Source organism: Sitophilus oryzae, unplaced genomic scaffold, assembly GCF_002938485.1.
Source record: "Sitophilus oryzae breed Bouriz unplaced genomic scaffold, Soryzae_2.0 scaffold_1353_pilon_pilon, whole genome shotgun sequence".
NCBI lineage: Eukaryota > Metazoa > Arthropoda > Insecta > Coleoptera > Curculionidae > Sitophilus > Sitophilus oryzae.
In genome coordinates, this window is record NW_022146008.1 from 11,504 (window position 1) to 256,632 (window position 245,129).

Sequence of the window (245,129 nt, forward strand, 5' to 3'; positions counted from 1 at the left end):
CCGAATATAGAAATAAATTTAGTATTCTTACCCCCCTATTATGGTCCAAAGTCCAAATCCATGTTAATAGATAATTATTATTTTTAAATATATTTTTTTGGAACTGCTGGTTTTAGTAATTATTAAATTAAACGAACTAAAAAGTCTTAAAAATAAACAATTCTTAACCATAACCCCAAAAAATGCAGATCTACTGTCAACTTTCTTTATTTTTTATTTATTCCTCATTTTTCTAGTGACGTCACAGGTGGTATGCGCGAACTGAACGAAATTGGAGCCGCTATCGATCATACCTTGTTTTCTTTGTACCATGAAAATACCATACACTTGGAAAAAAAACGGCGTTAAAGACGGCTGTGGTATGACAATAGATTATAATTTTGGCGAGGTCAAGCCCTAGACGTCATTAGTTGGCCTTTACTCTTCTTTATTTTTGAGTGGCACTTACTGTCATTTGGTCTTAAGAGAGTCTTAATTTATTTTAATATTAAGTAAAAATTAGTTCATATAAAAATCATATAATATACATGGTGGTTCGAACTGTATTCCGGAAACTTCGGCAGCATATTCTGCAGATAAAAATCAGTAAAAAAGTTCGTATAAATGTATGTCCTAAAATGCTTAGTTTCGGAGATACAGAGTGTAAAACTTTCATTTTTATTTCGATTTTTTCCAAGTAATTTTTGAAGTAACGTCAATATTTGGATGAAAGTTGGTATCTGGCAGTTTTGTGATACGAGAAATTTGATTTTGATGTCAATATGACTCCTATTTGTAGGGGACGCCACCTACATCTGTTTTAGCTATTTTGAAGAGTAATAACTTTTCGTCCGTAGCTGTATAAAACTACAGAGTGAAAAAATATACATTTACGACTATTTTTACGTAAAAAATGTTCGCTACGAACAACCGTTCTCAAGATATTTAGAATGGAAATAGTCAATACATGTCATTATTGACAAGAAATAAACACACGTTTTTTGAGTATAGTTATTTGAAATAATAAATTTTTATTTTTTTAAATTAATCATAATTTTTTCTGCGAAATAGTGATGACTAAACAGTTTCTGTTAAACTTTCTGCACAAAAACATTTGAAATTTATGATTTCAGTTTAATAACTATTTAGTCAACAGTCAACAAGTCAACAAGTCAACAGTCGTAGTGTGAGAGTCGAACGGTGCGGACGTGTTTTTCGCTCCCACAAATAAAGAATTTATCAGTGGTTTACAACATGTCCAATAGAAGATGCAAAGTCTGCAATGACCAGGTGAACCGAAAAAAACCGGGCCTCCAGTGTAGTAGTTTTTGCGAAGGTTTTTATCATGGCCAGTGTTTGGGTTTATCAAATACCCAGCTCGATGCTCTCCGAAGTGACGGTGCATCATGGCAATGTATCAGCTGCAGGCAGAGTTCTCCAGCACCAACGGCGTCCGCCTCACGCGTCTCGTTGGGTTTCGCAGGGCAGGCAGGAGCGCAGCAGCAAGTGCAATCTTCTGGTTTTTCAGATAAGGACAACATCCTAGAAGAACTTAGAAGTTTACGGGACGAAATGCGTATGATAAGAGAATCAATATCATTCTGTAGTAACAAAATAACTGATTTTCAGAATGAGTTAACTAAGTTAAATGAAAGAATAAAAATTACGGATAAACTGGTAATTGAAAATAATCAATTAAAATTAAAACTGGAAACCGTAGAGGCAAAAATGAATGAAGTCGACCAAGCCTCCCGTTTAAGAAATCTGGAGATACACGGAATTCCTGAAAAAGAAAGTGAAAACCTCTTGGAAGTATTTAAAAAGATTGGAGAATCTGTAAATATGAACATCGATGATAATACAGTAGAGTTTATTCATCGGGTTCCTACAAATATTAAGTTTGTTCCAAATAACGAAAGAGCGAAAAATATAATAGTTGGTCTGACTTCACGTAAGATACGAGATAATATAATATCTGCTGTGAAGACATCCAAACTTCAATCTAACACAGCTGCTGTAGCTGGCATTCGAATTGATGGAATTTCAAATAGAATATACATTAATGAACACCTTACAGTTACCAATAAGATATTGCATAAGGAAACAAGAGATGCAGCTCGAAAGGGAAATTATAAATATGTTTGGGTTAGAAATGGCAATATACTTGTCAGAAAGACGGATACATCTCCAGTTATCCATATAAAAAATATGGAGATGTTAGGAAAGCTACAATAGAGAAATTAAACTATGCAAAAGGTATATTTTTCTTATTTGAAATGGATTTTGATTTGGATATATATTATCAAAACTGTAGAGGCGTTCGTTCTAAGATAAATGAAATTTTTCATAACTTATCGGTTAGTGAACATAGTGTTGTGTGTCTGACCGAGACATGGCTAAATCAAAGTGTTTACTCAAGTGAAGTGTTTCACGACGGCTATGTGGTTTTCAGAAGGGATCGTAGTGATAGTGCATCCGACAAGCTGGATGGCGGGGGTGTCGTTATAGCAGTCAGCAAATACCTCCATACTGAAGAACATCTTGACCTGCAGTCAGACGCCGAAGATCTTTGGGTGTCTTTACAACTGGAAAATGGTGAAAAGATTTTTGTGTGCTGTGTATATCTACCACCAGGTAATGACATAGCTTATCAATCGTTTCTATCTAAACTGCAGGCAAATCAGCATATCATTAATGGTCACCATGTGATTATATTGGGAGACTTTAATTTCTCTACGGTCACATGGATTCGGCGAGAGCATGAGCATTTTTTTGAGCCAATAAATGTTAATTATAAATTTGTTGAAATAATAGATATGTTTTCTTTCTTGGAGTTAATGCAATTTAATGATATTCCAAATACAAATAATAAAATGCTCGATTTGGTTTTTTGTAATAATAACTATATTAAGACTATTGACCATTGTGCAGGCCATTGTTCCGGAAGATCCGCATCATCCAGCATTAGAAATTAAATTTAAATATGATAAAGTAAAAATTTTAAAGAACAATGAAGCTAATATATTTGATTTTCGCAAAAGCTAATTATGATAATATAAATTTTGAGCTATCACTATTGTCTTGGGTAGAATTATTTCGTATTGATAATGTAAATAATGCAGTAGATTTATTTTATACAAATTTAAACAACATAATAAATAAAATATTCCAATCTGTAAAATAAAATCCAAATATCCTAATTATTTTAAATTCGATACAAAAAATTATACAGCAAAAAATCAGAGCTCACAAAAAATACAAAAGATATAGAGATCAGCTACATTATGATTTTTTTTCTAACCTGCGTAAGCAATCAAAACAACTCATTCTGCGAGACTACAAAGACTATTTAAGCAGAGTAGAAATGGATATGTCTAATAATCCTAAATGTTTTTGGAAGTATTTAAAAAATAAACGCAAAAATAATCACAATCTCCCACAACAAATGACTTACGACGAACGTACAGCCAACAGTGGGCCTGAAATTTGTCAGCTTTTTTCAGAATATTTTAAAAGTGTGTATGTCCTGGAACAGTCGCAGGATTATAACCCTCATTCTAACAGTATAATAGAAGATTATTATTTAATTGAAGAAAATGAAATTATGTCTGTCATTAATAACTTGGAGTGTCAGAAGGGCCCTGGCCCAGATGGCATACCTCCCACCTTTATAAAAAACTGTAGACATAATCTGGTAAAACCACTTCATTTTATTTATAACTTATCGCTTAGTAAGTGTTGTTTTCCTATACTATGGAAAACTTCTCATATTATTGCTCTCCATAAGGGTGGCGACAGGCGCAGTATAAAAAACTATAGGCCTATCAGTAAACTTAACATCTTTGCAAAGATTTTCGAAAAAATTGTTCACTCAAAGATATTTAACAGTTTAAAAGAAAAGATTATTGATCAACAGCATGGCTTTACTCCTGGTAAATCAATAGAAACTAATTTAGTCACTTTCAGTGACAACGTCATTGAAGCGATGGATGCTAGAACACAAGTCGATGTTATATACACTGATTTCAGCAAAGCGTTCGATAAGATCTGTCATAATTTGTTAATAAAACGGCTTGCGGATGCGGGTATTCCGGAGTCTCTGTGTCGCTGGATTAAGTCATACCTGACAGGTAGGAAGCAATCTGTTTTTGCGAATGGGTTTCTTCTCAACCTTTCGAAGCGACATCAGGTGTACCTCAAGGAAGCCACTTGGGTCCACTTTTTTTTATTATTTACCTAAATAATATAAACCAATGTTTTAAAACTGCACGCTTTTTACTTTATGCGGATGATTTAAAGATTTATGGTGAAATAAAAAGCCAGGAGGATTGCCATGGCTTACAAGAAGATCTGAATGGACTTGTCAATTACTGCCAAAGGTCTAGTTTATTCCTGAATTTAGAAAAATGTAATATAATAACTTTTACTAGAAATAAGACAGTTTTTCCCTGCGATTACAAAATTAAAAATTGTGTTCTGAAAAGAGTTGAACAATTGAAGGATTTAGGTGTAGTGATGGATTCTAAAATGTCATTTAATTTTCATATAGAATATGTTATCAATAGCTTTAATAGACTTTTAGGTTTTGTTCTAAGAAATTGTAAGAATTTTAATAACCCTAAAACATTGCTCACGTTATATTATGCATTCATTCATAGTCGACTCAGTTTTGCGTCAGTAGTGTGGAACCCATATTATGTAACCTATGAAAGGAGATTGGAGAGGATACAGAATAAATTTTAAAACATCTAGCTTACAAATCTAATATAATTATTAGCCACGGAAATTTTACTTCCATTTACAAGCAATTTTGTATCCTACCTCTCTTTCATAGGAGAAGGGTAACTGATCTCATAACTTTTTTTAAATGTATAACTGGTCGACTGAATTGTGAACAAATAATAGAAAAAATAACGTTATCCCAAAGAAACATTTACATCAATTTTCGCCACGACAATAATTATACCACACCTTTCCGTAAAACTAACTCAGGTCAGAACTCTCCTGTCTGTAGAATGATAAGAACTTTTAATGTATATTGTGAAAATGAGAACATTTTAGATATGTCGATATTTACGGTTAAGAAATACTTTAAAGATTTGTTTTTACGATTGTCATAAATTATAGTTTATTTTTTTAATTTTTCTTTTGCTATTTTAGTTGGATTAAGTTAAGATAGAGATAAGTTTGTTATTTAAGTAAGTATAACCACTGTATATATTAGAATTAAGTCGAGGATGCTTTTTGGGGATTTTTTTCTGTTGCATCCCAGTCTTTTGTAAATAAATAAATAAATAAATAAATAAAAAACATATTTAATTTATGTCAATGATGACAGGTATTGATAATTTCGATTTCAAATATCTCGAGAAACATTACTCGTACCGATTTTTACCAAGAGACCTTTTTTACGTAGAAAAACTTCCAGACACCAATTTCATCCAAATATTGACGTTGCTTCATAAATTATTTGGAAAAAATCGAAATAAAAATGAAACTTTTACACCCTGTAATTGCGAAACTAAGTATTTTAGGACATACATTTATACGAACTTTTTTACTTATTTTAATCTGCAGAATAGGCTGCCGAAGTTTCCGGAATACACTTCGGACCACCCTGTATATTATATCACATAAAGGTATAAACTCAAAATCAGCACAACTTTTCGCTGTTACCACGAGATCTATGGCGAGGATAAGGCAAACATCACCCAATATTGACATCAGTTTGCAAGAAATTCAACGACTCGATATGACGCAAAAAATAATTCAAACAGATGATAATTACGATTACGAAGTTTATATTAAGCCAGATTGTCTACGGATAATTATGGAAAAAAAGAAGTTCAGCGCTGAAAGAATGATATGTTTCACTAATGACAATTTTTCCTTAGGGAAAGTGTTGTCTCAGCTTTAAAAACTGGCTAGTGAAAATAAGCTGGAAAACTTAAATTAAACATAAATGATGAAATATTCAAATCCTACACGATAAGCGATTTTAAATTAGTAGGCCAAGTTTTTTTAGAAAATGCTAAAATATATCTATACAAGGAACCCAAAGTAACCCAGTTAAAAATTCGAGAAAAAGTATTGTTTTGAAAAATTTATGTCAATTTGTCAAAATGTAAATGACATCTTGAGATTGACTTCGCCAAAAGTATCATCGATTGCTATTTCTCGTGTGTATATTCATCATCACTAAATTATATTTCAAATAAAATTGAAGCAAAAATTAGTATAACATTACTTCGTTCCTTTACAACAGTGTTAAAATAACAACATTAACATTTGTGTTTGTATTTTGTTTTTACAAACAAAATACAAACACAAATGTTAACTTTAATATCAGCCACTCAAGTTTTGTAGTATAAATTTAACTTATTATAATCATAAAAAAACTAAACAGTTGGTTTAAATCAGGCAACAAGCAGCAGCATTTTTAATTATAAAGTATTTAATTTTTTACTTTTGTTTTATATGAAAACGAACTTATAATGTTTACTTATTATTGAAAATAATATTTTTTCTTATACTCGTGTATTTTTATTCGTTAACTCTTTTACTTTTTAATTTAGAATTTTAACACACATGCCAAAATTCAGTTCCGATAGTTTCTTGATAAATTGGTGAAGGCGCGTGTGTAAAAACCCAATAAATTGATAAAAAACTATTTTGTGTTTTGTTTTTAAGTACATATTGGTTTTAAACTAGTTTGACATATTTAAATAAATACCACTTAAATATAACTAGTGCATTTTAACAAAACTGTCAATTTTCAGATAATCAAGTGTAAATATACGACTTTGTATAAATAGTGCAGTCTTACAACCATAAGTTACAATTTGTAAAAGATAAAATGCCTTTATTTTCAAAAAATAACGTTCTATTAGAACTTTTTTATTTTTTACGTTTACTGAAAAGTATCTGTTAAATTTGCTTCAATATTACTGTTGTAAGTTCATTTCAAAATACTTACAACTGCAAATAAAAATCGTAAATGTTATAATTCTGGCAAAGTTTTACAAAGGACAATCAACCAAAAAATATTATACTTGATGCCATATTATCTACTATAAGTTACCGCTAAGTGTTATGAAAGTGTTCTTAATGTGTAAGGAATTTGTATTTGTAAGTTAGATTTAAAATAAAAGCACCAGTTGCTGCAAAATCAAAAAGAATTAGGTTTATTTGAAAAAATTGAGCTAAATATACATATTTTTAACAAAAAAACTTTATTAACTCTATTAAAGCCCCTACAGATGCTCAGTTCTTTAACATAGTCAGATTGTGCAGACCATTTTGTGCGGTTTAACTTTGCAGTTTTACGCTAATTTATTGCTTTAAGACTTTTAGAAGTCATTTTTTTTCTAAGGAACTTCTTAAATTATTAATCTGTTTAACATCTGCTTTCCTATTTGCTTCCAAATCAATTTCCTTGAGTTTTTCTACTGTATGAAGTGTTCATAAGCTGCGGATGTTTTATTCTTGTCACAATAATCCTTATTTTTTATTTTCCGTAAATATGGAATGAGTTCTCAAAGCAGGCCTTCTTGACATAAGATTTGCTTGCATTGTGCAGTTCATTATAAATTTGAAAAGTTATTGAACGGCGGTTTTTTGGCGATAAACTTACGATAAGACCAGCGTTTCTATTCGAAGTTCTTGTACGAAGGTTCCTGGACGTCTATCATATGAACTTGTCTCGAGGAAGCGACTGCACTTTACTTCGTTACACACCTAAATCTGTTTTTCAAATTTTGATCTTTATTTTCTTCAATTAAAGCAACTATAGCGGATACAACTTCTGGACTTAAAATTATCTCTGTTCGAATAACTGCCCAAGAGCCAACAGACAGTAATAGTATGATTTTTCAATTACAGTGATATTACATAAATCATAAACACTACTTCATAGGTCTGTCGACTGGGGCCAAAAGCAAAGGCATGGTTTTAACGTTAAAATTACGAAAAACATGTTTCAAGTCAAGTCATTAACTGTGTCTTCTGCAGAAGCGAATATAAAAAATAAACTATCCAGAAAAGATATGCACCTAGATAAATAAATAATTTTCAAATTCCTTGATTTTGTAACATATTCCACAGGGTGTTCCCAGCTCTTTCACCGAAGTAACAACATTTTTTGATCCCTGGTATAATTGACAGATAGGGACTTTCATTTTTTAATTTAGTAAGAGGTACTAAAATGTCTAGATTTAGTTACAAATTACTTAAAAGACAAATTACTTAAAAGATTATCAAAATCGGTCCACTAGAACACAATATACAGGGTGTCCCAGGCTGAGCGTGCATTAGAAGGGTCTAGAGAACCACAATATCTAGATAGGAGATTTTTTGCACATCATAGTTTTACAACGGGATCTATCGATTAAACATATTTTCAATATGACGGCACTTCCGGAAATACCGGAAGTTAACAGCAACTTTCTTATTTTAAATGGGTGCCCCCATTTTTTATTACATACTTAAATTCTGTCTAAAATTTTATGAATTTTGATATTGAACACTCTATACCTAACATTAGACGTTTTTGAGAAAAAATATATTTAAAATTTTTGGACGAAAAAAATTGTATAGCCTAAAAGTCAAATCTAGTGATTATCGCGCCACTGTGACATAAAGGGAAGACATGTGGCTATCTATTTCAAAAATTAAATTGTTCAAATGTCATATAATAATGGCGGTAGCTGTCGTGAAATTGAGCGATTAATAAATTATCATAAATCACTTTTTTCCAATGGAAACCCACTTTTTTTATTTGACTAGTAAAAAGGTATTCCTATACCTAAAATAAATCGTCTTTAAGTTATTTACTTAAGATTTAGTTTGAAAAAGTTTTTTTTTATTTTATCTAGCTTCCTTTGACATTAAGTGTCAAACAGTCAGACAACTTATTTCCATCTGTCAGAAAACGATTTATTTGAATTTTCTATATGATAAATACTGCCTGGCCCCCTTAAGAGTTTAAAAAGTGTATTTATAAAAATATATCTGGTATTTTCGCTCTTTAGTGATATCTAATATTTGATTATTAATAATATACCATATGATCAAATAAACAGCGCAAAGTTGGCTTGGAAATGTTAATCGATAACATACTGCTTTTTGAACAAAGTGTCACAATATGACATGGCCAGATCTATTGTTTTACATCACTTGACGTTATCGGCTACTGGTTAAAATCAAGAAAAATATATGCTTTAAAACTAAATCTTGAATAATAATCTTAATCTTAAAAACGATTTATTTTAGATATAGGAACATGTATAGTCAAAAATTAACGAATTGAGAAGCCTTTTCACTAGTGAAATAAAACAAGTGGGTTTCCATTTGAAAAAAATGATTTATGATAATTTTTTAATTGCGCAATTCTATGACAGCTGCGGCCATTATTGTATGTCACTCAAACAATTTATTTTTTGAAATAGATAGCCACATGTCTTCTCTTTATGGCACAGTAGCACTAAATTTGACATTTAGGCTGTACACATATTTTTGACAGGCAGTTTTTTTTGTCCAAAAATTTTAAATTTTTCTTTTCTCAAAAACGGTTAATGTTTGGCTCGATGTTTGGTATAGAGTGTTTAATTTCAAAATTCATAAAATTTTACAGAGAATTTAAGTATGTAATAAAAAATGGTAGCACCCATTTAATATAAGAAAGTTGCTGTCAAATTTTGGTATTTCCGGAATATAGCAAATCCATATTGAAAATATTTTTAATCGATAGAAACTCGTTGTGAAACTATGATGTGCAAAAAATCTCCGATCTAAATATTGTAGTTCTCTAGAAAATTCTAATGCACGCTCAGCCTGGGACACTCTGTATAAAACTTTAAAATACATAAAAATTTTAAGGTGCCCGTTTTTCGTACAGGCGAGTGTAGTTCAACATATTGGTATAAAAACTGTTTACTACAAATCGGCATTGTGTTTGGTTTGGTAATAGACTGAAAATATCTAATCTACGGAGTGAAAATATAAACGAACTGAAAAATAAAAACTGAAAGAAATGAACGAGTATACATCGGTTTAGGCTGAATCCAAGCATGGTCTCATTTCGCACAGGTCAGGTCAACGGAAGTATCCACATACATACCGATACATCTGCACAAACCAAGTTTGGACTGGTAGTCTGAGCGATAAAACTGAACGTCTGTGGGGGTCTTTAAAATCGATATTATAAGGCATTTTATCTTAAAACGTTCATGTATTTCTATTATATATTTGTTTTGTATAAAAATAAATATAAAACGGTGTAAATTAATACGAGGATAAATTTACGAATCCGAATTTTTAAATAATTCGCTTGTAAATAAACGTTTTATAGCTGTGAATATAATACGTTCAAGTAATAATAAATAAATATTTTTATTACAAAAGATTCATTACCCGAACTTGAATATTATTAAGTATTGCGGCTAAAAATATTTGTGAATTTTCGAAAGAAAAGCATATTTTATTTTACTTATAAAAAGTACCTATTGCTTTTTATAGGATCTATGATACTTAACTAAATTCTTAAACGCTTCATAATTAATGACAAAATAAGCGATTTTTGAACTAAAGATTTTTATTCGTATTTTGTATAAATTTTGTGATATTAATAATTATTATAAAAGGCATAGTTATAAAACTAGTTAAATATTGTAATAACGATTTTTTTAATAAAAAAATATATTTTAACAACGCAACCAAAATATTTTTTTATTTTTATTTTAAGTAGCAAATTAAATTAAGTTTTATTTTAGAAATATTCGCTATTGTTTATAAAAGATCAGAAGTGTTTAAAGACATTATTTATAGCATATGTATTTTAAATATACATTTTATTCTAAAAATGTATTTGAAATTTTGTCTTGTTTGCTTCGGCATGAATTTTTACCAATAGGTGAGAATCGTATACAAATATATTATGAAAATAAGTTTAAGAAGAGTCTTTAGTAAATTTATAGTACGTTGGAATTGTTTATAGAAATTTTAATACAAATTGAATTTATACAAAAAAATATGTCCAGTGATAGACTACGTAATGATTTAGCAAGTTGAGATAAAGAAGTTTATGCTTAAAATGTTCTAAAGGATTTAAACTAAAAAATCGACATAATTTTATATATAACGATTACGTCTTAATAAATTGTAATTGTTTATTAATGTTTGGTTAGGTTGTTTTACATGTAAGGTCTGTCCAACAAGAGAATATTTAACAGTGACAGTGGTGTATGTCATTTAAAATTACTGATTAATTGTATTTTATGTCATGTTTTGTATGTCACATTATCAAATTTCTTTGTCAAAGATCTTTTATAAAAGATCATAAAATAGAAGATGGAAAATTTGACATAGTTAATATACAATATTTCATAAAATCACACATATTACACCTGTCAAATTCTTTTATAAAATAAAATCTTTGACAAAGAAATTTTATATGTACTACTGGCCTAACACTGTCAAACATTTTATAAAATATCTTTTATAAAAGATCCTTGACAAATAAATTTGATAATATAATAGTAGTCTTATCTTATAAAATCACACATTACGCTATCAAATTTTTCATAAAAAATCTTTGACAAAGAAAATTTAGTCTAATGTCCGCCTAAAAACAACACTCTTCATTTGCTGCCGCCTGACAGTTTAAAAAGTAATGTTGTTGTTAAAAATTTATCATAAAAAGATATAAAATTCTGACTAAAGTATTTTATTAAAAGACAAATCTCTTTATACGCCAGGGCAGTTAGCAAAAATAGGGGAAGTTTTTGCAATCAAGCTGATTTTTTCACAGATGATAGTACTCATTAACAGTACTCTGTAAAAAAAAGTTGTACCTCCTAGAGCGCTTGCTTCCTCCGCCATGTCGAATTAAAGATGGCGTCTGATCCTATTCTTTAAAAAAATCGTAACTTTCTTATTTATTAACCGATTTTCGTCAAGTAAAAATCATTACCTTTGTTTTGGACTAAACAATGAAATAAAAATATAAAACTATTTTGACAGGTTGTTTTTCGGTCAAAAATAAAAAAAAGGAACATAATAAAAGAAATCGACTTGCTTTTCTTCAATTTTTTTTGAACCGTACGCCGTAGCAAAAAAGGTTAAAGAATATGCCCTCTTTTGTTCTGATTTTGAAACAGTCGTTGAGTTTGTGATAGGTTGAGTAGTGCGGGAGATATAGTGTATAGTGTATCCACAAGATACAAACAAAAATAAAACTTATGCAGGATGTAAAAATACTAGTGATGGGAATAATCGAATTATTTTCACCATCGAATAATTAGTAATAATTCATATTTCACAATCGAATTAATAATTCGAATTATTTAGTAGTATTATAAATTTAACCTAAAAATAAATTCGTCCCAGCTAGTGCTCGTCTAGGGGCTATTTTAAACAAATTCTGAACCATTGCCATACCTATATTCTATCACTGAATAAAAAATAAAATAAAAAATTCTTTATTCAATGTATTCTATTAACTGTGCCGAAGCCGTTTAATAAATTAAACCCTAATTTAAAGTTTAAAATTTAAAAGTGCCGAGTTTATGATTGTTTCAATTCCTATTGAAAAGCTCATATCTAAAATAAAAGCTTCTTCTAAAACGATATAAGTATGTCCTTGTTTACGTGCCGTTCATATTTCGGTATACCCATATTTCTTTTTATTTTATCAGTTGCAATCAATAATTATTTAGATAAAAGAAAAAAACTAATTTTAGTGTTCGGCAGGTGTTCGGTGAAATTTGGGTGAGATGGAAATGAACCAAATAATAGTAGTATTCTTTCGTTCTGAACGAAATGAAAATTTTCACTTAAACTGATTTATTCCTACGTGGTATAGGAAATAACAATGATTTCTAGATTTTTCTATATCGGATCGTTACTTTCTTTGTCGATTCCGTTTATAAATCAGTTTAAGTGAAATTTTCAGTTCGTTCAGAACAAAAATACTACTAACTAATACTATACTAATTACTAATATTCGTATTCGTCCATAAGAGGTTATGTTTTATGTTCATTTGTAATTCGGTTACCACAGATATAATATAAAATACTACTAATTTTTATCTCGATTATATCGAAAAAGATAATTCGAATTAGTTAGTTTTAATTTACTATCGAATTAGTCGTATTATTTAATTCGAATTTTCCCAACACTAAAAAATACTTTATTTTTTGCTCGATTGACATAAAATAAAAACAGTTGCCTTTGGTTTTAGGTTAAACATATGAACTAAAAAAAAACATTTAAAATAAATTAAAAAAAAAACAGAAAAAATTGTTATTCTTAATAATAGATAATAATAAACACTGAAATTATTTTTATTCCAACAGAAAAGTATAAATTCAACTTTTTTAATAGCTTTTAACTACAAATATATAACAATAACTTTATCACATTTGTATTTACACGTCACTATCATCTATTTCCACTTCTTCATAATCGACTCTGGGTGCATTTAGATAGGCTTGATTGCATTTTTTACACAAAATGCTGCATTTCCGATTATAAGAAGCACAAACACAGTTTGCTGTGCAAAGATCTTTGCATTTGCAAAAAAAATTGCCATTAGGTGTTCGGGCCATGGAGGTTTGGCGTAAGTCACTGGGAAAATATCATTGCCACTGGAAAACCACCCCCACTCAAGTGGATCTAACTCGTTTCCTCTCCAGCTTTGTACCTGTAAATATACTCTAAAAACGTGTTGATTACTGGAGTCTTCTGTGGGAGGAAGATTTGCCAAATCAAAATTAGATTCAAAACCTTGTGTGGAGGTGACTTTTGATAGCAATAAAGTCTAGCATCGTTCAGTTTTTCACAGTTTTGGACAGGAAAAAATTTTAATATAAGTTATTGTCCAACTTCACTTAAAGCAGCTTTATTCATATTCGGCGCATTGAAACTTTTTATCAAATCAAACATTTCAGGACTGTTTTTTAACACGTCAAATATTCTTTTTACCCATTTTATATGTGTTCGAAGTAGTGTCGCATCCTGTAAATGCATGAATGCATAGAATATTTCCGCGAATTTGCTCCGAGATACAGCTTTGTACACATATCTGGTTGTTAGGGTACATTCAGGCTGAGAGCGTCCAGCGTCGCGTCGCATTTGCGTCGCGTCCGCGTGTAGAAATGAAATCGCGCGCTATGTTGCGCTAGCGTCCGCTTAGCGTCGGTGTTCGAGTTCAATGGGGCGGACGCGACGCAAAAGCGACGCGACGCTCGACGCTCTCAGCCTGAATGTACCTTTAGACTTTTTTGCTAAGGAAAGTAACATTACAATTACATCAGTATCATTAACGAAGACGACTACATCTTGGGATTGACATTCTGATATTGCGGTTGAGGCAATACTATCACAATCAGATTTTGTATGTGTGACTTTTATACCCTTTTCTTTCAATTTGTCGGCTAGGTAAGATATAAACCTTTCTTTGTTGGAAGTATTTGACAGGAAGTCGGCTTGGGAAAAGATCATCATTGTGTTGTCCTGGAATTCAACCCTAGGTGTAATTTTTGATGGACGTCTACGATGTTCCTCGTCCTTGGTGGGCTTTTCGCTATAACCTTGAAAAATTACCCAAGACTTGAAACCGAATTTTTCAATAACATGGTTGCAATATATTTTAAATATATCGTCAAATGTTACTAGTTTGGGCCATACGATTTTATGTAGCAACCACCATCACTGAAAGTGGATTATTCGGTGTTTCGGTTTTTTTTTCATATTCGAAATTGTCTACAATAATGGGCAATCAAAACAGACTTATTCCCTTTGCGGAGTTTTCCTTGGCTAAAATACGGAGGATACGTACTCAGCTCATGTTCGAAAAACGTTTTTAAATCATTTTCGTTTCTCATAGTAAGCAATACTCTATTGAAGAACTGTTGGGGATTTACATCAACTGGATTCACTTTATTTCCCACAACTGTCAATAAGAAAACTATCCAAAAATAAAAATAGCTTCTCTTTCTCCATAATATGGAGTTTGTTTGAGGTAAATGGGTTAAAAAAATAAGAAAGTTACAGTATTTAAAAAAATATTGGGTCGGTCATCTTTAATTCAACATGGCGGAAAAAGCAAGCCTCCTAGACGGTGTAACTTTTTTTTACAGAGTACTATTGATAGGTACTATCATCTGTAAAAAAATTAGCTTGATTGCAAATACTTCTCCTAAAGGCCATTATTTCACCTAACTGCCCTGGGGCCTATTAATGACAACTCTTTTTTAAGAAGACTTAAACCTTTTAAAAGGTTTTTTAATGCCTTTTTAGTGAATTAATTCTTTTTCTATTTTGAAATAAAGATTTAAATTCTAAATCATTTTGTAATTTAGGTACTTAAATTAAGTACCTAATTAAGTCAGCTTTCTATAAATGACTTAATATCATAAGACTTAAGTCATTAAAATGATGTAAATCAAAAAAAGACGAAGTTTTCTCTGGTCTTGCAGCTCTGCTTAATGAATATCACTACATTCACTTCAATGATGTGTTTCAAAGATTCTAACTCCTTTATCTCTTCTTGTTGACTAATAAAATATATACATAGTTATTACATATAATAAAAGAAATATTTTCAGACAAAATACATTATAGTAGACCTTTACGTACTAGCTAATCAAATATTTGTGTGTTAAACTTTATTAGCATTTGTATGCAGTCATATTTTTAATAAGGCTCAAACCTTTAATTTCTTTATATACGTTTAACTGAGAAATGTGTTAACCGTCCATTAAATATGTTTAAAATTTGTAAAAAGAAATTGCGCTTTGGCAATGATTCTCGTAACCAAGCTTATAAGAAAAGTTACATTGTAAAAATTATTATGTGAAGATCAAACACCTTACTTTTATATGTACGTAGAGATGCAGATACTTAGGATAATACTAATCATTTTTAATTGTATTTCTTTTTATAATTTTACTAACCAATACGATTTCATTGTAAATATTGTAAATAAATTACCAGCTCAAACTTTTTAATTTCTTATTATATAAATCAGTATCTGTTCATACCTCTATCCCAAAATGTCTCTTGTGTAATACTTATTCGTAAATGTTTCAGCGTAATTCTGGTATATGTATGGACAATAATTAACGGTTCTTAATAACGATCATTTGACTTAGAACACTTTATAAGTATAATTCTAGATATGTTGTTATATAAATTAAAAGTGGCCTTGCTGCATATTTCTTTCCGTTAAAGTATGTAAGTATATTGTTTAGGCATAGATAGAACGAGTAGTTCATTTTGTACATAACCATAATGTATTTATATCATTCTGTATATGTTAAAATAATCAAATTTTATCCGAAATAAATTATTTCAAAAACTTAATGCCTTTTTTGTACCAATATATTAGTAATGGAGTCTTCCATATGAGAGTACATATATAGAGTAAAATCGTATGAGAGGCGCCACCCTGTACAGATTTTACCCCTCAGAATGTTCTTCTGATTGGTAAAATCTTTACTGATTGGTCGACAGAACACATTTTATGTCATTGTGGGTTTTTTTGTATATGGCCCCTCTACACGTTGGCCAATGCATGTGCCAATACGCTGACCAGTGCGTTGGGCCAACGTGTAGAGGGTGTGTTACTGGTCGTGTTGACGGCACTGGCCGAATTGGTCCAAGTATTGGCCACCAATCCGTTTACTGTGGTTTTTTCAAGGCACATCAGAAATAATCGCAAAACTGGGATTTTTCCACCCGATGAAAACGTTTTTACCGAAGTTGATTTTTTACCAGCTGCTACCACGGATATTACAAACAATACCCCTCCATCAGCCAATGATCCTTCTACTGCACCAAGAGCTCATACGCCAACGGAACCTTCAATTTCAATAACACCTCCCGCTACAAAAATATCTAATCTAAGAAAATCAACTAAATCTCCTCTAACTGTATCAGCAAGTGACATTTTAAATCCCCTACCAGGTTGCTCTTTATGGAAAGCGCCAAACGAATTTGCTGCCTCCGGTGTCAACAAAAAATCTTCTTTTCCCTGCTTGTCGCCAGAAGTTGCTTTACCTATTCCAAAAATCCAGCAAACAGTTAAGAGAGCTAATCGCAAGAGAGGTAAAACTGCAATATTGACCTCAACTCCGTATAAGGAAGAACTAGAGGCAGCAGCAGCTGCAAAAAAGGTTTCGCAAAAGATGAAAGAAGGCGTTAAAAGAAAAATTATTGGCAAAGAGAATAAGAGTAAAGCAAGTAACATTAAGAAAGTGAAGCGAAACCCTTCAAAGAAAGTGTCGATTAAAAAGGTAGATTCTGACTCATCTTCAGATGAAACTAGTGACGTAGAATGTCTTTACTGTTGTGAATACTGGTCCAAGTCTGTTGAAGGATGGATTGCCTGTTCAGCGTGTCAGAAATGGGCACACAATGCCTGTGCCGGCGTTGATAGCGAAGACGACGAATTTGTGCTTGTTTGTGAACAGTGCCAATCCTAAGTGGATTTTTGTCTGATTTTGTCTAATGACTTTACCTATTTTAATAAAAAAATTATAATAAAATTGTGTGTACTTAATATTACTATCATTTTTCACCATTAACGCTATATTTCAGAGGAAATCTAACCACATATTAATGAGTTCTGGTAAAATATATAAAAACCTCATCCTGCCCCGCCCGTGCGGCGGAATGGGGCAAAATGCACCTTTTTGGTTTCTCATAATAATTTTCTTTAAAATATTTGTTTAACTGTTAAAAAAGGCGAGAGGCTTAATTTACAATATTTAGAAATACAACGATGCAAAAATATATTTTTTTTTTTGGTTAATATTGGGGTGACAGTTAACCATCAAACGTTAAGTACCCCGTTCTGCCCCGCCTTCCCCTATATGGGTCTTTATCATTATACGAGAATATTTGGAGTTTTCATTCATTGGAGTCAAAATTTGGTAAATTGGGTATCGAGTAAGGGAAGAGTCGCTGCTATAATATTAATAATACTCTTAGGAAGGTATAACAAGGTAATTAAAAACTTGTGCTTACCTTAAAATCTCTTTTTAACTAACAGAACATTTATATAGAGCTTCCGAATGATAAAACAATAATGGCTGCTAACACATACCACTCCTAGAAAGGAGAAAGGAGAGAGGACACATAAGATACACTGAGGCTATCCGCGCGTGCGCACATCTTCATTTCATGCTAGAATGTAGACACAACAGTAAACTATTACAAAGTGTCTATATAGATATTTATATTATGTGTATACGTCACATTTTTACAAGGTGTGTACTATAGGCACAACTATGATACGAAGTATCACACATACATATGACTTATACATTGTATATCTTATATACCGACGTCAGATTTCATCATTTTAATAATTATTTGTTACGTTAAAAAAAAATCTTTAGAATCTTGAGTGCATACGGTATACAACTAGTAAACACTGTATCACACAATTCTATCAATATAAACCTGCGTGTATCTCATATGTATATGTTAGAACTAGATGAACACTTAGGTTCACTTTAACATATTTTGTTCCTCATGTGTCTCCGGTGTAAAAACGTAATTTTATTTGGACGTGCTGTATGGGATGGTATTATACCAGATTATACTACCCTTTCTGGAGTCTAGCAGCAATAGTTTACATCAAAGTTAGCACACAGGGGATAAGGTATAATTTCTAACACCACACCTTCCAGAAACTCAGAATTTAAACACAAAAATAGGATTTCTGTTCGAATAGATCAAACACGAAAATGGGTTCAGGGATAAAGAACAAGCGCTTTTCAACAAATTTTCACCTATAATTTTGTCACAAATTTTTCATTGTGAGACCCTGAGTCGTTCGTTGTTTTTCGACATTGGTTGAGGTTAGGATAGAACTTCTGCTAGAAAAAGGCTAGAACTATGAGTATAAGAAAAAACTAAGTCAAACTCAACCAGTTTTGTTAGTTTCAGTCAGGCGGATGAAACGGCGGAGTTTCTGCCAGTAGAGGGATAGATGGCGCTGCGTAGCAATTTCATCTAAAGTTTAATTTCATCATGATTTTATCAAGTCATCCACAGAGTATAGTTTAATTAACAATTCGTTTGATTCTCTGTGGAGTAATTGGAGTAGTTGGAGTAGTTGCAAAATATAAATATTTATATAAAATGTTGATAATTTAACAGTGATGTGCTTTGTTACCCTATGAATAAACATTGATATGAAGTTGCTTTCGCCAGAAACAATTATAATTAAATAATTTAATAAAAATTTAATTTCTAAGTGACCCGGATCAGTTAGATCAGTAAAATAAATTGAAAAATAAACGTCATTCCATATCTGGCAATGTCTGTCAGTTTCTGTGAAGTGGAAGTGAATTGTGATTTGTTTTTATGGGAATATTTACGGATTTTTGCGAATTTAGAGTATTTTGGACGATAGGATTGTGAAATTTAAAAGCCAAGTAGTTTCATATATAAGATTAATTAATCCCTGTGATAATTTTTATGAAATTTCTCATAATCAAAACAAATTCTTTCAACAAAATGGCTGTCTCAGAAATTTGGAAGATCATTAATTTAAAGTTTTATTTAAGTGTATTTATATCGAATCAAGAATTTGTATAACATATTAAAAGCTTAATTTTAAAGGTTGTGCAGTAATTTATGTAAGTGTACGCTTTTAGATAAATATTAAATATACAAATTTGCAAAGACAAACAAGTAATTTTAAAAAGATCATTTATTTATTTAAACGAGTATAATCATTAATCATTAGGTTGAAAATATATTTGTATTTACTTATTTATATATTTTCTATACCCTTGTATTATTTATAAGCCCTATATGTCCTGTTTTATTTGAAAAAAAAATGCTTCGAGTCATCGAGAATAGATTTAATAACAATTTTGTCCCTTGGCTTTGTGTATTATATAATGTGAATTGTAAGATGTTTCTATTTGAATAGGTCATTAAAGTTGAGATTAAAGTTATACCAAATTATATTCACGGTAACTATATGTCTTTTATATAATGAATTATTTATTTATAATTTATAACCTTTTTTATAATTACTTATAACTGATTGTATAAATTCTGATAACTTTTATATATACTTGTATAGTGTTGAATGTGTTATATGTAATTTTATTAACAATGTTATAATAAAATAATCAAGTTACAAATTTTTCGTGTTTTATTCTAATTTCAGGGATAATTTCAACCTAATTATTAATTTATTTGTATCAAAATACATTATTTTATTTTGTAAAATGTTTTTGTTACAAAATAAGTTCATAATCTAGATTGAAATTACCAAATATAAGTAAAAAACTTATGAACTGGCAGTAAAGGTCCATTTAAAAATATGGCGCGAACTTTTAGTTCTGCCAGTAGCCCGCTTGGATCGCGTCGAGCGCGTGTTTCCAGGCTTTAACATAGGAGTTTTCATTTCTTTCAGTTAGTTATTCTATGGTTTCAGTCATTTTTAAGCCCATTCAACATCGACAGACGACTGAATTCACCTCGAATTTCACTAAATCAAAGAACTGAATAATACACGTACACGTCCATACGTACACGATACAAAAACAAACAACTGTCGAGATGGAATATTGTAATGCTTGGCTTTAAACATAGAGACAGACTGATATAAAAAATGTACCTACATTGATTAGTTTTGACCCAACATATACAACAAACAATATATTATACACCTTTTTTGTACAGGGTGAGTCTTAAATAAGTGCAAATATTTTTAGGGGTAGTATATTTCGACCCCAAAAACACGTTTATGAGGGTTTTTAGCGAAATTTTTTTTTTGAAAATTTGCAATTTTTTGAATCTAAAGAACACGATATCTTCATAATTTTATCTCTTCATAATCTTCATAATTATATGAAAATTTGCAATTTTTTGATAACATTTTTGGAAAAGTTTTTAAATTTTTAAAACACGATATCTTCATAATAAAGCTACTATTACACTATCAAATTTCTTTGTCAAATATTTTATTTAAAAGATATTTTCTAAAGAACTTGACAGTGTAATATATGAAATTTTATAGTGTAATAGCTGCCTAAGGCCCCCATTATAATATCAAATTTCTTTGTCAAAGATTTTATTTTACCAATACGTTGGCCAATACGCTGGCCAGTGCGTTGGGCCAACGTGTAGAGGGGACCATTGGTCGTGTTGGCGACACTGGCCGAGTTGGCCCAAGCATTGGCTACCGATCCGTCTGTTGTCGGTTTTTTCAAGACACATCAAAGAGAGTTGGTATTGATTGGTGATTGGTCGGTGATATTCTGCTGTGTGCATACGGGGTGTCTCAATATTCCCAGGATATAGATACTAGTTATTTTTTTGGAGTCAAGATAAGTTCATTGGACAACATTCTATCTTCACATCTAATAGTATGTAATTAGTTACTATTATGCAAATATATGTAAACACCTTAGTCCAGTATTACACTATTAAATCGAAAAACGACGAACGACTCAGGGTCTCACAATGAAAAATTTGTGACAAAATTATAGGTGAAAATTTGTTGAAAAGCGCTTGTTCTTTATCCCTGAACCCATTTTCGTGTTTGATCTATTCGAACAGAAATCTGTGTGCTAACTTTGATGTAAACTGTTGCTGCTAGACTCCATAAAGGGTAGTATAATCTGGTATAATACCATACGATCGAAAAAAACGGCGTCAGAGATTAATATTATTTTTCGAAATGAAGATTGTTGATATTTTGTATGTAAAATTATATGGGAAATGTCATCGATCGTCAGCCAACTGAACGCCGTCTTTTTTTTTAATGGTACAGTATAAATTGAAAGCTCTTAACTCATACAAATAAACTTCTAAATTTTGACGCAAAATTCATTGATATAATATGTAGGTATATTTTAGAGCTGTTAATAAAAATATCCAATGAATAACGTCAAAATGTGGCTAAATAAAACTAAATTGCAAACGTTTTTATTATAAACTAAGGATGAAGTAAGTATTGTCAAATAACAGTCCTCATATAATGTCCTAAAAATATTCTATAATGCTCCCAACATCATCCTTGTACCGTATGATCGAGAAAAAACGGCGTCAGCGATGGCTATGGAATGAAGATCATTTTATATGTAAATTTATATGGGAAATGTTTTTTTTCGATCATACAATATTATCCTATAAATATTTTAAATAATCGTAAAAGGTTTGCCTAGGGATGTCTTGAAGATGACTTTTTTGTCCCATCTGGATATCCCATAAATATCCTCCTCTGGTTTTTGGATATCCCTAAGATATTTACTATATCCTTGGTGGATATCCTCAAGATATCTATAGGATTGTGTTGTGTTATATGGGAAATAATATAAAATAGGTAATATTGAAAAACGTTTTTGTTAAAATTCTTTATTAGCTTTAAAATCTCTTAAATTCAAACAAACAATTTTCTATAAATTCTACTTAAAAAATACTAATATTAATTATATTAGACACACAAAAATATACGCAATCTTTCTAAAAGAAAAATGATTATTAAATGGAAGCACTCGACATGTACTTATACATTAACTTGAACAATATAGGTATAACAACATGGCACTTCTCAAACTAAACTATAGATATATTTTAAGTAAAATTGCTGGCAGCATTTGTAAAATATAAAAGCGTATCATTATAAACTTATATAATCTAGCTAAATAGCTGTAATATCACCCTTATTTAGCTGTCAAAACTTTTTTCAATTATAGTACGTTCGGGCACAGTAAAGATTATTGTGATTTTTAAGTCATAATAATTATTAAAAGTTAACACAACAAAAGAAAAACCATAAAAACAGATTAATATTATTTTTCAAACTAAAAACATTATAAAAAATGTCTATACGTTTGTGGCGGATTCACCTCTCCAAAAAAATTCTTTATGGATATTTCGCCACTGCACTGCAAAATCCGAACGGAATTTGAGAACGTCAACGGTTTCTTGTAGACGTATCTGTTTTAAAAAAGTAAAGTGTTCGGAAAGAGATACCTTCCGAAACGTTAAGCATTTTTTTCTTTGTTAGGCAAATGTGTATTACTGTAAACTCAAAACGCTGACAAGCAGCGTCCGTTTAGGTTTAACGCCCAGAAGTGTTTACAAAAAATAACTATTTTATTTTGTAAATTTTCTTGCAGTGCAGTGGCGAAATACCCATAAAGGATTTTTTGGAGAGATAAAAACATTATACTAATACAATATGATCGAAAAAAAAACGGCGTCAGCGATGGCTATGAAATGAAGGTCGCTGCCCTTTTATAGGTAAAATTATATGGGAAATATCATCGATCGTCATTTTCAAGCCAACTTGACGCCAGTTTTTTTTCGATCGTACGGTATTTCTTCATGTTTTAGTAGCTTTTATGAAAAGTAACATATATTATCACAGATAGTAGTAAATAGAAGTGTTCACTTATGAATGAGTTGGTCATAATTTCGATTATTCACAAAATTACCATCGTGGTCTTCAAATGGCAGGCTTTCGTAAACATTTTCTTTCCTATTTTGTTCACGACGCTTCTTTATGGATTTCTTGTGGATATATCTGAAAAGCATTGACATAATAAGTAAAGGTAAAATATTTAATATAATAGGAGGTGTAATACAAACAAACATATACCAGATGTTGCATCGTCGGGGGACATAGGAAATCCCATGTAAATTTTAATGGGGTCAATTATTGGGATCCCTAATTATTTTAGAGAATAATTCTATTTAGGTTTATTGAAGAGCACTAAAACCCACATTCAAAAGAATAACTTTAGATATTTTTTATTAGCTCGTTTACGAGTTATCGCCGGTCTTTTTAAATATTTCTCCTTTCTTATGGCCCTGTATTTACTTATGAGCACCAGTCAAGGTAAAAGATAACTGTCAAATGAAGTTGTCATTTCAGAAATTTACCTATTTAGTGCTTTATTTTTATTTTAAGTAAAAGCTCAAAAAAACAGGGCATGCTCAAAAACAATCGAAATGACAAGCTGATACTTAATTAGCGGTGACATTGACGCAGTTTTTTCGTATGCTATTATTAAATGAAAAAAAGTTTATATATTGGTACGCTCTTGTTCTCTAACATTTCGAATTATTGAAGTTCGTACGATCATTGCTTATATGTGTTTAATCTTACCTATACAACAGAAAACCTATTGGAACCAACAACAACATGAGGAACAACATATATAAGTGATTGAAACTTGAAGCTGGAGTAACTTGTGGCGGTTGAACTGGTAAGCTTGGCATGGTGAGTTTCTCGTAGTACACCACGTCGTGTTCTTTGCCATGATAATTGTTTGTAATTAAAAATGTTATGCAGTACTGGGTATCAGGCTTCAAACTATGGATATCATCTATCCCTTTGACTGTCAAATTACTCGATTTGTTACCTTTGACCTGGAAATTAAAACTACTGTAAATCTTCCATTTCTTGGAATGCACGTCTTGGGCACAAAGTAGATTTTATCCCCGCAAGGATTATTATGAAAGAACCGATAGCCTCTAAGAGCAAAACAAAAGAGACTTTTTTAATCCCATCTAATATGAATTAATGTATTGCTCAGGCATCTGTAGATTTTTTTAATGTATAAGCTATAGCTTCTTTGATTTAAATAAGCATAACAAAATATAAGTAAAAACTAAAAACATCAGTAAGTAATATTTGTTATCAGATTATAGCAATTGAAGGGTCCAGGGAAAGAATATAATAAGCAGCCATTTTACTAATATTACAGGAGAGTACTGGACGGCTGGTGGTTAACAGGTTCTTTCTGAGCATTGTATATTTTTACTAGGGACCAGTGGCGTAACTATCGATGTGCCGTGTGTGCGAAGCACACGGGCCCGGGCCCTCGGGGGGACCGAGCCGCCGCACACTGATTCGCTCTTATGGACGTACGTGGCCAAAACCTGTATATTATTATATCGGGGAAAATTAATGTATCAATTAATATTTTTTAGCAAATCTATAAATAATTTAGGCGTTTGGAGTTGCCAAACCTATAAAAAAAGTTCTTTATCGTTAGACGTTTTCACCATAGGTAAAGTAACGATGGTTCATCAGAATTTAAAAGCGCAATTTATTTACTCAATATTAATAAGTATTACTTTATAAAGATATTTAGGAAAATTAAAAACAACAAACAGAATGAACAACGGTTAGAAGATATGCGGTAAATCGTTGATAAGCTAATAAAGATACAGGGTGGCCCATAAGTGTGAGAAAGTTTATCGTCGTTGCGTAGACGAAAATATGAAAAAGCTATATAACATAGTATGATCGAAAAAACGGCGTCCAGTTGGCTGGGAAATGACGATCGATGATATTTCCCATACAAATTTACATATAAAATGACAGCGATCTTCATTTCATAGCCACGCCATGTTTTTTCTCGATCATAATGGTATTTGCATGTTTTATTATTAAGGTGCATATACTAAAAAATATTTTGTTGTATAAAGGGTGTCCCAAAGTAATGATAAAGTCCTGGGCTTTTTTAAATCATAACTCCCTCTTTTTCTTGTACATAATTTGATTCAGCATAAATGTGCATATAGGGACACTATTTTTATTTGAAAACTATGCGGTGTTGCTATGCTATTTCTTATTTATTAAAAATTTTCGTTAATAATAGTAGGTATATCCGAAAAATTGGTTAAATCTGAGGTTAATTTATATTGTTAATATCTAATGCTATACTCATGTTAATACCCTGTAATTAAACCAATATTTTCTAACAATTGAAAATAGAATAAATTTGTGAAGAAAACTATATCTTATACCGGCTATTTTTATGGCGTGGCTAACAATGAAATATTTAAAATGCTCTATTTCACTTTTAAATGCACATTTATAAACCATGCAACATTTATATAAGACGTTTGTTTACAAGACAATTTATGCTGAATAGCAGATATTAGCAGCTAATTTGACATGGTTCTCAAAAAGACATTATGAAGTTTCATTTAATAAAAACAATCACTTAGTCTCAGCTGCGATATCCTTGATTTAGTTATGTATATAAAATATATTTCACAGGTACAATATAATTTTTGATATTTTCAAAATGGTTAGTACTTATTTTTTTCATTTTTATCTGTCAAAACTGATATTATATGAGGAAAGTATACGTGCAGTATGGCTCCACTTATAAAATGCACTATTTAATATTATTTTTGAAAACACTAAGTGAGTAATTTATTCATTGTCGATACAAAACAGTTATATATGCTTTTAGACTATTGCATATAAAATGTTATCACATAAGTGCTCTAAAGTGCATGATTTTCCAAAATATATTTTTATAACAAACCTTTCATGTTTTTAAATATATATTATAAAATATTTGATCATATATGATCAAAATAATTTTTTTCGATATATTGAGTTTTGGCCAAATTTTTATAAGGGAGTGAACTACTGTGCGCCGCGCCATTCCCATATCTATCACATGCTATCGCGAATCAAGCAGAATCGGGCGATTCCGAACTAAGTTCTTATCTATCACATGTATTTTTAACTACTTAACTAGCACACGGTATCGCGAAAATAACTTATTACTTTACACTTGTTCTTGTGCAATTTTGTAGCTGTGTTTTCCTTTTTATTTTGGAAAATAAAAATAAATGGAAATATGTGATTTTTCATTAGAGCATTACATTTGACAAAAAAAGGAAATTTGCTGTATTGTCACTGAATTTCTGTACCATCGAATAGAAATAGAACTAAGCTAGTTGTAGCATCAAAAAGAGCATGAAAAATTATACTGGCCAAACTAGTTAACTCAAAACTACAAAAACTCTAGTTACCTAATGGTTGTATTAAGTGAACGATAAGGCAGCTGAGTTACGAGAGGTGCCCGAAACTGCCACTTTTTTTGGCAATTATTTCAATAGAAAATGAAGTTACTCGTACAATAGACATTGGTAATATTGTGTCAACTTTCGCCCATGCTAAAGCAAGGAAAAAAGAATTTTAACTTGTTCATGTTCCTATTTACATGTTTATTTTAATTTAGTTAGTTTTGTTGTTGTTTTTTGTTTTGTTTTTATTTATTTTTTTATTTATTTGATATTTTATATGTTTTGGGTTACATATTCTGTGTTGCAGTAATAAAATATGAGTGCATATTATTCAGATTAGTATATAAGTATTGAAATATGTAGGTGTAATAGGGGGCCAGGTAAATTTTTTGCACACAGGCCCGTGAATCTGTTGTTACGCCACTGCTAGGGACTAGTAGATTTTTGTAGGGACCAGTTAGACCTACTATAATACTGTTAAATCCTAAAATTAGGATGTTGACGCTTATCAAGTTTTTCCCCTGGACCCTTTAATTGTTACCACAAAATTTGCCTTCATAAAATATCATTTTAATTTTAACAGAGTGACAACGGTTTATAAATCCTTTTTTTGTCGTCGTGATTTGGATATTTTTTTTATTTTTCAAATTTTGAATGGAATATGTTCTCCAGTTTAATATAGGTAGTGTTTTCCTAAATAGGTAAAAACGGTTTACATATTTATTTACTGGTTTAACTATTGCGTATGCTATATTTTTCAAAAAAGCAACAAAATTCGAAAATGTGGAAGAATATAACCATAATTATAGGTATTATTTCTACTCTTAGGTGTACTTTTATAGTTTCGTGTATATCTGTATGCTCTAATATTGCATCCTTTCCTGGATTATTATTGAGAGCAGGTAATTTTGTATAAATTTTAATTTAGTTAAATTTTTTTTTTAAAGTTATTATTGAGGATTTTTTATTTTAATTTATTATTTTTAGGAGGCAAAATAAAACACTAATTTACCACAATACACCAAAACACTTCACTTTTGCACCGAACGCGTGTTTCGCTAACCATGTTAGCATCATCAGCAGATGATTAAAAACTGATGTTTTTAAAAGTAAAGTGTTTTGGTGAATTAGTGTTTAAGTGTTTATTTTTATTTTGCTGTTGTAACACCAAAGGTTACAACCCCCAACTGTAATTTTTAAGGAGATTTTTTATAAAAATCGGAGAATGATTCTTCTTCTTCTTCAAATGCCTTCTTCGTTGCGAAGGTTGGCAATCATCAGTGCTATACGTATTCGTGACACAGCCGACCGAAATAGTTGGTTTGTGGTGCACCCGAACCAGTCACGTAAGTTTCTCATCCATGAGTGGCGCCTTCTTGCTACACTTCTCTTTCCTTGAATTTTTCCTTGTAATATCAGTTGGAGTAGGTGGTACATTTCTCCTCTCATGACGTGTCCAAGGTACTGAAGTTTACGCTTGTTTACCGTTATGATAATTTCTTTTTCCTTTTTTATTCTTTTCAGGATTTCCATGTTGGTCACTTTATCGATCCATTTTACCCTAAGTATTCTACGGTACAACCATATTTCGAATGCCTCTAGTTTCCTTATGTCAAGTTTCTTCAGAGTCCAAGACTCTACACCATAATACAGCACCGACAAAACATAGCATCGCACCATTCTGATTTTTAAATCCAAGCTGAGATCGCTGCCACAGAGCACTCTTTTCATTTTCACAAATGTTGTTCTCGCCTGTCCTATTCTAGTTTTAATTTCTTCAGAACAGTCGTTATTTTTATTTACAATTGTACCTAAGTATTTATAACTGTCAACTTTTTTCTATAGTGTGGTTATTTATATGAATTGTGAATTGTTTGGTGTTGTTTTGGTTATTATCATAAATTTTGTCTTTTTTACATTTAGTGACAGTCCGAGCTCTTCACTCGATGTATTAACTTTATCTACTAATATCTATAAATCGTTTAGGTTGGCAGCCATCAGGATCGTATCATCCGCATATCTTATATTGTTGATAGGCACTCCGTTAATTTTTAGTCCTTTCGTTTCATCGTCCAATGCTCGTTTCATTATTTCCTCTGAATAGAGGTTAAATAACATCGGTGATGTTATTAGCACGCACTCCTGCCTAACGCCTCGACGGATTTCTATTTCTTCGGTGTTATTCCCTTCTATTTTTACCACTGCTTTTTGATTAAAATAAAGATTCGTAATAATTTTTATATCTCTGGTGTATAAGTTCTTTTCTTTCAGAACCTGGATAAGTTGTTCGTGTCTGACCCTATCGAAGGCTTTGTTGTAATCAATGAAACATATATAGAGATCCTGATTCATATCCATACATCGTTGGGCGAGAACGTTCAAAGCAAATAGTGCTTCTCTTGTGCCTAAGCCATCTTGGAAACCGAATTGAGTCTCGCTGATATCCTGTTCTAATGTTTTGTAAATCCTGTGATGTATCACCTTCAGAAGTATTTTTAGCGTATGACTCATTGACGGATTGTTCGAAAGTCTGTGCATTGCCTTGCATTACGTTTTTTCGGGATAGTGACGAACGCTGATAGCAACCATTCCCTGGGTATAATACCTGTTCTGTATATGGTGTTGAACAGATCTGTGTATGTTTTCCTCTTCTATCAACTTGAGAATTTCAGAGGGTAACTCATCATGCCCTGCGGCTTTTCCATCTTTTGTGATTTTTATAGCATGGATGACCTCTTCTTTAGTTATTTCCGGTCCGCTGTTTTCTTGTTCTGTTACTAGTCTGTTTATATCTCTCTCATCATCGAACAATTCTATTATGTAATTCTTCCACGTTCTTAGTTTTTCTTCCATTTCCATAATGATTTTGCCATTCTGGTCAGTGAGTATTGACGGTTGTCTTTTTTTCTGTAATCCTGCCAGTTCTTTTACTTTCTTGTGGACATTGAAGCTGTCATGCTTTTTCTTGAAGGGCTTCTATTTAGTCGCATTTTCTTTTGTAGAACACCTCTTTTTGCTTCTCTTATTTTTTGATCGGATTTCTTTCTGAATATTCTTATATGCGTCGTTGTTGTCTTTTACACCACGTCGTTCGTTCATCAATTTCAAAATTTCTGGAGTCATCCATTCCTGTTTTTTCCCTATTTTCTGTTTTGTCAGAATGGTCTTGCTCGGCTCAATTAATGCATTTTTTAAATCTTCCCATTGTTTGTCCGTGTCTTCTTCCGTTGTTATTTGATTGTTTTTGAGGGTTCTGAGGTTATCGTTGATCTTATTTTGTAGCCTTTGCCTTGTTTCTTGGATTTTTAGACCCGATACGTCTATACGATTTGCTGTTGGTATTACTCGTTATTTTTTAAATGTCATTAAAAACCGGGCTACTAAGGGATTATGGTCCGATGAGACATCTGCCCCTGGGTAGGTTTTTACTGATTTGATTACATTTTTATATCTGTGGTTTATTAGGATGTAATCAATTTGGTTCCTGACTATATTTTGTTTGTTGTCTTGCGGAGATTTCCAGGTGTACAAACGATGGTTTGGAAGTTTGAAGAACGTGTTCGATATAATAAAATCGTTCTCTTGGCAAAATTGCAGCAGTCTGTCGCCTCTTTCGTTTCTCCTAAGAGAACGATTGGAATATGAAATTCAGCACAGGATTAGCAGCGCCTCAAGAGCATTCTGGATATTAAAAGCCAGGGTTTTCTACAATCATGACGAGCAATTATAATCCCCACCATGTTATATGGGAGCGAAACCTGGGTGCCGTACCGCTGACACATGAACGCAGTAAGACACATGAAACAAGTTGCAGTAAGACACCATAGACAACTCTTAAGAATCCGGTGGTTCCATCATGTCTCAAACGTATCGGTCCTTGAAGAAGCTAACTGCTAGTATTGAAGTCATGGTTACAAAATCCCGCTTAAGATGGGCTGGTCACGTATGCAGAATGCAAGAAAACCGCATAACAAAATCTCTGCTTTACGGTGAGCTTGTAGACGGTAAGAGAAGGCCGGGTAGACAACTGAAAAGATACAAGGACTTTTTTCCCGAAAACTTAAACAGGATTAACATGCAGAATGAGTGGAAAGAAGCAGCTCACAATAGAACTCAATGGAGAAGAATTGTAAACTCAGTTAACAGCGACAACCAAAAAGTAAAGAGGCAACAAAGCAATGAGATTTTTGAATGTCCGGAGTGCGGTAGGTAGATAACATCACGTATCGGGTTTTTCAGTCACAGAAAAGCCCATGAAAGAAAACGCCCTGCGTGACCGTCTTCTGATGTGTGTCGAATACTCGTCAGTGAGTAATGGCAGTATGTTTTAAGGAGTTTCTTTGTTATGCCTGATCTCAGTTTCATAAGAATTTAGGTTAAAAATCAACCAACTTATGATAAAGACCTAAGAATTTTTTACCTCACGCAAGACAATGACCAATCTCTGTAGGTCCGATGTACTTGTCAAATACTGATGACACACATTACAAGAACAAACGTGAATTCGCTTACGCTATGTATAAAGTATAATATTGTGAAAAGTAAGATCATAATAAAATAAATATACCCTTACCTCTACTACATCTAGTACCCATGTAGTGCCAAAGGGATGGCATAATTTATTATAAAGTTCTTTATTTTTAATGTCCTCCGTATAGACTGGAACCGAGTTATTGAAATCTTGAACCACTGTTGTCACTTTGTAACCGTCCAGTCTTCTGTCAACTGGCGGTAGTTTGAACAGTAGCGATTCGTATCCAGTAACATAGAGTTTAGGCTTCTGGTCAATGTGCTTTCCTAGATCCGCAGTCTTCACCTCTATGCTGGTATAGTTACTTTTATATTTGCTGTTAGCTGACTGGACTGACAGATTGTAGGTTTTTCCGTATGGTACGTATTTTACCTAAAATTAAAAATTATTTTTAGTATATTTAATTTATTTATATAAACTATTGGTCAAAAATAGAAGTGTGTTGAAATGTGGTTATTTCGTCGATTGCCTGAAGGTAACTTGAAGAAAACCCATATCAAATGTATCCGTATTACTTCGCATGACCCAAATACAGATCTTTTAAGGACGTAATTCTAAAACCACAACTCCAATGCTCAGAAAAAGTAATGTGCTGATTACCACAAATCCCTCGACGAGACATATGGCTGTTAAATTCCACAGCAACAAGCAATAATTAGTCTTTAGCAATATTTAAAAGTTTGCATATTATTGTTTAATTTATGGTGACCAAGCCAAGACATATACAGGGTGCTACAAACTCGGGGTACGAGCATTGGTATCTCGGTAACCGTAATAGATACGATCACTGTTAAATTGGGGCAAAGTTGCGCTTTGGGATGTTCACCAAGATGCCATCAAAAACGTTTTAAAAATTTCAAGGATTGCTGATACCAAACCAAAACTAAAAGAAGTATAAAGTGTGGCATATCATTGTACTCAGGAGACCGAGTACTTTCAAAATCTGAAATAAAAAATGCAGGTCCGTATTTAAAAAAATAAGTTGGCCTCTGTATCTCACAAATTATCAGCTAATTTGAAAATATAAAAATACTGTCAGAGAGTCCTAATAAAGCGGCTATAAGAATGCGCAATTAGTTTTTTGATCTTCTAAAAAGTAACGACAGGAAAAAATAAAGTTGGTTTCCATTTCTATTACCGTTTCTAATCTATTACCGTTTCCGAGATACCAATGTTCGTACACCGAATTTGAACCACCCTGTATACAAGGTTGTTCACCCTATTCGACGCGAAGTATTGTAGCCAAATGATTAGATGTTTAGAAGTTGTGAGTAACAGTAACAGAGTGTCTCAAATAAATAAAATATATCAAAGTTGTATTTTTTAAATCAAACACCCTGTATATTATTATATTCTTGGTTTCTACGATTAAAATAAAAGTAAATTTAATTAAGGTTTCCATACTTTAAACTTACCGTTTTTGAAATATTTACGATTTTGTGAAAATGCAGTTACAATTTTAATGCTTCTCTATGAGTATTTAACTTTTTAAAACTAAATAATGCTCTGAAGTTTTTTATTTGCTAAATATTGTGTTGCAATAATAAAACCAATACTACCTTATTCAGAGTGCCTAAAAAATATTCTAAATAATTACTAGCTTTAAACTTTTAAACTTCAATAACTTGTTTAATCTAAGCAGAACACTCAATATATTTTATGTACATCAGATGCACAATTTAATTGTCTATCAAATTTTATTATAACATTTTTAGCTATTTCTTAGTGTTTTCGTAGAAAATGCATATATTTCAAACTTTATCAATCAATATTTATCATATACCCATGAAATTGTGACATTTTAGATTATTTTTAAACATTTAACAAATTTTCAAGGAGTACAGATACTAATATTGTCGATACTGTTCGCTTAATTCTTTAAAAGAAAACTATTTAAATATTTGTAAACGACGTACAATTAATATGATCCCATTGTTCCAGCCCAAACATTAATAAAATTAATAGTAACAAAGAAGCAAAAAAAGTTGAAAACGTAAAGTTCGTGAAAACTGCAAGGCTCAATCTTCAATGGTCATCGAAATAACCATAATCTCACACCCAAAATATAAATACAAGTACTAAATTATTTTATGTATTTTATTTTATTTGCTTTTATACCAAGGATTCCATTCTAAAATCATTTATGCTTACCTGGTGAGTATATTTGGGAAGATAGGTATTATTAAAAATCTTGTAGACTTCTTGAATAGGCTGTTCGTTTACTGTAGTGTCGGTATCGTTCAAAATTATATGAAAATTTTCAATAGTACCGTTTGGAAAATACGGATGTGACCAGCTGACATTTAAATGACAGTAGTCAATAAGTTCTTCACACTCGACGATTTCATAAGTAACGGTTTCTGGAGGAGCAGGAACTATAGAGAAATTAAAAAAATATATATATTCTATTTATATTATTCAGTTATACTAATTTTCTTTATTCTGATATACTATGATTCTATTATTTTTTGGAATTCAGTTGTGATTGGAACTTTCGATGTTACAATAACAAATTAAAACACTAATTCATAACATTGTATAAAAATACTTTACTTTTACACCGCATGCGTTTCGCTAACCATGATTCATTTTATCACTAGATGATTAAAACTAAACTATTATTTTCAATTATAGGGTTAATAAAAAAATGCCTTTATTGTCAAAAAATTGGTCATTACAATTTGGAGACAAAGGTAAAGTAAACAAACAAAAGAGAATAATGATGTTATGAATTTGATTTCAAATGGCAGGTGATTGTGCATTTTTTTCGAGTTGTATAAAATTAAACTTTTAACTAACTCTGAGCGTGGGGTAGGTAGATAAAGATCTTGCTCCGCGTTCCTGAGTGGATAAGTGTGAGATGTCCTTTCTTGAGAAGCTGATACATGCTTACGTATTACGCAAACGGATTCAAATATAAATAAGGAAGGAAGAGTTCAAATTTTTAATTGTTTAAAAAAGTCCTGGCAATGAGTTCTGCTGTTTAGTCCCAATGAATATCGAACAGCTCTCTTCTGGTGCTTGAAAATGCGGTCAAATTGAGTCACACAACACGTACCCCAGAATGGAAGGGGATATCTGAGGTGCGACTCAAAAAGTGCATAATAAACAGTTCTAGCCACTGACAAGTTAAGCTCCTTAAAAACAGATCTTAATGCAAAACAGGCAGAGCTTAATTTTTTCGACAAAGCGTCTATATGCATATCCCATTTTAGAGAATTGTCTACAACAAGCCCTAAGAATTTTACAGATTTTACTACGTCAATGGTGCTGTTGTTAAGTACAAAAGCCTGCTTAATATACAGAATGAGTCTTAAATAAATAAAAATGTTCTCAAGGCTGGTAGGTCTCGATAAAAGAAACATATTTTCTCTTTACCGTTTTTCAAATAAATCCAAAATAACTGAGTTATTTTACTTTGAAAATTTCCAAAAATATTATGTTTTGCTAAAATTTTGAGAACCACTGGATCTTTTTTGATTTTCTTAACAAAACGCGTATCTAGTGATAACAGTAATGTGCATTGTAGTGAATTAGTGTTTCATTTTACTATTATTTTGGTATTTGATTATTTCTATTATTTTTTCCAAAATAATTAACCTAAGCTCCAAGGAGAACGCGGTAGTTTATATCAAAGTTAAATTTTGGCAGCATAATATGTAGGTTAACTGAAATCATTTTATAGAAGTATATAGAATTATACAGGGTGTCCCCAAAAAAAGTTACACATCAAAGTTGTGTTTTTTCTAATGGAACACCCTATATATTAATTGATTTTCGGATTCTAGGAAAAAAATAAAGGTGAGTTTTATTAAACAAGCATATACCTAAAATTTAAGGATTTTGACATATTTCACATTTTGTGAAAATGAAGAGTTAATTTTAAAGTTCGATAACAGCTACCTAAATTTTAGTTGACCTTGTAGAACTTGATATTTAAGTACAGTAACCATTGTATGTTAAACCAAATTGAAATTTGACCAACTGCAGACAGACTTTGCGCACTGCATTCACCAACTAATAGAACCATATCAATTCTTTCTGATGTAGAATAAGTTTGCATTTTCGGCAAATTTCTGAGAATTTTTTTTGTTTTCTAACTTTAGTTCTGTAATAATTAAAATATGTTTTAAACGTGTATATTTTTATTACCGTTGAGTATTTTACTCTACATTAGTTTTTTTTTATTTATTTTTTAATATAAGTGGTGATAATATAACAATATTCAAAATATTAAAGACAAAATATTGAGTTTATATTTGAGGGAAGAAAAGTGCCACACCTAGCTTTAAACCACCGTAAATATACAGGGTGGCCCATTAGTGTGAGGAAGTCCAATATCGTCGTCGTTGTCGAAGATGCGAAAAAAGTTTTATGCATATGTTTCAAGGTTTATAAAGGGGCGTATCCTAAAATATTTTGTTATATACAGGGTGTTACAAAAAAAGTTATGGTAAAGTTAGTTATATTTTTTTTAATTATTTTACATCATTCTATATAGGGTATTTTTATGGCGTCAACAAAATCGGAATATTTAAAATGGTATATCTCAATTTTTTTAAATGCAACATTATGTATATTATTTTTCTGTCAGATGCAGAATTAAAAAGTGAACATTTTTTTTATTTAAAGTGTTTCTAAATTTTAACGGTTTCGCAGATATTCGCAGTATTATATTACATATGGCTCTTTCAAAAGTAAATTTTTATCAAAGCCACCTAATATGATCTTTGTCTGATATTTTATCGTTGAAAATCCTATATGTACAAAAAATGTTCACCTTTTAATTCTACATCTGAAAGAAAAATAATATACAAGGTGTTGCATCTAAAAAAAATGAGATACAACATTTTAAATATTACGATTTTGGTGACGCCATAAAAAATATCCTGTATACGATAAAGTAAATTTTTCTACACGAATTTATTCTGGTATCCTTCATGTTTAAGAAAACATAGCTAAGTATTAATAAAGTTATATCCATTCTAGTTTTTTTACCACTTTTCGTATATAATATTTTTAAATAAAGTTTTAGTAAATAAGAAATAGAATGGCAACTGGCAACATTGCAGTGTGCTTTAAATAAAGACAGTGTACTATATGCAGAATTTTATGCCGAATCGAGTTATCTACAGAATATTAAACTTGTTTTAAATAAAAAAAAAGTTGTAGAAAATCTCTGAAATAGATAATAATATAAAAATATGTCATATATTTTTTTCGCATTTCTTCCCTTCAGAAGATTATCAGAGACAGAAGAATTATTACCTACACAAAATGTGAAAATATTCAATTGTCAAGCAAGTTTTTACTCGATGGTCAATTTTTTTTTATTTTATTTTATTGTGAACTTATATTTTCCTAAATATATATCTATGAAACTATGGCGAGTGCCACGACTATACAGCTACGTCAGTGGTCACGGGAGGCGATAACAAGGTCATATAAAGTGGCAGAAAAAGAACAAAGAATTTGACAAAGAGTAAAACTACTAGTTTCCTTATACTATGCCTTTATTGTAATTTAAAAATTGTTCTTTATTTTTAGAAAATTATAAATATGTCAAAATCCTTACATTTTAGTCATAAACTCACCTTTATTTTTCTCTCAGAATCTGAAAATCTATTAATATATAGGATGTTCCATTACAAAAAAACACAACTGTAAAACTCTCTATATTTTTAAAAAGTGCTCTGAATTACATATGCTCACAAAATTTCATTTCAATACAAACTGTCATTCTCCTTGGAGCCTCCGCGGCGTATGAGAGGCCCCACACTGTACAGGGTGGGTCAAATTCGACGCTTTTAAATGGAAACACCCTTTTCTATAGGAGATAGACGAAAACTAATATCGGTGTCTGGAGCTCAATTTTCATCAAAAACATGATGGTGAAAACCGCACATCAATATCTGTTACCGTGTCGGAGTTACGGGGTGTTTTTAAAAAATGAGCATTTTTAACAAATCGCTGTAACATTTTTGCTATCGAAAATTTTGTATTTCTATAAAAACATTTCCAAAGCACCTTTTTACCTAGAATTTAATGGTTTAAGTATAATTTTTTTAAAATTAATAATTTAAGAGTTATCAACAGAAAAATTGATTTTTTATTTGGGACACCCTCTGTATTTTTAATTAACTGAAAAGAATTTAAAATTACCTTTCCAAAAATATAGGACACTTGATATTTTGTTATAATCCCCTTCGAAATACACAATTTTTAAGAAGTTCGCCACTTTTAACTAGTAGGCTTTGGACCCTTTATTGATGATATGCCCTTAATGGAACTCGAAAACATATTTTTCCAGCAAGACGACGCACCGTCTCTGATCGCAAATTTTTGCATCCAATTTCAAGAGTAATTGAATAGCCAACCAAGATTCCAGCCGTTGGCCGTCGAGGCCGCCTGACTTAGTGCCCATGGATCTAATCCTATCGATTTATTTGCGGAAAAATAAAGGTTCCTTGTTCTTCCGTATAATCTAGACAAGAATTAGAATTACTTAGCAGTTATGAGAGGGTATCTTTCACCCCTACTGAGTTAATGAATTCCACGAGAAATGTTCAAAAACTGCCCCGTCTGTCCATAACAGAAGACGGTCGATATGTCGAACACCTATAGCAAAATCTCATGTCTTGGTTTGCTATTTATTTTTATTGTTATTAGATATAGTTTAAATGTGTTCATGTTGGTTAAATATATTTTAAATTATTATAAAATTATGCATCTCTCACAGCAAATATTATTTTCGTTTTAATTGATGTTCACAGCTAGATTTTTTTTGGGTTACAGCCGGTGCCGTTCAAAGCCTACTTATTTAAAGCGGGCGAATTTTTATATACTCTATATCTCGAAGAAGAATCGAGCAAAATATCAAGTGTGTTATATTTTTGGAAAGGTAATTTTAAATTATTTTCAATAAATTAAAAACATACAGGGTGTCCCATATAAAAAATCAAATTTTCTGTTGATAATTCTTAAATTATTAATTTTAAAAAAATTATACTTAAACCATTACATTCTACGTAAAAAGGTGCTTTGGAAATGTTTTCATAAAAATACAAAATTTTCCATAACAAAAAAGTTACAGCGATTTGTTAAAAGTGCATATTTTTGAAAAACACCCTGTAACTCCGAAACGGTAACATATATCGATATGCGGTTTTCACCATCATGTTTTTGACAAAAATTGAGCTCCAGACACCGATATTAGTTTTCGTCTATCTCCTATAGAAAAGGCTGTTTCCATTTAAAAGCGTCGAATTTGACCCACCCTGTACATACTATTATTTTTTATACTATGTTTTACCTTTTTCTACACTATATTCCGTTAGAGCTGCCTCTGCTCCAAAAACATTCGTATCCTGATTCTTGACGCTGACTTTAAAAATATAAGCTTGTTTAGGCAGCAAATAATCCAGTCTTAGACAGTACTTGTTCTTCCACAGCGTACATCTTTCTATATTGCTTATGAAGGATCTACACTTCGCGAATGACAACTTGTTACACCGAGTTGCTTGAACGGCTAATGGTATTCCTCTCGAGTCCAATGGCAGGTCGTATCTCAAAAAGGCGACGCTCGATCCTATGGCATACACTTCTAAATTGTCAACGGATGGGGCCACTAAAACATAACATAACTACTCAGAAGAATACTGAGAGAAGCAAATTAGGTTGAAGGAGATAGTAAAAGTTTAATTTGTGCAAAGAAACCTTCTACAAACATTAGTAAAAGTAATAGCCCAGTCAAATTAGAGCAATCGGTGGAAAAAATCCCACAGTTTTGAAAATGGTCTTAAATGATTTCTCTAAATTTGGGCTGATATGTGTCAAATAAAAAATGGCAAAAGCCCAGGAGAAGATCGTATTACACCTGAAATGCTGAAGATGAGCGAAAAACCATTAGTGGATGCCGTGGAAGTATTGTTAAATAAATGTCTGATGGAGGGTAGAATCCCGGACGCATGGAAAAACGCAGAAGTTTTGCTATTATACAAAAAAGGAGATTTTACAAATATAGAGAAGTATAGACCAATAAGCCTTCTCTCGCATCTATACAAGCTCTTCACTAGGATTATCAACAACCGACTGTCTACGAAACTAGATTCCTATCAGCCAATAGAACAGGCAGGCTTTCGAAAAGGTTTTAGTACCATCGATCATCTACAAACAATTAAAACAGTCATTGAAAAAACAACAGAATACAATATACCTCTACATTTGGCCTTTGTAGACTACCAAAAAGCCTTTGACAGCATCGAAACCTGGTCATTTCTAGCTGCAATGGAGGACGCGAGAATTGATTCCAGATATTATTCCATTATTAAAAATATCTATGATAGTGCAACCTTCCAAGTTAAATTAGATGATGACCTCAAAACAGAAAAAATACTACTCGGCAAGGGCGTGAGACAAGGAGATACCATCTCTCCCAAGTTATTTACACTGGCACTGGAAAATGTCTTCAAGAAATTAGAATGGGAAAATAGAGGTCTAAACATCGATGGGGTACACCTTAGCCATCTGAGGTTCGCAGACGATATTGTCTTGCTGAGCACCGACATTCAAGAACTAAACACCATGCAAATGAGCTAAATGACCAATCCCAGAAAATTGGCTTTAAAATGAATTTGAAAAAGACCAAGATAATGAGCAACAATATCCATAACATTACCGTTGACAACGTTATTATTGAAAACGTAGACCATTATATATATATTTAGGTCATAAAATCAAGCTGGGCAAGGAAAACCAAAATACGGAGATCAAACGCAGGATCCATTTGGCATGGGTAGCATTTGGAAATATGAGCAATATTTTCAAGGATAAAAAGGTGCCCATGAACCTAAAGAAAAAAGCTTACGACAGCTGCATTCTACCTGTGCTTACGTATGGCTTAGAGACTATGTCAATTACTCGAAAAACAGCAGAACAAATACGAGTAGCACAAAGAGCCATGGAAAGAATCATGTTGGGAGTCAATATTAGAGAAAAAAATACGGAATACCCACATACGTCAAAAAACAAAATTAATAGATGTCGTTAAAAGAGTGGCAAGTCTGAAGTGGCAATGGATAGGACATGTGGCAAGACAGGATCCAGACCGATGGCCCCAAAAAGTAATCCTATGGAGACCTAGGGGAACAACAAGAGGTGTGGGCCGACCAAAAAAGAGATGGGTCGATGACGTCAGGGCAGTGGCGGGAAGACAATGGATAAGATTGGCTAGAGATCGCGAAGCGAAATTCGCGAAATTAACACAATTTCTCATATTTTATTTTCGCATTTAAAATCCAATTAAAGTCTAATATTGTTATCTTCCAAGTCTTCAATACACCGTAACTTTTTGTCTTCGATTGGAGAGCACTAGTGCACACAGAACTCAATAATAACTGCAAGTTAAAGATTATTGCATGCCTGCTTTACGTTTTTGCGGTAAAAAAAGTATATCACAGCATTTAACGCAGCTGCAAATATTGTAGAAAGTATACGAAATCAAGAATCATGGTTTATGGTCCATGATTGCTCAGAGTTGAAGATTTCTATCCCCGCTTGCAGTAGATTTTTCTAATGTTAATGTAGCACGAAACATTTCAGACATTAGCATTTGAGGCCTGGTTCCCTGAGGTTGTATATTGCGATGGTATATATATATATATATATGATTTCTTCCTGTAGGCACAGTTAACGTAAGTGTAATATTTACGTATCTGCACTACCCAATTAATTTCGCTAATATAGTATCAGTCTTCCCTAGCAGAATTTTAAAGAGCCTTAAAAGCGCATATGAAAGTGTGATTTCTGAATCTTCCCAACCTACAATAATTGAATACAATAATGATATCCACATACATATAACATGAGTCCACATACTTTAAAATTATCTACACATCGGGACAGGTCAACTCTGTGTATAGGATTTTAACGTGTAAGACAGTGATGTAGGCAGCTTAATGGCAAATCAAATGTATTAAAAAGAGAAAAAAGTTGGGTGGGTATGGGTGAGTACATTTCTTCTGAGCGGTATTGCCAGATTTTGCATCAAAATTTCAAACCGCATAAGTAGACGTTTCAAAAAAATGTCGCATCTAGGGTTGGATCTGGATTTTCGACAATTAGTTACTCATTTTACTACAACTGTAATAGATTACATTTAGCTTAGATATATTATCTTCATTTCAGTAGTATACATGAAGATTTTTAACATAGTTTATTTTATTCTAATTTCTTTAAGACTACGATAATATACTGGTCGGCAAGAGAAAATCTTGGGTCGTTTATTTTAGTCATCATTTACCTACATGTCTAGAAGTGAATCGCTATGGCAATCTTGTAAGTCGGGGAGAGAAAATTATTATCTATCCACTTAATCCGGAGCTCAACTTCATACGCTTGGGAAAATTCTTGCTCTTTTCTCTTTGTTCATTTATACAATCACAGAGTCTATAGACTCTGTGCACTACAATCGGCACCCAAAGCCGTGTGTACATTATCTAAAAAATATGCTGTATTACGTAGTAAATAGTGCAAATTCTATTGTCGACCATTCTAAACAGTATTAAATAATAATGGAGTGAGCCAGTGTGAAGTGAGACATTAAATGATTGATCTTTTTGTTAAATTACGTGGTATAACTTAACACAATGATGAATCGTTTAATGTTTCATATGCACCTCCATAATTATTTAATCTGTAATCATACTGATTACAGCGTTCGACAACAGAATTTGCGCTTTTAGTACGTTTTGTAATTAATAGATTATCTGTCTTATTATGCAACTAGGGATGTACGTGTCTACGTAATAGAGCATCAGCATCTCTCTCAGTATATCGTATTATACTGAACACGTTGACACACGAGAATCAGCAACCAAAGCCGTGTTTACGCTTCATTAAATAAACTAACCAAAAAATATGCTCTATTACGTAGTTACGTACATCCTCAGTTACATAATAGGACCGATAATCAATTAATTACAAAATGTTGTAAATATCACAAATTCTATTGTCGACCGATCCGGATTAAGTGGATAGGTAATAAACTTCTCATTTTTCTCCCGTATTTTATAGTCTTTTCTGTTTCAGTATATCGTATTGTACTGAACACACGTTGACTGTATTCTTCATACACACGACAATCGGCATCCAAAGCCGTACGTTGTACGTTTTATTAAATAAATTAACATTTTTGTTTATCTATTGGTTCGTTTATGCTTTATTTAATTATTGATATTATTTTGTTAAGTTATACCACCAAGTGCTATAAACTAGTACAAAATTAAAAAAGTTAATTTTAAGTAAAGTTCTTTGAAATATATCTATATTACTATTATGAATGAGAAATCTTATCGATTTTTAATTTGAAATTATATTAATTGCCATGTGTCATGTTTTTATTATTATTGTCAATTTTCTGCGGATAGCTGATAAATTAGTCTATTGTCAATTCAATTTGATTATAATATGATGTTCAAATACCATTTTGTTATTCATAAAAACGGCCTTTTTATTACTTTTCTGCCATACTGATCCATCAATAAATATTTCTTACGTGTTTGAACAGAGCAGACGAGCAAAATTTATTAATTTTAGGGTCCTTTATATTTACTCATCCCTGATTCCATCCAATTATGGCCGCTGATTAGAAGCGGGCGGTAGACGTTCGCTTTCGGTCATAGGCGTACTTAAAACTAAAATTTCTATTATTCCACATTATCCGTTTTAAACAAATATTTTGTATCAATAAAAAAGTGATTTTAATTTACTACTTATAATAATGCATCGTTTTCTTTTTTAATTTAGTAGGTCTTTTAAATTATTTTTTAATTTTGTACAATATATTCTACTATATATATATACTATGAAATATAAATTACAAAAAATCTATAGTCGCTTGCGCAGTCAAGGAGTGATTTATGTGAACGCATCACGTCTAAAATTTATAAAATCACTGTATATACTAAAAGTTATACTTAATACTTAAAAAAATCATGATATCGTACTTCTTCAATGCTATTTGAACGAAAAACGTGCAATGAAATGAAATATGCTTGTACGGATTTGGAATATGCCATTTGATTTAGTATTCAAATTTATGAAGGGTATAGATCGGAAATCATAAATCCTTTTCCAGGACTAGAATATATCCAACTTTAAGAAATTCAAGTAAACAAGTGTCCGTTTTGAATTACATTTCAATAGAAGATTTGACATGATGGGAATTTGACATGAGAAACTTAATACTCCGCCATATTGATTTTGGAATAAACCCGCTCCACACAGTCATTTTGAAATATCGTGGTAGCTTATCTTCTCTCTCATCGATAAAAAATGGTAAAGTCTATACAGGGTTGTTCACCACATACGACGCGGAGTATTGTAGCTAAACTATTTAATTTTTGCAAATTGTAAGTTTGGGGTTCGTTGAAGAACTATTAGAGCTACAATTTAAAAATATTTCTATAAGATACAGAGTGTACCAAATAAATAAAAAATATCAAAGTTGTATTTTTTTAAATGGAACACTCTGTATATTATTGCATTTTTAGTTTCTACAATTAAAATAAAGGTAAATTTGATTAAGGTTTACCGCATTTTAATCTTACCGTTTTTGAAATATTTAGGTTTTTGTCAAAATACAGTAATAATTATAATGCTTTATTTCTCTAGGCGTATTTAAGTTTTTAAAACCAAATATTGTATTGAAGTATTTCTATTCGCTAAATTTTGTGTTGCAATAATAAAAATTATACTATCTTATACAGAGTGTCCAAAAATTTATTTTAAATAATAACTAGTTTAAAACGGCAATAACTTCTTTAATTTAAATGGAACACCCTGTATATTTTATGAGAATCAGATGCACAATTTAATTGTCTATCAAATTATATTATATCATTTTTTACCTATGTCTTCAGGTTTTCGTAGAAAATGCATTTTCTTATAATTTAGACCTCAATTATCAATATACCTATGGAATATTGACATTTTAGATTATTTTTAAAGATGTAACAAATTTTTAAAGGGTACAGATACCAATATTGTCGATATAGTTCGTTCATGTCATTAAAAAATTAAAAAAAAATGTTTAAATATTGGTAGAAAGGACCAATTAATATAATTCCAGTATTCAAACTACATTAATGGACTGCTTGCATTGATTAATAATAATTGCTCCAAATACTAAAACCTGAATTTTGTATGTATATTAGACAGTGTGGTAAAAAGTAACACCTTAAAAATTTTATTTCATTTTTTGACGAATGCTTATTTATAACAACAGAGATGTTTCATTTTCATAACTTATTATTATATTGATTTCTGATTCCAAATCCTTATTTATTTAGAATAATTTATTAACTAACACAATTAAATATGTAATTAATTAATATTTCGGCGGAAATACTGGTGGTATACTTAATTAATGGTATAGTCTTTTATAAAGATTTAAATAGTTTTATTTTTATATACAAATAGGCTGGTAATATTATCATTACATTTGTTGTTTTAAAACCAATCTAAAAAGTCAATATTTCATGGGTGTATTGATAAATGAGGTCTAAATTATTAGAAAACGCATTTTCTACGAAAACTTGAAGAGATAGGTAAAAAATGGTATAATACAATTTGATGGACAATTAAATTGTGCATCTGATTGTCCTAAAATATACAGGGTGTTCTATTTAAATTAAACAAGTTATTGCGGTTTAAAGCTAGAAATTATTTAAAATAAATTTTTAGACACTCTGTATGAAGTAGTATTACTTTTATTATTGCAACACGATAACTAATCAATACTTAAACTTCAGTAAATATTTAGTATTAAAAACTTTGATACCCTTGGAGAAATGAAGCCTTGAAATTTTTACTGCAATTTCACAAAATTGAAAATATTTCAAAAACGGTAAGATTTAAGGGTGACAAACCTTAATCAAATTTACTTTTATTTTAATCGTAGAAACTAAAAATGTAATAATATACAGGATGTTCGATTTAAAAAAATACAACTTTGATATTTTTTATTGATTTGGGACACTCTGTATGTTGCAAAAATATTTTTAAATTGTAGCTCTAATAGTCCTTCAACCAACCCAAAACTTACAATTTGTAAAAATCTAATCGTTTAGCTACAATACTCCGTGTCGTATGTGGTGAACAACCGTGTATAATATGATTCAATAATATCAATTTAATGGTATAAAATTATGTTTAAATGATGTGGAAAAAAAAGGAAAATTGTACCTCCAGGTAATGTTGTAAAATTGTACTCCATGGTAAGGGTACGCTCTCCATTATTCAACATCCTTGCATTCCTGGCAGTAGTCACTGTTAGTTTATGCAAAGAGTAAGGTCTGAGACCGTCTATTGTAAAGCTGTTCCCTGTTTGAGACTGTTCCTTGCTGATATTATAGTCATAGCTGGTAACGTTCAGGCTGTAGATAAGTCGGCCTTTTTGAGAGTTGCAGTCAGGTTTGTCCCAAGAAATATTCACTGCTGTGGTTGACGGACGAATATGTATCTTGATTGGTTGTTCATCTAATGCTGGTTCCTCTGAAGAAAAAAAAATGGTCAAGTGCGAGTCGGACTAGTGTACTAGTAAATAATATTTAACTATTATTATAATTATGAAATCAATATAACTAATATCTTACCTGTTTCTAACGTATCTACGCGAACAACTTTATCATGTTCGTGCAGTACTGAAGAGATAGTAATATAATACTTCGTAAAAGGTACTAGATCTTTGATATCGACTTCATTATGTTTAGTTGATATAAATCCGGATGACTTGAACCTTATTGACTTCGCAATATCTGTTGAACAATCATCCAGACCCTAAAAACAATATTGGTTAGAATATTGTCACTTTTTCAAAAACTCAATAATTAAAGAATATTATAATACAGGGTGGTCCCAACTGTATTCCAGAAACTTCGGCAGCATATTCTGCAAATAAGAATAAGTAAAAAAGTTTGTATAAACGTGTGCCCTAAAATGCTTAGTTTCGAAGATACAGGGTGTAGAAGTTTCATTTTTATTTCGATTTTTTCCAAATAATTTCTGAAGTACCGTCAATATTTGGATGAAAATTGGCGCCTGGGAGTTTTTTGACATGAGAAATTTGATTTTGATGTCAATATGCCTCCTATTTGTAGAGGGCGCCACCTACATGTGTTTTAACCTTTGAATAAGAAGACTAAGGAAGGAGCATAATGCTATCCATGTATTCATGCATGGTGGGCGGAAAAGCCACCATAAAAGCTCTCTAGGGTGGGGATTCTTGACAGTTCTGTTTGACGATTCATTTTGATTCATTTGGTACATTTGAATTTGATTTGAAATTTTGTGGATTTGTCAGTCTTTACGGAGCTTATTTTATGTTATTTATTATTTATTCTACTACTGATAGTTGTATAAAGGTAGTAAATCTAGATGGAAATTGTGGTAGAACTTAAATTAACAGTGACACTATCGCTATTTATCGAAAAAGACTCTAAAATAGTTGGTTGTGCGGTAGATCTCGGCAAAAATTGAGTGAAATAATGGAACAACTTTTCGCTAGTAAGTGACTATATAATATACATACGTTTAGTAAACCGATCATTTATGAAATTCACTTAAATTAACTAAATTATATATTTTTCTTGCATTTTAGCTTTTATTTATTACTTGTCAAAGATTAGATGTCAAAGAATTTACATACGTTAATTTGACTTACCTGCTTCAGTAGCGTATCGGATGTTTGTGTTAATAAATACTTATTATAACTTATCTATTTTTATTAGAATTATATATGTTTTATAACAATTTTAATAACTACCAACATTTATTCACAACGTAAAATAAAACAACAAATTATTGAGTCTACCCCACGTCTACCCTACATCATAGTTTTACATTTTTTAAATAAAATTAGAACGACACTGATAAACCGGAATTTAAGTCGGCCATATTTGAGGCCCATTGCGGTGTACCTAAGATTTTTGATATGCTCCTTCCTTAGTCTTCTTATTCAAAGGTTTTAACTGTTTTGGAGAGTAATAACTTTTTGTCCGTACCTGTATAAAACTACTGAGTGAATATACATTACCGAAATATACATTACCGTGATTTTTTACGTACAAAATGTCTCTTGGTAAAATTCGCTATGAACAACCGTTCTCGAGATATTTAGAATGGAAATAGTCAATACATGTTATTATTGACAAAAAATAAGCATGTTGAGTAGACAGATATTTGACTGAAATGATAAATTTGGGAACTTTTTATTTTGTTTTTAAATTAATCTTAAATTTTTCTGAGAAAAAATGATAATAAAGAACTTTTAGCACAAAAACATTTCAAATTTATGATTTCAGCCTAATAACTATTTAGTCAACATGCTTAATTTATGACAAAGACTAGTGTGTACCCGCGACTTCGTTCGCGTCGGATTAATCATTTGTAATGGTGATGATCAAGCAAAGCAAGAATTTCCATTAACATACAAACTAAGATAAAATTTTCTTACATTTATGTCAGCATGAGAAAAAACAATATGGCGATATTATTATATAACTTGGTATAATATTTGGGGGGTAGTTTCATCTCGTTGGAATTTGACTTTCGAAAAATCCGTTTGCCAAAAATAAGCTTTTTACGTCAAGCAGTTTAAGCAGAATCGTGGTTAATCAATTACCCAACTTTTTGGAACACCCTGTATGATTTTTTAAAAAATTTCAAAATATGTAAAAAAAAATAAATTATGCGTGTCCAAGCGTTTTCCCGAAAGACTAACCGTTTTTTAAATAACAAATATTATAATATTCGAGGGGCGTTTTCATCTTCTTGGAATTTGAGATTCGAGAAAGCCCTCCTTATCGAACCTCTACACCCCACAGTCAATCCGTTTGCCAAAAATCAGCTTTAAAGGTCAAACAGTTTAAGCAGAATCGTGATTACTCAATGGTCATATTTTATGAAACACTCTGTATAAATTTATAAAAAATCTTAAAATATGTAAATCAACAAAATAAAATATACGTGTTTAAGAGTTTTTCCGAAAAACTCACCGTTTTTAAATAAAAAATATCTAATATTTGAGGGGTGGTTACATCCCCTTAGAATTCGAGTTTCGAAAAAATCCTTCTTATCGAACCTCTACACCCTAAAGTCAATCCGTTTTCCAAAAATCAGCTTTTTACGTCAAGCGCTTTTAAAAGCAGAATCGTGATTAATCAATGACCAATTAATCAATTTTCAGAAACACCCTGTATACATTTTTAAAAATCTTAAAATATGTAAAAAAGAAAATAAAATATACGTGTTCAAGCGTTTTTCGGAAACTTGACCGTTTTTTAAATAAAAATATTCTAATATTTGAGGGCGGTTTCACCCCCTTAGAATTCGAGTTTCGAAAAATCCCTTCTTATCGAACCTCTCTACACCCTAAAGTCAATCCGTTTTCCAAAAATCAGCTTTTACGTCAAGCGCTTTAAGCAGGATCGTGATTAATCAATGACCAGATTTTCGAAACACCCTGTATACATTTTAAAAAAATCTTAAAATATGTAAAAAAGAAAATATACGTGTTTAAGCGTTTTTTCGGAAACTTGACCGTTTTTAAATAAAAAATATTCTAATATTTGAGGGCGGTTTCACCCCCTTAGAATTCGAGGAGTTTCGAAAAATCCCTTCTTATCGAACACTCTACACCCTAAAGTCAATCCGTTTTCCAAAAATCAGCTTTTTACGTCAAGCGCTTTAAGCAGGATCGTGATTAATCAATGACCAGATTTTTCGAAACACCCTGTATACATTTTTAAAAAATCTTAAAATATGTAAAAAAGAAAATAAAATATACGTGTTTAAGCGTTTTTTCGGAAACTTGACCGTTTTTAAATAAAAAATATTCTAATATTTGAGGGCGGTTTCACCCCCTTAAATTCGAGTTTCGAAAAATCCCTTCTTATCGAACCCTCTACACCCCCTAAGTCAATCCGTTTTCCAAAAATCAGCTTTTTACGTCAAGCGCTTTAAGCAGGAACGTGATTAATCAATGACCAGATTTTTCGAAACACCCTGTATACATTTTTTAAAAAATCTGAAAATATGTAAAAAAAGAAAATAAAATATACGTGTTTCAGCGTTTTTTCGGAAACTTGACCGTTTTTTAAATAAAAAATATTGTAATATTCCACCCCCCTTTTTACCCCCTTAGGGGATGAATTTTTAAAAATCCTTTCTTATCTTACGTAAACATCATAAAAGGATCCCCTGTGCAAAATTTCAGCTTTCTAGGGTCAAGGGTTTGGTCTGGGCGTTGATGAGTCAGTATCAGTCAGGACAGTCAGATTTATATATATAGATGTCAGGTTTTGATAATTTCGATTCCAAATATCTCGAGAACCATTAATCGTAGCGATTTTTACTAAGAGATATTTTTTACGTAAAAAATGTTGTAAAGGCATATTTTTTTTACTCATTTGTCTTATACAGGTACGGACGAAAAATTATTACTCTTCAAAACAGTTAAAAATATGTAGGTGGCGCCCTCTACAAGTAGAAGTCATATTGACATTAAAATCAAATTTGTCATGTCGAAAAACTCCCAGACACCAATTTTCATCCAAATATTTACGTTACTTCAGAAATTGTTTGGAAAAAATCGAAATAAAATTGTAAACTTCTACAACCCTGTATCTCCAAAACTAAGTATTTTAGGACATACATTTATACGAACTTTCTTACTTATTTTGATTTGCAAAATGTGCTGCCGAAGTTTCCGGAATACAGTTCGGACCACCCTGTATAAATATATAAAGGTTTTCGGTTTAGTAGTATTTCATCACAATTTTTTGCAAATATTTTCGGGGCTAGTAGATCTCGATAAAAGAAAGATATTTTCTCTTTACCGTTTTTCAAATAAGTCCAAAATAGCCGATTATTCAAGTTTGAAACTTTAAAAAGAAATTATTTACTTTTAATAAAAATTGAGTGTCGCCGGATTTTTTCTGTATTTGCATTCCTTTTAGTGTCGTAGCCATGGTAATATCAGAGATTAAGAAATTATACTGTAGGAAAATTTGTGATGAACAGGAAGTTCTAAGAAGTTTTCTAAAATATGCAAGAAACTTACTTTTAAAAAAACGCACGATTTTCACCATCTTTTTTCCAAAGAAAACTTAGAAAAAAAAATAGACGTGTTCCTGGTGTCGAAATATACCACCCCTAAAATTATTTGCACTTATTTAAAACTCATCCTGTATAATTTTGAGGTTAGTAAATATTATATAATTTAAAATTTTATACAGGGTGGTCCAAACTGTATTATGCACATAAAAATAAGTAAAAGAGTCCGTATAAACTTATGTCTTAAAATGCTTCATTTTGAAGCTACAGGGTGTAGAAGTTTCATTTTTATTTCGATTTTATCCAAATAGTTTCTGTTCGATATTTGGATGAAAATTGGTATCTGGGTGTTTTTTGACATGAGAAATTTGATTTCGATGTCAATATGAGTTGTAAAAAATGTTCTAAAGGCATATTTTTTTACTCATTTGTCTTATACAGGTACGGACGAAAAATTATTACTCTTCAAAACAGTTAAAAATATGTAGGTGGCGCCCTCTACAAGTAGAAGTCATATTGACATTAAAATCAAATTTGTCATGTCAAAAAACTCCCAGACACCAATTTTCATCCAAATATTTACGTTACTTCAGAAATTGTTTGGAAAAAATCGAAATAAAATTGTAACTTCTACACCCTGTATCTCCAAAACTAAGTATTTTAGGACATACATTTATACGAACTTTCTTTCTTATTTTGATTTGCAAAATGTGCTGCCGAAGTTTCCGGAATACAGTTCGGACCACCCTGTATAAATATATAAAGGTTTTCGGTTTAGTAGTATTTCATCACAATTTTTTGCAAATATTTTCGGGGCTAGTAGATCTCGATAAAAGAAACATATTTTCTCTTTACCGTTTTTCAAATAAGTCCAAAATAACCGATTATTCAAGTTTGCAACTTTAAAAAGAAATTATTTACTTTTAATAAAAATTGAGTGTCACCGGATTTTTTCTGTATTTGCATTCCTTTTAGTGTCGTACCCATGGTAATATCAGAGATTAAGAAATTATACTGTAGGAAAATTTGTGATGAACAGGAAGTTCTAAGAAGTTTTCTAAAATATGCAAGAAACTTACTTTTAAAAAAACGCACGATTTTCACCATCTTTTTTGCAAAGAAAACTTAGAAGAAAAAAAAATAGACGTGTTCCTGGTGTCGAAATATACCACCCCTAAAATTATTTGCACTTATTTAAAACTCATCCTGTATAATTTTGGGGTTAGTAAATATTATATAATTTAAAATTTTATACAGGGTGGTCCGAACTGTATTCTGCACATAAAAATAAGTAAAAGAGTCCGTATAAACTTATGTCCTAAAATGCTTCATTTTGAAGCTACAGGGTGTAGAAGTTTCATTTTTATTTCGATTTTATCCAAATAGTTTCTGTTCGATATTTGGATGAAAATTCGTATCTGGGTGTTCTTTGACATGAGAAATTTGATTTCGTGAGTTGTAGGGGGCGCCACCTATCGGTTTCTTAATTGGTTTGAAGAGTAATATCTCTTCGTGCGTACCTGTATATAGTTCAGTCATTGGGGATCAAAAAAAGGGCTTGCTTGGTAAAAAGTCCGGAAGTTTTGAAACTTTACAGATTTATAGGTTTTGGGATCCCTAACTGAAATCCATAAAATGCACATTTCCAGACTTGCCGCTGGCGCCCAAAATCGGCATTTTATAAATATCTCGAAAACTATGCGTTTTTCGCAAAAATTTGAAGAGAGCAAAATTAAACAGAATAAAATTTCCTATAAAAAATGTTATATGAAAATTTCCGCTAAAGGCAACCGTTTAGGCACAAAATCCCTGGAAATTTTACAATTTTGCGTAAAGTATGATATACATATAGTCGATTTTCCGAAATCAAATGTCGATTAGTGTTCACTAAAACTAGTTTTAGTTTAGTTTCTTCAATTTTGTCATGAAACAGCGGCGTATCATTAATTCGCTCATTAATTTATGAATAATTAATTGTCGTGCTGGGCAGTATTCATTGCGAACTTACAACCAGGTTCAGCATTGGTCTGGTTGTACCAAAGATGCCGAAGAATGGGGTTGGAAGAAAACAAAAACAGGCATTACTCCAGTCACAACGTTGAAAGATCCAGCTCCAAAATCCCTATTGGCATTTTTATCCTGTAAATTCAAAACCAACAACTATGGTGAAGCCTGCGGATGCAGAAAAGCAGGTTTAAAATGTTCAATGATTTGTGCATACTGCAATGGGAAATCCTGTGACAACGTCACTGAAGAGTCACTCGACGAATCCGATGAAGAGGAGTTGGACTTGCCTGTAGATATCCCTCTGGCGGCTGAAGATGAAGAGGTGGACGTACTGAGAGATCACCCTGATGAGCCCAGCACAGCAGACACGATCGACTTTGACATCAATGAGCCAGATCCGTCGGGCTTGTGCAGATAAGTTAAAGTTTTTAAATTATCTAGTGGAGTAGGCCTCCGTTAAATGAAAGAATTAACGTATAAAAACGTAAAAATTTGGGCGGTGTGGAAACAAGTACACATTTTCAATAATTAACATTAATTATTTATAAATTAATGAGCGAATTAATGATACGCCACTGTTTTATGACAAAATTGAAGAAACTAAACTAAAACTAGTTTTAGTGAACGCTAATCGACATTTGATTTCGGAAAATCGACTATACATAATATATCATATTTTACGCAAAATTGTAAAATTTCCAGGGATTTTGTGCCTAAACGGTTGACTTTAGCGAAAATATTTATAAAATATGTTTTTTTATAGGAAATTTTATTCTCTTTAATTTTGCTCTCTTCAAATTTTCGCGAAAAACGCTTAGTTTTCGAGATATTCACAAAATACCGATATTCACAAAATGTGCATTTTATGGATTTTAGTTAAGGACCCCAAAACCTATAAACCTGCAAAGTTGCAAAACTTCGGGACTTTTTTCCAAGCAAAAATCTCCATTCACTGAACTATATAAAACTACTGAGCATAAAAATATACATTTCCATAATTTTTTTGGGTAAAAGATGTCTCTTGGTAAAAATCGCTACGAGCAACTATTTCCAAGATATTTGGAATGAAAATAGTTAGAAGACAAAAATTATGCATGTTGACTGGATAGTTATTAGTCTGAAATAATAAATTTGAAATGTTTTATGCCAAAGATTCAACAGCAACAGTTTTATCGTATTTTTTCTAGAAAAATTGATGATTATCTTAAAAAATTAAAAAGTTCCCAAATTTATTATTTCGTTCAAATAACTATTTAGTCAACACATTGTTTATTTTATTTTCGATAATGAGATGCATTGATTATTTCCATTCCTGATATCTTGAACAATCGTTTTCAAGAACGTAGCGACTTTTACCGAGAGAATTTTTTTTACTTAGAAAATTACGGAAATTAATATTTTTTTATCAGTAGTGTAAAACCGAGATCGTTTAAGAAACCGAGAAACCGAGACGATACTAATACTCTAGATACTGATTTTCATCCAAATACCGAATTCAATTAGAAATTATTAGGAAAAAATCGAAATAAATATGAAAATGTTACACCCTGTATCTCTGAAACGAAGCATTTTCGGACATAACTTTATACGAACTTTTTTACTTATTTTTATGTGCAGAATATGCTGCCAAAGTTTCTCGAATAGAGTTCGGACCAGTCTATATATTGTATTTTGTTTAATATTTACCTGATAGAAAATAAAATAACTGAGGTATTTATCTGGATCTTCTAGTTCCCAAGATAAATTTATCCAAGTCTCGTTACTTTGAGTTTTCACTGATGGAAAATCTATTAAAAAATAAAAATTTAGAATAATTAGTATATTTTTTTCACAAACGCAGCTCTTACCAGAAATTTCATCATACTCTAGTTTTATCGGTCGCCAGTTTGGTTTCCTTACCAGTTGACAAGATATACTGTCGACTGTCAAATCATCTGGAGCAAATGTCTCGTAAAGCGTAAGATAGGACACTTTCACCTCTACAACAACCAAACTTTTACAATTTTTTAAATTTATTATAAACTATTATATGTACCATTCTCATTGCAAACTCTCACGTTATCATATGCCCACCAACCATCTCCTTTCTCTTTTTCCTCGTGAACAAATTTTGTTTCAACAAAAATGTTAAACTTCGATATTCCTATATTTTCTTGTTTCAGTTTTACTTCCATCCATTTTTCGTCCTGTAATTTTACAGTGTCTAAAATTAGTTAAATAACTGACAATAAAGCATTTTGTCCACGACCACTTAATAATAAATCAATATTCTACTTCCTAGCTGAAGGAATATGGTGCCCATATTTGTAATAGAGTGAAACATAACAGCTGGTAACAGTGAATTATGATAAAGCACACTTTGCATTTCCTTTACATTTTTTCCTATGCAAACGTGACACTCACAACATCCCGATGCGCGGCGTGGATGATTTGAGGTTTTTCTTATCTTTTCTTTTTATTAATTTTGACGTTTAAAATTTAAACACTGACGTTTAAAATGTTAAGTAGTGGTAGGTAGTGATTATTAAGTGGCATATCAAGAACTCGTTTAAAATCAAAAAATGAATTATGAGAATAATAATGAGCCCTGTATACAACCAGAGATAGCAGAGGCGGCCAAATTAACAAGTCTTGGATTGTTACCACAAAAGTCTATAAGGATCATTACATGTCTGCCTATAAAAACTTTCTAGACTGGAGGAAAAAAAAAGGCATAAATTCGTTTTCCGAATCCGTGTTTATTAGTACTTTTTTCTACCACCTTTAGTAAAATAAATTTGTTGAAAAATGATAGATCCTACCACAAGCAGCTGACTTTTTGTTGTTTTGTGTAACTAAAGTTGGTTATTTGTGTTTTATTTATCGATATACACGGGGTGAGTTTCCTACGATGTTCTCTATGGGTATCTCGGAAACTACTGGAGATAGAGAGTCGGTTAAATGGGGAAAGAATTGCAGTTTTGTGGGGTCACAAATATGCGCCTTTCAGATTTTTGAAAAAGTTCATGGCTTACTAGATATTTCGAAAAAAACAAATTTCGGCTATTTTAAAAATTGTCCCTAACTCCATTATAAGCTGTTTTAGACAAAAGGTTTTCAGATAAAAGTTGTAGATAATCACATCCTTAATGAGACTGTGCTCTCCGTTTTCTTCTAAAGCCTGTCATTTTTGACATATGACACAAACATATGTTTTTTTTAAATGGAAACCATAGTTGGCAATGACTTCATAAAAAGCGCCATTTTTTAAGCTTTTCAGCGATATAAGCTAAAATATGTTTTCTTCGAAAAATTGCTGAGTTATAGCCCATTCTTATAATTTTTAAACAACTTCACTTAGTTAGCCATGAAAACAAGTTTAATCGTCTTTGCTCTCGGAAATGTGAAGCTGTCATATCCAAATTTTGTAAATTAAAATAAGCAAAAATTGTAAAAATTAATTTTTCAAATGCAGAAAAGCGTGTAGGATTATTGGTTCAACTTTTCTTGACCATACATTTTCGTTCATACATACGTTAACCGGTGAATGTTACGTTTTTTAGAGAACGGGTTTCAAGACATGTTAGAAAAGTTACATTTAGTTATAGCCAATTCTGATCTTTCTTGATTAATTTCAATTGGATTGCATGGTATTCCTATTCTATTATGATTGATAAAACTTATAAAAAGTTAGAATATATTACTAAACGGTTCCTTGCAATTTACAATACACAAATTAAAACTTAAAAAATAATATCACTGCATACACTTTAAGTTATTTTAGAAAATCCGCCATTGTTTTAAGTTGCATCTTTTTAAAACTGAATAACTACCTATTCTCATAGAAGAACGGGTGGACTTAATTAAACTTCTCTCGTACCGCCACTTCAAGTGCCTCTCTTAATTCACAAATTCTTTTGTAAACCTTATTGTTTACCATACCGCATAAAAAAAGTCTAAAATGGATTGGTCAGGTGATCGAGGAGGCCCATGCAATTGGTCCACCTCTTTCTATTCCTGAGTTTGCATAATTATGATGTAAATAATTTTTAACATTTCTTTCATTATGAGGGGGGGGGTCGTAATAAAAGTCATGTTGGGACCACTCTATTGATGCGGGAGTATCTACACGCTTTTCTTCATTTGAAAAATTCATATTTACAATTTTTGTTTATTTTAATTTACAAAATTTGGATGTGACAGCTTCACATTTCTGAGAGCAAAGACGATTAAACCTGTTTCCATGGCTAACTAAGTAAAATTGTTTAAAAATGATAAGAATTAGCCATAACTCGACGATAAGATATTAGCTATAAGTCATGGCCAACTATGATTTCCATTTAAAAAAACATATGTTTGTGTCATATGTCAAAAATGACAGGCTTTAGAAGAAAACGAAGGGCACAGTCTCGTTATGGATGTGATTATCTACAACTTTTATCTGGAAACTTTTTGTCTAAAAGATCGCGCACACTATACCTACACGGACCAGTACGGACCAGCACAGCACAAACCTGCATCCTGCATGACATCGCACACTTTACCGCCACAGACCAGCAACATAAGCGAGAGTTTCGAAAAAAGTACAGTTGTCAAGGCTCAACTACTAGAGCGTGCAACATAGAAGTATTGAAAATGAGTAGTTCAGAGGAAGAAATTATTATTTTAGCCATGTTGTGTGAAGAAGAGGAGGAAGAGAAGGAAGCTAAGAAAAAAAGAAGATTTTGGGTTCACCCTATAAATCAAAAGAGAAAGCAATATGGCGAATTTCATTATTTGTTTCCTGAATTAAAAAGATTCGAAGAAAAGTTTTTCCAATATTTTCGAATGTCACAAATCAAATTTAATTATTTTTTTTTGCTATCGACTCCCATATTGCATCTTTTCTTTCTTGGTCTCTATATATAAAATGCTTGGCTCGTATCGCACAGCTCTGAATACTTTTGTACCAGTAAAATAAGCTTTTTTTCATTCATATTTAAAACGATTTAAAGGTTCGAACAAAAATAAACGAAATCTAACCTACATCATGCAACTTGAGCCAGCTAGCGTACTCGAAATACTGACAAACCCTTCAATATTTGCATGTTTGTGGAGGTGTGCTGGTTCGCCGGTGCGCACATTAGGTCGGACCAGCACGACCAGGCATAAATATTGCCGGTCATATTTGTCCCTGACCGACACGACTGTTTTGACGGTCGTGGCGTGGCGTGCTCACGATGCTGGTACTGGTCTAGTGTGCTCTACTCTATTAAATAACACGGTCACCTTCACCGGTAGATTTTACTGGTCTGGTCCGTGCCGGTCCGTGCAGGTATAGTGTGCGCGATCTTTAAAACAGCTTATAATGGAGCTAGGGACAACTTTTAAAATAGCCGAAATTTGTTTTTTTCGAAATATCTAGTAAGTCATGAACTTTTTCAAAAATCTGAAAGGTGCATATTTATGACCCCACAAAACTGCAATTCTTTCCCCATTTAACCGACTCTCTATCTCCAATAGTTTCCGAGATACCCATAGAGAACATCGTAGGAAACTCACCCCGTATATAACGATAAATAAAACACAAATAACCAACTTTAGTTACACAAAACAACAAAAAGTCAGCTGCTGGTGGTAGGATCTATCATTTTTCCACAAATTTATTTTACTAAAGGTGGTAGAAAAAAGTACTAATATACAGGTATGTCGTAAAACACATCTAATGATAAACTTCCCAAATATTTGAAAATAGAATAGTTCGAGATGACTGCGACTCTCGATGTATAGCAACTGATGATATTGACGTTTTTATTATTTTTTAGTTAATTTTGAGGTTTGAAATTGTCAAATTTTAAGTAGGCAGTGACATTTTCTCCTAAAACATGAATACAATAATTAATAGTAAGATTAACATTAAAAATACAAATTCAAACACTCCTCATAATTATTATAATGGCCGTGGACAAAGTACAGTATTCAACTCAAGACAAGCATAAATTGCTCGTTCAATATATATATATATATATATATATATATATATATATATATATATATATATATATATATATATATATATATATATATATATATATATATATATATATATATATATATATATATATATATATATATATATATATATATATATATATATATATATATATATATATATATATATATATATACTATTTTTAATATTCTATAAAAGTAATTAGAATTGTTTCAATTTTTAAGAGGCTATCTCTGTGATATTAAGTGCTGTTTCACATTTCACGGACCGTCCGCATCCGCGCAGACCATAGTGTATACTTTTAACGTCCGACGGAGTACTTTCACCTGTGTTGTCAACTAACTAACAACTTTAATACCCAATTATTAATAGAAGCATTATTACATTGAAACTAAAAGAAATTCGGACTTCTTGACCATTCTCTTTATTTATTTTTACACAATACTTTGATTAGATGTTTTACTGACATAAATCACTTGTCATCAAGTGTAAACGAATCAGAATCCTAAAACTACTCAGCTTATATACTAGAAGACACCATTCACCCGCAAAACGGCTCTTAGATAAAAGAAATAAATTCGGATTGGACTGCTCGACTTATGCCCGCTAAAACGTATAATTGTTTTGGGTCGCATACATTGTACGAGATCTGGCGCTGCTATAGCATTTGCTAAGAACAACCGCAAACAAGAACAGAAAGAATTTTCACTTGTCAAAGTCAGAATCTTCAAAAATTCTTTTGATGATTCATCAAATCATCAAGATTCTCTTGATGATTCCATATTTGAAAAGAATTTCAGAAAAGATCAGGATAAAATTAACACTGTTTTTAGTAGAGAACCACTCTAAGAAGTACCTTAACAAAAAAAAATCATCAAAACATGAGAAGGAGTGCATCTACGAGATACCTTGCTCTAAATGTACGACTTAACAAACAAATAAATCATAAGCAAAGACGCGAAACAATGAAAGTTAGGTATTGCAGATCATTGTATAGTCCAAGCACCACAGCCTAAAATCGTCGGAAGCCCGGGTTGTCCACAAGGAATCTCATTGGAAAAAGCGTAAATTTAAAGAAGTATGGAAATATAGAAATGTTCATAAAAAAGACATTTACCTACATTTTCTGTCTATGGCGAACAGTAGATGGAAAACTTTGAGCACCTGCAGGACAGCCAGGAAAATACGGAACACTGGCCAATTGACAAATATTCGGGGATCCCTTTTAATGAAGTTTGCCGACGCTGCAAGGACCCGAAAGAAAGGTCCTGCATTTCCTGTGCGGCTGTCGGGCTTCGTATAGGTCCCGGAATCGTTTCTTCTGAGGTTACAGCTTTGTAAAGAAGATGTTGGCGGGAAGAGCATAACGGAAGTCACCCGTTACCTCAATGCCGTGAATTCTCTGCTCTAGTACTAACTCAGTAGATTTAGTATTTAAATTAGTTCACACTTGATACCTTGTGCAAATAAAAATAAATATAGAAAATGGAAGTCCAAAATTCTTTTAGTTTCAATAATAAATCATCGCCTACCACAGTCAAAGAAATAATGATATATACCAATAATACAATACTTCCAATGTTAAGTAAAATAAGTTAAAAGAGGTAGTTAGTTTTAATATAAAACAACATAATGAATACATACCGTAGGACCAACATATTTTAGAATATGCCTGATTGTACCATTCAAATAGAAGAAACTCATCTCGCAATTACTACAAGTGGCTACATACATAGAAATGCACAAGTCCTTGTATGTGGTATGCTGCTGAGGTCCTAGTCGTGATATCTGGGAGGTCCTTGTATACATAAAATGACCTAAAAATATTTCTTAATTATTTTTTCAAATTCATAAGACTAATTATTATTAAGTAGGTACACTGTTTAGATTTACTTAGTGTGTGAGAGAGAGAGAGGTATTGATTTATAGAGCGCGTCAACAGCGAGGGTTTTTTAGCGCTCAATAATAAGCTTTATTTAATATGGAGTTATTTTAAATTATTTTAAGTTAGAAATTAAAGTTTTTTCGTTATGTTGATGTTGTCTAAGAATTTCATAACTTTATTAATCATCGAAATGTTAAAAGGCGCGAAAATATTCTCATAGGTTGTAACGTTTTTAGTTCGTTACATGTCTTTTTTATATATAATATATGATGTCTGGCCTATCATCACCGGATTCCCTCTCGTTCAGGCCGGATAGATTATTTGACGCGTAACTTTTACGTTCCCTGGTCGCCAACCCTGTGATCGTTCTACACAACCCTGTTACTATTCTGTGAAGGCGCGCGCTGTCAACATCGCTTCTGTCAACTCTCCGTGCTTAACCTCACTTTGTTTTGACGCTCTGTTTTATCCCAGCTTTTAGAAATGGTGATTATTTAAATCTTGCTGTATAATCTGAATCAGCTGCTATTTCAAAGCAACAGGTAAAGATGAGATATTATCCTTTTAGATTCGATATTATTATTGAATATTTTTAGGGTAGAGTTACGGATGTCCCAACTTGTATTTGTATTTTGCTGGCACGTTGGCGTCCCTTTTCTTTTGTCCTCCAGAATGTCACATGGAAGAAAGGACATGTTGTTTATTATTTATTGAGCCCTCGGAAGTATTTCTCTCTGAGGTAGGTTTCATTATTGTTTATTAGACCTTGTTTGGTTTTAAACAAGAGTTTCATATTTTTAGGGTCCAAGGTACGGACTGTGTCCAAGGTATGGACTGTGTCCAAGGTACGGGTAGTGCCTTATGTACAGACATTCTCTTAAGTACAGATGTCCTGTGGACGAGTGTCCCCAGTAAGAACGATTTTTTCTTACATCTAAGTGCCACAGCGTGGATGTAGCTTGAGTCCCATGCTGCTTCGTTCCCAGCTGTAAGCTAGTTAGTTACGGCTGTACCAATTTATGGTGTCTCATTCAGGCCCCTTGGTTGTGTTGGATGGCTGAGTACAGAGATGCGAGACCACCTCACGCTGCTACTGTTTGAAGCAAGATTACATAAAGAACAGCTAAGTGTAGATTTACGTTCTAGTTTTTATGTTTTAGATTTTCTATATTTTCAGTCTTAAACAATAACGTACATCTTAAGTAATATCAAAATACAGACTATGTTCAGTGGTTAGATTGTTAAGAACATTCATGTCGATATAATCTTTTAAAATATAATTTAGATCTTAGGTTTCATTGCATTACGTCTTGTATTGGTACAGTATAATCTTTAAAATATAATTTAGATCTTAGGTTTCATTGCATTACGTCTTGTAATGGTATTACTTTTATAGATACTATTGCACTATTTTAATAGATGGATAATCAAACATAGATTCTAGAATCTACAGGTTGTAACATCTTCGATTTAGCATCATATGGAATATATTAAATTAATTAAAGTAATGCTACATTTCATATTTTCTCTTAAACTTTACATGTCCTGTATTTTATCGTAGTTGTTTTCATTGATATTTAGTACGACTCTTACCACCACTTTCTTTGACATATAACCACTATATATTTACTAGCACTCTATAATGTCATGTATCAGTAAAGAACGTCATGAATAAATATAGTCATTAGTTTTAAGTATTATACAACTGTGTTTTCTTTCTCTGTACATGCCTGGCGCCCAATATCTATTTTTTTTGTTTATTGTTCTTAATTAGTTTTCTTTCCAGTGAAATACCTTATCCACGACTGCTCTCCGATGAATAGCTGCCGTTCGCAGTGGTGGTTGTTTAAAAAACGCTACAAGGTAACATCATTAAAGAATCTAGACCTATGGGAGGCAACAGGTAAGCATTCAAAAAGAATGTGTCTCATTGACATTAAGTTGTTGCATAAGGTGCATTTCGGAGGGGGTTCATTTCTGATAATATATGATTTGGTAAGATATGAGTGTCCTGTGACGGTTCTAACAACTTTACAGAAAGATCCGCGTTCAAGAGAATATATATTTTGATACAGATGAAGAAGTGGCATATGTGATCTAAGTTTATTAGTTCCCTCGAGGATGTCCCATTCATTTTGAAATATACTGAAGAACACGTTTTTGTGGAAATTTCTGAAATCGACAACGGATGGAGTTCCTTCAATATTCTGTAAGAGCGTTGCCTCGTTAGCCAGTTTGTCTGCTCGGTCGTTACCGGAAACAGGAAGTGATCCACACAAGCTGTGATTAACTGAATAATGAATACGTCAATCGGATAAACTAAATACGTCAATCCATCCTAATTTATGTCACATACTACTATACCAAATCTCTTTTATTTATATACAAAATGTATTAACAAAAAAAAAATTGGCGCCGGGAATACTAAAATATGTTAATACAGTGAATATCGCTTATAACGATATCGGATTTTACGACATATCGGTTATAGCGACGACATATTAAGGTCCCGACTGAGTTCTATGCTAAATGCATTGAAGAGGTGTTGCCTATAACGACTGTGCATGTAACGACGCACTTATATAGCGACCAATAATTTAACTTAAATTGGTCCAAGTAATCGGTTATAACAACGAGCGATAACGTATGCAACGACGAACTGAAGCCACTGTGTGCCGAAGTTCGGGGAATCCTTTTTATTGTATACGGTAAATCCGCGCTTCATGAAAGTCCTAGAAAAATATGAGACTTCTAATAATCTTTACAAATTAAACATTTTGGAGGCCATTAGTTTTATATGACAAGCTTGGGATCACGTTTCCCAACAGACAATTTCAAGATGTTTTGGTCATGCCGGATTTACCGCCCTGCCGGACGATCACGCAAGTTCTGACGAAGAGGAAAATCTTTCACTTTCAGAGTGAATTAAACTTCAAAGCAAAAGTGACCCCCTGAAGATGAAAACTTACCTCTAGCAAAATGGGTCAGTGAATTACCGATCGCTGACTTTGGTACCCAAGAAAACTGGGAAAATTCTGTAGAAGTCGATGAGGTTGTGACAACCACGGATGAATTGACCGACTCAGAAATTTTGGAAGATCCGCAAGAGAATGAAAAAAGTGATAAAGAGGAGGAGGAACTGGTGATTGACGAATATCATCCACCAGCCATAACAGAGGTTTGTTCAGCAATTAAAACTGTCAGACATTTCTTTGTTTTTAATAATGATAGGGACGATATTGTAAATCCGACTTTAGTGCACCTAGAAAATATGGTTGAAAAGGCGTTCATAAGTTCTAAGAAAATACGAAAACAATCTGTATTGACTGACCTTTTTAAAAAAGTTTAGTTGTTCTGTTTTATGATTAACATTTATTTAAATGTTTAATACATATGTTTGTATACAAATGTACATTAAGTATGTACATACATACATAATATATACATATATGTATGTACATACTCGCATAACATTATATGTATACATACACACATATGTACATATGTATATGTAACAACAGAACGTTATTTTCGTAATAAAAATATATAACCCATTTTGTTACATATTTTTCTATAACGACGCCCGGTTATAACGACCGAAATTAAGCGGTCCGTTCAATGTCGTTATAACCGATATTCACTGTATCTCGAAAACTGCGACTTTGACTGATTTTGATGTTATTACAAATTTTGTTGCAAATATTATTCCTAATCTTAATTTGAAAACCGCGTTTCGCTAGCTACTGTAATTTTGGAGTTACGACTTTTTAAAATTTTTAACCCCTTCTCATACCCCTTTACCAAAGCCCCACCCCCGCCAAAAACTAATGGCCAGATTCTCGGGTGCCACAGTATTTTTGTGCCAAATTTGGTTAAAATCTGTTCAGCGGTTTTTGAATTATCGTGTTACAGACGGCAGACGGACAGACGGACAGACTAACAGACGGACAGACGGACAGACAGACAGACAGACACCATGAAAATATTTTGTATTTAGGTCATTTATGACCCAAATAACTCATTTTGAGTGAAATTAAAAAAACTGTTTTTTTGCTGATCTTAAAAGCCTACCATACCTATTGGTATAGTCGGTTAAATAAGTCCAAAATAACGAAGTTATTTTACTTTGAAAATTTCCAAAAAAAAAGATTTTTGTTGAAATTTTGTCCAAACCACTGATCTTATCTGGATTTTCTTTCTTGTAAATTTAATCTAATACCTATGTTACCATATTATCAAGAAATAATGTTTTATAAAAAAAAATCCAAAAAGTTTTTCAAAAAATTTCGAATTTTCAAAATGTTTTTTGGCGAAAAAACCCTCATGGGCGTGTTTCTGAGCTTGAACTATACTACCAGTTAAAATACTTACACTTATTTGGGACACCTTGTATAAAGTACAAACCGTAGCTGTTGATTAGCTTTTATTTTATAAAAAATATGTGCAACGATATTTCTTAGCAAAATATTTTATCTCAGTATTTAAATTGGGTTTACGTCCTTGCACTGCAGGTGTTCAATCACATCTTACCATAACAAATTTAATTTTCTTTCTTTTTCTCCTCTTTGTGAAAAATTGTCCGGCACATGACTAACACAGATAAGAATGTGATCTTTATACCATTTTTTTTACTATGGAACAGTTAAAGTTATACAGACCGGACCACCGTAGTAGTAACATAGGCAGAACCGGACGAATTAGCGTATGCCCGTCCGCCGGATAAAAAGCAGGCGAAAAAAGGCGATAAAATAAAAATAGGTAGATATGTGATAAGAATGTTACAGAATTTGTATTTATTCGTGTTTTAATAGCCAAAACGAATACATAGATTCTCGCTACAGCTCTCGTGTAAAATTTATTTTTTAAGTAAAATAATGGATGTTTACGAAGTTCGCGAGAAAATTCAAATTGTAAAATGGTATTTCCAAAATAGGTCTTATCGGGATATACAAACAATTTTTCCTCAAACTTTCGTAAACAGGCCAATTCCATCTTTACCTACTATATCAAGAGTTATTAATAATTTTGAAACACATGGGTGCGTGTCCCCACAAAAACACAAAAAGCCTGATGTGTTAATTAATGAAGAACAGGAGTTAAAGCAAGTGTTTGGGGTGGTTTTGTAGGGGAGCATATGATTGGTCCATTTTTTATAGAGGGTAATTTAACTGTCGCAAAGTATTTGGACTTGTTACAGCAGCAGATTGTCCCTAGAATTCGTGAGTTATTGGGAGAAAGATTCCACAATGTCTGGTTTCAACAAGATGGTTGCTCTGTCCACAATGCCCGTATTGTTCAAGAATATTTGAACAATACTTTTCCCAACCGTTTAATTAGTGGATATAGAACTATTTTGTGGCCCGCTAGATCACAAGATCTTTCTCCCAATGATTTCTTTTTGTGGGGTTATGTAATAGGGCTAATAATCTGGACGAGCTTCAAGTAAAAATACGAGAGGCTTTCCAAACTATTAGCCCTAATATGTTAGCCAATGTCAGACGGGGATTTTACGACAGCCTAGGCTTCTGTCTAGCACAAGAAGGTGGTCTTTTTGAACACTTGTTATAACTTTTTTTTATTTAGAGTAATATTTTAGTTTTTTTCGGGTTTAGAGAATTTATTTATTTTTAATTTTGGCTTGTAAACACACTCAAATAATAAATATTTAAGTATTTTTATTTTAAATGTTACCTTAAATGAAGGTAAACACTTAAAATGAAAATAAATACTCGGCACTCCTCGCGTCGTATTCCTTGTGTCACGACCGACCCGTCCTAGCACAACTGCAACTGCGTAGTGCCTGACCAGCCGACTAGCCGGCATCGGCAGTGAATCTCTAGTACGAACGCAAATAGGGTAAACGTAAATTCGTCCGGCAACTTGCTATGTTACTAGTAGCCTGGTCTTCTCTGTATAGATAGTAAACATATCAAATAGTGCAAATAATTTGAAAATAATGGTATGTTGTTTTATTAGGAGTAAAAATAGCATCTTTCGTGGCGAGGCTATACTTTTGACGACGTACTGCCGAGGCACAAAAAGTTATTTTTCAAACGCCACAAGTAAGTTTTTAAACAAATTCAAACGTTCCAATTAATATAAGAAGATTTAAAAGTCAAACCTTGTATTTAATTATAATCGAGAAGCTATGGTTATGCTCGTTGAATATGACACTTTATGTCAGTGTAATAATATATTTTCGTACTTTTGTGCTTAGGCGTAAAAGTGCTTTACTTTTATACCTGGGCGTTAAAATGACTTTCAGAGTTAATTTACTTAATTTAAATTGAAATTAAGTAAAATAACTTTGTTATTTTGGACTTAATTCAAAAACGTTAAAGAGAAAATATGTATCATTTATCGAGATCTACCAGCATCAGCCCTGTAAATATTTGCACTTATTTAAGGCTCACCCCTGTATAAAGAATACTCGCTATTTTTTGTAGTTTGGTACAAAGTGTCCCATTAAAAAAGTGAAGATTCTCTTTATTTTCTGATAGTCTTTTGTTTATTTTTATTTCACTTTCTGGCGGACTAAATATCTCTTAAAACCCTGTACAGGGTGGGTCAAATTCGACGCTTTTAAATGGAAACAACCTTTTCTATAGGAGATAGACAAAAACTAATATCGATGTCTGGAGCTCAATTTTTGTCAAAAACATGATGGTGCAAACCGCATATCGATATCTGTTATCGTTTCGGAGTTACGGGGTGTTTTTCAAAAATATGCATTTTTAACAAATCGCTGTAACTTTTTTGCTATGGAAAATTCTGTATTTCTATGAAAACATTTCCAAAGCACCTTTTTACGTAGAATTTAATGGTTTAAGTATAATTTTTTTAAAATTAATAATTTAAGAGTTATCAACAGAAAATTTGATTTTTTGTAAAATTTTATTTTTAATTAACTGAAAAGAATTTAAAATTGCCTTTCCAAAAATGTAGCACACTTGATATTTTGTTATAATCCCCTTCGAAATACAGAATTTTTAAAAGTTCGCCACTTTTAACTAGTAGGCTTTGGACCCCTTATTGATGATATACCTCTAAGGGAACTCGAAACCATATTTTTCCAGCAAGACGACGCACCGCCCCTGAACGCTGAAGTTATCAGCAAATTTTTGCAGCCAATTTCAAGAATAATTACATAGCTAACCAAGATCCCAGCCGTTGGTCGTCGAGGCCGCCTGACTTAGTGCCCATGGATCTAATCCTATGGATATATTTGCGGAAGAATAAAGTTTTCTTATTGGCTTATTCTTTTGTATAATCTAGACAAAAATTAGAAATACTTAGCAGATATGAGAGGGTATCTTTCACCCCCACTGAGTTAATGAATTCCGCGGGAAATGTTCAAAAACTGTCCCGTCTGTCCATAACAGAAGACGGTTGATATGTCGAACACTAAGGTCGAACACCTGTAGCAAAATCTCATGTCTTGGTTTGCTATTTATTTTTATTGTTATTAGGTATAGTTTAAATGTGTTGATGTTGGTTAAATATATTTTAAATTGTTATAAAATTCTGCATCTCTCATAGCAAATATTATTTTCGTTTTAATTGATGCTCACACTTTTTTGCATTACAGCCGGTGCTGTTCAAAGCCTACTGATTTAAAGCGGGCGAATTTTTATATACTCTATATCTCGAAGAGGAATCGAGCAAAATATCAAGTGTGTTATATTTTTGGAAAGGTAATTTTAAATTCTTTTCAATAAATTAAAAATATACAGGGTGTCCCATATAAAAAATCAAATTTTCTGTTGATAATTCTTAAATTATTATTTTTAAAAAATTATACTTAAACAATTAAATTCTACGTAAAAAGATGCTTTGGAAACGTTTTCACAGAAATACAAAATTTTCCATAGCAAAAAAGTTACAGCGATTTGTTAAAAATGCACATTTTTGAAAAACACCCCGTAACTCCGAAACGGTAACAGATATTGATGTGCGGATTTCACCATCATGTTTTTGATGAAAATTGAGCTCCAGACACCGATATTAGTTTTCGTCTATTTCCTATAGAAAAGGGTGTTTCCATTTAAAAGCGTCGAATTTGACCCACCCTGTACAATTATGTATTTTGTACTTGAGTATACGTAGGGTCTACGACCTCTCTCTGTGTCACAAAGGTATATGAGATAAGACTACTTTAAAACTAGCACATTTATGAAATTTTTAAAATCTGATGGATAAAACCGAAGATAAAACTAAATTGTCTGAAATATTATTTATGTGTTTGGCTTTGGCAACAAATCTTTGTATAAGAAATGACACACAACAATACATTTTATTAACCCTGTTGAATAGATCGTAATTACATTTAAAGAACTCAATGTTATAAATAAAAGTGTAAAATATTTTAAAATATTGTGAGATCGTAAGTACGCATCATCATACGATATCATCGAAAAAAAAATAAAGTCCGGTTGGTTGTAGCTAACATTTCTAAATGACAGCGACCTTTATTTCCAAGCCATCTCTGACGACGTTTTTTGCGATCATATCGTATTTATGAATTGACTAATTCTTAAAAGCAAATTGAAATGTGTTCTTAAATATTTATATAAAAAATTATTTTACCTACTTTCACTAATCCTCCAAAGACTAGAGTTTTGACTACGCATAAGAAGATACATCGGCTTCAATGGCTCGCTGTCAATATATTCGATTACTACCCTGTCTAAATTTTTGTCTGTCAAAATGATCTTTCCGGTTTGGTCCACGCTTACCTCAAAGCTTCGCCATTCGTCATCGGATATGATATTTGAGAAAGCCTAGAACAAATGATTAGAGAAGAAAGATTAGAAAAAGATTAGAAAAAATAAGGGAAGGAAGAAAATTAACAAATGATATATCATTCATTCGAAGCAGAAAATGTTTACAAATTATTTGAAAACCACTGGGAAATAATTAAAAGCCGATCACACTGATGTAATTTTAAACTAAGTACAACAATAATAAGACATTGAACATAAGTTTCTGCCTTGTTTTAATATATAAAATGTGAACGTGTACGGTGTGTCTTTAATTATATTTTTGTCTGATAATGCTCGTAAGTATGAGCGAAATACGTTGAAAAACTAATTGGGGCATCTCCGTTAATATTTACTTAATAATTTAAGTAATATTAGTTAAGAAAGTTTAAGTAATTATAGTTAATATTAAGTAAAATGTTTGAAATTTAATTCTCTATCTATCGCAAAAATCCAAGATGGCGGTCGTTTTTTCAAACTTCCCCCACTGTGACCGAATGGGACATTTGAAGGGTTAAGATCATTATCTACATCTACACATTCCCCTGAGATTGGTTAATTACTAATTTTTTTCATCTCAACTTCCAAATCAAGGCTAATATCCTTTAATATCTATAATACAGGGTGAGTTTTAAATAAGTGCAAATATTTTTAAGGGTAGTATATTTCGACCCCAGAAACTCGATTATGAGGTTTTTATCGAGAATTTTTTTAGATTTTAGTTAAAAACATAATTTCTTCACAATATGGCAATATAGGTGGTAGATTACATTTACAAGAAAGAAAACCCAGAAAACATATAACGGTTCTCAAAATTTAAGCAAAAATTATTTTTTTTAAATTTTAAGTATTTATTATCGAGATCTACCAGCCCTTAAAATATTTGCACTTATATAAGACTCGCCCTGTATAATAAATATTTGGTTATATGTGAAAGCATAGTGAAATAAAGGAGTTATTCATAATACATACATATTTTCTATATTTGACTGATTATCTGTGATTATTTAACTTGATGCAAATATTCATTCTTAAGGGTTAAACGGGCTATTACAAAGAAAGATGTATCCATAAAACGGCTTCTTATTGTAAATTTTGAGAGACATTAAGGTTAAATTCATCTTTTTTAAACAAAAACCGATAAGCCCTTTATTCAGTGACATATTATTTATGTTACCAACTGAATAAAATATAACTAAAAAGTTCTTTTAACTTATTCTATTTTAGTTTGATGTAATTCTATTGATAACTATAACTCCAAAAGAATAGTATGATATATGTTAATATGGAAGATGTAAGACATATAAACGGTGCTATTAAGTGGAAAACGAGAAAATTAGAAAAAAAATAATTTGCCATTTTTTAAATTTGAGAGAAGAATATTTCTATTTGGATTATTACGTACAAAATTTATAAAACTAAAAATACTGACATCATAAATCTTAGTCATTCTCCTAAATATAAACACAAAAAGCAGATGGACTAGCTTTTATTTCCTTGATCGTAAAATTATGCTAGATTTCCTCTGTCCCTGTTTTAATGGATTGTCAGAATACATAAAACTGGGAGTATGAAATTTTTGAGCTATTTTAGACCTAAGAACAACATCAAAATATGTCAGAAACTTCTTGAAGTCGATATATTTTAAGATATTCTTAATAATCACCTCTACCAAATTAAGATATAATATATGATCTTATAAAAATTTCAATTTTGAAGATACCTATAAATATGTTTCATTCAGATAATGATCTATATATGGAAATTTTTACGTACTCGTTTGTATCACACATAACATGTGTAATTCAAACATACAATTGGAACTAGTTATTTAATTAGAGTTAGTAAAGCTTCGTTCGGAACCTCGCAATAGTGGTTTCAATTAGCATAGAAGTTTGTTCCTCTAATTTGAATGTAAGCATTCAGAAATTCTGTCAATAACGACAACCAAAAAGTAAAGAGGCAACAAAGTAATGAGATTTTTGAATGTCCGGAGTGCGGAAGAGAGATAACATCACGTATCGCGCTTTTCCTTGGGGCACCGGGAATTGTATTTTACCCCTTACTTCTACATGCGGGGCTCTGTAGAAGTGGACCGACTGTCCCTAGCGACTCATAGGAACACTATGAGATCTGATAATAATAGTAATAAAAACATCACCGGTGAAGCTGTGGGGAAACCCCCTAGCGACACTGGGAACAGTAACAATGAAAGTTCCAAGGGGCCAAACCCAAAGAGAACTACAGGAGAGGTGGCTGACACTTGCGTGAGACCATCCTCCGCAAGTGGCATACAAGCTACCACCTCCTCCAAGGGTCGGGAGCCTACCTCCTACCTCTAAACACGACAGGCGACACAAGCTACCGTTTCGTCTACCCGGCCTGGGTCGTAGCTCCTCGACTGTGAGGGACACGGGTCTCCGTAGGAAGTCCTAGGACTGTATGATGAGTTATAACTCAAGAAAGGGAGACACAATAGATCTCTAAGGTCGCAGAGATTAACCCCCCTCCCACTTATTCTAATTCTAATCGCGCTTTTCAGTCACAGAAAAGCTCATGAAAGAAAACGCCTTGCCTAATCTTTTGATGCGTGTCAAATATTCGTCAGTGAGTAATGGCAGTAAGTAAGTAAGCATTCAGAACGCTAAAATTAGTGGTAGGAAATTTTAATTAGTAAAAAACCATTACCAAAAATTACCAAACTTTTAACTTTTCCACTAATTATACTTCAAAATTTGCGAGGAATGTCATTTTGGTCTTTTGATTATCATCCGTCAAGAGAAAATGTGGTTAGAAATCAAAAGTATTTTGTTTTCTAAGCTAAATATTAGGCTTTCTCTATTGATTCCTTTCTCTATAGATATTCTATTAATTTTAATTGTATATTTTTGACATATGTGTGAATAATCGTAAACTAAAAAGTATAAAGTGTAGGTAATTGAAACCCCTAATTTATTCCACTAATTGCGAGGTTCTGAATGAAGCTTAAGTATAAGCTTCACGTTCTTAAGCTAAAATATTAATTATACTTAATCTCGCCGGATGTAAAACAGTGGGTGGCTAACAAATCTCTAGAATAGTGGAGAAATTCACTAGTACAAATAACGACAAAGCATTCATAGTAGGACATAGATAAATGAAACAAGTTTAGATTGGAAAGTGCTCAATGTAAATACTATTTGGCGCTATTCTTGCAACGGTCGCGACCCAAAGCTTTTGATAATTTCGAAGCGGTTCGGCTGTTTCCGGAATTATATCGCCAAATATATTGTTTATTAAAATTTATTATTATTATCTGTTAATTTTATAAATAAAACACAGTGTGTTGCATATAAGAAACTTTATTTTGTATAAGGACATGTATGAAATACCTATGGAACCAGGGCCGTCCTTAGACTGCTGGCCGCGTGGAGCAAACCCGAAAAAATAAGCCCCTCCCCCCCTACAGACAATCGTTTTTTTTTATTAGTGCGAAGTTTGATCCGAAGAATCAAGTGTGAAAAGAAAATTATGAAAGTTGCGCCACAGATGGTAAGAAATAATATCAAACGCTTTCCGAAAAAAAAAAGAAATAAATATTGCAAGATTTTCAGAATTAGCATTTAAATTTTGTATTTAAAAGGAGCGTCACATGGTACCTAACAAGAATAAAAAAACCTTATAAGGTACATTAGCCAAACTAACACCTAAAACTAGGTAATATAAATTATTATAAATTATTAACAAAACAAAATTCGTAATAAATACATAGACATAATGAGAGAGAAACAAAATTCCTAACATGGATAAAACTAAAACTTTTTTCTTGCTTTTTTTCGGCAAACTCTGAAATAAAATCGTCGATGTTTAGAGTGTTCGCTATTTCGTGCTCAATAGATATTAAGGATAATCTTAATCGTTCTTGTGTCATACTACTTGATCTCAGGTAATTCTCAATTATTTTGAGTTTAGAAAAACTTCTCTCTCCGGTTGCCATTGAAACCGGCAGCGTTAATAACATTCTTATAGAGATGTAAATATTTGGAAAGTTTCCAATCAGATCGTGAATTTTTAAATATTTTAGTATTTGTTTTGGACAACTAAAGTTTTCGGCATTATCTAGTGTTATTAGAGCAATTAGAGCTAAAATCTCGCCCGAAGCTCTAGGCCATTAATATCATGTTTGTCTCCGTCCGTTAAATAGAGATGAAGATCCATACAATGATTTGTTATTTCCTCTCGGTTGATATTCCTGAGAACTGTGAAGTCGTATAAAAACGAAAAATAGTCCGAGTGAGCTTTTAACAGGTCAAACCTTTCCTGGAGAGTCTCATGGATTGTATCCAGAACAACAAAGAAAAATTCGATTTTAAACTTTTCCTGTGGATCTAAAATTGGCTCATCCACTGATTCATACAAAAACTGCCTAGTTTTTTTTTTTCTGGGACGAGCTCTAATGTTAGTAAAAACTGCTTCAATTTTCAGCTCTTCTGCCAGCTCTGCAGCATCCACTAATATTTCTCTAAAATGGCTGTCAGTCCTTATTTTGACAAAATAGTCGTCGATAGCTTTTAGAGCTTTTGTGGACTCAATGATATCGAGTTTCTCCTTCTGAAGCAGTTTACTAGTTGCATTTATACTGTTGGAAATTTCGTAACGAAAATGACCATTTTTCCAAAATGTAGTATTGACGTACCGAATTTGGTCAAAATGTACCGAATTCAGTACAATTGTACCGAAACGGCCGCCCTCAAATTTGGCCGCCTGGAGCAACTGCTCCTCTGCTTCATACCTCAGGACGGCCCTGATAGAACATTGGAAACCGACGTTAGGCCACGATGGTTTTTGCAGTTTACACAGCTTTTAAGTTTTAATTTATTAAATTTAATGTCACTTTTTCACAATTATCAGGGGTTTGAGTAAATAAAATTAAATTAAACTTACAAGATAGCAACATGTAATTACTTTGAAAATGGACACATGGAAAATTTAAACACTTTTCAGTATTTTTTGAATGCGGGCAGTTTAAATTTTGAAAAATGTTATAATTTTTGAAGATTCTGACTTTGACAAGAGAATGTTTTTTTCTGTTGTTGTTTGCTTAGGTTAGGTTAGGTTAATCTTAGCAACCGCTATAGCAGCGCAAGATCCCGTACATCTTTGAATAAGAAGACTAAGGAAGGAGCATAATGCAATCCATGTATTCATGCATGGTGGGCGGATAAAGCACTCTAGGGTGGGGATCCTTGACAGTTCTGTTTGACGATTCATTTGACACCTTTGAATTTGATTTGAAATTTTGTGGATTTGTCAGTCTTTACGGAGCTTATTTTTTGTTATTTATTATTTATTCTACTACTGATAGTTGTATAAAGTTAGTAAATCTAGATGGAAATTGTGACAGAACTTAAATTAACAGCGATTTATCGAAAAAGACTCTAAAATAGTTGGTTGTGTAGCGTGCCGTAGATCTCAGCAAAAATCGAGTGAAATAATGGAACAACTTTTCGCTAGTAAGTGACTATATAATATACATACGTGTAGTAAACCGATCATTTATGAAATTCACTTAAATTAAGTAATTATATATTTTTTCTTGCATTTTTGCTTTTATTTACTACTTGTCAAAGATTAGATGTCAAAGAATTTAGATACGTCAATTTGACTTACCTGCTTCAGTAGCGTATCGGATGTTTATGGTTATAAATAATTATTATAACTTATCTATTTTTATTTGAATTTTATATTTTTATAACAATTTTAATAACTACCAACAAACCAAACCAAACCATTTTTTCACAACGTAAAATAAAAAAAAATATTGGGTCTACCCCACGTCTACCCTACATCATAGTATTACATTTTTTAAATAAAATTAGAAGGCACTGATAAACCGGAATTTAAGTCGGCCATATTTGAGGCCCATCGCGGTGGACCTAAGATTTTTGATATGCTCCTTCCTTAGTCTTCTTATTCAAAGCCGTACATGCATCTTCGTATGCGACCCAAAACAATTATACGTTTTAGCGGGAAGCCGAGCATTCCAATCTAAATTTATTTCCTTTTTCTATGGATATACCAAAAATTTGATAAAGACATAATTAATGAAGTTGTCAAAAAATTGTCAATTGAATAGTTGTTTACTGTTAATATCCGAGGATTCAAAAGGAGAAAAAACTATGATTCTGATTGCACACTGATTTGAGTATTTACTTCTTATGCTCAGTCAGGCGGCACTTAAGGCACTTAATTAAGAGCCCAAACGAATCATCGAGACGAAAGCAACAGGAATAAATTATTCTGGGTGTCGGGCTACAGCTATGGCCACAGCGGCATCCAAGGCAACGAAAAATCGTATGACCTAGCAAGGCAAGTATCATTGGAATCTTATCTTGGTCCAGAGCCAATACTCGAAATACCCAAATGTATCACCCGTAGTGCAGTAAAACTCTGAATCAGGAAAATGCACAATGTCCACTGGAAAAATAGAGAGAAGCATAGGGATCATAATAAAGCCTTCATCCAAAGATATAATTCTAAAACAGTAAAGGAACTGCTAATACTTATAAAATGCAAAATGCTTGCAAAAATAAAGTACAGATTATATACAGGACGGTCTCTTTTTATTGGAAAAAATACCTACTTCGTATGACTTCAGTTTTGTTGTCGAATAGTCTGTCTCGTTGTCCAGCATGTGAAACTTTGAAAGGTAAACGGTTCTCCTGCTCATGTGGAAGTAATAGCAGGGATAACTTCGAGGATTCCAACCTGAGCACAGGAATATTTCCACCGGTCCCCACGACCTGACGGAGAATCCATTGCTTTGTGCAGCCTCTATATCGTACCTATGTTCGAATTCTTTGGTGTTGTTGGATATCAAGATGGTAGTTAAATCTGAAATAAAACAAACTAATTTAGGTCAAATAACAGACAGGACATAAAGATTTAATAAAATCTGTCAATAATGGGTAGATTTCGTAATAATAAAATTAGGATGTCACATCTGTAATTTAAGATATTTAAGGAAGAATTAACCCTTATCTCGGGAATGGGGTGTTGAGGTATCGAATTGACATTAAAATCATATGATCAGGCTTGCCATAAGTTTCTCAAAAATATATGTCACTCTATAGTTTTCATTAAAAAAAGTTTTCATTAAAAAATCATTATTAGTAGGCAATGATTGATGATAATAAAAGAAACTAAAGAATTATTAAAAGTATATACTGCTAGCTGTGTCCTGTTTTATTTTGGAAGCCACTAATAAATTATTCATATATCATGGAAACTTAACTCTCTACCGCTATTTGTAAATCTTGGAAGCTATCATACCGGAACTTTTAGATATTTTTTATAGATAATGTAACGTGAAATATGCAAGAACCGCAAATATGCAAGAACAGCAAGATGGGATTCCCCCTCACAACTTCGAAAATATTAGAATTTTGTTAAATGACTATTTCCCAAATCAATGAATTGGGATCAATGGACACATACGATAGCCTCTCTGATCCCCGGATTTGTCCGTTCTCAATTTTTGTAGTTGGGGATTTTTGAAATATGAAATACATCGTGGCAACTACAACAATGTCGAAAACCTCAAAAATGCTATTAGGCAAGCTTTTAGATATTTGCAAACCCATGCCTTTATAATAAATCCCGTTATAAAAAAAAGAAGAAAAACATATTCAGAGATTCAGTGGTAACAGTTTAAAAGTAAATTATTTCAGTCTCATATAAAATTTTAATATGTGTATGACTATTTTGGTAAAAATCATTTTGATTTTTTTTTGTTATATATCACGGCCTACTAGTAAAAAACGATATCTTTTAAAAATAAATATAGAGTGTTATATATTTTTGAGAAGCTCATAGAAAGACAGATCATATGATTTATAAATATACAGGGTATTCCATTTGAAATAACATATCTTTGGTTCATATTTTCAAAAACATTTTTTTCATAGAAAAACAGAGTACAGTACTGTATTCTACGTAAAAAGTTCTACAAGAATCAGTTTTCACCTTCTCGATACTTTTCACAATAACGAAGATACGGGGGCTGTCCCAAATTGCAAAATTCTCAAAAAGACCTGTCGCTCAGAAATGAAGAGGGCTATGAATTTTTTTTTGACATCATCTTCCGTTTGACAAAAAAGTGGGACCGATTTGTGCAAACCGCATCCTCCTATCTTTACTAATAACGGAGATACCGTACGATTTCAACCAAAGCGTAAAAAAAATACGGTCCTTTAACTTTATGCCTAAAAAACATATACATATTTCGATAATCTCAAGAGAATCAAAATTTGGATCTTTTCCGTTGTCCTAGAACAATAAAATTTGGCAAGTAATGCCGACTTATGCCACAAGTATAGGAAACAATCTGAAAACTACACATTTGTAATTAAATCATAAATTCCTTAACTATTTATAACCATGTATTATAATAATTATTCACATTTTTATGAGGTATTCAAAAATATCTATTTTTAAATAATAACAATTCACTATTATTTAAAACTATGTATTGCTCATTCATACAAAAATGGCGAAATACCCATAGGACTATTTTGGATAGATGCATCCGCCTCATAGGTATTAGACATTATTTTAAAAAAATATTACCTATAGGCCAGTGCAAATAATTTTGAAGTTGTAAAAATTTTTAGAAAGCTGCGACCATTGAAAATAGTTAGCCTTAGTAACCCTTATTAACATACTAAAAGCCCCCATTTGTCCGATGTGTGCGTCATCAAAAAAAATCGGCCGCTATCTTGAATTTTGGTACTTTTTGGGAAAAAATGTAAATAACTCGTAAACGGTGCGTTATAGCGAAAAACTTTGAGAGGTAAAAATTAAAGGGAATAAAAAACTCTATCAGAATCAATAAAGAATAGTTTATTATCCTAACGCAGTGACGTACAAAACTTTTTTGAAAATCGAGCAATTTTTAAAAGGAATCACCGAAATGCAAATTAATATTTTTTTAAGCTTATTAACAAATAACATGGATATTTAGCATCAATTCAACTAAATACAGTCCTTGTGACATTTTCAAGAAATATTTATTGGTGGTTTAATAATATTTCAAAATTAACAAAAATTGTCAAAGCTATCCTTTACTAAATACATATGTACTAATAATGTGCGAAAGCAGCCTCCACCTTGTTCCGGTCGGGCCTATTTGCACTTATACCAAGGTCTTTTTGTTACCATTTTGTTAACAACTTGTTTTTAAAAATACATTGACAGTTTGAAAAATTAGGCTACAGGTTGGAAGAAAAAAATAAAATGTAATAAATTACTTGCGAATATCTTTTTGACATAAATATCATCTACGATCTTAACCTAAGATCTTAACACTTATTTATTATGAGAAATACATTATAAACCCCTACAAATCGAATAACAATAATTCAAATTATGACCATTTTAATAAAAATGTGTTACCAACTTGTAACCTAACTTTTCAAACAGTCATCTCTAGAAAAAAAAATGAAATTTACAATTTTATTCGATTTGTTCTTCATCGACCGATATTTGTTTGTTCTCACAAGAAATGCCATTACAGTTACCACACAAGCATGAACATGGCATATTGGATTTTAAACATGTATCATTGCGATTAAAAAAAATAGTACAACAAAATATGATTTAACTGCTGGTCTATATTCTTGTGTCAGTGTCACTTAATTTTTAAAAAATGCCTTTAACTTCAGAGCAAAAATCGATTATATTTACGCGATTAAGGGATGGGGTTCCCATAAGGGACATTGCAGATGCATTAGGGATAAACAAAAAAACAGTGTTGTTGGCTAAATCCAAAAAAAAATCAATATAATTCAAATATCATTATAGACCAGGAGTTCCATCTGGGACTACTAATTCTTGTAGTACTTTTTTTTGATCGCAATGGTACATAATTTAGTACATAGTAAATCATTTTCAAAACAAATGCTGGTGCCACTGCGTTTGACATTGTTGTTGGAACTAAGGTATCCGTTTTTTTACTCCATCCACATTCTGTTGCCTCTTCTCTGTTATTTAGCTAATACTGCATTTATAAATAGGTCCTATAATAATGATTTTCAGCTGCGTTAGTTGTTGGGGGTAAGGTAGCTAAATCAAAATGTTTACTATAAGTACCTGACGAGATGTAAGGGCTTTATATTTAAAATACCTCAACTGATCTAAATCTTTTGCTAGCCTATGTCGACCATATAATGAAAATATGAATGTATTTCCAGCTTCGACTAACTCAGATTTTTGTGCTGCAGGATCTAAAAAAATGGATGTAATTTGTCGCAGATGAGAATCTTTTTGCAACGTTTTGACAGTCGCCAGTTTACATTACATTTTATTTTTTTCTTCCAACCTGTAGCCTAATTTTTCAAACTGTCACTGTATTTTTAAAAACAAGTTTTTTACAAAATGGTAACAATAAGACCTTGGCTTAAGTGCAAATAGCCCCGACCGGGACAAGGTGGAGACTGCTTTCGCACATTATTAGTACACATGTATTTAGTAAAGGATAGCTTTTACAATTTTTGTTAATTTTGAAATATTATTAACCCACCAATAAAAAATATTTCTTGAAAATGTCACAAGGATTGTATTTCAATTGAATTGATGCTAAATATCCATGTTATTTGTTAATAAGCTTAAAAAATTAGTAATTTGCATTTCTGTGATTCCTTTTAAAAATTGCTCGATTTTCAAAATTTTTTTGTACGTCACTGCGTCAGAATAATAAACTATTCTTTATTGATTCTGATAGAGTTTTTCATTCTCTTTAATTTTTACCTCTTGAAGTTTTTCGCTATAACAAACCGTTTTCCAGTTATTTACATTTTTTCCCAAAAAGTACCAAAATTCAAGATGGCGGTCGATTTTTTTTGATGACGCACACATCGGACAAATGGGGACTTTTAGTATGTTAATAAGGGTTACTAAGGCTAATTTTTTCAATGGTCGCAGCTTTCTAAAAATTTTTGCAATTTCAACATGGTGAAAGTCATATCTGCACTGGGGTACTATCTATATTCCTAAATATTCCGCCACAAAAATCAAAATAAAATAAAGTAGTTTGACAGGAAATCAATTTTGAAATTCGATTACTGTAACTATGTCTGTTTTTTAATAAGTAAAAGCTTCAAAGAGAAATAATCTTTTTAAATGTTCTTTTTAAATGATTAGCAGTTGTACCTAATGGAAAATTTCGAAACATCGAAACATATTTCCCGTTGAAAATTTAGATAAACCAAATTAAATTGCTGTGCATCTGCACCAGTCAGATGTACACAATAAAAAGCATATCGAGGCTATTGGATATAAATAGACGGTGACTTAATAATCAGTTAAAATTTTACTGTATGTACATATTATGTATCAGTTTCGAAATGATATTTACAGATTATATTATAAGCCATATTGTCAATTAACAACAGCTTTTTATTGAGTGAGGACAATTACAGATAGAGAAATGAACAGTGAACCAAAGACGCTTCGATAACAAATAAGATAATCAATAAAATGCATGAACCAAATGAAATATTAATCGATATTAACAGTTTAATAGAAAGGTTGTACAGGGTATCACATTTTCATATTTTATAGGGTTTCTCGTGTAAAAACTATTCATTTATTAATGCTAAAACGAAGCTGACTCACAGTTTTCTCTACTATTAATATATATTCTATATTAAAGAAAAGGATTTCTATTAAAAGGATAATCCAATTCCGGTGTAATTTTTATTAACGTATGTAGTACACATCTTCAGGACTGCTCGCAAACAAATCTATATGACAATTTTTAAGCTATAAAAGTTCATCAGTACCAAAAAACAATAACAGCTGCAGGTATATTAGCCTAAATTAGCTCACCTTTGAATAAATACTAACATACACCGTACATACACAAATGCATTACAATTGGCATTGTTATGTGACTTGCCATACACATAAATATACGTAATGTATAAATATACACTTTTTTTTCGTTACTACCACAATTTTTGTTATACATAGTTTATTGCTTCTTTCCTGTGTTTAATTAATTTACACAGGGCAACTCATAGGCGATTGTAGACTTAACTTTTTGCGCGGTTTAACAAATTGTAGAAATCATGCGAATGAGAACCAAGATTAATGGTTCATCATCATGATGATGGTTGGTAAGAGTGGAAGAATTCTATCTTTTCTTGCAATGGATTTTTCGATGGCCAAGTAGCACTATTTGTGGAGATCTGGTTCTCTAGAGTTGTATGTTATTGTTATATTTTATATGTTTTCTCCCGTATAAAAGCAGGTGCAGTTGACGTGTAATGTAAATGTAATGTTGATGTACCCGCAATATCACTCTAGTATCAGCCATGCCTCACCGACTTGTCAGCTTCCCGTGAGCCTACATAGTGCGCATTAAAATGAGCTTTCTGTCATGAGCCCTCTATTATAAGGATATCTAACGTAGATATCCTTACATCTATCGTCTAATTAGTTTTCTAACAGATGGAAATAAATTGTCTGATTATTTGATACAATGTCAAAGGAAGCTGGATAAAATAAAAAAAAATAAACGTTTTAAAACTAAACCTTTTTTAGTTTTAAAATTAAATCTTAAAAACGATTTGTTTTAGGTATAGAAACATGTACCGGGTGTCCCACTAAGAATAGCTCTCAGCTGTATCTCGGACAGTATTAGCCGTAGGGCTCACGGAAAAAAATATTTATAACTAAAGGGGCTATGAGAAATTGCTGGAAATTATTTTCAAGTTTGTAAAACGGCCGCTAGGTGGCGCAACTGCTATGGAAAATAAGAAAAAAGTTTTTTTTACAGAATTTTGTCTAGATAATGGGTGCTATATATTTTCCCCTATCTGCTAAAATAAAGTGGTGGGGGAAGGTTAGATCTATCTTTATTTAAATGTTAATAACTCCGGACTGGATGATCAGAATCCAACAAACGAAGGCTCGTTTAAAAGAGCGTTTCTTACTCTATATATATATATATATATATATATACTCTATATACTATAAAAATAATAATAATAAGGTTTTGAACGTAGACGCCAGGGGGCGCTTTCTTACTTATTTAACAAACATAGCGCGTTTTTTTCAAAAAAATTAAATACGATAGTATGTGTTATTTTAGCTTGGAGGCGTTTTTTTACAACTCAACAAACATTGCGCGTTTTTTTAAAAAAATTAAATGCAATAGTATATGTAATTTTAGCTGATAGTAAAGAGTAGTAAAAACTTAAAGAGTCAGTGAAAACCGTATCTTGATATCTTCTTTCAAAACGAAGATATTAGCAAAATTATAATAAATACCAAAAAATAAGCCCTTAATTACCTTATTTTTACAATACAGTATCAGTAGCCCTTTTGATTAGGCCCATTCTAACAAAAAAATAAGACAGAAACAGTTAGTTTATTTTAAAATCGACGAAATGCCAGAATACCATAATACCAGATGTATTAATATCTAATAATTAAGATATTAATAATAGTGAACAAGAAACGATGATTCAGTGAAGTCAAGGTAGGCTTTGGAAAAAAGTTGCTTTTCGCGTAATAGTATAAACGTCAAATTGTTATTAGGTCAACATTTTGATAGTCTTAGCAGCGTTTTTTTTATCTTTTAAATGCTTTTTCAAAATGCCAACAACTTCAAATAATAAAAGTATATTGAAAAAGCATTTAAAAGATAAAAAAAGAACGCTGCTAAGACTATCAAAATGTTGATCTAATAACAATTTGACGTTTATACTATTACGTCAAAAGCAACTTTTTTCCAAAGCCTACCGTGACTTCACTGAATCATCGTTTCTTGTTCACTATTATTAATATCTTAATTATTAGATATTAATACATCTGGTATTATGGTATTCTGGCATTTCGTCGATTTTAAAATAAACTAACTGTGTCTATCTTATTTTTAGGTTAGAATGGGCATAATCAAGAGGGCTACTGATACCGTGTTGAAAAAATAAGGTAATTAAGGGCTTATTTTTTGGTATTTATTATAATTTTGCTAATATCTTCGGTTTGAAAGAAGATATCAAGATGCGGTTTTCGCTGCCCAAGCAGCATTTGGACGTCGGGACAACGTTGTGTCACGCGACCAAACGTCGGGGCGCAACGTCGGCACAACCTCGTGCCAACCCTAGTCTGCACTAGTTTGGAGAATAATTTTTGGGTCGAAACGACGTTGGATACCGACGTTGGCTAGAAGCCTAATTTAGTACAAACTGCAACGTTGTTTAAAATCCTAATTCACAGAAATACAAAACTAATATGGCGTCTAAGTCGCGTTTTATCCTAAATTGGGATAATTATAGTAAAAATATTATTTTTATGATTTAGTTAGAGACATATGTCAGATGGCAGTGAAGGAAAACAAAACAAAAGTATTTAAGTGTGGAGGATGTTTGAAGATCATAATTATTGAAACACTTTAACCGACTCTGTAACTCATTACCCAAAGGAAAAAAAGTTAAACGCAAACAACTTTATTGATAAATGTATTGTTTCTACTTTGAAAAATACTAATGGGCCTTAAAATTAAAAAAGTTTTAAAAATTTTCTTGAATTTTTTTTTAGTAAAATGAGAATAATTTATTCGCAGTCGAAAAAATTGTTTCCGCGTGTTTTTTAGGGTCAAATATTTCAAGTTAATGTATTCAAAAAGCAGGAATTGCTATGTTAGGAACGAAACATTTTCTTATTTAACAACATGGCGGCTTTCACTTTCTTGTTTTGGAGATTAAGAAGGAGTAGTTCGAGTAGTCGCATACTGGACTAATAAAGTCGCAGTTCGGCCTTAACAGGTAGTATATTAGTCGCAAGATTGCCTAATTTAGTCATCCTAGAGTCTAGCTTGTGCCGCCCTCTATAATATAAATAAACGAGGGAGTGGATAAACTATCGGTAATATATGTCGATGTATATTTAAATTTAGTTTTATATGTAGGTACCTTTCTTATGTCCCATTTTAATTAAGTTTTTTTATAAAAACAAAAACAGCACTGAACTGTCTGACTGAACAGAACAATGAAGTGAAAATTTAAAATTTAAGGTTATGGTTCAATACAGTTGCAAAAAGGTAGTGACTCGACGTTCTACCAACGTAAGAATAAGGAAATCTAAACAACGTTGGAATTAGTAAAACAGACGACGTTTGCATAACGTTGGAATAGGTCCTGAAACTGAAGTCGGAAAACTCTATATTGTCCAACGTTGTAACTACGTTGTCCGAATCACCTAAAAGATCACTTAAGCAAAAAAAGGTTACAAGACAACGTTTATTCGACGTCGCAGAAGCTTCTACTTTGCTGTAGTACTAGTCCAACGTCGGCACAACGTTATAAAAACGTTTAAATTTATTTTAATACCCAAGGTAGGGAGCTAACTATTTTTTGTAACTAATCCAACGTTGTGTTTAGTAAACATATGGTCGCAAGTCGTGAAAATGCTACTTGGGTGACTTTTTAAGCTTTTACTACTCTTTACTAGCTAAAATTACATATACTATTGCATTTAATTTTTTTAAAAAAACGCGCAATGTTTGTTAAGTTGTAAAAAAACGCCTCCCAGCGTCTACGTTCAAAAGCTTATTGTTATTGTTTATATGGTGCAATATAGAGTAAGAAACGCTCTTTTAAACGAGCCCTCGTTTGTTGGATTCCTATCATCCAGTCCAGATTTATTAATATTCAAATAAAAACAGATCTAACCTTCACCCATCACTTTATTTTGGTAGATAGGGGTAAATGGCTCTAACAAAATATATTCAAAATTTACTGAAGATTATGAAGCTGTTACTTATCGTACACCTTATCTAGGCAAAATCGTGTAAAAACTCCATTTTCTTATTTTTTGTTGCAGTTTTGACCTAGCGGTCGTTCTACAAACTTGAAAATAATTTCCAGCAATTTCCCATAGCCTCTTTAGTTATAAATATTTTTTCCGCAGCCGCTACGGCTAATACTTTCCGAGATACAGCCAAGAGCTATTCTTAGTGGGACACCCTGTATAGTGAAAAAGTACCGCATTGAAAAACCTTTTCACTAGTGAAATAAAAAAGGGGATTTCCATTTGAAAAAGAAATAATTATTATTATTTTTTAACCCCCCAATTCCATGATAGCTATCGCCATTATTATATGATATTCAAACAATTTAATTTTTGAAATAGATAGCCACATGTATTCTCTTTATGTCACCGCGGCTGTGGTAATCACTCAATTTGACTTTTAGGCTATACAATTTTTTTGACAGGCAGTTTTTCGATCAAAATTTTTAAATATTTTTTTCTCAAAAACGGTTACTATTAGGTATAGAGTGTTTAACATCAATATTCGTAGAATTTTGCCGAGAATTTAAGTATGTAATAAAAAGCGGAGGTGCCCATTTAAAATAAGAAAGTTGCTGTCGACTTCCGGTATTTCCGGAAATGCCGCCATAATGAAAATATTTTTAATCGATAGATTACGTTTTAACACAATGATGTGCAAAAAATCTCCGATCTAGATATTGTAGTCCTCCAGAAACTTCTAATGCACGCTCAGCCTGAGACGCCGTGTATACTTTTACATTTACTAGGTGTTGCAATTTATGTCACACCGTATATACCAGGTGTTTGTGTTAAAAGTGGCTCCCGTATAACTTTTTTTATTTTTTTCAGATAAATATACTAAATTTGGTTCGTCAGTAGGTATATGACATTAATCAGGATTGATTGACGTATTTAATTGTTTTCAGTCACTACCTGTTTCACAAGAAATGACTACAAGTTTTGATTTTTAAATAGCACCCTCGGTATTTTTTTAGTTTATTTGATAGAAAGTGAAATTTTCTAAATAGAATGGCATATCATATGTCACTGTTTGACACTCCCGCTTAATAAAATCGTATTTTAAAATTCAATCTGGAGTGCCATGGATGTGTTAAAAATGCTAATTTTTAATCAATGAGCCTTGGAAAAATAGATTTGATGATAGTCTAATGTTTTTGTGTTTTTCGTGGTTCCTGGCCTGTTAAAACATGACAAATAGAATTTTTAATCATAACCCAATTTTTTTAAATGGAACGAAGGTGGCTTATTAGCATATTTAGAGAAAAAATTACTTGGTATTTCGAGTCAAATTGTCGTTACATTTATGGCCATGACACTCTGAATTGAAACTTAAAATGGTATTTTTTTAATTGAAAATGTCGAAAGTTGGCGTCTGATATGTCATTCTATTTAGAATATCATTTTCTATCAAATAAAGTAAAAATATACCCAAAGGGCTGTTAAAAATCAAAAGTTGTAACTATTTTCGGTGAAACAGGAAGTGACCAAATCAACTGATTACATCAATCAGTCCTAGTTTCTGAAACACATTGAAATCCATGACCACGTAACGCAATTAAATCACTGATATTAAAAAATCAAGGGATCAGTTAACGGTGTGATTTTAAAATCGCGGTATTGTTCATCCCAATAAACCGAATTTGCATTTAGATCTATGTACTATTTTCTTAGTAATAACTCATAGATTCAAGTTTGAATCAGCCTGTACAAGAGCAAATAGGGTGCGTCTCAAAAGTGGCTCAGCTCTATAACTTTTTTATTTTTTCAGATAAAGAAACGAGATTTGGTATGTTAGTATATGACATAAATTAGGATTGATTGACGTTTTCAATTGTTTTCGGTCACTTCCTGTTTCACCGGAAATGACTACAACTTTTGATTTTTAAATGGCACTCTCGATATTTGTTTACTTTGTTCGATAGAAAATGACATTTTGAATAGAAGACATATCATATGTCAACTTTTGAGATTCTCGCTTAATAAATATCGTATTTTAAAATTGAATCTAGGGTGTTATGATACGTTAAAAACACTAATTCTCAATCAAGAAGCCTTGGAGAAATAGATTTGATCGTCTAAGGTTTTTGGTGTCTTGTCCTGGCCAGTTAGAAAATGCTCAAATCGTATTTATAATCATATCTCAATTTTTTCAAATGGAACGAGGGTAGTTCATTAGCATATTTGGAATTAGCATTTTTTAGGAATAATTTGATACCACACACTTGGTATTTCTAGTCAAATTTTTGTTACGAACTGCAAGTTATAATTTTGAATAAACCATATGTCAAAAGTTGACATATGCTATGTGATTCTATTCAGAGTGTTATTTTCTATCGAATAAAATAAAAAAATACCGAGGGTACCATTTAAAAATCAAAAGTTATAGTAATTTCCGGTGAAACAGGAAGTGAGCGAAAACAATTGAATACGTCCTTACAATTGAATCAATTCTAATTTATGTCATATACTAACATACCAAATCTCGTTTTTTTATCTGAAAAAATAAAAAAGTTATAGGGGGTAAGACACTTTTGAGACGCACCCGGTATTGTATTATCTAAATAAATTTAAATTACACCTAAGCATCAATCCCACACGCGTATTCTCGTAATTATAATTAACAAATAAAATTGAGAAATCGACACTGAAACGCTAATAAATGAATGTTTGTTTTGCTTGCCGCGTATCGCCGTGTATAAACATTAGAATTGTAGAAACGTTCCCACATAATATTTAGCGCGAATGAAATTTATTTTGACCGCTGATTATATCTCGTTTATTTTTAGGACATCATCGACGGCGTGAAAACGAAATGTACTGTTGTCGTAAATTATTTAATTTTTATTTAGTTTTGTCTAAAATTACTCACTGACCTTCCCATCTGCCATCTGCTATGAATTCTCTGGTTTTTGTCGAGTTGTCGTCGATCTGCCAATCGCGCAGCGCCCATCTTTGGTTGCATTTGTCGTTTTTCGAAAAGTTGCAGTTGTAGTCGCTGTTTATCTTGGGAATATATTTGGTAGCTGAAAATAAAATAAAAATTCATGTTAAATTTTAAGATTCATACTAAGTTTTAATAGAGTAAATTGAAATTCAAATTTTATAGAATTTTGAGTGGATGAATTTCTTTGCGTATTACTAAAAATACCCAACGTTGTCAGATGTGACAGTTACTGATATACTTTCTTGTAAAATGGCCCACTCTATACAGTATGTCCCCGGATCATATTTACAAGAGGAAAAACTTTTTTATTTTCCTTTCGTTGGTCCAGTCTAGTTGACGGAAGATTTCTTCTAGTGTTTCTGTAAACAGCTTTGGAGATATTCCGTCTTCATTTCATACTCTTTTGCCAGTTGGAAACTCTGGGGTTCTTTTATATATCATTACTCTTGCTTTGTCTTCTTTGTATATAATGACAGGAGTTTCTATGTAAGGCCTGTCAATGCCCTGATTTACTAGGGCTTCTATTATTGCCTTAGATGGACTCCACTGAAAATGGTGTGCTCCACTAAAATACAGAGTGCCCCACTTAAGATGGATACAAGCCAATATCTTGGTTGTTTGTTCAGCGATCTTTTTCATTTTTGGTAGGAGGTAGTATAGCTATAAGACGTACATTTCGCCCAGGGTAAGAAATGCGATACCTCATAGACGTACGTTTTAATGGGGTTTGATGTCGAGTCAAGAGTAAACTACCCTTAGGACAGTATTTATTTCAAATCTGATAAATTATATTGAATCCTTCTTACATAAATACTTAAGTTCTAATTTTTATAAATATTGATACAGGGTGTGTCATTAAAATAAGACATTTTTATTTTTATTATTATTTTTTAAGTACTTACGACGCCACTGGATAAACCACTGGTTTATTATCAATAACCAATTATATCCAATTATCAATTAATAATCCATTTAAGTTTAGTCGAAGATGATGACTTTTAGTTCGTTATAGTTTTATAAATCTTTGTTTAGAGCATATTTTCCAAAGTTAATAGTGATTGTTTTAAATAACTATTTGGATTTTTTTAAATATTCCTCAATAAAACGAATAAAAATCATATTTCAGATTCCATTAAAAACTGGGGTTTTAAATAATTTTGTAACTCATTTTATTCATTTGTATTAGCAAACTAAAAAAACAATTTATTAAAGTAAACAAAATAAATTGAAAATATTTAGTTTTTATGTATACATATATAAATTCGGGTCAGAACGTCCTACGACGTTGTCCGATGCCTAACTTCCACCCTGTGCGATTTTCCCATCGATCTTCGGTCAGATTTTTCTCGCTCATCGACCTTCTTATTCCTTCCATCCATGTTTTCTTGGGACGTCCTCTCTTTCGTTTACCAGGTGGTATCCAATGAGTGACTTGTTTTGCAATTCTTTCATTGTGCATTCTCTGAACGTGGCCGTACCATATTAATTGTTTTTGTTCTATATCATTTACTATTGTTCCCTCTATTCCCATCTGTTGTCTAATGTCTTCATTTCTGATCTTACCCCTCCTAATGTCTAATGTCTTCATTTCTGATCTTATCCTCGTTTTTTTGTATCGTATCTTAATTATTATGGAATCTATCTGAAAACTTAAATCGATTATATTAATTGATAATTGGTTATTGATAATAAATCAGTTGTTTATCCAGTGGCGTCGTAAGTACTTAAAAAATAATAATAAAAATAAAAATGTCTTATTTTAATAACACACCTTGTATCAATATTTATCAAAATTAGAACTTAAGTATCTTGGGTACAAAGGATTCAATATAATTTTATCAGATTTGAAATAAATACTGTCCTAGCGGTAGTTTACTCTTGACTCGAAAAATATCAAACCTCATTAAAACGTACGTCTATGAGGTATCGCATTTCTTACCCTGGGCAAAATGTACGTCTTATAGCCATACAGCCTCCTGCCAAAAATGAAAAAGATCTCTCAACAAACAATCAAGATATTGGCTTGTATCCATCTTAAGGGGACACCCTGTTTATACACACACCGGAAAAATCTAGGGATATCATTTTATTAAAGTTAAAAATAAATGTTTTGAATAAACAACCACATATTTGTAGGCCGATTCTTTCTATTTCGATTGAAACGAAGTAGTCACACTAGTTATTTCTAAATTTCGGATATTTGCAGAAGTGTTTGTGCATTTTTTGTCAAATGTATAAAAAGCACCTAGCATCAATTGTTCGAATTTAACCTGTACTGGCTATGTTTTTATGATAACTGGCCAGAATTCATTCAAATAACTCTGTTTAGTATTAAACGACATTATGGAGCGTAGACCTCTTAACAGAGACGAAATGCTAGGGGCCATGGGTATGCTCGAAGCTGGAATGCGCCAAATCGACGTAGCTAGAGCATTAAATACAACGCAAAGTGTAATATCGCGATTAAGTACACGCTACCGTGAAAGTGGTGATGTTGCTGAAAGGCACACAGGGCGACATCGCATTACTACCCCCCAGCAAGATCATTTTTTACAATTAAATGCTCGACGCCGACCGACTCTTACAGCACCAGAGCTTAGTTTAATTCTCCACGAAACACATAATGTAACCGTTAGTCCTGACACTGTTCGCAATAGATTAAGAAAGGTCAACATAAGAAGCAGACGCCCCTGAAGAGCTCAACCCTTAACGAGAGGAAATCGAGAGGTACGATATTTGTGGGCTCAAGATCATGTTCAGTGGTCGAATGAACAATGGGCCATGGTTCTCTTCACGGATGAGTCACGCTTTGGATTTCGCATCCGGATTCGAGAAGGCTTAGGGTATGGAGAGAACCGGGAAATCTTATTCGGTTGGATCATGTTCAGGAAGTGCACCCTTATCAAGGTGGAACAGTTATGGTTTGGGGAGGAGTCCAGTTAGGCCGAAAAACCGATCTCGTTTTTCTTGAAAGGTTTCTAACAGGAATCACATATCGTGATTTAATTCTTGAGCCTGTCATGTTACCATATGTCAATGATTTTGGGAGAAACTTCATTCTCAAGCATGACAATGCACGGCCTCATACAGCCAGAGTGGTAAGTGAGTTTATCAATGCTCGTCAATTAAACATCTTACCCTGGTCGGCACAATATCCTGACCTCAACCCCATCGAGCACGTATGGGACGCGGTCCAAAGAAGAATTTTGAGAATGGATATGCCTCGTGAAACTCGTAGGGATCTGGTTCGGGCCGTGAATGCAGCGTGGCAGGCTGTACCTCAAGAAGAGATCGACAACCTGATCAGGAGCATGGAGAGATGATGTAGGGCTGTAATGAACAGTAGAGGAGGCCATACCCTTTATTAAGTAAAAATGGTTTTATCTTTTTTTTAATTCACATTTTAGAATAAAAAAAATGTGTGTATTTTTTTGAGTTCAATAAAAATCAAGGTAAATTTGAAAAATTCGGTAAATTTCGCATTTTTATTTCCAATACGCCCTGTAAACTATTTATTTCTGTTAATTTTATTATATCAGAAATGCAAATAATAAAATTACTGACGATGGCTGGATAAAATTGTAATATCCCTAGACTTTTCCGGTGTGTTTATTTGCATTTATTTAAGACTCATCCTGTAATGATATTTAAAAAAATGTTTGTCTCAATATACGCGGTTTTCCGCAACCCAAGCAACCAGCGCGTAAAACGAGAGACTCCTGCATTACAAAACAGAAACGGCTTTCGAATTTTGTTTCATTACGAAGAAGTCTAAATAAATTGATTGTTATGCACATATTGTCCTGAATTATGTAGATGAAAATTGATCAGGAAATCCGTTGGTTAATAATAATTAAAACATTTGATATGCGATGGACGTTCATCTTGTTCGCTCGCAGGCATTAGAAACTATACAGAAAAGGCATTTCGAGGACGATTTTTTTAATAATTTCCTGGACCATTATTATAATGAATCATTCAAATCATTTAAAACAAACAATAATAAATATATTTATTCACAATCATATAACAGTTTTTTTATTTATTTTATTAACATTAATACTAACATTTATATTAATAGGCAATTCGCTGTTTTATTATTTGTCATATTTTATTTCATTTTTGTTGATAAAAAGCTTATAGTTGCCATCCTATTGGAAACAAATGTCTATGGGTGTTTTGGCAGAATTATGAGTAACATTCACTTTTTTGAAATGCTCTCTAGACATCACATGTAGTAAATGGGTAGTTGCTTCTTGAGCTTCCGCAAATATTGCTGCAGCAATACCACCTTGCATTTTCGTTGTTTTAAGAAACCTTTTCACAAGTTTTATGAGACAAACTCTAAATTTTATTTTTGCCAAGCTTTTCTTTTTATCAGTACTAAACAACATAGACACCATAACAACAAACACGCTCTTTAATTCGATGTTTCAAAATAATGCTTTCTGCTAAATGTTCCCATCAAATTTTTATCATTTTGACTAAATATTTCGATTATTACAGATTATTACAGTACATGGGGGTTGGAACCTTTGGTGTTACACAGCAAAATAAAACAGTAAATCACCACAATACACCAAAACACTTTTTACTTTTACACTGGGCGCGCGTTTCAGCAGATGATTATAAAGTGTAAATGTAAAATAAAAAAGTTTATAATCATCTGCTGATGATGCTAACATGGTTAGCGAAACGCGCGTCCAGTGTTTTGGTGTATTGTGGTGATTTAGTGTTTCATTTTGCTAAATATTTCGAGTCAAAATGTCGTTATGAACAGCATGTTACAATTACAACTAAACCATATGCGAAAATGTGAAAAGTTGACATGTGATACGTCATTCTATTCAGAGTGCGGCTGTCAAGGAGAAACACTGTATATACATTTTTTTGTAAATACCATTTTTAATATACTAAGGGTCGGCATTTCTGGTCTTGGGTGCCGGTTTTCATGTGTACGAAGAGTGCGGCCAACACATTTAGTAAAATAAGATGTACTGAATAAAGACAGAAGGCGAGTATTTTCCCAAGCGCCTGGCATCTAGCGTCAGATTAAGTAGTTATGTAATAAATACTTCGTATTTTTGTTTACTCCGACCTATGACTCCGACTTACTAGATTGCCATAACGACTCACTCCTATATATGTAAACGCCGACCCAAAGGTTCACTTGCCAGCGAGTTATAGGTATATATTTGATCATTGCATCTATTGCAATCGTAAAAATTTAAATTTACAGCAAAATAACGAAAATACAGACTAAAAAAAACAGTATCTTAAATGTGATCGGTATAACAAAACAACTTTTACTCTTAATTAATAAATATAGATAAAATCGAGTGTTCTACATAACCACCGAATATTTCCATAAAAAAAAACATCAATATATCCATAAAAGATACCAAAAAAAGTAGAGATAAAATAAATAACTTCGTAATTAACTAAAGAAACAATAAAATAAAGTAATAACAAAAAATGTACAAACATATTATTTATAACAAATTCTTTTATAGACTTTTTAAAAATCATTTATATTAGAAAAAGACAAAAGGAAGTACAAAATTATTTTTAATTCGCCAAAAGCTTTGCCAAAAGTTATTTATATCTTTAATTTTTAAATGGGTGGTATATGTTTTAAAGTAATTTCAAACAATATTGTTTTTAATTCACTATAAGAAAGTGAATTGAATTTTTATTAATCTATTAAGTATTCATATTTATCTTACAACCATTTAATATAACCAAAATACAACAAAAAATTACTTATTAATAAGTAATTAAATTACTTATATAATTACATTATTAAAACATATAATATCTATATGAAATAATTGACCAAAAATCAAAATTATCTAGTAAAATAATTAGAGAAATCATCAAATCTTACTAAATAGATGAAATAACATCTTTATCTCTTGATTTGTAATGAAATTAATTTTAGATTTATTGTTGCTTTCAATATTCTATAAATAAATAGGTATTCAAAATGTTTCAAGGGTACCTCTCACTAATTTGTAGCAAATAAAAATTTAATTGTGCTTTGTAAGGTTTAACGCTCTACATAAAATTGTTTAACCATTCAAGTATGAATCAGAAGACTATATTTGTTCATCATAATATCCACACATGATTTTATTGTTTTTAAACTATTTTAATATAAATACAGGCTATGAGAATAACTATGTATAATATGTGGGTAATTTAGTTTATCTCGTTATCTTCATATAAACAAAAGATTAGATATATTCATAAGTACATATTGTACACGTATCGTTATTTTATTTTTAGATATTATAATACAGATATAGCACCGAATATTAACTGGGTATAGTAACAAAAGTTCTAAAATGGCATGATATTTAGCAGGGTGAAAAGATTTTAATCAACTTGACGCGCGTTCATAATTGTATGGGTGGCCAAAAGTTTTTGTAGATTTTTTTCATTAATTAACTCCTAATAAAATCAGCAGTATCAGCATGCTTCCATTTTTACTTTGTTTCTTTTAATATACAGGGGTATCCGAACTGTATTCCTGAAACTTCGGCAGCATATTCTGCAGATAAAAATAAGTAAAAAAATCGTATAAATGTATGTCCTAAAATGCCTAGTTTCGGAGATAATTTATTTTCCAAATAATTTATGAAGTAACGTCTATATTTGGGTGAAAATATGTGTATCGGACTTTTTTGTCATGAGAAATTTGATTTTTTGATATTAATTATATATAATAATAATTAAGTTGAAAAAAAAAACAATTCAATAAATATCATTATTCAGCTTTATTACATTATACTTCGTCATAAAAAATTATAAACCAAATATGCATCCACTGCATTTTCTTAGAATGGAGCGTCAGCACCTACTGAGACTGAAGGCACATTGTTTAAGGCCAAGCTTATCTAAAATATTTATAAAAAAAATCGGTAAAAAAACTTTTAAGTTAAACGGTTTTATCTTATGTGCACTGAAAACTAGAAAATAATAATAACAATTAGGTATTTTGAACTTCTAGTTCAGAAATATTTTAGTACTAGGCAGAATAGCTTTTAGGCATATTAGACTAAAATTAAAACGTGGGGCCCCTCTGAAATCCTACCTATGGCAAAGCATATCTTTATACTTTGGTAGATCATGAGCTCGGCGTTCGCTGGTGAAGCCGCCACGGCTGGTTATTGATTGTCAAAATCTCCAGTTACGATTATAGTAAGTCGATACAATCCACACTTAGTAGAAAGTATTACAGCAATAGTTAATGGGCCCCACGTTTTTATTTTAGTCTAATATGAATAAAAGCTATTCTGCCTACTACTAAAATATTTCTGAACTAGAAGTTCAAAATACCTAATTGTTATTATTATTTTCTAGTTTTCAGTGCACATAAGATAAAACCGTTTAACTTAAAAGTTTTTTTTACCGATTTTTTATTTTCTAGTTTTTAGTATTTAACGGAAATGCCTACCGAATGTGATAATTTATTACAATCTGACGCTCAGGTGTTTCTGACGCTAACAACTCTCTCTGTCTATCGCGTTCTGATGCTAGCCTAGACTCATGACGCTCAGGTGTTTCTGACGCTAACAACTCTCTTTGTCTCTCTCGTTGTGATGCCAGCCTAGACTCATGACGCTCAGGTGTTTCTGCCGCTAACAACTCTCTCTGTCTATCGTGTTCTGATGCTAGCCTAGACTCATGACGCTCAGGTGTTTCTGACGCTAACAACTCTCTTTGTCTCTCTCGTTGTGATGCCAGCCTAGACTCATGACGCTCAGGTGTTTCTGCCGCTAACAACTCGCTCTGTCTGTCACGTTGTGATGCTAGCCTGGACTCATGACGCTCAGGTGTTTCTGACTCTACCAGCTGCCTTTGTCTCTCACGTTGTGCTATTAACCTGGCATCATGTTGCTCAGGTGTTTCTGTTGCTAACAGTTCTCTTCGTTTCTGTAGTCGACTATAGATTTCATTTTCACTTTCTTTTGCACGTTTCGTTCTATACTTTTCTTTCGCCTTTTCGAGCCTTCTTTTTCGTTGTGTAGCAGTTTCGTTTTTATTTTTGTTTGTTTTTTTATTTATTGTTTCCATGTTGTTCCCACGAGTAATGGACATTTCAACGGTCGACCCCCCCAGAGGTCCAGTAGAGGGGCAAAGCTATAATATACAAGAGGCACCCAATCTTGGGGGGAAAACGCTTGCAACTTTACATTTTTAGCCACCCTAATGCCATACAGTCCTCAGCACGTTTTAACCTATTACCTTAACTTGGGTGGTAAAGCTACCGCTAACTACGTAGGTACATCTAATCACCTATTTTTTTTATCTGTCCTTCTAACGTCACACAATTTTGGACACAACTGTTCTGGGCACGACTACTCATGCCCTCACCTAATACGCCATTTTGTAACGACGTCCATCTTGGATTTTAAATTTTGTCATAATCGCAGGATTCTACTAGTGTAGCCCTTTCATTTGATACCCATATTGAGGGGGTTGTGGAAAAATATGAAATCCGCCATTTTGTACCGGCGGCCATCTTAGATTTACAATGTTATTGATATTACTATATTGTATTGTCATCGGAACTAAATGTGTGTACCAAATTTCAGATCAATCTGACAACAGGAAGGTACTTAAATTTCAATTTCTAATTTTGACCCAAATAAACAAACAAATAAATAAATACCGTACGGGTCGAGCTAAATAAAACCGTTTAAAAACGCACTTACTTTTACTTTAATTTTTCGTATCCGGACCATATAGATACATAATCTATACTAATATATAAAATCCTTAAGTGACTAACATACTGATTAATCACGATCCTGCTCAAACCACTCCACGTAAGAAGCTCAATTTTGGCATACAGGTTGATTCTAGGGTGTAGAGGTTCGATAAGAAGGGATTTTTCGAAATTCCAGTTCCAAGAGGGTGCAACCACCCCTCAAATTTTACAATATTTTTTTTATTTAAAAAACGGTCTAGTTTCCGAAAAAACGCTTAAACACGTATATTTTATTTTGTTTTTTACATATTTTAAGATTTTTTAAAAATATATACAGGGTGTTTCGAAAAATCCTGCTTAAAGCGCTTGACGTAAAAAGCTGATTTTTGGAAAACAGATTGACTTTAGTGTGTAGAGGTTCGATAAGAAGGGATTTTTCAAAAATCGAATTCTAAGGGGGTGGAACCACCTCTCAAATATTAGAATATTTTTTATTCAAAAATTTGGGTAATTGATTAACCACGATTCTGCTTAAACTGCTTGAAGTATAAAGTATTTTTGGCAAACGGATTTTTCGAAAGTCAAATTCCAACGAGATGAAACTACCCCTCAAATATTACCAAGTTACATAATATTATCGCAATATTGTTTTTTCTCATGCTGACATAAATGTAAGAAAATTTTATCCAGTTTGTATGTTAATGGAAATTCTTGCTTTGCTTTATCATCACCATTCTTCTTCTTCAAATGCCTTCTTCGTTGCGAAGGTTGGCAATCATCAGTGCTATACGTATTCGTGACACAGCTGACCGAAATAGTTGGTTTGTGGTGCACCCGAACCAGTCACGTAAGTTTCTCATCCATGAGTGGCGCCTTCTTCCTACACTTCTCTTTCCTTGAATTTTTCCTTGTAATATCAGTTGGAATAGGTGGCACTTTTCTCCTCTCATGACGTGTCCAAGGTACTGAAGTTTACGCTTTTTTACCGTTATGATAATTTCTTTTTCCTTTTCAGGATTTCCATGTTGGTCACTTTATCGGTCCATTTTCTCTAGTTTCCCTATGTCAAGTTTCTTCAGAGTCCAAGCCTCTACACCATAATACAGCACCGACAAAACATAGCATCCCACCATTCTGATTTTTAAATCCAAGGTGAGATCGCTGCCACAGAGCACTCTTTTCATTTTCACAAATGTTGTTCTCGCCTGTCCTATTCTAGTTTTAATTTCTTCAGAACAGTCGTTATTTTTATTTACAATTGTACCTAAGTATTTATAACTGTCAACTTTTTTTATGGTGTGGTTATTTATATGAATTTGTGAATTGTTTTGTGTTGTTTTGGATATTATCATAAATTTTGTCTTTTTTACATTTAGTGACAGTCCGAGCTCTTCACTCGATGTATTAACTTTATCTACGAATATCTGTAAATCGTTTAGGTTGGCAGCCATCAGGATCGTATCATCCGCATATCTTATATTGTTGATAGGCACTCCGTTAATTTTTAGTCCTTTCGTTTCATCGTCCAATGCTCGTTTCATTATTTCCTCTGAATAGAGGTTAAATCACATCGGTGATAGCACGCACCCCTGCCTAACGCCTCGACGGATTTCTATTTCTTCGTTGTTATTCCTTTCTATTTTTACCACTGCTTTTTGATTAAAATAAAGATTCGTAATAATTTTTATATCTCTGGTGTCTAAGTTCTTTTCTTTCAGAAGCTGGATAAGTTGTTCGTGTCTGACCCTATCGAAGGCTTTGTTGTAATCGATGAAACATATATAGAGATCCTGATTCATATCCATACATCGTTGGGCGAGAACGTTCAAAGCAAATAGTGCTTCTCTTGTGCCTAAGCCATCTCGGAAACCGAATTGAGTCTCGCTGATATCCTGTTCTAATGTTTTGTAAATCCTGTGATGTATCACCTTCAGAAGTATTTTTAGCGTATGACTCATTAGACTGATTGTTCGAAAGTCTGTGCATTGGCTTGCATTATGTTTTTTCGGGATAGTGAAGAACGCTGATAGCAACCATTCCCTGGGTATAATACCTGTTCTGTATATGGTGTTGAACAGATCTGTTAGACTGTGTATGTTTTCCTCTTCTATCAACTTGAGAATTTCAGAGGGTAACTCATCAGGCCCTGCGGCTTTTCCATCTTTTGTGATTTTTATAGCATGGATGAGACCTCTTCTTTTGTTATTTCCGGTCCGCTGTTTTCTTGTTCTGTTACTATTCTGTTTATATCTCTCTAATCATCGAACAATTCCATTATGTAATTCTTCCACGTTCTTAGTTTTTCTTCCATTTCCATAATGATTTTGCCATTCTGGTCAGTAAGTATTGACGGTTGTCTTTTTTTCTGTAATCCTGCCAGTTCTTTTACTTTCTTGTGGACATTGAAGCTGTCATGCTTTTCTTGAAGGGCTTGTATTTCGTCGCATTTTCTTTTGTAGAACACCTCTTTTGCTTCTCTTATTTTTGATCGGATTTCTTTCTGAATATTCTTATATGCGTCGTTGTTGTCTTTTACACCACGTCGTTCGTTCATCAATTTCAAAATTTCTGGAATCATCCATTCCTGTTTTTTCCCGATTTTCTGTTTTCATCACCATTACAAATGATTAATTCGACGCGAACGAAGTCGCCGGTACACGCTAGTTGACTATATTTATGTGTCTGTTTTATAATTGGTTTTGTGCAAAGTACATAAATCTGGGATGGCATTGTAAAAAAAATGGTTATTTATGTAGCTTGCGATGGTTAAGAACATCAAGAATAACAACTAAAATATATTTTACTGTAATTTTCACATGTTAAATTTTAAAATCTACTGTTATTATGACAAATTAACCTGAAAAAAATATAAATATAATTTTCTTACGAACAAAACAATGAGCGTTTGTTCGTATGTGCTCACATATGCTAAAATTTTACGCTGCTATTGGTTAGTAAGTCGTAAATCTAAACAACGAGTTTTAACAGGGTCATATTTAAATTGAATTGCATGCGGCTTTCTACTGCACTTCTGCAATACTCACAGTGAAGAATTTTAATGTCTGCTTAAATATATTTAGCGGTATACTGTTTGACTAGCGGATCTGAAGCTACGGAAGGAATGCGAGAAAAAAAATCGACATTACCACGTTTATCTATAAAATTGCAAAATTGCCAGACATGAACTATAAATTTAATATATTTTTATTATAAATAATGTGTTTAGCATATATTCTGACGTATATTACTAAGGAATTTTAACGTAGTTCATATTGTTCGATATGTTTTATTTAATAACTTATTTCTTTCATTCTGTATAATCTGCTTATTATGAAAGTTGAAGATTTTTCAACGATATCATTGGCAAACCGGCATCGCCGCGCATGGCCGCCTATTCATCGAACATGATTGGCGAGAGTACGTCACAGGATTTGTTACCACGCGGTTGCCATGGCTTTTACGCCTTTCCTATTCGCTTGTTTTCTCCTCAACTTCACGGTCTCTTCTAAAAAGAGTATGAATATTGAATACTATTGAAATATCCAGTGGCGGTGTCATTTTTTTTGATCATTATTACTTTATTTCATTATTTTATACCGATTATCCTAAACTTTATTCCTATATTTTTCGTATATTTGATAGTTAAGTTGTATTTTATTATTTTGTTATCTCATTATAATGTTTTTCGTTCGTAGTTTTTAATTATTAATATCAAGTTTGATCGTATATTTGTGTTTTAGTCAGACAAGAGAAATAATAGCTAATTTATATAGGTAAGTTAATAATAACGTGGATGAAATCTCATTTGGTTTATTTCCTCGTGTTCATAATAGGGTTTGCGATGAAGAAGCTACAGAGTTCGCTTAAGTTGCCGCTTAAACGTAAACTTGAGCGGATATTTCTTTATACCGGAGTTAGCGTATCGGCTATAAAAAATGAAGTAGTCAGGAATTTGATAAATAGATTTTATCTCGAATTCAAACTCGTTCCCTCAATTAGAAAGCTTTTGCAAAAATTGCAAAAAGAATCGAATTTTCCTTTTGCAGGGAAACGCTTAGGGGGTTATTAAAATCAAATGAATTTTTTTGGCGTAAATGTCAAAATAACAGATAAATATTAATGGAGCGGCCCATTATATTGCAGAGAGAGATATAAATATATACGCGAAATTCGAAAATATAGCCAAGTATTATCTATTTGGATGAAACATATGGGTAGACAATGACTAACCTTTAAAAACTGCTGGCGGAGCGATACCATATCTGGTGTAATAGGCAATATTGGATCTACTGGTGAGTAAAATTATGTTTTGTTTGCGCTTCCAAAGTTAACTATTTTCAAGATTTTTTTTTGCTGGAAATAGTTATATCTAAAATTATGTATTATAGAAAAAAATATAGTTTGATCATCTGCTGATGGCAGACATGGTTAGCGAAACGTGCGTCCAGTGTAAAATTAAAAGTGTTTTGGTGTATTGTACTGATTTAGTGTTTTATTTTGCTGTGTAACACCAAAGGTTCCAACCTCCAGCTGTAATTATTTCTTCTATTATATTAACAACACAATAATAAAATGATTCAAAATATTTAAGGGAGCTTTAATAAAAGCTTTTAGTGTTTATCTGCTAACTCAACAGTAACGATTCAAACAGCATAAAGTTTTTTGAAAAAAATTATTAATCTGAGCATTATATTTATGGTACACATTATTTTCATATAACACCGTACGCCCATGCCTATTTTATGAATGAAATTGGGCGTGTTTTGTTTACAACTGCGTTCCCCTGCCGATACCCCGTAGCTACAGATCCGTTGGTCACACTATAGAGTAGTTCTTTAGTACAGAGGGAGAAAATTTGTGATAAATATGAGAAGACCTGGGAGGAAAAAGTTCCTGTAAAGATCAAATATGTCCTAAAGTGTTCTGTGTTAACCAAGGTGTTAACAATGATAATAGGTGATTAATTGTACGAAAAAAAAATATATTTTTGTGAAAATCGTTCAGAAATATTGACATTTTTGATGAAAGAAAAGGTCAAAATTTTCTTATATCTAGTTGTTGCCAGGTAAATAACGATAAATAACTACGGCTTTTAGGAATGATTATTTAACATTATAACAAAGTTGAATATAATAATTTATTGTATATCTGAACAATTTTTAGTTGTCGGAAAAATAGCACCTATGTTTTCTTTTTTTTTATTCTGTGGGAAAGAGAATCTTGCATAAGACACCCAGCACTAATAACAGTAAACTACTGTCCTTAGTGCCGGGTAGTGCCGGATTCTTACCGGCTAAAAAAAAACCCACACTTCCCTAACGCTGATCATGGTGGAAACCGCTTCCGCATTACTTCGCCATGATAGCTGTCTGTTTACTGTCTTCTTATATCATTTTCCTTTTCCTCTAATATTTGTCTTAGTATCCCTGCAGTTAGTTTCCACATTTCCTCTGTCCCAGTGAGGTATTTCATCATATTTTCCGCATTGAAAACTGAGCCGGTATGAGTTTTATAATCATTACGAATGTAGTCCCATCTCGTACATCTAAACAGTGTATGTTCTGTGTCATCACTATTTCCACAGTAGTTGCAACTATCTGAGTCCCGTTTCTTTCTTTCCGTTAGATAATTCATAAAGCAACTATGTCCCGATAGAGCTTGCGTGACAAAGTAATCAGTCTCTCCGCATGGCCTGGATATCCATTGCCTAATATCAGGAATCAAATTATATGTCCATCTTCCTTTTGTTCCTCTCACCCATCTTTTCTGCCACTTGTCGAGTAGGTCCCCTCTTGCGATTTGCTTCTGTACTCCAATGTAAAATTCCTCCCTTTCCTCTATTAATAGGTCTATGGGTGGGACGCCTGCTATTACGCCTACTGCCTCTGTAGAGATTGTTCTGTAGGCACTTGCAATTCTGATGGAAGTAAGTCTTTGGATCCCCGCGAGTTTTTTTGTTCTGCTTTTGTTACTCGTTACGGTGTGCCAGAATGGAGCCGCATAGAGTATTTGAGAGTGTATTACGCTACCTAATATTTTTCTTTTGGAGGATCTTGGTCCCCCAATGTTTGGCATGAGGCAAGACAAGGCTGTTAGTGTTTTTCCAGATTTCTGTATAGTTCGAATTATGTGTTCCGTAAATTTTAATTTAGGGTCCAGCCATACTCCTAGGTATTTGATAGCTTTTGATGGAATAATATCCACGCTCTCTATAGAAAAGCATATTGGCTTCACCTTTCGTTTTGTTGTTAATATTATTGCCTCTGTTTTCTGTGGTGCAAGTTTAAGCAATTTACTTTCCATCCAGTTTGAAATTCTTTGAAGGCCGGTATTTGCTTTGTTCATGAGAATTTTTTCATCCTTCTCCACTATTGTCATGGCTATATCATCGGCAAAACCGATTAAAGATATTCCGACCGGCATTTCCCTTCTGAGTAGGCTATCATATAAGATATTCCACAATGTGGGTCCAAGTATGGAACCTTGGGGTACACCACTGCTCAAGGGTATTTCTTGGGTCTCACCTTCCGCTTCTATAATAAGTTTCCTATCCTTAAGGTATGATGCTAGAAAAGCTATTAGGCCCTCGTCTATTTTTCTCTGTCTAAGACTCTCTAATATTACTTGCCATGACGCGCTGTTGAATGCGTTTTTCACATCCAAAGTTATTACCGCGCATAGTCTTCGGTGAGCAGCAGAAAAATCCTGTGCCTCCTCCGCTATTTTGAGTACTTCTACTAAGGCATCCGTTGGTTGTTTCCGTTCCCTAAAGCCAAATTGTCTTTCTGAAAGATCCCAAGTGCAAGTTACTTTGTTTTAAGATAATAGGAAAAATACGCTAGGAAGTACTTCATTCAAGAAACATGGCCATTTTTCCAATAGCTAAATACTCTTTTGTTGAAAAATAATAACGACACGCAAAGACGGTGACGAAGGACGGTATATACAATCAGTCGGCAGTCCGATTAGTCGAACATCATAGTACGCACGGGTTTTGTTGCTTGGAATTTTCCACTTGGAATTTTGCATAATTTGCTTTCTAAACGCATATCGTATAACAAATTAGTGATCGTTATTAACATGCATTTGTCATTTTTTATGGACAAATTTTGGGATATATGGATTCTTTAAAGGAGTTTCTGAAAAAATGGAAATTAGAGCATTTATTTGCTATATTTGAAGGTAAGAGACATTTACCTAATGCACCTGTTTAGATAATGCATGTGTGACTATAGATAGAATAAGAATATAGGTATCGATTTTTTTATGCAAATAATTACAAAAATTTTAGAATTTCAAGTCGTCGCCGTATTAAAAAATTCAAAATGTGACCAAAGCTTATAATTTTAATAATTTATTTGCTTTATTTTGATTAATCGTGATGTAACATTTCTTTGTAATTTGTAGAGTGATGAACCACCCCAAAAAATATCAAGGAGTGAAGAAGCAGAAATAACTACTATCGAGGAAAATAATATCACTTTACTTACTACAGACCAGGAAAACCTAAATTTATCAGAATATACCTCGTAATATGCCTGTATATGATGTATAAACTTCTCTTAGATCAAAATAAATTTTAGTCGAGTCAATAGTATTCGCTATTGGTTTAAGAAAAGTGTCTCTTTTATCAAGAAATGTCCCTTTTCAATCAAGAATTTTTGCATGAATCAAAGAGACTATTGTTCTTGTAGCAAGAACTTCTTTGCATATTCATTTTGGGTCAAGAGTGAAATACTTTGGACTGATAGATTCTTCTATTCTCTAAAGTAATTTTTTAAAGCTTATGAAAAGATAGTTAATGCTTTGGGTAAAGAAACGTCATTCTTGGCCCTATTGAAAAACGCTAATCTTTTGGGTCAAAGTCATATTCATTTCGACTGAGAGATACTTTTTTTCAGTGCACTTCCAATATTTATGTAGATGTCATTATAATCTGAAGGCAAAATAGTTCGTAAAACACTACTTTGAATAAACACTGCTTCAAGCACGTGGCAGCAATGGTAAACAGTTAAAAATTAAAATATTTCATTCGGATTTGTTAGACTTGGAAACAAAACGTGGACATGTTACGCTTTGAAAAATACTAGGCGGACTTAAAAAAGCGGCATTTTGTAAAATATATGCAAAAAGATATATCTGTCTTAAAGGGACTTCTTTTGTTTTGTTTTGAAAACTAAAATGTTTACTGTGAAGTAGAGTAAAGAGTCTCACGAATGCAGCGCCACCTTTACCTGAAATTCGTTAAAAATGGACTTCATGGAAACATTCTGAAAAATAGCTCCTCATATACGCGGCAGAGAGTCCACGTGGGTTTGTTGAATGTGTCACGACAAAACCACTTCACCCACTCATTGTATTAGCTACTAGCAAATTTGTCGCATTTTTATTGACGGATCGCCTATTCTTTTACGAGAAAGACCGATTAAAACAGTAGTAGACCGAGCTTGAAGAACAGTGCAGTCGTTATCGGTAAAATATTTTTTTTTAATTTTTATAAAGATTATGTCTCATTTAGGTGGAAAAAGGTTGAACAAAATAAAACTGATTTAGTATTTATGAAATTTTTGCATAAGTAATAATATTTAAAATATTTAGAGAACGCCCATGAATTTCCCTTTAATAGATAATTTTGTTTTCCCCCTTACGGATGCCCCGTAGCTACAGATCGGATAGACGTACTGTTGTGGTCTTAGAAAAGGAAAGAGAGGGGACGGCAAACACGCATATTCTCCCGTGATCGGTTTGTGAGGCCAAAATTCGATCGGCGGCCATACTTTGGTGACAAGATTTCGAGGTGACACCGAGCAAATTTTTATGTTTTTTGTGACAACTGTTTTGTTTTAAATTTATAAACTGTATTGTTTAGTATGGTGAGATGTTCAGCGTATGGCTGCAAAGGCCGAAGCGAGAAAAAGTGGCTGGAATTACATTTCACAGGTAAAAATCGATACACAACTTTTGTTATGTGGTCATAAAATGTACATTTTTTCATTATAGCTGTAAAAATATGTAAAATGCTTTTAATATGTTTTGTACCACATCCAAACCAAACTATTTTTAATAATTCCAAGTAGTATTTTCAATATCCTTTATTATAATTAATGTTTGAAACTATAAATAATGCTACTCAGCATGGATTTCTCCAGTGGCGTAGGAAATTATAATCAGAGAAATACAATTTCTGCAATAAACATTTTTTTAATATATTTTACATGTAAAAAAATGTATAAAGTATTGTTATCAAATATGTAAAATAATTGTAAACTATAAAAAAAAATAAAAATTCTAGAGATAAAAAATCTATATGTATAGTTGTTATATAAAACTTAAATTTACCTGCCAAGATTTCCTAAGTGTGAAGGGGAATGGCTAGATTCATTATTATACCGTATGGTCGAAAAAAAACGACGTCCAGTTGGCTTGTAAACGACGATCGACGATATTCCCCATATAATTTTACATATAAAATGACAGCGATCTTCATTTCATAGCTATCGCTGACGCCGTCTTTTTTCGATGTCGTTTTGTATAGTTTTTATGTCATTTTATATGTAGAATTATATGGGGAATATCATCGATCGTAATTTACAAGCCAACTGGACGTCGTTTTTTTTCCATCATACAGTATAATAAAGAATCTAGCCAATCCCCTTCATACTTGCTTACGGATTCAATGAATAATGTAATTTTTAATATTCATTTGTGAAATTGTCATTTCCAAACAAACAAGATGCCGTTTTTTTCCATCATACAGTATATATGTATATACACGTTTAAAACATATGTTATTACATTATTTTTTATTTAATTATACATTACACACACGTTAATAAATAAATAATTGTCTTGATAATCAGTCCACTGTGACTGTTAAATAAATTTTGCATTATCGACTTAGATATTCTAATATTTTAAAGGTGAGACTATAAAATACAAAATTGTATATGCATTACTCAAAAATGAACGATATATTAGTTTACGTTTTAATAAATATTTTGTACCGTCTAGGTACAAGCTAATTTCTGATGCTACGCCATTGGAGAATTTCGTGTGGCGACAACTTGCCTCACTTTCAGCTGCCGTGTTACCTGTCCCCTCTCTTTCCTTGTCTAAGGTTGTGGTACTGTGCTTTGCCAGAATTGCTCTGGCAGCCTAGGCAATGAAACTCTCTCCTGAACAAGGAGAGTTTGAGAAGGAAAAAGAAGAAAAAGGTGTGAATAAGATTTATTTTAATTTGGTTCTGACACACCGCGCAGTTTTTTCCATGTGTGGGATAGGAAGATGTGTCATTTTTTGGAGCGTCGCCGTTTCTTTAGCGTTGTTTTTTTGTCTTCGCTTACTATCCCCAAATTTAGGTATGACAATCTGGCAACCCTATGTCTCTTTCAGTGAAAATCTACCTTGTAGTTTACAGCTATAAAAAATCCTTTTACTTACTGATTTTCGGCAACTTATCCTCCGAAGCCGGTATGGGATAAACCCATCCCACCGCGGTATACCTTTCCAACTCCTCCGCAATACAACTCGGCTGAATTTTATCCGGTTCCCTCTTCAAAATATAGGTCAAATTAATGCTGGCCCGCACCACAAACAACAACACTTGAAAAAACACCAGCAATATCGCGAACCGCTTCATCTTAACGCATCGCTCGCGTGCCTGTATCAATCGGCATTAAATTCCAACGAGCGCTAGTCTATCGAGGATGAACGACGAAAGATTTATAAATGCGAGATCTAGACGCACACTGAACCGAGAGAACGCGGGTATTACTTCATAGTTTACTTAATGATTGCAGGCTAACCGAACGAACGCAATGAATTGACTGGGACTGAAGGATATAGCGTCGCGTCAACGCTAGCAACAATTAAAAATGAAAATAAACCTTGTTGTTTATCGCGGTTTGGGTCGTCGCATCGGCGATTTTTTATGCTCGATGGTTAGCGCGGTCTGATGTCTGAATCGGAACTTAGTCAACTGAAAAACAGTGAATAATCCCGCGACTGCGAGGCTACGGCTTGCTGCGGTATGTGGGAAGGAAGGATCAGGTGTGAAGGCGACATAATAAACAGAATACCGGTGGTGGTCTGTTGTTTTTATTCGATACGCGTGACTTAATTATTATACGGAGCGATACAGAATGATTGATATACAGTGTCACAGATAAAGTCCGCATCATATCGGATTTTTATTAATTGATTTAAGTGACATTTGACTTTAGCTGTTCCTTTGAAGTAGATTAGAAACTGCACAATAACACACAATTTAACCAGTTGTTCTTAAGTATTTATCAAATTTGACATTAAAGTAATAAATGGGCTACAAACAAGAAAACAGATTGTACAGGGTGGCGCCTCTCATACGCCGCAAAGACTCCAAAGAGAACGACTGTTTTTACTGAAATGAAATTTTGTGAGCATATGTAGGTTAATTGAGAGCATTTTTTTAAATATATAGAGAGATCTATGAATCCCCAAAACAAAAAAAATTGACTGCAAAGTTGTATTTTTTTATAATGGAACACCCTATATATTAATTGATTTTCGGATTCTACGAGAAAAATACAGGCGAGTTTCATTAGAGAAGTATAGGTATGACTAAAATGTAAGGTTTTTGACATATTTATTATTTTCTAAAAATGAGCAACAAATTTTAAATTTCAATAAAGCTGCCTAAATTGGAATTTCCAGGATATTGCCTAATATGTAGTTAATATAACTATTGTACAGGGTGGACCATTTTGGTTGTGTTTATAGGGTATCTAGGAAACCGTAAGAAATATTCAAATTTTAATACTGCAGCCTCGGGTTCTTTTTTTGAAAAAATTGCAATGCCGCAAACGGATCGTGGCTATCTTGATCGGTTTTGAAGCTACAGGGGGATTCTCAAATTTTGTACTTTTTGAAGATGTTCGATAGTTTGTTTATTTCAGCAACTACGCAAAAATGAATTATACATTCTAAAGGCACTTTTCTGCGTAGAATGCAGTGGCGTAGTCAGACTTTTTTCGAAGAAAATATTTTAACTATACTTCTTTTTTTTTTAATAGAACCCCCTGTATATTTTTAAGTTTCCTGATTCAGCTTGGCATGGGCTTCTCGAAAATATATAACACTCTATCTATACTTATTTTCACTATTAACCTCAACATTTCAAATTTTTCTTAAAATATCCAGTTAGTATAGTAGGCCGTGCCGAGTAACAAAGTAAACGGTTGTCATGTTGATCGGCACATACCTTTGATAGATGCGTGCCATTTCATTTCAACAGATTGGAGTGTGTGTATTTTAAATAATAAAAAAATAAGTAAATTTGAAAATTTTGAGAAATATAATATGTTAGAATGTTATATTGAGTCTAACAAACATAAGCAAATGGCAGCTGATTTATATTTTGAGCGGTATTTTGAACGCAAGCAACCAAACCCAGCCATTTTTAAAAGGTCAGAAAATAGTTTAATCCTAGCAACCTAGGTCACCTGATATCACTCCCTTCGACTTCTTTCTCTGGGGCTTTCTAAAAAACCAAATTTATCGAAATGCAAATTTATTAGAAGAGTTACAAGATAGTTTTGTTGTGGCTTTGCAAAATGTAACCAACATACACATTCGAAATGCTGTTAGAGGCGGCGCACACTCTAATATTTTAATTTACTAGCGGAACTTAATTCAAAAGAACAATGTTTACAAAAGTACAAAAATATGACATTTTTTACAGCTAAATATTTGAGGAGTTGAACATTATCGGAAAAAATAACATTGGCACCGTTATATTGTTTATTTTATTTTTACTCTGACTTTGATTTGCAATTGACATGTCTTAAAACAAAATATTGTTAGTCATGCAGATTCGTTATTTATCGAGTAAGTTACAAGTGTTTAATGCTTCTAAAAGAAAAGCTGCGCATATTATTATCGTCTCCAGTTTTCAGCTATTCGATAAGGTAAAGCAAAGCTTAATCCAAGTTAATTAATTTATGAATTATTCTCCATTTACTTGGATATGTCAGTATGTGATAATATTTCAATAAAATCAAAATTTCACGTTGAGTTTAAAAAATGTATCCGCGTGTATCCAAGTAAACATTGCTTTTGTGAAGTTCTTTGATAAATACTTAGAATAAAAATATTTAATTTTTTTTGCCCTAATTTGCCCTTTTAATCTATATATGCGTTTTCGTTGCAATATGCACTGTAAGCACCCATCTTAAGCTATTATTATGTGGATTATAAACGCGAGTTTATTTGACATATCTAGGAGCGGAATAAAATAATCATTTGAAATTTTTATTCCGCTATAGGTAAAAACTGTTTTTTGATAATATTAGGGTTGCAGTGTTGCCAGATCTAACCCAATACAAAATGTTATGTTATGATAAACCTGGTATATTATTTCATTTTTACGTTCTACCGGCAGCAATTCTAGATCTTTTTCATATGGTAGATGTTTTCTCTATACCTAAATCTAAACATTCTGGAGATATTTGCATTAAATCGGTTCCAGACAATGCTTGTATTTGCCGAACATTTAGTGTTTTGACTCATTTGCGTATTGTGTGAACAATGGAATCTTCGTCGAAGGTAAACTCAGTTTATTTTTTTATAATTAACAGTGCTTCTTTCGAATACAAAGAGAATAGGAATAATTCCGAGTTCGAAATCGAGTTCGAAAATGATCATCATAAATCTCACAAATTCGTTAAAACGTCATTTTACTACTAACTGTAGATCGTCATTTTAAACTTATTTAATACCAGTTCTTTTAATTTATATATTTTTTAAATATTTTTTTTTTTGGTCACATAGCTCTCAATATTTACTCGTAGTTATCCCTATGTTTTTTTGTATGAGAGAAATGCTAATTTAAATTATAATTATTTTTGGTCCTAATTTGTGCCAAAATTACAAATTAAACAGAACGCTGTTGTAATTAAACATAAATATGTCAAAATGATACTAAAAGTCAACATTTTTCAACATAAAATTTACAAATTAAGTGAACTTTTGGGAATTGAAATTAAGTTCCGCTAGATGTTCAAAATATCACAGTGTGCGGCGTGCAGAAACGGTGCCAACTCCGTCTAGATAATAATGGGCAGCAGTCTGAACATTTAATGTAGTCTTTGTGTTTTTTTAATTTTTATATTAACTGAGAAGCCCGATTGAAGTAACCTGTTGAGTTTGTATTAAAATATGTTTTTTTGTTTCTGTCACACTTATTTTTTATTTGCTTCGTATTTTTCGAATTTATTTAATTGCTAATACATGGATTAATTTGAAAGTAGATATTCGCTTGTTTCCTTTAATACTCGGCATGACCTACCAAGAGGAAAGTCGATATCTTTAAATAAACTGGAATTTTAAAGTTAATAGTGGAAATGAATATATAGTGTTATATGTTTTCGAGAAGTTCATACCAAACTGAATCAGTAAATTTAAAAATATACAGGGGGTTGTATTTAAAAAAAAACATAAGTATAGTTAATATCTAAAAAAATATTTTTTTTCGAAAAAAGTCTGACTACGCCACTGCATTCTACAAAGAAATGTGCCTTTTGAATGTTTAATTCATTTTTGCCTAGTTGTTGAAATAAACAAACTATCGAACATCTTCAAAAAGTACAAAATTTGAGAATCCCCCTCTAGCTTCGAAACCGATCAAGATAACCACGATCCATTTGTGGCATTGTGATTTTTTCAAAAAAAGAACCCGGGACTGCAGTATTAAAATTTGAATATTTCTCACGGTTTCCTAGATACCCTATAGAAACAACCAAAATGGTCCACCCTGTACTTTAAATCAAATTAAAATTTGACTCAAAATGTTATACAGGGTGAGACAAAATTAATATTGAACATTGGTCACCTTTAAAAGCAAGTTACTTTTTTATTTTAAATGAAACACTCAGTATATTATTCCGATATTCAATGGAAAATTCATGTCTTCAAAATGCTATTAAGGTTGCCTACCTCCGAAACAAAGATTTTCTTAGATATTTTCATTTTTATGTTTTAATGTCATTAGATCTTATTTGATAAAATCTAGGTGGCTGTGCAATATGTTTGACGGTACTTCAACATAGCTGTCAAATTAGTTCAACTTTAACAACGAGTTATCATTTTGTGTCAGTTAAAACAAAAAAAATAGTGTATCAGTTTTCAGCTGTCTAGATGATTTTTTTTTTGTTGACAACCAAACGATACATCAAACTATGCGTACATTGCGTGTCCATCTTCTGATGCGTGTCAAATACTCGTCAGCGAGTAATGACAGTATGTATGTATGTACATCAAACTATAAATAACTCTTCCATTTATCGAGGTAAACTTAAGTTTAGATTTCATTTAAAAATAAATCCCGATATAGCAGTAAATTAGTTAAATATTTTTTTAGTTAAATCTTCAGGATGTGCAAACATGAATTTCATGAAGTGATCCCGAAGAATTGAGAGTTATTCAGTTTTTCTTGCTTCATAAGTTAATTTTTAATGGGAATAAAAATACACTTAATAGAAAGGTACAGACTTGACTTAGAAACTATCTTTGTACAGTGAGAGTCTCAAAATCAAAACCAAACCAAATAAGTGCAAATATTTTTAGGAATGGTATAGGAGTATATTGACCCCAGAAACTCGACTATGATATCCCCCCCCCTAAAAAAAAACTGAAAATTTTAAATTTTTCGAAAAAAAAAATGTGGAAATTTGATTTTTAGATAAAAAACATATTATCTTGATAAATTGGCAAAATAAGTTGTAGATTAAATTAAGAAGAACGAAATCCCAGAGAAAATCAGTAGTGCTCAAAATTTAAGCAAAAAATAATTTCGTTTTTAAATTTTCAAGATAAAATAACTTATTAATCAAATAACTTATAAAGTTATTTTGGATTTATTTGAAAGAACAGATAATCAAATTTAAAGAGAAAATATGTTAATCGAGTTCTACAAACCCTGAAAATTGTTCGCCCTTATTTAAGACTCACCCTCTATTATATTTTCTTTTAGTATCATTTAGTTTTACATCGTTCAAACGATATAAAAAACATTTTGAATTTTTCGAAAATCAATTAAAATTGATAATTTTTAAATTAATTGACAGTATTTTCCAAAATTGTAGAATTCAAAATAGTAGAATTGTGAACAACATGACATGTTATGTCTCAATGATAGTCACATGACATACAGGGTGGCCCATCGAAAACGTTCCGCAAAGCATAACGGCCAGAGTATTTTTTTTCAAAAATTCCAAAAACACGCCAATTTTGTTTGTGAGGGGGACAACTTTTGCCCCAAAAATGATTGCAAAATCTTCAACCCTCTTAGCGGGGGTGTCATCCCCCAACTTTTTTCAAATGGGAAGGGGGGTCACGTGGCACCGCAATGAAAAGAGCTTTCTATTCGCTATATTTGCCCGCTTCGTTTTTGAAAATCGGAGTCATTGAGAAAATATGAAGGATTGAAATTTGAAAAGTTTATTTAAACATTTATCAGAGTAAATGATAAGGATAAGTTCCTTCGATCATTTTGCTGTTTTTTCTTATTATTTCTAGATGTTTACTCATTTTTTCACTTGCCACAAGGTTGAACAATCAGGTAGTTGCTAGATAGCTGTTCTGTTACTTGTGCGTTGAAGTTCTTCTCAATAACGTTAACCTGACCTACAATAGGATTTCCAAAAATACCAGCCCACTCGTTCAATTTCTGAGGGTTTTGTATGTGCATCTCGTGAAAAACCCTAGGGTTGTCCTCGGCCCAGTACCGACAGTTGTGCCGATTAACTACACCGTTCAAAAAGAAAGTACACTCATCAGAAAAACACACATTAAATAGGAAATTATTATCATTCGCCACTCGTTCACTCACAGTTTCACAAAATTGCAAGCGAAGATCAAAATCGTCTTCGTTGAGTTCTTGTACCAACTGAATTTTGTACTGGTGGAACTTGTGTTTTTTTAATATCCTTTGGATACTGGTACGATTCACGCCGGCTAATTTTGCATTGGCTAATTTTCTTGTACTCAGCGTACTATCCATGGCAACTTGGCCCAATAGGAATAACTCCATAGCTTCATTTACTACAGGATTTTCCCTTTTTGCCTCTTTTTATACATAACGGAACCAGTTTCGCGAAATTTTGCTACTAACTCGCGAACAATTTTGCCATAAAGGTGTTTGTCAGGATAGCGTTCATTGAATATGTGCGCAACCCGATACATTCATTATTTTTAAAATAAAGTTCGATGATTTCCATTTTTTTCTGCAAGTGAGTACACCATAATTGTTAAAAAGTTTAACGATATTGAGAAGAACTTCAACGCACAAGTCACAGAACAGCTATCTAGCAATTACCGCACCTGATCGTACAATCTTGTGGCAAGTGAAAAAATGCGTAAACATCTAGAAATAATAAGAAAAAACAGCAAATTGGTCGAAGGAACTTATCCTTATCATTTACTCTGATAAATGTTTAAATAAACTTTTCAAATTTCAATCCTTCATATTTTCTCAATGACTCGACCGATTTTCAAAAACGAAACGGGGAAATATAGAGATTAGAAAGCTCTTTTCATTGCGGCGCCACTTGACCCCCTTCCCATTTGAAAAAAGTTGGGAGATGACACCCCCGCTTAGAGGGTTAAAGATTTTGTAATCATTTTTAGGGCAAAAGTTGTCCCCCTCACAAACAAAATTGACGTGTTTTTGAATTTTCTGACAAAAAAATTACTCTGGCCGTTATGCCTTGCGGTGCGTTTTCGATGGGCCACCGTGTATATATATTTTTTTTAGTGATTGGGTATGCTAATTCCATAGTAACTTTCAATTTGTTGGTAATTTTTTGGCTCTCAATCTATAGCCAAATAGAATAAAAGGCAGAATATTTTTTAATAAATTTTTATTTAAATGCTGGTTAGAATATAATAACAAATTATCATCACATATATTTTTTACACTTTCTTTTTAACTAGATGTTGATATAGAAAGTCGAGTAGTAAGAATACTGATTCAGTTACACTAATAAAGCTCATTCCTAAGAAAAGGGATAAAATTCCACCAAAAGACACTGCAAAATATAATTATTAATAGATAAATAAACTTATATTTTTAACAAGGTTTTTGATACAAACACCAAATTGCGTAGACCAAATATTAATAGCATAATATTTTATCTCTTAATACTAACAAAAATGTTGGATGGTAATTCATGATTAAAGTACCTCTATTAAAGACATGGAAGATGACCCTCCTTTAGAGACCCGCATCGAAAATATTTATGGGAGAAGTATCAAATTTATCAAATTGAGTATTTTGCTTGATATTAAAGACCAATAAAACATTCAGTGGCATGCAAGTAGGTGGAGAATAAAATAGAATTTATCATCCTATATTTACAACATAAATGTACAGGGTGGGTCAAATTCGACGCTTTTAAATGGAAACACCTTTTTTTATAGGAGATAGACAAAAATTAATATCGGTGTCTGGAGCTGAATTTTTGTCAAAAACATGATGCCGAAAACCGCATCTCGATATCTGTTACCGTTTCGGAGTTACGGGGGGTTTTTCAAAAATATGCATTTTTTACAAATCGCTGTAACTTTTTTGCTATGGAAAGTTTTGTATTTTTATGAAAACATTTCCAAATCACCTTTTTATGTAGAATTTAATGGTTTAAGTATAACTTTTTTAAAATTAATAATTTAAGAATTATCAACAGAAAATTTGATTTTTTATATGGGACACCTTGTATATTTTTAATTTATTGAAAATAATTTAAAATTACCTTTCCAAAAATATAACATACTTAATATTTTGCTCGATTCCTCTTTGAAATATAGAGTATATAAAAATTCGCCCGCTTTAAATAAGTAGGCTTTGAACGGCACCGGCTGCAATGCAAAAAAATCTAGCTGTGAGCATCAATTAAAACGAAAATAATACTTGCTATGAGAGATGCAGAATTTTATAACAATTTAAAATATATTTAACCAGCATCAACACATTTAAACTATATCTAATAACAATAAAAATAAATAGCAAACCAAGACATGAGATTTTGCTACAGGTGTTCGACATATCGACCGTCTTCTGTTATGGACAGACGGGGCAGTTTTTGAACATTTCTTGCGGAATTCATTAACTCAGTAGGGGTAAAAGATACCCTCTCATAACTGCTAAGTATTTCTAATTCTTGTCTAGATTATACGGAAGAATAAGGAACCTTTATTCTTCCGCAAATATGTCCATAGGATAAGATCCATAGGCAGTAAGTCAGGCGGCCTCGACGGCCAACGGCTGGGATCTTGATTAGCTATTCAATTATTCTTGAAATTGGCTGCAAAAATTTGCTGATAACTTTAGCGTTCAGAGGCGGTGCGTCGTCTTGCTGGAAAAATATGTTTTCGAGTTCCATTAAGGGCATATCATCAATAAGGGGTCCAAAGCCTTCTAGTTAAAAGTGGCGAACTTTTAAAAATTCTGTATTTCGAAGGGGATTATAACAAAATATCAAGTGTGCTATATTTTTGGAAAGGTAATTTTAAATTATTTTTAGTTAATTATAAATATAGGGGGTGTCCCAAATAAAAAATCAATTTTTCTGTTGATAACTCTTAAATTATTAATTTTAAAAAAATTATACTTAAACCATTAAATTCTACGTAAAAAGGTGCTTTGGAAATGTTTTCATAGAAATACAAAATTTTCCATGGCAAAAGAGTTACAGCGATTTGTTAAAAATGCATATTTTTGAAAAACACCCCGTAACTCCGAAACGGTAACAGATATTGATGTGCGGTTTTCACCATTATGTTTTTGATGAAAATTGAGCTTCAGACACCGATATTAGTTTTCGTCTATCTCCTATAGAAAAGGGTGTTTCTATTTAAAAGCGTTTCCCTTTAAAAGCGTCGAATTTGACCCACCCTGTACTTTAATTGATTTGGAATACTACGCAAATGAGTGTTTTACCCTGAGTCACCTAATTTCTGGTTCTATTTGCAGTCTAGTCAATTTGAATCTTTGGTGGGAAAGTAAGTTCTGATTTATCTATTTATTCGTGCTTTATGTTATCTGGAGCACTGAAGCCGAATCTGAAGTTTTCTAACTAAATTTCGTGAGGGAACATTAGAAAAAAATGAAAAATTAGTTAAAATAACTGTCGTTTTTGCGGTTTTTTGCTTGTAACTACAATAATATACTAGGTTTTAGAAATAATGCCTCTTATATTTTAAAATTCAATTTTTTTAAAGATATTATTATCATAAAATAAAATCTGGGGCCCATTAACTATTGCTGTAATACTTTCTTCTATACTAAGTGTGGATTGCATCGACTTACTATAATCGTAACTGGAGATTTTGACAATCAATAACCAGCCGTGGCGGCTTCACCAGCGAACGCCGAGCTCATGATCTACCAAAGTATAAAGATATGCTATGCCATAGGTAGGATTTCAGAGGGGCCACGTTTTTATTTTAGTCTAATATGCCTAAAAGCTATTCTGCCTAGTACTAAAATATTTCTGAACTAGAAGTTCAAAATACCTAATGGTTATTATTATTTTCTAGTTTTCAGTGCACATAAGATAAAACCGTTTAACTTAAAAGTTTTTTTACCGATTTTTTATTTTCTAGTTTTTAGTATTTAACGGAAATGCCTACCGAATATTCCTGATTCTATTTAATTCATTTAGTGCATCATTATTACATGGTTTTTTACCTGATAATTTATTACACAATCTAATTCCTCAATACATAGCCCTTCCAGAGACTTGACTCGACTTAGAGCCACGTATGCTTGCCCTTCCTCAAACAATTTTGAGCCCAAATACACTACTGCATGGTCGACTGTGGTGCCCTGCATTTTATGGACGGTGGATGCCCATGACAAAATTAAGGGTAACATCCTTCTTTCAGCCGTACCATAATTGAATTTTGCTGGAAACTGTATGGCTTTCGGGTGTATAACGTGTATGCCGTCTCTGCCAAAGTCAATCCAAACTGATGGTACATCTGTTTCGTACATTTGGGTTCGACGGAACTGAGGCCAAACAATTTCTGTAATGTGGCCTATAGCACCATTTACCAATCCTTTTGTAAAGTCAATGTTGGACCGCAACATTTTCACAAATTCATCACCTATTTTTTTTATCTGTCCTTCTAACGTCACACAATCTTGGACACAACTGTTCTGGACACGACTACTCATGCCCTCACCTAATACGCCATTTTGTAACGACGTCCATCTTGGATTTTAAATTTTGTCATAATCACATTATTCTACTAGTGTAGCTCTTTCATTTGATACCCATATTGAGGGGGTTGTGGAAAAATATGAAATCCGCCATTTTGTACCGGCGTCCATCTTAGATTTACAATGTTATTGATATTACTATATTGTATTGTCATCGGAACTAAAGGTGTGTACCAAATTTCAGATCAATCTGACAACAGGAAGGTACTTAAATTTCAATTTCTAATTTTGACCCAAACAAATAAATAATAAATATCCTACGGGTCGAGCTAAATAAAGTTTAAAAATGAAAAATAAGTTAAAATAACTGTCGTTTTTGCGGTTTTTTGTTTGTAACTACAAAAATATACTTTTTTAGAAATAATGCCTCTTATATAAAATTCAATTTTCAAAGAAACCCAATCATATTCAAATCTAGAATGCCACTTTATCTAAAGAAGAAAACATTCGACCAATGTGTACTACCAGGCATGACCTATGCACGCGAAACTTGGACACTTAAAACGGACATTAAAAGGAAACTACAGGTCGCACAACGCACAATGGAACGAAATATGCTGGGAATAAGTAAGAAAGACCGTTAAAGAATAAAGTGGAGACCAGTGAAGACCCAGGCAAAAGATGTCATCATCCCTCAAGTGGCAATGGGCAAGACACCTGGCAAGAATTACAGCATGGTACCCACGAGGAATTAAGAGACCTAGAAGAAGGCTGAACCTGAGATGGGACCATGATATTAGTAGGTAAATTAGCAGGGATAACTTGGACCCTCATAGCCAACAATAGACAACACTATCTAAATATGTGAGGATGGCTGCACCATAAATTGAAATGATATAAAATTAAAATTAGACGAAATTTCCTACAAATTCAGTTCTTTGTATCGTCAGCGAAACGTGTTAATCTGTTAACTCCATTGTTGACTTTGATTAGATAATACGTTTAATAAATCCTTTTCACGTCAAAATTTTAACGAAATATTGAGTTTTGTTATTCCCCAACAAATATTGTTATCTCTTTATCATATTAACGCATGAATATATTTGATACATGTCGTCGGCTTTATGACGAAAAGGCGTATCTCGATTTTTGCTATTTTTCAGGAGAGCAATTTAAAGAAAATCACTTACTTTATTTGGCCAATAAATGTAAAGTCTTTAATTTTTAATAGTGTTTTTGTATTAACACTTACACGGAGACATTGAGAAAACGTTCTGAAGATAAATTGAGCGTAAATTCTAATAAATAATTTATTTTTAGTTGTTTAATAGAGATAGGCCTTTTTGTTATAATAATAATACATTTATTTCCGAACGAATAGTATACATACGCCCATGTAAAATAAATTTAAAAATGATAGTAAAGTGTTCTTAATAAGGAAAAAAATAATACAATATTCACATTATGGAATACATACAAGAAAATATAATACACACATACAAGAAAAAAATTGAAAATCACCAAAAAATCAAAAACAAATATTTTTAAATACTTTTATTCGCGTTGGATTAGATCAAGTGAAAACAAAGATAATTTTCATTCCAGAAGCAAAGACAATAATAAATTAAAATACTCTTATGTAGCTTATTTTAATAATATTGTTTTTTATACAAAAATACATTTTTTAAATAATATATTTTTAGTAATTATTTAGTTAATTGAGGGCATTAATACAGGGCATTTAAGCACACTGTCCGTTTAATAAAAACCAAACTAAACAAAAAAAAACATGTTTCTTCATTCGTGCCTTTTTGATACAAATAACTGTGGAGTAACTGAGAGTTTCTGTTTTCCCTGTTCAATGATAACAAATTCGACTTCCATTCTACGTATTTATGCTGGATGATGATAGGCACGATAAATAAAATTTTCCAAAAATTGACAGGGATGAAAATGCCAATGGCCTGACAATGATAATGAGTTGAAAACTATTGGACGCAAGTTTTTGGTTCGCTAAAATGTTCTAAGGGAAATTATTATTTCGGGAAATTCTCCATCAGGGCAATTTTCGTTTCGTTGTTTTGCTTTCGATCAATTTTCCTTCGGCCATTTATTCTCGGACAATCTTTTGCATACCCGATACAGCTATGTGCAGCGACACAGCTAAGTCTAGCTCATCCTAACAATGGTTTTTGGCAAAAAAAACATACTTAAAATCACACTGTAAAAGAGAGCTGCTGCCATGATAGAAGTTTTATTTTATCCCAAGCAACCATCAGAAAATAATTGGGTAGAATGGTGTGATTTTCTCTCGCATCCATTTTCATAATTTAAAACAAAAGGACCTATCTCAAATTCCATTTTTCTTGTAGTATAACAATTGGTATAACAATTGATATAACAAAAAGCCCTATCTCAACATACGTCTGTTCGTCATAACGAAGAATTGTAGTATTTGAGATGGGGCAAATTTTTAAACGAATATTAAATGAAAAAAGTACAATATTGAGATGCGCAAATTCGCTATGTTAAAATATGTCATGACGTTGATATCTCAAAATCGCCAAAAATCGAGATACGCGTTTTCGTCATAAAGCCGACGATATGTACATACTTTTTGTACCGTTTCTTTTCTCTCTTGTAAAAATAAGGTATAATGGAGTTAATAGTTTAACACATTTCACCGACAATATTTTTTTTTCCTCAGACAATCCGATTGAGCTCTAGCGCTTTTCCAAAATTAGGGTATTTTGATCTATCACTTCAAAAACGATTTTTTTACCGAAAATACCGGATGTAAATGTTACGGTTAAGGTGCAATACCAATTAATAGTTAATCTCGAGAATAACACAAAACAAAACAACCAAAAACAAAACTAAACCCAAAATTAACCTGCTAATGTCGACATTAACCGGATATCGGACTTTAACCCTAACATATACATGACAGAAATCTTATGTTGCAACAAAAAATCTTAAAATATAGTACTGTTTGTAGTTAATTTGTGGTACTGTTATAATATTACATTCATAATTCTTTCCTTCACAATTGCGTTCACAGTTCACAGCATTTCATGCATTTGTAAGAAATGTACCGTTATGGAATCCGGTTAGAATTCACATTGTTTGGTACTGGAACGAGAACCTTTTATGTGCTTTTCCACTCGCACCCTCCATTCGTATTTTTCTTGCTCATTATATGTTCCGTCGCGAAATTTTGTTAGCAAACCTCAGATTCTAGTTCAGCATCCCCAAAAGCATAACAGTTAGAAGAAATCAGAACTACCCCTAAACTTTTCCCTCAGAGGCTTTTTAACACAATTTGACTAGACTATTAAGCTCTTAAAAATGTTAAAAAGGCAATAATTATGATAAATTTTCTGATATTCAAAGACAAAAATTTCGAACAATTTTGAATTAAGAAGATATCTTGTGATGCATCACGGACCTGCAAGTTAATTCAAAAATTATAGAAATGACAAGTTAGATATAAAAATAAAATTTACGTTTTTTTAAACATGTTTTATATCACTTTTTGGTCCACACAATCCGTTATTTTTCCTGTATAGAACTCACCAATTAGATCTTGAAATCCGAACAGTACCTTTCTATGATACTTCGTTGTGGGTGAGAGCAATCCCCATCTAAATGTTATTCTTTCTCCAAAAAATCCTGTTTCCCTAAAATAAACGTACAGTTTTCAAGAATAGTAAAAAAGCAATAGATTTAATGAGAAAATACTGGTTATTTCTTCCTAAAAATTTATCGTTACGACTCTACCTCCCCTTATTTTTAAATAATTTACTTCACTTTATAATACCTAGTAATCCTAATATTTAGTTAAGAATACAATAAATATTTATTCAAACCTATCATACAATTAAATAATAAAAAGACATTATTTAAACAACGATAATGTATGCATAAATGGATTCATATGATTAAAGGTATGAGTAATTTAACCCTTCGGAGATCGGAGTTACCTATTTTCAAGATATTTCGAAAATCTGGAAACATCAGATGCTGCGCCGCCGCCGCTTAGTATCTTCCTGACTCGGCATATTTTATGAGAAGTGTACGTTTGCACATCGTTTAGTGTAGTTAGTGTCTTTTTATACTCATATGCGGAGTCTCAGTCTTTTTACGTCAATAATTTATAATATCGAACAAGGTAAGTTATTTTACTGATTTGTTTTAATTGAAAATTAGTAAATTTTGATAAAAGACGGGAACAATCGATATTTTTTTATTAAATAAGTATTATTGTTTCGATGTACTCATATAAGGCAAAGCAACAATGATTGCAACGGCTCATGCAAGACTGTTTGAATGAAGATGGCGAATTAACTACCGAACATGACGATGGATTTATAAATTATAGAAAGGCAAGGGCCCGAAATAAATTTTGATCCAGAAAAATAAATTTCACATTCTGAAGCACTGAATACAGTATTACCAGACGATCGGCACAGAATTGTGATTGGTGGAAAAACAGAGACATTACTCCTGTGTACAGTGTCAAAGTTTCGTATGTTTTGAGCACAAACAAATGTTCTGTAATCACTGTTCTACGGATTGATTTTTTCATTATTTTTGTTTTTGAATAATCCCAACAAGCAAAATTTATTGCTGGAACATTGCCAAAACTTCGCAAAGCAAGGTGTAACATTGCTTTTTTCATTGTAGGAAGGTTTATGCAAGGTGGCTGGGTAGCTTAATCCTCCGCCAAATAACATTGCAGTGCAAGGTTAAAAAAAATAATATTGATACAAGTTTGTCGAAACCTTGTCACAACCTCGTGAGAACATTTCACATTATTATTGTAACGTTGTTATTGTAACGTTCAAGGAAGTACTAATTTGAGATGTATTAGCAATATTATTAATTTTACGTCAATACAATATTGGTAAAATTATATTGTACCTATATTTCAAAACTTATTATCCATTAAACTTTCTATTTTGTTATAACTTATTAACTGACTTATTGCTAAAATAATATAGCGAAAAATAGATAATGTTCGCAATAAAAAACCATTTCATTTGTCGGAAAGTAAATATAAAAATTATTTTTTTAATATTTACTTATCAAATTAATGAAACAGTTTATTCTTGCGAACATTAGCAATTTTTTGCAATTTTATGTTAACAATATCATATCAGTAATACACATATCAGTAATAGGTTATAAGCAACAGAAACATTAATGGGTATTAAATTGTAGACTTTCAGATAGGTATAATATACTTTTACTAATATTGTATTGACGAAAAACATAAACAATATTGATAAAAATATGCATATCTCTATATCCATTGACTTAGAAAAATTAATAATGCTCGGTAAATATATCTCTACCAAGAAAGTCGAATTTGTCAAACAAATTGAAAAAAACTTGTTTCAAAAATATCAAAAATAGTGTCAAGTACTGAGAACTTACTGATCTTTTCGGCTGCTTATTAAATAAGGAATTACTCAACTCTGACCTCTGAGTCGAATTTCTAAAAAAAAAATCTTAAAGTTGAATGTCTGAAATAATACAAAATAGGTATATAGGTACAATATAAACATTATTATATATTTCTTATTCAAAAATACAAAAGAAAAGTATAACATTAAATATATGTACAAGGAAAAGCAAACTTATATTTTAATTGGTTTTTTGGATCTTTCATATTTTGTCTTCGCATATTGAATTAATTACCTTATTTATGGTTTCAAATTCCTCTTCGGTAAAGTTTTGAAATCTATCCAATCATTTCATTAATCTTTGAGGCCCCTTGATATCCTTATTTTAAAAATTTCAAATGATTATAACATCATTAAAAAAATATTATCGAGAATAATTAATACTGAATATTATTTGTGATTTTATCATTAGATTGATATACTCGTATCCTGGTTTTATCTATCTACTTCAATTTTCAGTTGGCTAAAAGCTAACCTAAAACATAAAATTTAGCTTAAAAACAAACTAAAGCAAATTTGTTATATTAGGTACTTATTCATGGCTAAGCATTATTAAAACACACATAATAATAAAATTATACTTACATTTACAGGTAATTACATTCATTAAAATCTCATTGGAAAAGCAAAACGTGATACCAAACTAACTTATACCGTATGATCGAAAAAAAGGCGTCAGCGATGGCTATGAAGAGAAAATCGCTGTTCAAAAAAAATGTCATCGATATTCATTTCCAAGCCGACAAGACGCCGTTTTTTTCGATCTTATGGTATATTTGTTATATTATTAATTATTATTAACTTGCGCGGATCTTTCATTTGAATCTTTGTTGCAATGTTGCAGAAAAAACGTATTAATCACCATTCAAAAACCATGTTTCTGTAGCAAGGTTTCATCAATCACGACACAACGTTTAGAAATCAACAATACAAAGCAAACTGTTTGGGGATTGACTGCAATGTTGCAAATGTAATGTGAGGTATTTTGCTCCCACCAAGCAAAATTTATTTGTTTGTGTTTTATGTTACCTATATATTTTATGTTTGTTATTTGTAATGAAGCAGGTCAATAAAGAGTTGCTAATTTGATTATCATATTATTTTTTGTCTTTATACTACTAGTAACGCTTAAGACCACTTGAATTTAGCATGCGGACTCAGAGTCCGCGCACGACCTTTCAAGTAAAAAATACAGCGCGACCGCCGAAAGGTTAATTTTATTATATGTATTATTAAGTAATTAAATTTTATACATTATTATATCTTACCATTTTGTTAATTGCGGAGTGTCCTTTAAATACACAATTAAGTCACAAGGCTGTGGGCAAGCACAATCAAGAGTCTGAAGCGATTGATTAAACAAATGGTGTATTTGAGACAAGCAAACTAATCCTTTGATATTACACACTTTGCCACCTAAAATAAAAATTTATAAGCTATAATATAACGAACCAGAACGGTTAATAAGAATAATTAATAAGAAATGCTTAAAGGAAAATTAGTATCCTAAAAAACTAAAATAAAGTGACTAAAAACTATTTAATTTACTCCTAAAATACACAAGTTTTTTCAAATGATTTAAATCTGCAAGCAAGCACAAGTGGATTTGAAAAAAGATGCTAAAATTGCTGCTAACTCGCACCTTCCGGTATTTTGGGTGACATATTACCAGCACTTTTAATAAAGATTTTATTATAAAACTTAAATATGTGCAAAAAAACTACCCTTTATATACTGTAGTTCTCCAGAAGGTCTTAATGCAAGCTCTGCGAACGATATTTTGTATATCTACATAAAGTAAAACATAAGTCTTACCCAAAAAGTTATAGAAGAAAGGTTTACATCCGCATGTTTTCACTGCTATTCTATATCTGCATTCGACGTAGCAAATGCTTTTACTATAAACTGGAATATTGTTTGTCAGTGGCTCGTTATCAAATCTGCAATTTCTTTGTTGCGGTGTTAGATATCTTATATTAGGTGAACTGTACGTTTCTGTTAGCTTGAAGTTGATTTCAAATTCTTCGCTCTTACCAACTAGGAAGGGTGGCTCTGATGTGGCATGGGCAATATCAAGATAAGAATGAATATAGTACTATAAATAAATAAGTAACAAATAAGTTATGAAAGAACACATTAGACAGACATTATGTTATTAAATAGTTGCAAAATAGAAGACAGATGCTAAATAGAAAAAAAAGATGCAAACACCATTCTCTATAGTATTATGTCAACCTAAAAAAGGAAGACGGTCTTTTTTCCTTCCAAAAACATGGCTGTATAATTTTTATCAGGAAATAAGACTAAGAAGTTTTTTTTTTCTGAAATAAGACTAAGCTTAGAGTAACAATGTGGATGTATAATACTATTGTGAAATCCATGATAGCTTATGAATCTATTGTTTCGTAGGCCAAAATGGCAATGCAAAATCAAAGCTCAATTTGGTTTAAATTTTCTTGTCTCAATATAACCAGAGCAACACGGATTAGACCAACATGAACGATGGAGTTAATGCTAACCCTCTCGCAAATAGTGAAGAATCTAGACGCCGCGCGCCGGCCGGCTGTAGTATGTAATTTTGACTTTAACACACTCTTTGAAATTTTCGGTAATGGAAAATACAAAACTTTAACTGAAGATTTAATCAATATATTCACAATACAGAGTTAAAGCTCCAATGGGTCTAAGCACAATTGTATTTCAAAGAAAGATACCGGTATAAAAGTATTCGAATCTGGTCATATACAGGGTGGTCCGAATTGTATTCCGGAAACTTCGGCAGCATATTCTGCAGATAAAAATAAGTAAAAAAGTTCGTATAAATATAAGTTCTAAAATGCTTAGTTTCGGAGATACAGGGTGTAGAAGTTTCATTTTTATTTCGATTTTTTCCAAATAATTTTTGAAGTAATGTAAATATTTGGATGGAAATTGGTAACTAGGAGTTTTTTAACATGAGAAATTTGATTTTGATATCAGTATGACTCCTATTTGTAGCGGGCGCCACTTACATGTGTTCTAACTATTTTGAAGAGTAATAACTTTTCGTCCGTACCTGTATAAAATTACTGAGTGAAAAAATATACATTTCCGTGATTTTCTACGTAAAAAATGTCTCTCGGTAAAAATCGCTGCGAGTAACGGTTCTCAAGATATTTAGAATGGAAATAGGGCAATACATGTCATTATTGACAAAAAATAAAAGTGTTGGGTAGATAAATGATTTGACTGAAATGATAAATTTGGGAACTTTTTGTTTTTTTTTAATTAATCATCAATTTTTCTTCGAAAAAATGTTGATAAAACAGTTTCTGTTAAACTTTTAGCACAAAAACATTTCAAATTTATGATTTCAGTCTAATAACTGAAGTCAACATGTTTAATTTATATCAGTGAGGAAAAGTATTGATAATGTCAATTCAAAATATCTCAAGAACCATTAGTCGTAGCAATTTTTACCAAGAGACTTTTTTTACGTACAAAACGTCGTAAATGTATATTTTTTTACTCAGTACTTTTATACAGGTACGGACGAAAAGTTATTAGTCTTCAAACCAGTTAAAAAATATGTAGGTGGCGCCCTCTATAAGTAGGAGTCATATTGACATCAAAATCAAATTTCTCATGTCAAAAAACTCCTAGACACCAATTTTCATCCAAATATTGACGTTACTTCAAAAAATATTTGGAAAAAATGTAAATGAAAATGAAACTTCTACACCCTGTATCTCCAAAACTAAGCATTTTCGGACATACATTTATATGAACTTTTTTACTTATTTTTATGTGCAGAATATGCTGCTGAAGTTCGGAAGGCTGCAGCTTCCGGAATACAGTTCGGACCACCCTGTATAGCAGGAAACCATTTTCAACCATACAAAAATACCGTAACATCGAAAAAAACAGCATCCAGTTGGCTTGGAAATGACGATCGATGACAATCTCCATACAATTTTACATATAAAATGACAGCGATCTTCATTTCATAACCATCGCTTCGACAATACGGTACAAAATAGCCATTAGATCTACATTAGAGTGCTATTAAGCACTCATCGAGGCGTATCGTGGTCTATCCCAAAAAACATAAGTCCACGTTTAGTTAGTTAAATGCTTTTGACTTAGTCAAAAAATATGTACGATATAAAAGTACCAACAAGTATGTCTGCTAAAATGGTAATTGGTTTAAATATTTTTGGATTAAAATTTTCCAGCTTATGAATTTTTCTTACGATGAGAAATAAAATCAAAAACATCGCATTTTAAAATTTTTGAAAATGCTGGGATGAAAGAAGCAACTGTAAACGAAGATCAAAACAAAGCTCGACCTTTCAAGATATGCCATGAGTCACATTGTCCCCAGAGGCGATGCTGGATAAAGTAGTGTAGCGGGCGAATTGCAACGCAACGGTCCACAACATGCGGGTCAGCTGCGTTTTGTAGGGATACACTTTCGGGTGGGCATTTTTCTAATCGTTCGTATTCGGTGGATTGGTTGGTAGAAATGGCACTTAAGCTTAGAATTTAGAATGAGTGGGAAGGGGGTTAATCACTGCGACCTTACAGATCTATTGTGTCCCTCTTTCTTGAGTTAAAACTCATCATACAGTCCCAGGGCTTTGACAAAAGCCAGTATCTCGGACGGTTTTACAGAGGGTAGTTCTCCATCTTCAATATCAGTCGTACCAAAGTTCATGGCACGAATGGTTGTCGTCTCGGCACACTCAGTGATAAGGTGTTCTGGTGTTTCCCCATTTTCCCCACAGAATCTGCATTCGCCGTTTCTTCTTAGTTTCAATCTACTGAGGTGTTCATTGAGGAGACAGTGTCCTGTTAAAAACCCCGTGACAATCCCAAGATCTTTGATTTTTCTTGGTCGTAAGCCCTCAGAAGCTTCTTCGAGTGTCTTAGACCGTTGTGAGATTCCCATTCCGGGTTGCTGATGGAGTTTTCCAAGTTCTTGAGTTCCGCCTTTAGTTGGTTACCACTTGGGAAGCAGAACGGTTCTGGTCCAGTTAGTGGAGTCTTCGCTCCTATTCTAGCTAGATCATTTGCTTTTTCATTGCCTTCTATCCCTTGGTGCGCAGGCACCCAGAGTAGAAGGACTTTGGAAGTTTTCTTTGCCTAATTTATTCAGCTTCTTTATGCATTCTTTGACCAATTTCGAATTGATTGATACTGAGTTGATCGCTTTTAACCCTGCTTGACTATCAGATAAGATGGCTATTTCTTGTTTTCGATAGTTCCTATCTATAAGTTGTACTTAAGCTTAAGAATTGGTAAGGATCGGGACTGGGTGCACTTAAGAGAGAAAAAAATAGGGCGCCACCACGGTCGTTTTGCCGGGAAGCAAGGGGAAATATACCATCTATCTGCTAAGCCTTGAGCTTGCCAGGCTCAGAATTCCAATGCAAGGACAGCGAGTTGGCAAGTCATCAACTCCAGGGTGGAGGATCATGATCATATCCATAGATAAAAGAAAATAATCTACTATTAAGATAGATATGAAACTTAATAGTAAAATTTTGGGTCAAAGCGCCCCGCCGTGTTTTTAGTGGAGACTACGTTTAACCCAGCGCCTTCGCCTTTTCTGCTGTAAATGTTTTTAATGTTTATATTTGAATTCATAGGATTTATTTTTAAAGTTACACTGATATATTAGTATATCAGAGTAACTTTAATAAAACATAAGAATATATATATATATATATATATATATATATATATATATATATATATATATATATATATATATATATATATATATATATATATATATATATATATATATATATATATATATATATATATATATATATATTTTACAATTTATTTTTTTATTAATTTTACAGAGTTTCATGTAAATGATCGGTCGACTGGCTGTCTAATGAATAGACCGAGATTTATAGATTTTAAAGCGAACGAAAAAAAATCAAACAACGAATACATACCATATAGTTTTCTTTTATTCTAAGATACATACCTTATCGTCTTTTGGAAACACGTACATTTTTGCAGTTTTGCACAACACAACAAGAAAACACCATTTTTACAGTTAATAAATAATAAAACTATTTCTGACTATGATATTTAAAATTTAGATAGACAGAAAATTAAAAAACAAACGAATATTTGCAAACGCAGGCCCAAATTCAATAAAAATCAAAATTTTAACATTGAAAATGTTTCTGTTATCCTATATAAGGGAGCCCAAATCAAATTAAAATGCTACATTTGCCACACCATGACGTCATATATACAAGGGTATAGGAAATCTCGACGCAGCGGCGGCAGTCGGCCAGCGCGCGCAAAAACCATTACATCGCTAATTGTTTATTGATATATCTTTATTAGTTTAAAAGCAAAAAATATGGGGTTTGCTTTGATACCTTAATCAAGACATAAGCGAAACTTTTAAATTGTTTTTTTCTCATTTAGGCCTTCGTTTTTCGTTAAATGAAAGTTATATTAAAAAAATCCATTTTAAAGCAAATTTTCGCATGATTGAAATGATTATTCATGTTTAAAGTTTTTTGGTCATATAAGCGCTAATGGAAATGTGTTTTTTTTGTAAATAATTATAAAAAATTACTCCCTACGAAGACTTTATTGTGTACTGGATCAAAAAATAAGTATTTGTTTTTACTCTATACGGTGGTATTATATCGATTTTTGATGATAGTGCCTTTTTACCCGGTCTCATTTTTGTACTACTTTCGGAATAAGGGTTCCCATATCATGTACTGTGATGTACTGTACTTCCATCCCCTGAAAAAATTCAGCTTTGTGACACCGAAGTGAGAGGTAACGTCAAAATAAGCTTTAATCTACCTACATTATAGGTAGGTGTAGGTACTCTAGGTATATTCTACCTAGACAGTAGCTGAACTAGCTGACAGTAGTAATTAATTTGTTATCCGATAAGTAGTTGTCATTATATAAGTTTAATCATCTTATACCTCCTATAACGGTAGGTTTTGGATTTTTCCTGATTGGTTTGTTAAACAAAAATATACTGGGCATATAAATGTCTGTTACAGGTTAATTCGGTAAATAAATATGTTACACACATATTATTTTAATAATAATAGTATAATAGTATGTATATGGCTATATTATGTTATAACACATACATATGTATTGAATGTACTTATTTTAACCAATGCATTGTTTTGTTTTTTTAATCTCACAAATAAGGAATGTTTTATAGTTTTTATTATAAAAAACAGTGATTATACAATTTATTTACACCCCTTACACTGTTTTCTGTAAGGGGTGTAACCAGGAGTATATTTCGTAACCTCTTACGATATAAGAGGGCCCCCCCACAAAGTGTTTTATTACTTAATGCTTAAAATTTAATAATATATTTGTATATAAAATAAAATAGACTAGAAAGTCAATTAATTAATATTGACGTAATTACTAAATAAGTACAAGATTTTTTTTCTAATAATTTTAGTGTATTTTTAGTCACCTAATTATAAAGGAGAGATATCCAACCATTGCATTATTTTTACTCACAAATAAATGTTTTATGGTTTTATTATAAAACAACGATTAATTTATTATACACCCTTTAACCCAAACACTCCAAGGAGGATATTTCAGTGACCCCTTATTTAAAGTGGACAAGCTTTATTAGTCAATGTTTTAATTACTCAGCGTCTTTAATAAAAAAATCTAATGTAATTTTTCATAGAAATGATCTGACATAAAAAGCAAATTTTATCAAAAAAACTTTTGATTATCTACAAGGAGTAAACCGCTGACAAATGTCTGTATACTAATGCCAAAAATACAAATTAAATACCAAAATTTCTCATTAGCGTTTTTAACTTGTGTAACATATTTCTTTAACGAATTAACCTGTAACAATAGTGGTAGGTACGCGCACAGATTTTTTCGCTAGGTAACTTATTAAGTCGTTAAACAGGCCTATAAAAGCTATAACAACATAGGTAACTAATATTTATAATTTAATTTGAGTTTTAATCTCAAATAATAAATGTTTTTACTGGTGTATTTCGGAAGTGTTCATTATTAAAAGTAGATATTCTTCAAGTTATGCGAAGTAATAACGAAGTAAATGTTTCCGGTGAGACCGCGTATATGTCACCGGAGTTCTGGTTAGTATAAAGAGACTTTTGTATAGAAAGAGTTTTCTCTATATTTTCCTTTCAAAATAAGACTAATTTCTTCTATTCCTTTTAAATATTACAGTGTTTCTTTTTCCTAAAATGTTATACTTAATTTTCGCTTAAAATTAAAAAATCACCAAATGGAGGAAAATATACGTTATTGAATAAAGTTTATATTAAATCACTTTTACCATAACAAAAAAGTAAAAACATGTCATGGCGGAAGATATTCAGGTGGCATTTCACACATTTATCTATTTAAAATCGAGATTAAAATAATAAACTTGCGTAACATGTTATACACGAGATAGAAAGTTTCAGAATCGATTAATACGCACATACGCTACGCAGTCAACTTATTCCTATGCGCAGATGAGCGTCTTCAAGACTCTTCCTTCCAGCCAGGGTCACGACGCCGCCGAAGAGGAATCGGCCTACGTTTGGCTAAACAGGCTGGACACGGTGGAGTACGATATTGGTGAGTCTGAATATTTATAAAAAATTTGCAAAGTAAAATATGTTGGAAAATAATTAATCCATACATAAAATCCATACATATAATAAATCCATACATAAAAGCTCAAAGGTTTTTTTTTTTGTTGCATCCATCCCGCCGAAACCGCTTTACCAATCTTGATGATTCTTTTTTTTTAAATGAAAGATATATATATGTGTAGATTTTGTTATGAAGTATTTTTATAGTGCTTAATGGCTATTTCTTTTGTGTAAAACGACTAAATACTCTAAAACATACCTGAAAAAACACCTACACACAATACCTCCAGAAATAAATTATTTGTCATTGTCAGTGGTGTGTCAGTTAGATTATATATTACGTTTTTAGATATTTTAGAGTGAGTTCATGCCGCCAGCTTTAGATACATAAATATTAGCACAAAGGTTCGTTTAAACGACATTAGTGAATTAGCTACACAAAGTGATTTTTTTTTTAATTCATCCTCTTAGAGAGTAAAATTATCTCGGAACAGTTTGTTGTATGAAAATTCCTTACTATTTGGTCTAGAAGAATGAAATCCTACAAAAAGAATTAGAAGAAATTTTTGAAATTCATCAACCAAATGGGTAAAGTTAGTAAAAATTTATATAAAACTTGGTGACCTCTGGATTATACACATAAAAATTGGCACAAAGGTAAAGCGAATTAATATGAAATTTATACCCTGGGAGTAGAATAGGGAATGAAAGTTTGCTGTACGAAAATGCAATACTATAACATTATAAACCAGACAGTATAAAATTTTATACAAGGGTTTATTTAGTGACATCATAACGAAATATATTTTCCTCAATTATCCTTCAAAGAATAAAAAATAACCTATAAAGAGAGTATTAGTGCTCTTAAATGGAGGAAAATAAAAAAAGATGAAAAATAAAAACATCTATATGCTCACTAGCTCTCTATAAAGAAGTAAAAAATCATTTAAATCAATGCATAAACGATTCGAGGTGTAACGCGAACGTAGTCGCGAGAAAAAAGCTAGTAATTTATTAAATTATTTTATTTAACTCATTAATTTTCATTGAAAAGGAATTTTTGTAATTCCGCCACTATATTAGTTAAAAAACTAAGAAACTCATATCAAATTTAAGTTTTGCGATTTTGACTTATACTTTTACAAAATCTGAACACATTTTAAAAGAAAAAAAGTTTTTGATAATATTTGTGTAGATTGACTACAAGTTGTATAACATAAATTTCTACGACCGGTCTACCTAGTGGTCTGCAGCATCGCCTTGTGGTGCAAACGTGGGCCTGTTAATCTGTGACGTGACGCACAACAGCCAAGAAAACAGAAGCGTGGCTAAGAATTTAGTAATTTAAAAAAAAAGTCTTTTTAGATACAGTAGTAGGTATTAAAAAGTTTTGTGTTTAAACGGGGTTTGTCTTTAACAGGTAAAAAGTTATATCGTAAAGTGTAACTTTCCGTAAGAATTCTTTATCTGTCATTGATCATGATCTGTCATCATGTTAACCTGACGTTTTGTATGTTATTTTGTTTTTTTCGAGGTTTTTTTGCTTGCTTGTTTTACGGATAGGTGCGATCGCATAATTATTATTGATAATGTTATATTTAATGTTAACATTACTACTTTTTCAGTGAATCTTTAAATCTGTTGTTTTTTGTTAAGTTCGTTATTTAAACATATGTATGTAATACACTCATATACTAATTTATACTAATCATATTTTTACGTTTTTATTCATCATTTTCAATGCCCCCCCGGTTGCATCTTTGTAAAGGACTGTGAATTTTTCCTGCGAAAATCAGGCTTTTTTCACTGAAAAGGTATTTTTTGATTTATCAGCAGTCATTGTCAAGTTGACAATATACAGGGTGTTTTCGAATTAGTCTAAAAAAATTATGGTGTGATTCCTCATGTGTTCTTAAAACAATTTTTATATAACCATTGGGTCTAAAGTACTTCCTTTCTGATCTACAGGGTGTTAAAATTTAAAAATAGATTTTTTTTGCTTAACATAAATGGTATACCACTGTTTTTTTAAAGAAAATATATTTTTTTTCTTGACTGACCATCCTTTTTCAACAAAATTAATCTTTTGAGTTTTTCTTGTTCATCAAACGGTTGTCGAGAAAAAAATAAATATACTTATTAAGAGACCGCCTTAATTCGTTTTCTAACAATTTTTTATTTTTTAGATTAATTAGGAAACACCCTGTATATGCATATCCCAGGCAACTAAATAAACGAGTAACCTCTAAAAATTATTTTTCCTACCACTAGCGACATACCGTGTTTTTAGTGTGTACTAAATTATTTTATCAAAATTTCACCATATAAGTTTCCAGGCAATGATCATATCCTCGCAATAGGAATTGATCTCAGATCCAAGGAGGCAATAGAGAAAGAGATATCCTCTATTATAGATTCGGGAAAACACCGGTATCAAGTCTAAGGAGAGACCAAGTTAAACAGGGGGAGAAAATAGAGACAGATCTTCCAACCTCCACGTCACGGGTACCTCAGCCGGAGATAAGCTCCTCGATTGTGAAGGGCACGGAGGGCCAAACCCCAACCGTGGAAGGGTATATATACCTCAAAGGAAGAACATCTGTTGTCAGAGGAGAATGGGAAATACTCTGGTTCCCCCCTAGTAAAACAACTACTAACAGTTATATTTATATTATAACTCAAGGAAGGGGGACACAATAGATATTTAAGATCGCAATGATAAATCCCCCCCCCCCATTCATTCTACATTCTACATTGCCATCTTCCTTTCTGAATTAATTCGTCTAACGACTTAGACGATATACGTTTTCCAAGAGAGGATTAAAAATGGTTCAATCAAAGTGATGCAATTCTATTGGTGTGTACTCTATCCACCGATCAGGTGAACACAAATTTTCAGACATCAACTCCATTATGTTGTACATCTATTAGAATTCAATATATCTCAAACTAAACTAAATTTTGAGTTTAAACTGCTACCAAGAAACAACGAAGAGACTATTTGCAAAACTTTTTTCTATTTGAATTGAATCTACACAAAAACGTTTATTGTACTTACCATAATAGGCATCTCTGGATCAGAATCATATCTAGCGTAACAGAGACCGTTAAGATAATGACATTTTAGATTGCCTTTAGTCGTCCTCAGTTTTGAGCTTTTCCTTTTATAACTTTAAACAAAAAAAGCAGTCAAAAACTTAAGAAATTACTTTAGATAACTGAGTAAAATATCTAAAATTACCTCTCTTTGTATTGAAGTTAATAATATAGATTTTAAAAATAATTACATGTAAATAAGCTTTTTAAAAGTTATTTTTTACACAAGACGATAAAATGGTATTTTATCGTCGACCGAAAAGATTAATTCTATCGTTATTTTATTTTATCGTTTCTAATTTTATCGTCGTGTATAAAACATTTTTTTTTCATAGCGAGTTACGTTTTAAAAAATATTCAGAAATTATTATTTCAAGGAATTTATTACGAGTAGAAAAAATATTGTGCTGGATTGGCATTGGTTTCTATGCAATTTGACAAATAAATAAAGCTGTCTCTTTAGTTTTCAGTTTTGAGTCATGGTACAAAGAATACAAGGTATGATATTGCGCAGGTTGGTCGCTACGTCACAGGTGATAACAGGCGCTATTGGTCAGCACGCTCCGCGCGCCAGTTCAAATCGTCAAGGTATTGTTATAAACCTGTTTTTTTGTTTATATACCGTCATTGAATTATCGCTAAGCAAGTTACTGTGGAGCAGTGCGTAAGGAGTTGGGCTAGGAAGCGAGAGACCGGAGTTCTCGAATCTCGGCGGGACATAACTTTTTTTAAATACTGTTGTATTCTATAGTTAATTTTGTAGTATAAAAAAGAAAGAACTATTTATTCTGTTATTTTTTAATCTGCGGTATTAATATAAATTGATTGTTGGTACAATACCTCATTTAATATAAAATAATATTCTACTTTTTGAAGTGTATGTGGCCCTAATTGTACCTAAAAGTAATATAGTTTTACAGTGATATACCAGATTGTAAACTATTTAATATTTCAGTCACTTAAAAAGTTAATTTGCATTGAATAATTGCCTACGATCAAAGGAAATTTGAGCTATATAATCCTTGATGGGCATATTCTGGGGTTGCAAGGGGTATTGAAGCGATACATATAGCCTAGCTTACCCAAAAGTCAACCTCACCTTCACGTGGTGCACCCTGTTTACACAAACGAGGCTCTGACGTCCGAGTATAGGCGGTATAACCTTATACAACCCTCAGACCTACCATCTTCTGGGGAAAAGGAGTAATAAAATACACCTAGCCGGCCGAGAACGTAGCACAAGGGAACTATCGTCTCAGTCCTCACTGTGCCATAGCCATCCCGTGCTACAGTTGCAGCCAAAATCTTCGTGCGGCAGCGTAACCGCCACAGTTAAACCTTTTCACGCAGCTTACACACAGCAGCAATGATGGAACATTCGAGTCTGGGACAAAATTATCGTCCGGAGGGTAAAATACCCCTCAATCGGATCTCCGGGAGGGGGTGCCTACTCGAGCGTATCATCGGAGAAACAAAAAACATCAATGTTTCACGTTCGCGGCGTGGAACGTCCGCACTCTACTGGACAAGATAAATTCAAATCGACCAGATAGAAGAACAGCACTGGTCTCACAGGAACTCCACCGATTAAATATAGATGTTGCCGCTCTGGGCGAAACACGCTTTGGCAGATGAAGGTAGTCTCACTGAGGAGCATTACACCTTCTTTGGAAAGGTCATCCCGCAACACACAGGAGAATTCATGGTGTAGGCATTGCGATCAAAAACGAAATCGCCACCAAGTTAACAGAAGTACCTATTGGTGTCTCCGAACGTCTTATGACCCTAAGGTACCCCATATCAGACAAAACTTACGTCAACATCATTAGTGCCTACGCTCCCACCCTTGACGCTAAAATTGAAGATAAGGATAAATTTTACCAAGCTTTACATAATGCCCTTCAACGAATTCCAAAGCACGAACGAATTATCTTGCTAGGTGACTTTAATGCCCGTGTAGGCAAACAACAGGAAATATGGCCTGACGTATTGGGAAAACATGGAATGGGAAACGCAAATAGCAATGGTGAACGCTTGATAACAACATGCGCAGAGTATAATCTTTGCATCACCAATACGTGGTTCATGTTGAAGGACAAGTTTAAAGGTTCCTGGAAACATCCTAGATCAGGCCACTGGCATCAATTGGACCACATAATCGTTCGAAGGACGCATCTAAAAAGATGTTAGGCTCATTAAAGCTAGAGTAGATGAATGCGGCACTGACCACCGACTTTTAATTTCAAAAAATGAAAATCCAGTTAAAACCCAAACATCCACGCTGTAAAAAGCAAACAACATGACCAGATTGAACGTACTGGGGTCTAGAAAACAACAATACCGCTGACGACGCCTCCGGAAGCCATATTATCAAAGAATCACTTCCACCGATAACTTCAATCTCAGTATTGAAGCTGAACAAGGCTGGACACAATTAAGGGATGCGATTCATAAAAACCAGCGAAGCAGTACTGGGAAAGTCGAACAAAAAAGAAACAACCAGACTGGTTTGACGAAAATCAACCGCATATACAGGCTTTGTTGGAACAAAAGCATAGAGCATATCGAGGCGGTCACTGCAAATCCACATAATCCAAGACTGGTAGACAACTTTAAAGCAGCCAACAACACGCTTCTTCGAAGAGAACTGCGCCAAGTAAAGGATAACTGGTGGTCACAAAAGCGAATCAGATTCAAGAGTACGCCACGCATCACGATTATCGTAAATTCTTCGAGGCTGTAAAAGAAGTATACGGCCCAACTAAGAAGGTAAGCTGCCCAATCATGGCTCAAAATGGCGAACTTCTAAAAGAGGAAGAACAAATTAGAAATCGCTGGAAAGAACATTACAGCCATATCCTTAACCAAGAAAACAACCCCAATATGGAAGCATTAAACACAATACCTCAGTATAACAGCCTCGATGTATTAGACATCCCAATAACAGAACAAGAAATAAAGACCTCCATAAAACAGCGCTTAAAACAACAAATCAGTTGGCTGTGACGATATTCCGGCGGAAATCTATAAGTGTGCAAGTAAAGAACTTATTGGTCATCTTAAGGCTCTCTTTGATGTCGTAGCGGGAAAGCGGAGAGGTACCTCAGGATTTTCGCAATGCGAATATAGTGAATATATTTAAGAACAAAGGAAGTGCATCAGACTGTGGAAATTACCGGGGAATTTCTGCTATTGGCTATCGGCGGAAAAATTCTGCAAAAATAATGTCAAACCGCCTGCACCCACATATAGAAAAATTCTTCCAGAATCGCAAACGGGTTTTCGTACCAACCGCGGCACTGTCGATTCCATATTTCTCCATCCGTCAACTACAGGAAAAGTAAAAGAGCAGCAGTCTAAACTTTATGTTGCATTCATCGATCTAACAAAAGCCTTCGATTCTGTGAACAGAGATGCGCTTTGGGCAATTATGGAAAAGTTCGGAGTACCCAACAAATTTCTTACAGTGTGTAAAAGCCTCCATAACAACAACAAGTCACGAGTGTCACATCATGGATCACTGAGCGACCCATTCCTAACAAATACAGGAGTTAGGCAGGGATGTGTCTTAGCGCCTCTCCTATTCAACATATTCATGGCAGCGCTCTCCATTATAGTGGACAGCAAACTGCAGGAGAGAGGATTGGGCATTAGATACAGATATGACGGCGGTCTGTTCAACATAAAAAGACTCAGAGCAAAAACACGTACAAAATTTATCACAGAACTTCAATACGCTGACGACTGCGCTCTAGTTGCAAACACGGTACAACAATTACAAGAAATGTTGAACACATACCTGGGCATACGAGGCTTTGGGCCTTAAGCTGAACATCGGCAAAACTAAAATCATATTGCACTCCCCGGAAGATCACAACAATGCTATAAAATCGGAGAAGAACTATTCGGAATATGTGGCGGAATTCAATTACCTTGGCAGTTTGATTTCGGAAAAGGCCAATATTGACTCTGAAATTCAAAGCACAGGATTAGTAGCGCCTCAAGAGCATTCTGGAAATTAAAAGACAGGGTTTTCTACAATCATGACTTGAGTACAAAAAACAAAACTTGCAGTATACCGAGCAATTATAATCCCCACCATGATATATGGGAGCGGAAACCTGGGTGCCTTACCGTCGACTGACATGAACGCATTGAACAAGTTGCAACAGAGACACCTTAGACAACTCTTAAGAGTCCGGTGGTTCCATCATGTCTCAAACGTATCGGTCCTTGAAAGATCTAACTGCGAAAGTATTGAAGTCATGGTCACAAAATCCCGCTTAAGATGGGCTGGTCACATATGCAGAATGCAAGAAAACCGCATACCAAAATCTCTGCTTTATTGGTGAGCTTGTGGACGGTAAGAGGAGGCCGGTGGACAACTGAAAAAGATACAAGGACATTTTCCACGAAAATTTAAAGGGAATTAACATGCAGAATGAGTGGGAAAGCAGCTCACAATAGAACTCAATGGAGAAGGGTTGTAAACTCAGTTAACAGCGGCAACCAAAAAGTAGAGAGGCAACAAAGCAATGAGATTTTTGAATGTCCGGAGTGCGGTAGGCAGATAACATCACGTATCGGGCTTTTCAGTCACAGAAAAGCTCATGAAAGAAAACGCCTTGCGTGACCATTTTCTTTATGTGTGTCGAATACTCGTCAGCGAGTAACGGTATGTATGTATATTCTGGGTATGCAAATACTTCCTCTAAATTTTGGGTTTCATTCAACCGATTTGTTCTCAAAACCTGAAACATCTACATATAAAAAGAAAAGCACAGGTCACTAGTTATAATAAACTTCACCCTTGGAATTCCTTCTATCACAATTACAATACATTCATCTGCATTGGCATTTTCTACTTTTCGATGGGAAACAATATAATTCCCAACATTTTTTAAATGATGTAACAATTCCTCTTGTGGTTACTTTTCCATAGATATCCTCATCTCTGTCCTCATGTGAATTCAGAGGCAATGAACATAAAAATTATTTACCATAAACATCGCAAACTAAAAACCTAATAAACAATTTTATACCGAATATAGAAATAAATTTAGTATTCTTACCTATTATGGTCCAAATCCATGTTAATAGATAATTATTATTTTTAAATATATTTTTGAAACTGCTGGTTTTAGTAATTATTAAATTAAACGAACTAAGAAGTCTTAAAAATAAACAATACTTAACCATAATCCCAAAAAATGCAGATCTCCTGTCAACTTTCTTTATTTTTTATTTATTCATTATTTTCCTAGTGACGTCACAGGTGGTATGCGCGAACTGAACGAAATTGGAGCCGCTATCGATCATACCTTGTATTCTTTGTACCATGGTTTTGAGTCAATATTTTTTAATTCTTTTTCGTGTCGATTGCTGATTGAATTGGAGCCAGAAATGGCCCCAAACGAAATAAGTAAATTACCAACAGATATTCAGGCTGAGGCAACAAACGCCATATCCAAACTACTTCCATTTAAATCCCGAATAACTTATGAAAAGGAATACAAAAATTTTTGAAAAATTGAAGCAATTAAAAAACATGCGAGAAGAAATAAAGTTTTTAACCTATCCTCGCTATTAAAGTATCATTTAATCTACCTTTGCGTTTAAAGTACTATTTTATATATTATTTTTGATAGATATAAGGCAATTGTAACAGTTGCTATGGAAAAAAAGAATGTATATGTTTTATCTACCTTGGAGAAAGTAAGTCAGAAAATTCTGAGTTTACGGAAAAGCAAAGTCCATTTTCAGTTAACACCATTTCCCAATCGGCCTTTACATGTGTGTGGGAAGTGACCAAAATACCGCTAAGATCAGGATGGACTTGCGTCACTAGTTCGATCATATTTATATTAGATAAAGTTCCATCGTTTTGATAAGGTTCCAGGTGTGAAAATGTTGCATAGGTTGCGTTTGATAAAATATTTATAAAGTTCATATAATAGTCGAATTTTTTGTTGTCGCTGGTAACGCCAAACTTTCTAAAAAAATGTTAACAAATAAAACATGCTAGTTTTGTACAGTATGTCCCAAATTCGAGCTTTTCATCATTGGAATCGCAGAAACTACACTCAGACGCAAAAAAATGCAACGGAGATTTTTTTCGTCAAATTTAAGTGTTATATATTATTCTTTTATTTTTAGTTCTATTTTCATGAATTTTTTAGCAAACTTTTTAATTTATAAGATCAATTTTTTTTATAAACTTTAGTATATGGCTTATTATACAGGGTTAATTGAAGAGTGTTTTTTTACCCTAACTAACTTTAAAACACCCTGTGCTATAATTTCGTGAGCAAAGCATTCTTCTGAGCATTTTGTTTTTTAGCTCATGTCAACAAATCTCCTGGGTAATTTTTAAGAGCGAAATGAACTTGCCAATAACAGTGTGCAATTTTTTAATTATCGTTACTTTTTGATGTTATTTTTCAATATTACAAAGTGACTTAAGTGACTATTGTCGCAATAAGTGTCGAAGACTGCAAAAACCATTGCTCTTGTCGAAGATTATATGAATATATCGCTCGAGTAATACACACTCGCCGCTCTACAATCGTTTTTTTTAGTGAGGGGGTGGTTTAAAAATATTTTATAGACGAATAGTGATCATTTCCATCACCATCTCGAAAGAGACGGTCATAGAAATAACCCCTAGAGAGTGTGGGACTCGGAATTGTTACCCACTAAAAACAGTTCACCTCACAGGGACCAGGTGCGAAGTATAGTCAGCTATTATACCTACTATATTGGGGAGAAAGTGAAGTGTTATTTGTGGGATATTGGGAGAACTATATTGAGAGAAGGGGGGGAGACAAAGTTAATTGTCCAGAAGAATAGTTTTTAGATGGGAGTATTTGAAGTTTCTATACTCCTCGGGATTGGAGTCGACGATTTTTAGGGTACTATTGGGGATAGTACCGATTTTCTCGTAGAACTTCAAGGCACTATCTCGAAGATATTTAGAAATAGGGTCGATGCGGAGGTCGGCGCGGATGTCGGAGTTGCATACATACCAGTGGTATGGTGATGTAGCGGAGGCTCTATAATCAAAAGGGTAGTGGAACGTATCTATGAATAAAAATACATGTAATAACCATTAAACAATTAATCGTTTTGTTCATTTCATTATTATTCTACTTAATCTTACATACCTCAGCCAATACTACAATCTTACTTGCTTTCAGCCCATTTTATTATTATTATATTATACACACACAGGGTCCAGCAATATTGGGTCGGGCATCTGTAGCTTCTAGAATAAAAAAAATTGGGAATTTTATTCAAGTGTAAACCTAAAGTTTGTATGAGGATGTATTTCATAAAAATATTTTAACTTCTATCGGGTAGCTCAAAAAAGTGTAAGTGGATCGGAATGCGTTTTTTTAATGGAACACGCTGTATATTATTGCATTTTTGGCTTCTTTTCAGATCACTTTACATAATTCTATGATATGAGTAAGTACATTTCGATAGTTTCAGAGATATTAATAAATAAATAAAAATATATATTTTACAACCTTTCTTAAAAAAATATTAAAAATACACGAACTATCGTGAAATCAAAATTATATTAGATATTTACTTTAGATGGTCTGCACTTACTTTGCTATAAATATCTTCTTCTTTCTCAGCCTGGTTCCATCCAGTGTTGGATATAGGCCTCTTCTAGGTTTTTCCATGCTTCGCGATCTCTAGCCAATCTTATCCATTGTCTTCCCGCCACTGCCCTGACGTCATCGACCCATCTCTTTTTTGGTCGGCCCACACTTCTTGTTGTTCCTCTAGGTCTCCATAGGATTACTTTTTGGGGCCATCGGTCTGGATCCTGTCTTGCCACATGTCCTATCCATTGCCACTTCAGACTTGCCACTCTTTTAACGACATTTATTAATTTTGTTTTTTGACGTATGTGGGTATTCCGTATTTTTTCCCTAATGGTGACTCCCAACATGATTCTTTCCATGGCTCTTTGTGCTACTCGTAGTTGTTCTGCTGTTTTTCGGGTAATTGCCATAGTCTCTAAGCCATACGTAAGCACAGGTAGAATGCAGCTGTCGTAAGCCTTTTTCTTTAGGTTCATGGGCACCTTTTTATCCTTGAAAATATTGCTCATATTTCCAAATGCTACCCATGCCAAATGGATCCTGCGTTTGATCTCCGTATTTTGGTTTTCCTTGCCCAGCTTGATTTTATGACCTAAATATATATAATGGTCTACGTTTTCAATAATAACGTTGTCAACGGTAATGTTATGGATATTGTTGCTCATTATCTTGGTCTTCTTCAAGTTCATTTTAAGGCCAATTTTCTGGGATTGGTCATTTAGCTCATTTAGCATGGTGTTTAGTTCTTGAATGTCGGTGCTCAGCAAGACAATATCGTCTGCGAACCTCAGATGGCTAAGGTGTACCCCATCGATGTTTAGACCTCTATTTTCCCATTCTAATTTCTTGAAGACATTTTCCAGTGCCAGTGTAAATAACTTGGGAGAGATGGTATCTCCTTGTCTCACGCCCTTGCCGAGTAGTATTTTTTCTGTTTTGAGGTCATCATCTAATTTAACTTGGAAGGTTGCACTATCATAGATATTTTTAATAATGGAATAATATCTGGAATCAATTCTCGCGTCCTCCATTGCAGCTAGAAATGACCAGGTTTCGATGCTGTCAAAGGCTTTTTGGTAGTCTACAAAGGCCAAATGTAGAGGTATATTGTATTCTGTTGTTTTTTCAATGACTGTTTTAATTGTTTGTAGATGATCGATGGTACTAAAACCTTTTCGAAAGCCTGCCTGTTCTATTGGCTGATAGGAATCTAGTTTCGTAGACAGTCGGTTGTTGATAATCCTAGTGAAGAGCTTGTATAGATGCGAGAGAAGGCGTATTGGTCTATAATTCTCTATATTTGTAAAATCTCCTTATTTTGTATAATAGCACAACTTCTGCGTTTTTCCATGCATCCGGGATTCTACCCTCCATCAGACATTTATTTAACAATACTTCCACGGCATCCACTAATGGTTTTCCGCTCATCTTCAGCATTTCAGGTGTAATACGATCTTCTCCTGGGCTTTTGCCATTTTTTATTTGTTGAAGTGCGTATTTAATTTCTGTGGTTGATATTTCTAGCATCTCTTCTGATCCTACGTTTGTGATGTGTTTTTGTACTCTATCTTTGTTTGGTATAACAGACTGTTAAAGTTGTTCGTAGAATTTGTGTATTTCATTTCTAATTTCATGTTTGTCTGTTGTTATAATGCCATATGTGTTTCTTATCTTTATTATTTTTTGTTTTCCGCGCATTTGCTTACGTCTTAACACTTTCATGCTTCTATTGTTTTCAATTGTTTCCAAAATTTGGTTTCTCTTATACTCCCTTAGATCTTTTCTTATTTCTCTTTTAGTTGTTTTATTTAAGGTGTCATATTCTGGGGCATCTCTGTCAGTCTTTCTTCTTTCCCTTATTAGTTTTGTCGTTTCTGGTTTTAATTTAGTTTCCGAAGGGTGTTTCATTTTACTACATATTTTCTTTGTTGCTGTAGTTATGCCCTGCTTTAGATTATTGAGAATGTCGTTGGGGTCTTGATCTCTGAGTGTCTGTGGCTTTAGTCTCTTTTCAAGCTCTTTTTGATAAGTTTCCTGATTTAGTTGCAGAGCGTCCCTTGTAGGAAACATTGATCTGGTAATTAATTTTCTCCTTTCTATATTAGTATAGATTTGTATTTTGGCGCGTACTAGTCTGTGGTCACTTCCTGTATGAAAACTGTTTAACACATCGACATCTTTACAGATTGTATTCTTGTTGGTGAGGATAAAGTCTATTTGATTTTTTACTCGTCCGTCTGGACTCCGCCATGTCCATTTTTTCTGAGTGTGTTTTTGATAAAAAGTATTCATACAGTATAATTTTTCGTTGTTGAGAAAGTTTACAAGCATGTCTCCTCTATCGTTCCTTTCCCCGAGACCAAAGTTTCCTATGTAGTTTGTATCACCCGGTTGCTTCTTCCCTATCTTGGCGTTAAAGTCTCCAGTTATGATTACGTAATGTGTATTTTCAAGGTTCCTAGCCCTATATAAATATGGTAGTCGTAAATCATACAGGATGCTCAAAATTCTTCGCCAAACTTTCTAAAATATAAAATAATTTTTCTTCGTTTTTTCAAATGGAACACCCTATATATTATTTTTTCAATAGATGGAGAGTTAAAAAATGAACATTTCTAGTATTTCTAGTATTTCAGAATTTTTAAAGGTTTCGCAGATATTCGCGGTTATATGGCATTTTCCACAGTAAATTTTTATCAAAGCCACCCAATGATTTTTCTCTCGTATTTTACCGTTGAGAGAGCCATATGAAATAATACTGCGTGTAAAAATTTTGAATTACTTTCAATACAAAAAATGTTTATTTTTAAATTCTCCATCTAACAAAAAAAGAAAAATTATTTCATATTTCAGAAAGTTTGACGTAGAATTTTGAACATCTTGTATGATTTAAGACTACAATATTTATAGCAAAGTAAGTATAGACCATATAAAGTAAATACCTAATATGGTTTTGATTTTAGGACAGTTCTTGTATTTATAATAATTTTTTTAGTGGAGGTTGAAATATATATATATTTTTTATTTATTTATTAATATCTCTGAAACTATCAAAATATATTTACTCATATCTTAAGATTATGTAAAATGATCTGAAAGGAAGCCAAAAATGCAATAATATACAGGGTGTTCCATTTAAAAAAAAATCATTCCTATCCACTCACACTTTTTTGAGCCACCCTATAGAAATTGAAATATTTTCGTGAAATACATCCTCATACGTATTTTAGGTTTACACTTAAATAAAATTCCCAATTTATTTATTCTAGAAGCTACAGATGCCCGAAGATACAGAGTCCGATATAATACAGTGCAATCGCGATAGTATGAACACGCAGTTATATGAACCACTCCGTAATATGAATACAATAATTTTTTCATTGACTACTCTATAGTATGAACAGCCTGAAATCTCGGTAATATGAACAACTTGTTAGATCTTGTTTTTTTCCTATTTTGTGTCTGTTAGAGAGGTTCAAATTCATTGTTATTTATGTAACAGAGGTGAACGCAGCTAGTTTCATAAACAGAGTCTATAAAGTGTTTAATAACTCTTTAACTGTAATAATTTAAAATGGTTAAAGTGAAAGGCAAATCAAAATGTCTCTCTCTTCATGAGAAAGCGAAACTTTTAGAAGATGTTGATAAAGGGTTAGACATGACGCTTTTGGCAAAAAAGTACGGTATTGCCAAATCAACAGTGTGTTTAATTAAAAACAAAAAAAAAGAATTGTCGAAAGAGTTGCAAGTTGTGCGTCTAAATTAACAAAAAAATGCACATTAAAAAAATGAGAACTTCGAGAAATGGAAAAACGGCTTTATAAATGGTTCCTTGCACAACGCGAGAGAAATATGCCAGTTTCTGGAGAGATGATAAGGCAAAAACCTTTGAGTTTAAGTTCCAGTTTAAAAGTTAGCAGCTTTAAAGCAAGTGATGGGTGGTTACAACGGTTTAAAGAACGGTATGGGGTAAGATTTTTAAAAATAACCGGAGAAAAACTGTCAAGTCAGCCAGAACTTATTAATCCATTTAAAGAAAAACTATAAATGGTGATTGAAAAATATGAATTAAATGAGCACCAGTTGTACAATGCTGATGAAACTGGGTTGTATTGGCAATTGTTACCTGATAAAACATATGTATCACTAACCGAAAAAACTGCACCTGGACTCAAAATGGCCAAACGAAGAGTTACATTTTTGGGATGCGCCAATGCCTCAGGGTCGCATAAAATAAAACCATTACTTATCGGAACTGCAAAAAATCCGAGATGTTTCAAAAACTTTCATAATCCCTTGGTGTACCGACACATTAAAAACGCCTGGATGACTGGTGAACTTTTTAAAAACTGTTTTTTCTCAGCAATTTGTTTCAGAGGTAAGAATAAAAATTATTCTCCTCTAATTTCTAACTTTATTGTACTAACGGTTTTTTCGGTTAAAAGTTTTCTGAGATCTCAAAATCTACCAGAAAAGGCGGTACTTCTTTTGGATAACGCTCCGTCTCATCCACCTGCAGCAGATTTAAAATCTAGTGATGGTATGATCTTTGTAATGTTCATGCCTCTGAACGTTACACCACTTATTCAGCCAATGAATCAGAATGTGCTTAGGCTTACCAAGCTTTTCTATAGGAACAGTCTTCTTAGTTCCATTATTACTGGAAGTGACACTGTAGGTGAAGCCCTTAAGAAAACTACGTTAAGGGATGCAGTGATCCATTTAATGGCCGCATGAGAAAAACTAAACCCAGACATGATCTCAAAATGTTGGCGAAACATTCTTGACTTTACGGATGCATTAGATGAGGACGACTTACCTCTATCACGCATAAGACAACAGCTAATTGAAGAACGAGCTGCCGACCCAATAAGAGACACAATAGCACTTTTAGGCGCTATAGGGCCTGTAAGTTTTGCATTTGTACATTTTTGTTTAAAAATCGGTTTTATCTAAAGTAAGCGCTAGGTCATTAACTATAGTATAAATTAATACATATTATGTAGTAATTTTTAAACGTTTTAATAGGCGGAATACACGGGCTGTAGACATTGAAGAATGGAACAAGGATTCAGTGATAGAAGAAGCGAGCCTGGAAGAAGCTGAAAATATGGATTCAAATGATGAGAGTGACATTGAAATCGAGGAACAGCCAATAATTACAATTAAACATAGCGAAGCAGTCTAGGCCCTTACAGTATCATTAGAATGGGCTAAACAAAACGTAATAAATTTATCGGATATTACAACTCTAAAAAACATTCTTGAAAAAGCAGTTTTAGCTAACATTTCGGCCAAACAAACTCAGTCAAAAATAACTTCATATTTTAGAACTAATAATTAGTTTCATGTAATGTTAATAGATATTAAGCACTTGATTTTGATGTATGATTAATCGATTTTAAAAATATTAATCCGTATTTTATTATGTATTTTTACTACCTTCAATAATATGAACATACCGTTAGTATGAACAACCTAAAATTTTTTGTGTTCATATTATCGCGATTGCACTGTATAATAATAATAAAATGGGTTCAGAGCTTAAAGTAAGATTAGGTAGAATAATAATGAAGTGAACAAAACGATTAATATTGTTTAATGATTATTACATGTATTTTTATTTATAGATCATGGTTCACGGATGGATCATCAAAAAAATGTTTTATTTTCTTCTTTTTTTTGAAAAAATGATAGAGATTTCACATATTTCTTTTCGCCCCTTTTTATTTTCTGGCAGTCCATCCACATTTAAAATACATATCGGTAACTAATATATTGTAATGTCTATAAATGCATAAAGCTGCCTCGTGATGGCATACGAGTGAGTATTGGCCTCTAGGACAAGTTTTAGGAACTTAAAATTCTCATAAAATCCCTAATAAAAAATCCAGGACCGTATTTAAAAAACAAAGTTGATGATGGCTCAAAGACGAAACGTCGCGTCGCGTCGGTTTGAAAATGTGATAGCACCACCCTGGGGAACAATATTTACACGAATATTATATTACCAATAATTTAAAAGGAGCAAGAAGAATATGATAAATTTATTTTGTTATATCTGTTGGAATACATCCATAGAAAAATAAAAATAAAATTGAAAGTATTCGTTTTTTTAATCTTTGGAAGTATTCGGAATTTCTAAACTTTTAAGGTAATGTTTTGATCAGCATCATATTACACAAATCAGCACCTATTTAAAAATTATTTAACCGACCTCGTATCTCTTCTAGTTTTCGAGATCTAAATGATGAGTCTCAAATTTGAGACAACCTGTACATATTTCTCTGGATATTTTGGCATTTTAATCTTACTGTTACATATTTACTTTAAAGGTTGTTACACATATAAACTACTTCCTATTTTATCATAAACTAATAATATTAAGGAGGTCGGTAAACTTTACTTTTAATCTATACTATACCTGTTTATTTCCGTTATTATTGAATTACCTCATAATATATAGAAAATAATTAAAAATATAACAATGTCAAATTAAAAATTAAATTATTTTGTAAATGCATTCGTTGTGATAAAAATTTTGTGGTAGTATACACAATACACAGTAGCAACTAGTGATGGGCATTACGATTACTTTTAGTGAATCGAATCACACGATTCAATTTCTCATATCGAATCGACTTCTACGATTCGTTCATTTGGACGGACCACATGCACAATTTTCGTTTCATTAAAACAAGAATCGTAACTGGCATTACCGGCGATAATTTTGTAGGACAATTACTTAAGGGACCAGAAAGAGAAATATACAGTTCTTTTATTTATTTTTCATCACTTTATGACACTGGAGTAATTGTATTGATTATTTTACTAATAATATTAAATTATCAATCCAATTTATACATACAGGGTCCGGCAATAGTGCGTCGAGCATTTGTAGCTCCTAGAATAAAAAACTTGAGAATTTTGTTTCGGTGTAAACCCAAAGTATGTACGAGGATGTATTTCAGGAAAATATTTTAACTTCTATAGGGTGGCTCAAAAAAGTGTCAGTGGATCGGAATGATTTTTTTTAAATGGAACACCCTGTATATTATTGGATTTTTAGCTTCCTTTTAGATCACTTTACATAATCCTAAAATATGAGTAAACACATTTCGATAGTTTTAGAGATATTAATAAATAAATAAAAATTTTATATTTTTCAGACTTTTTTAAAAAAATTATTAATAATACAAGAACTGCAGTCCTGAAATCAAAACTATACATTAGGTATTTACTTTAGATGGTCTGTACGTATTTTGCTATAAATATGGTAATTGTAAATCACACAGGCTGTTCGAAATTCTACGCCAAACTTGGAACATCCTGTATATTATTTTTTCAATAGATGGAGAATTAAAATATGAACATTTTTTGTATTTAGAGTATTTCAAAATTTTTAACGGTTTCGAAGATATTCGAGGTTTTATATTTCATATGGCATTTTCCACAGTAAATTTTTATCAAAGTCACCCAATGATTTTTCTCCCGTATTTTACCATTGCAAGCGCCATATGAAATAATACGGCGTGTATCTGCAAAACTATTAAAAATTTTGAAATACTTTAAATACAAAAAATGTTCATTTTTTAGCTCTCCATCTAATAAAAAAATAATATACAGGGTGTTCCATTTAAAAAAACAAAGAAAAAATATTTTATATTTTAAAAAGTTTGGCGTAGAATATTGAACATCCTGTATGATTTACGATTATCATATTTATAGCAAAGTAAGAACAGACCGTCTAAAATAAATAGCTAATATAGTTTAGATTTCAGAATAGTTCTTGTATTGTTAATAATTTTTTTAAAAAGGGCTGAAAAATATATATTTTTGATTTATTTTTTAATATCTCTGAAACTATCGAAATATATTTACTCATATCTTAGTATTATGTAAAGTGATCTGAAAGGAAGCCAAAAATACAATAATATACAGGGTGTTCTATTTAAAAAATATCATCCAGATCCAGTCACACTTTTTTGAGCCACCCTATAGAAGTTAAAATATTTTAATGAAATACATCTTGGTACATACTTTAGGTCTGCAGTTATACAAAATTCTCAATTTTTTTATTCTAGGAGCTACAGATGCCAGACGCACTATTGCCGGACCCTGTATATACTATTTATTAATGACTTCTTAATATCAATTTAATATTTTTAGAGCCATATTTTAATTCCGATATAATAATCATAATAAATAGTATATAATACCGCATGATCGAAAAAAAATTGACGCCGGGAGGCACGTATAGCCGCCCATACTACGCCCATACATACAAATATGTTAATCAAAAGTTGATAGGCAGTTCTTTTAGTTTCAAAGTAAATGATTTTTTCCAATTTTGGTCCGCGGTTATTTTCCCTATCCGCCACCTGGGGTCGCGTCCGATGGGAGTTTAGAGTGCTCCACACGGATTTTCTCAAAAACGGACTACGGAAACACGGAATATCTCAAAAACTGCGACTTTAACTGATTTTGATGTTATTACAAATTTTGTTGCAAACATTATTCCTAATCTTAAATTGAAAACCGCGTTTCGCTAGCTATTGTAATTTTGGAGTTACGATTTTTTTAAATTTTTAACCCCCTCCCATACCCCCTTACCTGTTAGATTTGTACAAGAAATGCAGGGTGAAATAATACCACAAGAGATGGTATAGTTAAATTATATTTTCGGTAAAGTATGTAAACGACATGAACAAACGAAACCTATCTTAATGCTTAAAAAGATTAACAACTACTACTGCTATTGAAAAACAGCGCGGCACAGCGGCACTCGATCTTAGTCTAAATAAAAATATAAAAAATCAATTTAGCACTTCCTTATCGAACACGTATTGCCGCTGTGTGTGTTACTGTTAAATTTAGTCACCAAGGATATTGATTATACAACATTACCAACCCCCCACGCCCACCAAAAACTAATGGCCAGATTCTCGGGTGCCACATTATATTTGTGCGAAATTTGATTAAAATCGGTTTAGCGGTTTTTGAGTTAGTCGTGTTACAGAAGGACAGGACATTTATGACACAAATAACTCATTTTGAGTGAAATTAAAAACACTTTTTTGCCGATCTTAATAAATAGCCTACCATACCTGTTGATATAGTCGGCTAAAAATGGTATAATTTTACATATAAAATGACAGCGATCTTTATTTTATAATCCATTCATCCATCGCTGACGCCGTTTTTTTATCACATTGAGCAGAGGCCAACAATATTTATTTGGAGCTGCATAAAAACACAATTTCGTTTTTTAGTCCCGACATTTAATAGTCGGTAATATTATTTTAACAAAAATATTAACGTGAAAATTAAATACCTCCCGTACTAAGCACACTATAAATAAGTTTTTTTCTTGTAAATAACTTTCTTATCGTTTGCATTTTATGCCCATGATGATTGTTTTTTATGCAGCATACGCCGTAGAAACGAACGATCGCATTGTGATCCGATTCAATACTCACGATTCTTTTTTACGGCTCATTGTTCAAATTTTATGGATCCGTGCTGGCCACGATTCAATTGAACAAACCGTATTATAAGCAATGAATCAATTCTCATGACTCTTTGAACGCACGATCGCATTGTAATCCGATTCAATTCTCACGATTCTTTTTTACGGCTCATCGTTCAAATCTTATGGATCCGTACTGGCCACGATTCATTTGAAAAAACCGGATTGCAAGCAATGAATCGAATCTCACGATTCAGTGTTAATACTCGTTCAAACGAACGACTCGTTCAATCTTTGCCCACCTCTAGTAGTAACATGATACATTGAATGCTCTGTCAAAATATGGACAGACCGTTTTGTCTGCATAATTAAAAAGTTATTAGTTGTGCTATTAGAAATACTGAATAACATTTTATTAAGGATACCACTTTACTTACTTTTCTATGTATATTCTTGCTTTTTCTTTGTCTACACGATCCACAAAACAGGCTGTTGCTGCCGGAAATGGATTCTCCCAATTTCTGTAATCTTTCCTTATAGTTACTACAGTAGGATTAGCTCTGTAATGATCCCAATTGGATTGAATCAAATAATAGCCGGAAGCGAATGCACTAGCCACCGCAATTATCCAAAATAACCTAAGATAAAGAGGTATTTTATACCTAATTCTGGTTTTAACATTTATATAGATATTTGAACAAAACGATATTCAATTAATAGTATATTACATACCGAGGAGGGTAGTGTTTCATTACTGTCGGAGAGATTAACTAAAACTCGAGACAATAATGAAAACTTTCCTCCGAGGTTTGTCTACTATTTTATTTACAACCACATCATTAATTAGAAAATAGGGACAGTATTTTATTTTGAAAAAAAATAAATATGCAAAAATTTGTCCTTTTCTGTTTTGGCATTTCCATATCTATAGTTACCGGTACCAGTGGTTGTTATGGCGCAAACCTTCAACAGCAAAATAAACAACTAAGTAACAGTTTTGAATTTCTCGTTCGCTTTTTCAGATTTATATAACACAGAACGGCAGAATGTTGTTAGAAAGTTCTGATAATGAAGACTACTTTAATATTGGTACTCCACCAGAACTTACAGAAGTTGCAAAAAGAGCAGAAGCCAGTTTTCTTCCAGAGAAAAGTACGAGGCGATATGAAATAGCATTGAAAGTATACGAAAAATGGTGTGCCAAAGGAAATGCTAAGAATATTGCTTCGGAGACAGTCTTGATGGCATATTTTAGCGACATGGCAAGGCAGAAAAATCCATCTACTCTTTGGGATACATACAGCATGATACGGAGAATGCTAGAATTAAGGGAAAAGACTGACATATCAAAATATCACAAACTCGTCGCTTTTTTAAAACGGCAGAATGTAGGTTTTAAGCCAAAGGAGTCTAGCATTTTTACCAGGCAAAACTTGGAGGATTTTCTCACGAAAGCACCTCAAGAATTCCTTCCTATTAAAGTAAGGCCTTTTTTAAATGTTTTCTTTTCCTGTTTTTAAATATTTCTTTTCATTGTTTTAGGTTGCGCTTAATAATGCTTTTTTGTTCAATATCGATTCCCAAGTAGCATTTTTACGACTTGCGACCACATGTTTACTAAACACAACGTTGGATTAGTTACAAAAAATATTTAGCTCCGTACCTTGCGTATTAAAATAAATGTAAACGTTGTTGTAACGTTGTGCCGACGTTGAACTAGTACTACAACAAAGTAAAAGCTTCTGCGACGTCGAATAAACGTTGTCTTGTAACCTTTTTTGCTTAAGTGATGTTTAGGTGATTCGGACAACGTTGTTACAATGTTGGGCAATAAAGAGTTTGCCGACGTCACTTTTACGACCTATTCCAACGTTATGCAAACGTCGTCTGTTTTACTAATTCTGACGTTGTTTAGATTTCCTTATTCTTACGTTGGTAGGACGTCGAGGCACTACCTTTTTGCAACTGTATTTAACCATAACCTTATATCTTAAATTTTCACTTCATTGTTCTGTTCAGTCAGACAGTTCAGTGCTGTTTTTGGTTTTATAAAAAAAAATAATTAAAATGGGACGTAAGAAAGGTACATATAAAACTAAATTTAAATATACATCGACATATTACCGATACTTTCACTCCCTCGTTTATTTAGAATATAGAGGGCGGTACAAGCTAGATTCTATGATGACTAAATTAGGCAATCTTGCGACTAGTATACTACCTGTTAAGGCTGAACTGCGACTTTATTAGTCCAGTAGGCGACTACTAGAACTACTCCATCTTAATCTGCAAGCAACAAAGTGAAAGCCGCCATGTTGTTGAATAAGAAAATGTTTCGTTCCTAAAATAGCAATTCCTGCTTTTTGCATACATTAACTTGAAATATTTGACCCGAAACAACACGCGGAAACAATTTTTTTCGACTGCGAATAAATTATTCTCATTTTACTAAAAAAAATTCAAGAAATTTTTTAAAACTTCTTTGATTTTAAGGCCCATTAGTATTTTTCAAAGTAGAAACAATACATTTATCAATAAAGTTGTTTGCGTTTAACTTTTTTGCCTTGGGTACCGAGTTACAGAGTTGGTTAAAGTGTTTCAATAATTATGATCTTCAAACATCCTCCATACTTAAATACTTTTGTTTTGTTTTCCTTTACTGCCATCTGGCATATGTCTCTAACTAAATCATAAAAATAATATTTTTACTATAATTATCCCAATTTAGGATAAAACGCGACTTAGACGCCATATTGTTATAGTTTTGTATTTCTGTGAATTAGGATTTTAAACAACGTTGCAGTTTGTACTCAATTAGGCTGCTAGCCAACGTAGGTATCCAACGTCGTTTCGACCCAAAAATTATTCTCCAAACTAATGCAGACTAGGGTTGGCACGAGGTTGTGCCGACGCGACGTTGCGCCCCGACGTTTGGTCGCGTGACACAACGTTGTCCCGACGTCAAAATGCTGCTTGGGTTAGGAAAAGCTCGAAATCAACCCTTTGGATACAATTCTATAGTATCCGTACGTATCATCAATTCTATTCTATCTGTACAAAATTGCTAGCTTTTTGAAACTTCCCAATGCGAAAACCTACACAGGTCATGCTTTTAAACGAACAGCGGCTACGTTGCTGGTAAATAGCGGAGCTGATATTTTACAGCTGAAGCGTCTACTGAGGGTTATGTGAATGCATCTTTAGCCAACCAAACTAAAACCACAAATATGATATCCTCAACGACATCATTGCCATCGTCTTCCTGTAGCAATTCAAACTCTTTACCTTCTTTCGTTGACATTATAAGACCTGGCACAAGTCAGGAGTTAAGTTTTTGCAGCAGTGAAACCTCAATGAGTGAAACACATCATCAGGGCGGCCCCTTAACAATATCAATTAACGCGTACAATAAGTCAAATTTGACCATTAATTTCAACAAATAAATGTATTAAAATCTTCAATTTATATTGTTTATCTTCTTGTTTATTTTTGTTGATGTTAGATAAGTATTTAATAAAGATATTACAAGAATATTTTGCTTAATTAAATGAGGCGAGAAATAAGAAAAACCGAATGAGGAAAATGGGTGAGGGAAATGGATGAGGGAAATTGGTGAGGGAAATGGAAGAGGGAAGAAATGTAGATAATTTGACACTTTCAAATTTTTTAAAAGTCAGTAATGTCAGTATTACATATATGTGGTTGTAAATAAATATTATTATTGTGATTGATAGATTTAGTAATAGATATATCGTATATCAATATTTACCTTTCTACTCTAAGAATACGTTTATCTCCTACAAATTTTAAACCATGAATGCTGCTATTTTCACAAAAATATTCCTCAAATTTTGCAATCATTTTTCTGAACTGTATGAAATAAATATATTTTACCATTTATGACAAACGCTACGAAAATATATTTTAAACGAATGCATTAGCCAGCTAACATAATCATTATTGTACTGAAAATTTACTTTGTGTATTTTTACTGATACATATTTCCTCGGCAAAAGGAAACTAATGGATATATTATATATGTGTATTGTAGTCTGTCATTATGTTATATAAAGGTCTTTTATTGTTTCTCCCGTCATTTGTTTCCTTGCTTTACAATGCCTCATTGTTTAGTTGTCCCTCTTCGATTTGGCTCATACTTTTTATTCCTAGGATTTTTATTCTGGCTTATACTCTTTAATCAAACCAGAAACAGCTTTTTTCTCCTTAAGTTCATTTAGGATTTTGTTTATTTCGTACATGGTCTGTTTTTTTCTTATTTGTTCTGTGTATGATTTTACCAGGAAACTCCTTATTTTATTTCTAATTTTTTATATCAGAAATATTTATCCTTCCTTCCTCTTCAACGCAATCCAATATCTTGCATTTCTTCAGCGAGAGTCGTTTAGTTGGTCCTATTTTTCAGCAATATACAGTATGTTCCCGGATTTTCTTTACATGAGGAAAAAACCTTTTTTATTATTGACATTTTGAAAAAATAAAAATGTTTGCTTGTTCTGCAAAAAAAAATGGTTAATTCCGTTTATAAGTACTTTTCCAAATTTCTATACCGTTTTAGAGAAAATTAAAAAAACATGAAAATACGGATGATATTTTCTTAAAATCCGAAAAATCAAAAGGTGGTTCTATGGAAATATGAAAAGGAATTGACCTCAAATCCAAGGAGCCAATAGATAACCTCTATTATAGATTCGGGACGATACCGGTATCAGGTCCAAGAAAAGGACAAGCTAAAGAGGGGGACAAATACTCCAGCCTCCACCTCACAGGTACCTCAGCCGGAGACAAGCTCCTCGACTGTGAAGGACACGGATATGGCGAAACTCCAACCGTGAAAGGGTGTATATCCTCGGAGGAGGTTGATGACCACTCCTCGAAGGAGGAACATCTGTTGTAAGGGGGGGATGGGAAATACCCTGTCCTCCCTACAACAGGGGGATCCTTACATACCCCAGAAACCTGATGCATGGGATATCCCAAATAAACCTGCACCACGCAAAAGGGTCTTCCGCCACAATCACAAAACTCTTTGAGAAAAACCAACATGTAATGGTACTAGCCCAGGAACCCTGGGTGTATCAGGGACAAATTAAAGGGTTGTCTAGAAAAAAATCCAGTGTAATATATGATAACAAGCAGGAATTTCCCCGAGCCTGTATTCTTATAAGAAACAACATTAACTACACATGTGTTTCAGAATTTACAACCCGAGATCTTGTTCCAATCATGGTTCAACTTAATATCGAGGATTGTAGCAAAAATATCGTGATTGCCTCTGCATACTTTCCGGGTGATGGGCAGACACCGCCTCCGGAAGTAGAGGAGCTCGCGCGATTCTGCAGCCAACGGCGACTAACTCTGCTATTGGGATGTGACACCAATACGCTCAATGAGGTATGGGGAAGCACTAAGACTAACACTAGAGGTGAGTTTTTACTAGAATTCCTCTTAGCATCTTGAAGTTCTCAATATAGGGAACACCCCCACGTTTGTGACAAAAACGCGGGCGGAAGTATTAGATTTAACAATCGGGAGTGCTAGTGTAACTAGTTACTTGAAAGATTGGAGAGTCTCAACGGAACCTTCCCTATCAGATCACACAATCATCGAGTTCAAATTAGGAGGAATCATAGTCCAAACTGAAATTCGAAGGAATCCAAGAAAAACCGATTGGGAACTGTACCACACCAATCTCGTAGACAACCCGGACCAAATAGATGCAGGTAGGGCTAGGAACCACCTGTATCAAGAATGGTACGCAAAGGAAGTCAGTGGTGCAATATTGGATGCATATGAATCTAGTTGCCCCACAAGTAAGGGCATACAAAAAAGTAACAACAAGCCCTTGTGAAACAAAAAGCTGGCCAATCTTAGATCGGAGGTCCGACGACTCTTCAACAGAGCCAAACCCAGCGGCGAATGGCAGCTCTACACCGAGAAATTAACTGAGTATAATAAGGAGATTAGAATTGCAAAGCGGTCTGACTTTAGATCCTTTTGCGCAAACACCACTTCAACTACTTATGCAGCTAGAGTACACAAAGCTATGGCCAAGAGTGGGCCCATCCCCAACATAGCACTTAAGAAACCTGACGGAAGCTACACGGAAGGAGATGAAGAGAGAGCTAACCTCCTACTTCATAAACACTTTCCAGGTAGCATATCTATTTATACGCAAGTAGCTCCGACCGAACCCCACAATCCTCGCAGGGAAGACTGGGAGACGGCCAAGCCAGTAATAACAGAACAAAAACTGAAACGGGCTATTGACAACTTTCAGCCTTATAAAACAGCAGGAATAGATGGGATTTTTCCTGCCCTTCTAAAGAAGGGTCAGGAAATAGCTACACTCCATCTATTAAACATTACAAGAAGCAGCTTAGCGATGGGATATAATATACCAACCATCTGGAGAAGAGCGAAAGTCATCTTCATACCCAAAATAGGCAAAACTGACTGGGCTAACCCCAAATCATTTAGGCCTATTAGGACAACCATATTAGAGTAAATCATCTACAGGTTAAACCACTGCACGATAGTCAGCATGCATATAGAGCGGGCAGATCCACAGAAACTGCTCTGTACCAGTTAACTGAGCTAATACAGGCAAGTCTGGATAGCAAAGAAACAGCACTTTGTGCCTTCTTGGACATTGCAGGGGCGTTTGACAATATACCTCACAAGGTGGTCAAGCGATCTCTTGAAACAAGAGGGGTGAACAGTACGATAATTCACTGGTTTTGGGAAATGCTCTCAACACGAACAGCAGAGGCTGAAATAGGTACCAAAACTGTAGTTGTTAAAACAACGCAAGGAACTCCACAAGGTGGAATGACCTCCCCCCTACTGTGGAGCTTGGTAGTGAATGAACTACTGGAAGAATTAACTCTAGCGGGAATACACTGCATAGGGTATGCACATCACATAGTCATCATTCCACTATTAAAGCATGAAGGCACCCTGTGTGATATTATCCAAAGAGGACTCCGCATCGCTGAGAGATGGCGCAGGACTGTCGGGCTGAGCATTAACTCAGATAAAAGGCAGTAGTGCCATTCACCAGAAAGCGAAGTTTGAAAAACTTGAAAAGAATCCATCTAGATGGAAAGGAAATACTGCCATCACAGGAAGTGAAATATCTGGGAATAACCCTGGATAGTAAACTTCTCTGGAACAGGCATATTAAGAACATTACCAGCAAAGCCACAAAGGCTCTCATGATATGCAGAAGACTGGCGGGAAATAGGTGGGGCTGCGCCCCTAACATTTTGCGCTGGATATATACCATGATAGTAAGACATCATGGGTCTTATATCATTAGTAAGACTTATGGAGCAGTTGCTTACTGCGAACAAATTAGGAAAAGAAAATAAAGTCCTCCTACTCTGGGTACCTGCTCACCAAGGGATAGAAGGCAATGAAAAAGCAAATGATCTAGCTAGAAAAGGAGCGAACACTCCACTAACTGAACCAGAACCGTTCTGTTTTCCAAACGGGAACCAACTGAAAGCGGAACTGAAGAATCTGGAAGACTCCATCCGTAACTTGGAATGGGTGTCCTCCAACGGTCTAAGACACTCGAAAAAGTTCCTCAGAACTTACGACCGAGAAAAATCAAAGGTTTTCCTGGATTTAAGTAAAAACAATCTCCGGATTTTCACGGGGTTTCTATCAGGACACTGACTCCTCAACGAACACCTCAGTACACTGAAACTGAGAAACAACGGCGAACACCACATACACCTTATCACCGAGTGCCCCGAGACGACGACCGATGACGACGATGCCATGAACCATGGTACGTCTGATGTCGAGGATGGAGAGCTGGCCTCTGTGTAGCAGTCTCAGATACTGGTTTTTGTTAAAGCCCTGAGACTGTATGATGAGTTATAACTCGTTATAACTCAAGAAAGGGGAACACACAATAGATATATAAGGTCGCGGTCATTAACTCATCTCCTAAACATTCTACATTCTACATTCTACATGGTAATATAATTTCGATTTCATTCTTTGACAGACGGTAATTATTAATTTTGATTAAAGTCATATTATTGCTATTTGTTGAAGTATCACATTTCCCGATAACTATTATCACTTTTACCGTAGCATTGAACTAAATACATTTTGTGCTTCTTTAACATTTTAAAACAACAAAAAATATGACGTTAAATTAAATTCTATCAATAACAATCTATCAAAGAATAAAAACGAAGTTATATTACCATAGAAACGCGTTTTGATTTTTAGAACTTAGAAGAAATTCAATTATATTTTCACGTTTTTTTAATTTTCTCTAAAACGGTATGAAAATTTGGAAAAGTATAAACGGAATTAAGCATTTCAGAACTTAGAACAAGCAAATTTTGAATGAAGAACGCATTTTCCCTCGATTTTTCCCAAAATGTCAGTAATAAAAAAGTTTTTTTCCTGTGTGTGTGTGTGTGTGTGTGAGAGAGAGAGAGAGAAGGACAATGTTTGTTAATGTTAAATTTTAAGACAGCGCCCCCTAGCGTGTACTGTCAAATATATATTACTATTGTTTATAAGGTCGTAAAGAGTAAGAAACGCTCTTTTAAACGAGACTTCTCCCACTACTTTATTTTAGCAGAAATGACTAAAAAAATCCAATATTTGCTGAAAATTATGACGCTATTATTTTTAGTACCCCAATTTTTAGTACCCCAATTAGTTTAGGCAAAATGTTGTAAAAATCTTATTTTCTAATTCGCTATAGCAGTTGCGCCCTTTAGGGCCATTCTGGTAACTTGAAAATAAATTTCAGCAATTTCTCATAGCCTCCATGGTATATTTTTCTCCACAGGCCCTACTTTCTGAGATAATAGCCGATAGCCATTTTTAGTGGAACATTCTGTACCAATAATTAAACAATGATTAAACTTCTTGAATCGATCTTTATATTATACATATATTCTAAATTAGTACATACATGAGTAACTATAAACTACGAGATAAACCATAATTAATATATATTTCTATTACTATCTTAGTGACAATATATTTGCTATGATATACCTAAAATAAAACTTTTATTATACTTATTAGTAAGCTAATATGCATACAGGATAAGTCTTAAATAAGTGCAAATATTTTTAGGGACAGTATAGTTCGATCCCCGAAACACATCTAGGAGGTTTTTTTGCGAAAAAAAAATGAAAATTTTTATGGAAATTTTCTTCATTTTTAGTTACAAAATATAATTTCTTCATAATATGACAATTATAGGTAGGTAGTAGATTAAATTTATAAGAAAGAAAATACAGAAAAGATTCAACGGTTCTCAATATTTAAGCAAAAAATATATTTTTTTCAAATTTCCAAAGTAAAATATTTCGGTTATTTTGGATTTATTTGAAGAACGGTAAAGAGAAAATGTGTTTCTTCTATCGAGATCTACCAGCCCTGAAAATATTTGCACTTATTTAAGACTCTCCCTGTATATGATAAATAATGTCTAAAATTACTTACGTGTTAAGAACAGTTCATACTACCAGTAATATAACAATGATTACCAATTAATGAGTCTGATATAAAAAATTTGTAAAAGCATACAGCCCTTGGAGTACCTAAAAAGGTGATAAAAATAGTACCTAATTAAGGGCTTATATTTTCGTATTTATTATAATTTTGCCAATAACTTTGGTTTGAAAAAAGATATCAAGATGCGGTTTTTGCTGTCTTGTTAAGCTTTTATTACTCTTTACCATCAGCTAAAATTACATATACTATCGTATTTAGTTTTTTTGAAAAAACGCGCAATGTTTGTTAAATTATAAGACAACGCCCCCTAGCGTCTACGTTCAAATGTTTATTATTATTGTTTATATAGTACAATATGAAGTAAGAAACGCTCTTTTAAACGAGCCCTCGCTTGTTGAATTCTGATCATCCAGTCCGGAGTTATTAATATTTAAATAAAAACAGATCTAACCTCCCCCCACCACTTTATTTTAGCAGGTATGGGAAAATGGTTCTAACAAAAAAGATCCAAAATTTACTGAAGATTATGAAGCTATTATTTATAGTACATCGTATCTAGGCAAAAATTCCATTTTGTTATTTTCCATAGTAGTTACGCCCTCTAACGGCCGTCCTATAAACTTGAAAATAATTTCCAGCAATTTCTCATGGTCTCAGTAGTTATAAATATTTTTTTCCTCAAGCTCTACGACTAATACTTTCCGAGATACAGCCGCGAGCTATTCTTAGTGGGACACCCGGTACATAGTACGTCCCTAATTAGTCCCGGGACGTACCGACGTAAAATGGACATAAAATGTACACCCCTGGGACGAAGTGTGCTGTATGGGTTTTGAATAGCGTGTGATATTTCTTGTGTTAAAAAAATGAAAAATGATTACCTCCAGCAGATTTTCTCTATTCAAAGCATAGCTAAAAGACATCGCTATTTTATGAGGTTCTTGAACGTCCATCAAGACCAAGAGGTAAGTACTCTTGTTCTTTTGGTTCCATGTATACCATGGCATAAACAAAATGGTCCTATATATTTCATTGAACTAGAAAAAAAAACATTAAAAACGGAAAAACAGCAGAGTTTCGTTGATTAAACCTTACTCTCCAGAGCATCCCCACTATCGTACACCTCAAATGTGCGAAAGTGATAGACATATAAAAGGCACAGTGTCAGATAACCTGTAATCTAAAAAGATTTTTTTTCAAACGCCACAAATATTTTTTTTTTAAATTTCAAACGTTCCAAATAATATAAAAAAGCTTACGAGTCATACCTTGTATGTATGGAGAAACTATAGTTACGCTCGTTGAATTTGACACTTTATGTCAGTTTAATAATATATATTTTCGTACTTTTTAGTGGAGTGCTTTAAGCCCTTATGGGATACAAACCTCGGAATTCATTTACTGTAAACGAATTTTTATAAAACTTATTACATTGTATTGTTAATAAGATATATTACTAAGTTTGGTTTGGTACAAACAAAAATATGTTAAGTTAGTAATATAAGTATTTCAAAAATATTTTTATAGATATACAGAGTGAGTCAAATATATTTTTACAGCAAAATAAAAACACTAAATCACCACAATACACCAAAACAGTTTTACTTTTACACTGGACGCGCGTTTCGCTAACTATGTTAGCATCATCAGCAGATGATTATAAACTAAAATACAATCTACAAGTTGAGCGTTTATATACTCGCTCAGTGGGCACCGAGTGGGCGTGGCAAGATCTATCCAACCGAGTCAGAGCCCACCGAGCGTAACAGTTAAATTTCCGCCACTAGAGTAGTAGGAATAAAGAACTTGAAAGAATTGGACCGTTGTCTCTGTTCATACTATCTTTACATTTATTAATTCTGGTGCTTTCATATGCATCTAATTGACTGTAATTTGAGAATTGTTTGATTAATTTTAAATTATTAAGATCTATACAATGTTCTTTATCAACAATATGTTCGGCAACGCAAGATTTATCCGGTCTACCATATCTTATCTGAGCTAAATGTTCTTTAAATCTAGTTAATATTGATCTTCTAGTTTGCCCAACATATTTCTGATTACAATCTTTACAAGAAATTTCATAAATACCCGACCTTTCCAGTGGAGGTGTTAACTCTCTATCAAACGGTATTGAAAAATATTTTGACGTATCTTTCTCCACTTGAAAAGTGGAATTTTCAGAAATCATTAACCTATACCTACGTTTTCTAATTATTTTATCAACTAGTGAAGGAGAATATCCATTACACTCAGCTACATTCCTAATGTAATCTCTTTCTATTTCATATCTTTCACTGGAAAGTGGAAGACTAAGTAATCTATGAACTAAGAAATTTAAACTAGCCATTTTATGTTCAACACTATGATATGATTCATTAGGAATATATCTGCGTGTAGTGGTATTTTTCTTATAGATATCAAATTCCAGGCAATTATTATTATTTCTAATAACTAATACATCTAGAAATGTCTGTCAATCTGTCGTTGTTCTCAATTTCATGCGTAAATTTAATGGAAGGAAAACGATTATTTAACTTAGAAATAAAATTATCTATGGTGTCTGAATGTGTGATTTAGTGTTATTATTTTGCTGTGTAACACCAAAGGTTCCAACCCTCAGCTGTAATCTATATTTTTACACTCAAGTTTTATATATGAATTTTATATTTGTTTAGTTCAGTGAATTTGCTATAAAATTCCGGTTTCAAAAATACCTTAATACCATAGAGTATACTAAGTGGTTTTTGAATTATGATCATGTCTATGAGAACATCAATCTAGACGTCCAGGAACCTTCGTATGAGAACTTCTAATCGAGACGATCGACTTATTGTAAGTTTATCGCTAAGAAAACGCCGCCGTTTGCCAGTTTTTCAAATTGATAATGAATTGCACCTAAGGAACGTATATATTAACTAACGGATTATAAGAAGAAGATTAAATGAAGCAAATCTTATGTCAAGAAGGCCTGCTTCGAGACCAGAACTTACTAGATGTCTAGATGTGTTGACTAGGACCAAAAAGAAGCAAAGGCATGGTCTTAATGTAAAAATTACGAAAAAATGTTAGTGTTTTCTTCAAAAGCGAACATTTCCAACAAAAATAGATCTAATGAGATGAACCAACAAACAAACCATCGACAAAGGATGTATCTAGATGATAAAATGATTTTTAAATATCTTGCTGTTTTAACATATTCCATAGGGTGTTTCAAACTTTCACCAAAATATCAACATTTTGTTTTCCCTCGTATAATTAACAGAGAGCGAGTTTCATTTTTAATTTAGAAAGAGATACTAAAAAGTCAAATAATTTGGCTACACACTGCTTAAAAAATCATCAAAATCGGCCTATTAGAACAAAATATACTAAGTGACATTGAAAATAGAACACCCAGTAAAAATTGTTTAATTTTAATAATCTTTTATACATGAATAAATGTAGGTGGACAAAAGAAGTAAATGATCAAAATTTGGAGTGAAAATAATGGCTCGTGATCTTGTCCTTGTTAATAATGTGTTGGACCACCTCGATGTTCTCCTCGATTCATTCGTTGAGCCGTCTGGGTATGGAACTAATCAGATGATTTATGTCTTCTTGCGGTATTTCATCCCATGCTAACTGTATCTCATGCCGAAGAGCTTCTAGTGTCTGAGGCGGATTCTTTAAGTTTGTCAGTCTCCTACCCATGATATACCACACATGTTCAATTGGTGAGAGATCTGGAGATCTTGGTGGCCAGGGTAGGAGATTAACTTGGGCATTATGTAAGTGGTTCTCAGTTAATCTAGCAACATGGGGACGGGCATTATCTTGTTGAAATATAGGATCGTGGAGCGTTCGTAAGTATGGTAAAAGATGAGCTTCCACAATTTCCTCAATATAGCGTTGGGCTGTCATATTACCTCGAAGAAATACTAGAGGCGACCTGCTACCATATGCGATTCCTCCCCAAACCATAACTCCTACAACTTGGTTTACGTGCCTTTCCATGAAAAACTGTGGATTCCGCCTTTTTCCACGGTATCTTCTCACTCGCGCCCGACCGTCGTGCATTCCCAAACAGAATCGCGACTCGTCACTAAAAACTATAGCATTCCATTCTGCGCCCCATTTTTGTCGGGCTCTGCACCACTCTAGACGTTGTCGTCGATGTTCAGGAGTCAATGGTAAAACCCAATGAGGCCGAAAAGAAAACAGCCCAAAGGACCGTATTCGTCGGTAAACAGTTCGCATCGTGATGAGTCTTCCGTGTTCCATAAACCATTAGTTAGCAATTGCTCGGGAAGTGGCCGAACCGTCTCTGACAGCTAATTGCCTTAAACGGCGATCTTGACCCTCAGTGGTTAATCTTACGCCCTGGCAGAATGTTCACGGTGTTGTTGAAAGTAAGCTCTACAACAATTGGCAACACTTCTATATACCCTATCAGCAATCTCTCGAAATGATAATCCTGCTTCCCGCAAACCTACAATCCGACCCCTATCAAAATCACTCAGTTGTCTAAAATTGGCAATCTACGTATTCTAGGCATTATAATAAACTCAGAAAACACCTGAAACTACTCTGTAGCAGAATAAGTAACAAAGTGTGCGAAATCCGGGTCTATATTGGATGACTGGAATTTTAACAAAAACATGTATAGCACAAAAACGAGTGTGTTGACGGCGTTCAAATGATAATAATTTCTTATTTATACAATAATAAACATGCTTACAAACATTTATTAAAATTAAATAATACTTAGTGGGTGTTCTATTTTCAATGTCACTTAGTATATATTAAACTTTAAAATACATCAAAGTTTTAAGGTGCGCATTTTTCGTGCCGGTGAATGAATTTCAAAAACTATACAATTTAGTCATATACTTTTCTAATGAAACTCGCCTTTACTTTTTTACTAGAACCCAAAAATCAATTAAGATATAGGGTGTTCCAATACAAAATAACATAACTTTGCTGTGTAACTTTTTTTGGGACACCCTGTAGAACTATAATTTTAGAAAATGCTTTAAATTGACTTACATAAGCTCACAAAATTTTACTTCAATACAAACTTTTGTTCTCCTTGCAAAAACCGCTTGGCATATGACGCGCCACCCTGTATAATTCGATTTCAATCAAAATTTCAATGCTTAGAGTATGAGCAAAATAGGTATAGCCTATGCATTAGATTCATTTATTTCTATAAATTTATTTAAAAAAAGAATTAAAAAAATCAAAAAATTAAAAAAGAAATAATGAAGAATTTTCCAAAATAAAATATTAAAAGCAACAAAAAAAAGAGGAAACATTTTAGTATTTTATCTATAAAACACAATACAGAAGGTTTCAATTAATACATTCACAGTAATTGAATTTCGAGGTAAAAGTCTCTGAGCACTCCATTATTTATGCTTATGCAAAAGTGCTTTACTTTTAGGCCTAGGCGTTAAAATGTCTTTTTTATATTGTCAATCACGCCGCAAAAATTAATAATTTTGTCACGTTTGAAAAAAATATATTTTACACAACGACAATGGCAGAAATGTTTTTATTTTATTTTTCTTTTAATTATTTTTTGTCTTCCCACACTGAAAAAACAAATCAATCGGCCCAAGGACGAACGCACTTGAACCAATTTCGCCATCATTCGTTCAATTGGGGTAATTTCAAGATGCATTTGTGATAAACGCTTTAGAATCGCTGGTTGCAAAGACTACAGCCTTATCTTGAAAGTATTGCGATTTGCATGACTTCATACCAAAATCTTCAAAGATCATTACAAAAAAAACCTTTAAAAATAAAATAATTGCGAATTTGTAACAAAGGCATTGTGGTGTTTGTAACTAAAGCACTGGGAATTTGTAACAAAAATTGACCTTAACCCGAATCATACACGGTCAATTTTTCTTTCAAATATATTTGCAAATAAGTGTTATTTGAGTGTATATGGCGTTATTTATACCTAATTAAGTACACAACAATATCAATTATATGCAGCAAAATTTGCAGAAAAATAATAACAACACGCAAAGACGATGACGAAGGACGGTATATACAATCAGTCGGCAGTCCGATCAGTCGTACATCATAGTACGCACGGGTTTTGTTGCTTGGAATTTTTCACTTCCAATTTTGCATAATTTGCTTTTTAAACGCATATTGTATAACAAATTAGTGATCGTTATTAACATGCATTTGTCATTTTTTATGGACAAATTTTAGGATATACGGATTCTTTAAAGAGTTTCTGAAAAAATGAAAATTAGAGCATTTTACCTAATGCACCTGTTTAGATAATGCATGTGTGACTATAGATAGAATAAGAATATAGGTATCGATTTTTTTAGGCAAATAATTACAAAAATTTTAGAATTTCAAGTCGTCGTATTAAAAAATTCAAAATGTGACCAAATCTTATAATTTTAATAATTTATTTGCTTTACTTTGAAATCGTGATGTAACATTTCTTTGTAATTTGTAGAGTGATGAACCACCCCAAAAAATACCAAGGTGTGAAGAAGCAGAAATAACTACTATCGAGGAAAATAATATCACTTTACTTACTACAGACCAAGAAAACCTAAATTTATCAGAAAATAATATACCTCGTAATATGCCTGTATATGATGTATAGACTTCTCTTAGATCAAAATAAATTTTAGTTGAGTCAATAGTATTTGCTATTGGTTTAAGAAAAGTGTCTCTTTAATCAAGAAATGTCCCTTTTCAATCAAGAATTTTTACATGAATCAAAGAGACTATTGTTCTTGTAGCAAGAACTTCTTTGCATATTCGTTTTCGATCAAGAGTGAGATACTTTGGACAGATAGATTCTTCTATTCTCTAAAGTAATTTTTTAAAGCTTATAAAAAGATAGTTAATGCTTTGGGCAAAGAAACGTCGTTCTTGGCCCTATTGAAAAGCGCCAATATTTTGGGTCAAAGTCATATTCATTTCGACTGAGAGATCCTTTTTTTCAGTGTACTTGTCCATCAAGACAAACTTAACTAAAGTAGTGTTATTAAATTTGTATGAACTATAAAAACTAGGTACATACTACATCACTGTTTTCATCAAGTTGATGATGGCTGATGTATAGTTCATTTATTACATTCAGACTTTCAATAGCTTTGCTTAATTTGATTTTGTCCCCCAGAAGATCATTTACTAGAATGCTCACTTCTTCTTGTGAAAGGCCCTTTATTGCATCGATTCCGTCGATATTTTGCTCTGCAAGAAAACAAAGCATATTTTACCAACAAGACATTCACAATACAAAATATGAACAAGAGCTGATAAAAAATGTTTGGCTCAATTGTAATGAAATATTTAGCATTTGCTACAAATGCCCACGCATTTAACCTGAGGACTCGAAGGATTTCAGGTGAAAAAAGATGGACGTCCATCACCAACTTATTGTCCGTAGTTCTTTCTGATGAAATCACGAATTTTCCAAGATACTTTTATTATTTCGCTAAACAAATAAACTATAACCAACACAGTGCTATAATAATATTATTATACTGTGCTACCAAGGTGAATTTATGTAAAAATCATCTATAACCCAATCGTAGATCGCGGCTTTATATTACATCATATTTTTTAACATTCTATGCCGTGATTGAATAGTCAAAAGTACAACCAACAATGGGTGAAATATGAAAAAAAAAACAAAGTAAATAGTAAATGCTACTTTGTACTCTCTTTGTTTGTTGTTTATAAACTGTGTATAAGTTTATTTCCAGAAATTTAAGCAAAACCTTTTACCACGTTATCTTTGTTCATTCCCACCCATTGTTTAATTGTTTTTATATTATTGTTTCTACGTACCTTGAAATGTTGATAGCAAAAAATGTTCTAGGCGCCACTTGGCCAAAAATTCTTCCACGCTGCTTATATTCGTCGACAAAACACGCACCACTTGCTGGTTGTTCAAAGGGACTGATGATACTAATATCACAGGTCATACAGATTATAAACTTTGTTTTTTCTTTATAGTTTTTCGTGGTTCTAATTTTATAATAATAATTTTATAATAATCTGAATATATCTGCTTAAATGGGCATGTGCGGGTACATTTGACAACCGGGGCCGGCCGGCGAGCGGCGAGATCTTTTTTTTTAGGTTATGTTTGAATTGTTTTGAATTATTACTTTAGTTTTATTAGGTAATTTGATATTTAATTAGCTGGGATTAGTTTTAATTAAACAAATATGGCCCAAAATATGGATTCCACCTCTTCCAATATTAAAGAACCTATAAAGAGGCTTAGGTTTACAGCAGATGACGACTTAGCCCTTCTAAGAGAATTTGTTGCTTGTTGCCCTAAACCCACTGGCAGACGTTGAACAATGAAGCACTGGAAATAAGCACTTTAGCCCTTTAGTTTTAAAATACATAGTTAACAAAACAATTTCAAAGTTTTAAATTCAAAGTTAGGTTAAGTTTAAATAGCGGACGCGACGCGAACAGAATTCTTTCCGATCCGATAACTATAAATGAAGAGAGTTAATACCACCTCACGTAAAGGAAATAACATCTGGCCTTATTAACGTCCATGCACGCTATTCGGTTTAGCGATATCTCCCTATTACGCTGTTTATTGTTATTTTACGCGAGTTTATTTTTGCGCACAGGAAATTTTACTCGGTTGCACATCGTCATAAAAAACAATTTTTGTACCACGAATTAGGGATAAGATTTTTATCTGTATACATATAGTATACCTAATCTGTGCTAATACTAACACGCACGTTGGGTTGATCGCGTCACGATGCAAATATATGCAACAATGGCTACTTATGTCAAGAGCGCCGACTTGCTACCAAAAGCATGGATTTCAGCTGAAAAGTTTGACATTGGAGATAAAAGCATATAATTCCAATGAAAGGAGTAAGTTGAATTCACGCAAAATTTGGCCCAAATGCAATAATTTTCTGCTAAAATCCGATTTGCCAAAAAAGCATGGATTTTAATTTGAAACTCTTCAATTTGACGTGAGAATAATTCATTTGCCTGAAAGGCACAACAAGACAAATGCATGGTGAATTTATCTCAATTGCAGTGGTTTTGTTGGGCACAAAAACAGTGCTATTGTATTTAGTAGTCTTGGCAGAAAAGTTAAAACGGCAAATGCGCGGAATCATTTGCCATTAAAGCATTAGTTTTTTCAGTGCAAGATTCTAGTAAATGTATGGAAACTCACCTTCGTAATTTGTTTTGTTGCAAATAAAATAAGAAAACCAGCAAGATATCCGCATATTATAAAGATGCCTCCCATATATTGACAACGAATATTTATAGTTACGTTATCGACAAATCTAAAAACGAGCATTATATGTAACTTGTTTATTATAACTATAATAAATAATTTAACTATAGCATTATATGTAACATATGTAACTTGTTTTTTTTTATTTGGGGTGCAAGGGGTATTGAAGCGATACATATAGCCTAGCTTACCCAAAAGTCAACCTCACTTTCACGTGGTGCACTCTGTTTAAACAAACGAGGCTCTAACGACCGAGTATAGGCGGTATATCATTATACAACCCTCAGACCTACCACCTTTCTGGGGAAGAGGAGTAGTAAACTACTCCTAGCCGGCCGAGAACGTAGCACAAGCGAACTATCGTGGCAGTCCTCACTGTGCCATAGCCATCCCGTGCTACAGTTGCAGCCAAACTGTGCGGCAGCGTAACCGTCACAGTTTAACCTTTTTACGCAGCTTACACTGATCAAAGATGGAACATTCGAGTAGGACAAAATCATCGTCCGGAGGTAAAATATCCCCTCGATCGGATCTCCGGGAGGGGGTGCCTACTCGAGCGTATCATCGGAGAACTAAACATCGTCAATGTTTCACGTTTGCGGCGTGGAACGTCCGCACTCTACTGGACAGGACAAACTCCAATCGACCAGAGAGAAGAACAGCACTGGTCTCACAGGAACTTCACCGACTAAATATAGATGTTGCCGCTCTTAGCGAAATCCGCTTTGCGGATGAAGGTAGTCTCACTGAGGAGCATTACACCTTCTTTTGGAAGGGCCACCCGGCAACACACAGGAGAATTCATGGCGTAGGCATTGCAATCAAAAACGAAATCGCCACGAAATTAACAGAGGTATCTATTGGTGTCTCCGAACGTCTTATGACCCTAAGGTACCCCATATCAGACAAAACTTACGTCGACATCATAAGTGCCTACGCTCCTACCCTAGACGCTAAAATTGAGGAGAAGGATAAATTTTACCAAGCTCTGCAAAATATACTCCAACAAATTCCAAAGCACGAACGAGTCATTTTGCTAGGTGACTTTAATGCCCGTGTCGGCAAACAACAGGAAATATGGCCTGACGTATTGGGAAAACATGGAATGGCAAACGTAAATAGCAATGGTGAACGCTTATTAACAACATGCACAGAGTATAATCTTTGTATCACCAATACGTGGTTCATGTTGAAGGACAAATTTAAAGGTACCTGGAAACATCCGAGATCAGGCCATTGGCACCAATTGGACCACGTAATCGTTCGAAGGACGCACCTAAAAGATGTCTCGAAAAAGCCAGAGTAGATGCCGAATGTGTACCGACTTTTAATCTCAAAAATGAAAATCCAGTTAAAACCCAAACATCCACACTGTAAAAAGCAAAGCTACATGACGAGATTGAACGTACGGGGTCTAGAGAACAACGATACCGGCGACGCCCTCCGGGAAGCCATCAAAGAATCACTTCCACCAATAACTTCAATCTCAATCTCAATCTCAATGCAGCCAACAACACGCTCTGAAGAAACCTGCGCCAAGTAAAGGATAACTGGTGGTCGCAAAAAGCTAGTCAGATTCAGGAGTATGCCACGCATCACGACTATCGTAAATTCTTCGAGGCTGTAAAAGAAGTATACGGTCCAACTAAGAAGGCAAGATGCCCAATCATGGCACAAAATGGCGAACTTCTAAAACAGGAAGAGCAAATCAGAAACCGCTGGAAAGAGCATTACAGCCATACCCTTAACCAAGAAAACAACCCCAATATGGAAGCACTCAACATAATACATCAGTATAACAGCCTCGATGTATTAGACATTCCAATAACAGAACAAGAAATAAAGGACTCCATAACAGCTTAAAAACAACAAATCATCTGGCTGTGAGGCGATTCCGGCGGAGATCTATAAGTGTACCAACTTATTGGTCATCTTAAGGCTCTCTTCGATGTCATATGGGAAAGCGGAGAGGTACCTCAGGACTTTTGCAACGCGAATATAGTGAATATATTTAAGAACAAAGGAAGTGCATCAAACTGCGGAAACTACCGAGGAATTTCACTACTGGCTATCGGAGGAAAAATTCTTGCAAAAATTATGTCAAACCGCCTGCACCTACATATAGAAAAAATCCTCCCAGAATTGCAAACGGGTTTTCGCACCAACCGCGGTACCGTCGATTCCATATTCTCCATCCGGCAACTACAGGAAAAAGTAAAAGAGCAGCAGTCTAAACTTTACGTTGCATTCATCATTCATCGAGCTAACAAAAGCCTTCGACTCTGTGAACAGAGATGCACTTTGGGCAATTATGAAAAAGTTCGGAGTACCCATCAAATTTCTTACAGTGTGTAAAAGCCTCCATAACAACAACAAATCAAGAGTGTCATATCATGGATCACTGTGCGATCCCTTCCTAACAAACACAGGCGTTAGGCAGGGATGTGTCTTCGCGCCTCTCTTATTCAATATATTCATGGCAGCGCTCTCCATTACAATGGACAGCAAACTGCAGGAGAGAGGTTTGGGCATTAGATACAGATACGACGGCGGTCTGTTCAACATAAAAAGACTCAGGGCAAAAACACGTAGATTCATTACAGAACTTCATAACGCTGATGACTGTGCTCTAGTTGCAAATACGTTACAGCAATTGCAAGAAATGTTGAACACATATACATGGGCATACGAGGCTTTGGGACTTAAGCTGAACATCGATAAAACTAAAATCATGTGCACTCCCCCGGAAGATCACAACAATGCTATAAAAATCGTAGATGAGCTGTTGGAATATGTAACGGAATTCAATTATGTCGGCAGTTTGATTTCGGAAAAGGCCAATCATCACCATCATCATCATCATTTAGCTTATACCGTCCACTGCTGAACAAAAGCCTCCCTTAACTCTAGCCATTTCCTTCTATTTTGTGCCACTTGAATCCAGTTTCCAGCCACCCTCTTAATGTCATCTGTCCATCGATTAGGAGGTCGTCCTCTGCTTCTATAGGCCTCGTGTCTCGGTCTCCATTCCACAAGTCTCTTTGTCCACCGTCCATCTGTCATCCTAGCCACATGTCCTGCCCAATTCCATTTAAGATGTAAGACAGATATCACCGCATCTCTTACTCCTGTTCGATTTCGTACTGTATGATTGGGTATTTTATCTCTGAGTGTAACTCCCAACATAGACCTTTCCATTTTCCGTTGCATGACCTGTATTCTATGTATGTTCTTTTTTGTCAAAGTAAGCGTTTCAGCTCCATACGTGAGGACAGGCAAGACACACTGGTTAAAGATCTTTCTTCTTAAACATATGGGAATATCAGATCTCAGTATATGCCTTAGTTTGCCAAATGCCGCCCACGACAAACCTATTCTTCGTAGAATTTCGTGGGTCTGATTATCCCTTCTAATACCGATCTCATGCCCTAAGTATTTATATATATGCACTTGTTCCAAAGGTATGTTATTACTGCTTAAATTTCCACTTAGTACTAGGTTTGTCATGTATTGTGTCTTTGACAAGTTAATTTTCAAACCGACTTTTTCCGAAGCATCATTCAGCATATCCAGCATATTCTGTGCCTCCTGTATGTTGTCTGTTATTAAAATAATGTCATCTGCAAAACAGAGATGATTTATCAATTTGCCATCGATGTTAATTCCTGTTGAATCCCAGTTTATCATTTTTAACATACTTTCTAGCACAGCAACGAATAGTTTAGGGGACAGTGTGTCGCCTTGTCTTACCCCTCGATTTATATTGAATTTATCTGTGCATTGATTTGTCGATATTCCGACGTTTGCCGTGGCATTATCATATATATGTCTTATGATTGAGGAGTATCGATGATCGATGCGACTCTCACTTAATGTCTCTAGAAGCTTCCGCTGGTCTACCGAATCAAAGGCCTTCTCGAAATCCACGAAGACAAGCATTAGTGGTCTATTATACTCAATGCATTTCTCGATAATGACCTTAGAAGATGGTCATTTGTTCCGTAACCTGATCGGAAACCTGCTTGTTCGCTCGAAAGAAAAAAGTCTATTTTATTTGTCAAACGCTTGGTGAGTATTTTAGTAAATAATTTGTATACGTGGCGAAGAAGGCTGATGGGCCTATAGTTTTTAAGGTTTGTAACATCACCTTTCTTGTGTACAATAATGATGGTTGCGTTGTTCCACTGTGATGGGGTTATTTCTTCTTCAATGCATTTATTAAATAGGACATTTAAAGCTTTGATGATTTCTGGTCCTCCTTCTTGGATTGACTCTATTACCAGTCCATCGTCGCCGGCAGCTCTATTGTTAAGGGCACTGATAATTTCTTCCTCGGTTATTTCTGGAATTTCTTCCGACCCCTGATTTATTACCTTTCGGATGTCGGTTCTGATCCCCTGCTGTTTTGATGTGTAAAGTTCTTGATAGAAAAGTTTAATAGAGTGTAGGATTTCCTGTTTGTGTGTTACTATCTTGCCGTGCATATCCTTGTTGCCGTGCATATCCTTATAAAAGGCCAATATCGACTCTGAAATTCAGCACAGGATTAGCAGCGCCTCAAGAGCATTCTGGAAATTAAAAGACAGGGTTTTCTAAAATCATGACTTGAGCACAAAAACGAAACTTGCGGTGTACCGAGCGATAATAATTCCCACCACGTTATATTATGGAAGCGAAACCTGGGTGCCGTACCGCCGACACATGAACGCATTAAACAAGTTGCAACAGAGACATCTTAGACAACTCTTAAGAATAAAATGGTTCCATCACGTCTCAAACGTATCGGTCCTTGAAAAGCTAACTGCGAAAGTATTGAAGTCATGATTACAAAGTCCCGCTTAAGATGGGCTGGTCACGTATGCAGAATGCAAGAAAACTGCATACCAAAATCTCTGCTTTACGGTGAGCTTGTAGACTGTAAGAGGAGGCCGGATGGACAACTAAAAAGGTTCAAGAATATTTTCCAAGAAAACTTAAAGGAAATTAACAAGCAGAATGAGTGGGAAGAGGCAGCTCACAATAGAACGGAATGGAGAAGAATTGTAAAATCAGTTAAGAGCGACAACCAAAAAGTAAAGAGGCAACAAAGCAATGAGATTTTTGAATGTCTGGAGTGCGATAGACAGATAACATCACGTATGGGGCTTTTCAGTCACAGAAAAGCTCATGAAAGAAAACACCTTCCCTGACCATCTTCTGATGCGTGTCAAATACTCGTCAATGAGTAATGGCGGTATATGTATGTAACTCGTTTTTTGACAACGATAAGTAATATGGAATTAGGTGAAACTTAATATGTTATTTTGTGATAAAAGTCGCCTGAAAAAAATCTAAAATACACTTGGCACAATACTTTGGTTGAATCCTTTGGGATTATACGAATAAACTTTATAAAGGATCCCACGGCACTATGGGTTCAGGGGAACATCTCTCGAACTGTTTAAGTCGTATCTGAGCAACAGAAGCCAACTTGTGAGGGTGGATACCACGTTGTCTTCTAGCAAACCAATAGAATGTGGAGTATCACAAGGCTCTGTAGTACTAGACCCTATGTTGTTTCTTCTTTTTATTAACGACATTGCTAACATAAACATCAGTGGTAAAATATGTCTTTTTGCGGACGACACTAGCTTCACTTGGAGCCACAAGGACGTCACGGCTAGTGTTGCACAAGACAAGAATCCTTGTCTTGAAAATCAATTTATTGTCTTGTCCTGAAATTCAAGACAAGAAATTTTTAAAGCCTTGTCTTGCAGATTTCTTGAATGACAAAGTCTTCTCTTGTCTTGCAAGACTCTTGAAATTTCTTGTCTTGAAAAATTTTACAGTCTAACAAAAACGTAATAATATTTCTATATTTTATTTCACCGAAAGCGTCGCATCGTCGTAAATTATGTTCTATTTTGGTTACCCGTTTGTTACTTTTATTTTTTATGGTATTTATTTTATGTTTTTATTATGGAAGATTGGTTGGAAAAGTTTGGACACCGGGTGTACGGAAAGGTCATGCTAGAGTGTAGAGTGTATTTGCGCTATTTGATACTACCTTTCAATCAACGATACTACTTTTTGTTCGCGGAGCAATTTCGCGCATGAAAAGTAGTACCAAATAACGCAAATAGCGTGCCCCACTCGTTGCCCCACGAACCCATCATTAGTTTCAACTACCGTTAGTTTTGTTTATAATACCATTATACCAATATAATTTTGTGTAGATATAATACCAATTACCAATATACAGTTCGTTGCCTCGACTTTATTTTATTTCATTCTCAACTCTAAAACACTGGCTATGATAGAAAAAAAATAAACTGGTCGATATTAATGCCGGGTTTATACAATATTTACATAAGTCTTAATCATAATCACAGTCTTAATCATCGTCATAATCACAACACAATTTTAATATGCGTTTATATAACATTTTTATAATCATAATTTTTATATCAATGAAGTTGTGTAACATAATTAAAGGGTAAGTCCATGCTAGATGTCAATAGGTTTATAAGAAGTGGATAGTTTAACTATGATAGTTTGATAGTTTGACTATAATTATGACTATGATTGTGATTACGACTATGTAAATGTTGTATAAACCCGGCATAACTTGCGCAAAGACCTAATTATCACTAAAAAAATGTGTCATTTCTAACTTTCAAGAAATCTTGAATTCAAGAAATATTGCAAGACTCTTGAAATTTCTTGCATATTAAAGTCTTGTCTTGTCTTGAAATTCAAGACAAGAAATTTTGAAAGTCTCGTCTTGAATTTCTTGCAAGAGTCTTTTTCTTGCAAGACTCTTGTGCAACACTAGTCACGGCACTTCATAGGATTATATCAAATGACTTAATCACCATTAAATCTTGGTGCGATTCGAACCTCCTGAGTCTCAACATTTCTAAAACTAAAACTTTGTCGTATAAAAACTCGCTGCAGCCTTTTGTACTTAACAACATCACCACTGACGTCGTAAAATCGGTAAAATTCTTAGGGCTTGATGTAGACATTTCTCTAAAATGGGACATGCATATCGACGCTTTATCGAAAAAATTAAGCTCTGCCTGTTTTGCATTAAGATCTATTTCTAAGGAGCTTAACTTGTCAGTGGCTAGAACTGTTTATTATGCACTTTTTGAGTCGCACCTCAGGTATGCTCTTCCATTCTGGGGTACGTGTTGTGCGACTCAATTTGACCGCATTTTCAAGCTCCAGAAGAGAGCTGTTCGATATTCACTAGAACTAAACAGGAGAACTCATGCTCATTGCTAGGACTTTCTTAAAAAATTAAAAATATTAACTCTTCCTTCCTTATTTATATTTGAATTATTTGCCTAACACGTAAGCATGTATCAACTTCTGAATAAAGGTCATCTCACACTTATCTACTCAGGAATGCGGAGCAAGATTTTTATCTACCTACCCCACGCTCAGAGTTAGTTAAAAGTTCAATATTACACAACTCGAAAACAATGCATAATCACCTGCCGTTTGAAATCAAATCCATAACGTCATTTTCTTCATTTCGCAAAGCATTGAAATCCTATTTACTAAAAAAGGCTTTCTACACCGTAAATGACTTATATTTTAAAAAATCGAATTTGATCTTGTAAACACTGGTCTAATGTTTGCTATTACTATATTTACCAATGACATCGAAAATTTATCTAGAGGTCATTGATATTTACTATAAACTAACTAAATATTTTTGAATATTATTTTTATATTCTTTGCAACTGTAAACATTTATAAATGTTTATTTTAAACAATAAGACTGACAATGTTATTTGTATAATGTTTTGTATTCTCTTTTGTTTGTTTGTTTGTTTACTTTACATTTGTCTACAAATTGTAAAATTTTTTGACAATAAAGGCATTTGTTTATTTATAATGTATCAGACTCCATAAAAAGCCGAGCGAATTTTCTACATTGCAGGTAACAAATTTATACGACGTTATCCGTTACGTATCTGAATGGCAAAATTTTATAACCTACATCGGCAATGCTTTGAAATAAACTAAATCAAGCGAATTATTTGTCGCTCGTCGCTGGCTACTTGCCATTCATCACCGAAAGAATATGTGCGCACGCAACTTACTGCTTGGCGTTACGAGTACAACTTACTTTACTTTACTTAAAAGTTCAATATTACACAACTAAAAAAAGGTGTCTCTGTGGCAACTTGTTTAATGCGTTCGTGTGTCGAAATACGACAAAGTTGGGCGATGAAACGCCATCTTGACCTGTTTCGAAGAGTTTTCTGCATAGTGTAGAGGCAGTTTAAAATTTTCAAAATTTCCAAATTTCTTCAAAGAACATAAGATATAGAAGCCTCCCCAAACACAAAAGCATAAAAATTTGTCTGCGAAAATGCATCATTGTCTTTTTTCCGACTTTAGAATAACTGAAATAAAAGTAGTACTTAAGTGAAGGTGTTTTTGTTACTTTTGCATTTCTAATATCCTCTGATGAACGCATTGCAATCCAGCATGAATATGGTTTTGATATTGTTCATTATTTTTTAATTCGGCCCACTCCTCTTTGTTGTAACCAACCATATTCTGAGTCTCTGACCTTACATTTGAAAATTTATACTGTTCCATCTCGTCTATTAGCCGCTCTCCCTGAAATATTATTATTCTAAAATAAAAATACTTTTATTCAAAATGATTTAAATAAAGTGTCTAAAGACTGTTCGGCCATCGATCAACGTTACGTCATCATTATTTGTCAAATATCAGTTTTAGGGTGTGTCTGAGATCAATTCATATTGTCTAAAAAAAAATTAAGGAAGGTGGGTAGACCATAAAAGGCCAGTGGGATGGAAGTTTTTTTTACTTGAAGTCACTTATAAAAAAAAGAACATAAGATATAGAAGCCTCCCCAAACACAAAAGCATAAAAATTTATCTGCGAAAATGCATCATTGTCTTTTTTCCGACTTTAGAATAACTGAAATCAGTAACATGAGAACGTGTTCCTACTTAACATTCTAAACACTTTTCTTTTCTTGTGTAGGTATGAACTTAACCTAGTAGAGACTGTAATTTAGACATCAATACATACATACATACAGCTATTACTCGCTGACGAGTATTTGACACACATCAGAAGACGGTCACGCAAGGCGTTTTCTTTCATGAGCTTTTCTGTGACTGAAAAGCCCGATACGTGATGTTATCTGCCTACCGCACTCCGGACATTCAAAAATCCCATTGCTTTGTTGCCTCTTTACTTTTTGGTTGTCGCTGTTAACTGAGTTTACAACTCTTCTCTATTGAGTTCTATTGTGAGCTGCTTCTTCCCACTCATTCTGCATGTTAATCCCCTTTAAGTTCTCGTGGAAAATGTCCTTGTACCTTTTCAGTTGTCCACCCGGCCTCCTCTTACCGTCTGCAAGCTCACGTGACCAGCCCATCTTAAGCGTGATTTTGTAACCATGACTTCAATACTCTCGCAGTTAGCTTTTTCAAGGACCGATACGTTTGAGACATGATGGAACCAACGGATTCTTAAAAGTTGTCTAAGGTGTCTCTGTTGCAACTTGTTTAATGCGTTCATGTGTCGGCGGTACGGCACCCAGGTTTCACTCCCATATAACATGGTGGGGATTATAATTGCTCGGTACACTGCAAGTTTCGTTTTTGTACAGAAGTCATGATTGTAGAAAACCCTGTCTTTTAATTTCCAGAATGCTCTTGAGGCGCTGCTAATCCTGTGCTGAATTTCAGAGTCAATATTGGCCTTTTCCGAAATCAAACTGCCGAGGTAATTGAGTTCCGCCACATATTCCAATAGTTCGTCTCCGATTTTTATCGCATTGTTGTAATCTTCCGAGGCAGTGCACATGATTTTTATTTTGTCGATGTTTAGATTAAGGCCCAAAGCCTCGTATGCCCAGGTATATGCGTTCAACATTTCTTGTAATTGTTGTACTGCGTTTGCAACTAGAGCGCAGTCATCAGCGTATTGAAGTTCTGTAATGAATTTTGTACATGTTTTTGCCCTGAGTCTTTTTATGTTGAACAGACCGCCGTAGTATCTGTATCTAATGCCCAATCATCTCTCCCACAGTTTGCTGTCCACTATAATGGAGCGAAAATAATGAGGAATATGTTGAATAGGAGAGGCGCTAAGACACATTCCTGCCTAACTCCTGTATTTGTGAAGAAATGGGTCGCTCAGTGATCCATGATGTGATACTCTTGACTTGTTGTTATATGCTTTTAGACACTGTAAGAAATTTGTTGGGTACTCCGAACTTTTCCATAATTGCCCAAAGCGCATCTCTGTTCACAGAGTCGAAGGCTTTTGTTAGATCGATGAATGCAACATAAAGTTTAGACTGCTTCTCTTTTACTTTTTCCTGTAGTTGGCGGATGGAAAATATGAAATCGACAGTGCCGCGGTTGGTACGAAAACCCGTTTGCGATTCTGGAAGGATTTTTTCCTTATGTGGGTGCAGGCGGTTTGACATAATTTTTGCAACAATTTTTCCTCCGATAGCCAGTAGTGAAATTCCTCGGTAGTTTCCGCAGTTTGATGCACTTCCTTTGTTCTTAAATATATTCACTATATTCGCGTTGCAAAAGTCCTGAGGTACCTCTCCGCTTTCCCATACGACATGGACTAATATGTTCTTTACTTGCACACTTATAGATTTCCGCTGGAATCGCGTCACAGCCAGCTGATTTGTTGTTTTTAAGCTGTTTTATGGAGGTCTTTATTTCCTGTTCTGTTATTGGGATGTCTAATACATCGAGGATGTTATATTGTAACGTTATTTTAGATAACGCTTCTATATTGGGGTTGTTTTCTTGGTTAAGGATATGGCTGTAATGTTCTTTCCAGCTATTTCTGATTTGTTCTTCCTCTTTTAGAAGTTCGCCATTTTGTGCCATGATCGGGCAGCTTACATTCTTGGTTGGACCGTATACTTCTTTTACAGCCTTGAAGAATTTACGATAATCGTGATGCGTGGCGTACTCTTGAATCTGATTCGCTTTTTGTGACCACCAGCTATCCTTTACTTGGCGCAGTTCTCTTCGAAGCTCAGCTTGTTGGCTGCTTTAAATTTGTCTACCAGTCTTGGATTATGTGGATTTGCAGTGACAGCTTGATGTGCTCTATGCTTTTGTTCCAACAAAGCCTGTATCTGCGGTTGATTTTCGTTAAACAAGTCTGGTTGTTTCTTTTTGTTCGACTTTCCCAGTACTGCTTCGCTGGTTTTATGAATCGCATCCTTTAATTGTGTTCAGCCTTGTTCAGATTCCAAGATTGAGATTGAAGTTATCGGTGGAAGTGATTCTTTGATGGCTTCCCGGAGGGCGTCGGCGGTATTGTTGTTCTCTAGACCCCGTACGTTCAATCTGGTCATGTTGTTTTGCTTTTTACAATGTGGATGTTTGGGTTTTAACTGGATTTTCATTTTTGAAATTAAAAGTCGGTGGTCAGTGCCGCATTCGGCATCTATTCTGGGTTTTGTGAGCCTAACATCTTTTAGATGCGTCCTTCGAACGCAGTGCAATTAATGCCAGTGACCTGATCTAGGATGTTTCCAGGTACCTTTAAACTTGTCCTTCAACATGAACCACGTATTGGTGATGCAAAGATTATGCTCTGCGCATGTTGTTAATAAGCGTTCACCATTACTATTTACGTTTCCCATTCCATGTTTTCCCAATACGTCGGGCCATATTTCCTGTTGTTTACCAACACGGGCATTAAAGTCACCTAGCAACAGTGGCGGATACAGAGGGGGGGGGCATGGGGCCCGGGCCCCCCCTAAAATCTATAAATTAGGTTAAATATTAGGCTTTTGGGTTAAAAATGGCGCCCTAAAAAGCACATTCTACATGGTTTTTTATTTGCCCCCCCCCTAAAATAAATTGCTGTATCCGCCCCTGCCTAGCAAGATGATTCGTTTGTGCTTTGGAATTCGTTGGAGGGCATTTTGTAAAGCTTGATAAAATTTATTCTTATCCTCAATTTTAGCGTCTAGGGTGGGAGCGTAGGCACTAATGATGTTGACGTAAGTTTTGTCTAATATGGGGTACCTTAGGGTCATAAGACGTTCGGAGATACAGTGAGGACCGCGAAGATAGTTCCCTCGTGCTACGTTCTCGGCCGGCTAGGTGTAGTTTACTACTCCTTTTCCCCAGAAGATGGTAGGTCTGAGGGTTGTATAACGTTATACCGCCTATACTCGGACGCCAGAGCCTCGTTTGTGTAAACTGGTGGACCACGTGAAGGTGAGGTTGACTTTTGGAAAGGTGAGATTGGTTTTTTGGTATGTATCGCTTCAATACCCCTCGCACCCCTTAGATACATCAATACCGTAACGAGAAAAAACGAAAATAAACAAAAATGAACCAACAAACCAAACCAAACCAAAACGAATCTAACCAAAGCAATCAAAACAGGCTGTAAGCTAAAACGGGTCTATTTACAAATTCTTATTAATTGCCTTGAGTACTTTTTATCAACAAGTGAAAATGGCACACTTTCGCAAGAAGTTTTTTTTTGCGTGTCTATGTTTAGAAAAATTTCTAGAATGAAAAACAGAAACGAGTTGAAAATCTGAAAATTATGCATTTCCGCAGAAAAATTTTGGTGACAAACTATACAAAAAGGTCGACGTGACATTCTCTTTTTGAAATCAGAAATCAGAATAAATTCTATCATATAGGGTGTCCCATTTAATAGTCTATAACGCTGTACTGTTCGGGTAAAGCGGGTGTGTGGCCGAAGGAAATATATATTATATTTTAGAAATCTGCTTAAGGCTTAGCCCGATCCTGTCGTGTTAAGCCATACCATAGACTTAAAATAAAATATAGACTACGCTATTTACATCTCAACGCGGTCAAACAATATTTTTTGTACACATGTTTACTTCTGGGTACAGTCGACCGAGCCTTTGTCATCCAGCCTATGTTGTCACGTCTTTAATATTATCAATATTTTTTTTCTTGTTATACACATATATTGAGATATTAATACTACAGTAGTGATGGGTTGTTATTTAACTATCTGTTATTTTATAACAATTATTTAGAAATAACATAACGCAACCGTTACTGCTTTTAAAAAAAAACAGATATAAAATAACGACGCGCAGAGATCGAGTGTTCGTGAAACGAAGTCGGCGCTCTGCACCGCCACGAAATTCGATGCTGCTCGAAGCAATTCCAAAAAACAACTAGTATAGATGGAAAACCTATTATTTCGACAACCATCGATACAGGCGGCGAGATACAACGGACAACGGAGTGGGGTATGCGCTACGCCGCGGCGCGTCGTGTTGGGCTGACAACAGCTTAAAAATAATAGGATATAAAAGAAGCAGCTTTTTTGAAACAGTTGCGGGCATAACGCCTGGCTGTCGAGATAACAGGAGTGGGAAAGGAGCGCTGCTGCATCGGTCGATTGTCGATGGAGGCTCGCAACGGGTTGGAGAATAACGCATCAGTTGTTTTAGCTATGTTGTTTTTTTACCTGTTACGAGCATAACAGAACGGCGTTCGAGATAATCGGAGGTTTGAAACAGGTTGGAGAATAACGCATCAGTTGTTTTAGATACATATTGTTTTTCAACCTGTTACGAGCATAACGGGCGGAGGTCGAGATATTATGGCGCTGTATGTTTCAATACTTTGTTATTAAGTTTCAATATTTAAGTATTTATTTATTCTGAAAAATTTTCAGAATAATATTTTAAGATTTTTTAAAAATGTATACAGGGTGTTTTGAAAAATCTGGTCATTGATTAATCACGATCCTGCTTAAAGCCCTTGACGTAAAAAGCTGATTTTTGGAAAACGGATTGACTTTAGGGTGTAGAGGTGCGATAAGAAGGGATTTTTCGAAACTCAAATTCTAAGGGGGTGAAACCACCCTCAAATATTAGAATATTTTTTATTTAAAAACTGGTGAGTTTTTCGAAAAAACTCTTAAACACGTATATTTTATTTTGTTGTTTTACATATTTTGAGATTTTTACAAAATATATACAGGGTGTTTCATAAAATATGACCACTGAGTAATCACTATTCTGCTTAAACTGCTTGACGTTTAAAGCTGATTTTTGGTAAACGGATTGACTGTGGGGTGTAGAGGTGCGATAAGGAGGGGTTTCTCGAATCTCAAATTCCAAGAGGGTGAAAACGCCCCTCAAATATTACAATATTTATTATTTAAAAAACGGTTAGTCTTTCGGGAAAACGATTGGACACGCATAATTTATTTTGTTTTTTTACATATTTTGAAATTTTTTAAAAAATAATACAGGGTGTTCCAAAAAGTTGAGTAATTGATTAACCACGATTCTGCTTAAACTGCTCGACGTTTAAAGCATATTTTTGGCAAATGTGAGAAAATTTTATCCAGTTTGTATGTTAATGGAAATTCTTGCTTTGCTTTATCATCACCATTACAAATTAATAATTCGATGCGAACGAAGTCGCGGGTACAACTTAACAAGTATAGCTAGAGACGTGAGAAATATAAAATAAGAGACGCCCCCCGATGCGCAGTGGACATCCCACAAATTTGCTTCAATCAGATTTTTCGTAGCGTAACTGCATCTCTCTTCCGCCGAATGCGTTCTCTCTCTATCGTGTGCGCGACCGGTGCTATCCCCAAGTCTCTTCCTATATTTGTCAAACTGTACATGCTAGTTTAAGTGTAAAATTAATTCGAACTCTAGTGTGTAGTTGGTTTACTTATGAAGAATATACTACACATTTTCTTATATTGCTATTTTTTGACCGCAAATGGTAAAATCATAACGAAGAGCTTCTCGCCCGTCGAGTGAGATGCACCCTGTACACTGCTACGCAATTCAGAATCTACGCGGATCGAGGGGTAGGGCGTAGGTAGATCGGAATTTATAGATATAGACGAGTGGCGGCATTTTGGCTTTTTTATATCGCAATTTGTAAACAGCGCTTATTTGTAAACAACCCCCGTTTTTAGAGAGGTATTTTAGATAACAATCGATATTTAGAAATGTTATGACACCCTGGAAATACTACCACCGAGCACGTCATTGTTGCAACTGCGTTAATACGCCTGGCGGTGACCGCCTCATATTCTTTCAGATATTTAGCAATAAAATAAAGAAACCTGTTATTTTTAAGCTGTTATTTTAAGCGGTTTTTTATAAATAACTATAATAGTTTCAACTGTTATCTAAAAATAACAGTTTTGCCCATCACTATACTACAGTTTAATAAAGTAGGTTTTAGTATTCCATAGATGTATTAAATAGTCCTTATACTACTAAATTATAAGTCGGATACTGTTTAAAAAGGATAAGTTCTTTACAATATGACAACACCGATTAGAGGCGAGGGAGCCTATTCATTCATTTATTACCTTGTAGTACGCGTGGCACGTGTGCGGAAAAGCTTTGTTGCCGCTATCTCCCCGGCTGTATTAACGCATTATCTTAGCTTGTAGTCCTTAGTGTTTATTTTATTGACATTTTCTGTTCAAGAACTATAAAATATGGTTCGCCAGTGCCAAATTTGCAAGAAATTTGACTTAAATAATCCATTTAAGTCTTGAAACGACTTTCGACCGGTAGGCAACTCTCAATTTACCCATTAGGAGTCAGTGGCGTTGTTGTAGAAAGGCGCTTATTTAGATAATATTTTAGTAAAATGTAAAATCTGAATTTTTTCTCTTGCATTATATTATTTACTTACTTACATTGTAACAAAATCATAATTATAACCCTGTTAATAATTAATAATGTTTTTATTAAAAATATATTCCGCTTTATTCTAAAATTATCTTCAGAATCTAAAATAACATACAAGAATTTTAAAATGATATTACATTATGAAACAATATTTCTAAATATACCGGGTCGTCTCAAAAGTGGCTAACCCCTATAACTTTATTATTTTTTCAGATAAAAAAAAAACTTTGTGTGTTAGTAGGCATATGACATAAATTAGGATTGATTGACGTATTCAATTGTTTTTGGTCTCTTCCTGTTTCACCGAAATAATTACATCTTTTGATTTTTAAAGGCACCCTCGGTATATTGCTACTTTATTCGATAAAAAATGACACTCTGAATAGAATGACATATCATATGTCAACTTTCGACATTTTCGCTTAAAAACAAATCGTATTTTAAATTTCAATCCAGGGTGTCATGGTGTTGTTAAAAACACTAAATTTTAATCAAGGAGCCTTGGAAAAATAGTTTTGATCGTCTAATGGGTTTCGTGTCTTGTCTAGGCCGGTTAAAAGATGTACAAATCGTATTTTTAATCATACATATGTCAATTTTTTCAAATGGAACAAGGGTGACTCATTAGCATATTTTGAAAAAGCATTATTTTATGAATATATTGATACCACACACTTGGTATTTCGAGTCAAATTGTCGTTATGAACCGCGTGTTACAATTACAATTAAACCATATGCGAAAATGTCAAAAGTTGACATATGATATGCCATTCTATTCAGAGTGTCATTTTCTATCGAATAAAGTAGAAATATACCGAGGGTGCCGTTTAAAAATTAAAAGTTATAGTCATTTCCGGTGAAACAGGAAGTGACCAAAAACAATTGAATGCGTCAATCAATGCTAATTTATGTCATATACTAACATACTAAATCTTGTTTTTTTATTTGAAAATATAAAAAAATTATGGGGATGAGCCACTTTTGGGACGCACCCGGTATAAAAAAGACAGTACCGAGTTAAATAAATGTAGTTTTCATTTTATCCACTTCCTATCATCTTCCTTGCTTTAATGGAACATATTTATGTTTTCTCTAATTTACATAATAAGACATCACTTAACCAGAAAAAAAATTACAACAATCATATTTTTTTTTCTCCCTGTCGCCGATTCTATTATATCTGTGGAATAGATCCTGTTTTGATTAATATTAGGGGTTGTAAATGTTTGACTAAAATTAATAATTTATTATTAATTTCAAAAATTACGTAATTTCGATTATAAAATTTCTTCTATAACGTGTATTTTATTATTTTTATCCTTTTTGGACTCTAAGACGTTTTTCTAAACTTTTATTTAAAAACCTGTCCTAAATCTTAATAAAATATAAAAAGTTTAAATACGATATATTTTTAATTTAATTATAGCTTCATTAAAATAAAAAAAATACCCGGCTATGATACGAAGAGTTCAGGTGTACTTGAGAAACGAAAGACAGTGTTGTGTTTCTCGGCAGAGTCGTCAGGGAACGACCGTTACGACAGAGACAACCTATCTATCGCTCGTGTCGCACTCGTTATAACCTAAAACAATAACACAACAATAACAAGATATTGTCTGACCGCATGTTCCAGCTATTTATGAATGAGATGCTCAGTCTATATTTTATTTTAAGTCTATGAGCCATACCCAAAATTCCAAACACATGTACCTTGTTTAAGACTTGATTAAGGTTTGCAGAGCTTCAGTATTTGCCATAAAATAGCGAGCAATTTGTTACAAAACCATATAAATTATATATCACTGTAATCACAAAATTCAATATATTTCCGTATTGTAACGGTATTTTAAATTATGTCTTTATTTTCGAGAAAATTTAGTCCAAACATAAGAAATATTTTGTTAATGTTTGACCATCAAAATCATAAAAATAAAAAAGTTGTCTAAAAATGTGCTACCATACGGATATAGTATAATCCTTTATCTTTAATTTCCTTCTTCATTTGTGTAAAAATACCTAGCCAGTTTCACATAAAACGTTAAATGCCGAACGCTTATTTTCCGACTTTTTCGGACTATTGAAATGGGCTCTTAAAAAATATACTTTATACCCGATATAGTAATAAAACTTATCTAATTAAAAACCCTATAATTTGCTTTTTTTAAATGTTCTATCTCCAAAAATAAAACAGCTTTAGGCAGCTAAAAGTGGGACAAAATAAAAAATACTTTTAAGGACTGTAGTGACTATGAAGTAATTTCATTCGGCTATACTAAAATCGAGGGTAACATTTATTATTGCTATTACCGCTATTATTTCCAAAAATTACTTAAAAATAATTCTACCAACATAGAGATATGCACAAATACACATGGATACAAAATACAAGGGGATTAAGATCTATAATTGACTATAATATCATTAGAAAAGACTCCAAACTAAAAGTAAAAGATGTAAGAGTGTATAGAGAAGCCACGTGTGGTAGTGATCGTAATCTACTCAAAGCTACAATAGTACACAAACCGAGAAGAACCGATGTAAATATGGAAGACAAAGAACAAAAAAAAGCAACAAAGAACAACAAAAGAGATATAACATATATAGCTTTGACAATGAGAGTACAAAAGAACTATACAGAAAACGCCTAGATGAGAAATTAATAAATACAAGATTCGAAGACCCCGAAATATATCACGAACACATTAAAAACAGTATACACTCAGCTGCGCTGGAGGCATTGGGACCTTATGAATATACTAAAAGTAAAAAACCATATTGGTGGGATCCAGATATAGAAAGTATTATAACTGAAAAAAGACAAAATTATCAACAATTAGTGACAATGATAAAGTAGAATATAAAAAAATACAAGCAATAGTCAGACGCAATATAACACAGAAGAAAAATGAAGCTTGGGAACGAAAATGTATGAAAATCAATACTTATCTGGGTGGAAGAAAAAGTATTGAAAGCTGGAAAATGATAAAACAATTAAGACAAAATCAAAATAAGGACATAATATCGACAGTAACAATGGTCAAATGGGAATCGTATTTTAAAACATTATTTACCGAGAACAGAACATATTTTGAGACAGGTAAAGAAACACAAGAAAGGATAACAGTAGCCGCATCTCTCCTCAGAATAACAACTAAAGAAGTAAGGGAGACATATGTAAAAATTTAAAAATTGTAAATCCGCAGGCACGGGAGATATACCAGGAGAACTGATAAAATATGGGACGGAAAATCTGTACCGACATATAACAAAACTCTTCCAGATGTACATAGATGGCGCAGAAGTACCAAAAGATTTTAAAACCTCATATATCACGACGATTTTTAAAAAAGGAAATCGAGAAGACTGTGCAAACTATAGAGGCTTGGCAGTGACAAGTACATTAAGTAGAATTATATGAAAAGATACTAAAGAATAAAATAGAAAATGAATATAAAGAGATAGAAATAGAAGAACAGGCGAGTTTTAGAGCGGGAAGGTCTACTGTGGATCATCTGTTTACCATAACACAGGTCTTAGTGAAAAAAACGGCAAAAGATCAAGAGGTACACTTACTATATATAGACTTCCAAAAGGCTTACGACAGCATACCATTAAATAAATTGTGGGAAACGTTGGAAATAACTAATATAAATGTGAACCTACTTAAAGCAGTTAAGAACTTATACCAGAACACCACAGCTAGAATAAAAATACGAGACTCATTGTCATAAAGCATAAAAATTACAAAAGGCCTCAAGCAGGGATGTTGCCTATCTCCTATACTATTCAAAATATACCTGCAACAAGCACTAAAAACATGGATGCTTAAGTGTAGAGGAATGGGAATTCCCCTAATAAATGAGGACACCCTATACACCCTATTTTTTGCGGACGACCAGATAATCCTAGCCCAAGATCACGACGACCTTGAATATATGGCAAGGAAGCTGATAGAGGATTATAAGAAATGGGGGTTGGAGGTAAATATCACCAAAACTGAATGTATGACTGTAGGGGGGCCACAAGAGAACATAGTCTTAGAGGATGGAAGCGTGATAAAAAACTAACTGTGACAAATATAAATATCTCGGATTAAAAATAACTAACGATGGAAAACTCGACGAGGGTATAAAAGATCGAATAATGCAAGGCAGAAGGGCAATATCTATTTTTAGCAATTAAATAATAAAAACACAGAACCTTTCCGATACATTACAATTCAACACATTTAATCAACTATAAATCACAAATAATACGTCAGGAAACTTTAATAAACACAGACAGCATTGAAACGAGCGTGCTGAAGTGTCTCATCATACTGGCGCGACTGACAGCGGTCCGTGCTTATCTCCCCAAAAAAATAAATCAATTTGGATTGCAAACACAAGGAATTCTTCATTGCTATCCACCAAAGGTGATATTCTGAGTAGTCAGTTGTTCTTATGAGAATTGGTATCTTAATTAGAGAGGTTTTTTTATAACGAACTCAGCTACTACTCTATTAGCTTATCAATTTACTCATAACCTTCCATACTTTCAATACTCGTTCATTACAAACAGAAATATTTTTTTCAATCTTATTTGTTACATGCTTATATGTTACATGTTACCATGCTTTCAATATTTACATATCACTAACAGTGCAAATCATCCATGCCTTCAACATTTAAACATTATAACAGTGCAAAGCGTCCATTCTTTCAACACTCAAATACTACAACAGTGCAAAGCGTCCAAGCTTTCAACATTCAAATACTACAACAGTGCAAATACTACAACAGTGCAAAACTAAAACTTAAAAATAAAAAATATACCTCAAAAACCATAAGATAGATAATACATATTAAATATTCAGATATACACCATGCAATTACCATGAGCATTTCAATTCCAAAAATCTGAAGCAGCAAAACTGGAAACTCATAAGCAGGATAATTTTCCGACAAAAATCGTAATATCCCGATCAACATTTTCATATCTAAAGAAAAAAGAGATATATAAGTAAAAAAGTAAGTAAGTTATAAAACAAGGCTTAATTTGTGTATCAATGATGTTGTTACCTAGCATATGAAAGCATATATTCCCTGTTGTGAAAAAGAAGCAATACATAAAGGAATATATGATATTTGATCTTCTTCTCAACACCATTACTTGAACCACTTTTTTGTTCCTCAACAAAACAGCGAGATGTTTATAGATATCTAAACGCTTCTTTCTGAATTCATCCCTCATTATAATCATATAAGCGCAAAGAGTCATATTCTAAAAATGGTTTGACATAATAATTCAATCTAAAGCCGCGTACACATCTGAGCAAACGAACCGAATGAGCACTTTGAGCTGAATGAGCATTCGTTCCGGCGAATTGTGCTTTTTCCGCACAGAAAACCGCATGAGCTTTTTGAGCACAGAAAACCGCATGATGATGTTTTTTTGCTTTTTTTCTTCTAAACGGTAAGCTCTCACCCGTGAGGTAGTGTACTTGGCGCGTTTTTTTAACGTGGCCTCTCACAGGTGGTAGGGAAATGTGTGCATATTATGAAAAATATGAGTATTTTAACTTTTGAAATCGCCATATCTCAGGAATGGTGGTTCGTAAGAAAAAAAGTATAGGAACCATTATTGTAGAAAATTTAATGGTCTACAACATTTGTTTAAGGTACTTTTGCGATAGCGCTTACCGTTTAGGAGAAAAAAAGCAAAAAAAACATATTTTTGACCTTTGACCTTAAATATTTTTTTAGCAGACGTGGGAGCGGTGGGGACTTTTCAGATATCATTTATATAATAATAATAATTATTATTATTATTTATAAAAACTTGACTAGTATAATTGCTGGTCGAATAAGTGTGCACCTATACAGAAACAAGTTATATCCAGAAGAACAGAAGGAAAATATCCAAAACAGATACGGTACCAAAGAACACCTGTTGTTGAGTAACATCCTTATTGAAGACTGCAAGCAAAATCGGAAAAATATGAGCATAGCTTGGATCGACTATTGTAAAGCTTTTGATAGCGTGCCTCACAGCTGGTTGTTGGACACATTGAAAATGTATAAAATGCCAAATGTAGTTATTCAGTTCTTGTCAAAAGCAATGAAAAAATGGGCAGTAGATATAGTACTCAACACAACAACAACTAAAGTAGAAATAAAAAATATAAACATAAAAAAGGGATATTCCAGGGAGATTGCTCATCGCCACTACTCTTTTGCCTGTCACTCTTCCCGCTATCAAAACAACTTAATAATTCTAATACTGGATACCAACTCAGAAAATCTAAGGAAAAAATCAACCACATGTTATACATGGATGATCTTAAACTCATAGGGAAAAACGATGTCGAGCTGAGAAAACAACTAAACATTGTAAAACGATTCAGTGACGATACCTCCATGGAATTCGGATTAGAAAAATGTGCTAAAGTTAGCTTCGTTAAAGGTATGTTGCAATGTAAACAGAACATCGTACTAGATGCCAACACCTCAATACAAGAACTGGAACAGAACAACGTATACAAATACCTAGGAATAGACGAACGAGACGGAATACAACACGCAGAAATGAAAGACAAAATTAAAACAGAGTATTGCAGAAGGGTCAGAACTATCCTAAAAACGGAACTAAGTTCGAGAAACAAATGCTTGGCAGTAACCAGTTTGGCAGTACCTGTTATACAATATAGCATAGGGATAGTCAAATGGACAAAAGAGGAAGTGAGAAAACTAAAATAAGAAAACTGATGAGAATACAGAATGTTACACCCCAGAGCGGACATAGACCGGATTTGTGCTCCTCGTAATGAAGGAGGAAGAGGATTAGTGCAGATTGAATCACTCATTTACCTAACATCAGTGGGATTAGTGAACTACATATTGCTGAAGAAACAACAAAACGATAAATTCATAAAGTTGGTATATCAGCATGAAGAACAAAGGATCGAAGAAATATTGAGAAAACTGCCAGAAGAAGAAAAAGTAGGGGCAACTGACCCACTAAAAACGGAAACTGAAAGAGTAAAAGACGCAAAAAAGAAAACCAAAAGCAGAATTGTTAGGGACACTTTAAACAAATGGCAAGATAAAAGAATGCATGGACAAATACTGAGGGAATCGAGAAAGGAACATGTCGACAAAGAAATGTCGTGGAACTGGCTGAAACGCGGAGCTTTGAAACCCGAAACTGAAGCCCTTATTACAGCTTGTCAAGATCAGGTATTAGCTACTAACTATTTTAAAACAAAAATAACTAAAACACTACAAGACCCTAAATGTAGGCTATGCAAAACTGAATTAGAAACCGTCCACTATATTGTTTCCTCATGTCCTATTCTTGCCAAGAAAGAATATCTGGAAAGGCATAATGCAGTAGCGAGTCACCTGCATTGGAATATTTGTAAATACTACAACCTCCCGACACAGGAAAAATGGTACCATCATAAGCCAAAACCAGTAGAGGACTCTCAAAATGTCACCGTGTTATGGGACATCCAAGTTCAGACGGATCAAACTATTCTAGCGAACAAACCAGATATTATTATAAAAGATAACAAAACAAACGTGTGTTTCATCATAGATGTAGCAATACCATCTGACTACAATCTCATTCAGAAAAAGGCAGAAAAAAGGATAAAGTACCGTGATCTTGAAATTGAGATACAAAGACTATGGAATATGCGCGCGAAAATCATTCCTGTAATAATTGGAGCAACTGGATTGGTATCAAAGTCCATACAGAAGATCGTAGAAGAGTTACCTGGACAAGACAATCTTTACCAACTACAGAAAACAGTATTGCTCAAAACAGCTCACATTGTAAGAAAGACCATCTATTAAAAAGACAAGTTTCGCCTTAGAAGTATGGTATACTTCCGGCGAAATTTAATTAGAATATAAAAACGTTAGAATTAAACGTGATATTGTAGATAATAATAATAATAGAATAATAATAATAATATAGTGAGAAAGTTTTTGGGCGGAGAGAGATGAGATGAAGTTCTCCTTCGATACGTCCGAGCCTAACCCCATACACTAGAGACAGATAAGGGGTACGTAGAAGTTTTCCAGCTACGGCTGATAAAGTGCAAAAAATCGGTAAATAATAATAGCTCCCGTGTATAGCGTTTAACGCCTTGGGAGTAGCAAGGTACAGCTTGCCATACTAGAGCCGTTCGCTATACAAGGAAGGTAATAAAAAAAACAACGCTTTATTGTACAAAAAGCCAAAACAGCTTCATCGACAAAGCAAAACAAAAAAAGCACAAAAACAAATATACAAATAATAAAAAAATATCATACAATACAAATCAATTCAAAAAAAAAATTACGTCATAAAATTACAAATAAAACATATATGGACATTGCAGAACACAGGCGTATCTAGAAAATTTTACAAAAGGAAAACTGTAAATGGATAAAATCATGTTATAATAACATAAAATCAAGAGTTATAAAATATTAAATACTAGACCTTTAACCAGTGTGTGAGATGATCAAAATATTAAAATTAAAATTCTAAATTGTTCATGATTAAACATCAACAAAAAAGTCGTTTACCGCATATAGGGCTCTCTCCAGTAAGTATGATTTCAGAGCTTTGCGAAATGCGGGAAAGAATGAAAGTGACTTGATATTCGAAGGCAAATGATTGTACATTTTCTTGGCATTGTACAGTATTGAGCCCTTAACTAGTTCTGAGCTCGGGGTTGGCAGATAAATATCGTGCTCCGCATTCCTAAGTGGATAGTTGTGAGAAGGCCTTTCCGGAATAGAGAATATGTGCTTGCGGATTAAGCAAACGGATTCAAAAATGAATAAGGAAGGAAGAGTCAGTATTTTGAAATTTTTAAAGAAATTCTGGCAGTGAGTTCTACTGTTTAGTCCCAATAAGTATCGAACTGCTCTCTTTTGAAGTTTGAAAATACGATCAAATTTTGTCGCGCAGCAAGTACCCCAGAATGGAAGGGCATAACGAAGATGCGACTCAAAAAGGGCATAATAGACCATTCTAGAGGTTGATGAGTTAAGTTCCTTAGTCACTGATCTTAGCGCAAAACAGGCAGATCTTAGTTTCTTTGATAAGGCTTCGATGTGCAAGTCCCATTTTAAAGAGTTGTCCACAACAAGTCCTAAGAATCTCACAGAGCCCACGACGTCAATAGTGGTGTTATTAAGTACAAAAGGTTGTATAGTACTTTTATATGACAAAACTTTAGTTTTTGAAAGGTTGAGGCGTAGGAGATTAGAATCGCACCAAGATTTAATGGTGCGCAAGTCACTGGATATAGTATCATATAGTGCCGTAACATCTGGGCCGCTCCAAGTGAAACTAGCATCGTCCGCAAAGAGGCAGATTTTACCGCTAATGTCTAGATTTGCAATGTCGTTGATAAACACCAGAAATAAAATAGGGCCAAGTACTGAACCCTGAGGGACAGCACATTTTATAGGCTTACAAGAAGACATAGACGTATCAATCCTCACAAGCTGCCTTCTGTTGCCAAGATACGACTTAAGCCATTCGAGCGGCACTCCCCTGAATCCATAGTATTGCAATTTGTTAATTAAGATATTATTATTTATACAGTCGCAAGCCTTAGAGAAATCACAGAAAATTGTAGCTGTAGAGTGATGGTTATTCAGGCTAGAGTATACATTATTAAAAAGGTCGAACATAGCATCATTTGTGCAACTGTTACTTAGAAATCCAAATTGATGGGTAGAAAGTACTTTATATTTAAGGAGAAAAGATAGAAGCCTTTTTTTAACCAATCTTTCAATGATCTTAGATAATGTGGGCAGGAGAGCAATTGGGCGATAGTTCGAAGCTTGATCTTTATCTCCTCCTTTATACAGAGGAATAATTATTGCTGTCTTAAGGCAGTTTGGAAAAACTCCTTTTTGGAATGACTCATTAATTAAAGTAGTAAGATAGATTAATGTGCATTCCGGAAGTTCAGAGAACATTTTGAGAGTACCCATATAGCACCAAATGGAATTACGTTTCTACAAGGGAGACACATGAGAAACAACATATGTTAAAGTGAACCTAAGTGTTCATCTAGTTCTAACATATAAATTTGAGATACACGCAGGTTTATATTGATAAAATTGTGTGATACAGTGTTTACTAGTTGTTTGGGCGAAAGATTGTTACTAGAAAGGGCGTTGTTGTTACTAGAAATTTGGGCGAAAAGAATATTTCTGTTTGCTGTAGGTAATTTTCTCAGGGAAAATACGTAAATAAAAATGACTTTTTAAGTTAAAAAAAGTCAAAAGGATAAGTTATTCCAAAAAAGGACTGTCCTTTTCAAAAAAGGACAAGTGGCAACCCTAGGTATTTCTGGAATGGAAATTTAATGGCAAATCTACAACTTTGGTTTGAAAATATGTTCCGGCCACCTATGTTTACAAAAATGGCTAAAATGTGCCTAATCTGAAAAAAATTGAAATCTCCATATTCTGAAAAAAAATTGAAAGAAAAGTCACCAACCACAAACCTAATATAGAACTGTTTCGGAAGCCTGAGTCACCCTGTAAATATTCAAAAGTAACTGAAAGTTTATATAGAAGTAACTGAAAGTTTAAATTGAAAATCGACGTTGGAGTGATTTTCGAAAACTACTAACGTTTCAACATAAGTATATGTGGGATATTAATTGTATTATTATATTAGACCTTATAACAAAACTGTTATAACAAAAAAAGTGTTAATGTAGTATATTAATATGGAGTAAAAATTTTACTAATTACTTTACTTTTACTTTACTAATTAAATTCGTTCCAAAAAACGATACGCCACTGGCCATTAGAACAATCCCAAATGCGCCTAGTTGCCGGGGTCGGAAATTTTAGACTTCTCTGTCTCTTTTGTCCTTGTTTGACACATTGGAATGTTTGATACACTACCAACGAGTATTTATGAATGAGATGTTCGGTCTATCTTTATAATGTCTTTGATAAAAATAAATCAGGGGAGTATTTCAAGAAAAGCGACAATTGAAAAACCTCAAATATTCATTTGAAAACTTTATATGTCAAAGCTATTTATTTTAGTAATACAGTGTATATGGGACCATAGGTAGGGTTCTATCCTTTGGTTCTATCCATAGCGGGTAAATAGTCATTTCACTATTATTTATTATTTTCGAGAGATTTTCTTTTTTCAGATTTGGGAAAATTTCGACTTTGGTTCGAGTTCTAAAACACCCTATACATAATTAAGAAATAAAATACCACCACGGAAGAGCGCCATTCATCCAACCATACATAATTAGTTTCAGTTAATGGAAGTAGTTAGAAAAATTTGAAAAAAAGTGTTAAAAAGCAATCATTTTGGGGTCAACATTGAAAAACTTCTTTGAAATACTTAGATTTCGATAACTTCTAGAATTATTAAGATTATTTATTTCAGACGGGTCTAAATAAAAAATTTATTTTTGGTATACAAAGTGTGTCATAAAGTCATATACAGGCCCATATAACACACAATATCCGCAGGATATTCATAGAATGTCGGAATGTCCCATTATAAGATCATCTTATAAAGACATCTACAGGGGATGAAAAAATAAAAAACGGTTTTTAATTTTCGGATTTTTTTAAATACATAATAATATTTAAAGAGAATAAAAATGCTCTTAAAATTGGTCTATTGATGGCTCTTTATAAATTTTAAGTAAAAAATATGTAATAAGTCAAAAATAAAGGATATACAGGACGAGTCTATTTTGACCTCAGAAAGACAACTATCAGCACAGTAACACGATCTTTTTCGCGATTTTTTTTTGAAAAATTGGAATTTTTGGAAAAAAATTTTAGATTTTTTTTAGTTTTTAGTTAAAACCCATAATTTCTTGATACCTAATACGGCAACATAGGTAATAGATAAAATTTATCAGACAGCAAACCCAAAAAGCTTGAGTGGTTCTCAAAATTTAAGCAAAAAAAAATTTTGGAAATATTTAAAGTAAAATAACTTGTTTATTTTGGAGTTATTTGAAAAACGGTAAAGAGAAAATAAGTATGTTTCTTTTAACAAGATCTACCAGCCCTGAAAATATTTGCACTTATGCTAGACCCGCCCTGTATAATACCCAGAAAATCGACAATAGCTAACTTTTATATGAAATACTAAAATATGTTATAGTGCATTTGTAAGGCTCACTAGCTCTATTCTATGAAGAGGTAAATAATCATTTAAATCAGTGCATGAACAATTCGAGGTGTAACGTGAACGTAGTCGCGGGAAAACGCTAGTACTTTTTAATTCATATAAGTGGATAATAAAATATTCGCCTCATTTAAAATTTATGATAACCTATGAAAATGCTTACCCATGATGGCACCAAGAAACCAATAATTTGGTATATGTTTTGAAAATAATCAGTAAATAAGCATATCAATAGTTCCGATAATAATGCACAAATATTATAAGCCATATAACAATACATAATGTAAAAATTCGAATCGATATAATAAAATATCTTTGTCCACAGAAAGACATCATCAACTTCCTTCATTTTGTTTAGTTATGTCCAGGACTCGCACTATCTAACAATTAAATAGTACCACAAATTGCTTTTTAAGTTGAATAAGTAATTAAAAAAAAACAGCTGCATTTGTACTAATGATAATCATAATTTAATTATACTTGTATTGCAGGATACGTAATTATCTAATAAATAATTAGAAAACGCTATTAACAGGATTAATGATATCTATACTAATCTATATATATAAATCTGACTGTCCTGACTGATACTGACTCATCAACGCCCAGACCAAACCCTTGACCCTAGAAAGCTGAAATTTTGCACAGGGGTTCCTTTTATGATGTTTACGTAAGATAAGAAAGGATTTTTAAAAATTCATCCCCTAAGGGGGTAAAAAGGGGGGAATATTACAATATTTTTTATTTAAAAACGGTCAAGTTTCCGAAAAAAACGCTGAAACACGTATATTTTATTTTCTTTTTTTACATATTTTCAGATTTTTAAAAATGTATACAGGGTGTTTCGAAAAATCTGGTCATTGATTAATCACGATCCTGCTTAAAGCGCTTGACGTAAAAAGCTGATTTTTGGAAAACGGATTGACTTTAGGGTGTAGAGGTTCCATAAGAAGGGATTTTTCGAAACTCGAATTCTAAGGGGGTGAAACCGCCCCTCAAATATTAGAATATTTTTTATTTAAAAAACGGTCAAGTTTCCGAAAAAAACGCTTAAACACGTATATTTTATTTTGTTTTTTTACAAATTTTAAGATTTTTTAAAAATGTATACAGGGTGTTTCGAAAAATCTGATCATTGATTAATCACGATCCTGCTTAAAGCGCTTGACGTAAAAAGCTGATTTTTGGAAAACGGATTGACTTTAGGTAGTAGAGGTTCGATAAGAAGGGATTTTTCGGAACTCGAATTCTAAGGGGGTGAAACCACCCCTCAAATATTAGAATATTTTTTATTTAAAAGCCGGTGAGTTTTTCGGAAAAACTCTTAAACACGTATATTTTATTTTGTTGTTTTACATATTGTTGCGGACCCGTGTGGACTCGACCTAACCTAACTTTATGTTCACATCGCATTAAAGAATAGACACCGTAATGATTCATTCGGACGTTCGAGAAAAATCGAGTTCCACTGGAATGGAGTAGTACATACGAGAACAATTGAAATCTTCTCTATGCACCTAACGATCTATGGACTATTCTAGAAATCTTTAGCTGTAGGTATAAAAGCCGGCGGCTGTGGCCTAAAGAGGGCAATTATAAATAGACGAGTACAGTTGACGCGCTAAAATTCAAAAATAAATTCTTAGTTATAAATCGTTTGTAAATAGTTCTTTAAGTCTTTTATCGTTATTGTTTTTATTAATTAGTGTTAAATAAATAGTGTTTAAATAAATTGTGACTTTCTCCACACGGAACCGACAAAAAACGTAACAATTGGTGTCAAGTGTGGCGTGTGTGATAGACTAGAAGAATAAAAAGACTGACCATGGCTCTGAAAAAATTGTTGAAAGACTTGAAAGTGTCCGAACTGAAATGCATATTGGAAGAGAGAGAGTGCGAGACAGATGGAAAGAAAAGCATTTTGCAAGCTAGACTGAGAGACGTTTTGGTGGAGGAAGGTGAGGATCCTGACACATTTTACTTCGAGCTGGAAGGTGACCTTGACTCGTCATTAAAAAATTTGCAAGACAATTTAAACGACAATTTGAATAGTTTGAATAATAAAATTATGGAAAATTCCCAGGATTTGCAAGAAACTTTAAATGATAAAATGAATATTTTAGAAGATAAGATCGCAGAAAATTCTAAAGACATACAGGCCAACTTCAATAATAAAATATTGAATTTAGAACAAAGTTTATACAACAAGATAACAGAAAACTGCAGGGAATTAGAAGAAAAGATAATAGATACACAAGACAAAATAGCACAGATTGAGGACGATGTTAACAGAAAAATCGAAATTTTAAAAGAAGAAATAGCGAAGTCGAATTCACCAAAATGTCAAGAAACACCGGAGGGACCGAAACTAGTCGTAAATAGGTATACCTCAAAATCAATTATGAAACATCCGCAGTTTGACGGAAAAACCGCTTGGGCCAATTATTTTTGCCAAAGCTGGACAATCGCTGAAAAAGCTACTGCTTTGACTATCGCACTGCGAGGAGATGCGACTGATATCCTGCAGACACTGTCACCATCGGAACAGGGAGATTATCAGCAATTGGTACGACATTTAGAAATGAGGTACGGCCAAGTTCATTTGGAACATGTCTCACATTTCCAGCTAAAAAATCGCATTCAAAAGGCAAATGAGTCTCTGCAGGAGTTTGAAGCCGATGTAGCCCGTCTCGTTCGCCTTTATGGAGCGGTTGGCAGTACAGGCATTCTCCGATGGCTTACGTGACAACGAGACAAGACAAGCACTTCTGCTAGCCCACCCAACGCACTTGGTGGATGCTTTAGCACGTGCCTTAGAATTTGAGGCCGCGAGACAAAGTTCTCGGCCTTTAGGAAGAGTACGGGCCATCGACGAATGTTCCGACGAATCCGTGGAAGGGATTGTTCGCAAAGTAATGGACCAGTACATGGGAAAGAAGGAACCGATTCGTTGCTGGAACTGCGGACAGGTAGGACACGTGCGAAGCCGTTGTAAGGAGAAGAACGAAGAATCGGCTTCGTCGAGGTCGGAAAACTACTAAGGGTCGAAATGAAGGGGCACACGTCGACCTGTGCCCAACATGCCCCAATGAAAACTGCTCAAGTCGCCTCGCTACAACACAAATTCAACAGCATTTTTGTGGATGGTTTAGTTGATGGAGAGTTCCGGACTATGCTGTTGGATACATGTGCGACGAAAACTATCATCAGACCGGACATTCTTAAAACATCAAAGAAGGTTAAAACAACGGCGACTACGTACTTCTACGGGGGGCTCCGCTGCTGTCCATGGAGAAGTAAACCTTAATTTTGTTATTGGGAGCACCAGTTTTGAACATCCAGTGTTAGTAGCAGATATCGAAGATGAACTTATTCTCGGAATGGACATTATGACCACTAGATGTTTTGAACTAAACTTCAAACAGGGAATTTTGAAAATAAATGAAGATGAAGTGGTTCTACATCGAAAATGTGAGGAGACGCTTCGCGTGGTGGTAACAGAAGATGTTTCGATCCCTGAGCGCTGTGAGATATTTATGGATGGTTGCCTGGAAGATAAAATGAATAATGGGAGTATTATTCTGTTGGAGCCAAGGAACCATGACAGCGAAATAGGACGAGGGATCGCTGTTGGAAAAGCCCTGCTACGAGCGAAGAAATCTGTACCGGTGAGAGTAATGAACACGAATTATTATTCTGTATCCTTGAAGAAGGGGACCCTTTTAGGGTACTGTTGTTCGGTCTCCTCAGTCATTCGAAGCGTGGAAGCCTCCAAAGTTTCGACTTCAATTCCGGACAAAATGGTGAAGGAGTTAGTAAACGTTAAGGTATTATCTCCAGAAAATAGTAGAAAATTGAGAAACCTGATAATCAAGTATCAAAATGTGTTTGATAAAGGAGAAGCAGGACAGAGAGGTCGTACCAATTTAGTACTACATAAAATTGATACCGGAGATGCACGACCAATCAAACAAAATCCGAGAAGACTTCCACTCGCCAAACGTGAAGAAGCTGACAAGATCCTTCGAGAAATGAAAGAAGAGGGTGTTATCAAACTATCTAACAGCCCGTGGACATCGCCGGTAGTACTAGTAAAGAAGAAAGATGGTACCACCAGGTTCTGTGTTGATTATCGGCAGTATTGAGCTGCCGATAATAATATAGACAATTCGGGGAGCATTACTTGACGTCATTTGTAAAAGTGAAATCAAAATGTTTCTCAACATTTACAATTTACAAGTAAGGAAGTATAAGAAGAAGATATATTCAAAGAGCTATAAATAAAATTGAACGAATAATAAATTTGTGCAATAGAGAGGGTGGTAATCCTTTCGAACATGCAGAGCATTAGAAACTAGTTTGTAGAAGTTGATTTATTTATAATAACTATATACGATTAATATTATGCATATTATTAGATCGTACACTGAGATTTCAAATTCACAATAAAAAAAGTTAAAAATAATATCTTTAAATTGCTGACCTGGATTTATTTGAATCTTTCAATTGGCAATTTATCTCAATCAGATTAAATAATTTAAAAAAAAACAGAATCGGACTTGAAATTATTTTAAATAATAATTAAATAGTTTTGTTGTTGTTAATAGGTACCTAAAACAAAAAAGTATAAAGTGCAGGGGTGGATGGGGAAGTGGAAACCGGCCCGGGAAAACATACAACCGGCCCAAATCCACAAAAACAAAATGACCATAACGAAGAAACATATTTTATTTATTAATATATAAGGAAGGGTGTTTTTAGCTCGTGCGAAAAAGCTCTTTTGCGTCCGGTTTAAAAAAAATTAAATTGTCTCGATCAAAATTTTCGGGACCAATATTGGGTCCGACATCTGAATTTTTATTACAAAATGGCTCAGTTTTACAGGGTTCTATTGCTTTATTTCCATTATCGATAACGGTAATTTGATCTTGAATAGGCTACGATTCTGGGTCACGATTTTGAGAAACTTTAAGACCTCCTGATTTATTCAGTTCGGCTGACCCAATCCTCTGTGAAATACATTACCTTTAGTTTTTCGGGTATATACTTTCTTACACATTGTAGAAAGAAATTCTCTCTTTTCTGGTACAGCAGCAGCCTCCTCAAAGTGTACACGTGTTTTTAACTGAATGAACCGCGGTCGCCATTAAAACTACAGCATTTTTTAGGTTATTATATAGTTCTTATCACGAAACTTTTCTTCTATACTTTTTTACATTTGGCATCTTGTATGATAATGCCATGACTCAACCGAAAAAAACCTAGGCAATACAAATGTGTTCTGATGTAATGCTATATTACAGTCCATAATAAGACTATTTAAATTTACCTAATGCTATTCATTCTTTTTTTTTTTGCTGCCAGTCAGTCATATTTATTAGTTATTAATAAAAGAATAGTGGGTAAAACTATACAGGATGAGTCTTAAATAAGTGCAAATATTTTCAGGGGTGGTATATTTCGACCACAGGAACACGTCTATAAGGTTTTTTTTGCAAAAAAAGATGTTAAAAATCGAGCATTTTCTTTTAAATTTTCCTGTATATTTTAAAAAATTTTTTAGAACTTCTTGTTCGCCGCCAATTTTCCCACGGTATAGTTTCTTAATCTCTGATGTTACGGCACTAATACCGAAAAATTCAGATGGCTCCAATTTTTTTAAAAATAAATCTTTTTTTAATTTCCAAACCTTAATAATTCGATTGGACTTATTTGAAACTCGATAAAAAGAATATGTATTATGTTTATTTTATTGAGATCTACTCACCTTGTATAATAACATTTTCAAACCGAACAAACAACAGATGATTATTAAAATTATAAGTGTCCCAGAGAAAGACAATTGTTTGCTACTAACAATAGTAACAATAGATTTTACAAACTGGTGTAAATTATACTGATGCAAACTGATTAGTTAGTTATGGAGTCACTAAGGATCTTACGTCACTTTAGTTACCCATTTAATTTTTGCTAATCCAATCTTTTTTGAGCTCTGATCGGGACCGGCCCACCGGCCCACCGGGAATTTTCCCGTTTTCCCATATGGCCCATCCACCCCTGATAAAGTGTGGCATACCATTGTACTCAGGAGACCGAGTTTTTTCAAAAACTGGAATAAAAAATGCTGGTCCGTATTTTAAAAAATTGAGTTGACCTCTGTACTTCACAAATTATCAGCTAATTTGAAAATATAAAAATACTGTCAGATAGCCCTAATAAAGTGGCTATGAGAATGTGCAATTAGTTTTTTCTTCTTACAGTGCCATACTCTATATAGAGCGTCGACTACCTCTCGCATGTACTTGTGATGTGTGTCATCAGTGTTTCACAAGTACACGGGACCTACAGTTTATTGTCGAATCCGAACAGCACTATATGAGAGGCTGTACAGTAGGGTGGATCGTAAATCTCAAAATTTTAAAATTTCTAAAAGATCGACTTCGAATACCTACCAAAAGTTACCGTTAGTAATGTTGATAAAAAAGTTTATTTAAAATTTTTTGATTAAATCACGTCTTCTGCCCTCTACCGGCTGTTAAAAATTGAAAAAAAAAAGAATTTCAAACCGAAAATACTTGCCTGTTTGATATCAGCGCATGCAAATGCAAATTTTTTGACCAATGTTCTTGCGAAAAGAAAAAAAGGTACCTAAAAATGAACAGGTTTTTTTGATAGATCAGAGGGGGCTTAGAAAAATGGTTACTGGGAAAATTGACATAATGGAAATCTCAAAGCTGATAAACAAGGCCAGCAGAACGGAAAAATATATGCAACGGAAAGAACTACAACAATCCAATCCATGCAACATGAAAGCAACATCAATTTATCAAGAAAGTCATCGACAGATATAGAAATTAATCATGAATTGCCTTCCACTTCCTATGACAGTATCAAGAGAAAAATCCAGTGTACAAAAATTTTTGTCAAACTTCCTACCCTGGCTAAAGTTTGTGACCGCTATCGACTATCAGATAGATCTGCAGCAGCAGTGGCAACGGCAGTGCTACTTCTTCTTTCTTCTTTCTCAGCCTGGTTCCATCCAGTGTTGGATATAGGCCTCTTCTAGGTTTTTCCATGCTTCGCGATCGCTAGCCAATCTTATCCATTGTCTTCCCGCCACTGCCCTGACGTCATCGACCCATCTCTTTTTTGGTCGGCCCACACTTCTTGTTGTTCCCCTAGGTCTCCATAGGATTACTTTTTGGGGCCATCGGTCTGGATCCTGTCGTGCCACATGTCCTATCCATTGCCACTTCAGACTTGCCACTCTTTTAACGACATCTATTAATTTTGTTTTTTGACGTATGTGGGTATTCCGTATTTTTTCCCTAATGGTGACTCCCAACGTGATTCTTTCCATGGCTCTTTGTGCTACTCGTAGTTGTTCTGCTGTTTTTCGAGTAATTGCCATAGTCTCTAAGCCATACGTAAGCACAGGTAGAATGCAGCTGTCGCAAGCCTTTTTCTTTAGGTTCATGGTCACCTTTTTATCCTTGAAAATATCGCTCATATTTCCAAATGCTACCCATGCCAAATGGATCCTGCGTTTGATCTCCGTATTTTGGTTTTCCTTGCCCAGCTTGATCAAGCTGGGCAATCTGGGCAGCTTGATCAAGCTGGGCAGTGCTACACCACCTTGGAATTGTCATCAAAGACGATAAAAAAAACCGTTATAGCTGTAAGCTGAGAAGAGCAAGAGAGCAAACAAGAAACAGTTTTAAGCAAAACTCCTCGGAAACTTTGAAGGCCATTTATTTTGACGGAAGAAAAGTTAAAACCTATGTTATTGAAAATATTGAAGGCAAGTCCCACAGAAGAACTGTACTTGAAGAACATATTTCTTTAGTTCGGGAGCCGGGTTCTATATTTTTGGATCACACAGTTCCCAGTTCTGGATCGGCTCTAATCTCTAAGCATTTGTCAAAGTATTGTGAACTTCTTAGAAAGTAATGAATATGACCTAGAATAACTAGTAGCAGTAGGATGTGACGGAATTGTGGTAAATACAGGAAAAAAAATGGTGCAATTTCTCAATTAGAATTAAAATTAGGACGCCCTTTACAAAGATTGGTCTGCCAGATTTACGCTAATGAGTTACCTCTTAAGGTGGCTTCCCATGGCCTGTAGTTTTACAGGCCGCGCCGCGCCGCGACGGAAAAACGGGCGACGCGTAGATATCACGGACTGCAGGCGGAACTTTTCCCGCGGCGTGTTTGTGCCCGAGTACCTTTTGAAAACCAATCATCTGTTTACCTATTTTTGAGGTTACTAGTGTTCGGGATTGGTGATTACCTACCATTTTGTGATTATCAACAACTTGTTTTGGATAATTATCAGTAATGTCAGATGAAGAAAAAACTGTTGCCGCAGCCGCTGTCATACTTTTTAACGGGTATTAGTTACTTACGAATCAAAAGGGAAAGAAAAAAGTGACATTATGGCTAACCTGATTTTTATATTTTAAGTCATTTCACACAGTTTTTTTTTACATTAAGTGATTTCGTTCGTTCACTCCATATTAAACCCACCAAAAGCAACAAGAGTAGCAAAAACAATGATTATGTCTGTCTACATCAACAGGTCTGCACAGGCATGAACGCGCCGCGCTGGATCGGCCCTTTGAACTTACCGACTCGAAGCGGATTCGTCGCGCCTCCTCGCGCCACCTCAGGCGACCGTCTTCCTACGGCGTGTTGGCGCGAGCTGGCGCGGCCTGGCCTGTAAAATTACGGGCCGTGGGAAGCCACCTTTAGGCGTCTTTTTCAAAAGCTTGACGGTCAAACCCTAGGTCCAAGAGCTTTTGCAGGAACTATAGGAAATCAAACACAACAGTGCGAAAATATGCCAGTTGTGAACTATACCATTATCGACTGTGATTTACCAGATGTGGATTTTCTTGACTTAAGTGCCCATCAGAAATATCTGTATGAAATTTGTGTTGCGGTTTCTATAGGTGGGTGCTCCGTAGATTTATTAAACCGAAGCCCAGGAAAGTTAAGTCATTCTCGATGGCCCACTTTGGCACCTTAAGTCTTTATGTTAGTACAGAAAATCCAACATTACAACTAAAGGAACTGTCCAAATTTATTCTCAAGGTTTATGCTCCTTTATGGTTTCAAATTAAATGCAACTCTTCATGTGTAAATGGTGCCAAACATGTTTTACGAACAATAAATCGTAGCCGATACCTAGAGCACAAAATAGAAATCAACCAGAAGGTTGACTCCTAAAATGCGCGCGAAACGGTGGCTAACCTAAAAATTCCATTATGAGCGGGTAACATCTGTCAATGTAGCGGCACAGGTAGCGGCGTTATCGGTTTAGTCAGGGCAGGTCAGGATTTAGTTGAATTCTGACTATCGCAGAAGACAGCAGCTGTTCCTGGCGTCGAGTCCATTGAGTTATCTATACAAACTTTACCTTTCGAAATAACGTATTACGCTCAGTCTGTAATCACATATCAGATAATAAAAATACTTATTCAATATAACTCTGACAACAGCCTGCGAAAGCGTTTTAATCCGGCCCTGAGAGTTACCCGCTGCTAATATGGCGTCGCGATTCGTGAAACGTCATCAAATTCGGCAGAGTCGGCGTTCTGGTTGATTTCTGTTTTGTGCCTAGAGCAAGATTTAAAAAGTGTTATAGACCCTGTAATACAAAGAAATGCCTATTTTGTCCATCCCGTAAATATTCTGATATGTATGCTACATGACAATCGTTCACGCAATATCCGAACTTTTATCATCCCATAACCGAAGCATCTTTATCAGTTGTAGGCATACAAAAGAGAGACAGTTTTATAAAGACAAAAATAGATGCGCGCAAACTTATGCCACAATTTGAGTCAAAAAAGACTACAATCAATAAGTGAGGAAAAATAAATGGATGAGGGAGGGTGGGATGGAACTCGCCGAGCAATTTCCTCCCCGTGGTGAGTTCTGGGTTGTTTAACAATTGTGAATACATAAAATATTGTTAAACAAGCGAAAAACTGCTATAAGTGCTCTGCTCGACACATTTTTAACTCTTTGTTAAATTGTGTAAATATTTGGGTATTTTTAAAAAAAAATGTTTGACCTTGGTACATAGGGTACACTCAGTAGGGGGGTTAAAATGTCATATTTCAATAAGATATATTATTGAAATTACCTGAAATTTTGGCTAAAAATCAAAATTTTATATTTTTGTATTTTTTACTTTCTTTAAAGCCCGGTAGAGGCCAGAAGATGAAAAAAAATTGAAAAACTTTAAATAGATATTAGTTTTCTAATACTAATTGGCAACTTTTGCGCAGTATTCCAAAACGATTTTCGAAACTTCGATTTTTCGATCCACCCTACTGTACAGGGTGGTCGAAATTAGTCTGTTTTAACAGAGAAAACATATTTCCTGACTAGATAGAGCAAAACCGACATAGATGTCATGAGCTCGATTTCTGAGATACGTTTAATGGCGTAAACCGCTTGTTGATATTTTCACTGCCAACAGAGATACGGGGTGGGTCTTTTTGAATTTTTTACCATTTTGAAAATTGGCCATAACTTTTTTATTTCGCGGAATAATAAAATTCTCTAAAAACGTTCTTAAGGCCCTTTTTTAAGTACAATCCAGTGGCGTACTCAGATTTTTTCTATGCTTGTTCTTTTTGTCAGAAATAATAAAAAAATATATTTTTTTAAATGGAAATCGTAGTTGGCTATGAACTTAAAAAAATGCTGCCGTTTAACCCTTTCCAACGATATAAAGTTATGGGTATCTATTTCTAAGAATAAGGGAAATATGAGGGCTTTTATCTTTATATCAAAGCGGGCTTTGATTTTGAGTTGACATATTTGCTTAATTATTTTTTATCACAATTTAATATTCTATATTATTATTTATCTGCATAATTAAAGACATTTGAAAAGGTAAATTAACATTCTATTATTAGTAGTAATAGTAATTATTAGTATTAGTAATTGCAACTGAAATCGATACAATAAACAAAGAACAAAACTAAAAAACGTATTTTTTGAGTGACGAATATAGTTTTCTAAAAAAATGAAAGATGTTCAAATTGAGCACCTCCTTGTTGAATACACAATAAATATCTTTTGCGCACAGAGTTACAACGATTTATTAGGCGAACTGGATAAAAAAAGTCGAAAGGAGTAAAATCACAGGACCTAGGAGGCCAAGATATGGGCCCCTTGTTCCAACCCAATTCTCTCTAAATTCTCCATTTAATACACACACCGGAAAAGTCTAGGGATATTACAATTTTATCCAGCCATCTTCAGTAATTTTATTATTTGCATTTCTGATACAATAAAATTAAAATAAACAAATAGTTTACAGGACGTATTGGAGATAAAAATGCGAAATTTACCGAATTTTTCAAATTTACCTTGATTTTTATTGCACTCAAAAAAATACACACATTTTTTTTTATTCTAAACTGTGAATTAAAAAAAATGATAAAACCATTTTTACTTAATAAAGGGTATAACCTCCTCTACTGTTCATTACAGCCCTACATCGTCTCTCCATCCTCCTCATCAGGTTGTCGATCTTTTCTTGAGGTCCAGCATGCCACGCTGCATTCGTGGCCCGAATCAGATCCCTACGCCCCCATTATATACTCCCATACTCCCATTCTCAAAATTCTTCTTTGGACTGCGTCCCATACGTGCTCGATGGGGTTGAGGTCAGGAGATTGTGCCGGCCAGGGTAAGATGTTTAATTGATGAGCATTGATAAACTCAGTTACCACTCTGGCTGTATGAGGCCGTGCATTGTCATGCATGAGAATGAAGTTTCTCCCAAAATCATTGGCATATGCTAACACGACAGGCTCAAGAATTAAATCACGATATGTGATTCCTGTTAGAAACCTTTCAAGAAAAACGAGATCGGTTTTTCGGCCTAACTGGACTCCTCCCCAGACCATAACTGTTCCACCTTGATAAGGGTGCACTTCCTGAACATGATCCAACCGAATAAGATTTCCCGGTTAAGCCTTCTCGAATCAGGGATGAATTCCAAAGCGTGACTCATCCGTGAAGAGAACATTGGCCCATTGTTCATTCGACCATTGAACATGATCTTGAGCCCCCAAATATCGTACCTCTCGATTTCCTCTCGTTAAGGGTTGAGCTCTCCAAGGGCGTCTGTTTCTTAAGTTGATCTCACTTAATCTATTGCGAACAGTGTCAGGACTAACGGTTACATTATGTGTTTCCTGGAGAATTAAACTAAGCTCTGGTGCTGTAAGAGTCGGTCAGCGTCGAGCATTTAATTGTAAAAAATGATCTTGCTGAGGGGTAGTAATGCGATGTCGCCCTGTGTGCTTTTCAGCAACATCACCACTTTCACGGTAGCGTGCATTTAATCGCGATATTACACTTTGCGTTGTATTTAATGCTCTAGCTACGTCGATTTGGCGCATTCCAGCTTCGAGCATACCCATGGCCCTTAGCATTTCGTCTCTGTTAAGATGTCTACGCTCCATAATGTCGTTTAATACTAAACAGAGTTATTTGAATAAATTCTGGCCAGTTATCATAAAAACATAGCCAGTACAGGTTAAATTCGAACAATTGATGCTAGGTGCTTTTTTATACATTTGACAAAAAATGCACAAACACTTCTGCAAATATCCCAAATTTAGAAATAACTAGTGTGACTACTTCGTTTCAAAGTAGAAAGAATCGGCCTACAAATATGTGGTTGTTTATTCAAAACATTTATTTTTAACTTTAATCAAATGATATCCCTAGATTTTTCCGGTGTGTATAGTTCAGTGGTAACCCTAGCGTTTTAATTGTAATTGATAATACTAATATAGAATGTTGATTTATCTTTTCAAAAGTTTTTAATTATGCAGATAAATAATAATATAGAATATTAAATTGTGATAAAAAATAATTAGGCAACTAGGTCAACACAAAATCAAGGCCCGCTTCGATACAAAGATAAAAAGTCTAATATTTGTCTCATTCTTAGAAATAAATACACATAACTTTATATCGTTGGAAAGGGTTAAACGCCAGCATTTTTCCATTTTCCAAGTTCATAGCCAACTATACGATTTCCATTTAAATTTTTTTTTTATTATTTCTGACAAAAAGAGCATGTATAGCAAAAAACTGACTACGCCACTGGATTGTGCTTAAAAAAGTGCCTTAAGAACGTTTTTACAGAATTTTATTATTCCGCAAAATACAAAAGTTATGGGCAATTTTCCAAATGGCAAAAAAATCAAAAAGACCCTGTATCTCAATTGGCAGTGAAAATATCAACAGGCGGTTTACGACATTATGTGTATCTCAGAAATCGAGCCCATGACATCTATGTCGGTTTTGCTCTATCTAGGTAGTCAGGAAATAGGTTTTCTCTGTTAACAGACAAATTTCGACCACCCTGTACAAAAGGCAAATATACTCAAGGTGATTTGCCATTACCTTTCTTGAGGTGGCGTATGGCGGCTCGTTGGTCGCTTTATTTAGATAAATAAACATTTTTATTTAAATAAACAAAGCGACCGTACTGGCTGGGGATCGAACCCAGTACCTTCCGCTCCGCAGATCGACACACTAACGCTGGAGCTACGGCCGGCCACATTTTTGATTTTCTAAAAAGTAACGACAGGAAAAAATAAAATTGATTTTCAAAAAAATCCGTTTTTTCCAAAAAACTCAGCAATCCTTGAAGTTTTTAAAACTTTTTTCGTGGCATCTTGGTAAAGATCCCAAGGCGGCAACTTTGCCCCAATTTAACTATCGTCGTATCTATTACGGTTATCGAGATACCAATGCTCGTACCTCGAATTTGTAGCACCCTGTAGGTATAAAAATTCTAAATCGATTACTGTTTTTATTAAAACGATTGATGGCCTTGGAAGCACCCTGACCTTGAAGAATAACTTGCTTATGGCTCGTTGGTCTAGGGGTATGATTCTCGCTTCGGGTGCGAGAGGTCCCGGGTTCAACTCCCGGACGAGCCCGATATCTTTTTTTATTTTTCTTTTTATTTATTTTATATTTTTTTTTGTCTGTTTGGTCTGGACCTAAGGTCTGGACCCGACACAAAAGTAAATAATAAGAATGTTTTAATAAAATAAGTAAATTGATTGTAATCAATTAAAAATAATTTATTATAGAATAAGGTACCTATCATAAAATAAATATTCAACACAAAGACCCTAATGAAGTACTACTTCTTCAAGTGTAAATTTTAATGAATAATTTTAATGAATTCGTTTTAGGAATAAATTACTCTACAGAATATTTAACTAATTGATTTTATTATGTTAGTTTTAAGCTATTATTTTTTTATGTAAAATAAAGTCCCTCGTCGCCCATATTATTTAGGGGCGGCTAATTTTCTAACTATTTTATATGGTGACTATTTTATAAATATTCAAAATACTGTTTAATTTTGATGAATAACTCAAGAACACACCCTTGTAGTAAATATATTAGAACTATAAATATGTAAAAAATATTTTATTTTTTCATCTGTTTTTCATTGTTAAAATTAATAGAAACCGGTAACTGCCAAATAATTACCGGTTTTACAATTCACAGCCATCTGTTGATCAATGCTTATAATAAACGCCAAACCAGTCATGCATATCTCTTTCTATTCTATGCGGAGCAAAAAGGACACCAACACAAGTATCAATCCAAGGAGTAACTCCGGCGTATTATGTAAAACGGGTTGCGGACCAGCTGTTAGAAAAGGAACATTTGTTTCTAAAAATTCTATTTGTTTAAATTCTGTGTTTTAAATGTTATTTTTGTGTGTTGTGTGTTAAATAAACGGTAATATACAATAATTTATTCATTTTAATGCTAAAATACACTTATTAAACTTAAATAACTGAAAATAAATTGTTATTATCTGCTGATTTGCCAAATTCTAGATAAGATTTTAAACCACGTTTTAAAGGTAACCAAAACAAGAATATATTTAATTTTTTAATACTTTTATTTGTTGCAAATCTATTCAGGGTAAAAAGAACGTTTATTCGTCGAAAAATAAACGGATAATTCACTTTAGAATTGTAAGTAGCAATTTCTACTACATACCATTTTCCACCAAAGAGTTTTCTTACTTATAATGCAAGTTTATGTAAATCTAATGCCCTTTGGATACTGTATCAATTTTATACTGTGGAAATCAACCCCTAGCAGAATTATATGCCAAATTTGCTTGTAATTGATCTAGTATAAGAATATTAAACTTGAGCCAATAATAAAGGATAGAAGGGCATATATAATATTTAAAAAAGGCTTGTATATGGGGTTGATATGACAGAGCCCTTTTTACCATCCCTCGATTAAGTATCTGGACCTTCGTAACCCCACTCGAGGGTGTTAAAATACATCTTTCTGTTATGAAATTTAATATTAATGTATGTATATCTGTGAGTTACAGGGCATAAAGCAAAAAGGCACAGTAACTACATTTTTCTGAATGAAACCCCTAAATTTTACTAGACGATTATCATAACACATAATTGTTATGGTAAAATATATAAAGTTATGCATGATAGTAGAGTATGTTAACTTATTATCAATATTTTAGGATTGACTTTCTTAATGGCACAAAGTGGAAGTAGTATGGGAGAAAGAACTAGTACTTATGAAGCTATTAATAAGATCGGAAGAGGTAATAAGACAGTTTTTTTAAATATTTAATATTAACTAGATCTTTATAACTTATTAGTTTACTGTACTTAACTAGTTTTAAATACTAAGATATTTTAAATTTAAATCCATGCAGCTTAATCAAACCAACTTGAAGTACTATCAAAAAAAGTTGATCTTGTAAAATCTTGATGCTTGTATTTCTGTATAGATATTTTATTAATGTCTTTTTCTGTTTAATTCTCCAGTCACTAGTTAGTTTTATAATCAATTCTTTTAGTACTTAACGTTAATAATTTTCAAAATCATTATTTTATCATCTACCGGGTATTGCATCGTCGGACGGGACGTAGGAAATCCCATGTAAATTTTAATGGGGTCAATTATTGGCTTCCCTAATTATTTTAGAGAATAATTCTATTTAGGTTTATTGCAGAGCACTCAAACCCACATTCAAAAGAATAACTTTAGATACTTTTGATTAGCTTGTTTACGAGTTATCGCCGATTTCTTTTTAAATATTTCTCCTTTCTTATGGCCCTGTATTTACTTATGAGCACCAGTCAAGGTAAAAGATAACTGTCAAATGAAGTTGTCATTTCAGAAATTTACCTATTTAGTGCTTTATTATTATTGAAAACTCATTCCTACATCGGAAATCTTAAAGATGTATTTATAAATACAAATTAATATGAATTAAAGTAAAATAAATTAATGAATTACAAGGTTAATTATAGTATTATTACAATATTCAATAACTTATTAATTTAGGTAGTATTAAATGACAACTTCATTTGACAGTTATCTTTTATTTTGACTGGTGCTCATAAGTAAATACAGGGCTATAAGAAAGGAGAAATATTTAAAAAGAAATCGGCGATAACTCGTAAACAAGCTAATCAAAAGTATCTAAAGTTATTCTTTTGAATGTGGGTTTTAGTGCTCTTCAATAAACCTAAATAGAATTATTCTCTAAAATAATTAGGGAAGCCAATAATTGACCCCATTAAAATTTACATGGGATTTCCTATGTCCCGCTTGACGATGCAACACCCGGTATAATTTTGCTGTAGATTTAAACTATCTACTACCTACTTGAATTTAACACTATATTTAAACATTTATAAAATAACTATACAAATTTAGTTGATTCTGGTAATTACTCAAAACTATAATTAAAATGTTGTATTTAAATTTAATTCATTAGTTTGTAGTTCATATAAATGCTACACATTAGTTCAAAATTATATTGATATTTCTGCTATTTATATCATTTAATTTAACCCCAAGATATCTAAGATTTGTACTTTAAAATCCTAAATAAATAAATAAAAATAAAAATGATGGTAACTTAATATTCAAATTTGGTTTTTAAAAAAATGAATTTAATATTCTATTTTTTTTTAACGTGTGTTTTGGGATACAATGGGGATACAAAAGATACAACTTTTAAAACTGCAATATATTTTATTAGTTGAACAGATTGAATTTATCTATCACAAGTTAAAATTTAAGAAAAAATATTAATTTCAAAAATTGTAATAATTTTCAAGTATTTGCTTACTTTTGGTGGATTGATTTTTGGTTTATGTTGGTTGTGTATGTTTTTTATCTTGTTATACAGGGTGCTACAAATTCGAGGTACGAGCATTGGTATATCAGAAACTGTAATAGATACGAAGATGGTTAAATTGGAGCAAAGTTGCGCCTTGGGATGTTCACCAAAATGCCATCAAAAAAGTTTTAAAAATTTCAAGGATTGCTGAGTTTTTTGGAAAAAAACGGATTTATTTGAAAATCATTTTTATTTTTTCCTGGCGTTACTTTTTAAAAAATCAAAAAACGAATTGCACATTCTCATAGCCACTTTATTAGAACTATCTGATAGTATTTTTATATTTTTAAATTATCTGATAAGATTTGTGTAAAATTCAAACAGCTGTCAATTTTGAATTATGTGCAAATCTCATTGGTTCTTTTGACGTGTCGCTCGACAATGCGAAATTCTGAAAACGGGGCTTTATCCTTTAGCAATATCTGATAAAAAAAACGGGCACCTTAAAATTATGATGCGTTTTAAAGTTTAATATATTTTGTTCTAGTGTGCCAATTTTAATAATTTTTTTAAGCAATTTGTAGCTAAATTATTTGACTTTTTATTATCTCTTTCTAAATTAAAAATGAAAGTTCCTGTCTGTCAATTATACGAGGAAAAACTAAATGTTGATATTTTGGTAAAAGTTTGAAACACACTGTGGAATATATATTAACAAAGCTAAGAATTTAAAAATCATTTTTTCATCTAGATACGTCTTTTCCCGGTAGTTTGTTGTTTTATTCATCTCAATGAAGATATTTTTGCTTTTGAATAAGACAGTAAAGATTCACAGCAATTTTAGCGTTGAAAGCATGCTCTTGCTTATGGGTCCTGATCAACACACTTATAAAATAGTGTTTATGGTATTTGTAGTTCCACTGTCATTGAAAAGTCATATTGTTGTGGCTATACAGGGTGTCATTGAAATGGTGTAAAAAAATCGGGGGGTGATAGATTTTGACCCTAAAAGATCGCGCACACTATACCTACACGGACCGGCACGGACCAGACCAGTAAAATCTACCGGTGAAGGTGACCGTGTTATTTAATAGAGTAGAGCACACTAGACCAGTACCAGCACGTACCGCCACAAGCCACGACCGTCAAAACAGGTCGTGTCGGTCAGGGACAAATATGACCGGCAATATTTATGCCTGGTCGTGCTGGTCCGACCTAATGTGCGCACCGGCGAACCAGCACACCTCCACAAACATGCAAATATTGAAGGGTTTGTCAGTATTTCGAGTACGCTAGCTGGCTCAAGTCGCATGATGTAGGTTAGATTTCGTTTATTTTTATTCGAACCTTTAAATCGTTTTAAATATGAATGAAGAAAAGCTTATTTTACTGGTACAAAAGTATCCAGAGCTGTGCGATACGAGCCAAGCATTTTATATATAGAGACCAAGAAAGAAAAGATGCAATATGGGAGTTGATAGCAAAAAAAATAATCAAATTTGATTTGTGACATTCGAAAATATTGGAAAAACTTTTCTTCGAATCTTTTTAATTCAGGAAACAAATGATGAAATTCGCCATATTGCTTTCTCTTTTGATTTATAGGGTGAACCCAAAATCTTCTTTTTTTCTTAGCTTCCTTCTCTTCCTCCTCTTCTTCACACAACACAGCGAAAATAATAATCTCTTCCTCTGAACTACTCATTTTCAACACTTCTATGTTGCACGCTCTAGTAGCTGAGCCTTGACAACTGTACTTTTTTCGAAACTCGCTTATGTTGCTGGTCTGTGGCGGTAAAGTGTGCGACGTCATGCAGGATGCAGGTTTGTGCTGTGCTGGTCCGTACTGGTCCGTGTAGGTATAGTGTGCGCGATCTTTAAATCAAATGGCGATACCTGCTGAAAAATTATTTGGAAAAGCGGAAAGGGTAGTTTTTGCAAGGGTGGGGGTTGTTGCGTGAATAACTTTTTGAGGTTATTTTTTTTGCAATGTGGGTTAATTTTTTGAAAACTACATACTTTTTTCTACAAAAAAGGTACTCTTGTTGCACATCGCCCAGAGAGACGGTTTTCGAGAAAATTGAAGGCAAAGAGTTTGCTCTGATGGGTTGCTAACTGGTTAATCCACATAAACTTATGAAAGTTATGGCGGTTCAAAAGTAACCAAGTAGTTATCAAATAATTGAAAAATCAAAATTTCATGATTTTTAAAACAACTTATTGCTTTAAAAAACGAAATAATCCAATTACCAAAATTCCTTATTAAAATAATGCATTCCTTAATTCATTCATAGTTGTTCATAGTAAATGTTAAAGTGACCACCATTCATTTCAATGCAGACATCTGATCTTCTTCTCCACAATCTGCGTACCCTGTCGAATATCCTTGGTGTTGTCCAAATTTGATTGGAACAGTCAATAGAGAACAACGGCATACGGTCGAGTCGGCCTACAAACACGTAAACGTTTACGTACGCATGCGCATTTCTTATATTTTTTATTTTTTTATACACGTAAAAGATTCTTTACGTCTACGTATACGTGCCAGCAGCGGCCGACTCGACCGTATGCCGTTGTTCTCTAATAATGCGTTGCCGTAGTTGCTTTTCAGTATCAATCGGCACTGAGTAAACCAAATTTATCTAAAACCAAAAAAGTTTATTTCGTTTTTAAAGCCAATAAGATGTTTTAAATATCATGAAATTTATGATTTTTTTTTCTAAGTTTCTTTCTTTCATAAGTTTATGTTGATTAGCCAGTTAGCAACTCATCAGAGCAAACTCTTTGCCTTCAATTTTCTCGAAAACCATCGCTCTGGGCCATATGAAACAAGATACCTTTTTTGTAGAAAAAAGTATGTAGTTTTCAAAAAATAAACCCACGTTGCAAAAAAAATAGCCTCAAAAAAGTTATTCGCGAAACAACCCCCTACCCTTGCAAAAACTACCCTTTCCGCTTTTTCAAATAATTTTTCAGTATCACCATTTGATTTAGGGTCAAAATTTATGGCAAAGAATTTTTTCGAAATTTTATATCGTTTTTTATGCCTACAATTTCAAAACAACCGTTTTTTAAATTCACCCTTTCAGTGCCCCTAACTCCCTTAATATGTATTTTCCACCCTATACTTTTTGGAACTTTTTTTACTATTTTGAGTTGTACTATCACCCCCCGAATTTTTTACACCATTTCAATGACACCCTGTATATTGGCTACAACTCAGTAATTTTTCGAAAAAAGCATATCTAGCTTCAAAGAATGGCGGTTTTTATGAAGTCGTGGCCAACTATGGTTTCCATTTAAAAAAACATGTGTTTGTGTCATATGTCAAAAATGACAGGCTTTAGAAAAAAGCGGGAACACCGACTCATAAGGGATGCGATTATCTACAACTTTTATCTGAAAACTTTTTGTCTAAAATAGATTATAATGGGATTAGGGACAATTTTTAAAATAGCCAAAATTTGTTTTTTTCTAAATATCTAGTAAGCCATGAACTTTTTCAAAAATCTGAAAGGCGCATATTCATAACCCCTCAAAACTGCAATTCTTTCCCCATTTAACCGACTGTCTATCTCCAGTAGTTTCCGAGATACCCATAGAGAACATCGTAGGAAACTCACCCTGTATGTAATGTTGAACTTGTTATCTATTATTTACTTTTTGTGTACCAACCTAGGAGTCATATTAGAAATTCGTACTTTACACAGCCGATGAATATCAAAATATTTAAACCATTTACCGCCGGCGCCGCCGCCGTTCCAGATTTTTTGAGAAATTGGGTTATATCAACTCTATAGTATAAAATTCTATTGGGCTATACACTCTAAAGCATAAAACTTTCTTGTAACAGAAATTGTTATAAACAAGCTGTGTCTGAGCGCTAAAGAAACCTTAAAAATGTTATCGCACTCTATAAACTCTATATTTCCCTCTCTCTCTTTTAAACAGGTGCATACGGTACAGTGTACAGGGCGAGAGACAAACAGTCTGGACAAGAAGTAGCTTTAAAGAAAGTATGTATTCCTTTGACGGACGATGGCATCCCCATGAACACTTTGAGGGAAATCGCTCTACTAAAACAACTCAACTCCTACGACCATCCCAATATCGTTAAGTTGTTAGACATATGTCATGGGCAGCAAATTGGAAAAGACATAATGATGTTTTTGGTGTTTGAGCATGTAGAGCAAGATTTGGCAATGTATATTGAGAAGCATCCAAAGTAAGTTTATTTTGTTAAGTTTTCGTTACTATATCTTTTTAATTATTTGATGAACAGAACACAGAATTAAAGTATCTAGGTACTCCAATTATTTCTATTTTGACTCGGTTTGTAACGGAACATTTAAATATATAGCTTATGATCGAATAAAAACGGCGTCAGAGATGGCTATGAAATGAAGATCGCTGTCATTTTATATGAAAAATTATATGGGAAATGTCATCGATCGTCATTTCCAAGCCAACTGGACGCCGTTTTTTTTTTCGATCATACGGTATTTTTATGGCAAACTGAAATACATGGAATGAGACATTAAAATAAGTTCAACTTTGTTATTATTTTTTCCATAGCCAATTTCAGTGCCTTCCATAACTAGAACTTTTATTATAATTATATTATATATAAAAGTTATTATAATATAAAAGTTTTAGTGTACCATTTTACTTTCATCAGTACCTATTTGTTAATATTTATTAAATATGTATTTATTATTCTGTCGTGAAAAACGAAGAAGTAATATGGTTTGTGGATATATTAGTATAGATTTTCTATAAAAGAGCCAATGACGGCAATTTTATCACTTCCAACGACAGGTTTCTGCCTAATAGGTTTTTTATAAACACACTACCAGCTCTGCGAAATAGGACAAATAGGTTTTCAAAATAACGCTTATCAGGATATCTTTGAGCATAAGTTCTTGAGGCCAAAAAACAATTTTCCTCACAAAATCACTAGTAACATATTCGTTCCGCCATCAGATACTGCTTTATTTTTCTTGATAAAATAATGAATATATAGTAAACGCCACGAATGTTTGGGAGTGATTTATCAGTCGCTACCATGTGAACTAATCTGTTCAAGGTCACATAAAACTTAATTCCAGTGCCGTGGTGTTTCAAATCATATAATAATCAATATACAGGGTGTCCCAGAAATGAGTGCAGATATTTTAAGGGGTGGTAGATCTGGCCAAAAGAAACATATTTTCTCTTTACCATTTTTAAAATAGATTGAAAATAACCGAGTTATTTAACTTTGAAAGTTTAAAAAAAAAATTGCGACATTTTGAGAGCCGCCGGGGAATCTCGCGGATCCCCGGCGCGGGGGAGAGATCTCGCGGATCTCGGCTTGTTCGCCGCCCGCTGTTGCCACATCGACTAGAAAGACTTAAAAGTACTTGCAAAATCCCACACCACCCAAGAGGTTCTGCAGAGGTGCGTTACTTTTTACCCTTTTTTTAAGTGGGTGATCGCCAGTAGCCCTACTTTCCACATTCCACAAAATAAACTAAAAGAAAAAAAAACTTACCAAACAATAAAAAAAGATATCCCTATAGCAAAGAGATACAACTGCAGAGCTTTCTTTTTTTCCATTTTACCACTCTTAAAACTGCACATAACACTACACTTAATAACATCACTTCACTACAATTCTTAACAACACTATGCAAATTTTCAACTGTGGAAATATTGGCTCCCCTATTAATTTTAGAGCTAAATCGTAAATGGTTTTTAAAGATACATTACAAATTTGCACAAGGGGATCCAATATCTCGACAGTTCAAAATTTGCATGGGATATCCTATATTTCCAACGATGATGCACCACCCGGTATACCCTTCGCTTCTTGACTGCATGCTATTATAATAATTGTTCAAAATGACGACCTCCATTTCCAATACATGCTCTCCTTCTTCTGAGCATGGAATTTTTAACGTTTTGCAGCAATTCTTCGTTGCTTTTCCTCTTGAATCCCTCAAATGCTGAACCATACTTGCAAAGGTTCGAGCATTAGGGATTTATCTATTCGGATACTCTTCGGAATAAAGTCTCCGAGCTTCAACAGCGCTTTCCCCTGCCAGAAAGTACCTATGCTCTTAGCATATCCACCTTCTCCGGATTTCTATACTCCATCGTGATTTGCCTATACCGATACCGATTACCGACACAAAAATATGCACTAACGAACATTTCACAACACTTTAAACACAATCTCCGATCACTTTCTCGAATTTTAAACGCTCGATAATATTAGAAATTAGATCGATTTCTAATAGTGTACATGCTTTGTGTACATGCGATTAATAATGTCGTTAGTCGTTAATATAATACAGGAATCTGTAATTTTCTCACCACCGCCCATTTCATTGGAAAAAACGGCGGCAAGTTTTCTGCTTTTGAAATTACGATCGATGGCATTTTATTGTGTACAAGTGGATGGTAAATGGCATCGATCGTAATTTCTCAGGCAATTTAACGTCTTAGCAGGTATACTTATTTTTTTATCAAAAAGCTTTATAGAAAAAAATAACTGAACATGTTAGTAGCTTTATTACTAATTAAACTATTCAAAAACATGTTCTGATATTACTAAAAAAAATTTAAGTAAAAAATATAGCAAATTTTATAGTTTGACGACGTTATAATTAACAATAGGCAAATGGAAAAAATTACCTAACTACATATTAGAGACATAATTCCATACCTAGAAATACCGTATGGTCGAAAAAAACGGCGTCCAGAATGGCTTGAAAATAACGGTCGGTGACATTCTCCATAAAATTTTACACATATGTAAATTGACAGCGATCTTTATTTCATAGCCCTCGCTGACGCCACGCCGTTTTTCACTACCATATTGTGTTTCCCATTAATCGCATGGTGGCAATACTAATTTATATTTAAAGAGATATATCTAAATGTGTATAAACTAGGTATTTTATTAGCAATCATATTTAAGCTATTATGACTCATATCATATTCTAATTATTTGAAACTTGAAACATAATATTTACTCCTATTATATTCATGTAACTAAATTTTCTAATATTAATAACTCTCTGATAATAAAAACAAGAGTGTGTTTTGAAAAAGTAAAAGCATAATTACTGTGTATTGACTTTATTGTGAAAAGCAACCTATTTGAAACACACATTTACGTAACTACAGAATAGTTTAAAAAGAACTTACACACATGTTTTTTTTAGTCTATTTTCTTTATTATATTTGAAAACTACAGTCCCCCTTCCAATACATAAAAACATTTATATTCAAATATACTCTAGATAGAGCTCCAATTTTTATATGAAATGAGAATTTGTTCACATAAACTACCGTATGATCGAGAAAAAACGGCGTCAACGATGGCTATGAAATGAAGGTCGCTGTCATTTTATATGTAAATTTATATGGGAAATGTCATTGATCGTCATTTCCCAGCCAACCGGACGCCGTTTTTTTCGATCATATGGTACATTTTATGTATTTTATTCTTTAATTTTAATTACTACAAATGGTCTTGATATTTTTCTTTTGAATACATATATTCTTGTTACTCTCTTTCATCTTTGTCTCTAATATACAGATGCATTGCAATTTGTTGTTAGTATATTTATGTAATCATTTCATAAATCCTAAAAATAAAAATGGTTATAACATGCTTTCCAGATATCCATATCCACAATATTCTGTGTGTAAATATGTTCAATTTTTAATAACCCATTCACTAAATCAGATTGTGAGACAACATACAGGTAGCTGTTTAAATAATTTTCAAACTTTGTATGTAATAATAGATTTCACATATTATATGAATTACACAATATGCATTACCTGCAATAATAAAAGATATTTTCTTTAAAGTGTATAATTCTATCTAACACACTTCTAATAAAGTATACTCTGACTCTTTGAACATTTGTTACAGCTTCTAATAATTAGGTATATCGATAACTTCCTAAGAAATTTTGTTAGCACTTTTAGTTAGTTTACCATTTTTCTCAATATATTCTGCAGAATATAATATGACTCGATACATTCACCTAGAATAAAATCAATAATATCATTTATGAATAGAAAACTACATGTATAACTTTTTCATTAATATTTGCAATTTCAGACCAGAACTTGTCTGAAGAGAACTTTCTTGGTTTGTTTAAAAATATCTTACCGTATAACATAAATTTACATCTGAATTAATCTAATCAGATCAAATTTTCTTCATAGTATAGAAAACATCGAAACTATTTGATTGGTAATCGAGCTATCAATAAGCTGACACTAAAATTTAATGAATAATTAAATGGGAGAATTATTTTCATGTAAAACAAAACTTTATACTTAATAAGACCACAGGGAGTACATTATTCCAACAGTGTTACTGAGATTTTTGATTTAATGTATTGCTTGGTATTTGTAGATCTGTTATTGTATTGTGATTACAATTGCCTTCTTCTCCATTGATGCATCCTAATTTAAGATTACTGATTTTCTAATACGTAATTAAAGTGAAATTATTTTTCCTACCATTACATAATTAATTTCTTCCTACCATTAGGTAGATACCTGAAAGGTTAATAAATTAAAAACGAATTTATTAAGACATTTAAACTGTTTACCTCATTTCTCACATATTTTTGACACAAAACATTATAAATAAATCACAATATATTCGTATACCAACTGAATTATATGATATTTCATTTTGAATAATAAAAGTACTTTTTTACAGGTTTATTTGGCATTGTTTGCATTGTTTTTTGTTGTTTTCTGTTTTGTTTTTGTGCGAGTTTAATAACCCACGAATAACCTTAAACATAACCTTAAACTACACACCATACTAGGGATGTACGCTTTGAATCGATTTTTATCAAATCGACGTGATTTTTATCAAACGATTTTTTGGTATAATCGATCTTTTTTTTTTTAATCGAAGACCGATTTTATTTATACAGTTTTACAGGTTTATTTATTTGTTAGAATTTAGAATAAGAAAAAACATTAATCTAGTAATGAACTGAAAAATTAAGTGTAAGTGCTCGCTGCCGCATGCGCCGATGTTTGTTTATCACTTTGATATCAGGTGTCAGATTTTTGTCGGGGCTTCCCATAATTTTATATTTTAGATAACGTAGAATATTCTTTGATTTTACCTTAATTCTTTCTTGTACTTTTATTTTATTTTTGGGATATCCCTACTCCATACATTAAACATTTAGAAAATTGATTTATCTATCTTTATACAACCACCAAAACGTTGACCCATAATAGTAATACATCAGTCCAGTAGAGGACGCTAAGTCAACAAATTCCTAAATAAAAATTTGTGATTTGTAATTCCTTCAGTGTTTTCGAAATCGTTGTCGGGGTTGCGTCGGTTTTGAAGAAATGTCGAAGAAAACCCCGGACTGTCTACCATCAGCCACCGGATATAAGTAGTTATTAAAGCAAGTTTTTTTAACATTTTTTATTGTATTTATGAGTTTAGTGTTTGATTATTATCATGTGAAAAATTTTAAATAATATTTTAAAAGTGATAGGCATGTGATAGGTTTGTGATGTTCAGTTTAATAGATATTTGGTGTGTATGTGTTTGCGTATATGTGTGCTGGATAAAAAACACTTTCATTAAAAGGGGTAAGCTCTAACTAAACATTAAAGGTTATAATTGTTTATTGAAACGATTGAAAATATTTCCTAATATGGCAAAAAAGAAGCTATAATTGTTAAGATTTATTTTTTCAGTTTACTCCACTGTAAAAAGTATTTAAAATATTGCGCATTTCTCTAGAATTAGTAGAGCAATCTACACTAATATGAATAAAATTAATTTTCGTATTTTTTTCTGTAGCAACTAAAAATAATTGAATTTATAGATAAACATGCAGAATGTGGGTATGGTAGGAGGTGGCAACGTTGCATTCTCTCCGACACTCTCTATGCCCGCTAAACGAATTTCCCGGGGAGTGAACAGTGGCACTCAAAAGTTTTTCAACATTTTCCGGAAAATGTCAAGAAAAATATAAAATTTTCAACATTTTTTTTTCGCAAAAAAAACCTCATAGGCGTGTTTCTGGGGTTGAACTATACTACCAGTTAAAATATCTGCACTCATTTCTGGGACACCCTGTATAATCTGTTGTAATTTGTTGTTTTAACTGTCAAAGTCTTGTCAAAACATATATTTGGTTATAAATATAAACTGGAATGCCCCATTGGTCGCACTGCAAGCACACCAATGCACTGACGCACAAAAACGAATCAATCAAAGAAACGTGATATAGTATCGTCTTTGTCAATCACGCTAACATTTTAGAATAAGTAGGAGGAGCGCAGGCAGATGATTAGACCGGGCCTTAAAAACCTACGTCTGCGGTAAAAATTTACGTTTTTAATGTAAAAATGATAGCGCGCGTGTCGATTCTAACTTCATCAAGCGTTGAATCACTCCCAAACATTCGTGGCGTTTACTATACTCTGGTTTTTTCTCAGGTAAGATTTCGACAGACGATGACAGAAAAGCAGATGACGTCCCATACCAATCTATTTATTTTACTGAAAAAAAGTTTCTAATAATTTTTAAGTTAACTATGGATGGGTTTAAATATAAATTCGTCATGCGTCGTCACTTGTTTTTAACCAGTTTTATTGGTTTATTTCAAAAATGACAGATCGTATTTCAGTTTTATTGGTTTGACGGAACGATGGACGACAAACGGACGCCGATGCGTATGAACTCGCCTTTAGATTTTTGACGTTTGTCAAAGTCGTGCCAAATTATAGGTTATAATTTGGTGACAACTTTTGTCAAATACCCTGCGTTTTGGAAGATGATGCATTTTGATTCGTGTTATTACGTGTGTTTTGTGTCTTTTGAAGTCAAGTGGAGGAAAAATCGAGTGAAAATTAACTGTAGAACCCAGAGCACAGTTTATGGTTAATACTCGCTGGCAGAATGTCTTATACACCAGGCAGAATGTCTTATACAGATACACCAATAAAGTTACTATCAATAAAGTTCATATACTATCTCGTCGTAGATAAGTGCATCTCGAATATGGTAGAAGGACCATACTAAACACATCCTAAAAACTGGACTAGCTGTAAAATATCGACACACGATAGGTAAATAATGGATTTTAGTACTGCAGAAAACTAATGTCAAAAGGTACTGATTTAAAAAAATTAAGATTAAAGTTAATTAATCAACCTGTGAGGTATAAAATTTGGTAAGTGTTATTATTAATAATAGGCGCATACGGACCAAACGATGACAGCCCCGTTACAGAGAAAGAAAAGTTTTTGGACACGATACAGAACGAAATTGCTAACATACGGAAAAAAGAACTCATTATAGCAGGCGACTTGAATGGGAGAGTAGGCAGAAAAGAAAATGATAGCGTAATAGGAAGATTTGGAGAAGAAATAACCAACGATAACGGTGAAAGAGTCATAGAAATATGCGAACTAAACGACCTCAAAGTAACAAATGGGTTCTTCAGACATAAGGATATCCACAGATACACCTGGACACAAGAAACGAGAGAACTCAAATCTATAATAGATTACATTATCATACGAAGAAGATCTACAATTAAAATAAGGGACGTCCGAGTACAGCGAGGGGCAGAATGCGGAAGCGACCACAGATTATTACTAGCTAAAATGGAATTCCCTTGGATGAATAGAAAAACGAACAACATTGAAGGAACACCGATAGAAATACAAAAAAGAAAACCACTAAAAATACAATTATTACAGGATGAATCCACACGACATCTATACCAAACAAGACTTGACCAGAAACTCATAGAATTTAGATACGATGATAACATGGAAGACACATACCAGCACATCAAAGAAAGTATGCTACAGGCAGGGATGGAAGCCCTCGGAGAAGTAGAAGGAAAACAACGACCTTTCGAATACAATCTTAGTGAAACGACGATTAACGAAATTAAATGTAAAAAACAACTGTACAATAAATGGCTGAGTACCAGGAATGAAGATGACTACAAAAAATATAGAGAAAAAAACAGAGACGTTAAAGGGATGGTAAACAGAGAGAAAAACGAAAATTGGGAAAAAACCTGCCAGAACTTGGACCAATATATCGGTGGAGCTAGAAGATCAGAAGCATGGAGAGTGATTAAGGAATTGAGATCCGATAGGAAAGAAAGATCATACATATCATACATTGAACCTGAGAAGTGGAAAGATCACTACAAAGATTTACTCACGGAAACAAGACAAAAGTTTATAGAGGAAAGACAAGAAGAAGAGGGACAACCTAGAGCACAACATATACCTATAACAATAGAAGATATACGAAAGGCAATTAAAACAATAAAAAACAAAAAAGCAGGAGGACCAGGGGACATCGCACCAGAGCTCATAAAATGCGGCACAGAAAAATTATTCAGAATCATACATGGAATGTTTGGGAAAGCAATAAATGGACATAACATACCAGACGAATGGAAGGAAGCACAGCTAACATCGATTTTCAAAAAAGGAGATAGAAGACAGTGCGATAACTATCGAGGGATCAGTGTCATAGCAACCATGGGGAGGCTATATGGTAGAGTACTGAGAGACAAATTAGAACAGAACATACAAGGAAAAATCGGAGAAGAACAAGCAGGTTTTACAGCAGGGAGATCATGCATAGATCATATTTACACGATCCAACAATTATTGGAGAAAAAAAAAGCAAAGAACAAACCAGTACACTTAGCATTCATCGATTTAAAGAAGGCCTATGACACTGTACCCAGGAAAGAACTATGGAAAGCGATGGAAAGACTGGACATACCGATAACACTCACAAATGCAATGAAGACTTTATATAGGAACAACAAAATACACATAAAAGTAGGGAACAAGATAGTAAACAGCTTAACAACATCGAAGGGGCTGCTCCAGGGATGTCCAACATCGCCAACATTATTTAAAATATTTCTGGAACATGCACTGACAACCTGGAAACGCAAATGTGAAGGTATGGGAATCCCTCTAAGAAATGAACATCTTTACACGCTCTGCTTTGCAGATGACCAGGTGGTGATGGCCCAGGATGAGGAAGATCTAAGTTATATGCTCAGGAAGCTAAATGAAGAGTATGAAAAAGTAGGACTAGAAATAAACCTGAAGAAAACCATGTACATGACAACAGAGGAAGATACAGCTGATTTACAAATAGAAGACCACCTGGAAATAAAGGGAACCAATAACTTTAAATACCTGGGATTTACACTATCGAAAAACGCAACTACGGAAGAAGATATAAATGTCAGACTTGGACAGACAAGATCCTGTATACAACAACTGCACTCCGTTATCTGGGATAGAAATATCAGGAAAAAGACTAAAACATTGATATATGAAACAATTATTCAGAGTATCATGACATATGCAGCAGAAGTATGGGTCATAAACAAAAACAACCAAAGAAAAATTCTGGCCACCGAAATGATGTATTGGAGAAGATGCTGTGGACTAACCAGAAGAGACCGAGTCACGAATGAGGAAATAAGAAGAAGAATGGGGAGAAAGACCGACGTCTTAAAGTACATAGAAACGAAAAGATTGGTATGGTACGGTCATGTTAGAAGGGCGGAAAATAGATGGATTAACAGAGTGACAGAGTGGAGCCCGATTGGAAGAAGAAAGCGAGGGCGGCCAAGAAGATCATGGCGAGATGAAGTGGACGAATTGAAGAAGAAAGCGAGGGCGGCCAAGAAGATCATGGCGAGATGAAGTGGACGAGTCTATGCATCGAGAGGGACTACGAGAGGGAACATGGGATGATCGAGACGAATGGAGGACCCGGTTGATGGAAGGAAGGCAGCCAGAGCTGTAGAATATATATATATATATATATATATATATATATATATATATATATATATATATATATATATATATTATTAATAAAATAGTTTGTTTTATTTATGTTGTTTTATTTATTCCTGCGGAATATTACAAATTTGTATTTGTACATAAGTTATATTGATAAATATAATCATAAATGCGGGAAGTTTCATAAAGCTTGAAAGTAAGAAATAGTTCTTTTTTATATTTTTGGTATGTGGTGTCTTGTTTTTGTTTGTTTTGTATTAACACATTTTTTTTATTAAATAAAATAACTCGATTACATTTTTTCACTTTTATACAGTTTTTCTCACAATATTTTGAAGCTACTTGTCAGTCAAATTTTAAATACATATATTAATTTCCTGCTATGAGTTCCAGTTGTACCAACTTATTTCTTTGTAAAATAAAATAAACTACTTTGAAATTAAAATGTCAGACACATCTATCACTGTCAAGGATCTTCTCGTTGGACAGACTGTACTTGCTTCTAAACTGTTGTATGTGAATTTATGTAAACTGTTATAAATCTAAATAATAATGTCCATAAACTAATGTCGCTTTCGAAACTAGTTACTATCACTAGAAAAATGCCATAGCGACATCAGCTATCTTGATTGCCATTTTATTGAAAAATTAAACTAATAGAATATATTTTTTTCAATTCAGAGGTTTTGCAACTACACAAATCCGCAATATGTCGAGGGAAATAATTACTGGGGTTGATTTCCTGCACAGTAACAGAATAATTCATAGGGATTTAAAGCCACAAAACTTGTTGGTTACCAGCGACGGTCATATCAAATTGGCAGATTTTGGACTAGCTAAGACATATGACTTTCAAATGAAACTGACGTCAGTTGTAAGTATAGTTCTCTTGTAGATTGTACTTTAGTTTATAATCATCTGCTGATGATGCTAACATGGTTAGCGAAACGCGCGTCCAGTGTAAAAGTAAAAGTGTTTTGGTGTATTGTGGTGATTTAGTGTTTTTATTTTGCTGTGTAACACCAAAGGTTCCAACCCTCAACTGTAATATAGTTCTCTTCATATTTTTCTAAATAGTTTTTTTGTTATCATACCTGGTGACAACTAAATTGGTCCCATGCTCGCCTTTTTTTGCTGTTTATCACAAATAGTAATTTAAAATATACTCCATAAAAAGTGACAATTGAGAATCACTAGTCAAATCTAAGAATTTTAAATTTTAGACTATGTTTTAACAAATATTTACATAGAAGCGGCATACTGCACACCGCACAAGTTGATATTATTTTTCAATATTAGAGCAGTTTTCTTCTTAGTTTTATTTAATGACATTGTTTATTCTGGCAATTTTATGATTTTGTTGATTTTTTTTCATTCTGTTTTTGTTTCATTTTGATTGCTGATGTGGATAACTTGAACATTTTTACATTTTGGATTGGGAATAAAGTCTCTATACGCCACTAAAAACATACAGGGTGTCCCAATATTCCGTGGACATAGAACTACGTATTTTTGGTATAAAAATAAGTTCATTAGGCCCAATTACCCCTATAGAAAAGTGCTTTATTTGTCCGCTAGAGGACATGAAACTTTAAAAACATAAACACATTTTTTCAGATTTTTTGAGAACCGTTAATCCGATTTGAATGATATTTTGGATTTCTATGTTTTGCTAAGTGCGTTAATATTTGGCTTCCACAAAAATCAAGAAAATGTACGGGAAGGGTGAAAACTACGCCCACCCATACATAAATTTTAGTATAAATATGTTCCAACTCTACCGACGACATTTTCTTTTCGTAAAATGGCCCCTCCAGTATTTACTACATTTTTTGTCTCTTGTAAAAAAAAACGCTACATGGCATGGTTTAAAAAAAATGTTAAAGAATTTATTTTTCCAAAGCAGATTTTGTAGGTCAAAATATACAGGAAGTTCCAATATTTCGTAGATATAGTACAACTACGTATTTTTTGGATCAAGATAAGTTAATTGTACATAATTTATTACCTTTATACAAAAGTGCTTTGTCCGTTAGAGGGCTTCAATCTAAACGTTATTAATTTAAAAATTATTATTTCTTTTAAGCTTTTTATGAAGCTTATTGTCAAATATTACATAAAATGTCATTTTTTGCCAACTAAATTCAGCTATGGAAAAATATTTCTTTCCTCAAAAAGTATGCACGGTGGCGTTTTTTATAGGGGACAAAAATATAGTAAATACTGGAGCGACCATTTTACGAAAAGAAAATGGTTCGTCCGTGGAGTTGGAAAATATTTATACTAAAATCTATGTAGTTAATGGGAGTGACCTTCCCGTACTTTTTCTTAATTTTTGTGAAAGCCAAATGCTAGAGCACTTAGCAAAACATAGACACCCAAAATCTCATTCAAATTTGAATAACGGTTTCTAAAATATCTGAAAAAATGTGTTTATTTTTTTAAAGTTTGATGCCCTCTAGCGGACAAACGAAGCACTTTTGTATAGAGGTAAATTGTGTTTAATGAACTTATTTTGTTTCGAAAAATACGTAGTAGTTCTATGTCCACGGAATATTGGGACACCCTCTATTAATCCCACTTCTGGTATAAATTTTTAGAAATGTTAATAAAATATACGGTACGATTGGCATTTAAAAATCAAATACGAAATCAGATATAGCGGTTTTTGTCAGAACCAATTTATTTTAATTGAATTCAACTTTGTTGTTCTTTAGGTGGTAACATTGTGGTACAGAGCTCCCGAAATTCTTCTGGGACTTCCATATGCCACTCCTGTAGATATATGGTCGGTGGGCTGTATTATAGTTGAATTGTATACACTTAAGCCACTATTTTGTGGTAAATCTGAAAATGAACAACTTAATGAAATACTTAGGTAAGATGACACCACGTTTAATTTTTTCTTGTTTATTCTTTAGTTTATATACTTATATTCTTCCATCTGAACCAATGTTTATATTATTATAACTGTAACAAGAAATAACAAGAAAGAGATGACATTATAACCTAAAAACTCAAAATTCGCAGCAAATATTTGCAAAAATTAAATCAGTGTCAATATTCCTGTCCTCAGATTTTAATTGTTTTAATCCATAACTGTCAATTTTGCCTCCTTTGTATTTCTTTGAAATCGACTAATAACAATATTTGCAATTCGCATGTTTACCTACCTTAATACGCATTAAATTTGACAATGCATAAACTTTTTTTACTCTTTTTATTTAGGATAATTGGAAAACCTTCTAAAGAGGATTGGCCAGAAGTCGATAATATTCCAATTAAATGGAATTCCTTTGATATAGAAAACCAAGTTGACATAAAAAGTTTAGCGCCCAACATGTGCGAGACTGCCTATTCTTTAGTAATGGTATGTATTTTAAATTTATAGGCAAGTAGGCAAGCAGTAATTATTATTATCAAACTAGCTAAATTATCGCCGGCGGTATAAATAAATTGATGAAAAAAAAGACCACCGTTAAAAATATTGTGTTACTAGGTTAAAATAATTATTTTGTTATTGCTAATAGAGGGAGTCTTGTTCGCCGGAGACGAACAAGGTTTGGTTTAGTTGCAAGAAATTGAAACTGCATTTACTAATACACCTAAAATTTGATATTTTATTTAATAAAATAAAGTAAAAAAACACTTATTGATTTTTTTAATCTTTATTCTTATGTGAAAAGCTGCCTTGTAATAAAAAATTATGCCGGTTTTTATTCATTTCACTGTCCTCCCTCAACTTATTTTTTACAATGGGACAAATATGTAAATTTTATTATTTTTTTTACTTTATTAAACAATTATTTTAATTTCCATAAAATACTGTCGGTCGATCGGCACGCCTCTGGAAATTAATGACTTTAAACGTCTAATCCAATGACTAAAGAATCCAAGGACAAATAACACCCAAGAGCAAATTATGTCGATGTCACCAAACAGTGCCGTGGCACATATTTTTCTCAACCTAACTGTTTGAAGCAATATTTATATTTTTTGATAATTACTTGACTACGCCTATGGGGTATCATACTAATTAATTACGAAAAAAACGTATTAAAATGTTAACAAAAGGTACAAAACTAGTATCGACGTATAGCACATATCAAGTACATATAGATGTTAATTGAAATTGAAGAATAATAATTATTGAATTCAATAAGAAAACGCTAAAACGTTGGAGTGGGCTGTTTATTTACCTATGAAACGTAACTCCTGGCTCTTTCTTATTCACTGCTGCTTTTACAATTGAAAACTGAACAACTGATCACCATTGTAATAAATTTATACAAAGTTTACTACACCCGAAGTATTAAAAATCGCTAAAATTGTCGCTGGTGACCAAATGATGACTCATTGTTTGCCATCAAAAGAATGGCCTCTAAACTCACTAATTCTACTGCAGCCCGTATATGGGCGTTACATGTCCTTATATTCTTTAGTCATTGGTCTAATCTTTGTACATACCTACATTGTTGCCATCGCGCAGATACCCTATTTCCTTCTCTATCCATTCTCTCTCGCACTCGTTGATTTTCTCAAACCTGTTTTAGAGCGTTTTATGAATGGATCATTGTATCTGCCGAGTTTAAATATTTTTGATAGCTTCCAATAATACTTAATTTTTCTTTTTTTAGGATATGCTGTTTTTTGATCCAACCAAAAGAACAACAGCATTAAAAGCTTTAAATCACGAATTTTTCCTGGAGGAACCAATTAATACATAATTTCTAAAACAAATTAATTTATTGTTATATGTTGACATTAGATTTACTTACTTACTTCAGTGATTCTTTTTTGAGGCTCGAGAAATATTAAGAAATGCTTTTTAGATCACTTTATTTCATAAGTCTGATGTATAGAATTGTCTTTGATTTCTTATGGCGTGTTCTCACGACTTGGCAAATATTTTTTATTGGCCTATAGGGTCTGGCGGGAGTTCGGCGTAGTTCCTATAATAAATAACTTAGAAATTCTGTATAGATGCCCGACGCACCGTGTATACCCTGTATACCAATTACAAATATTTGTCAAGTAGACGAGTCGTGAAAATGCGCCTTTATAGAGGGTATTATTAAATTAGGTAAAGTAGAAATACCGGGTGTTTTTCAAAAATAGCTCACCACTATAACTTTTATTTTTTCAGATAAAAAACAAGAGATTTGGTATGTTAGGTTATAGGTATATGACATAAATCACAACATAATTTTTAGCCGACCATACCAACAGATATGATAGGCTATTAAGATCGGCAAATTTTTTTTTTTTAATTTTACTCAAAATGAGTTATTTGGGTCATAAATGACCTAAATACAAAATATTTTTATGGTGCCTGTCTGTGTGTCCGTCTGTCCGTCTGTAACAAGAACGGTAAACTAATAGGATTGCTCATCCTCATAAGACGTACGTTCGCCTCTTCCCGCGCTTCAGCTGACAGTTGTGACGTCATTGTAGCCCTTGTCAAAGCCTTCGTGGCCTTGTCATGATAGTGTGTATTATTAGTTGCCTATGGTAAACTTATAAAAATAACAGCTGAGAAATTTTCAGTTAATTATTTTGTCAATTTTAAATGTGAAAAAGGTGTCTTTAAAGTTTTTAGAGCTATAGAGTGTATAAATACGTTCATTTTGTGTTGTGGATTGTGACAAAGTGCATACTCAGTGCCCACGATTTTGTTTATTAATTATTTTAAAGCAAAATATGGAAGTACTCTAAAAAGAATGCTTGCAAAAGGTGATGCTGGGAACTGCTGTTCTTAAAAATGCATTATCCGAGTATTTAATACGATTTTTTCAGTTAATTTTCTATACTGCATATATATAAGGTGTTTAAATAAATAAACTAAATAATGAACGTTTTGCATTTGGTAACCAATAATGCACATGTGTGTATTATTGGTTGCCGGATAAGGACTAATAACCATGACAAAGGCTACAATGACGTCACAAAGCGAGTAGTTTTCGCATGCACCTGGCGGACACTTTTGGCTGAATGAGCAGTCCTATTAGGTTAACTGTTCTTGCGTCTGTAACACGATAACTCAAAAACCGCTAAACCGATTTTAACCAAATTTGGCACAAAAATACTGTAGCACCCGAGAATCTGGCTATTAGTTTTCGGTGGGTGTGAGGGGTTGGTAAGGGGGTGTGGGAGGGGGTTAAAAATTAAAAAAATCGTAACTCCAAAATTACAGTAGCTAGCGAAACGCGGTTTTCAATTTAATATTAGGAATAATACACTTTCGTGCATAGAAATCGGCCCAAGGCAAACTTTTGAAGTTAACTATATTTTAGAATATATTTGTCAGATTAAGAAAAAATATATACTGTTTGAAAGACAATTTTATATTCTTTGAAAAGAGTTTAGAGATATTAATTTGTATTTCGGTTTCTTTGGATTAAAATTATTAAATTAGTGCATGAAACAAATTATCGTTTTTTATTACTAAGATGTATGCCATTATTTATTTATTTATTGATTGACAGTTAACTAAAATAAATTTTCAATAATGGGTATGACCCCTTCTTGCTCTTACAACATTTCTCATACAGTTTGGCATAGATTCAATCAAGTTTGATATTGTTGTTTGCGGTATGTTAAGCCACTCTTCTTATACTGCAACAATGAGCTCTGGGATAAAGGTTGGGGCTCTTTATCTAGTATGAATCCTTCGTTTTAGCTCATCCCATAAATGTTCTATCGTGTTTAAGTCTGGACTGCATGCTGGCCATTCCATAACCCGAAAATCGACTTCGAAAATGTAATCGTGTACGATTCTTGATGTGTGTGCTCTCGCATTGTCATGCATAAAAGTGAATTCGCTTCCAATGTAGTCGACGTAAGGAACCACATGAACTGCTAAAATCTCCTCAATATACCTAGCACCAGTTAAACCTCCTCTCCCGTGCCGACGGTCGTCCCAACGGGTAAAAACTGGGTCGGCTCGCGCAGTCATAGAAATTGTACCCCAGATCATGCAGAAACCACCTCCATAAGCAATCCGCTCCTCAATGCAGCATTCTGCGAATCGCTCACTTGACCTCTGGAACACTTTTCTTTTTCGGTCGCTACCATAGAGGCATATCCTGGTCTCATCTGAGAATAAAACATATTCCCATTGTTCTATTAGCAAATTCAGATGTTCCGTGCAAAAGGCAGGCGTGTTTGACGATAAGCTGGGGTAGTTTTGTACCAATTGCGGGTGTTTTGAGGGTCATGTTACTTTCCTTCAATCTTCGTCTTACTGTCCTCTGACTAACAGTCACTCCTCGTGTTTCACGGAGCACCTGAATAGCATTAGGATGCCGATTTTTTAATATTGTTGACACAATAAAGCGGTCATCACGATCCGTTGAATATCTCTTTCCACCAGTTCCAGGTCGCCTACGAAAGGATCGACTCTCCTCATATATTTCACACACTCTTCGAACCGCTCCGCGTGTCATATGCAGTTGCCGAGCTACAGCTCTCTGTTTAAGTCCATTTTCAATTAAAGCGATTACTTTAGCAGTTTTTTCCCGTGATGTATGCATTAAATTGAAACACTAATCAAACAATGAAACACAACAAATTAAACAATGAAAGAACAATGTGCAAATTTCGATTACAAAGTAACAGTAAAGTAGTAATTGCAATATTTGATAAGTTTTTTATTCTAATTGTCACCACAACACAAATGCCTTTTGTTTGTTTACCCGTTGCTACGCATATAAACGATAAGTACTTTGGATAAATTTATACTCATATTAAAGCATGTTAAATTGTCTTTGAAACAGCTCATATTTTTTTCTTGGTCTGATAAATAGATTCTAAAAGACACAGTTAAAGTCAAAAGTTTACAGTGTTTACCGATTTCTATGCACGCAAGTTTATTTGCAACAAAATTTGTAATAACATCAAAATCAGTCAAAGTCGCAGTTTTTGAGATATTCCGTGTTTCCGTAGTGCGTTTTTGAGAAAATCCGTGTGGAGAACTCCAAACTCCCATCGGACGCGACCCCAGGTGGCGGATAGGGGAAATAACCGCGGACCAAAATTGGAAAAATTCCTTTACTTTGAAACTAAAAGAAGTGCCTACCAACTTTTTATTAACATATTTTAGTATGGGCGGCTATACGTGGCTCCCGGCGCCAATTTTTTAAATGGTGCATTTGGTATTTTTTTTACTTTATTTGATAGAAAATGGCATTATGAATAGAATGACATATGTATGTCAAATTTTGACATTTTTTCCAAATATGCTGATGAGCCGTCCTCCTTCCATTTAAAAATAATAATTTACCAAGGCACCTTGATAAATAAATTAGAGGTTTTAAAAAAGCCTTGACATTCTAAGTTGATATTTAAAATACTATTTTTTTAAGTGAAAATGTCAAAAGTTGACATATGATATAACATTCTATTCAAAATGCCATTTTCTATCAAATAAAGTAAAAAATACCAAGGGGCTCATTTAGAAATCAAAAGTTGTAGTCATTTCAGGTGAAACAAGAACCGAAACTCATTGAATACATCAATCAATCCCGATTTATGTCATATACTAACATACCAAATCTCGTTTTGTATCTGAAAAAAAAGTTATAGGGGTGAGCCATTTTTGAAAATCCCCCGGTGTAGGTAGACAGTGATAAAAACATTTGGTCAGTGTTAATATTAATGAACATATTTTTATTATGCAAAGTAACCCAATATAACGTGGACATAGAACTATTTTTATGAGTCAAATTAAGTTAATTGAACACAATGTACCTTTATGGAAAAATGCCTTTGTGTCTTTGTTAGAGAGCATTAGTCAGAAATAATCCCAAACGTTAATTAATTCTAAATTTTTGAAGCTAATTCTCACAGATTAGTTGTGTCACTGACATAACTTTCCACATTTTCACCAACTAGATGTTAACGCTTGATGTGAGTATATTATACCGGGTGTCGCATCGTCGGACGGGACATAGGAAATCCCATGTAAATTTTAATGGGGTCAATTATTGGCTTCTCTAATTATTTTAGAGAATAATTCTATTTAGGTTTATTGAAGAGCACTAAAACCCACATTCGAAAGAATAACTTTAGATATTTTTGATTAGCTTGTTTACGAGTTATGGCCGATTTCTTTTTAAATATTTCGCCTTTCCTATGGCCCTGTATTTACTTATGAGCACCAGGCAAGGTAAAAGATAACTGTCAAATGAAGTTGTCATTTCAGAAATTTACCTATTTAGTGCTTTATTATTATTGAAAACTCATTCCTACATCGGAAATCTTAAAGATGTATTTATAAATACAAATTAATATGAATTAAAGTAAAATAAAGTAATCAATTACAAGGTTAATTATAGTATTATTACAATATTCAATAACTTATTAACTTGGGTACTATTAAATTGTTAGAACTTTAGGATTTAAGAAGATGTTCAAATATTCCTCCATCGACTGCTAGACAATAACCCAGGCGATCATAAAATTCTCTTCTTATATTCGCTAGTTGGTAAACTGAAATTCTATTGCATTCGGCAGAAATAGCATTTTTTAACTCGTCTAGATTTGGGTATCTTTTATCCTTGTATATCCTGTTTTTTAAATGGCCCCAGAGAAAGAAATCATTTGGCGAAATATCAGGAGACCTTGCTTGCCAATTTACTGTATGATTTAGGCCAATAAAATTTCCGTTAAAACTATTGTCTGGCTTGGGTGAACTATCCTGACACACGATTCTTCTTAGAAAATAAAGTTTATGTTACCTTAAAATGAACTTCTTGGATTCTTTGACTAAAACCTGATGCGGAAAAACACGTTTCACTTAAAAAATATTCTTAAAAATGTTATTTGATTTTTATAGCAAATTCCAGGACAAATTCCATAACCGATAATGAAAGAGTTCATTAACATTGGGTTCATGATTTAAGGTAAACGTGCATTCGTTAGTGAAACATATGTTTTTTAAAAATTCCCTATCCTTGTTTGCTCTTTCCATCATATCAAAACAAAACGCCTGCCGCCGTATTTCGTCCCCATCTCGTAGCTCTTGGTGCTTTTCATATTTGAAGGAATAGTATTTATGTCGTTTCAAAATTCGAAACGCTGTAGTGTGATCTATTCCTATTTCATCCTCAAGTTTCCTTGTGCTGATCTTTCCATCGTTCTCTTCCACGCACAATAAAACTTCCAAGTCGGTATCATTTCTTGCATCTTCTCTTTGTTCCCGCCTTGCTTCACATCTGCAGTTATGTATTAGGGTACCTTTGGTCTCAAATCTCTGGATATTTCTTGCGATTGTAGATTGTCCACGTATCGGTCTATTCGGATACAGAGCAGCAAACATGTCCGACACCTTTTGATAACTATTTCCTTGATAATACCATTTAATCATCAATACTTTTTCTTCGGTAGTGTAATTCATGGCTAATATTTTCGATGTAGGTATGAGTTTTTAATAATAATAATAAAGCACTAAATAGATAAATTTCTGAAATGACAACTTAATTTGACAGTTATCTTTTACCTTGACTGGTGCTCATAAGTAAATACAGGGCCATAAGAAAGGAGAAATATTTAAAAAGAAATCGGCGATAACTCGTAAACGGGCTAATCAAAAATATCTAAAGTTATTCTTTTGAATGTGGGTTTTAGTGCTTTTCAGTAAACCTAAATAGAATTATTCTCTAAAATAATTAGGGAAGCCAATAATTGACCCCATCAAAATTTACATGGGATTTCCTATGTCCCGCTCGACGATGCAACACCCGGTATATTTTTATGTGAGAATGTTATAATATATTTGTGTGAATTTTATAATATATTATATAAAGTATTTGTGTAGGTTAGCTTCAGAGACAAGAAATCTAGTAAAAACCGTATGATCGAAAAAAAAACGGCGTCAGCGATGGCTATGAAATGAAGATCGCTGTCATTTTATATGTAAGTTTATATGGGAAATGTCATCGATTGTCATTTTCCAGCCAACTGGACGCAGTTTTTTTTCGATCATACGGTACTAGAAGGTTCTTCAACAAAAAAAATCAGTCATTAAATTTGCAAAACAATTCTACTAGAATTTATGTAGGGCTAGGGGTAGTTTTCATCCTTCTCATACTCTTTCTGTTTTTTTTTTGTGAAAGGCAAATGCTAAAGCGCCTAGCAAAACATTTGCATCCCAAATTTCATTCAATTCGGAATATATTTTTTTTTAAATATTTCAAAAAAAAATATTGATTTTTTCAAATGTAGAGGACATCTACTGGACAAATGAAACACTAATACGTAGTATGTAGTTCTATGTCCACGGAATACTGGAACATCCTGTATTTTCAGTTTTTTTTTAGAAGTAGGTGTCAAAATAATTAACTTAACAAATACAATCTATTATAACCATATCCATTGCAAATTTTATTTCAATGGCTTGCATTAACGTTAATTCTGACTGAAAACTTCAGATTTAATTTTATATTTTTAACATAATATATCTATAGTCTGTCCAATGACTTTGGTGTCTAAAAAATGACAGAAAATATAATTTGCCTGTGAATTAAAATGACAAACACAACTGTCACTGTCGGGGATCCGCCCCTTGGACAGACTATCAGCGCTTTCAGATGGAGCGGACCATGCGCGTATTTTTATATAAGTGTGTTTATGTATATGTCTGTCATCCGGACGGAGCATACGCGACCCATGTGAAATTGTTCATATGAACTCATAGTACTTGCTCGAAGTCGCGGACGCTCCGCTCCATCTGAAAGCGCTGTATATTAATTTACATTATTTCAAACCAAAATAATTTTTTTTTTGACGTTTAAATAATTTAGGCTTTAATTTTATGTTATGTTTAAGCTTCTAGGTTATACAATTGATAAGCTTTAGTATTTTTAAGCAAATTTTGTACTGTCAATTTCACTCCAACTTAGAAGAGGAGTGGAGTAAATTGATATTTATAATTTTTCAAAAATTCTGTATTACATATTCATATTTATAAACTAAAGAAGATTTTATCAAATCTAATATAATTTATTTTTGGATTTTTAGAGCATATTAAGAGAAATTTTCTTTAAATTTGTACATATATATATTTTTTACAGTATATATATATTTTTACAATACATAATATTATTTAGGTGTTTCTTCAAAAAAGTCCTATGGGTATTTCGCCATTTGGTACTGTAAGAAAATCTACAAAATAAAATAGTTATTTTTTGTAAACACTACTGCGTTAATCCAATGGAGACCAACTTGTCAGCAGTGGTTTACTAATAAACAAATTTGCCTAACGGGCAAAAAAATGGTTACCGGGAAGTATATCTCTTCTCATCGTAGGAAGCAAAAAAACAATGAACAAAGAAAAAACTATTTAAAATATCTAAATACGACTATTCAAGAACACTTTAGTTTTTTTTTTCAACAGATAACTATTGTATGTTGGATTAGCGCAGCAGTGTTTACAAAAAATAACTATTTTATTTTGTAGATTTTCTTACACTACAGGATGAGTCAACGATAGAATAAAGTCCATTTTCTCATTTGTTTCGAGGTTTACAAAAAAATGTTAAATATAAAAGTTATAGGGAAGGTTAAGATACACATTTTAAAATTATTATAGAGTATACAGGGTTCTTCAAAAAAGTGTGGCGGATATAAGATATGTTATTTTTAAATGCAACATCCTATTTTTTATTTTATTTTTAGATTCTGCGTAAAATTTCATAACTTTTTTATATATAATGTTATATATCTAAAATTAATAGTTTTTGTAATATTTAAATTTGTTTAAACAAATGTTAAATTGCAGTTTGGTAAAAAATTGTCAGTGGTATAGTCTATAAAATGAATAACTTTGAATTTTGACCGTTATTTTTTACCAATATGGCAAATATAAAATCCCTCTGTCAAAAAAGTTACTGATATTCTTTAAATTGAGTACCTGAACATATCAGATAGGTAACTCTTTTTACTTTCGTGAAATAGAAAAGGAAAATAATAAAACAAGTGACAGTTCTTCCTCTTCTTGCAAAAATCAACCCGAAATGTCATAATTGCCAAAAGTAAAATGTCATCAGCGTTTGACATTTCTAAATATCAAACCAATGCCGTCTCTAATAGAACAGCCACGGAGCGGATTTATGACGTCACGCTAATTAGATACTAAGGATTAATAAATATGTTGTAAAATACATGGAAAACATAATTATTCCTCGTATTTTTGGTTTGTATTTTAAAAATGATATAGTTTACATGAAATATATATAATATACAGTTAATAAATACAATATATATACCTCTTTATAGTAATAAATACTTTGGCAAATAAATTATAAACCATACAAATGCAGCAAATGTTTTACAATATACAAATAATGAATAGGTACGTAAGATAATGGGTAAAATGTAAAATATATTTTAAATTTTGGTGTTTGAAAATCGATCTAATTTAACAAAAAACATTCAATATCTACTAATAGTGATGTATTATTATTTGCATTCACAAAATTTATATGTATATTTTGCAAGTATCAATGTTCGAAAAATTATATTTGCAAATAATACAATATCATAGAAAAAAGGCGTCAGCGATGGCTATAAAATAAAGATCGCTGTCATTTTATATGTAAAATTATTCTAAAATTTTTGATTTTCTTGGGATTTAGGTTAGGATGGAGTACGATTTCAGCCATAGTCAATGTAGATAGTTAGTGTTAAGAATAATAATTTTAAAAAATAAACAAAATATTAAAAATAAACAAAAACAATAAATAATAATGAATTAATATTATTAAAAAAGTTATTAACTGTATATTATGTATATTTCATGTAAACTATATCAGTTTTAAAATACGAACCAAAAATACGAGGAAATTTTTTCCATGTATTCTACAACATATTTATTAATCCGTAGTATTTAACTAGCGTGACGTCATAAATCTCATTCCGGGGCTGTTCTATTAGAGACGGCATTGCGTCAGCATGGCCGCAAGTTGCTAACCTAATAAAATTAACACTAGAAAAGCGCGCGGGAACTGTCAAATTCAAAGTTATTCGTTTCACAGACTATACCATTGTTTCTGAAGTTGGAATACCAAAATTTGAAATGAGAGTTTTATAGATATGAAAAAAAAAAGATATATGGAAAGATATTTAAGTTAAATGCTACAGGGTGTTCGTTGTAAATATATTTATGAATTTCTACTACTTAAAATTAAAAAATCTCAATTTTTTTAAATGATACTCCCTATATATTTTCATTTTTTCTGATAGATTTTGCAAAGCTCTTCAACTTTTATTAAGTATGTCATATACGTATTTTTAATAGTTTGCGATTTATTCCAAGTTTTTCTATTTTTACCCATTTGTAATACAATTACATTATAATATCATAACTGTCACGACAAAAAATAATAACTTTAAAAATGTCATATGTCTGTTAAGCAAGTTAAGAACAAAACGTGAATTTTAGTTTAATTTGTTGTATTAAGTATAAATGGTAGAGGTAGAGATAATAGTTACAGATTTTCCTGAAAATGAATTAGTCAATGTGACTGATATACACGAACAAAAAAAATGAATCATAAACCAGATTACTACGAGAAACTTTACTGTATGTCGAAGAAAATTCCTATATCAGTAGTCATCAACAATTAGGTAATCTAGTTAGTATTACCCTAATCTGTGGCTATTCGCCCCGACGGAAAATCCAAGTCTCTTCTTTCATAATATAGAAATACACCAAGAAATTCACGACTACGATTTGAGTTTATTTGAGTAAAGTTAATTAATTTTGAATAATAATAACAATTGTAACTAATTATTAAACTATTGTTAAAAATAAGTAAAAAATATTTTTTTTTGTCACGGCAATTATGATGTTATAGCGTAATTGTATTAAAAATTAGGGTAAAAATAGAAAAAATTGGAATAAATCGCAAACTATTAAAAATAAGTATATGACATACATTATAAAAGTTGAAGAGCTTTGCAAAATCTATCAGAAAAAATGAAAATATATAGGGTGTACCATTTAAAAAATTCGAGATTTTTTAATTTTAAATAGTTGAAATTCATAAATATATTTTGAACATCCTGTAGCATTTAACTAAAATATCTTTACTTATATCATTTTCCTCATCTCTTTAAAACTCTCACACCAATTTTTTTGGTATTCCAACTTCAGAAACAATGGTACCACTGACAATTTTTTACGACACTGCAATTTAACATTTGTTTAAACAAATTTAAATATTACAAAAACTATTAATTTTAGGTATATAACACTATATATAAAAAAGTTATGAAATTTTACGCAGAATCTAAAAATAAAATAAAAAATAGGGTGTTGCATTTAAAAAAAACATATGTATCCGTCACACTTTTTTGAAGCACCCTGTACGCTCTATAATAATTTT

General features: G+C 33.2%; 4 protein-coding genes, 1 long non-coding RNA gene and 1 other non-coding gene across 6 annotated transcripts; 2 read left to right on the forward strand and 4 right to left on the reverse strand.

The window, feature by feature from the left end:
• Positions 1–23,017: 23,017 nt before the first annotated feature.
• On the reverse strand, positions 23,018–107,543 carry LOC115875202. The gene is made up of 15 exons (XM_030890606.1): positions 106,998–107,543; positions 87,771–87,920; positions 75,683–75,933; positions 68,892–69,081; positions 60,061–60,233; positions 54,481–54,631; positions 54,293–54,424; positions 54,132–54,232; positions 45,980–46,163; positions 45,570–45,878; positions 38,638–38,952; positions 33,477–33,700; positions 31,368–31,697; positions 24,126–24,388; positions 23,018–23,540 (listed from the first exon to the last, which is right to left on the reverse strand). Exons 1-15 carry the CDS (start codon positions 107,194–107,196, stop codon positions 23,405–23,407), a joined length of 3,108 nt encoding a protein of 1,035 aa, XP_030746466.1. The 5' UTR covers positions 107,197–107,543; the 3' UTR covers positions 23,018–23,404.
• A 6,927-nt stretch (positions 107,544–114,470) lies between these two features.
• LOC115875198 (sodium channel protein Nach-like) lies at positions 114,471–155,896 on the reverse strand. The gene is made up of 8 exons (XM_030890602.1): positions 155,805–155,896; positions 152,473–152,673; positions 140,656–140,943; positions 134,913–135,024; positions 125,034–125,313; positions 124,487–124,634; positions 121,327–121,430; positions 114,471–114,619 (listed from the first exon to the last, which is right to left on the reverse strand). The coding sequence occupies exons 1-8, from the start codon at positions 155,894–155,896 to the stop codon at positions 114,504–114,506; spliced, it is 1,341 nt and encodes a 446-aa protein (XP_030746462.1). The 3' UTR covers positions 114,471–114,503.
• A 5,665-nt stretch (positions 155,897–161,561) lies between these two features.
• On the reverse strand, positions 161,562–170,824 carry LOC115875196. Its single transcript, XM_030890599.1, has 4 exons — positions 170,748–170,824; positions 162,645–162,734; positions 162,436–162,591; positions 161,562–161,640 (listed from the first exon to the last, which is right to left on the reverse strand). Exons 1-4 carry the CDS (start codon positions 170,820–170,822, stop codon positions 161,590–161,592), a joined length of 372 nt encoding a protein of 123 aa, XP_030746459.1. The 5' UTR covers positions 170,823–170,824; the 3' UTR covers positions 161,562–161,589.
• A 41,781-nt stretch (positions 170,825–212,605) lies between these two features.
• On the forward strand, positions 212,606–212,677 carry Trnap-cgg. The gene has a single exon. It is a non-coding gene; the product is annotated as a tRNA-Pro (tRNA).
• A 729-nt stretch (positions 212,678–213,406) lies between these two features.
• LOC115875203 (cyclin-dependent kinase 4) lies at positions 213,407–234,951 on the forward strand. Its single transcript, XM_030890607.1, has 7 exons — positions 213,407–213,497; positions 214,264–214,347; positions 219,832–220,105; positions 230,425–230,617; positions 232,461–232,621; positions 232,972–233,113; positions 234,381–234,951. Exons 2-7 carry the CDS (start codon positions 214,278–214,280, stop codon positions 234,468–234,470), a joined length of 930 nt encoding a protein of 309 aa, XP_030746467.1. The 5' UTR covers positions 213,407–213,497; positions 214,264–214,277; the 3' UTR covers positions 234,471–234,951.
• Positions 223,885–224,279, reverse strand: LOC115875204. Its single transcript, XR_004048983.1, has 3 exons — positions 224,224–224,279; positions 224,054–224,163; positions 223,885–223,925 (listed from the first exon to the last, which is right to left on the reverse strand). It is a non-coding gene; the product is annotated as an uncharacterized LOC115875204 (long non-coding RNA).
• Positions 234,952–245,129: the final 10,178 nt, after the last annotated feature.

Excerpts from the sequence above, each read along its gene's own strand:
- LOC115875202 (XM_030890606.1), bottom strand. The coding sequence starts at position 107,196 with ATGAAGCGGTTCGCGATATTGCTGGTGTTTTTTCAAGTGTTGTTGTTT. Across the intron at positions 75,934-87,770 it reads AGCAGATGGCAGATGGGAAG|ATTTAACTACCATCTTGATA; the intron begins GTCAGTGAGTAA and ends GTTTTATTTCAG. Across the intron at positions 69,082-75,682 it reads CAAAACTGAAGTCATACGAA|GCTTTCTCAAATATCATATC; the intron begins GTAGGTATTTTT and ends CATTTGTTCTAG.
- LOC115875198 (XM_030890602.1), bottom strand. The coding sequence starts at position 155,896 with ATGATTGCAAAATTTGAGGAATATTTTTGTGAAAATAGCAGCATTCAT. Across the intron at positions 135,025-140,655 it reads TCTGACTTACTTTCTCCAAG|TTATAAAAGGAAAAGCTCAA; the intron begins GTAGATAAAACA and ends TTTTGTTTAAAG. Across the intron at positions 124,635-125,033 it reads TTTCTTCTATAACTTTTTGG|GTGGCAAAGTGTGTAATATC; the intron begins GTAAGACTTATG and ends TTTTTATTTTAG.
- LOC115875196 (XM_030890599.1), bottom strand. The coding sequence starts at position 170,822 with ATGGGAGGCATCTTTATAATATGCGGATATCTTGCTGGTTTTCTTATT. Across the intron at positions 162,735-170,747 it reads CAACAAAACAAATTACGAAG|ATTACAGGTTATCTGACACT; the intron begins GTGAGTTTCCAT and ends AAATCTTTTTAG. Across the intron at positions 161,641-162,435 it reads ATAGAGAAAATCTGCTGGAG|GTACTCCAAGGGCTGTATGC; the intron begins GTAATCATTTTT and ends TCACCTTTTTAG.
- LOC115875203 (XM_030890607.1), top strand. The coding sequence starts at position 214,278 with ATGGCACAAAGTGGAAGTAGTATGGGAGAAAGAACTAGTACTTATGAA. Across the intron at positions 220,106-230,424 it reads TATATTGAGAAGCATCCAAA|AGGTTTTGCAACTACACAAA; the intron begins GTAAGTTTATTT and ends TTTTCAATTCAG. Across the intron at positions 230,618-232,460 it reads AAATGAAACTGACGTCAGTT|GTGGTAACATTGTGGTACAG; the intron begins GTAAGTATAGTT and ends GTTGTTCTTTAG.